The sequence below is a fragment of the Pleurodeles waltl genome, chromosome 8 (assembly GCF_031143425.1).
Source record: "Pleurodeles waltl isolate 20211129_DDA chromosome 8, aPleWal1.hap1.20221129, whole genome shotgun sequence".
Taxonomy (NCBI): Eukaryota; Metazoa; Chordata; class Amphibia; order Caudata; family Salamandridae; genus Pleurodeles; species Pleurodeles waltl.
Window position 1 is genome coordinate 1,163,607,312 of NC_090447.1, and position 288,358 is coordinate 1,163,895,669.

Below are 288,358 nucleotides of genomic sequence, written 5' to 3' on the forward strand. Positions count from 1 at the left end.
CTTGGATTGGCTATTAGTAGGTTTGCTCCCACCACCACTGCTATTAGTAGGGACACTAGGTGTAGCAGTAGGGGTTGTAGTGGTAGGAGCTGTGGTGCCTTTCTTTGGACAACTGGGATCTGTTGTCCAATGGCCTTTTATCTTACATAAATAGCACCATGGTTTCTTTTCCTTGTTCTGATTAGAGGAGGGTTTGGGCCCACCACCCCCACCAGAGTGTTTTTGTGGGCCTGATGAAGACTCATTTTTAGATTTGTCCCCACCCTTGTCAGAAGACTTACCATCCTTCTTTTTGTTGCCATCTTTGTCACCCCCTGTATGAACTTTTCTGTTCACTCTTGTTCTGACCCATTTGTCTGCCTTCTTTCCCAATTCTTGGGGAGAGGTCAGATCAGAGTCCACCAAGTACTGGTGCAACAAATCAGACACACAATTATTAAGAATATGCTCTCTCAGGATTAAGTTATACAGGCTGTCATAATCAGTAACTTTACTGCCATGTAACCACCCCTCCAAGGCCTTCACTGCCTGGTCAATGAAATCAACCCAGTCTTGTGAAGACTCCTTTTTGGTATCTCTGAACTTGATCCTGTACTGTTCAGTGGTTAAGCCATAACCATCCAGGAGTGCATTCTTAAGAACTTGGAAATTGTTAGCATCATTTTCTTTTACAGTAAGGAGCCTATCCCTACCTTTTCCAGTAAATGATAGCCATAGGATAGCAGCCCACTGCCTTTGAGGGACATCCTGTACAGCACAGGCCCTCTCAAGTGCAGCAAACCACTTGTTAATGTCATCCCCCTCCTTGTAAGGGGGAACTATCTTATGCAGATTCCTGGAATCATGCTCTTTTGCAGGATGACTATGGGGAATACTGCTGCTGCCACCATGGGTATCTAAACCCATTTTCTGTCTTTCCCTCTCTATTTCTAAAGACTGTCTATCCAAATCCAGCTGTTGCTTCTTGAGCTTCAGTCTGGTTTGCTCCACTCTCAATCTATTGAGCTCCCTTTCCAACAATCTGTCATCAGGGTGGGTGGGAGGGACATTTCTAGATACAGAGGTATGATGGGAATGAACAGAAGGAGACCTGTCCCTTACAGAGGGCACCCTAACAGCTTGGCTACCAGTATAATGTGAGAGCACATCATCAGTATGATGTGATTCAACCTCTGTACCAACTATGCTAGACTGTCTAGTAATGGGCAGGCTGAGAATTTTCTTTCCAGAACCTTTTCCTGGGGGAGTCCCTGGATCAGATTGAGAACCATTAGCTACTTTTTCTACAGATTGGGCACTTATGGCCTTATCCTGTACTCTAAGCATATTAATTAACAGTTCTAAGGAAGGATTCTTCCCTACACTCAAACCTCTCTCTATGCAGAGACTCCTTGCTCCTTTCCAGCTAAGGTGATCATATGCAAGTTTGGACAGTTCAACTTTTTGGCCTGTGCCAGACATTTTTTAGAGAGAGTTAAAGTGATAGACAAAGAGAAAAAAGTTTTCAGAACTTTTTGGAAAGACAGAAAAAAAACTTTTTAAACTTTTAAGAACTTTTTGAAAGTTTAGAAGTACTTTTCAGCACTTAGAAAAGAGTGAAAAGAGGAAATGCAAAACTTTTTGGCTATGTGTATATACACTGACCTTGTTTTGTATATTTTTCTCTTATGAAAAGTACAATGACAAGAGTGGTAAGTAGTCTCAAAGCACTTATCCCACCACTGCACAACCAATGTAGGAGGCTGGACTGGCTTGTAGTGAGTACCAAGGGGTACTTGCACCTTGCACCAGGCCCAGTTATCCCTTATTAGTGTATAGGGTGTCTAGCAGCTTAGGCTGATAGATAATGGTAGCTTAGCAAAGCAGCTCAGGCTGAACTAGGAGACGTGTGAAGCTACTACAGTACCACTTAGTGTCATATGCACAATATCATAAGAAAACACAATACACAGTTATACTAAAAATAAAGGTACTTTATTTTTATGACAATATGCCAAAGTATCTTAGAGTGTACCCTCAGTAAGAGGATAGGAAATATACACAAGATATATATACACAATAGCAAAAATATGCAGTATAGTCTTAGAAAACAGTGCAAACAATGTATAATTACAATAGGATGCAATGGGGAAACATAGGGATAGGGGCAACACAAACCATATACTCCAAAAGTGGAATGTGAACCACGAATGGACCCCAAACCTATGTGACCTTGTAGAGGGTCGCTGGGACTATTAGAAAATAGTGAGAGTTAGAAAAATAACCCTCCCCAAGACCCTGAAAAGTGAGTGCAAAGTGCACCAAAGTTCCCCTAAGGACAAAATAGTCGTGTTAGAGGGAGAATGCAAGGAAAACACAAATCAGCAATGCAACAACGATGGATTCCTGTCTGAGGGTCCTGTGGAACAAGGGGACCAAGTCCAAAAGTCACAAGCAGCTCGGAGATGGGCAGATGCCCAAGAAATGCCAGCGGTTGGTGCAAAGAAGCTCTTACTAGGCTGAAGAACTGTGAATACTGCAGGAACGACAAGGGCTAGAGACTTCCCCTTTGGAGGATGGATCCCCCACGCCTTGGAGAGTCGTGCAGAAGTGTTTTTCCGCCGGATGGACGCCAACAAGCCTTGCTACACGCAAATCATGCGTTTGGCGTTTTTGGACGCTGCTGGGGCCCAGGAGGGACCAGAAGGTCGCAAATTGGACCTGTAGAGAGAGGGGACGTCGAGCAAGACAAAGAGCCCTCACTGAAGCAGGTAGCACCCGGAGAAGTGCCAGAAACAGGCACTACGAGGATGCGTGAAACGGTGCTCGCCGAAGTTGCACAAAGGAGTCCCACGTCGCCGGAGACCAACTTAGAAAGTCGTGCAATGCAGGTTAGAGTGCCGTGGACCCAGGCTTGGCTGTGCACACAGGATTTCCGCCGGAAGTGCACAGGGGCCGGAGAAGCTTGCAAAGTCGCGGTTCCCAGCAATGCAGCCCAGCGAGGTGAGGCAAGGACTTACCTCCACCAAACTTGGGCTGAAGAGTCACTGGACTGTGGGGGTCACTTGGACGGTGTCGCTGGATTCGAGGGACCTCGCTCGTCGTGCTGAGAGGAGACCCAAGGGACCGGAGATGCAGCTTTTTGGTGCCTGCGGTTGCAGGGGGAAGATTCCGTCGACCCACGGGAGATTTCTTCGGAGCTTCTGGTGCAGAGAGGAGGCAGACTACCCCCACAGCATGCACAAGCAGGAAAACAGTCGAGAAGGCGGCAGGATCAGCGTTACAGAGTTGCAGTAGTCGTCTTTGCTACTATGTTGCAGGTTTGCAGGCTTCCAGCGCGGTCAGCGGTCGATTCCTTATCAGAAGGTGAAGAGGGAGATGCAGAGGAACTCGGCTGAGCTCATGCATTCGTTATCTGAAGTTTCCCCAGAGACAGAGACCCTAAATAGCCAGAAAAGAGGGTTTGGCTACCTAGGAGAGAGGAAAGGCTACTAACACCTGAAGGAGCCTATCACAAGGAGTCTCTGACGTCACCTGGTGGCACTGGCCACTCAGAGCAGTCCAGTGTGCCAGCAGCACCTCTGTTTCCAAGATGGCAGAGGTCTGGAGCACACTGGAGGAGCTCTGGACACCTCCCAGGGGAGGTGCAGGTCAGGGGAGTGGTCACTCCCCTTTCCTTTGTCCAGTTTCGCGCCAGAGCAGGGGCTAAGGGGTCCCTGAACCGGTGTAGACTGGCTTATGCAGAATTGGGCACCTCTGTGCCCAACAAAGCATTTCCAGAGGCTGGGGGAGGCTACTCCTCCCCTGCCTTCACACCATTTTCCAAAGGGAGAGGGTGTCACACCCTCTCTCAGAGGAAGTTCTTTGTTCTGCCATCCTGGGCCAGGCCTGGCTGGACCCCAGGAGGGCAGATGCCTGTCTGAGGGGTTGGCAGCAGCAGCAGCTGCAGAGAAACCCCAGGAAGGGCAGTCTGGCAGTACCAGGGTCTGTGCTACAGACCACTGGGATTATGGAATTGTACCAATAATGCCAGGATGGCATAGAGGGGGCAATTCCATGATCATAGACATGTTACATGGCCATATTCGGAGTTACCATGGTGAAGCTACATATAGGTAGTGACCTATATGTAGTGCACGCGTGTAATGGTGCCCCCGTACTCACAAAGTTCAGTGAATTGGCTCTGAACAATGTGGGGGCACCTTGGCTAGTGCCAGGGTGCCCTCACACTAAGTAACTTTGCACCTAACCTTTACCAGGTAAAGGTTAGACATATAGGTGACTTATAAGTTACTTAAGTGCAGTGTAAAATGGCTGTGAAATAACGTGGACGTTATTTCACTCAGGCTGCAGTGGCAGGCCTGTGTAAGAATTGTCAGAGCTCCCTATGGGTGGCAAAAGAAATGCTGCAGCCCATAGGGATCTCCTGGAACCCCAATACCCTGGGTACCTCAGTACCATATACTAGGGGATTATAAGGGTGTTCCAGTAAGCCAATGTAAATTGGTAAAAATGGTCACTAGCCTGTCAGTGACAATTTGGAAAGAAATGAGAGAGCATAACCACTGAGGTTCTGATTAGCAGAGCCTCAGTGAGACAGTTAGTCACTACACAGGTAACACATACAGGCACACTTATGAGCACTGGGGCCCTGGGTTACCAGGGTCCCAGTGACACATACAACTAAAACAACATATATACAGTGAAAAAATGGGGGTAACATGCCAGGCAAGATGGTACTTTCCTACACCACCCCTCCCAAACACAAACTCACCCATCCCAAATCCGACCCCACCCCACCCACAAATTGATCCCTGAGGTCCTTGCATGCCCACCTGATACCCCTTCCTGTGGAGGTTCTCTGGCAGTAATAAAAGTCAAGCTGGTGCACAGTACGATGCATGGACTTTGGTATGGACTGACCAATGGCCTTTGAACATCATCATTTCTCATAATAAACCCAAGATGTTGTTTTTTTGGGTACACATTTGTCTTGCCATTACATTTCTACCTTTTTGCTGTTCCGGAGTAATTTGTGTTGTATTCCTACAGTTGTGTGTGTTTCACCCTGATTGCTAATCCATTTGCTGTGGTTGCCAAGATCTGACTTTGTGGGCAGTGCTGGTATCACCCAGGACAAATATATATATGTTCACTGTATGGATGTCTGCTTGGTAATCCAGTTGGGGTGTCCTTGCATTGTGTTTTGTTTGATATGGTAAGTAGTTCATCTTGGCTTGGCCAATGTCAACATATATTGTGATAAATTTGTTCCCATGATGTCAATAGGACATTCGTCTTGCTTGTCCACACATGAAGGGTGTTCACTTGTGCTACCTTCCTATACATTTGACTGACCATGTATCCATTTTCATGTGGGTACCTTGCAGCTACTTCATCTACATGTGTGACCCATGATGTTGCTGTTGTACTTGCTTTCTTGACTTGCATTTACACATTTTGCACATTGGCATGTCACTTGGTTCTACTGTTGGATGTCCCTGAGAAACATGAAGGGCTAGTTCCTTTGGAAATGGTGTTTTAGGGGCGTGTGCAGAGTTAAATTTATGCCAGGGCAGCATTCTTCCTGGAGTGACTCTGATGCCGCCATCCCTATTGTGCAGGAATTGTTTACATTGCGATCTTTGGATATTTGTCTCACAAAATATTGTACATCCCATTGACCTCCCATTGTGTAGCAATGTGGGTGATATGTGTGGGTCCATCACAGGGATGTTTCATTGAAGGTGTGTTTGTCTTAAATGAGACATCCATACATATCTGTCTTCAACATCATGACTGGCCATGTGAGTATACCTGTTTAATTATGTGTGATGTTGATATGGTGTTGCTGGTATGTGACATAATGTTCTGTACACTTCACTATCCCTGAAACTGGGATGAGCAGACGTGTGTTTTTTTGGAATGTGGTGGTGCCGTGTCAGTGACCTCTCCAAAGGAGGCGTCATATGGCTGTGTATGGGTCATTCGTTGTGAACAACTCCGGCCCGGTACACACAAAAAATGTACTCGGTCCACGCAGTGTAACCTACATACTAGCTGGATTGGGGCACATCAATCGGTGCTGCCAGCAGTTGAGTTCTTGCCTTTTATGCCTCCGTATCTACCAGCTGGGAGGTGGTTGTTGGACTGCCACAGTCATGCTGGCGGAAGGTAATATCATAATCTGTCAGGTGGAAACACTGGCTCCAATGGCCTCATTGGCCTATCTCGCCACTGCGGCGGTCTGAGCTGCCTGCCGGTGCGGCAGTCTATGGTCTATGGAACAGCATGTATCATAATACAGTGGTCTAACGGCCAAGCCGACGGTGGTCAAACCTTTACCACCGCCATGGTGGTCCACAAACTGCCAAACTCGTAATCAGGCCTAAGTCTTGGTTGGTGCAGGGGGGAAAAGTGAATTATTTTGTAACAGCGGTGTCTTTGCTAGGGTGTTGGGGTTCCGCCCCCTTTACTTTCACTGTAAAAAAGAAAGCAATGTGCAATGATGAGTGTGCATTTTTCAAGGCATGTGTACACTCATTCAAACTTACTTTAACCGGGTGGCTTTTCTACAACACTTTCTGCCAGACTGACACTCATGTCACAGAGCTTTCAATTAACTTACTAGTTGCTCACCTGGGCAGACCCAAGTCTAGAGAGTATTTTCCAGGCTGACAATCTCTCAGCCATGAGGCCTGTGAGGTCATCAGCTCGGCAAAGATCTAGCATCAAGGGACAGTCTCCACTCCCGATGATGTGGAGGTAAAGTTAGCTTTGGGCGTTTTAGACACAAGCCCTGTAGCACTAAGTCTGGACGTCAATCAGGGAGTGGAGAGAGCATTGTCACCCTACCTTTCCTGCAAGTGGGACTTTAAGACACTGCATAGATTTGACTTGCGGTGTCTGTGACGACTGCTTTCCACTCCTGAGCTAATTCTGAATGCCATTTTGGATCCGGGCCCAGCGTGTTTCCGTACACAGGGGCACATGATTTACTGCCAATGGCAGACGAGCTAGACTTGTGGTGGTGTCAACAGTAGGGGAGCGAAGGATGAGGTGTTGCTTGGGCAATGCAGGCCAGTTTTGTGTGTGTCGTGTGTCTGGAGGAATCCTTGCAGATTTGCTGTAGTATGGGGTAAGCTGCGAGCGGATCGAAGAAGCGTGTGCAGGGAAGTGCTCGATCATGCAGCCTGGCATCCTGTCAGAGTTTCAGTGCTCTTGAGGAACTAGAGCATGTGTTTGTAGTAGACCGTGTGGGTGTTTCTCGTGGGCTGAGGGAACAAGGGGTTGGGGGCAGAGGGCATGGGTGAGGTGTACAACTACCTTGGTTACTCTGGTGTTTTATTCCCTGTTGTTGACACTGGACTGGTCTATTCACAACATTTTTTTCAGCCATGTTTGTGGGAAACAATCGTAGAAATTCTCCAAACCATTGAATTAATGTTGTCTAAAAAAGCCTCTGAATCCTGAAATGTATACCAAGGCAACAGAGACAGAATATTTCAAGTTTGAGTGCCTGTTGTAGGTCTGTGATCCGGAAATTAAAACAAGATGAGGCTTATATATTCTTGCTAAAAGGTTTTATGTGTGCGAGTATGGTTGGGCCGGTTGAAGTATTGTTCTTCTACCAGTGTTATTTCCCGGTTGAAAGCATGCTAGAGTGAAAGCGCAGCAACAGTTGCAAGCTGACAGGTGCATGATTACAAGACAGGCACCACACACTCAAGAACACACATCAAACATGGGTCAGTGATTGAAATTCTTTCTAAATTTCCCTCACCGGATCTCAGAGATGAACAAAATAAAATGGACAATGCAACCCTTCATTTAGTGTTGTTAGGGATGTTTATGAAGCAAAAACCTAACTGACTTTGCAGAGAGGGTTGTAGAAAGGGAGAGGTCCCTGCCACAAACAGTACAGTAGTATGGGTGGGTCAAAGTTTAGATAAAGCAAGGAGATTGGAATACAGGGACATTAACTGGGATCTGGGCCTGTGAATGATGTTTCTTTCCTTAAACTGGCTTAAAGGCAGCTTCCTATCAGTTCAGCAGCCAGGTGAGTTAACAAATGCCAGCTGGACCCTGCTCATTTGGTTAGTTCATTGCAGTTGGTGCCATTAGGAATCCAAACTATTAATCTTGTTTCGTTGCTTTGCTTGATAGTAATAAATTAGAAAAGGGGAGTTGGAAGCTTTTACTGGGGTAGTGGACATGTGTGGAAATGTGTTGGATTGCATACTATGCTTTCATTCCAGTACATATTTTCTACAGTGTGTGCGTTCGGTCTCCTGCCAGCACAGGAATCCTAATCTCTGTAACTGCTTGCCTGCCTGTAAAGTCGAGGGGTACAGACAGAGTGATTGACATTCGCCATGCTTACCTTTGGCAGCAGGGCAGGACTCAAAGCCCGAGGGACGCTCATGGCAGGAGGGCCGCCATGTGATAAGTGCGTCCGGAGGCACCTCTTAAGTATTTGGAGGCTCCTGCAGCACGGAATGTGTGCAGGATGCACCCGGACGCATGCCCGGGCCTAGAGTGGGCCCGTCTGTGCCCATCCACTCCTGGATGTGACTGGACTGGGCCTACCCTATCTTTTCAGCTTCTCCCTAGGTACTGTTCTTTTATATTTTTTTGGCCTATTATACCTGGATTTATTCAGTAGACAGTATGGGAAAGCAAAAAACTGTAACTGTTCCACCAGTTACTTCTGGATCCACCTTTTTTTTAAAAAACAAATTTGAATTAATTTCTCATATATTCAGGTTGATACAAAACATTCTGAAATAGTGGCAGTTTAATCACACTCATTAATGGAAACATCCTAATATTGGTATTCACCTCAATTCACATAAGTCAGGATCAGGTCGTGTAGCCTGTAAGCATGGCTACCTCCGTTGCTTCCCCTCTTTGCACACACTAGTTGTCAAGTATTAATGATCAAACGCGCTAGTTAGTGCCGCCGAGGTGTTGTCTGGTGTTTGGTGTATAACTGCCATGCTACCTAACTCTAAACATCCCTATATTTCCCCGCAAACTCCCCCTCCCTGCGCCCTACTAGAAACAGTCTGCAATTTGTCTGCCCCTGTGTCTCGACGATCCCTCAGAGTGGGATGATCAGGTGTGCTACTTGCTTTGATTAGTGACCCTCTCAGGAGCTGCAGTGTGTGGTGTCCTGTTAGTCAATTGATGTGGGAGCTAATTCTGCTTCCCCCACGGAGGGGGGTCCGGGCCCCTCCCGCAGATTAATCAGGAGCTGGTCCCAGGCATTCTTCAACTCTTGGGTACCTCCACCCCTCCTAAGGTCTATGTGTAGAGCCATTCCCTCGCTCTCCGACCACTTTTGAAGCTCACTTCTCCAACCAGGAAGGCGGTGCCAGCCACGCTGTTCTTTGTCTGTTCTTGTTTGGCCAGTATGAATGATAGATCTTGAAATCTACTAGTTGCTCAGTTTTTGGGGGTGTGGGGAAACCAGTGTAATAAGAAGTGTATGGCATCAACAGGTACCTCGCGGTCTATGACTACTGCCACTTCATTCACTACTGAGCTCCAGAATGCCCCCAGCTTAGGGCAAGACAAGAGCATGTGGAAAAATTCTGCTGCCTCTGTCTCACAGCGAGGGCATTTCGCATCTAAATCTGAAAATGATCTCTGAGCCTCCGCGGGGCGAGGTATGCTCTGTGTATGATGTAAAATTGGATGAGCTGAAATTGTGAGTTCCTAGATATCTTCGGGACCATCCCCAGGACGTGTTCCCAGTCATCTTCTGGGATCTGGGTCCCCAGGTCTGTTTCCCATTTGTGCTTTATATCCACTAGAGGCCCCTGTGACCCAGCAGTAATTGATCTGTATAGGTTGGTAATCGCCCTTCGCGTGCCATCTGAAGTTTTAATGTAGGTGCTCGGGCGATGGAGGGCAGGTTCCTCTGCTCCCATCCACCAATACGCCTGAACCCCTTGAGTGATTGCCCGGTGTAATAGGAACTGGCCCCGCAATAGGCCGTGTTCCTGTCGAAAGTCCTCAAAGGGCAAAAGGGTACCATCTCTATAGAGGTCCCCCATCTTCAAGGCTCCAGCTTCCTCCCATGCCAGCAGTCCTCTCCAGTCCCCAGCCCTAGGTAGCCATCGAAGCCAAGTCATCAGGATCTCCGGCGCGTAAGGCACTGCCAATCCGGAGCGCCGGAGACAGCCCCTCCAGCATCGAGCCAGCACTCCAGCCTCAGGGGAGAGCCCGAGTCCCAGGGCAGCGCGGCCCAGAAACATCCCCGCCAACAAGGATTCAGAAGGAGCAAAGGTGTCCTCACTCCCCTCTCCGGCCCTTCTTGCTGCCACCTATCGGGTCAACCATTGCAGCTGAGCAGTCAAATAATAGGACTAAAAATCAGGAACCGCCATGCCTCCTCCCGCTCGGGGTTGCTTAAGCTTAGCAAGCGCCACTCTGCATCTCCCCTTTCCCCAGATATATGACGTAAGCATTGAGTCCAGCTTTCTGAATATTCAGACCAGCAGGATCGCAAAGTAATAGAGCAGGTGTGGGAGTGCTACCATCTTAATGACCGCCACTCTTCCCGCAACTGAGTGCGGGAGTGTACTCCAGAAAGCCATGCTGGATCTCAAAGCCCTTATGGCGTTGCCGATGTTGCCATCAAATAGTTCAGAGCTGGAGTGATATATTTTGACCCCCAGGTATGGCATACACCGTGGCTCCCACGGCACACTCCCCAGCCCTTGCGGTGGGTCATCACATGCAGATAGAAGGAACAGGAACGATTTCTGCCAATTGACATTTAATCCTGTCAGTTGGCCAAATAATGCTAAAAGGGACTGAGCTCCCTTAAATTCACTACCAGCGTTCTGTAGAAAGAGCAAAAGATCATCTGCATATAGTGCAGTGGTATGCCTCCTTGCGCCCTGCTGAAAGCCCCTGATACCAGGCCGCGATCCTAGCCTCAGCCACCAATGGCTCCATCGCCAGCGCGAATAAAATCGGCGAGAGGGGGCATCCCTTCCTAGAACCCCTCTCCACTGGGTATTGTTCTGATATTGTAGTCCCCATTCTAACTCTCGCCTTTGGGTTTGTGTATAGGAGCTTTGTCCAGCGGACAAAGCCTTCTCCCAGTCCCATGCGGAGAAGAACTGCGGAAAGCTAATCCCATTCGAGGCTGTTAAATGCCTTCTCGATGTCCACCGCCAGTACAGCGGATTCTGCTATCAGCGGGGCAATAGTATCCATGATGTGTATGACTCTCCTGATATTTTGGGCTTTATTCCTGGAAGGTATAGATCCCGCCTGATCAGGATGTACTATGCGAGACATGTATGGGAGCAATCTGGACGCTGACATTTTTGCTCAGTATCTTGTAGTCAGTATTTAACATAGATAGGGGTCTATATGCCCTGCTGTCACTTGGCTACTTGCTGGGTTTGAGCAGTGGGGTAATCAGAGCCTCCACGGTGGACTGTGGAAGATATTCTGCTGCCCGCGCTGCACTAAACAGCCGCTCCAGCTTGGGGGTCAATTCCTGCTCATATGTGGCATAAAACTCAGCCGGTAGGCCGTCAGTCCCAGGAGTTTTCCATCGAGCTAGACCTCTTATCACTTCGCTGATTTCCAGGGCCGTTATTTCAGCCCCCAGCACCTCTCTCTCCTACTCACAACCATTTAGGCACGCAAGTACATCTGAGAAGATCTCCAGTTCCTCCCCCTCTCCTCTCAGAGTGCTAGTGTACAAAGAGGCGTAGTATTCAAGAAAGTGGCGACTAATATCATCCTGTCAATAGAGCCTAACACCCCCCTGGGTGCTAATTTTGGTGATAAGGGAGCCCCGTCGAGCAGGATTGGCCACCCACGCCAACAGTGCTCCTGCTTTGTCTCTTTCTGCATGGGCCCTGGCCATGTATTGTTTGTAATCATAGCAGCGAAGCTTCTCCGTATTCTCGCTCACTATCTCCCTAGCTGCCCGGAGTTCGTCCCATAATCCGGGGTCTCCAGGGACCCGTTTTTCCAGCCTGCGGAGAGCGTCCTCATCCCTCACTACTTCCCTTAGTAAGGTTTTTCTAACCCCCAGGGACTCAGCTATACACTGCCCGCGTATCACTACCTTGAATGCCTCCCAAAGCGTGTGAGGGGATGGCGCAGTTGGTTCATTATTCTCAAAATATTTTGTGATATGTTCTCCTATTTTGTTGCGGTATGCTGGGTCTTCTAGTGAGTCTGGTTTAAGCCGCCAGGTCGGGATGCTAGCAGTAGCTCTTGCCCATGATATGTGCATCAGCGCGGGACTATGATCTGAGAGGGTCCTCCCCAGGCACTCTATGTTGCGTATCTGAGTGTGTATTTCTGGTGCACATAGGAAAGGATTGAGTCTCACATGTAAGTCGTGCACTGCAGAGTAATAGGAGTATTCCAGGGTTCGTGGGTAGAGGGTCCTCCAGGAATCTAATAACTGCCAACCTGTCTGCCACTCAAGGAACCTCTTAGCCAGGATGTTCACTAAATAGTCCCTCAGTGGGGGGTGTGACCTGTCCAGGTCCGGATCGACTATACAATTAAAGTCCCCCCCTATCAGGACAGAACCAATCAGGTGAGGGGCCAATATATTCGATAACTGGTCTAGAAAGACGCCCTGTTCGACATTAGGTGCATAAACATTTATCAAGGTGACATCGCACCCTACCAGCCTGCCAGTGACCAAGACAAAGCGCCCCTCCGGGTCTACTAAGGTGTGAGACATCTGAAACGGAATTCCCGCCCGTATCCAAATGAGGGTACCCCTGGCAAAGGCAGAGTAGGCAGTGTAGAAGGTTTGGCCTCTCCACCTTTTTTGTAACTCAGCCCCCTCTGCCGCCGTAAGGTGAGTCTCCTGCAGTAGTGCTATATGAGTACCTCTTCTGCATAAGTATGAATGAACTTTGTAATGCTTAGCCATAGTGTGCATGCCCCTTACATTCCAGGAAATCACTCTACATTCTTGGGGATCACCAATTAAAATATTGCCATAGCGAACTGTCTCTGCAAACCATCCGGGTGTGTTGTAATGGCAAGGTAGTGGCAGCTGGAGTTATGCTTCTTCTCATATCAGGTGCAGGGAAAGGTCCCAAAACTCTAAGTAAAACAAGAACTTCCCCAACTCCCCAACCCCAGGACAGGTGTCCGAACAGCCTCCCATCCAAACTTAATCAAAAACTAACAGTCAATGCCTATGGGGCGGTTAAGCGAAAAGTACAGAGGCTCCGACCGAGTAAGGCCACTGAGCCCGGGGGCCCCAGTCTGAAATTGTTTACGTTACCAGTCAATGTCCTGCCAGGGTGCGAGAGTTCCATCCCCACAGAGCCTTTGTTCGTGTTCTTTTGTTTGAGCCCTGAGGTTGATTCATATAATATCCTGAGTGGTTCCCGGCGTCACCACGGGCATCTGAACGCTCAGGGCCGCTGAGCTTTCCGACACCTACCGGTCTCGGCGGTGCCCCCGGGGGGGTCCTCACCGGCACCCTGTGTGCCCTTTCAAACGCAAAGAATCGTGTAAGGCCATCGGGGGCCACTTCCTCCAGAATCCACTGTGTGACCCCCTGCCAGTGGTTGTGCGTCATCCCAATTGGCCACGGTGCAGTATCTTCTTCAGGGGACACCCCCCAGGGCACAAGGCCGAGACAATGCGCAGGACGACCCCCACAGTCGATGAAATCCTCAGGCCGCGCTCGCTTCCCACATTGCAGCCTTAAGCGCGGCCACCATTTTAGGGTCGGCAGGCCGAACGATCCGTTCCTCAAATTTGGCCCCAAAGAGGCCCCAGGTCAAATGTATTAGTGGGGGTCGCCCACTTCTGTACCTGCCGTCCGCACAGTGCCCGGGGCAGTCCCGCAGCAGGAGTCTCCTCAGGCCTCTCTAGGCAGGGGCCAAATCTCCCAAGCGTGGCTGCCATTTCAGGGTCAGTCGGTCCGGTCGGCCCCTCCTCTACGGTCAGTTTTGAGGCTCCGGGGCAGCTCGCCCGGCCTCAATCATGTAGTCCCCCTCCTCTCTACCCCTATTCCTGGGGGGGAGGTCAGGGGGATTGATCTAGGTCGTCAGGATTTCGGCGAACCAGGGCTCCGAGTCAGAGCTCCTCCACTGCACAGCTCACTCCATGAGCTCGTAGTCACGCCCCCTACTGCTGGATCCACCTTTGATGGTTTTATTTTATGGGCAGTTGTGGTCATCTGAAAGCAGACTGAATTGGCAGAGCTGTGTTTGTCTCTTTCCTTTTCCCCTGGTACATCTCTCAGCCCTGCCCCTACTCCAGTTGAAGCCTCCCTGGGGGAACTTTGTGATGAGGTGAATGCTTCAGTCGTGGCCCAAAGTCCAGCGAGAGTCAAAGCAGCATTTGACAAGGCAGTTTCGCCTCGCCGTGGGCAGGGGGACTTACTGACTACCCAGCAGGAAGGCGTTGCCAAAAGGGCCCTTGCAGGGAAACAAAAGAAAGCTCTTACTGGCTCCAGTCCCAAGGGACACTGTGCGACTAGTTTAATCCCTGATACATCTAAAGGGCCCTCTACTGAAGATTTTCTTTTGGAGGAAATTACCTTGATGTTTGAGGATCTTAAGGCCTCATTTTCCAGCAAATTTGACTCTATTAAGGCCCAACTAGAGGATATTGAAGCTAAATTAAACTGTCTTTCCCCCCCTTTACCTGTCAGTCAAATTATCAAGGATAGCTACTCGGAGGTGGTTGAAGGGGGTGGGGGAGCTAAGGGGGCAGGGGTTGATGTGGGTGCTGGACCAGCTGCCTCTGGTTCAGTTGCTTCACCTGTTGTGGATATTCATTATCCTTATGCTTTAGGTACAGCCTAGATTTCTCTGTCCCTTCATCCGCTCCCCTCCTTCTGCCAAGGACCCACCTTTAGGACGGTCTAATTTTACTTGCTCCGCTCTGCCGGTTACCAACAAAAAGGCCTATGCTCATTTAAATTCCGCTCAATGTGATCTACCACTTGCAGCCTGCCCATTAGCGATCATTCTTGCTGATGTCCTGGTATTATCACCAGAAACCAAAAAATCCACGGTCAACCTAATGGATAAGGTCACCCACTGGCTGCCAGGGATTAGGGTAATCTATTCCATAAAATCATTGTGGCCATGAGAGTGGGATGGGTGGGGCAGATGCACAAAGGTTTCAATGGTAACTGTATTATTGTTTCTTTTAGGCACTCCAGGATCACAGGGGAGCTGATCTGGGACTTCAGAGAAGGGCATGTCAATAATGGTAGGATAAAAGTGCTTTCTCTGTTTTTTATCTATAGGGATCTGGCAAGTAGTATGGGCAGAAGAGAGGGGTTTTCCCTTATAAAATCAGCACAGCTACCTCTCCCAAATCTGCCCATGCATAACCATTTCACATCCCCTTTGGGGACTTGGCGGAAAATGATTGACTGCTCTCTGGTGAGGAGGTGGAGCTCTGGACCCCAGAGGTCGTTGGGCATACCAAGACATTCTCTGCCCACTGCTCTAATCCAGTCTGTGTACAGCCTGTGAATGAGGGTCTGCTTGAGTTTAATTCCCCTGAATCCTCTCAGTCTAGCCTTGCGGCTAACCCCGAATTGCCTGTGTCATGTGCCCAAGTTGTTAAGGTCCTTTTCAGGAGCATTGCTGGACTTGCTAGCAAAATGGTCCATGAGGACTGGGTTAACTTTGTTTATGACAACAATTTAATATTCTTCCAGGAAACAGGGGCGATTGATGTTTTGTGCCCGGATGGGTATTATCCCTATCATGTTCCCACCATCCCTTCATCGTCAGGTCGAGCTAGTGTGGGGCTTTTAAGTTGGATTAAAACTACCCTGGACTGCAGAGTTAGTGTGATCCCCTCTAATTGTTCTCTGTTTCAAGCAGTGCTTATCAGGTGGGGTCTGATAATTTTAATACCGTTTTTGTCACTTTCTATAATGGCGTTTTTGTGTCTGATTGTTCTGAAAATTTTAATTGGGTCCATGTCTTTATTGAGGGCCTGGAGATTAAACTTGCTTACTGCCTAAGGGGTCATCCCCATCCTAGGTGGTGACTTTAATGCTAGTTTGGGTTTGACGCAGGTGGAGGAGGTCTCCAGATTAGGTGTTGAGCCTGAGCTTGAGCTTGGCCACCTGTACAGATATAAGAGAGGTCATGCCCTGTTGCTGTTAATGAAGTCTTTGGGTATAGTGAATGCTACCAAAACCTGTGATCCAAATTACCATGCCAAAGCTACTTTTGAGAGTGGCGATTACTCCTCTGTCATTAATTATGTCTTTGTAACTAGGACTCTGTTAGCTAAGGTGAAGCTGTGATAGTCCACTGTATACATAGTGAATCCAACCCCTTCTCCTGACATTTCCATCTACCCAAGGGGCTGAGGGCTCCCAGGAGTATGGCCGATGGTACTTTATCAGTAAAGACCCAGGGCTTGTCGTAGTTTGACTCTTGCTCTAGGCACGACTGCTGGTATAAGGATGACAGTACTTATGTTTGTAGGCTACTATGCCAATTCCTCAACAAATCGCAACTGTTGTCCCAACCTTCCTGGCTCGTCTCTTCGTCATCCCAGTATAGCACACATTACAAGGGCATATATTCATGTAAATACAATTACGGGTATTACAATTAATATGTTTAGTAATGTGCCATTTGCCTATTGGTTCCAACTCTAAAGTGTCTACCTGGTTAGTCAATGGACATAGAGAGAAATTACGACAAGGGTAGTGTCCCTGTACTGGTGGGAGTTGCCAAAGGGTGCTCTGTCTAGACTTAGAGGTAACAGGTTTGGGACGAGTATGAACCACTAGGTCCCTGATATTCCTAGTGCGTTTGAAAGCAAACAAGGGTTTAGGTATCGATAACTCTCATTTCCATTCTATTCTCTCTTTCCTGCCACGCAACATTTTGCTGATATCCTCTGTGTAATTCTTATTCAATATGCCATCCACAATACTGGAGACTCGTACGATGTCCTCATGCAAATGGCTCCGATTTGGTTCAGGGTTACTTCATTAGTATATTTCTCATACCTTTTGTTATGTTTCAGAGCATTAGCTACACATTTTTTGGGACAGATATTTACCATTTCAATTTAGACCTTTCCCCTATCGATTGACAATATAAGATTTGATATTGCGGTGTTAACTCATGTTTAGTTGTACATTTCTATTAGGATCAGTTCTATTAAAGGCAACAACAGTCTCTCATCCTGCACTTTACCCAGGATGCCCCTTCATTAATATAGGAGGGTAAGCTCTTTTACTATTTGCTTGAGTTCAGAGGCAATTTATGGGGGCTGATGGTCTTATGACATGTCAGAGATAGTGTCACACATAGCATGAAAACATGCTATCACTGATTATCATCACATTAGGGTGTTTTCTGCTTGTTCTGTATAATGTTTCTATTATTATTATTATTTTTTTACTTTATGCTGTATGTTTTGATCTGTTTCTCCTCTACAGATCTACACTGATTGTGGTCAGTATCTTGTGTAGCTTTTTATGTAAGTTACAGCTTTCTACATATTCTCATTTTGAGTTCTTTTTTGAGTACCTAAGGTATTTTTGTGGTCCTGATGAAACGGCACCTGATCCTTAGGGACACCCAAGGCATAAAACATGTTGACATATAGCTAGGGCTAGAGCCAGTACCCCTTTTCCCTGCTTTCAGTTGGATAGAGTAGAGGAACATTACTTCCTTCCTACTCCCCTCCCTTTTAACCAAGACCCACCACGTAAATAAATCTATTGTAGTGTGGTTCTCAAGCCAATTTACATTTTTTCTCTAGCTCTCTGTTTACTCTAGTAGGTTTGAATTTTTTCCTATGTACTCTCTTGGCATGCTGTTCGAAAAAAGATCTCTAGCACAGAGCCCCCTTGTGGGGCCAGTCGGGCATTGCAGCGCCAGTCCGACAAGGAGCAGACTCGATGATGAAGCATGACATCCGGTGAAATTCAAATCTGAACACCATTTGTTCCTGGCTGTGTTCCTCATATTCTTCTCTGGTTTCCAATTGCCTTAGCTTAACCAATGACTCTAGTGAGTAAGTTCGTTCCTTTGTTCAGCTGAATGCTAAAATTGATAAGTCCCTCACAAAGCCATGTAAACCTGGCCGGGTGAAGTCTAAGTGGTTTGATCGGCCCTGTAGGTTGGCTTCAAATTTACTTTATGAGGCTTTTAAAGATTCCCAGAGAGACATAAGTAAAAATAAAAGCTGTAGATCCCAATATAAATCAGCCCTTCGGAATAGGATTAAAGAATTACAAATTAAGTCCTAGTGCAACCTGATTAAGGCATGAAGGCTGAAGGACACCAGGGCTTTTTGGCACAAGGTTTGAAGGCTGATCAGTGTTATACAGAGGAGGAGGTAGTTTTCCCCTTAGCTATTAACTTCACCTATAAAGAGGGTTGGGAGGCTATTCTGACAAGTCCATCTAATAAGGCTCTGGGCCCTGATATCGTCCCAGTGGATCTCTATAAATTCGCCCCAGATTTTTGGGCTCCTCTTATTTGTAGTTCTTTTAACGCAAGCAGCCATCCCTCCTCCCTGCTGCACTGCAGTTATTGTGCCTATATTCAAGAAGGTACAACCCCTTATTTACAGGGTGTTACAGTCCGATATGGCTATTGGATTCTGTGGTTAAATTAGCTGAGCGTGTTGTTCTTGAACGCCTCCTTATGTGGTAACTGTGACTGACACGGTGTCAAAGGTGCAGTATGGGTTCACGGAGGGGCTTGGCATGATTAAGCTATGTCTAAGCATAAACCTTCTGGTTAGCAAATGTACAATTGCTAGACAGGGCTCAGTCTGCATGTCTTTCATGGACATTTTGTGCTCTTTCAACAGTGTTGTGAAGTCTAAACTTTGGAAGATCCTTTCAGATCTAGGGGTGGATTCTGATTTGGCACAGTTCTTGAGAGCACTTCATTTTGACCTGTCAGCCTCTTGGAGATATGGCACACTTGGAGAGAGGACTGTTAGTTTTAAGCTGGATCGTGGAGTGAGTCAAGGCTGTGTTTCGGCCCCTATATTGTTTATTTTGTATATTAATGGCTCAGGGTCAGCTCTTTCTGGTGTCACTTTGAATGTCCCTCTGGTCGGCAGGAAGAAAGCTCCAGTTTTATTCTACACAGATGATGCGGTTTTATGATCTAAAATGTCTAATGGCCTTCACATTATATTTCAGGCATGTGTATTCTTTATGGGATCTCTTTGTCTAGCTACTAACTAAGCGAAAACCTTTAATATGGTCTGCAATCAAAAGAACAACAGGATGTGGTGTATTCCTGAATGGTCAGCCCTTTGGCCAGCTTTCTGAGTTTTTGTACTTGGCCATGGTTATGGATGCCAGGTCCAGCTGGGGGCCATGCATTACTAGGGTAAGGAGCGGATTTGGCAGTGCGGTGGGCTGTGTCTTTAACCTGGATAAAAACATTGTAAGAAACCTATGGCCCCTCTTTCAGAAGAGTATAAAAGGAAATGTCGTCCTAGCCTCAATTATGGTGTGGGGATCTGGGGGTAAGGGAAAACTAGCACCCTATAGGTGGAGCATAATAGGGTTTTAGCAGGACTATTGGGAGTCCCACCCACGTGCTCTACTTTTATTGTTCACCAGAAACTCAGGATGGAGTATGCAGTGGATGCTTTTAATCTTGTCCCTCTGCTTCTCTGGTGCTCCATCTGGACTAACCCTCATGCTGCGTAAAACAAGGAGATTATATTTGATTGCATGGGGTGTGATGAAGGTATGAGAATCATGTGACTTGGCTACATTTCTACTGAATTCACTAAGCTGCGCAGTTCACTCCTTTTTATTCATCCATCCTCTATTCAGAAGTCTGACCTACTGTGGGTTTAAAAGCCTTCATGGACAGGTCTAGATCAACAAGGGAGCGCCATGAGTTTTAAAAGTGGCCTGTAAAAGACAATGCGGATGTCCACCTCTCCCCCACTATGGAGCCTTATCTTGAGTGGGTGCGTAATTCCGGTGACATGTGCCTGCTCACTAGATTCAGGTTGGGTTTTGTGAGGTGGAACTTGGGGGTTCACTTTGGCCCAGTTTAATTTAACTAATTTATTTTTATGACCATGCGATGAAACCTCTCTGCAAAGTCTTTTGCATTTTATCTTCTTTTGTACGTTTTTTAAAGACCTTACATTGCAGTTCCTAGTTCTGATCATTTGAAAAAAGGGGATTAGATCCACTGCCGCAGCTTTGGTGTATCTGCAACATCTGGCTTCCCGCACCAAATATTTTTAAAATGCGCTCTTAGCAGGAGGAAATCCTTCTTATTTTAATATGGCATCTTTAGCTGCTGGCAGTTTGTTATTTACTTGATTGTGAATTTTAATGTATGTACTTGAGTTTTTTATATGTTTTAATTTATTTATTTCTTATTTAAATAGTTGTGGTATTTTTTTATTGTACTCACTTTTATGGTCGCTTTTTGGGGCCAATATAAAGTTTTTGAATTGGTTTTATGCTGTTGTGTGCTGTTGTTTTCACGCAGGCATCCATTTTGTGACAGACAATCGAATATTGAGTGCCATATTTGTAACTGGTTTGCTTCTATCCGCTAGTAAGAAGGATCTATTTGTTTGGAAAGCTTCATGAGAAGCAGTTATATTTCCAAACACAAACTCAGAGGCTTTGTAGCTCAAATGGAAATTATGAACTGCAAAAATAACAAATAAAGAGATCTAAAAATGTTTGTTTTGCGACATCAAAGAAAGATTCCTGTTTTGGAACGAAAGCCACAGGATTGTATAGAGGCTGCAAATCGCTCTGGTAATCTGCATCCCTCTAATGTTGTTTTTCCAGGCCCAGTCAGATTTATTTCTAACTTGTATTTTCTGACTTTCTGAGCGAGGTATTAATTCCCCCCGGTGGAGAGAGGCTTTATGTACATCTTGAAGAACCAGATCCCCGAGTGTGCTGTGGTCTCCCACATATGAGAGCGGGGTGAGGCTACCTCATCAAGTATGATTAAGGCGTATTGGGGAAAACTGTCTCGAGAGCGATTCCCGTCTGGGGGAATGTGATATTAAATTCTAGGGCTGCAAACTGACTGCTCCTATAGCCTGCAGCTAGTGTCTGACTGTTTCGATCATGCCATACCTAAGTGAAAGTGAGTTAAACACTCACTACTGACATGTGCATGTACCCTAATACTAGTCACTAAGGCTCGAAAGCAGGCAGGACCGCCCATATATTCACAGCGCCACTTGTAATGTGCTTTCTGGTGCGGCACTCATATGCTGGAAAAATAACCTTTCGGTCTTTTTGTAGTAGTTAGTACCGCCAATAAGTGCATTCTGTGGTGTTAGCTTGGCTTAAGGAAACGCTAGGCTGTGGGACAGACGTAGCATGTGCAGCCCCTGAACAAGCCCAGCCCACCACTCACAAACCTCACCAGCCACCACTGATGCTCATACCTGTAATATTACACTAAGGTATGATCAATGACTGAGTACCATGGACATTGATTCCACTTTGGTGGTTGTATAAAGTTAAATACCTTCCTTTATTTCCTATGTGCATTGACATAGGGCAGGAGGAAAACTGCATACTAACTGCATGTCGAAACATCAACACCACGTGCCCGTGGATGAATGTGGTTGATTCTTCAGAATACCTCACAGACCTTTGTACAAAGGACTGTCTCAACCTTGGGCGTTTTTTTGTGATTTTATATACCCTTCTATATATTAGACATTAAAGCACTGTGCCACCTGCAGTATATCACTTATTGTACAGACCTTTGGTTTCATTAAATGATAAATATATTAGGCTGCGAATGAAGAGAATCTTCATATTTATTTTTGTAGATCAAATAAATGCTTAGCATTATTTATGAATACAAAATATGAAAACTACATACAAACACCTGTAAGGGTTCTATATGCTGCAAATAAGACTTGATTCGTATGGGAGGATTTGTTTTGTGCATTATGAATACAACCGGTCCGGTTGGGTTAACAGGTTATTCTTGTTCATGTACTATTGTGTGAAATTGTGGTCTGAACATTGAAAGAATATTGGCCCTCATTACAACCCTGGCGGTAAATGCTATTGACCGCCGTGCTGACGGCCGCCAACATACCGTGATCGCGGCGGTATAACGTTACGGGTATTATGACCCACACAGAGAAATCTGCCACTATACAGACACCCTCACAAGTCCGCCAGAACAAAGGTCAGTGATGAACTGGTGGTCCCCAAACCCATACCATTACGCCAACAGAAATATGCCCACAGCATCATGACCCACGAATCACCGCAGCGGACATTCAACTGCAGGTAAACCATTGGCGGTACACACCGCCGTGCTCAAAATACACACACACTAACAAAACCACACCACATTGGACAATTAAAAATACACATACCTGACCCACACACACACAACACACCCAAGCCACTATAAAAACACACCCACATTACCCACAACCCCTTACAACGAAAAAAAATATAGTCAACTGAGAGAGAGACAAGCCAGGAGCACCCACTGAATCTGAGCCACATAACACCATCACCCATACACCATCCACGCACCTCACAGCACACACCCCAACACCTCACCCCACACACCCTCACACATACCACTCACACTACACCCATGGCACCCCAAAGACACCCCAGGTTCTCAGAGGAGGAGCTCAGGGTCATGGTGGAGGAAATCATCCGGGTAGAGCCACAGCTATTCAAATCACAGGTGCAGCAGACGTCCATTGCAAGGAAGATGGAGCAATGGCAGAGGGTCGTGGACAGGATCAATGCCATGGGACAGCACCCCAGAACAAAGGATGACATCAGGAAGAGATGGAACGACCAACGGGGGAAGGTGCGTTCCATGGTTGCAAGACACCAGGTGGCCGTACAGAGGACTGGCGGTGGACCCCCACCTCCTCCCTCACAACTAACAACATGGGAGGAGCAAGTCTTGGAAATCATGCATCCTGAGGGCCTCACAGGAGTAGCAGGAGGACTGGCCTCTAGTAAGTCAAATCTGTACTACTATATCCCCCACCCTACCTGCAAGCCATCATCAACTCCTACCCCTACCCTCACCCCCATCACTCCACCACCTCACATATACCCCACTATCACAACCCACCCATCCCAATACCAAGCCTTGCATGCAACACCAAAGCATGGACACCCATCACAGACCTGCATGGACACTCATCACTAAAGCATGCCCATTAGAGAGAATCACCAAGCCCACAAAATCACCACTCACACAAGACAAAACTGACAGGGCAATCACAACCATACAGGGAAACACACACATGCACAAGATGGAATACACAGATACAATAACACTGCATTTAAATCCCCACAGGACCCCTACTCAACGTCACTGGAGAGGAGGTGCCACCAACATCCAGTCCCCTGACAGAAAAGGGCCACAGTGATGACAGCAGATCTGCACACGTGGATCACGATGACCACCCTGGCCCATCAGGGACCTCTGGACAGTCGGTTACCCTGACACATCCCAAACCACCACAGAGCCTCCCGCCTCAAGAAACACCAGCACAGCACCCACCCAGCAGGCCCATACCTCTGTCCCCAGGACACATCAATAAGCAGTGTGTCCACCACTACAGGGACCCCAGGCAACCCCACAAACACAGGGTGATCAGGGACCTGGGGTCAGTGGCAATGGGCACATGGTTCAGGGGACAGAGGCACAGAACAACAGAGAGGCTGGGAGGACTGCTGTGCGACAGGAGGAGGACAGGCCCAGGGAACCCACTCTCCATGAGGCACTTGCAGGGATTCTGGGAGCATACCACCATTCCCAGTTGACCTTGGGCCAGATACTGTACAAGTTGCAGGAGACCCAGCGGCTGCAGGCGGGACATTACCTGGGGATCAGGGAGGACCTCAAAGACATCCACACCATCCTGGATCCTGGTCACCGTTGCAGGGGTGCTGGCTGACATGGCCAACACCATGAGGGAGGCAGAGACACACCAACAGGCCCCTGACACTAGCCACACCGAAGTTCCGCCCTCCACCTCTGCCGGCGCTATTGGGCAGGAGGCCCGCCACAAGACCAACAGGCCACCATCACCCCATCCTCTGCAGAAGGAGAACCACCCCGCAAACGGTCCCTGCAATCCAGGCAGAAGCCAGAGAACATTGCCAAGACCCCTGCCAGTAAATAAGACTCTCCTGAATTTCACCCTTGTGCCCCATTCTGTTAGCCTGTCCACCTTGAACTGACATTGCTCCCCTTCCTATGCCCCCTTGGACAGTGCACCTGTGATACAAAGAGACTGGACTCCACCATCACCCCAGCCCATTGCACTTCCCCGTCCACCTCTTAGCACTTAAATAAACACCCTTGGAACAATACAAGTATGGAGTCTGTCAATTGATTGAAATATGTATTAGTTTAACAAACTGTGAACATCTCAATTCATATGTACAGTTATATATACCTAGGTATAACCTGTAGTGGGCAGCAGTAAACACACCAGGAGCCAGAGTGTGCCACAGAGATCTGAAAATAGAGATGCCAAAGGGTACAGTAAGTGGCCATAGACAGAGGGAAATCAGACTGCCATGTCCAATGTCTAACACAAAAGTGCAATGGAAAGTGAAATTACAGTGTCTTACCTGTGTGTCACTGGAAGTACTGTTGAATGAGTGAACTTCTGTTGTCCACATCTTCATCCTCTGCCTCCTCTTCGTCACTGTCTACAGGCTCCACCTCTGCCACACGACCATCTTCAGGCTCATCCTCCTGCAGAAAAGGCACCTGGTGTCTCAAGGCCAGGTTGTGTAACATGCAACATGCAACGATGATCTGGCACACCTTCTTGGGTGAGTAGTCCAGGGATCCACCTGTCAGATGGAGACACCAGAATCTGGCCTTTAGGAGGCCAAAGGTTCTTCCAATTATTCTCCTTGTTCGCCCATGTGCCTCATTGTAATGTTCCTCTGCCCTTTTCCTGACATAACTCACTGGGGTCAATAGCCAGGAGAGGTTGGGGTAACCAGAGTCACCTGCAAATATTGAGGGATACCTGTTAGACACACACTCACCCTTAGGGACAACCCCACACCCATATAACTGCATCAACTTGGTGTGGACCATGGGCTCACTTATTAGCCACACCCATTGCCTCTGGAGTTGAGACATCACATATAGAATGCTGCTATTCTTCAAGATAAAAGCATCATGCACAGAGCCAGGATACTTGGCATTCACATGGGAGATGTACTGGTCTGCCAAACACACCACCTGCACTCTCAGAGATTGAAAGCTTTTTCTATTCCTGAACACTTGCTCATTTCTCTGGGAGGGGGACAAATGCTACATGTGTACCATCAATGGCACCAATGATGTTGGGGATATGTCCCAGGGCATAAAAGTCAGCCTTCACTGTGGCCAAATCTTCCACCTGGGGGAATATGATGTAGCTGCGCATGTGTTTCAGCAGGGCAGACAACACTCTGGTCAACACATTGGAGAACATTGGCTGAGACATCCCTGATGCCATGGCCACTGTTGTTTGAAAGGAACCACTTGCCAGGAAATGGAGTACTGACAGGACCTGCACTAGAGGGGGGATACCTATGGGCTGGCGGATAGCTGAAATCAGGTCTGGCTCCAATTGGGCACACAGTTCTTGGATTGTAGCCCTATCAAGTCTGTAGGTAAGGATAATGTGCCTGTCCTCCATAGTCGCCAGGTCCACCAGGGGTCTGTACACCGGGGGATGTCTCCATCTCCTATTCATCCTCAGCGGTTGAACTCTAGGGTGGAAAATGGTGAGCAGAGGGTCATATTCACACATATGTGAAAATAAAAATGCATTTCTTCCTTTACAAAAACAGTACGTGAATACGAAAGTCAGTTGATGTACAAATGTCTGCTGTGACGCAGTTAGGTGCCATGGCCTGTACCCCCCTGAAATGGTGGCTGCCTGACCTGTGAGGAAAGACAAGTGGAAATGAGGTAATTCCGCTGTCGTCGTGCGCCGTTGCGGTCGGTGGTTGATGACCGCAGCGCAACTTCTCATTGGTTTATATTTGAGCCCTATGGGTTCCAGGAGCCAATGGCGATGTACGCCAGCGGTGACGGTACGCACTGGCACGGACGTGCCCGCCATTTTCTATCTGTTCAATCACTTGCTACCTGACCTTCAACAGGAGAGGACCTACACTGCAAGTGCTGCTGTGACCTGTGTCTCGAAGTGACAATGGATCGAGTGTCTGGGGAAAGGGCCCCCGCCTTCACTTCAGAGGAGTTGGAGAGACTGGTGGATGGGGTCCAACGTTGGATGGGTGCTTGAAGGCATCACAGCAACCACAAGGGGGTGAGTACAGATTCAGATTCATTAGTTTGTGTGCGTTAAGGTTGTACCTGGGTGGGGGATGGGGGCTGTGGGTGCCCCTAGGCCAGGGCGAACTGGCAGGGTTAGGTCCCTTGTTGGGCAGGCTCTGAAGCACTCCAACCCCAATAGTGTTAGTGGGCATCTACTACTGGGTAGGGTTCTGTTGGTTTCAGGTGTGCAGCCAGTGGGTTGGGCAATGTACCCCATGGGCTGGTGACTAGCTTTGTAACTGGTAGTGCATGGCCTAGTGCATAGGGCTGATCTCTGTGTGTTGTGTACGCCAACGGTACTGTTGTTGCTGGCATTGACCAAGTGTATCCTCTGTCTCTCCCCCCTTCTTGTTTTGTCACCCTGTCCTTGTGTGCATTAGCATCATCTGGCGGAGGAGCAGAGGCACCGGAGGGAGCTGCATCCCCCATGGGCCTGGAGGCTCAATCCACCGACGGTAAGGGCACCAGTGGACGGAGGGCGAGGGGACACAACCGACTGCTACTCCTCCTCCGATGGAAGATCCCTGGTGGTGGCGGACACCTCTGTGCCCATCCAACAACAGGTACAGCTGCCACTCCCCCTACCAGCACCGCCCTCCCAGCAGCCCCTCAGCACGTTTCCCATGCCCGCTTAAACAGGAGGGTGGGCATCTCCTTCGCCTCAGGCACCTCAGGCCCTGCCCCAGTCAACCCTGCTGCCCTCAGTGAGGAAGCTATTGACCTCCTGAGATCTCTCACTGTTGGGCAGTCAACCATACTGAATGCCATCCAGGGTGTTGAGAGGCATTTGCAACAAACAAATGCATACCTGGAGGGCATTCACTCTGGCGTGGCGGCCCAACAGAGAGCATTTCAGGCTTTGACCTCAGCAATGATGGCAGGCATTGTCCCTGTATCCAGCCTCCCACCTCCAACTTCCTCTACCCAGTCCCAATTCCCTCAACCCCAACCTATCCCAAGCACACCTTCAGACCAGCATTCACCCAAATCAACACACAGAACTTGCTCAGGCAAACACAAGCACCACACTTCATCTCACAGGCACTCACACAAGCACCATCCCCATTCAGACACACCAACATCCACTGTCTCTACTGTGTCCCCCTCCTCCTCCTCGTCCACCTTCCTCCCAGTAGCGTCTCCACTCACACCTGCATGCATTACATCAACATCCACTACCTCCATCACCAGCACGCCTATCACTACACACTCTTCACAGTCAGTCACCCCCCCCACATCCATGCCCCCTGTGTCCTCTCCCACTGTGTCTGTGACCCCTCCTCCCATAGTACACAAACGCAAGCACACATCCACCCAACAGACATCTTCCTCGCAACAGCATCCAGCTCATGCACTTGCACCCAAACATAGCAGACTGACACCTTCTACAACCACCCCCTTTCCTCCACTCCCAAACCTTCACCCTCTTCCCACCCCAGTGTCCCTAAGAAGCTTTTCCTCACCACCCTTGACCTCTTCCCTACCCCTCCCCCCATCCTTCACCTCGGGCTAGGGTGGCCATAACCCAGCCCAGCACCTCAGCTACCAAGTCCACGTCCGCTGTGGTTTCTGCAGCTCTGAGAGGATCTAAGGAGGCACCCGTCAGCCCAGCCACTGTGCCACCAACACCTGCCAAGGCCAAGAAGGTTCTGACACCAGAAAAGGGCAAAAAGGAGACAGCATCCAGCAAGGAGAAGGAGGCACAACCAGCCAGCAAGGCCAAGGCAAATACTCCAGCTGGCAGAAGCAAGGAGGCACCACTATCTGCCAAGGGCAGGAAGGGGCACAGAACACCAGCCAGGGCACTTCAGCTGTCCGAGGCTGCAGGGGAAGGGCTGAAGCCTCCCCCCACCATTGGCAGCACACCCACCTGCACCGCGGCCAGCACTGCCACCTGCACCGCGGCCAGCAGTGCCACCTGCACCATCGTAAGCACCGCCACAAGCACCATCACCTGCACTGCCACCTGCACCGCCACAAGCAGCACCACTGCCAGCAGCAGCAGCACCAGTGGGCAGCCGTCTGAGGCTGCAAGGAAAGAGATGGGGCCTCCCCCCACCACTGGCAGCACCGCCACCTGCACCACGGCCAGCACCTCCACCTGCACTGTGGCCAGCAGCGCCGCCTGCACCGTCGCAATCACCGCCACCTGCACCGCCGCAAGCAGCACCACTGGCAGCAACAGCAGCCCCAGTGGGCAGCTGTCCAAGGATGCAGGGGAAGGGCTGGAGCCTCCCCCCACCACTGGCAGCACCAACACCTGCACCGGCACTGCAACCAACGTACAGCAACCCCCGCCGGCAGATGGACTGTAGTCCTGCCTCCATGGTGTGTCATGCATCCTGCCCACAGAAAATTGTGTGGGTCTGACACCCAGGTGAGTGACTGTGACCTTGCACACCCCAGGTGCTGCATCACTGGGCACAAAGCCCCCTTCAGAGCCAGTGGAAAAAGGCATCCACTCACCCTATCCTAGCAGGATGAAGCACACTGGGCACAAAGCCCCCTCCAGAACCAGTGAAAGAAGGCATCCACTCACCCTATCTATCTTTGGCAGGATGAAGCACACTGGGCACAAACCCCCCTCCAGAACCAGTGGAAGAAGGCATCCACTCACCCTATCCTTCGCTGGATGAAGATCACTGGGCACAAAGCCCCCTCCAGAACCAGTGGAAGAAGGCATCCACTTTAGAGAATGTGGCTTTGCACTCCCCAGGACCAAGCAGTGGGCAAACCACCCACTTGAGAGACTGTGGCTTTGCACTCCCCAGGACATTGCAGAGGACATGTAGCCCCCTCCAGGAGAAGTGGCGTTGTCCCATCTTCCGGCTGAGGTGCTCTCCTCCTTCCCTGTCCCCCTGAGGTGCCTGTATGTTTTTGACCTGATGCCCCTGTAGTGTTCTCTCCATATTGAGGCAGGAGTCAAGTTTGGGCTTGGCCTATGTGTTTTGACCCAGTGGGCCACGGACATTTTGAGTGGACATTGTCCCGCCTTTTGTATATATTGTATATATTGTAAATACTGTTTATGAATTCTGAATGTATTTCTAACTATTTCTAATATTACACTCATTTGACTCCATTCCTTTTGTCCTTGCATTATTCCAGAGGGTTACGGGGTGTATATGTAATGTTGTTGCATGTGTTTGTGTGTATGGTGTTGGGGGTGGGGGTGGGGGTGTTGCGTGTGTGTGTCACTCTCTTTTTCCTCCTCCCCCTCCCCTGTTTGCTAGGTGCAGTACTCACCGTGGTCATCGTCGCCGGCGTTGGTGCTCCTCGTATATGAGCATATGCACCAGCATGGGGAAGACCTGCAGCTCGGGCTCCAAGGCATCCTGGTTCTTCCTTGAGTGTCGAGAGGTGAGTCGTTCCCTTCAGAACACTGTTTCCACCGTGCTTTTGATGGCGTTGGTACCACCCCAGAAAAAGTTGGCGGATGAGCCTCTTGTAATACAGTGGGCGGAACCTTGTCTTCCGCCTGTCTGTTGGCGGTTACCGCCGCCGTGTTTGTTGCTACTGCCGTGGCGGTCGGAGTGTTAAAGTGGCTGTATGTGTTGGCGGTTTCTGCCATGGTCATGATTAATTATTTTTTTACTGCCGGCCTGTTGGTGGTGTTACTGCCGCTTTAACACCGACCGCCAGGGTTGTAATGAGGGCCATTGTGTCTTAAATTTAACATAAAACATTGTCCGGTTGGGGTTGATAATAAAAAATTTACATACAATGGTGCAATGTTTTGTAAACGATATTTAGGTCTTGACATTTATGCTAGATTATATTTTTTATTTATATTTTGACACACAACCCTCAGGACTTTTTGGCCATATGCCTTCACCCCTGCACTTTCACGATGATATGAGCATTGTTTCAGAGGTCAGGAAACAAAGTGACCAAGTTAGCAGAAACAGTCCATCTTTGAATTTTCACATTTCTTTTGCCACTTTGCCAAGGCACATGACTTTGGTTTGTTTGCAATGCTTCCCGTTTATTTTCATTTTGTATATTGACTTATCTCGTTAAGTAACCACTTGGGTTCTATTGTGATCACTAACAAGCAAGTAATTAGCCCCGTAGAACTCTGAGATAACTTGCAATATAATTTTTAATTATAATTAAGACATTTGATTGTTTATAATATAGAGCCAGGCCGTGAAAAATCTTTAAAATGTTACTAGACCTGGAAGTTGAGTAGCTTGAATAATCTACTCAACATAACTGTAATGTACTTGACCCAGAAACAGGTCTCAAATTGTGTGATCCCAGGTGAATATTGTATTTTACAATGCCCTTTTTCTTCATTCTCACCTATGAGTGCACCTTTAAATATGTGACTTCAGCATTTCTGCTGTAAAAAAATCCTCTTTTGTTTGATTAAATACACAAAATGTTTGCTCCATGTGTAATAAATCGAGCACATATATTGGGTACACATTATCCATGCATGACTTGCCTCTTAGTTTACTAATAGCATTGGCATCAGGGCAAGAGTGTTTCTCAGTTGATGTTTAAACACTCACTTTTAATAAATGTATTACTAAAGCCTGATGTGGTAGTGCACTGTCGTTTGCAGACAGTAAATTTCCAAGAAATGTCCAAAAACCTTCCAACTAACTTGCAGCTTTACTGATAAAACTATATAGTGTATTAACAGTAATCTGTGAAAATTGGGTTTCAGAAAACATTTATAATTTGCACATCACCAACTAAAGTGTTCTGACTGTTTTTTCTTTCTATTAAAATATTTTTTTCATCACACAGAAGTAGAAAAATGATCTTTCACAACTACTGAAATATATTTTGAAATGTTTGTTAAGTTGACATAGTTATAAAAATGACGGGTAGTAAGGGTGAGAACTGCCGCACATCTAGGGAGTAAGTACAATTTACGTTATGAATGTACACAAACCCAAAGTAGGTGCCAAGTGGTCAGGTGCCTTACTACCCAGTAGACACAAAAGTGTGTACCGATGTACACAATGACAATGAACATAAAGTTACCACAGCACACCACTGTACAGTATAATTAAAATACAGAGGATTTGTATCCCTGGTCGGGCATGAGATTGAAAGAGGAATGCGTAAATGTCCCAAGTCCGTTGGAGAAGGTGTCTTTATTTGAAGGCACAGTCCACCTCAAAACAGATAATGAGTTCTTCACGATACAGCCAGCACGTGTTTCGTCACTCAGGTGACATCATCAAGGCTGCAAAACAATGATATAAACAAACATTGTATGTAACAATACCCATAATTAGTAAAACATAGTTTGTGCCAAAAGGGTAACCTATAAGATGTGCGAAAAAAGGGGAGAGAAGGTGGCAAGTAATGTGCAATCCAAGTGAGCAAAGAAGAAGAGAGGGTGGGCATGGCACGGTGAGCAATTAGAGAGAGACCAAGTTGTTGTGCAGAGGGACATTCCAAATAAAGAATCAAGAGAGCAAATAAGAAGTATCCGTGGTCCTAGTGCTAGATATGTGAGGAACGTGAGGACGTGTTCAAAGTTGGCAGACTGAGTCCGTGTAAGAGCTAAAACATGCTAGAGAGTTGAAAGGATGAAAACTTAAAAAATAATAAATGTACCTAGACCATCCGGCCAGTAAGGAAAAGTTGGAGAGCCTACGATTAGGCAAATGGGTGTAATTCTGGAAAGATAAATGAGATAAAAGATAATACTTGAGAAATGGCAGTAGTTGGCCACCATAAATTCTAAGGAAGTGACAAAATGAAGAGATAATGTATATCTCTGTACTAAAATACATTGAGGAATCTGTTAGTGGTAGTGTCTCCTGTATTTAAGGTGCAAGAAGTCTCCAATAGTGACCATGGAGACTGAAGGCGGCCCTGATAAGCCTCAAGTCACAAAAACTGCATGGAGGAGAGAAAAGAAGTAGACACGAAAAGAGACTTGTTCAGCCATGAATAGGTAAGCAGTAGCGAAAAAGTTAACCTAATAGTAGCACTAAATCAATAAAATGCAATATAATTGCATTAACGGACTAACCCCAAACCCCGGACATAGGTGTCGCTAGATGGTAAGGGCACAATGTCACCCCAAACAACGTCGACATAAAAAGGGTAATGAACCCATGGTACCCATTAGAAAGAGTCCCAAGTCTCAAAACATGAGAAATAACCAAGATTGGTAAACTTTGGAAAGCTGTGGCCATGAGCACCATGACAGTAGCATAAATGATTGAGAGGAAAACAAAATCATTAATCGCGGTCACACGGCATCAGTGAGCATGCCTAGACAAAATGAATGAGCTGCTTTGTGTTTCTCTCACAGAATAATAAGAATGCTATTGTATTAAGTAAAAAGCTTCTGTGCTATGATACAGTGAGAGGAGCACTTCTATGCTAGGATTATTGTGACACCTCTGCAAGCTGTGACTGAGATGCAGCCTGCTAATTTTGACCTCCATCTTGCCAAAGAGGATAACCTGTACTAGCTTCCTGACACCAAGGTTAGAAAATCTCCCAACTGATCTGGCAGAAGGTACTCCTGCTAGTATAGTTAGTAAGGTGTAGGTAAACAACACCAATTACTATGGTTGAATTGTTAATATTGTTTACCATTCTAACAATGTTGATTACAATAGTATGTCTCACTGTTCTAATAATCGCAGCACTTGTTTTTTTACCCAAGAATACTATACTTTCAATACATAAAAAAAAAATGCTTTTTGTATCTTTCTTGTGTTTACCTTGGGAAAAGAAAATGTGACTAATGAAAGGGATAGATCTGTTTCAAATGATTTCTTAGGAATCAGAGTGTGATGTTCGAGGTTGCCAACATCTTTCCCTGGTCTGTTTGGGGGTTGGATGTGATACTGTGAGCTAGCCGAGATATGACATCACTTACTGATGGTGTATGTAGACTGAGGGCCTAATTTAGAGTTTGGCGGAGGGGTTACTCTGTCACAGTGGTGCCAGATATCCTGTCTGCTGAAATGTAAATTCCACAGGATATAATGGGATTTATATTTTGGCAGACAGGATATCTGGCCCTGTTGTGACCGAGTAACCCCTCCGCCAAACTTCAAATCAGGCCCCGAGTCTTTATATTGTGAAGTTCATGCTGATCTAGTACACAGTCCTGCTATATTTGTAGGAACCATAAAATATGGCTCCATCAATGTTTTAGGTCATGTACTTATTTGACGGTTGTCCTGAGAATTTTACTTGCATGTGCCCAAGGCTTCTTTTCACCTCTGCACAGAGACGTCCATGGTGAAAGGGATTAATCCTCCTCAGCTTAATAGGATGCACCTATTTATGTCTGTAGGTTGTTCAAGTTTGAACCTTTGAAAGGGTTACCCCAGTGTAGGTTTTCCTTCCTTTGAATACCATTTACTAATAATCATGGTGGAAGTGATTGTTTTTCCTGTTAACTGTAGACAAGCAGTAACTGCACATTAAACTGCACATGGCCTCGCCCCTGTTGGGTGAGATGTTACCTTTTTGACTGAGGTACATAAAGCTTGTAAATGTGAAACCTTTTATTCCTAGGTTCATTTTCCTGCAGTCAGTGCTAATAACAAACATTTCATATGTCTACTGAAGCTGCTGTATCAGGTTAATACAGAGCTTATGAATGTTTAAAACTTAACCTACCAGGAACATAAAATTTGGTTTTAAGGCACCCTCTCACACACACTACAAAATGTAAGACTGGACATCCTGGCCAGTTTTAGCTGGCTACACACCATATCCAAATTTAGGACAATTAAATAATGTTGAGCTTTGTGGTCTTTACACAAATTTAGTAAGACTATATTGACGTCTAATGCAGTTTGTTATGCGTACAATAGCAGCTGCCCCACTAATGTGTGTTCAAGCAGCACAGCCATTATTAGCTGTGCCGGCAATTAGTCCAGTTAGTATTATTGCCATTATGGGTAAAATACCCACCAAACAGGAAGAAATTCAGTGTTTCCCAATAGGGGACCCCTAAACAAGTTTAGAACTCTCACTACTTGTCTACCACTTGTAGGGTTCCTCCAGTCAAAGACTGAGCTGTATGGGGAATGTGTTTTGCTTCTGTATATACTATAACACACACTACCTCATCAAATGCTGTTTTGCCTTTAGTGCTAAAGCAAATTCACGCTTAACATGGGTCAACTCCTGCCCTGGATCTGGGATTAAATTAGCTGGCAAATTTGTCACTTTATCCTCAATAATTTCATGTAATATTAAAGAGGAGGCAGCATCGTTAGCAATATACCACTGTCTTGCAGCAGTTGCTCCTGCGGATTAGGAAGGCAAGCTACCTACAATAATTCCTGAGACCTATGCTTCTAAAGATTGTGACAATGTGGGAACCAGGACTTGAAACAAAATCTGATTCAGATACCACCAAGCAGACACCTGTGTCCTCTAGAAAATGCTGGGATAAAACAAATGAAAAAGAAAAACAGAAAAGACGGTGTGGAACTCCGCAACCAGAGTCCATTGAGAAACATTACAATTTATGTAACTGTGATACACTTAAACACCTGATAGATATCAGTATTCTGATAAACGTCCCTCTCTTTTCTTTCAGGACTCATTAGACAGAAAGTGAGAGATAGATGGATGAGGCAAGCACAAACAGGAAGAGTATGTGAAACTGAAAAAGGACTCACAATGCTTTTCTGATATCATCCTAAAAAGTCAGAGAAACTTCCACAACAAAAACCTCAATTTAAAAAGGAGGAAGTGGAGGGAATTTCCACCAAATATGCCACAAATGCTGAGGATGCTTCTTTTGAACAAGACATGGGCAAGAGCACTGCTCAACAGTGCAGCAGAGGTCATGATAGTTCGCAAGACTCTTCAAGTGTTTCTGAGGGTAATACCTACCAATGATTTCATTCAAGTTGAAACTCCAGATCAGCGACTCAGCTCTCCAGACAGACTTTTTGATTTGGACTTCCAAATTGAGGGTGCTATACCACACACTATTAAAGTAATAGTCTGGTCACATTTGCCTAATGCTTATGGCATTCTCTTGGCTGAGGTTGTCACGGTTTTCATGGGGCTTACCGTCGAAGTTGATGAGGGTTGGGGAACGACCCCGGTTCCGGCAGGTTCTGCTCTGGCCGAGGTAGGGGCGACCCCTTCCGGTAGCCACTGTGCTGTTTGACAAGAGCAAGCCACTACAGTCCGTGCCCTCCAGAAGGAGTCCCAGAGGAAAAAACCCAATAGGGTAAAAAAACTCCAACAGGAACTCCCTGAAACAGAAGGAGGGCACAAGGGTGTTAGAACTGAGGATCCAAGAGTACAGGAAGACTGGGGACGAAGACAGGTCAGGAAATACTGGATTCACAAGAAGAAACCAGCCGGAGCGTGACTAACACCAAAGGAGTGTTGCAACGCAATGAACAAGCAGCTGAATTCCCCTTATATACCCCTAGACAGGAAGTAGGAAACAGGAAGTAGAAACACCACCATCTTGGATTGGGGAAAAGAGTATAACATTGAATAAAGAACATGCGTCCAACAAAAAGAAGCAATGCATGCTGGGAAGAGAGGACGTGGGCAGCATGCTGGGAAAGGGAAAAGGCATGCATAAAAACACCACCATGTGCAGGTATCCGGCTTTTGCCTGTGCATACTGGTAAGTGCAGAAGTACCTAAATGTCCAAATGTAAAGCGCACTAAATGCGCGGCAGGATCTAGACCCAACTCGGGGTCTTATATCCTGCTGCGTTTGTCTTTGCTGTAAAGACAAAAGAAGGGGGTGCGGCGAGTGCCGCGACCCCTGGCTGGACTCGCGGCTTCCCCCGCGGCCTGCATGCAGGCCACGGCTTCCCCCGCGGCCCGCATGCACGCCGCGGTCTTTATCAAGTGTTGTGCTGTGGCCGCGGCGGCGCGACAGTAGGTCCCCCCCGAGGCCCCAGGCTTGTGAGGGAAGAGTCGGAAAAAGCGACGGACCAAAAGAGGGGCATGAACTGAAGGGGCATCCTCCCAGGAACACTCACTCATAGGGTAGCCTTTCCAATGAATAAGATATTGGAGGCGCCCATGAAAAAAACGAGAGTCACAGATTTCCTGGACCTCGTACTCGGGCACATTATCAACCAACAGAGGGGGAGGACAGGAGAATTGTCTGTGAAAAGGATCAGGAAGGTAAGGTTTAAGTTTAGAGACATGGAAAACAGGGTGTATCTTCCACGTCCGGGGCAGGCGAAGACGCACAGACACTGGGTTTATCTTTTTGAGAATCAGGAAGGGACCATAAAAACAGGGTTTGAATTTGTTCTGAGTGAGTCGGAGAGGTAGGAATCTAGAGGAGAGCCAAACTTTATCATGGACCTGATAGTGAGGAGCCTCACAACGTCTCTTATCAGCTATCCTCTTCATGCGAGACTTAGTGGCCACAAGGTTGGAATGGATAACACGTTGGACACCTCGTAGTTGTCGGACATAGGAGGAGATGGCAGGAAGATTGGAAGTATCTTTCAGGGGAGTCGGAAAGGCCTTAGGATGGAAACCGTAGGAGCCATAAAAAGGGGAGACCTTCGAGGCGCTGTGTATGGAGTTGTTGTAGGAGAATTCTGCAAGCGGTAAATAAGTAGCCCAATTACTCTGTGTAGCATTGCAGAAACTACGTAAATATTGTTTGAGGCCTTGATTGAGTCGTTCCGTCTGTCCGTTAGTTTGAGGATGGAACCCTGATGATAAGGCCACTTCGATTCCCAAGGTCTTACAGAATTGTTTCCAGAATTGGGAGATATATTGAGGACCCCTATCCGATATAATGACCTGAGGTAATCCATGAAGTCGAAAGATTTCTTGTGTAAAGATTTGACCTAAATCTTTTGCCGTTGGCAACCTTCTTAAGGCCGTGAAGTGAGCCATCTTAGTGAAGGAGTCCACGGTTACCATTATTACGTGATTTCCCATTGAAGAGGGTAATGAGCACATGAAATCTGTGGAGATGGTGTGCCATGGGCCTGGGGGAACTGGTAGTGGGCGAAGTAAACCTACTGGTTTAGTATGGGGTGTCTTGGCTTGAGCACATATAGGACAGGATGATACATATTCTTCCGTATCTGTCTTGAGAGTTGGCCACCAGAAGGAGCGAAGCAGAAGTTCTTGAGTAGCTTTCATTCCTCGATGACCTGCGATGGGGGAATCATGGCACATGCGTAAGGCTTCAGTTTGTACTAGTTTGGTGGGTAAGAACAAGGCCTTATCATGATAGTAATACCCTTGATCTATATGAAGTTGCGGCCGCAACTTATTCAATTCTGTGTCTTCTAGACAGGCAATATCGGCCCTGACTTGGTCTAAAAAAGTCTGTACTAAACCAATGATTTTGTCATTGTCAAATAGGTTCTGAACAGGAGAATCACTGCACTCAGGGTAACGTCGGGACAAGGCATCCGCCAGGATGTTCTGTGAACCAGGGATGTATGTGATATAAAAGTCATATTGGCTGAAAAAGAAAGTCCATCGAGCCTGCCGGCTATTCTGACACTGAAAGTTTCTTAAGCATTGTAGATTTCAGTGATCTGTCCGGGCTTCAAGGGGTTCTTTCGAGCCCATCAGAAAGTGTCTCCATTCTGTGCATGCGGTCTTTAAGGCGAGTAATTCACGTTCTAGCACAGAATAGTTCCATTCTGAGTCGGATAAGATATGGGAAAGGTAGAATACCGGGTGCTCTAGATCATCATCGTCTTGTCTTTGCAGTAAGGCAGCCCCAATGGCTCTTTCGGATGCGTCTGCAACCACAATGAATTGATTGCTGGTGTCTGGGTGTCGTAAAATGGGGGCTTGAATAAAGGCTTTCTTTAAGTCTTGAAAGGCTAACTCTGTGTCTTGTGTCCAACAAAAGCCCTTTTTTAGATGGTCTTTTTTAAGTAATATAGCTGGTTCTCTGTGCAAAGTCTGCTATAAATTGTCAATAGAAGTTGGCTAATCCCAAAAAACACTGAGTCTCCTTGATGGAAGAAGGAGATGGCCAATTCAATATAGCTTGCACCTTGTCTGAATCCATGGCGACTCCGGTTTGGTTAATGCAATACCCCAAGTATTTTACTTCCGTCTGGTCAAACTCGCACTTTTCCGGTTTGCAGAATAAATGGTGTTGTCGGAGTCGCTCTAGAACTTGGCGAACATGCTTAGAGTGTTCCTCTGGGTGAACAGAAAAAAATAAAATATCGTCGAGATAAACCACTACTGTTTGTTGCAAAAGATCGGAAAAGATAGAATCCATGAACCTTTGAAAAATGGAAGGGGCATTGGTGAGTCTGAATGGCATTACTCGATATTCGTAGTGACCAAAAGGTGTTCTAAAAGCGGTCTTCCACTCATCAACTTCTTTAATTCTTAAAAGATGGTAGGCTGCTCTGAGATCCAGCTTGGTGAACCTTTTTGCCCCTCTGACTGCTTCTAGGATGTCCTTAATGAGGGGTAACGGGTACCGATCCTTAATAGTGATCTTGTTTAATCCTCTAAAATCAATACAGGGACGCAAATCTTTAGTCTTCTTAGGAACAAAGAAGAGAGGAGCCCCTGCCGGTAAAGAGGAGGGAGCAATCAACCCGCTCTGTAGGTTCTCATCAAGGTATTCCTTAAGAATCTGCTTCTCAGGCTCTGTGAGAGAGTACATTTGCCCGAAAGGAACCGCTGTATTTGGCTCTAAAGGAATGGCGCAATCATATTCTCTATGGGGTGGCAGTTCAGGTGTTTTCTGGCTTCTGGAATACATCAGCATATTCCTAATATTGCCTGGGAACTCCCTGTAGGACGTCAATAGAGCATCCCACCTTAGGGGGTGTGGTTAGAAGACCTTTTGGGAACCAATAATCCCCTGCTAGGTAGCAGTGGTGCTGGCAAAAATGAGAGGATAAAGAAATAGTTCTTGTTTCCCAGTTGATGTAGGGGTTGTGTCGTGTGAGCCATGGAATTCCCAGGATCATGACGGGGTGTGGCGATTAAATTAAATCAAACGAAAGGTTTTCTTGGTGTTTCCCAAACTGAAGGCAGAAAGTAGGGGTGGGATATTGTACGGGTCCTGAGGCCAAGAGTGACCCATCCACCGTGTGTACTTGTTCTGGTACTTCCTTAGGTAGTTGTGCTATCTGTCGTTCCTTGGCCCTTGCTTCATCTAAATAGATGCCACTGGCTCCGCAGTCCAATAAAGCCAGGGTTCTTTCTTCTCGGCCATCAGTCAAGTGAAGGATAACTGGTAAAAGAGAAAGAGCAGTTCCTTCCTCCTTGGAAGAACAAATGGAAGGTATTTCACGATATCCCGTCCTCATCCTTCTCACTGAGGACGGGAGTTGGCATTTCCCAAAGGCTTGGTTGGACGAATTTGACAGGTGCGAATTAGGTGACCAGCTGCACCACAATATAGACAAAGTCCCTTCCTTCATCTGTGTTCTCTTTCACTAGCTGATAAAGGTCCTCGAGCCGTATCTATTTGCATTGGCTCTTCCTCAGTAGCCCCCTTAGTTTCAGGACGGACTTCCTCGGTACGATGAGAGAAGGTGCGAGATGTCACTGAGTGTGATGGCAAACGACTCTTCCTTTTCTCCATTCTTCGTTCATTTAACCGATATTCTATTGTCAGAGTCTGATCCATCAATCCTTTAAGGTTCTCTATTCTAGCAGAGTGCACCAGTTCGTCCCTAATGTCCTCTCTGAGACCTCTGCGGAACAGTGTCACCAAGGTACGTTCCACCCAGGACGTTTCTGCTGCTAATTGTCTGAAACGGGTGATATATTGTAATACATCTTCATTCCCTTGTTGGATATCGCAAAGAGCTTCTTCTGCTGAAGCCTCGAGTCCGGGGCGCTCAAACATCTGTTTAAAGGTAGTGACAAAGGTGGAATAATTAGACAGGCAGGGATCATTTCTTGTCACTAAAGGAGTGGCCCAAGCCAAGGCTGGCCCCGATCAGGCACTAATCAAATACCCCACCTTGGTCTTGTCTTGCACAAATTGCGAGGGGCGAAAGGCAAAGTAAACCGTCAAGGCATCCAGGAATTCTCTCAATTTGTTAGGCTCCCCGGAGAAACGAGGTGTAGTGGCAGATTCTGAGGGGACATCAGTGGTCCTGGATGCAAAGGCTTGTCGGTAGACGGTATTTTCAGTACGTAGCTGTTGGAGTTCTTGAGCCTGTTGTTGTATTGTCATGAGCAGGGTCTGACTGGTGGATTCCGTATTTGCCACTGGATTATCCATGGTTCCGGACTGCAACTGGATTTGTGGGCGTTGCAATCTGTCACTGTTTTCACGGGGCTTACCGTCGAAGTTGATGAGGGTTGGGGAACGACCCCGGTTCCGACAGGTTCTGCTCTGGCCGAGGTAGGGGCGACCCCTTCCGGTAGCCACGGTGCTGTTTGACAAGAGCAAGCCACTACAGTCCGTGTCCTCCAGAAGGAGTCCCAGAGGAAAAACCCCAATAGGGTAAAAAACCTCCAACAGGAACTCCCTGAAACAGAAGGAGGGCACAAGGGCGTTAGAACTGAGGATCCGAGAGTACAGGAAGACTGGGGACGAAGACAGGTCAGGAAATACTGGATTCACAAGAAGAAACCAGCCGGAGCGTGACTACCACCAAAGGAGTGTTGCAACGCAATGAACAAGCAGCTGAATTCCCCTTATATACCCCTAGACAGGCAGTAGGAAACAGGAAGTAGAAACACCACCATCTTGGATTGGGGAAAAGAGTATAACATTGAATAAAGAACATGCGTCCAACAAAAAGAAACAATGCTTGCTGGGAAAAGAGGAAGTGGGCAGCATGCTGGGAAAGGGAAAAGGCATGCATAAAAACACCACCATGTGCAGGTATCCGGCTTTTGCCTGTGCATACTGGCAAGTGCAGAAGTACCTAAATGTCCAAATGTAAAGCGCACTAAATGCGCTATGCGCGGCAGGATCTAGACCCAACTCGGGGTCTTATCTCCTGCCGCGTTTGTCTTTGCTGTAAAGACAAAAGAAGGGGGCACGGCGAGTGCCGCGACCCTTGGCTGGACTCGCGGCTTCCCCCGCGGCTTCCCCCGCGGTCTGCATGCAGGCCACGGTCTTTTTCAAGTGTTGCGCTGTGGCCGCGGCCGCCGCGGCGCGACAGAGGTAGATTGGCTGCCTGAGTTTGTTATAGAAGTCCCACAAGGGGATGACATATTTTTAACTTCCTTTCCTAGTTTTGCTCCCAAAGAAGTTAAAGAAGCATATACCACAGAATGGGCTCTAGCACAAGCCCCTGTATTATATCGCAACCAAGCAGGCTGGGATAAAGACTCACCTTTTCACATCATGCCTATAAGGTCCAGCCCTCAAGCACAATAACAATAGCCTACTAAACATGAAACGAAATGCTCACTTAGGGAATTTCTATAGCAATTAGAATATCAAGGTGTCATTGAACCTTGCACCTCTCCTATGAGTAATCTTTTATTTCCTGAAGCTAAACCAGATCATTCCTATGGCACAGTCTTAGATGATAGGCATTTAAATAGTCATAAACTCACCATTGCGATACAAAACACTTGCAGTACAGCTTTGATGAAAAACATTGTTCATGAAAAATATAAAACAAGATTGACATCTCCAATGGATTTTTCTGTCAAAATATGGGCCCTCATTACGACTTCGGCAGTCTTACACAAAGACCGCCGAAGCCGTGAGAGCCACTATACTGCCAGTGCTGGCGGTATTTGTGGCTCCCTATTTTGACATTTCCGCTGGACCAGTGAACAGAATTTCTGTCCGCTGGCCCAGTGGAAAAGTCACATCAACATTGCAGCTGGCTTATAATAGAGCCGGCAGAAATGTTGATGTGCAGCGGGTGCAGCAGCACCCGTCATGCATTTTACTGGCCAAAATGCAGGCAGTGAAATGCACGATGGGGCTGTGCCTGGGGGCACCTGCACTGCCCATGCAAGTTGCATGGGCAGTGCAGTGGCCCCGAGGGGCACCCCGAGTCCCCCTTACCGCCAGCCTTTCCATGGTGGTGTTTACCGCCATGGAAAGGTTGGCGGTTAAGGACTCATAATCCCCAGGGCAGCGCTGCTTGCAGCACTGCCCTGGGGATCATGACCGCCTGGCGGAAGCCTGGCGGTCAAGTGGAGGGGCCGGCGGTATGGCCGTGGCTAATGCGTCACAGTCATAATACACTGGCGGTAAACCGCCAGCCTGTTTGCGGTGTTACCACCAGTGTACTGCCAGCCGCCAGGGTCGTAATGAGGCCCGTAGTGCCTCAAAGCAGTGATCTGACAGCGTTTACAACCTTAGGGTCACAGAAAAAATGTAGTTTACTCCCACTAGGGTATAATAATAATACAGGACTGTTTGCTGCCCGGGTTTTGTCAATTGCAAAAGAAATTGACTCAGAAGAGCTGTCATATGTTGATGAAATTTACCTCACATATGATGATTTAAACACATATTTAGCCAGAGTGAATCGCATAATACTAGGATTTGCAGACTGTGGCTATAAATTAAACTTTCAGAAATCAAAAAATGCTTTACTTAATGTCCTTTTATTAGGATATGTACCATCATATGGAGCCACAAGAATTGCCCCACACTTCTTAGAGAAGTGTGCTCACCCACAAACACCAAATGCATTTAAAAAAGTTACAATCACTGTGAGGGTTTCTAAACTTTGACAGAACATTAATACCAGATTATGCACAGCACATTAAACTGTTCTACGATTTAATTCATCCAGATTTTTCAGACAAGTTTTGGACTATGGAACACACTACTATTCTCAGAACATTGCAAACTGACAAACTGCTTGCATCCAAACACACACACAGTTGTGTTAACAAAACTAATTTGATAATGTGCATTATTGCGAGTTCTACTGGATATACATACATCACCTTTAATGAAGGTGAAACAGTACCGATTTCATATAAATCACATTTATAATCTAATGCAGAAATGTGTTTTGCATTGACAGAAAAAATGTTTACTGCAGTTCAAACAACTATTTTAAAGGAACGTCCATTGTTTCAGGGGAAGCTCATAATTGCAGTTTCTCCCATTCCAGTCTTAGAGTCTGTTACAAAGGTGAGCATTCCTAATGCCAAAGTCTTACATCCATGATGGATACAGTGCGCCAAGTCCTTCACTGCTACCGCAGTAGGTTACGTTTTGGACCCTACAACACCTACACAGGAATTTCTCCAGTATGAGCAAATATACCCCATTTTGACTGAAATTATTCCTCTAGATCAGTATGGTTTTGTAATAGATACTGATGGTTCAGTCAAGCCCAAGGTTAACACAAAGCATAAATACTTGCCAGCATGCGCTGCATTGAAAGGTGCTGTGAAAGATGGCACAAAAAGCATACATAGAAATTTTGAGTGACTGTACTGCTCAACCAGCTGAATTGAAAGCTTTGCATCTGGCCCTGCAAAATACAGATCCTGAATTTCTGACACTTATAGTGTGTGATTCCTATTACTGAGTCCAGCCATATAATGCTAATTTACATTATTGGTGCTTGAGTGGATTCAGAGACTCTAAAGGTAACACTATCAAGCACAAATTGCTTTAATGAAAGGTGGCATAACTAAAAGATGCTGTGCCACGGGCTCATTTAATAGACACAATGAGTCACCAGCATATTGGAATACACACTGTAGGAAATTCATTGGCTGATGCTGCTTCTAAGGCAGCTGTTTAGACTGTGCATGTAGCTGTGATTACTTGTTCCCATATGAGAATAGATGATGATATCATGGTTGCGGTCACTGCTTTGGCTCGTGGCTTGCCATTACAAGAAACTTTTAATCAAAATACTCCTATCTTTTGAGTGCCTAAAACATTCCTTTTGCCCTCATTGCTGGGGTAGTTGATCGAGTGATACCCAACCTGGACAACCGGTGAGAGATAATAATAGCTGCTTATGAAGGATTAGCATCTGCCCAGGCTGGTGTTAATACTACAGTTTCTTTGTTACAGAAATGCTACTGGTGACAGGGTCTCTATCAACAGATAAAGAATATGACCTCTGTTGCAACCTTGTCCAAGAAATTAAAACCTCCACCATTGCCCACCGACCACAAACACTCCTAGTTTCTACTAAATTACTACAATGTGTCTATTTAGATAATTGAGGACCACTCCAATGAAATGGTGCCTTTACATTTTTTTTTGTTGACTGTTGATTCATGTTCTTAATTTCTACGAGTGTTTTTACAGTGATAAGCTGATACTTGAACTGTTATCAAAGCCTTGCAGGTCTTCATCAGTACATATGCAGTAGCATCACTCCATTCGGATCGGCTTACAGGGACACTATGGGAACCCTGGGTGTTGGTGTGCATTATTCCGCTCCCTATCATCCTGAAGAAATTTCGATACTGGAAAGAACTTAAAGCAGTCTCAGCTAGAGTATTAGTTTCTGTTGTAGTTGGATCTGTCACATGTATGAAGTCCAGAAAGCTTTATACTATGCCTAGAAGATCTTTGGTTGGTCTGACCCCATACAAAGTCCTCTTTGGGGTGTAGATGTATGTTATAGATAACACTGGCACATGGTGGCTTATGCTCACATTGACATCAAGGAACGTTTTGCTGTCTTACAAGAATTACAAGACTTCCAGGGACGGTGCTCCAATGTGATTTCTAAACATTCTGCCACTGATGAAGAGAAGGAGCAAGCAGCCACTTCAGGCTGGATTCCTAAAGTTGGGGATCTGGTTGGGGAAAAGATTACAGATAGAATACAGTTTGGCCCATTGTATAGAGCTGGGTGCCTGTTCTTGCTGTTCAAGGTATTTGGGTTGTGATTTTGTCACTGCTTGCTTGTTGTAAACATAAACAAGTTTCCATTGATTTAATCAAGCTCAATCATGTGGCAAGTCCTACACAGTGTACAAAAAAGTGATCAAAGGAATGCTTGAATTAATCTCAGCCACTGATAATTACTCGAGGCCACATCCCAATCAATTGTTATTTTGCACATCATGTCACCTCACTCTGGACCTAGATATATGCAAATCAGTCTTGACTTTGCTCCATTCCGAACAGTCTAGTCTGTACCGCCAAGCCAGGTCTGTCCTAAAACAGACCACAAGAAACCCAGGACCAGTTTCACCCTAGTTATGGGATTATCAGCCACACACAGCTTGGTTCCACTGGCAGTGTGCATGGTGTCCATGTCTAGGCACACCTGTCCCACTTAGGGTGACACAATTAGTGCACAAAACAGTGATGGTTGGAACTCTTGAAATAATTTTAGCCAATAGTAACCACTCTGGCCTCGTCCCAATCCATTGTTATTTTGCACACTATGGTGGTCATTATGACCTTGACGGTCAGGTTACCGCCACGCCTGCGATGGCCATAGTACCATCGCCAGGCCGGCGGTAATGACTGCCAAATAATGACGATGGTGGTGATCCCTCCCATAGACAGCCAATGTACCACACCAACCACCAGCAAGGTATGACCACTGAACACGAAGGTAGCCACCTATACGCAGGCATAAGGCATGGATCCGCTAACCATATTATGACATAGCACACCACCAGGATTTCCGGGGCAGTAGCAACGACACCAAAAGCCTGGCAGAAACACGCCATTTAAAAGGAGACACTCACCTCCAGTGACACAGAGGAGTCCGCGGCCACCATGGAACCGGAACTAAAAGTCTTCGCGATGCTGTACCACGCCATGTACGTCCTGGAGCACCAATGCCAATGAAGACGACAACGGTGAATATAGCCGCCTAGCACACAAAGGAGGGAGAAATGGTGGTGAGAGTGACACACACACACACACGCACAACACACACCACACACACACACCACACACCCAGAACCAGCTGCAGAGTAAATCAACTGTAACAGGACCCTGGAGCAAAGAAGGCTAGGACATATACCTCTGTTCCAACCACTGTAATCGTGTTAGATAATAATTCAAAATCAAAAAATGTACAACTGCCTATGTATATGCAGGCCCAAAGGCCAGTTCAAAGTCTCTAATGCCCACAGGGCAAAGTGCCAGCCCCAACTTGACTCCTGACAGCATCAGGACTCCAATGTTCAGAAGCATCATATTGGAAATGGGCAGGCAACCCAGGGGGGTGGGTGGCTGGGGGGTGCTTCTTATTGGAACGGGGCTCCCAGTCCACTGGTTCTGGAGGGGGATCCTTGCTCATTGGTCACTGAGGGTGCTCCTTGCCCACTAGTTCTGGAGGGGACCCTTGCCCACTGGTTCTGGAGGGGACCCTTGCACACTGGTTCTAGAGGGGGCTCCTTGCCCACTGGTCACTGAGGTGGCTCCTTGCCCACTGGTGATGGAGGGGGCCTTTCCCACTGGTTCTGGAGGGGACCCTTGCCCACTGGTTCTGGAGGGGACCATTGCACACTGGCTCTGGAGGGGACCCTTGCACACTGGTTCTGGAGTGGTCTTCTTGCCCACTGGATACTGAGGGGGCTCCTTGCCCACTGTTCACTGAGGGGGCTCCTTGCCTACCGGTCATGGAGGGTGCTCCTTGCCCTCTGATTCTGGAGAGGGGTCCTTGGCCATTGGTTCTGGAGGGGGGTCCTTGGCCACTGGTTCTGGATGGGGGTCCTTGGCCACTGGTTCTGGAGGGGGTCCCTGCTCTCTGATGATGGAGGGGGCTCCTTGCTCACTGGTTCTGGACGGGGGTCCTTATCCACTGGTTCTAGAGGGGGCTCCTTGGGCTTAGTTTTTGTAGGGGCCTCCTTGGGCTTTGTTTTTGTGGGGGCCTCCTTGGGGTTAGATTTTGAAGGGGCCTCCTTGGGCTTACCTTTTGTAGGAGTCTCCTTGGGATTTTGTATTTGTATGGACCTCCTTGGGCTTACTTTTTGTCAGGGCCTCCTTGGCCTTGGTCTTGGGAGGGGTCTCCTTGGCCCTAGGCTTTGGAGGTGGCTCCATGTTCTTGGTTGTCTGTTTGGGAGGGGGTGGCACTTTAGCTCTCCTTTTTTGGGGGCAGAGGAGTGTCCTTGGAATGGGGGGCGGTGTCGTACTCATGTACCCCTTAGTGGCTGCAGGAGGCTTTGGGGGTGGTACAGTGTCAGTCTGTGTGCTTGAGGTACTGGGCTGGGGGGGGTCGGACCTTCCTCTTACGGGCAGGATGGGGCAGGTGGATGGATGAGGTCAAGATGGGAAAGGAAAAGCTTCTTAGGGCCAATAGGGTGGGATGTGGGAGGAGGGATGGGAGTTGAGATAGAGGGAGTGGTTGTAGGAGGAGGAGGTGTGCTGGACTTTGGTGCAGGTGCATGGACAGTGTGCGTTTGTGAGATGTATGGCTGTTGGGAGTCTGAGTGCGAGTGATTGTGTGTCTTTGGAGGGGGCAGACAGGGTTGGGGAGGACAAACAGGACGTGTGGTGATGGGGTGGTGGTGACTGCGCATTTGGTGTGTGGGGTGCATGTCTGCGGGTCTGCTGTTGTGGGCAAGGCTGTGTAGGTGTCAGGCTCAGGGATTGTTGATGCAGTGCATGCAGGTGTGAGTGTGGATGCGACTGTGAGGGAGTAATAGGAGGGGGAGACAGTGGAGGCAGTGGATGATGTTGTGTGTGCATCTGTGTGTTGGCTGTGGGAGTGCTTGTGGACTGAAGTGTGCTGCCTTTTTTGTCTGTGTGAGTCTTGTATGATGTTTTGTGTGCGTGCTTGTCTGAATTTGTGTGTGGGATGGGTTGGGGGTGAGGAGACTGGGACTGGGAAGTGGTAGTTGGAGGGGGATGGAAGAAACAGGGGCACTGGCTGCCAACAGTGAAGAGGCCAGAGGCTGAAACGATCTCTGTAGGGCCACCAAGCCACCATGAATGCCCTCTAGGAAGGCCTTACATTGCTGCATCTAGGATGCCAGCCCCTGGATGGCATTTACAATGGTTGACTGCCCTACAGAGATGGATCTCAGGAGGTCAATAGCAGCTGGGCTGACTGCGGCAGGGCCTCAGGAGCCTGGGGCGAAGGAGATTCCCACCCTTCTGGGTGAGCAGGCACGGGCAACTCAGTGGGGGGCTATTGGGAAGGCAGTGCTGGTATGGTGGATGGCGGTAGAACCTGTAGCTGGTGTGGTCCCAGAGCAGTCCTCCATGACCAGAGAGCTCCCATCGGAGGAGGAATCAGATTCAGTGCTATCACCTCCTGTCCCTGTTGTGGTGCTCCCATCGCCCTCTGTCCCACTTGTCCCCTCGGTGTCGGTGGATTCTGCCTCCTGGATCCCGTGTGCTGCAGCTCCCTCACTCACCGGTGCCTCTGCTCCTTCTCCAGATGATGCTAATTCACACATGGACAGGGCGACAAAAGGAGAGAGGGGGGGGGAAGAAAGGGAGCAAAGGGTCAATCTGCACCAACAGCACTGATGGCATACACATCGCTGTCACAGAGTGAGACTGAGAACGGGCAGTATGGACCACACTGGCATTCCACTGGCTAAGTACTACAGCAGGTAGGAGCCAAACACTGCCAGCTACACACCCACTGGGACCAACTAAGCCCTGTCTGCCCTGGAAAGCCAGCCACCAAACCATCAAAAACATGCATTTCACCCTATTATCCTAAGCTGGAGCATGAAGCAAGATCTAAACTGGCATATTGGGGCATCCACTGACTAGTAACCTGCACCCAAATCCCATGCCAAGCAACAGAGATGGGTGTCAAACACACTGTACTCACCCCCTTGTGGCTGCTGTGATGCCCTCAAGCGCCCATCCAACTCAGTATAGGCCACCACCAGTATGTAGGCCATCAGGGACCCCTCCCTCATTGGAAGGCTGTCCCCAGCTGGGCCTTTGCCATCTTCCGGGCCTAGCGTCTCAGGTTCTCCCACTGTTTCCTGCAGTGGGTGCTCCGCCTGCTATAGACCCTCAGGGTCTGCAACTCATTGGCAATGGCACGCCACAACCCCTTCTTCTGATTGGCACTCACCTGCAGAGGAAATACAAACAGAGGGCCACCATGAACCAGACAATCCAGTCTGTCAGACAAATGGCCTACAAACCTCATTAGCCCCTCATCAGGCACACACATGACCTGTACCCCTTCATTAACACTGCCACCAGCCACACCCACCCATGACACACTGCTGACACACTCAGACATCTACATGCAGCCATGTTGCATGCAACGTACACATGATGTACTCACCTGTTGGTCTGGAAGCCCATACAACTGCCCATACAGGGGTAGGACCCCATCCACGAACCTCCCCAACTCTTTTGATGTGAGGGCTGGGGCCCTTTCCCCTGTCGTACTTGCCGTGGCAGGTTCAAGACACAGGTCACAGCAGCACACAGTGGAGATATCGTCCTGTGGAAAGTCAGGAATCAGGTTAAGTGGTAGAAATAAAATGGCCGTCATGTCCACAGTGGTGAACACCGTCACCGCCGGTGTTCATCATCATTGGTTCCCATACTCCATACAGGGCCATGTTAGCCAATGATGAATTGCACGGCGGTGCAGACAGACTACCTCCCGCAATGACGCGAACGTCGGCGGAGTGAGGTCACTTCCACCTGTCCCTGCATACAGGACATGCGATTGGCATTTTCTAATGCTAGTAAACATGTACAGATTAATAAGTGCGTCATTGTAGTCGAATGTACTCACCTATGCAATTCCAGTGTCCAACATACAAGTATGGTCTGTGTACACTGCTGTAGTGTTTTAATGGTTCCTGTTGTCACTCCCTTCTTACTTTTGGGGCCCTAGGTACCAACCACTGAGGAGGAATAGAAGGAGGGGGCAAACACCCGTGTATAGACCCCTTGTGGACGTGACTACACTGGAGAACAGGCACATCACACTCACCTATCGACTGGACAGGGCCACAATCACAGAGCTGTGTGCAGAACTGGAGCTTGATTTGCTTCCTGCTATCCATTGCACCACAGTCATACCCCCTCTTGTGTAGGTACTCTCAGTGCTCCATTTCCTGTCAGCTGGCTCTTTCCAGGTGACAGTGGGCTTGGCTGCAGGAATGTCACAGCCAATGTTCTCTATTGAGCTTGCAAGGGCTTTGTCTGCCATGCTCAAACACATTTGCCCCTACATCGCATTCACCCAGGTAGATGATTTACCCACTATGAAAGCTGGATTCTGTGCCATGGGACAAATACCACATGTAATTGGGGCCATTGACGGTACCCATATTGCCTTAGTGCTCCCATGGCCAATGAACAGGTGTACAGGAATAGGAAGAGTTTCCACTCACTCAATGTCCAAATGGTGTGCCTTGCTGACCAGGACATCTTCCACGTCATGGGTCGGTGCATGATGCCTTTGTCCTGTGAAATAGCAGTGTCCCACAGCTGATGGAACAACTACAGAGGCACAGAGTGTGCCTTGTAGATGAGCCTGAGTCCCCACCCAATGTATGTCAGTGTATGCCTTCAGGAGTCATACCCTATGCCATTGTGCAGGGCTAATGTGTGTCCCTCACTTCTTGCAGGTGATTCCGGCTACCCAAACCTGTCTTGGCTCATGACCCATTTTAGGAATCCACTAACAGGGGCTGAGAATAGGTACAATGATGCTCATGGGCGTACCAGGGGGATTGTTGAAAGGACCTTCGGGCTCGTAATGGCTAGGTTCAGGTGCCTCCATCTGACAGGTGGATCCCTATGCTACTCCCCTGGGAAGGTCTGCAGGATTGTTGTTGTGTGCTGCATGTTGCACAATTTGGCCCTCAGACAGCATGTGCCCTATCTGCAGGAGGAGGAGGGTGACAATGCATCTGTGGCAACAGTGGACACTGAGGACAGTGAGGATGAGGAAGCTTAGGAGGATGTGGAGAACAGGATACTTTTGTCCAGCAGTACTTCCAATTACACTTCTGTTGAACTGTTGAACTAAACATTTCTCCATTTCAGTGTTGTGCTGCCTGGCTGTATCATAATGCTAGTCATTACCTTTGCATCCCACCTGACTGTCACCTATGCCTTCCCTTATTGCAGATGTTGCTGGGCTCTCAACATTAGTAAGTGCCTCCTGGGCAGTTGGTTCCCTGGGCCTGCCCTCCCATGGTGCACATCTGTCCTCTGACCGTCCCTGGATCCCTGTGCCTGTGTCCTCTGAATGGTGTGCCCACTGCCATTGACCCCAGGACCCTCATTGTCTTGCCTGTGAGGTGTGGGCTGGGGTCCCTGTACAGGTGAGCACACTACTGATTGACGTGTCCAGGGGACAGAGGTCTGGGTACGTTGGGTGGCTGCTGTGGTGTTAAATTCTGTGGGGGGAGGCTCTGTCGTGGACTGGGAGGGGGCTGTGGTAGCCGACTGACCAGTGGTCCCTGATGGGCCAGGGAGTTCATCCAGATCCAGAGCTCCAGAGTTGCTGTCATCACTGGGGGCATCTTATGATGGGGGACTGGGTAGCTGTGGCAACTACTCGCCACTGAGACTGGCTGGGGTATCTGTGGGGATGTAAGAGTGTATTATGCTACATGTCTGTTTCATATTCTGCATCAATAGCTTCCCCTATACTGTTGCTGTTGCCCTGCCACCTTTGTTTGTGTATGGTAATGTATTGTGGGATTGTTAGTTCTCCATGCTGTGCATGCATTGGTGGTGGGTTTACATGCAGGGTTGGAAGGGATGTTCTTGTAGTGGGTATGGCATGCAGGGCTTGAGATTTCATTTTGGTAATTGTGGTGGTGCACTGTGTGGGATGGAGTGGTGTGATGGGTGTCAGGGTGAGGGGCGGTGGTGGCATACAGGTATGGGGGTGATAGGTAGTAAATGTTGACTCACCAGTGTTCAGTCCTCCGGCTACTCCGGTGTGTCCCTCAGGATGCAGGATTGTCAAGATTTGCTCCTTCCCTGCTGTCAGCTGTGGGGGAGGAGGTGGGAGTCCACAGCCAGTCCTCTGGCTGGCGAGCTGGTCCCTTGCTGCAATGGTACGCATCTTCCCCCGTAGGGTGTTCCACCTCTTTCTTATGTCGTCCCTTGTGTGTGAATGTAGTCCCACTGCATTCACCCTGTCCACAATCCTCCACCATAGGTCCATCTTCCTGGCAATGGATATCTGATGGACCTGTGCTCCAAACAGCAGTAGCTCTACCTTGACAATTTCTTCAACCATGACCCGCAACTCCTCATTGGTGAAACGGGGGTGCCTTTGTGGGGACATGGGTGTTGTGTGGTGTGTGTAGGTTGTGCAGAGGGTAATGTGTGAAGTGGTGGGATGTGTGGTGTGTGGTGCTTGTGGCATGAATAGTAGTTGTGATATGTGCGTGCAGTTCTCTTTTGTGTTAACGTTGCTAAGTGTATCTGTCTTGTCATGTTAGCAAAGGATTGTGGGTGTGTATTTATAGTGTTGTTGGGGGTTGTATTTATGTCAGGTGTGTTTTTTTGTTCTGGCCAATGCTGTCTCTTTTGCATTTGGGTGACCTTATCTGTCTTTGCGGTGTTCACTGCCAATGGTTTACCATTGTTGAATGTTTGGCCTAGGGCAAGAATAAGGGGGTAGTAAGAGTGAAAGATGCCGCACATCCAGGGAGTATACACAGTACGAGCTAGTGACAGATGTTAACACAGTCCAAGGTTGGTGCCAGTGGTCAGGTGCCTTACTACCCAGTAGACACAAAATTGAGTACCAATGTCCGACTGGTCGACTTTTCAGCTCCGCATTGGGACGGGGACATGGGTTTCGGGGCTTATCAGGGCCTTTCCAGTTTTCACAGTTAATACTGGAACTCCGTGTACCCTATGTTCAAGAGATACTACCATTAACAGATTTTATCCAGATTTGAATCTACTTGCCTAACCTTAAGCACTCCAACATTACCTAGCTGGCCGGATGGTCTAGCCTTGATGAAGTCACCTGAGTGACGAAACACGTGTTGGCTGTATTTTGAAGAACGCTTTATCTGTTTGTGGCAAACTGTGCCTTCAATTAAAGACACCTCCTTCAACGAACTTGGGACATTTACGTACTCTTTCTTCAACTCCAGCGTCTTACCAGGGATACAAATCCTTGTTATTTGATTGTGCTGTACATCTGTGTGCTGTGGTCGCATTTTGTTTATCGTTGAATGTTTATCACGTTCAGTGGGTCTGGTAGATTTGTGGTTGTGGCAGTTTTATGTCGGTTTTGCATGTATGTGCCATAATCTGGCAGACCAATGTTCCGTGGCGGTATGTTGGCAGTAGTCATCATGGCGGTATTTAGAATTTACCACCAATGTCATAATGAGGGCCTATTTCACATCAGTTTGGACCCAGCTATATGCAAATAAGTTTGGACCCTTATCCAATTGGAACAGTTCAGCCCGAACTGACAAGCCAGGTCCTCTCTGACCCTGATTTGCATATAGTTGGTTCAGAGAGGTGGATGGTGTGGCCATTTGACATTAATGGCCGCAATGCACATTTTTTAAACTTATATGAGATTTTTAAAGCAAGCAGAGCAGACCCCAGATACATTCACTCACAACACTCAGGTGTAGTAACTATGTGTATTGTGGGTAAGTTATGCCACCAATGAGTAGAACATTCTACTTTGTCAGCTGTTGAGCAACATTTATCTCTCCTTTCTGACAACATAGATTTAGCATTAGCTTTGTGAATGACTACATTGTCTACTCCCATTTATTCATGGAATGGTCTGTGTCTTCTGCATTTGATATTATACAAAATGACATGTCTGCCCTGTTACACGGTCAAAGTCGATTTAGATTGATTTTGCAATTGAGTTGGACGTTGCAGCTTTTAAGATCAAACTGTGTGCCATGGAAATATTTGAATGTAACAGAATTTCTTTAGTCTTATAACTTGTCCCATTTCCAACAGTTCATGGCAAAGAAAGTCGCAACCTACATTATGCTACACATAGAGCATCCAAACAAATTGCCTTTCACTGTAGATGAGACACCTTCAGATATTTGGAAAAAGAATGTTTTTATCTCCTGATGGATTTCTATGTTCCATTTCACGTCTTGTATGAAACACTTTCAGGTAGGCAGATATGAACAGATGGGTGGGAGTTTCCTGTATGAGACATGTTTTTTTCTCTTCAATTACAAACATGTGAGTGGCGACTGGGGAGTTTTTCTAAGTGGGAATGAATGCAATGTTTCCTTGGGCAATTTGTTGTTTTGTAAAGAGATAACACTTCATGGCATAAGTAAAGCACCAATGACCAATTTGGCATGTTATTTGAAGGGTGCTGACATAACTTTGATCAAGCCAGTTTTTTTGTTACTTTCAAATGGAAGTTACGTGATTGTGAATGAACAAGGTTGCTGTGGAATGAAGCCAGGTGTCCCCTAAATTGTAATTGTTTCCAAGATCATGACTTGCTGTATGAATGTGTTATTCCCACGAGGCATGCAAGGCTTGATATACTGTTGACAAAATCTGGAACTTTTAACAACTTCAATATCAAGTTTGACAAGCTTTTGCCTTTAGGGGTGCACAGCAACTATTACAACAGCAGCAAATTTAGTGAAAAGGGGGAGCCATGTGTAATCATCATACTGGCAGGGTAAACTATTAAATACGTCACGGGTCCTGTTACACATGTCCACAGGTCTGGACATAATATGCTTAGACTTCTTGTGCTTTGCAGCTAGGGTACAATTATGGGGCAACTGCTGAACAGATGGTTCCTGGGCAGGACCAGAGGTTGTTCGGTGGTACACCCTCATTATATAAAAGGACCATGGATTCCCCCTGTACAGCTGAGCCAGGGTCAGCTGGCATGTGTATATTTGTTGAGCCAGCCTGATCGAACGAGAGACACCTTTCTGCAAAATCAATTTCCTTACTAACAACACCAACAGCCCTGGCCAAAAAGGTGTCTATGATTGTACTGTTGGGGCCCAAAATTATTTGAGCACTTGGGATCCTCCTATTCCCCATGTCTTAGGATAAAAAGCCCAGCAGCAGGAAGACTGCACTCCGAACTCGGGACAATTATCAAGTACAAACAGATCAGAAGGTGATAAAAGCTAATAGGCACGTTACTTCTTTGCAGCCATGGAAGGGGAGAAATCCTTGTAGATCCCTTACAGGGAGACCAAGAGAGTAGGTCCAGCCCAGCCTCAAGCAGGCACATAGGGGCACAGATAGCCCGCTTTTGAACGGTTCTTTGCCTGGGCGCATCCGGCACCTGCTGGTCTCCCTGCGCTTAAGAGCACGCTGGTAATATTAGAGCCTCTCCTCCTGTGCTCAGTGGTGTATTCTGGAGGTTCCACTCCCCCACAAAAGCAACAGAGTTGGTGTTGTGTGGCCACGGGTCTCCCTGCACTTGTAACATTCGAGCCCCTCTTCCTGGACTTAGAGGTGTATTCTAGGGGTGCAGTCCTCCATAACAGCAACACAGTTGGTGTACTAAATATGGCCTGCCGCTGCTCTCTTCCCCTGTGCTGGCATATATCTAAGCTGCCTAGCACCATGCACAAACCTTTGCAAAGGTGTGTGTGTGTGTTTGAAGGTTAGCATAGGTTTTGTAGTGGAAGAATACCCTTCCGGTACAAAACCTGATGCTTAGACAAACTGTTCAATGATTGGATTGGAGCTGTACAGTGCAGCACACATGTAGCGAAAAATGTACTAACACTTTTTTCCGGGTGTGCATCACAAAAGTGCTGCAAAATGAGCAACGTGTTGTGTTGGGATGTTTGATACAAGGCATGATTTGCATGGTAGATTTGCCTAAAGTAACACAATGTAGTGCTATGGCTTTATTTTACGTTTCCTGAAATCTTTTTTTCAGCCAGAGGCATGAGTTGCAGTAGGACCCCAACACTTTATCTGGCCCCAACCCATTAGGGGTACTCCATTAAGAACAAGACCAATGAATATCTGTGGGATTTGGGATATTCAGGGGACCTCAACCATTCTGCAAAGTGGTCTCATCATTTTACATTATGCCACTGTTGCCAGTTCTTCCTAGAGTGTGCTCTAGTTTCACTGTTTATGCCTTTTTGCCTGAATTAAAAGTTTGCTCACACTGTGCCCCCACTGTGAATGAGTTGTCTTTATGTAGCTGTTTCTCATGTTCTTTAAATCACAATCCACAGACTGAGAGTAGAGTGAAGGCACTGTAAGTTAAACAGACTGAGAAAGATTACTACAAGTAATTATGACACCAATACTAAACCATTCTGTAGCAGAATTCAGGAGGGTATAAGGTGGAGTAGTGCCTGAGTGTTCAGTGATCTCACTCAACTAAGATCACAGCCTACAGGGAGATCTATAGGTTAGTAACCACTCCTAAGAGATTTGCAGGTACACAGTGACCTGGAGGACGACTCTCAGGCATAGTGGACCTGCCTAAATGCAGAGGACTTTGCTATTTTTGTGTGTTATATGTGTTTTCTTTGCTTCACAGTCTTATCAATTCAGTGCTCAAATTACCAAAGACTAAGGGGGTCATTACGAGTTTGGTGGTTTCAGGACCGCCACGTTGGTGGTGGCAGTTGTACCGCCAACAGACCGACGGTGAAGACAACCAAATTATGACCATGGTAGTCTCCCCAACAGAACACAGCCAAACAACTGCCAGTACAGCCAGTGCGGACATGCTTCTGAAGACGGTGGTAGGCACCTTCATGTCGGTGGGGAGCATGTTTCCGATGGACACATTACGAGGCTGCACAACACCAAGGTTTCTACCGCAGGCACACTGCCACGAAAACCCTGGTGGAAACCAACTCTATAAAAGAAAACACTCACCTTCTGGAACACTGGAACACATACCTTTCCAGAACCACCATGGGACCTGAACTGGAAGTCCTCCCACTGTTCCTGCTCACACAACGACTTCAGAACCAGTGACGAAGACAAAAAACGTGAGTACACATACACACCTACCTCACACTGGAGGGAAAACACAAACTACATACGCACACACAACATACATATCCGGGACGGCTTGTGACGGCGACATGCACATGTAACCACAGCCATACACACACACACCCCTACATACACACATGCACACCCATATGACACACACACACACCCATACTACATACCCCACAGCCAATACACACATGCTATACACACACCAACCCACAGACACACAGCACCGGCACTTTCTATCACCACCACACACAACAGCACTGATTCACACAACGACAACACAACCGCAACTACACAAACGCTAGGCCAAGCAATGTCATTGCACACCTCCACATGACAACACATACTAACAACAACATTGAACAACACCTGACAACCAATAAAGACAATCACACTGCCATACAATGAAGCATATGTCACACCACGCTAACAACACACACAACACGTATGACATAGCCATCACCACACACACAGATGCACACACAACAACCACACAAGGGCACACAACACCACCATTACACATGGCAACTCAAACAATACACAATTCACAAACATACATGCATGTAACAAACACAAACATATCCTACACACAATACACAGCAATGACAGCAGGACAAGTAGCAGGGCCACACCCACACATGTAGCCCAGGCACAATATCCAGCACAACCCACACACACATGTCACACACACACAAACCAAAGCTCACAAATACTAATCAGCCACATAGAAAGAAAGGCAGGACAAGTATGTTAACATTGAATCCAACAACAGTTGGGCCAGATGTATTACTAATCAGAATATGATTGAAGTAAATAATATATACAATGATAAGACCATTGGCCAGTCCGAAGTGCCCAATGCACAAATCCCACCTCAGTGAGCCCCTACCTGACTACATTATGACCTGTTGGGTGGGTGAGTACAGGAGTTTAGGTGTCTTGGGAGGAGGTGGAGGAGGTGCAGGGAGATGCCATTCTGGATGGGTGACTACCTGTTGGGGTGGTGTCTGCAGGTATGGTGGATGTGCTGCATGTGGGGGTGTCGGTGGCTGTGGTGTGTGCGTATGTGGTGACTGGGATGGATGTATGCGGGTCTGATATTGTACTGACTGTGGGTGAGACAGGTGCTGTGGCTGGATCCATGTATGTTGGTGTAGTGGCTGCAGGTATGAATGGTGTAGTGTCTGTGAAGGAGGGGGTGGGGGGGAGTCAGTGTAGGTAGTGGATGTTGGTGTGTCTGCAGGGGAGTGTTGTTTGGGTGCATGTTGTTTGTGGACCTTGTGGTGCTTGTGCTTGTCAGTGGTACCATTGTCTGTTTAGGTGGATGCATGCCTGTGTGTCTGTGTGCTTTGGCGGGGTTTGGGAAGAGGAGTTTGGGATTGGGAAGAGGTAGGTAGAGGGGGAACGGTAGACAAAGGGAGACTGGCTGCCATCAGTGTCGAGGCGAGAACCTGAAAGGATCTCTGGAGGCCAACCAGGGCACTGTGAATGCCCTCTGGGAATGCATTGCTCTGCAGGACTTGCGCTGCCAGTCCCTGGATGGCATTCACGATGGTCCTCAAGAGGTCACTAGCCTCCTCACTGATGGCAGCAGGGCTGACTGCGGCAGAGGAAGAGGTGTCTGCGGCGAAGGAGATGCCCACCCTCCTGGGTGAGCAGGCAAGAGCTACTGGGTTTGGTGCTACAGGGAGGGCGGTGCTAGTAAAGGGGGTGGCGGATGAAGATGGTGCTGGGGTGCTTCCAGATGGGTCAGCCAATTCCAGGAGTGTCCACTGGATGAGGATTCCAAAGAAGAGGTGGTAGATCCGGTCTCCCCCATGGCACTCCCCTTGCCCTCTGTCCCACTGGGTTCCTTCTCTCGCTGGTAGCAGCTTCCTGGTTCCTGTGGGCTGCTGCTTCCCCACTCTCCTGTGCCCCTTCTCCTTCACCTGACGATGCTGATGCACACAAATAGAGAGAGAGGGAGGGAGATAGACAGAGATAGGGTGAAAATGGGTTAACATATACTTATCATAGACACTGGTACACATGACAATCTGTGCCAATACATATCCTGGCTAGGCCATAGCAGGTGCCAATACACATTACATACATCATGTCACAACTTGTCACTACTATCCACACCTCTATGCCAACACTCACAACTACATCAGTATCTGAATAGGACAGCACTACTGGAGTCATCCACATTATGACAACCAAAGCCATTTTTGCTGGCACAGCTTGCCCTGGATACTGTAGCAATTTAATGCCTGAATAAACTTCATACCTCTCCATGCCCCTATCACACATTGGTTGTGCAGCTTACAGACCAAAGCACCTCCGGCCTCTACAGTTACAACACCAGATCAGTCCATGTCCTCTGTAATATAGCCACTACAGTGAAGATAACTCCATTCACCGACCACACAGCACCTGTCTGTCACATAGCTTGGCAGACCAAACAGTCTGTACAGTGATGCCAATAAAGAGATCAACTCTGATTTAACCATTACAAGTCAGACACCTAAGCGGTTTACATTTGTTGTGTACAATGTGAGTCTAAGGTATAGCCATCTACAATGGCCCACACATATAACACATCCATATTCAATCACTGAGTGCAGTGTCACAAAATATGTATTTCAGGAACACACATATTACATCATGGTCCACTAAATGCCACCTCACATGCAGTTACACCAGTTGGACTCCACAACATCACAACTCCACTCTCACACATACCATTCCAGAAATGACAAAACCTGTAACAGAGCCCAGACAACACACATCTCAGGTGGTAAATATATGGATGCATTAGGCACACATGGACCAACACCACTGCCTGTACTCCAATTACACATCCCACTACTACATAACACAGCCTGAGGAGACTGAATGCAACATTTGAATCACATCAATATGCCATGTGTATTGCAATATCCAATCCTCTCCTAATCTGCCACTTCAGCTTGTCCAAGGCAAGCAGATATAGTCCCAGCCCATCAGATGTGCCCCCAACTAACAATTAGGACATGATGTAGGTAGTAGCTCAGCAATGTAGTATTGGATTTGCTAGAGCATTGTCATACATGCCAAATACGAGATCTGCCAAGGCACTTACCACCTCTAGTACCCTCCTATTGATTTAAAGTTCACATCTCCTAGAAATGCATTATGTTTGCAACCAGACCTCATCAATTAAATATGTATCAGTATCCCAGTTTGGTATCCTACATGTACCCTAAAGTCAGCAGATCACCTATATATGGCTATACAGCTAGCAGGCCAATAATCCTGTTCCATGAAGGCCATATATGTTGTGGAACTGTAATGGCTTCCCAATATTCAGTCAATACCATTACCAGCACATGATGCATGTAGTCCCTGTGATAAAACGAGAGTCACACAGTTGCATATACAGGTATGCTATACAGATGGGAGTGGCCTGACACCTCATAGCCACAAATGCAGATGGATGGAGCTGGTCATATGCAATATTTAGGGTGATACAAATACTCACATCCATTGTATAGGCAGGATGGAGTCACACATGTGCCTATGTCATTAGACCATCTCCACATTTCAGACATGGAGAGGTCTAGATATGGGAGATGCACATCCCCTGACAGTAAACCATGGCCACACATCTACAAATTATACTCAGCCATGGTGCATACTACCCATTTCCCATATTTGAAAAACATGTTGGATTTACTACAATGTCACTCTGGCTGCAGTGAGGCATCTAATCCCATTTAAGGCCAGCCAAGTCCCAGGATACAGTCAGTACTCACCCCGTGTGGCTGTTGTGCTGCCCTCAAATGCCCATCCACCTCAGGGTAGGTCACCACCAAAATGTGGACCATTTGAGGGGTCAGGGTCCGACAGGCACCGCTCCCTCGTTGGGAGGACATCCCCAGCTGGGCCTCTGCAGTCTTCCGGGCTCAGCATCACAGGTCTTCCCACTGCTTTCTGCAATGGGTGCTCTGCCGGCTGTGGACGCCCAGGGTCCACAGTTGCTTGGCAATGGCATGCCAGATCCCTTTCTTCTGATGGGCATTCACCCGCATGGAGGACACAGAAAGAAGGAGAAAGTCATTCACACTGGAACCATACCAACAGCAGCGGACAATACACATCAGATTCACCAAGTGCACACATGCACTCATCCTCTCGGCTCACACAAATTCACTTCATGCCACCTGCATGCTTGTTCTCCCTCCCGGTACACTTAACCCATTCACCATCACACACACACCTATCACACATTACAATGGTATTGGGCTCACCTACTCCTCTGGTGCCCCATATAGCTGTTCATACAGGGGTAGGACCCCTTCTCCAGTTCCTCTGCAGTGAAGGCTGGGGCCCTATCACCTGCAGGATGTGGCATGATGGCTCCCAGAGACAGTACACAGCAGCTCAGGTCGTGTATGTCCTGCTTGCAAGAGTGTCATGAGTCAAGTAAGCAAGGCTGCAGAAATGGCAATCATGGCCTCTGCGTACAGGACCGCCACCGCCGACGGTGATTGCCATTGACCCCAGTCCCCCATAGGCAGCAATGTTAACCAATGAGATGTTGCATGGCGGTTGCGACTGCCTGCCGCCATGATGACATACGCCAGCGGACCTAGGTCACTTCGAACTGTCCCGTCTAGCAGGACAGGCAGCTGCCATTTTATGTGCATATCATGCTTTGCTGTACGTAAATAAGTGTGCCATACACAATTTTGACCAAGCTGCAGAGTGGGCCTATGTTATACCATCATGTGTTTGCAAAGACATATGAATGCATGAAACAGTGACGTGATATGGCAGGATGTCAGAGGACGTGCATGTCGAGATACACGGAGGCACATAGGCGGTGTCACCATATAGATATATAGAATGACTGTACACATGATCAGTGCAAGACAGGTCAGTGTGCCACATATGGTACATTACACATATGATGTGTGTCACAAACAATTTACAGGTTCAGCAGTGTGCAGCAAGGATAGTGTCCAAGCCGCTACAGCATTTTCATCATAGTGTGTGTCAGCAGTGCGCAGCATATCTACAGTGTTAAGTTTTGTGAATATGACATGTTCTGCTTACATGTGTGAACTGCTTATCACTTTGTACATTCTCTTCTCCCTATCCTAGATACCCTGCCACAAGGAGACTGAGACATGCACCAGTGTACCTTCCACAAGTTGACCTTGCATATCGTCTGAATCATCGGACCTTCATGGATCTATGTACACAGTTGGAGTCTGATCTCTTGCCTGCCATACGCAATCCCTATGACATCCCTCCCACAGTACAAGTCTTGTCAATCCTACACTTTCTTGCCACTGGGTCCTTTCAGAATACAGTGGCCTTGACAGCAGGGATGTCACATCCCGTGTTCAGTCTTGTGTTGAGGAATGTACTGTGTGCTCTATTGAAACACCTGGACAGCTACATCAGGTTCTCCCAACGTGTGGATTTAGCCTATGTGAAGGCAGACTTCTAAAATATGGGGCATATCCCTCATGTGATAGGGGCATAGATGACAGCCACATAGTCTTGGTCCCTCCCAATGCCAATGAACAGGTGTATAGGAACAGGAAAAACTACCACTCAATCAATATTCAGGTGGTGTGTCTAGAAAACCAGTACATCTCACAAGTGACTGCCAAGTTTCCAGGATCTGTGCATGACTTCTACATTCTCAGGAACAGCAATATCCCACACATGATGGAACGACTACAAACAGAGAGGGCTTGGCGCATTGGTATGTATGCATTTGGATGTGTTTCTCTGTTATGGCACCTGTCATCACATTCTTCCATGTAGCTGTACATGTGTTGTAACAGGTCCTGCCTTTGTGCACACAAGTGACTCTGGCTATCCTAACCTGAGGTGCCCTGCCATGGAAGGTGAACTCTGTTTCAATGAGGCCCACGGCAGGACGAGGCATGTAATTAAAAGGACAATTGGCCTTCTGAAAGCCAGATTCAGGTGCCTGGTTGTCTCTGGAGGTGCCCTCCTCTACTCTCCCCAAAAGGTATGCCAGATCATAGTTGCCTGCTGCAAGCGCTACAATCTAGCCCTGAGACTTCAGATACAATTGCTTGCTGATGATGACGAGGCAGCTGGACCAGTGGCTGGTAATGGAGGCATGGAAAGGGATGAGAAGGCAGATGAGGAAGGTGCAGCTGATTCTAGGACTGAGCTCATCAATCAGTACTTTCAGTGACATACAGGTATGATGACTATGTATTTGCAAGTGTTGTATAGCCACATTGATTGGTGACATAGGTCCTCCTGAGTGGAATCATCAGTGGTGTTGTAATGTGTTCCTATCCCTATGTGTGTGTTGGGGGAGGTGACTGATTGAATGCAAGGTGGAGTTAAAATGTATCTTTACTGACGTGTACTCACTGCAGGTTGCTAGATTCACATCTCCCATGGACAGACATTTATTGAGCTTTGTGTCCTGCATTCTGTTGCTCTCATGTCATTACACCCACTGACTTTGTTATATTAATCAATGGCTCTGCTACCTTTGGCTTGAGGCATTCATGGTAATTAGTGTTTGGTAACTGATTACACATTAGAGATTTGCACATGACAGATGGCAGCTACTGTGATTTGTGAAGTATTTCCTGAGGCTGGTGATGTTGAACTAAAATATGCTGTGCCCTGCTTAGAAGGCAATCTACACTGGGCACAGCAACTATGAACTGCATATGTGCTTTGTGTGGCACCATGCCTTCTATCCTGATGGAACTCTCTGTCATGTTTTTTTTGCAGGTTGGATTAGTGACTATACTGTTGTGTGGGCCTGGAATAGTGACTCACTTAAATCTGCCCTGTGACATATCTGTTGTACAATGTCTCCTGCAGAGGATGCCTCCCTCTGCGGTCCATTACACCGCTTGTTGGTGCAGGTGGCCATACCCACATAATATTTTGCAGACAAGACATTTTTTAATGTTTAAATAAATAAAGACACAAATGCAGTTGCTGTGTGCAGTAATGTTTATTCTGCATACAAGGGAAATGTAACTAAGAAACATGGTGAATACAGTGACAAACAGGTGATGAGTGGGGTTATGGTAGGTGTATTCATCAGTGTAGGTGGTACAGCTGTAGGTTGCACTGATCCAGTGTCCAAGGGCCATGGGAAAATTGAGTTATATCATTGTACAGTCAACTGGGTGTCTCAGTGGCACACAAGTAAGAGAAATCAGGAGAGTTTAACTTCCTGGCAGTGGGTTTGGTCTTGGCATCTGCTCCAGTTGGATGGCTGGGTGGATGTCCACTTTTGTGAGAGAGTCTTCAGCTGCAGAGGGAAGGGTGCCAGAGGCCTGTGGTGCCCCCGGCAGGGCCTCCATTCCACTTGATGCCGCAGAGTTTGAAGGCTCAGATTTGATGTGGCTAGTGGAAGGGGCCTGCTGGTGGGTGGAGGAGACACACACGGTGGTGCTGTGCTCCCTGAGCACCCCTGCAATGGAGGCCATGTCGGCATTGTGGGCCTGCCACTGCTGCATGACCTCCTGGTGGTGTTCCCTCTAGTACCTTTGGTTTTCCCCCAACATGGTAATGACCTGGCCCATCCTGTCTTGGGATTGTTGGTATGCTCTCAGGACTTGGGGGATGGTTTGCTGGTCAGTTGACTCCCTTGGGTGCCCTGTCCTCTGGCCCACAGGTTCCCTCCCATGCCCCCTGCCCCATGTGCCTGTACCCCTGGCACAGTGTGCCCACTCCCAGTGTCACCAGGACCTTCATTATTTTGGGTGTGAGGGGGCAACTCAGGTCCCTGTGCTGTGATGTACACAATAGATTGAACTGTCCTTGGGAAACAGGTTTGGGACACAGGTTTGGGAACAAAGGGTTGGCCGCGATGTTGAAGCCACAGGGTGGGGGAGGGGTTTGATGTGGGCAGGGTGAGGCAGTGAGTGGTAGACTGACCAGGTGTGCCAGAGGGATCAGGTAGGGTGTCAATGTCCAGACATCCAGAGGTGTTGTCCTCACTGGGGCCTTCATCCTGAGGAGGGCTGGCAGTCACTGGTATCCTCTCTATGGTGGTACTGGCAGGGGTACCTGTGAATGGAGTGAGAGAGAGTTAAATGGTGAACGTGTGTTTGGTTATCTCTTTGTCTGATGCATTTAGTGGCTTGACATGATTCCCAGCAATGACATTGACAACGACAGATGCAGCACAACATACATTGTTTGTGGATAGCAGATTGTGACATGTGTACCACGCTCCTTTTGTCAGGGCATGGTGGTGGTTGTGTTGTGAGTAGGGGTGGGTGTTGTGTGTGTGTAAGGGTGCAGTGTAGGGTGCTTGATGAGGTGGGGGTGGTTTGTTGTGTGTGATGGTCAGTTGTGATGTTTGTGTATCTAAGAAAAGAGCAAACCGGGGCACTCCAAACAAAGAGAGTCCAAAAGTCAGGTGACTTAGTGTGGAAAAGTTTAATCCTCAGTAATTGGTCGTTGAATCATAGTTCAAAATTGTTTGAATCCACATATGAGAAAGTATATAGCAGGTTACAATAACAAACTGACTCCTCAGAATGAACAGGCATAGATGAGCAACAAAACAGCCAACACGTGTTTCGTCCTCTCGGACTTTTTCAAGGCTCTAGGTATACTTTTTAGGTAAAGAATGGCTGATGGTGTTCAGTTAGATATCCACACGATGAAATAGACCTGACTGTTTCTAACCGTAGAGTTCGGGAAGCAAGTAACAAAGGCGTATGTGCTTGCCACTGCAGCGTCTGATAACGCTGCCGTTTCACCATATGAAGATGTTTGTGTATAGTTGTTATGTGTATGTGTAGTGTTGTTCATGCAGTTGTGTGGTGTGTGCTGAGTGGGAAGTGTTTATGTGTATTTGGTATACAAGTGCTAGTTTGTTAGATGTTGGCTCCTTGGTGTCAGTGAATCTTGTTTTAGTTGCATAGGATTGCGGGTTGTGTGGGGGGTGTTATGTAGAGCAGTGAGTAGGAGTGTCTGGAGTGTGTATGTGTGTCAGGTGTAGAGTATTTGAACTGTCCAGTGTGGTGTTGTGTTCTGTCTGAAGTGAGTTTTTGAGCACGGCAGTTCGCATTGCCAATGGTTTTCCACCATGGAAGAACCGCTGTGGTGATTTGTGGGTTGTAAACGGGTGGGTTGAATGTTATCAGGCTAGCAGTGCTGGTGGTGGAACTGCCTCTTTCCCACCCTCCTATGTCCTGGTGGTGTCGGATTTGTGGCTGTTTAGTGGTGGTCTTCAGAGTGTGACTCGTAATGCGGCACTCTGATTAGCGCCAACATGGCGGTCTTTTGGTAGCTGACACCACAGCTGTCTTCCCAAAAGACCACCAAAGTCGTAATGAGGCCCTGAATGATACCCTAAGCCCCAAAACACTCAAGAAATTGGAAAGAGTTCACTCAACTAAAAAATACATTTATAAAAATGAGGAGGAGGAAGAGAAAAAGTGCAGGTTTATTGAATTTCCATTTTTGTAGAGATATTCAGCAGTTAGCTCCAAGAAACAGTTTCCGGTCTTTGTGAACTCTATACAGACCTCAAACAAATGATAAATATATTCATCTCAAGCCTATTGGCGCCATAAACAGTATTCATCTATTGGGTGCTGTCTCAAATGCACTCTCAGTCAATACTCTAATTCCTCTGCACCGTATTGGTTTTTGCATTGTGCATGTCTGCTACTCTTGTGAACCGGTAAACATAAACCATCTGTTACAATCACTTCCGGTTTTACATACACTTTTAAACAGTGGTAGCTCAGAGAAGATTTGTGTGACATTACTCTTACCTTTCCATTACATTTTGCACATTACCTGCTTTTTATGTTTGTATAGACATAGCTTTAACTGTTTCATAGACCACATGCCCTCCCTTCTTCAAAAAAGTAAAATAAGATCACTTGGAGGGAATGGGCTTCGGCCTGCCCTTTCAATCCATGGCTTTCATGTGTTTTTTAGGGTCGAGGCTGCGTCGCATACGCTCGCGCATGCGTATCGCTAGCGAGACGCTTTAGGTATTAGAAAAGGGCTCGGAGCCCCGTCGACATCACATCAGTGTCTTTCATTGGCTTCCTTTGATTAGTGGAAGGCACGCATACGTCATGCCTTTTCCGGTGGTTAGCCCTCCTCGAGCGCAGTGACCAAGTTCAGAAAACATGCGAGGCTCGCTGTTTCCCGTCAGGTTTGTGGACTACTTTTTCTCTATTTTCGCAGCGCAATCTCGCTGGGCAAAAGTCGAGCGCTTTGCATACTATCGACCTTGTTACACAGTTAATTGCACTTTTGCCAGTTACGTTCATAATTGCACTTTTGCGAATTGGTATTATTACGTGTGAACTGTAGCAGCGCGATCGCACTGTTTTCTCTTTTAATGCAAGAAATATCCGGTTGGGAGTTTACAACTGGGAATAGCTGTAACTCCGACAAATGCGAGACCATAGTGCATTGCAAATGCTTGCTTATTGTTTGCCATTATTTGGATGGTATATCTAACAAGGCCTTGGCATTTTGAGGATGGTTACATTTCCCCATTTGTATTCTTATAGATTTTGACAGGTAGTCATTTTGCTAGACTAGAGCCATTGTGTACTCTTTGGTGTACGTATAATGCCGTCAAAACAATATTGGAATTGCTAGTACGTGACTGTTTTCATTTAAATGTTTGAATCTCCTACCCAGTCATAAATACATCATGTTATTCGCTAATCACCATTGTTTCTTTTCGTTCTTACAGGAACACACTCACACATGCTTTCTTTAGAACCAACACAAATAGGGGTTCTTTGTTATCCACTGTGCAATCTTTTTCTGTGTGTAACGTATACGTTCATCAACTATATTGAATACTTATTCTGAGTCTTTTTCGTAACACTCCTCGGTTCAGCTACAGTTTAACTTTGCTAATGCTGTCTTTTCAGCTTTCGTAACGTTGTAGGCCAAAAGGCTTGCTTCAGAAGCGGATTTTCTTCCTAGAGTAGCTGAGGGCACCACATACAAAAGTCGCTCAACCACTACCAACCACTTCCCCTAACTGAAATGGAGACTTATTGACTTTACCAATACTCATCTGTTTTTAATGGAGTGTGACACTTCATTAGGTCCGCTATCTGACGCATTCGACCTTTCTTCATCTTAGTGCCTTTATCGTTCGTTTCTTGAGCATTTTCTAATTCACTACACTCTTCTGATTATTCTTGCTTTTCCTTTTATTTCGTCCTTGGTTGTTTCTTCAATTATGTGTGTATTTATATCACTTGAGTTTCACTCTTCTTCCGACACCAAATCACACTAATGTTCACACCTTATCGTCTGCTTTTCATTTCAGATTGTTGGCACCATCAAATCCGGAGAAACTCGACTAACTTTATTGCAGCAAAACATCACAAAACTAGGCTGATGTATATTTGCACACTGACTGCACAAGCTATTTTGGAATTTGTCTATTCTTATCCAATCTTTTCAGCGGAGCTACCTGCATGTGCCGTTCATTGTCAGATTCTGGAGAGACCGGTGTCTTTTAATGTGATAATAATGACGCATTTATTCTCGAATCTTTGCTTATAATGAGGGGGTATGACTTATCAAAAGGTCTTTCAGAGTTATATATAGGAAACATTAAACTCTCAGAATTTCCTGCCATCACTGAGCGCATCATCTGACACCTGACATTGTACGAGCTGCTGCAAGAGATATGTAATTGTAGGTCTAATTCTGATTGTTCTTTTCCTGTCGAGATAGTTATTAACATTGTTTCCAAAGCTAATAAAAGTTCTACCACACAATGACCAGTTTTGGGTAGGTCGTATAATACACTTCAGATTAGTTTATAACAGTTTTGTAATCGTGGATTAAATCGGGTGGCTGTGCTATCAGGCATACGATTTATTTGAAGTGTGTATAGAATATCACAGAATATTCAGAGTTTAATTGTTGTGAATTGGAAATGGGACATGCATCTTTATGTTGTTTTGAAATTATACTTTTCTTCAATTTAAAACGCTTTCGTTTCCTTGCTAAAATATTGATTTCTTTAGCTAAAGGTTGTTTCTCTCTTTTTATCCACCAGGATATATGAAATGTTATTTTCTTGAATTTCCCAAATATTCTTAAATAACGGTGAGGCAAGACCTTGAGTTCAACACACAAAACCTTTGACAGTTAAACCTCCAGATATGCTTTCATGTATAAGATAGATATACAAACATAGACATGTGTTTTTGATGAAATAATATCTAAGGAAGGTTGCTTCATTAACATCTGGACGTGGAGTATGTGGTTCCGTGAAAACTGTTTTCACTGCAACATCAATTTGCTTTATTCGCAGTAAGCCCAATAAAAGGTGTGAAACCCTGGAGTGTCGGATTGTTTATGGAGGCAGCCTTATCATTACAATTGACTACTTGGTCAGAGGACAAACTGTCATGTTCCAGTGCCATGGGTGATACTGTATTATTAGATATTGGTTTCAACTGAGATGCATTATTGGGATGTTGTTTGTTTGAGAAGGATCAGAGTACTGTAACACCACTGCCTCTAACTATGCGCAACTGCATAAATTATATTTATTCAGGAGTTGCAAAGTATACAGCATGATAATACAATATTCATGTCTGTATTACATGAAGGAAAACACTACAGAAAGGGCTTACAAACAAAGTGTACAGTTTACAAAAAGAGGTATGCCAGAGACACACCACAACATCCAATACAAATCCCATACACTACAGTACTGTCCCAGGTCATGTCTGACAAACAACATGTGAAATCGCACCTGCAGTACATTTGTTTAGTTGCATATACCTGAATAGAACTATGGAATAACTATCAGGGAAAATTAACATTGTAAGAAGATACAGAATAATAGCAGCGGAGACCCACTGTGTGCGTCCCCATCCCTGGAACCCATTTGCTATAAGTGGGGGAGGTAACCATGTAAAAGGCTGAGGAGAGGGAGGTCACCATCCCAATGAAGGGGGCATGGGGAAGGGCGATGAGCAAATTGGGGTCCACCGAGGAACTCCAGGGCTCAACACAAATGGGGCAGAATTACACACTCTAATCTGCCCCCAATCCTGGTACCCACAATGTTAGACCGGACACCCTTAGGGTGTTCATCCTCCAACTTTTTATCTGCCTCCCTCCACTTTTCTGACACTGTTTTTACTGGTTTTAGGACTCTGCTCACTTTACCACTGCTAATCAGTGCTAAAGTGAATATGCTCTCTCCCTTAAAACATGGTAGCATTGGTTCATACCCAATTGGCATACTTGATCTACTTGTAAGTCCCTAGTAAAGTGCACTACATGTGCCCAGGGACTGTAAATTGAATGTTACTAGTGGGCCTGCATCACTGGTTGTGCCACCCACATAAGTAGCCTATTAACCATGTCTCAGGCCTGCCATTGCAAGCCCTGTGTGTGCAGGTTTACTGCCAGTTCGACATGACATTTAAAAGTACTTGCCAGGCCTTTAACACCTATTTTTATACATATAAGTCACCCCTATAGTAGGCTCTAGGTAACCCACATGGCAGGGGGATGTGTAGGTAAAAGGCAAGACATATACCTATATGTTTTATGTCCTGGTAGTGGAAAACTAACATTAGGGCTACCCTCATATGCTGTGTGAGTGGTAGATTCTGATCGGAAAGGGGTAAATCGGTCATGTTTAGTATGGCCAGACCGTAATACAAAATCCTGCCATTAGAAATGCAGTCTTTGTTTGGCAGTCAGGTTACCCCCTGTCCTAGCATTTAATTTACAGGCTCTGGGCACATGTAGTGCACTTGACTAGGAACTTACAAGTAAATTAAATAATAAGCCAATTGGGTGTGAGCCAATGTCACCATGTTTTAAGGGAGAGAGAATATGCACTTTAGCACTGATTAGCAGTGGGAAAGTGTGCAGAGTCCTTTGTTGATTTCTAAAGACTTAAGACTCTTCTTATCATTGCAAAAGTGATATTTCAACTTGTGCTTTTCAAATCTTGATCATTTTGACCTTAAATTGCTCACATAAATATATTATATTTTTCTAAACCTGTGTGATGTATTTTTGTGGTGTTTTCACTGTGTAATTGCATGACTTATTGCACAAATACTTTACACATTGCCTTCTAAGTTAAGCCTGACTGCTCAGTGCCAAGCTACCAGAGGGTGGGCACAGGATAATTTGGATTGCGTGTGACTTACCCTGACTAGGATTGTGGTCCCTACTTGTACAAGGGTGTATACCTCTGCCAACTAGAGACCCCATTTCTAACATTGGTGATCAGCAGTGAGGATAGGACTTCTGTTAGTGCAGTAGCATACAATAGCTTTGTGTACACTACCTACCCACAGTGAAAGATCAATCTGATTTGTTTACTCTGTTTGCTGCAAATTTGTCCTCCTTGATATTTTAACCTAATCCTCAAACAACATGTCTCTGGCTGGGTCTCAAGGAGGAGCTGCAGAGTTTGACCTAGTCAAGCTGGAGACATACACTGTTAGCCAGCTGAATGGGTTCTGAAACGGGATGGGAGTACTTACCCAGGGTGCCTCCAAGCAGGAGAAGTACCAAAAGGCACTGTGGGCCTGGGCAGAAGCCCGTTCACAAGAGAATGTTGAATTTGGAGAGCAAGAGGAGTGCTTTCCTGAGGATTTGCCATCAACAGTGGGGGATATCACCCCTGGACTTGTGCCCCCTGCTAAACCAGGAAGCAGTGTCTCTAGTCATTGCCTGACTGCAGAGGAAATGGTGGAGGAGAGAGAGTTCCAACTACAAATGGCAAGGTTAAACATGGAGGCAGAGGACAGGAAAGCTGAAAGAGAAGCGAAGGAAGCTGAGGCGGACATGGCCTTGGCTGAAAATAAACTTTTGGCTCATGAACTGAGTCTGAAAGAGCTAGAGCTCAAGTCTAGGCAGTCTGCGTCCAGCAGTGATAGTGGCATCATACAAGCAGGACCTGCTGGAGACAAGAAGGTTTGTATGCCCAAAAAGGTGGTGCCAGATCATGTGGAGGGTGATGACATTGACAAATGGTTTGCTGCATATGAAGTTGCAGTGAGGGCCCATGGGGTTTCTGAAGATCAATGGGGGTGGGTCTGTGGAAACGTGCTCCAGATATTGGGCGGGGAACACTCCTCACATTAGACTCAAAGGATCAGAACACATACCCGCTCATAAAAGTTAGTTTAATTGCCAGGTTTGGGCTGACTCCTGAGAAGTACGGTCAGAGGTTCAGGTTACAGCACCAAACTCTCCACACAAACTTGGGTAGGTTTTTTCGATTTTTTCAGTAAGGCACTGAATGGATGGGTGAGGGGCAGTAAAGTAAATGAGTATGTGGGTTTGTATCATTTGATCCTGAGAGAGCATATGCTCAGTGTTTGCTTTACAGAGTTGTGCCAGCACTTGATTGACAGTAAACTGACTGCTCCTAGGAAGCTTGCTGAGGAGGCGAAACTCTGGGCTAGCACCAGAGTGTCCAAAAAAGTATCTGGGGGAGGCACCCACAAAGATGGTCAGGGTTCCCATCAGACTAAAGAGGGGGGAGAAAAACTTAAAAATAAGGAGTTCTCAAAAGGCCCCCAAAATAATTTCCAGGGAGGTAGTGGTAACCAGTCCCAACCTGATTCTGAGAAGAAGCCAGGATTCTTTGAAAAGAAGAAAGGGAGGTTTGTACCCCAATGCATAGAGTGCACCAAGTATGGTCACTACAAGGGTGACTCCAAGTGTCCAAAGAGGGCACAGCCCCCCACTAGAGGTCAGACACCTGGGTTGGCTAGCGTAGCACTCGGAGTGGACATGGTTCAGATAGATTTGGGGAGCAGATAGAGATAACCCTAGTGTCCCTGGGAGATGAGGAAATGGTGCCAAAAGCCCACATGCCTGCAAATACTTCCAAGCATAGGCAGTGGGTCACCATTAATGGGCAAAGGGTGGAGGCTCTGCGTGACACAGGAGCCAGCATGATTACTGTCAGGGTCTGCTGGTGTCAGCAGAGCAGGTCATCCCCAATACATTCCACCAGGTCATAGTCGATAACAATTGTGAGAGTCACCTACCGGTGGCTCTGGTTGCCTTTGAGTGTGAGGGGGTCTCTGGTAGTCTGAAAATAGCTGTGAATCCTGCCATGCCTGTAGACTGTCCGTTAGGCAATGATCTTGAGCACACTACCTGGAAGGAGGTGGAGCTCAGGTCTCACCTGGAGATGTTAGGTTTTCCTAAGTGGGTCTGCATAACCACAAGGTCCATGGCTGCCCGGAAGGAAGTCAAGGGCATCTGGAGCTTGGAACAATGGCCCAGACAGCTGCAAAGGAGAGGGACATGGGACGTGGGAAACCGGTCCCGGAAGTTCCCATGGTGATTGATGGGGTCCCTGAGAAGGAGGCCCCTTAGCCAACTGGGGAGGACATTGCTGCCCTGGGTAACCTGCTTGAGCTTGCTGGCTGGCAAGTTGAGGGTGGGCCAACCAGGGAGGAATTCTGCAAAGTGCACAAGTAGTTCGTCACTCTTGAGGGTCTGAGGCAACAGTCTGCGGCCCCAGCAGCTGGTGAAGCCTCTGGCGAACACAACATATATTGGGAGAATGATCTCCTCTACAGTGAGCCTAAGGTATTGGAAGCAGGGGCAGCATGTGTGCTGGTGGTCCCCCAGTACTACTGGGACTTCATGCTGGGGCTAACTCACAATATCCCTCTGGGAGGACATTTGGGGCAAGACAAGACCTTCGCCAGGCTTGTCACCCACTTTTATTGGCCCCGAATGCAGGTTGCCTCAGATGCTTTCTGTAGGTCCTATCCAACCTGCCAGGCTATTGGGAAGACAAGGAAAAGTCTCAAGGCCCCCCTGGTCTTACTCCTTGTCATTGGCACCCCCGTTGAAAAGGTGGGCATCAACGTCATTGGTCCCTTGGACCCCAAAACTGTCCTAGGCAATAGGTTTATCCTGGTTTTGGTGAACCATGTCACCCAATACCCAGAGGCGATTCCTCTGAGGACAGTGACTGCACCTGTGGTGACCAGAGCTCCAATGGGGATATTTACCCGTGTGGGATTCCCATAGGAGATTGTGTCTGACAGAGGCACAAACCTCATGTCTGCGTACATGAAGTCCATGTGGGATGCGTGTGGGTTGACCTACCGGGTCATCAACCCTTACCATCCTGAATCCAATTATCTTGTGGAAAGGTTCAACAAGACCCTGAAAGGCATGATCACAGGCCTCCTTGAGGCCATGAGGCATAAGTGGGACGTCTTCTTGCCATGCCTTCTCTTTACTTATGGAGAGGTACCCCAGGAAAAGGGTGGGGTTCAGCCACTTTGAAATTCTCTATGGGTACCCTTTCAAGGGACCCCTAAGCATAGTGAAAGAGTGGTGGGAGAAAGCTCCCAGGAAGGCCCCCTCAGGATGTGGTCAGTTACATGCTGGCCCTCTGCTACCAGATGCAATGCTTCTGGAAGAAGGCCAAGAGCAACCTCAAGGCCAGTCAAGAGGTGATTAAACAATGGTATGACCATAAGGCCCCCCTAGTAGAGTTCTCACCTGGAGACAAAATTTGGATAATGGAGACAGTAGAGCCTAGAGCTCTCCAGGACCGCTGGACTGGCCCATTTGAGATCAAGGAGCAGAAGGGGGAGGCCACCTACCTAGTGGACCTCAAGTCCCCTGGAAACCCCCTAAGGGTGCTCCATCAGAACTGACTGAAGCCTCATTTTGAGAGGTCTGAGGTCAGCATGCTTCTAGTGAGAGATGAGGGTATGAAGAGGAGAGTGAAAGTGAACCTCTCGCCGACCTCCTCTCTGCCAAGGAAGGTGATGGGTCAGTGGAGGGTGTCATTTTCTCTGACTCCCTGGCTCTAGATCAGAGAGGAGACTGCTACAGATTATTGGAACAGTTCTCTTCCCCTGGATTCACACACTTGTGTGTCCATGACATTGACACAGGAGACAGTCCCCCTGTAAAGAACAGAATTTACAGAGTGTCAGACAAGGTGAGGGCTAGCTTCAAGGAGGAAGCTGCCAATATGCTGGCTCCTGGGGTGTTAGTTTCCAAGGCTGCCGCTCCCGGTGCCAAACCAGAGCTTAGGTTCTGCATTGACTACCAGGGTCTCAACTCTGTCACAAAGACAGACGCTCAACCCATTCCCCCAGCTGATGTGCTCGTAGAAAGGCTAGGTGCTGCCAAGTTCCTCAGTACCTTTGATCTCACGTCAGGGTACTGGCAGATTGCCTTGACTGAGGGGGTGTAGGAAAGTGCCACTGTTGGCATGGTTACCCCCCCTTTTTTCCTAGTGTTGCCTAGTGTTGATGCCAACTTTGATTGAAAGTGTGCTGGGATCCTGCTAACCAGGCTCCAGCACCAGTGTTCTTTCCCAAAAACTGTACCTTTGTTTCCACAATTGGCACAACCCTGGCACACAGTTAAGTCCCTTGTAAAAGGCACCCATAGTACCAAGGGCCCTGTGGCCAGGGAAGGTCTCTAAGGGCTGCAGCATATATTACAGCCACACTAAACTTCATGTACCAGGTGAATGATCACCCTACCCAAATGCATCACCTGGGCCTTTTCAAGACCTTAATCTCCACTCCCAGCATAGACAAGGGGCTGTAAGAGCCAGGGTCAATCTGTTCCTTGCCAGGCTTTGGGAGCATGATAATCTGCGCCTCTCTCATGGATCGTGGGAGCATACCAATGTGTCTGGGTTCTTGAAGAGTCTCTAGCCAGTAGGGCAGTAATAACCCTGCAAACAAAGGAAAATATTCAACTGGAAGCCCGTCTGGGTCCGGGCCTTATAGCGCTCTATGGCACCAACAGCCTCCTGTAATTCTTCCACCCAAAGGTCCTCCATGAGGCCCTATCTCTGTACCTCTGTAAGACAATGGAGTTCCAAATCATCCAGAAATCACCCCACCAGAGTCATCTTGGGACCAGCACTGTAAACAGTTGAAAGGCTGTCCCCTATACGCAAGTAAATGCCGGTCTCGGTACCCACCACTGTGCCATCAGGGCACCCCATTGAAAGTAGAATTGGGGGTGGGTGTTCCCTTTTTAGCAGCCATGCCAGCACCTTCCCTGACTTGTCGCCATCCCTGTGCAGCTGTTGCCTGTAGTTCTGCCTGGTCAGGAAGTCCAGTCTATCCCATATGGCACTGATCTCTTGTTGTGCTGCCAACAAGAATTCACAATGCTCCATATCATAATGCACATTATGCTGGAGGTCCACCCGGCCCCCTCCACCTCAGTCAGCTCTAGGTCAAGGCGTCACCTTGTACAGCTAACCGTGGACAAGCACTCTCCACTAGCCTCAGGACGTCCCACTCCAGCCCCCTCTGAGCGGTGGATAGCCAATTGGTGTCAAAATATCCATTCAGCACCTTATGGAGTTCTTCCCTAAACTGCGCATCTCCCAAAGCTTCCGGGTGGAGTTGTCAGAGAGGGGCTCATGGCCAGGTGCAGACATATCCCATTCTAACAGCAACAGGGGGTTAGCCAGAGGAAATGACCCAGAATTTCGGTCTGCAGTGTGACCTCAGCCACATCTCCAGACACCAAGAAACTGTACAGGTGCTGTACCCAACATGTGAATTTCCTCACTCCAGGGTGAGAGACATGACAAGCGCCAATACACTGTAAGCACTCCATCACTACATTTAGAGTTTCAGATTTAGTTTAGTGTGGGGTTGCGGGGATGCCAATATAGCTACCCATCCAATACACAATTGAAATCCCCCACCCATAACAGAGGGTTACCAATATACAGGACTATTTCACAATGCCAGTTAAGAATTACTGTCATCAACGTTCGAAGCATAGACATTCAGTAGACAAACTTCCACTCCATCTAACCTGGAAGGGAACCTATGGAGCCACCCAGGTTACAACCCACCTGGGCTTAGTTGGAATAAGTGGCAGAGTATAGCTGACTATTTCTTGTGTACTTTGTGTACCTCACTCTCCGTCAAGTGTGTCTCCTGCAACAGTGGAATATGCACTCCATGTCTGCGTAAATATGTTTGCACCTTATATCTTTTCACATAGGAGTTGAGCCAATGGACATTCCAAGTTACGAACTTAAAGTGTGGCATCAGTCTGACTTATGACTACCCCCTAAGCATGGCCCCACCCCAATCCAATCTGCCCCCACAAGCTCCCCAGTGCGGCCGTCAATATGCCTCGGAACCAAACACAAACCCCCCCATCTACTGGGTAAACACAGATAAACAATAATTGATGTCTCCCCAAACATTGCAATCCCCCCAAATTCACTCCGTTAATAGTATAACTCACTGAAAAACCATGGCACACTCAACAGACATGTGCAACCACTGCACAGCAAACAAGCTATTTGTATCGAGTGGGCCGGTCACCCGGTGCCAGCCACAACCACAGTAACTTCCAAGGACACACTATCACATCTGGTACCTAACAGTCATTCAACACTCATCCACACAAACATATTTATTATCAACGTCCCTATAGTTGAGTATTTTGTAATAAGTGTGCTGGGTAAGGTCCCCACCAGTGGAGCAAGAGCAAGGGAGCAGTGAGCTCTTTCTACTATAAACACGGAAGACAAAGTGGCATCTGGCAAAGTTTCTCTGATACAACGCTCAAGGAAGAATTTGGGTGACTAGCCCTCTGCCACCTCTGGAAAACAGACAAAGCAGAGATTGCAGGGTCAAGAATGACCCTCCACATCTTCAGCCCTGTGCTCCAGAGCTACTGTCTTGGCTGAAATGTCAGTCAAAGCAGCCCTCAAGGCAGTACCTCTCACTGCAGGGTGGTCATATTTTGTTCTGTGGCGCAGTTCCACTATTAGGAGGCTAACATTCAGGAGAAGACCTATATCTTGACTTGCACTAACACGTCAGATGTCTGTATAATGCCCAGTGTTTGTGTGCCAGTGGGTCCCTGTGCTTTCCCCTGGTGGTTGGACCTAGTTTAAGGTAATATGTGAATGTCACAAACTTTGAGCTCCTCTTTCATTATCTAAGTGGGAGCAAAAGATGTAGCAGGAGATTGCCCAGCAGAGCCATTGCTTTGTTAACCTATACTTAGGGAGACCAGTCATGTTTACAAAACATGCATGCATCCATGCATCCAGGATCGCAGTTCGAGAGCCTGCATTACTCCCAAGTGAAATGCATGGAGTATTCATGCTGATCCTATTGAAACAGAGGTAGAAGTTTAACAATCTTTTGATAATTGAGTGAATGTTTCACATTTACATCTTCGTGTGGTTATCTTATTACTCACAAAGGTATAGGATTTAATCAGAAATTAGTCTAGTTACTGTTCTTGTATTCCACTATATAACATTATTGCTATTACTGATTACCATGGTTACAAATCACTGCTTTTAACTTGTGTGATCCAAAGCATAGTGCTTGGTAAACCAAAGACAGACACATGTACTCAAACAATAGTATTTAGTCCAGAGGAATACAGGCAGGAAAACTAACATGCCAACTAGGTTTAGAAACGACCTCTTGTCGTGCCCTCCTAACAGGGTGTATGCCTGTATTGATGCTTTGGTTTATATAAGATTGCCACCCCTCGATTACTGCCCTGATCCACTGCCACAGGACATTTCTCGTCAGAGAACTTCCTCCACAGACAGGAAGTCTCAAGCACTCGGAGGGGGGGAAGTACAATCATGTTTCAAATTAACAATGCATCAATGTACTGCCTGAATGATGATGAAGAATGAAAGGAGAGATGCCCTTGTAGGTACCCTTCCAATGTATTCTAGATTTATTTTTCTAGAAAACAACCAAATGCTTCCCACATGCCTCTCATTATTTCAAGGCATGATTCACAAATGGACTTATTCTGCACTCGTGGCAGATTATCTGCACTCAGGGCGGAATCTCCTTTCTGAGCACTGCTGCAGAGATTCTGCCACGAGTACGGAGACTCCGCATTTGCATATATATATGTATTATTATTTTTTTTGCTGTCCTCGCCCCCGCCACAGCTACGACTGGACTCAATCCTACCACAAATGTTACAGTTTTTACCACTTTCTGGTAATTGCAGATGCATGCTCTTCAACAGGGCTGTTTGCTGTGCAGCAAATGCCGATACCACACCGAGGTGGCAAAAAACGGCACATACACAAAACTAACAAACACATATTGGTGTTGAACTAGCAAACCATCAGCACAGCAGTGCCTAAATATACTTATGACAAATGAGAAATGGAGAGTATGTATTGAGTCTGGGGGCCGTTTGGGTTGCCCAAATGGAGCATTCGTGTACAACAGCAAAGCTGCACAACATGCACATGCAGCAACTTCTAACAGCGAGCAGCACTCTAAAATCGTGCTATTACCAATCACACTCCCTCAGTGATCTACAGAAAAAAACCCAGCTCAGTCCCTCCTCTTCACTCCTCACACATGGACGTAAATTCACCGAGAAGCCAGGGGTAGCAGAAGTGATATCACATGTCCATTGATCTCCACTTTCACTCAGACACACGTATTTACAAATACACACAAATTCATACTTACATACACTCTGTCTCACATAAACACACTCTCACCAGAAAGCACGCACACAACACATTTAAAGCTTTTTTTTATCTACCTCAGCTGCCATAGACAGGCATATTCCAGCTATGTGTACTCCATTTTTATTACACAATTAGTGAATAATACCTTATTATTCGCTATTAGTGTAATACAAAATTTGCAAAACACAAAGAGCGGAGCCCCAGCTGTCGTTCATAAGGACTAGCTGCCCTTGTGTTCATGGCACTGACTTAGCCACCTCTGAGGCCAGGGGTCGCATAAGCAGTGCCAGGGGTAGCAAAGGGCAAACCAGGGGTCGCAGATGAGACCCATAAATAACGTCTATGCTCACACTGATGCATATCCTCTGTCACCGCTGTCGTACAGCACAAAAAGCTACGCCAGCGTCCTCCTATTCTGAAGCTGACAGAGAGAATGAGGCTCCTGTGATATTGACTAGAAAGTTCCAGCAGCGTCAAAAGTTTCCCGAAATGTCATACACTTATGAGCCTCTTTTAGAACGATTCATTTCTCACATGAGGTCGAGGCCGAGAAAGATTGTGACTCAACCAAAAAACAAATCACGAACATGCTTAGTTTTTCATTATGCAGGTTAAAAGTATTTTCAAGCTCTGGCCCCATTTGTATGGCAACACCTTCTTCTATATATTTGAAAGTGAATCTATACTAAAGAAAATGCTACAATAATATGAATATACGCAAAAACTAAACTTCCATTTGAAAATGATATCGAATTTACGTTCTGGTTGCTTTAAAAGTTTCTTAAACTTAAGCGATCAAGTGATGGTTTAAAAATAGCATGGCAGATTAAAGTACTGAGATTTTACATCACATCAAATATTAGAGCATTATATCTTGCACAGAATTTACCAGATTTTACATGACCTTGGAATTATTGCTTGAGGAGTATGTCCCATCATACCTTTTTCAAAGCGGATAATGTTATCATCAAGCATATCCGCGTTTATCGTTGCCCAATCCTTAACCGTATGATGTAAAATCCCAGTTGGTTTCAGGAGGAATTTCTGTGACCAGCAGCAAAAAAATATGTAAATCTGTTAGCAGAATGTTTAATCGCCTGTCATGCTGTGTTAATGACTGAGCTGGATATATAATAGAGCAACAATCAAAAACCCAGGATGCAGCTTAATCGATGAAAATATTATTGAGTACGTAAATAAAAAATACTGTAACGTTAGGCATTATTTTACATGTATATAATTTGTCACTTTCAAAGGAATTAATAATCCTGATAAACCACTAGAAAACAGCACAGTCTGATTCTCCGCTGAGCTTTAATCATTATTGTTCTGGGCAAACTGAATACACTCATCTCGAATACCAGTATTCTTGTAATTCAGGCTCGAAGAAATGTCGAAATTACTAGAGATTTGAGATTTCAGATCGGCCTTCACCCCGCCCATTTAGTAGCAGAACGATGCAAAGACATGTTTAACCAGTCCTGGCTCTTCAGCCCATGTACCTTTACATTCTAAGAAAGTGATAATCAAAGTACGTCCCGGGGCCTCATGTGGATCTCCTGACCTTTACATGTGGCTGGTTGAACAGTATCACTACAAAGCTCTACTACTCATAAATATATTAAATAATTAGCAAGCATGTATTTACAATCGAACTAAAGTAAAAAAAAAAGTAGCACAGAAGCTGTCCTGAATCACTTAACTTTAAGAACACTTTAATTTTTTAAAACATCTTGCAATAAAAGTCTAAAAATATGAAAGAATCCCTTCAAAATTCAAAAAAGTGTATTTCATGAACCTGCAGAAGAGTTTCGCCTAAATACATCAGATTATAAAAGTGCATTGCAACTTTTTTAAAGTGACAGTTTTTAAATATTAATTTAGAAATATTCATGTCTCCCCTCTAAAGCCCCCTTCCCCATGCCAACAATGCCAACAGGCAAAGTGAAATAAAATAATTGCCTACAATCACACAGTTTGGTCAAGGGAGGACGCTGGAATTGATCCCAGATGCAATACAACCGCTAGATGTACATGTGTCGCTTCTTCTAAGCCCACCTTACACTTCCCATTCCCTGACCGCCACCATTCTGGCATCATTGCTGCCCTCGGTCACACCACAGAAGAATTTTTTGTCCCTGAGAAAATCTTTGCGAGTACCCATGTTCCAGAACTTTCAGTTTCACTGTTAGCATTGTAAATAGGCTCTTAAAACTTTGAGAAATCAAGCTGCCGTTGACTGAGACTACCCGTGAGCCTGATTAGGCACAGGGCATTACAAAATTAGGTTACCGGGAAGCATGCAGCTATCTGAAAAGTGTGAGCTTGAATTTAACAAGGGAAGGGAGCAACCTTTAGGTTTTGCACCAACACAGGACTACAATCAAGTGACAAGACTACAAATAAAGAGCACCATCAAAGGCTAAAGTTGCTGTGTTGTGCAAGGAGAAGAGAGCAGTATGGAGCCATATTTGTTAAAAAAACACCTCTTGCTGTCGTTACCTGTGCTGGAGCGGTTGAAAGGCTGCCTAGCACCATGAATAACCTTTGCTCCATGGTGGAGAGGTACTGTGCTAGCTGGCATAGGGTCTGTACAGGAAGCATAATCTTCTAGTACAAAAACGTATGCCCAGATAATATCTGAAATATTCCATAAATTTTATGTGTGCTGTGCAGCACACATGCACAGTGTAGACCACTTGTTAAAATGAAAATATTTCTTCAAGGAGGAGTTCATTCTTGAAGCAAAGCATAGTCTGGTTATCATTGTATACAACTCAAGAACAATCACTGCTTATGAAGACCTGCCCAAGTAACACCTAACATTGGAAATGGGGTCTTTGGTTGGCAGTCAGGTTACCTGCTGTCCAAGCAAGGACCCTCACTCTAGTCATGGCAAAGGAGAAACACACCTAGTTAACCCCCCCTACTCAGCCCCTTAGTAGCTTTGCACAAGCAGAAAGGCTTATCCCAGAAGCAATGTGTAATGTATTTGTACCAACAACACAGTAATACAGTGAAACACTACAAAACGGACACCACACAGGTTTAGAAAAATAGTAAATATTCTAAATAAACAAGACCAAATGTGAAAAAATCCACAATCCACAATTAAAAATATGACTTTAGCAATTAAAAATGCAAAAATAGTGCCTAGAAGCACCAATGCTGCAATTTGATGTTAAGCAGCATTGTGATGGAGTTGTTTCCAACAATGTGATGCCACTGGCGCTGTTTACGAAGTCACACGAACCCCCAGGTACAGTACCTTAGCAAAAGTGTGGAAAACAGGCCGGTGCACGGAGTCGGGGAGCAAGGTGTTGCTGGATCCGAGGCGGCGTCGGTTCCAGTTCAGTGAAGCAAAGGAGTGGAGGCATCACGAAGAGGCATCGGGTCCTTGCTGAGGAGTGGTGGAGGTGAGGCGGCATCAGTTGCGAGGAGTCGGTCCCTGGGCACCTACGGCAAAGTCAAAGTCTGTGCTGCTGGGCGACCTCAAGGGGTCACGTTCATGTCACATGGTCACAAGCGCTGTGACTGAGTCGGGTTTCACGAATGTCACTGCTACGGCACTCCTATCTGGCGAGTTCTTAGGACATCAGCGGCATCAGTGATGTGGGGCCTGCAATGTTGGTGGGGTCATCGCGCTTCTACGAGGTTGACGGTTTCAGTTGCAGGAGGTGTCACAAGCTCCATGCAGAGGCGTCCTTGCAAAGTCACATGGAGGCGTCAGACGGCGTTACACAGGATTTTTCTAGAAATTCACTCTCAGGGGCCCAGGAACCGGAATGGCACCCTCTGACAAGCTAAAGTCCACAGCATGCAGACACAGAGACTGGTTGGTGAAGCCTTTGCTGTCCCTGAGGCTTCAAAAACAGGAGGCTATCTCAGTCGAAGCCCCTAGAGATTCTTCTCAAGCAGGAATATACCACAAAGTCCAGTCTTTGTCCCCTTTCACAGGCAGAAGCAGCAACTGCAGGATAGCCCAACAAAGCACAGTCACAGGCAGGGGCAGCACTTCTGCTCAGCTTTTCTCCTTTGCAGAGGTTCCTCTTGGTTCCAGAAGCAAATATTGAAGAAATCTAAAGTCTGGGGTTTTAGGTCCACTACTTATACCCCTTTCTGCCTTTGAAGTTGCCCAACTTCAAGGAAAAGTCTCTGTTGTTTACGGGATCCTGCCTCGCCTGGGCCAGGCACCAGACACACACCAGGGGGTTGGAGACTATATTGTGTGCGGGCAGGCACAGCCCATTCAGGTGTAAGTGATCACTCCTCTCTCCACTCTAGTCCAGATGGCTCATCAGGATATGCAGGCTACACCCCAATTCCCTTTATGCCACTGTCTAGAGGAGATTGACAAACAGCCCAACTGTCAGTCTGACCCAGACAGGGAATCCACAAACAGACATAGTCACAGAATGGTTAAAGCAAGAAAATGCCTACTTTCTAAAAGTGGCATTTTCAAACTAACAATCTAAAGACCAACTTTACTAAAATATGTATTTTTAAATTGTGAGTTCAGAGACCCCAAACTCCAAATCTCCATCTCCTCTCAAAAGGAAACTGGACCTTAAGAATATTTAAAGGCAGCCCCCATGTTAACCTATGAGAGAGAAAGGCCTTGCAACAGAGAAAAGCAAATTTGGCAGTATTTCACTGTTAGTACATGTAAAACACATCAGCACATGTCCCACCTTTAACATAACCTGGACCTTGCTCATGGGGCTACCTAGGGCATAGCTTAGGGGTGCTTTACATGTTTATAAAGGGAACGTTTGGGCCTGGCAAGTGCAGGTAGAATTGGCAGTTTAAAACTGCACACACAGACACTGCAGTTGCAGGACTCCTGTGGGAGCCACAATCAGTGCTGCGGGCCCACTAGTAGCATTTGATTTACAGGTCCCAGGCACCTCTAGTGCACTTTACTAGGGACTTACTAGTAAATCAAATATGCCAATCACGGAAAAGCCAATTACACATACAATTTCACATAGGGAGCACTTGCACTTTAGCACTTATCAGCAGTGGTAAAGTGCCCAGAGTAACAAAAACAGCAAAAACAAAGTCCAGCACACAGCAGCAACCTGGGAAGCAGAGGTAAAGTGTTAGGGGAGACCATGTCAAGGATGCCAGGCCTAAAACCTAAATAATACTCCCTTGATGCAAAGTGGCACAAAGCAGATCAAAACACTATTTGTGCTGAAGAAAGTTAACCTTTCCTGTGCAAAATACAATTTTATCCTGGAAAGTAAATGCCCTTGCAAGACTTACTGTTGTTTTGTGTCATTTTGCATGACTTTGAACCAGCGTAAATTATTTGTAAATCTGGGCAAAAATGTGCTGTCTGCAGTATGAATATATGCTAACATTGGGGATCATGTAACACTGAAAAGAGGATGGGTGGTTTCAACAGAGAGGGGCTGGAGCGCATTGTACGAGAGAACAGGGATCTCTTGCAGATGGCTGTAATGAGTGTCTGCATCTGCTTTTTGGACCTGGCATCCTTGGTGTGGCTCTTCTCCAAACTTTTTCCTTCAACTCTCCAGTTTTGCTGACTTTGGCCCTCATTACAACCCTGGCAGTCAAAGACCGCCAGGGCTGGTTTGGAGATTGTACCAGCAACAGGCTGGCGGTACAAACTCGCAGATTACGACCACGGCGGAAGCGCCGCGGTTGCACCGCCGGGACTGGCGGTTTCCCGCCACGGTCGTCCCAGTGGTTTTAATCTGCCAGGGCATGCCTTTGGCATGAGCAGTGCAGGGGCCCCCTGGCACAGCCCCACACTGCTTTTCACTGTCTGCACAGCAGACAGTGAAAAGCACGCCGGGTGCAACTGCACCCCTCGCACGGCTGCAACACTGCCGGCTCCATTTGGAGCCGGATCCCATGTTGCGGCCCAGCGGGGATGACGAAATGGGCACAGTGGGAGTGCGGCCACATTGGCGGCCGCACAGTGGTTCAACCTTGGCGCCACCCACCAAGGTTGTAATGAGGCCCTTTGTGTTTGCTGGCTTTAGGACTATGCACACTTTAGTACTACTAACCAGTGCTAAGGTACACATGCTCTCTCCTTAGAACATGGTAAAACTGGCTTACACCCAATTGGCCTATTTTATTGACTTGTAAGTCCCTGGTAAAGTTGTACTACATGTACCCAGGGCTTGTAAATTGAATGCTACTCATGGGCATACAGTACCGATTGTGCCACCCTCTTAATTAGCCCTTTAAACATGTCTCCGTCCTGCTACTACAGCCTGGGTACAATTTCTACTGTCATTTCAACCTGGCCTGGCAAAAAAAACCTTTTACTAGGCCCAAACCTTCCTTTTTAATACATATGCCACCCTTAGGGCAGCCCCTGAAGAGCCTGGAGGACTGGGTGCAGTGTATTCAAAAAGTTGATATGTAGTTTTAAGTTTTACATCTTGATAGTGAAAAACTCCTAAATTAGTTTTTCACTACTGCAAGGCCTACCTCTCCCATAGGAAAACATTGGGTTACCTCATTACATTTAATAAGTGAAAACTTTTAATTTAATTGGGAGCAGGTCTACTTTGGTGTCTATAGAATTGTACTCAGAAGTCCTCTTTAATGATAAAGTTTTATTGCTGATCATAATTCTGAAAATGCCACTTTTTGAAAGTTGCCATATTCTTGTTCTTACCATTTGGTGCCTGCAGTCTGATAATGGGATACATGGCTAGGTGTATATGGCAGATGGTCTTTGTGTATTGCTCCAAGATGTTGAGGCAAAGGGACGATAAGCGTTGGCAGGCTAGCCCACTCTGAGTTAATGAAAGAAAGGAGCTGTCATCTACTCACACTTGCACATTACAAAGACTGTGTCAGCACTCTCACAAAGGGTTTGACAATGGTCGTTTGTGACCCCAGGCATGTTTGGGCCAGGACAGGGAGGAAGGGGATGCCTGACACCTCAGCGGGGGGCCTCTAGAAGCTTCCTCAATGACAAAGTAGACACCAGATATTGAGCCTGAAAACCCAACCCTTCAATACACTTATGGGACTGTGGACTCTGCTAGAAAGGACTGCCACTCTGCTAGACTGCTGCTCTGAAGGACTGCTGCCCTGCTGTGCTGCCCTGCTGCCCTGCTGCCTTGCTGCGATGCTGTCCTCTTGCCTGGGCGAAAAGGGCTAGACCTGTACCTCTGAACTCAGGACCCCAGAGTGACCCCAAAGGCTATTTAGCTGGCCTCCTAATAAGAAGCCTCAGGGAGACAACAGGCCTCCAACAACCTTGAATCCATCACCTATACTTTGCAATCTGTGAGTCCTGCTCCTCAAGTTGTGCCATCTTAGCCCTGGGCCCTTGAATGTGGGCCTGAGGGTACTCTGCCAGCTAACCAGTGGATTCCGCAGAACCTATACATCTCCTTTGTGGTGCATTTCCTGCAGAACTTACAAATTGCCTCTACTGCTTGACGCATCACCCTCAGAACCAACGTATCACCTTTGCTGTTTGGACTTCTCCGACATAAGGACTTCGTATCAACCTATTGGAACCACCGCTGTGCGACCCATCTGTATGTAAGGACATTTCCTTGCCCAACGCAGCCCATTGAAACCGCTGATGCACGACCCATCTCCGTGCACTGACATTGTCTTGCACTTTGCAGCTCTACAGAACCGCTGCAGCACAATGCATCTCCTCACCCAGACTGTGCATTGTCTCTGCTGCGTGACGAATCCTCTACACTGGACTTCATATCTCTCCTAAATCAGGATTATGGTATTGTGTTCAGCGGGCCTAAGTGGAACAGTGTAGCCAGTCAGCTCTCCATCGCTGTCAGTCTGCACTTGTGATCTTGTCCCAGTTCGGGGGCAGCCAAATATTCACAGTTGGCGCTTTGTGCTTTTTAGTACTATTTTTGCTTAAATCTTTAAAATTGCAAATCTCTAGATCTACTGATTGAATTTTTGTCATTTTGGTCTTGATTTTTTAAAATTAAAATGTACACTGTTTGTTTAAACTGGTGTGAGATATTTCTTATGTTGTGCTTCCACTTTATTACTGTTTGAAGCACAAATACTTTACACATTGCCTCTGAGTGAAGCCTGACTGCACTATGCCCAGCTACCAGAGAGATGAGCACAGATTAATTTGAGGTTAGCTTGTGACTTCACCCTGACAAGGATTGTGGTTGGTGCTTGAGTTGGGTTGCACTCCCCTCAACCAGCAACCCAATTTTTTACATAGTTAATCAGTGTTGATGAATAGGACTTGTGTTTGTGCAGTGTTATGTAGTGAGTTTGTATTACAGATTAATAAAGTAAGACCAATTTGAGTTTTTCATTTCTTCTGTTGGCTTTTTTGCTTTTTATTTCAAATTCATCCTAGCTCAACCTGACTGCTTGTGTCTGTAGCTACACCTTTAAGCATGGGTTTTGAGCTGGCCAACATAGATGCCCACACTGTGGCCCAGCTCAAGGAGTTCTGCAAGGAGAGGGGACTTCTAGCCAAGAGCAACACCAGGAAAGTGGAACTCCAAAAGGTACAAAGGGCCTGGGTGGAAGTCCTCCAGTCACTGGTTACAGCAACAGAAGGGGATGATGATCTGGAGAGGCAAGGAGAGGACCTGGATGCCAGCCTTGATGCAGCATTCAACTGAAGGGGTGACTTATCTCCTGAGTTGGAGCTCCCTGCCAGAGCGGAGACCACTGTGTCTTCTCAACGCCTGTCCCTAGATGAGCTAGCATACAGGAATGTGAAAAGGAAGTTTAGGCTGCAGATGGCCCAGTTAAAAATGAAGGAAAAGAAGCTGGCCATGGATGAAAAGAAGGCTGTAGCTGAAAGGGCATTGGGGGATAAGAAACTGGCCATGGAGGTAGAGGACAGAAAAATGGATCAGGGAGGAGCCTGAGAGAGCTTCACATAAGAGCTAGGCAGGCAGAGTTCAGCAATGTTGGTGACAGCATACCTACAGTGCCCTCTGGAGACAAGAGGGTGAACATTCCTGAAAGTATGATGCCGTCACTTTGATGTAGGGTATGCCATTGACAAATGATTTGAAGCTCATGGGGTGGCTTTACAGATAGGGGCTAGCCTCAGGAAGCTTATCCCCAGTGCGTTGAGGGATGCCCACTGGCCCTTCAGAAGGGGGAGAAGATGAAGTGCCTTCCCCATACAGGAACCCTTGATAGGATATTTGGTTTAACCCTTGAAAAGTGTAGGCAAAAGTTTAGAGACAGAAAAAATGTTGGCCCATCAGCCCTTGGTGGATTGTGTAGATTCCTGTTGGAAGCCACCAGGTGATTGTGTGTAGGGCAGTGATGTGCAGGATTACCAAGGGCTGTGCAACTTGATTGCAAGAGAGCAGATATTCAGTCTTAGTTTTGCAGATCTGCCTGATTGATAATAAGCTCACTGACTCCAGGGAGCTTGCTGAGGAGGCAGACCGCTGGTTCATCACCACGGTTCACAACAAAGTATCTGGCAGGAATCACCACAAGGGTGGGCAGTGTCCCCACCAGATGAAGGAGGTAGGAAACAAACATAAAAACAAGGAGTTCTCTAAAGGTACCTGTATCCTAGAAGAATGGCCCAAGTATATGTCAAAAAGAAGACATGCAACAGGTGTGAGAATCCTGCCCCTGAGACTCCCACAGTGAAGAAGGAGGCTGAACCTGAAGACGACACCCCAGAACCTACAGAAGAGGACATTGTCACCCCTGGAAATCTACCTGAACTGACCAATTGGCAGAAGGAAGGAGGTCCCACCAAGGAGGAATTCTGCGGAGCGCAGACGGAGTGTCCTAATCTGGAGTGCCTATGGAACCAGGCCAAGACCCAGGCAGCTGGCAACACCTCTTGGGGTCACCTGATCTTTTGGGAGAATCCTCTCCTGTATAGCGAGCCTAAAGTTCCTGAGCCTGGTGCAATCCATGTGTTGATGGTCCTACAGTGCTACATGACCTTCCTACTGGAGGTGGCTCATGATGTTCCCCTGGCAGGTCATCTAGGGCAGAACAAGAACTTTGAAAGGCTTGTCACCCACTTCTTTTGGGCCCGGATGGGGATGGCCTCAGATGCCTTCTGCAGGTCATGCTCTACCTGCAAACCTGGTAGTAAATCAGGAGAGAAGAGCAGCCACTTCCTGTCATTGGCACACCCTTTAAAAGGGTGGACATTGATATTGTTGGGCCTCTGGATCCCAAGACAGTCCTGGACAACAGGTTCATCCTTGTCTTGGTGGACCGTGCCACCTGGTACCTAAAGGCTATTTTTCTGAGGACAATGACTGCACTCAAAGAGGCCAGGACATTGATGGGGCTATTAACCTCAGTGGGATTCCCCAAGAAGGTGTAATCTGACTAGAATGAAAACTTCTTGTCTGCATGCATGAAGTCCATGTTGAGGGAGTGTGGGGTAACCTATCAGTTCTCCACACTCTACCATCCCAACAGGCTTGTTGAAAGGTTCAACACGACTATGAAAGGCATGAATAAGGGCCTATCGGAGCCCTTGAAGCAGAAGTGGAATGTCTTCTTGTCATGCCTGTTGTATGCATACAGGGAGGTACCACAGAAGGGAGATGGATTCAGCCTCTTCTGTGTGGGCACACTCTGTGATGGCCTCTCAGTCTGCTGAAGGAGGGTTGGGAGCAAGCTCCCAGGAAAGCACCCCAGGATGTTGGTAGCTACATGCTGGCACCCTGTACCCAAATAAAGTGCTTCTGGAAAAGGGCCAGGAGAATCTAGAAGCCAGCCAGGAGGTCATAAAAAAGTGCTATTGCCAGAAGGCCACTTTATTTGAGTTTCAGCCTGGCCAAAAAGTGTGGGTAATGGAGGCCCGTTGAGGTGAAGGAATGCAAGAGTGAGGTCACATACCTGATGGACTTCAAGACCTCAGGGACCCCTTGAGGATTATACTTGCAATCACCTCAAACACCACTTTGAGAGGTCAGAGGTTATAATGCTACTTATCATGGATGATGGACTGGAAGAGGCGAATGAGCATCTCCCCAACCTCCTTTCTTTCAAGGAGCAGGATGGGTCAGTGGAGAGAGTCAACCTCTCCCCTTCCCTGCCCTTAGAGAAACAGAGGCACTGCACAGTTTGCCTCTCTTTTCTGTCCTACCCCAGAACTCACTAGTTGGTGCACCCATGATATTCATGCTGAGGACAGTATGCCTGTAAAGAGTAAAGTCTATAGGCTATCTGATAAGGTGAGAACCAACATCAAGGAGGAGCTTCCAAAGTGCTGGAGCGAAGGGTCATTGAGCTCTCAAGCAGTCCTTAGTCCATCCCACCCCAGAGGCACTCGTCCCCATGGCGCCCTTTCAGGTACCAACCGTGAGCTGAGGTTCTGTGTGGCTTTCTGGGGGTTCAATGAAGTCACTAAAACTCATACACACTCCATCCCGCAAGCTGATATGCTCATTGATCAGTTAGGGACTGCTAAGTTCTTCAGCACTTTTCAGTTAACATCTGGTTACTGGCAGATTGACCATTCTCAGTTCCAGGTGATGCCCTTTGGGTTGAAGGACGCTCCTGCCACCTTTCAGAGGTTGGTCAACCAGGTTCTGGCTAGGTTGTAGAAATTCAGCGCTGTCTATTTACATGATATTTCAGTCTTCAGCTACAGTCGGGAGTACCATTTTGACCACCTCAGAGAAGTGCTTCAGGTTCTGTAGACACAAGGTGTGACTGTCAAGGCCAGTAAATATCAAATAGGGCAGGGTTCCATTGTCTACTTGGGACACCAAGTGGGAGGGAGCAAGGTGCAGCCCCTCTAGGCCAAAATCCAAACCATTCTGGTTTGGGAACTGCCAAGACCCAGACAGAGGTGAGAGCCTTTCTAGGCCTCACTGGGTGCTGTTGGAGATTTGTTAAGGGGTATTACACCATTGTTGCTCCCTTGACCGAGCTGACTTCTAAGAAGCAGCCCAGACAGGTGATTTGGATAGAGGCATGCCAGAACATTTTTGACACCCTGTGGGTACAGATATAACATTTAGGTGGTCATTCTGACCCTGGCGGTCTTTGACCGCCAGGGCGGAGGACCGCGGGAGCACCGCCGACAGGCCGGCGGTGCTCCAATGGGGATTCCGACCGCGGCGGTAAAGCCGCGGTCGGACCGGCACCACTGGCGGGGTCCCGCCAGTGTACCGCGGCCCCATTGAATCCTCCGCGGCGGCGCAGCTTGCTGCACCGCCGCGGGGATTCCGACCCCCCCTACCGCCATCCAGATCCCGGCGGTCGGACCGCCGAGATCCGGATGGCGGTAGGGGGGGTCGCGGGGCCCCTGGGGGCCCCTGCAGTGCCCATGCCACTGGCATGGGCATTGCAGGGGCCCCCGTAAGAGGGCCCCTACATGTATTTCACTGTCTGCTGCGCAGACAGTGAAATACGCGACGGGTGCAACTGCACCCGTCGCACAGCTTGCACTCCGCCGGCTCGATTTCGAGCCGGCTTCATCGTGGAAGCCTCTTTCCCGCTGGGCTGGCTGGCGGTCTGAAGGCGACCGCCCGCCAGCCCAGCGGGAAAGTCAGAATTACCGCCGCGGTCTTTCGACCGCGGAACGGTAACCTGACGGCGGGACTTTGGCGGGCGGCCTCCGCCGCCCGCCAAGGTCAGAATGAGGGCCTTAATTTCAACTTGGCATAATAAAACTTTTGACAAGCCCAAATCTTATTTTTTAATACATACAAGTCACTGTTAAGGTAGGCCCTGAACAACCTGAGGTCAAGGTGCAGTGTATTAAAAAAGTTGGATATCTACTTTTAAGTTTCACATGTTCTGGTAGTGAAAAACTCTTTCAATTGTTATTCACTACTGCAAGGTCTGCCTCTCCCATAGGATAACATTGGGTTACCTTCCTACATTTAATAAGTGATAACTTTCAATTGGAAGCAAGTCGACAGATTAAGTTCGATGTCTATAGAAATGAAAAATAAAAGCCTTCTTTAATGGTAAAGTCAGATTTTTAATCACAAGTCTGAAAATGCCACTTTTGAAAACTTGGCATTTCTTTGTCCTAACCACATTTGGTGCCTGCAGTCTGATCCTGGGTAATATGACTAGGTGTTTGTGGCAGTTGGTCTTTGTGTATTGCTCCCAGATGGTGAGACAAAGAGATGATAGGTGTTGGCGGGATGGGCCACTCTGAGTTACAGAGAGGGAGGAACTGTAACCCAACACGCTTGTACATCATGAAGGCTCTGCCTGAGCACACTGTCAAATGGTTTGACACTGCTCTTTTGTGACCTCAAACAAGCTGGGCCAGGCCATGGAAGATGGGGTTGCTGGACACCTCAGCGGGGTGAAAACCTCTAGAAGCTTCCTCCACTTCAAAATGGCGACCAGATATAAATATTGGATCCTTTGACCCAACTTTTCAGTACACTTCTGGAACTGTGGACTCTGCCAGGACGAACAACTGCTGTGCTGCTAAAAGGACTGCCACTCTGCTAGACTGCTGCTCTGAAGGACTGCTATCCTACTGTGCTGCCCTGCTGCCCTACTGCCCTCTTGCCTGGGTGAGAATAACTGGACTGGCATCTCTGAACTTAGGACCGCAGAGTGAATCCAAGGGATTGTTGGCTGGTCTCCTGATCAAAAGCCAAAGGGACATAACAGTCTTCCAACAACTTTGAAGATAGCACCTGGACTTAGCCATCTATGAGTCCTGCCGTCTCAAGTGGTGCCATCCCAGACCTGATCTCTTGGAAATGGGCCTGCAGCAACTCTACCAGTCCACCTGTGGATTCAGCAGAACTGATGCATCTCCTCTGGAGTGCGGCAATCTCCCACAAAACTAGAGCATTGCTCTGCTGCTTGATGCATTGCCCTTGGAACCGACGTATCGCCTTGTCGCGTGGGCTCTCATTATCCTAAATGAGACTACTGGATTTCTAGGCAGCAGGATCGATAACGGTGTGGGGGACTGAGTCTGACCCACGTGTAAGGAACTCTGTCACCCTAAATCCGTTTTTTTGCTCCGGCTAACTAGCAGTGCCTCATTTCTCCCACGGGAAGAAATGATTGGGCAGCCGAGCGCATGACATCTTTGTAACTTCTCAGGGAAGTCGTGGTCACTCAGATCCAAACCAACTCTCTTAATAAAACAACTGTATTTTAGATAATAAGGCGTGAGCCGCAATAACCAGAACAATACAACACAGTAGGATTTAAATAGTCACTAGGAGAGTAAAACATAAGAACAAAGCTATCATAGTGCCTAACAGTTTCTACTCTCCCTCTGCTTGTTCTATTTAGAGCACAGCATGTTAAGCTTCTAGCTTGCCTTTCCGAATCACTGGGGAGACATCAGCCCTCAATCCTGAGCAAAGGCCTGTGATCTGGTTCAGCATCTGCAACGAGGCAGTCAGCGTCTAGTTGTGGTTCCCTGGTCAGAATCTCCCTCTTGCGTGTATTGGGACAAGGAAGTGATTTTATAACTAACATGTCATCGTGATCACAAAATGTCCCTATGCAGGAATGCCAAATCTAAACTCCTACCACGTCTATCGGCAATGTACCAGACTGTTTCCTTGACTGAAGCACAGAGTGAATATGTTATGGAGAACTCCAGTGCTGAAGTAGGCAAAACAGTGTGATATGAATAAAAAACAACACCGTAGAACTGGCTATTTGAAAAATAACAGTACGAAGCCTAATAAAAAGCATTTAGAGCAAAGTGCACAGAGGCTCTAAGCTGTCAGCAAATGAATGAAAGACATTCAGGGCAAAGTGCACAAAGGCCTAAAGCCTGAAGCTAATGCGCAAAGGATACGTAAAACTAACCACACCACACCCTCTCCTTGTCGGTAGCAAGTGGCTCCAATAATATAAAAGTATGCCCCAAATATAAACAATATATAAAACCATATATTTCGACAAGGTCAGAAGACAACAAAGTCATAAATTTAGGAAACATGTGACGATAAAGCCAAATTCAATATAGTGTCAATTTTGCAGGAGAGAGAAAAAATCCAATTTTCAGACAGAAGCAATAGAACGTAGGAGCTCCTCCACTTCGATATATGTTAATATCTGAAGATCCACGCCACAAAGTACCATGGAGCAGGTGTGTTCCAAAGCCCCAAAACCATTCAGGGCGGCACCCCGTGCAGGGCCTATGAAAGAGACAACACCATCTTCCTCCAGGAAGGGAATCTCATAAACCGCCTCACGAAGCAAACGCAATGTAGTGCACAAGTCTGGGAATGAGCCCTAATCGGGAACATCAACAGATCAGGATCGACCACAGGAGGGCGCTGCAGTGAGAGACAGAAAGCCAGTGCATGTTCAAACGAGCACCAAAGGCACCGAAACACGGGTTGCACACAATCCAAAACCGGTCTGAATGACAGAGACCAGTCACACTCCAATTGGCCCAGGAGTGTAGCTCCAAAATGCTGCATCATGCGTTCACGACACAGCTGCGCTGACGGGAGCAGCAATATAGGATCTCGTCGTGGCGGGACAGCCATTGCGAAAAAATAGCAATAATAGCAAGACTCCAGCCAACAAAGCCAAAGTAATCGGGAAACCCCCAAAAATGCTTCCGAAAATCGAGTGTATAGCCGAAGGTATCAACCTGAATATGGAAGAGAAGGTGTGAGCAAAAACAACACCAACGGCTTTGAAAAAATTAGCAATACCAGCAGTGCTGGATGCATTAAATATACGTCCCACAAGTTCACCGAAGTGACTTGGAAAGTTAGTATTCAAAAGGGACTGTATCTCCGCCGATGACCTTGCCACCTGAAGTGCGTAGGTCTCGCTAGCAGATGTAAGGGCCACATGCTTTTGAAACAATAAAGCTTTTAGCCGACTCAACTTGTCGAAATTAACCTTGGAAGTAGCAATATGAGGCCAGATGTCCGCTACCTCCCTAATTTGAGTGGGGGGAAACAACACATTCCCGCAGCACGTAACAGCCTTGTTGACAACGACAACGTAAACTATTCCGGCACGCATGCCACAGCAGCGTTCGCTGTTAAGAACAATGTAACTGCCGTTAGAAAGCACCTGGAAAGTGTTTTTAATAACCGGGACTGGAACTCCCTTCAAATAACAAGCTAAGTTAGCAATCGAAGCGTTACACGCTCCGTGCAAGGACAGCTGTTTACAAACCATGGAATGGCTGACAGAAGCTTCGCATTCGCTACCGCTAAGAAAAACCTCCCTCAAACCATTAACACATCTGTATTGAAAGGGAAGCTCCCACACCACGTGTATGTAACTGTCTCCCAATAGTTCATATCTACCCACCGGAATGTGCTTCAAACAAGAAGTAAATTGCAGAGTGGAGATAGGCAAATTAATAACCCCATGAATCAACCACTCAGCTGACGGAATCTCAGCCACCGTGAAAGGCAGTTTCTCCAATTTCTCAATATTCAACAGAACATATGTCGCTTCCTTTTTAGCCATCAGCTGTTGTTGACGAGTCAAATTAAAGGAGACAAAGATCTCTCTGGCACGAATGTGCTGCCATGGAACGCGACCTGCCTTCAAGGTCTAAAGAGTCCAACCCAGCTGCATGATGGACTGCGTCTGACTCTGCCCATGATATAAAGAAGACATGTCCGATTTAATAATGTCAATAGCAGAGGAAACAATGCTGTCAATCGTGTAAACACGGTCAGAAAGGGTATGCATGCCATTATCAACAACAGACAAAGTCTGCAGCAGATTTTCCTGATCAATCTGCCTGAACCGGGCTGCATCCTCCTGTTGTGAAAGCTTCCAAATCTCATTATAAACTTCGTACAAAAATCTTTTCTTCCGTGGTACCTTGGGACCTGACAAAAAATCTTGTAAATCAGTATCATTAGACAGTAACGTGAGATGTGACTTAACTGCATCCAGCGTGGATGACTTCAACCATTGCTGACAAAGCTTCCCCACGCTGTATGCAGTTATAATATCAGCATGTTCTGGCGAAATGTAACGAGAGTCTGCCCTACTAGTCCTGAACCCCCCTGAAGAGGTGACAAAACGTTGATGACACTTATTAGTGTCTACAGGCCATAATAACCACCCGCCCGGATGTAACGATGAAGTGTTAAGCATACCATTCTGGACCCAATGTGTAAATTCACCAAAAGTAGCATTCACATAGTGCTGCCAGTCATTTAATTTGGAAGGGACAGGTATACTAGGCAAATTCAACTCTCTAATTGTCGCCAAGCCCAAACAGCTAGTCTGTTGTACTGTGTCATTCAGGAAAATCATCTGCACAGGGATAAGACATGCTCTAAATAATGTATCCCTGCCTTGCATCTGCCAATTTTTCGTACCCCAAACACTTTTCAAGTCAACAGTCTTAAACCAGTATTCATACCCCTCGACCGAAAGTTTAGATACAAACAAATTTGAATACAGTAATTTAGTATCGGTCAATAACATTTGCTTATTAGAATACGGTGTAACTTTAAAATAGTAAGACCTAGCATTTCGCTGATCATGCCCAGAAAAATATGTAAATTTATTATAATACGTTTTCGAACTCCCTTGTGGAGGAGTCGAGCAATGTTCCCATTGCACATAATTAAATATGGACTTAGGGGTACTAGCTTTATGAATAAAGTGGTGTCCATAATAGTTGTAGCAAAACATGTCACCATGATTATCTCTAAACTGGTAAGCATCTTCATCGTCATAGACAGTATAATATTGCAAATCTGTTAGTATAGAATCCACTGTCTTCACATCCCAATCATCAGAAACAATGCCTGGTATAACAATATCATTCATTGATAACGTGAGGACATACGGTATTTGAATCAATTCAGTGGGACCAGATATATCAAACATTACTTCATCCCACACAATCCCATCCGGAATCGGTATTGCAGAAATGTTTACATTGGACAAGTCTCTTCGAACCATATGAGACGAAAAATGTGGTTTTAACACAGTCTCCACGTGCTCAATGTCAGATCGATCAGGAAGAAAATGACCATGTATTACTAGAAAAAAAGTAACCACAAATCCCAACCATAAAAAAAGAGTCATTACAGCCATAAAAAGCCACAAATAGTTCCAAGGAAAAACAAAATATGTGCGTTTAAGCCAACCCAGCAGCTTCCGTGGACCTCGGACAGAAGACATCGAGGACGAGGAGCTGGACACTGCATCATCAGCGTCGTTGAAGCAGCCAGAGGCAGTTCTTGCAAAAGGTGCAATTGCAAACAAAGAAGCAGATGGAGGCTCTCGCCTAGGCACACTATAAGCCACATGTTCAGAAACATCAGTAGAACGTACAGCAACTTGATCAAAAGATTCCATATCAATCGTCGTCTGTGGAACAATCGCAAGATCATCATCCACCCTCCCCAAGCTCGGAGAGGAAACAGCGTCGGTGTAAATCACCTGCAGCGGGACTTCTTCCCCAGTAGTGAGAGGGATTCCGGAACTACTGGGTGGCCCCCTTGGTCTGCTGTGCAGAATCGGCCACATGTTGTAACTTGACATTATCAATGGAAACAAAGCGATTTCCTTTGGCCCCTTGCAGCGGCGGTAAAATCACAGTTCTCGTGCCGCTTACCCCTAACACCGGGACAGGTGCTCGATAAGAAGGACCAAATTCTTTCTTTACTGCGACCTTTTCACGCACTAGATCCCCAATCCTGGGTATCCAACCAGTAGGTGTTACTGGCTCATCCTTAATTCCTGAGGAGGCAGCACTTGCAGAAGAGTTATCTTCACGGAATTGTTGTAAATTCTGCAAAACAGTGACACGATCATTTATGTCAAAGGGCGTATCTGCCGCCTCCACACCAGGACCATCTAGATCAGGAACATACATTTGTGTTCCAAACAGGCACTCATATGAAGTACGACCCCCCAGTGACCTTCTAGGCAAGTTATTAAGTGCCCTCTGCACTCCATACAGGTGGGCTAGCCAACCACGACCCGTACCTATAACTCTGGCCGTTAAGGATTGCTTTAAATCACGATTTAAATGCTCCACAACAGAATTTCCCTCGGGATGAAATGGAGACGAGAATTGGAGCTGGACCCCCAACGAAGCCATGGTGTCCCTGAATGCCTTAGAGGCAAAAGCAGGGCCCTGGTCCGAATGAAAAGCCGCAACTGCAAATGTATTGACAAAGATGCGCAAATCTTTAATAACAGTTCGAGCGTCAGCCGAGCGTTGTGGCCATACCCACACAAATCTGGAGCACGAATCTACAGCAACCAATATATATTTGTATGCACTATCTGGTGTCAGCGGACCACAATGATCCAAGTACACACACTGTAAAGGTTTATTTGAAATCAGAAGGGGCGTCTGCTGCGGGCGTCTAGCCGACAAAGCTTTAATTTGTTGACAAATGTCACAACAAAGGACATACTGCTTTGTCTCTTTATAGAGACCAGGCCACCAGTGACGAGCCTGTAAAAGTGAAATCGTGGCAGCCACACCAGCATGTGCAGATGCCACCCCCTCATGTGCTGCAGAAATTAATCGAGGTCTCTCAATTTTATTGGGTAGTTCACGTACACCAATGCCTGGAATATTAACAACAGCATTTAGCACACTACTCAAGCAGTAACTATATTTAGAAGGAAATCCTTTAGGAAATGGCGCTCCATCAGCCGTAGCTTTTATGGCAGCCGAAATCTCTGTGTCTGGTTTGGAACTCGAACGAGTCACTGCGGCCACAGTGGCTACAGCCACTGCCGACTTTGCGGCTTCATCAGCCAAAGTATTCCCAGCAACATGTATTCCAACGCGCTGGTGTCCAAGTGTATGCACAACATGGACCTTAGGAAGCGTCTCTTTCAGATCCGCAACCTTACCCCACAACAATTTGTGTTTAATGGTGTTGCCTTTAGAATCTCTAAACCCATTCAACTTCCAATAGTGTAGATATTCATTGAAAGACTGTACACAGTAGTAGGAGTCACAGACCAGCAAGGTTAAAATCGCCGGATCCGCATGCTCCAACGCTAACAATAGAGCTCAGCCAGCTGTGCCGTGCAATCTCCCAAGGTTTTAGTATAAGTATGTCGGGGGCAGAACACTTCCCCCTCCATCGTGCCGCTCACCACCGCACATGCAGCAGAATACTGTTGTTTAGTCCCAACCGCTGGTTGCGCAGAGCCATTGGTATACATGACCACCTGATATTGGTCAATAGGCAATGTGCCAGCAGGGACTGGGTACTCCATTTCATATTGAAGAAATTCTTGAGTCTGCAGTTTAGGGTCAAATATGTAATCTACATCAGTGGCCGTCAAAGACGTAGCCCATTGTATCCATCGCGGGTGTAAAGCTTTCGAATTTGGAACACTCGCCTTTGTAACTGCCTCTAAGGCCGGAATCGGGGAAACGACAATGATGCGTTGGCCCTGGGCAAGCGGTCTTTCTTTAATCACAGCCATCTGTACTGCAGTGAGTATTTTCTCAGTCTGTGCAAATCTTTGTTCTGCAGCAGAATACAAGTGGGACTTGTATGCAATCGGGACTGTCTCACCTTCATTAAAGGTGACATACGTAAACCCAACAGCCCCAGGTATCACCCTGATGACTAAATGTGTCTTATTGTCCCGTGTGTGTAAGTGTTTAACTGCTAAGAGATCAATCTGTAACTCTCGTAGTATGTGGGTATGCTCAATCGTCCAAAATCTACTCGAAAAATTCGGGCAAATCAATTCGCATAAGGGTCTTATACGCGTAGCATAATCAGGAATGTAAGTTCTGCCAAAATTCAGAAACCCCAACAATGACTGGAGCTTCCGAACCATATTAGGAGGCTGCAATAAAGCCCATTTCTCAAAAAAATGTGGCGCTGAGCTCTTGCCCTCACTCGACAGCTCATATCCCAGGAAAATGACGCTGAGGAAGGCAATCTTTGATTTCTTAAAATTAAACTTATAGCCAATATCAGCAAACCCCACAACAATGCGCGATACGCGCCTTAGATGTTGCAGAATCTCATTGTCTGTCAGATATATGTCATCAACATATGATAACGCTTCAGGGTCCAACTCGTGCAGTATTTCAGTCACACGAGCCAAAAACAGTCCTGGGCTATTCTTATACCCCTGAGACAAACGACAAAAAAATTTCTGAGAGCCAAACGCACTGAAACTGGTATAGTCCCGACTTTCGGGTGCTATATTTTGGCAGAAAAATCCATTCGAGATATCTAACGTTGTTTTGTATTTCTTACGCACTATATTATTCATAAGCGCTGCGCTATGTGAATTCTGTATTGCATATGTGCGTGTATGACTATTCAAATGTCTGTAATCCACCACTATCCTATATGAATGGTCCGGTTTAGCAACCGGAAATAAGGGATTATTCATCGGCGAGACACAGGGCTCAATTACACCCTGGTACTCCAATTGTGTAAGAATTTTCCTAACCGATGCCCTTGCCTCAAATTTGATAGGATACTGCGGCTGTGGCTGAGGTTCGCCCTTTATTGGAATTACATGATAAGGTGATTGTCTATCCCACCCCACGTTATTTCTATATAGGGCGGGAGCCTGTGCTAGAGCCCATGTTTTACTATAGGACTCCGCTAGTTCTCTCGAAACAAGTGGTGAGAAGGAACGTGTAATAACCTCCTCCCCAACCGGACAGTCGCGAACAAAGTCAGGTGGCCAATCCTGTTCAGCCAGCAGAACATCATATGATTTTACCACATGGTTCCAAAAGATGGCGTGTACAATGTGGTCAACGTCCCCTTCTAATCGTAGAGTCACTTGATAAATCCTATCAGGATCAGAGACTCGCATATTCGCCGTTTCGACTTGTATGAAGTCATCAGTTGCTTTCACCTCCAGATGCTCTAGAAGACTCTGGCGAACTATTGTGACCTCTGCCGCGCTGTCTAACAGTGCTAACGCCCATGTCCTGTTCGTCAAGAGAACTCTCTTCTTGAGCTACATGTCTAACTGAGACTGCTGCCACTTTCTTCTTTTTAAATTGCTGTTTTTGTTGCAGCGGTTTCTCTTCTTGTTTAATAGAAACCTCCGTTGAGCGTTGTGAATCCTGTCTCGGTCTCACGTACTCCGTCCTCCGCTCTGACTGCCCACCTCTCTCACTTCTCTTCTCTGAGGAGTCCTGAAAGGAACGAGATTGGCGTGTATCAGTATACTGATATCTATCAGGCGTCTTCAAATTATCCCTATTCCTGAGATTATACCTATTCTGTGGGGTCTCCGGTTGCGGAGACTGTCCCCCATCTGTCTTAGGTGTTTGCTGTTTCTTTTCCCAGCGCTTTTTAGTACCCTAAGGGTGTTGCTGTTTAGCATTATCTTTATTATTTTTACACTGTAATTGGGGTTTTTGCGGTCTAGCCCCTAGGCTATCACAACAAATACTGGAATATGTTTCTGCTATTATTCTCGGAAGTTCCCGCTCCTGAATAATCTTAGGAACGTCCCGAAGACGCATTCGCACTGCTAGTGCTACAGCCTCTCCCTTGAGATTACTCAAAATAATAGAAGAAACCGCTGCATAATTGCCCATCAACTGCATGCCCAAATCTAAAGCAGGGGCAGCCCCATATTCATCTTGAATTTGTTTAAGCACTTCCGGTAAATTTGCTAATGTCGGTGTGCCGTAATGTGGAGCGCGGCAAACACCGTGCCCCAGGTATTACAAAGGTCCACCGGAGGAACCATCCCATATGGCAAACACATCGTCAATATTCTATGTTTATCCTGAGGTCCCGTATCGGGAAATACTGCTTCCAGCGTATAAATCTTTTGCGCCAGCCAAAATGGAGTCTCCTCATGTTTAGCCAGTACCTTATCCATAACTGAGTGTACAGTGGCCGGATTGATACACGGAACCACTGCTTGTGGGTGCGCCGGAGCAGCACGCGCTGCATTAGTATTTAATGCTTGCATTACAAACTGAACCAGTCTTCTGTATGTAGTCGCTAAGTCTATATATAAACGACGCACGTCGGCCACTGCCAAATTTGCAACCGCAGGATATGGTGTGTAAGTAGCCAATAAAGGCCAGGTCAGACCATCATTACTCAGTGGACCTAACCTCACTTGTGCTACTGTGTGTGAGAGGGTGCCATCAAGCCAATTATGGTGTTCTTGATAAGATAAAGGTATCTCTAAGTATGCGTAAGCTCTGTACTGTCCAGGGACATTCGCAACAGTGTATTCGTAAAAAGTATTTGTACCCCCATCAACTGCCGGAAATACGACCCAAGAATAAAAAAGTTCTGTTCTATAGGCTGCATGGGCGTCCACCACAAAAGTGACCGGACCCCCCTGGACTGTCAGTCCATGTGCTATCAGATGTCCTGTGAGCGGGTGTCGCATATTAAGCGCTACTTGCACCACTACCGGATTCGCAATCTAGAGAAGAACAGCACCTGGGTAGAGAAGGTCGCGTGGGCTCTCATTATCCTAAATGAGACTACTGGATTTCTAGGCAGCAGGATCGATAACGGTGTGGGGGACTGAGTCTGACCCACGTGTAAGGAACTCTGTCAGCCTAAATCCGTTTTTTTGCTCTAGCTAACTAGCAGTGCCTCATTTCTCCCACGGGGAAGAAATGATTGGGCAGCCGAGCGCATGACATCTTTGGAACTTCTCAGGGAAGTCGTGGTCACTCAGATCCAAACCAACTCTCTCATTTACAATATGATCTCATATACAAATGACAAAGACAGTATAAGTTTTATATAATGTTTTAATAAAACAACTGTATTTTAGATAATAAGGCGTGAGCCGCAATAACCAGAACAATACAACACAATAGGATTGAAATAGTCACTAGGAGAGTAAAACATAAGAACAAAGCTATCATAGTGCCTAACAGTTTCTACTCTCCCTCTGCTTGTTCTATTTAGAGCACAGCATGCTAAGCTTCTAGCTTGCCTTTCCGAATCACTGGGGAGACATCAGCCCTCATACCTGAGCAAAGGCCTGTGATCTGGTTCAGCATCTGCAACGAGGCAGTCAGCGTCTAGTTGTGGTTCCCTGGTCGGAATCTCCCTCTTGCGTGTATTGGGACAAGGAAGTGATTTTATAACTAACATGTCATCGTGATCACAAAATGTCCCTATGCAGGAATGCCAAATCTAAACTCCTACCACGTCTATCGGCAATGTACCAGACTGTATCCTTGACTGAAGCACAGAGTGAATATGTTATGGAGAACTCCAGTGCTGAAGTAGGCAAAACAGTGTGATATGAATAAAAAACAACACCGTAGAACTGGCTATTTGAAAAATAACAGTACGAAGCCTAATAAAAAGCATTTAGAGCAAAGTGCACAGAGGCTCTAAACTGTCAGCAAATTAATAAAATACATTCAGGGCAAAGTGCACAAAGGCCTAAAGCCTGAAGCTAATGCGCAAAGGATACGTAAAACTAACCACACCACAGCCTCAGCTGTGCGGACTTCCCCAATGCAGGCTTTGCATTGCCATCACAGCCCATCCAAACCAGCGCTGAGTGACAGATCTCCATGCAAGGACATCACGTCATCCAACGCAGCCCATTGGAACCGCTCTGCGCAATGCATATCCACACATGGACATTGCCTTGCACTTCACAGTGCCCCGGAACTGCTGCAGAGTGATGCATCACCTCGTCGGGACCTCGTATCTCCGCTGCTGCACTATGCATCCTTGACACAGAATTCTGCATCTCTTTGTAACCAGAATGAAGGTCCTGTGTTTACTGGGGCTGAGTGGGTCCCTTTAGCCGGACAATGTGGTAGGCCTGAAATTGTGACTTTGTATGGGTTTGATGCAACCAGATAACCACAATTGCTTCTTTGTGCTTTTTGGTGCGATTTACGCATAAATCGTTAAAATTGCATATCTCTGGCTCTACTTATTGGATTTTTGATATTTTGATCTTGATGTACTCTGTTTTACTAAATTGGTGTGGGAATTTTATTGTGTTGTGTTTCCAATTTATTGCTAAGTACTGCACAACACTTTACACATTTCCTCTAACATAAGCCTGGTTGCTCTGTGTCAAGCTACCAGAGGGTTGAACACAGGTTAATTTGGGGTTTACTTGTGACTTCACCCTGGCAAGGATTGAGCATGATTCACTCCCCTGAACCAGAAACCCAATTCCTAACAGGTTCCCTGCAAAGTAAAAGCTTCAGGAGACACGCTCACTGCACATCACCTCCTATGCAGCACACAGTCTGTGACCCTCCCAACAGCCTGTTTGTCCCCACATTGCTAATATGGTAAGGGTACAAGGTCAAACGTATTCTCTCATTTGAATGTGTTAAATTCCTTGTGCAAATAATGGGATTCTTGTATGAAGTAGCGGGCAAAGATCTAGGAAATATAATTCAATTAATAACACTGACTGCGTTCATAGAGATGACCAGGGTTTTTCAGTCATGCTTTTTTATTGCTGGTTTTGCTAGACTAGGATATTGCTTTGACAGGCTATTAGATATTTGAAAAAGTACATGCCATTATATAGCCATTTGTATCATAATGTGTACGCCACTTTCATATGTTGCAGTTACATACAGATCCTGAACATCAGTACTTTACTCTAACTTTCATCATCTGCATCAACAGCATCATCCGCACCTAGCAATCATTCATCATATGTGATTCCTTTCTTGATAGAAGTGTTATGTTGCGTGACATATTCTGTCATGTGTGAAGGGCAAATGATGCTGCATTGAAACCCAATTCCTCCAGAAGATATATTATTTTAGAATGCTAAGTTAGCTTACAATAATAAAGAGTTGTATTTGAATGTGCTGCATTGCTCTTTCTCAAATGTCTGGTGAGAGACTTCCAGGGGGATTTAATCAACACTTCCTAAAAATAAATGTGCTATCATCAACATGCTAATAATAATAAGGACTCAGATCACCACACTGATGGTACTCGCACCACTTGCATTCTAATTAACACTACAAATGTTATAAGTGTCATCAGCACCACCATCATAATCCACCAGCATTGTTCCAACAATCATAAGAACCACCATCATACTAGTGATAACTATCTCCACTTTATACTAGCGATGTGATTATCAGCATCACTATCATAGTAAAGACCAACATTCCCACCATCATATTAATTTTAACCTGTCTAATCCTTATCTAATGCATGTGCACCACTGCCAACAGAATTCTAATAATGTCTGCCAGAACTGATGTAGTTGTGATAATCCACCCCAGCCATAAGGGAAAACAATGTTATCATCCCAAATTTCAATCAGCATGAACAGCATACTTAATCTGATTGGCGCTATCATAATAAAGTTCATCAGTAGCATCATCACCAACAGCAAATCACATCTCTATATTGTAGAAAAATTGGTTATTAGTTGGGGAGGATGTATGTCATTCCCCAGTAATAAGTTAAAAATCTTGTTGGATCCAACACACAGTTTTAATAAACAAACCTTGGCTCAAAACCTGTAGCTATGGTATAAAGAATGTTTAACTCAATGACAGTGCGTGAAGTGTTTTGTGGTACCAATAGAATTAAAATGTCAAAACACAACACTGAAAAACCTACAAACATTTTCTAAAAACAGAGAAAAATTTAATAAAAACATGACATCAAAACAGCTAAAATCCAATAGGGGGCACCAGAGGTATGAACTGTTAATGTTTTAGGACAAGAAGCCCCAAGAAAATTAACCAATCAGAAGACACTGTTGGAGGGTGACCGAAACTTAGGCATGATTTCAGGTTGACTTCTATGGAGCCGAGGGTCAGATACACCAAGCAGGCCATCGAGGTCAAAGTTTTTACCTTCTGGCATTTTTATGGAAGCAGAAGCCCTCTCATTGGTTGGATTTTTTTCACTACTTTGTCCAGTCAAGATTTCTACCTTTGGATTTAATCTCTTTTTAGGAGCTAAAAATCTTCCAGCCGGGCAAACCTGAAATCTGATAAAGTCCTCTTGAAATTGGACATCTTTCCCGTGAGATCTAGCGAAGTTCCGGAGGTCGTGCAGTTCCAAAAGCTTTCTAAGTTGCAAGTTTTCAGACTTTCAAGAGCAGATCCTCTTGTTCTGTTCTAAGGCTCCCAATACCCCAGGGAAGCAGAGGGCACCAGAAGGGTCCAGTACAGTTTCTACTCATCAGCTGATAACTCCATGAAAAGACCTCTGCCACTTGTCTTGTCCCTATAGTCACACAGGAGTAGAGACAAATGATCTTTGGAGTCAACTTCTCAGTAGTGGGTACAGATGAAAGCAGGTCCAGCCCCTCTGGTCTCCATGCCAGCCAAACACAGAGGGTCCAGCCTTCTTCTGTTCTTCCACAGGTACAAAAGATGGTGATGACGTGCCATTTTTTGTAGGATTCAAAAACCAAATTGAGGGGGGTTCCTCCTGAACACTCCCTAACCAATGACAAGACAATTCTCAAGGGCAGCACTTCCTACTTTTGCATTACTGCAAACTATCTGACCATGCACTTTTCTGGAGTAAATCCAACATGGCAAAACCCTTTTGTCTTTGGAGGTGGCTGTGATACCACCCAGAGGTGGGCCGAGAGAACTGTGAAGCCAGTCCTTTTTAACCACGCCAAGCTGGTTCTGGGACCAGCTCTCCCTTCCAGTGGACTGGTGCCAAGTTGGCTACTCAGTACTCAGGGTCAAAGAACTTCTCTTCTCCAGGTCTCATTTCACTCCTAACTATAGCAAGCAAATTTGGACAATTGATAGATAATTGGTTAGCATAGAACTCCAACAAAATCTTAACACAAATTAGCAGCCCTTCAGAGGGTATACCAGATTTCGACTTACGTGCTGGAACTTGAAAGGCTTTAAAGCCCTGCCTCTATGAAGAGGAGATCTCCCAGGTTTCTTGAAACATAATTATGCCAGCTGTTTCTATGAATTTCCCCCAGTCCTCTTGGATGAGCTTGCTGCCCAGCCCCACAATGTTCCAAGAAATCATTGTCAGATTATTTGTATGTGAAGTGAGTGTTTCTGAAGAAACCCCATTGTGTTGATCTTGGGTGGACTCTGCCTCCCATGTATTCTAAAATTGTTCCTTGGAGTGTCATAGTGAGCCTCCCTCTGATCATGTCTTCGAAGGATTGTAATGGGCCTTGGGCTCTTTAAAATTGGGGTCCCACTATCATTTCCCCCACTTTGAAGAAGGTGCATTGCCACTGTCCCAAAGATTGTTTGCTCTCACTTGGAGCTTTTCCACAATAGCAAATCTGTTTTAGGGGGACACCCCAGAGAAGGTATCTGGCCTTGTAGAGCCCTGTTTGACTACAGCCTGCAGCCTTTCGCTCCTGGAGAAACCTGAGCTCCAAACAAGTGACTAAATCCAAATGTAGAAATCTTCACCAGGTGAAGGTGCCCAAAGTATCCATTCAACAGCTATCCAGCCTTCTGGAGCACTCTCGTACACACTTGCTGCCTTGCATGGCTGAGGATTTTTGACTTACATTTCAGAGACCAAGTCACAATGTGAAACCTTTGTCCGGGAGGAATCCGGTTTTCGTGTCTGAACTGCACTCCATTCTGGTTGGCCTGAAGTTCAACCAGATGACCATGATTGGTGTTTAAAGCTTTTTGGTGCTCTTTTTATCAAAAACTTTTTTAATTCATATCTCTGGTTCCCCCTGTTTGGTATATATTCTGTTTGGTGTAACTTTGTTCATTAAATAATTTGTATTTTTATAACTTAGAGTGGGGTTTTCATTAAGTTGTGTTTTTGACTTTTTAACTCTTTTGGTGCTTCTATATTCTTTACACATACTCTTAAATTAAGCCTGTCTCCTCCGTTTGATAGCTTCCAGGGGTTGAATTAAATTACAGAAACCGTTTCTGGACCTAACAAATATTATTACTTGTGGTGGACTATCACCCCCCGAACTAATAATCAATCTTTTCATAGTTGTTGCATGCTGCGGTGGTGTTAAATTATGCAATGGTACATGAAATTACCACCTCCTAGTCAGGGGCAGCTCCTTCACTATGACGAAGGATCGTCGCCCCACTGGCTGTGCCAGAAGCAGACAAATAAAATGATAGATTGTTTTATTTGTCTGCCTCTGGCTCAACCAGCAGTGCAGGGAGGGGTGGGGCTGGGCCACAGGAGGTGGGAAGGGGGAGCAGGGGAGAGTGCACCTAAGTGTGCATGTGTGTTTGACCCTATGTATGAGGCCGGCCAAACACACATGCACACTTAGGTTTCTCCAGCCCGGCTGTATACACAGTATGCACAGCCAGGCTGGAGGAACTGCACAGGCCCCAGGCGGTGTTTGAGTGGCCATCACTGCCACTCAGACCTATCCTGGCACTGCTTTCATGCAACGTTTTTGCATGAAAGCAGAGCCAGGATTGTTGGAGAACCTGTACTGGTGCCCCAGAGGTAAATGCTGGGACACCAGAGGACGAGAAGGGTGAGGCGGCAGGATGCAGCAGGGTCAGAGGCAAGGTAAGATTTTTTTATTTTTACCTTGTCTCTGTCTCACTGCTCCTCCTTCCCCCTCACCCCAATCCCACCCCTTGCACTATGCGGCAGCTGGCACTGCTCCTAGGTATGCTTTGGTTTTGGTGGAAACCTTACAAGCATGAATCCAGCAATTTCTGGTCTTAAATGTACATTTACAGCTGAAAAATATTTGTGATTCATGTCCCAGGGGCTCTTACCTAGGAAATAATACTATTTGTTTTACTTTAGAAGATGCAAGCCTAAGTGCATCTTCTAAAGTACCTGCTCATCATTAAACCTGTGGTATGCAGATTACGCAGATTTCTGCAGCAGGAAACTAAGCTATTTTATTTCAGAGCTGAACGTGCTGGCTTACCTGGGTAACACTTTGAATGTAACAGCATGCCTATTTCCTCTCAATAACTGCCTTGTTCACTCTCATGACTCTTCCCCTTGAAAGACCAGAAGAATGAGTATACAACAGATCTCTATGTTTCATGTATGGCACTCTTTGCTGCCACGTAGGGACAGAATCGATAATCGATAAAACCATGTGGCTTGAAACATTTTCTTTAGGTTCTGGTTTCTCTTCCAGTAAGTGAAATGAGCAATGGAAAGTATTTTAATGTATTTGAATATTTTCAATTGAAGTGTGCTTAGAACCACGTTGACTTTCCTTAATGGAAGGCAGCCCAAGAAGAACTATCAACCTAAGTACCCAAGCAGGCTGACTCCAAATAGGAAAGAGTAACTGGCGAGGCCAGTCTTCCGCAGAACAGACATAAAGAGTTGTGCTTGTTTCTCACAGGAGCGCCGCTGACGCTGTGAAGCCGGCTGCGCATTGTGTCTGTCTAGTAGCCGCGTCCGCTAATGCATGTAGCGTGGAGCCTGAGCTGCTGAGAAGGTAGCCGAGAGGGATGAATTTACATATAAAAACACTGTGACTGGAAAACCCCTTCATTCATCTTCCCCTCGCCCCCCGGCATTTTATATTTTCGGAATTGTTACACGGTTTTAGCTTTGGGCTCTCAGCACCAGCTTTACAGAGTAATTATGGTGTTTGTCTTTACACGTTTCCGTGGATGTCTTATTTTCACAGCTACAGCTGAATTTCACACCGTGATTTGACACTCGATTGTTTTGTGACTTGTTTTTTCAGAAAAGCTCCGTGTTTCGACATGTTGGGAGAATGACTGTGGTGGACACAGAATGCTAATTTAATTCCTAATTGCATTTTCATGTAATTCCTAAAACCTTCACCTGAATATTGCAAACATTAAATATTTCTAAAAAATGACACATCTTTCAGTATCAAATGTATAGGTTTTCTATCAAAAATATTTCTGGAGCACAAAGGTTTGTATTCATACAACCTAAAGGCACTACATAAAACTACAATACAATATATTTATTGTCAGTTAGTTTGTAAATGTCATGAGTCAATTCAGAGCCTTCCACACAGTCTTTGGTCAAAATGGGTGGATCCATGCACCATGTTTGTACTCCTGACCTATGGGTCTACTCACCACTGTTGTAAATCGGATGAAAAAGATGGGCGGGTCGCTGTAAGAGGGTGTGGTCCAATTAAGAACCCTTTACAAGGCATATGGCCTAGCAAAATAAGGGTGTGGCTTAATCCATGCCAAAAGGAATCATGAGCTTGACAAATTCAAATAGTGTCTAAACAAAAATCAAAATCAGCAGACAAGAAGATAGTAACTAAATAGTTTATAAAGGACCATTTTTCTCTGTCATATGCAATTATTCCCTTTACAACATACACCTGAAAGTAAACGGCAAATTAGAAGTTATTAGCATTTGCGGTAAACAGCAATACTCACTAGAAATCTATTTCTAGCCTCCGTTTTGATGCAATATCACACAACCGCCTCAAAAGGCCCAGCACATACCCTCCTCTCATAGACACACTTCGAGCTCATAGGTCCCAGGCGCACATCTTCTACTCCCAGGGACCCAGGAGCGGCTCCTCCATTACACAGTTGCCAGGCTGGAGAGGGTCCAGTCTGCCTGGGAGCGCCCAGGGAGCTCCCAGCCAATCCTGACGCTGCTTTGAGCTACGTCAGGATTGGTCATAGGGCAGGCTGAGAGCCTGTGCCTGCGTGCAGCCAGCAGGGAAGAGGAGCGTAGCGCGGGACCGCGCTGAAAAGGTAAGTGTCTTTTTATTTTTTTGTTTAATTTTATTACATTTTAGGTCGTTACCCCTAACCTCCCATCCACTCCTCGCGCGCCGCACCCACCCGCTCCTTTTGAGCGAAGCGAGCCACGACTGCAGGGACCAAACCCAAACACCGTTCTCACAGGGCCCTGGCACACACCTTGCTTTACATGGTCCCGTCCCATGCTTTGCTCTATGCAGGCCCAGGCAGAGAACTTGCTCTGACTCTGCCCAGGCACACACCCCGCATTCAATGGGACAAGGCACAAATCCGACCCTCAAAGGTCTAGACACACACTGGCACACATTTATTAGCACTAGGACTACATTTCTCAGAAGACAAATCGATGTGTAAAATGTCACACATGGCTTAAAGTCACATTTGACATGAGGTCACCTATTCTCTGTGTCCAGAGAGCGCAATCCCGAAAGAGGATTGTCTTCGCAGTGTGGTGTGTGATGGTGAGAGAGCGTAATCTAAACATTACCTATTTTAGATGTGAAGTGTTTATACTTAACAATGCTGCATTAATAATATTATTCATTGAAACTTATTTTAAACATGGAGAATTATCGTATGCATATACTAATATCAACTATAAGAAATGATTACTTGTGTTGTGATTAATTGAATATGTTAACACGTACGAAGATTGCATTTATTAGAATCTATAAGCCTTAAGTTAGCGTGAGCCGAAGAATTAGCCGTGTAGCTCTCATATTAAAGCATATTTTTCTGTTTCTCCAGTGTGCTGACTTGCAAAAGGCCATGACCCAGCATTTGTTCTCTTCTTCGTTTTATGTAACAATGCTAGTTTTCACATCCGCATGCTAGCTGCTTTAGTATAAGTTTATACGCTTTGCAACAAATATGGAAACTTTCAAGGACATTCTACCATGGAAATGAGAACTTTTGACCCGAAGAGTGTGCCAGAGAATGAAGTAACCCCGGATGTGCCACCTACGAAAACGTCAATTATGAAGACCAATCAAAATGTTATGAATTATCATGAAATGACAAGTGCATTACTTAATGTATAATTTGATAGGTTACAGATAGTGGGGTGTAATGACTATCCAATAGAATTTTGGGGGAAGGTATCACGAAAAAGGGATAAAAACTCATGACACAGGAGACTCGGGAGATCTAGGTAGGGAATGATATTGATTGCATCCAGAAACTTTGTCACTCTGTTTTGTGACTTGAGACTTAATAAACCATCCTCACCCTTAGTCGCCCCATTACACTTTCTTCCTTATGAGGGAAGTGTCCCCTGTCCTTAGACTAGATAGACTGACGACGATCCAACTGATGTCCTGAAGACGAAGTCTGAACCTGTATGCTGACTCATACGAGGAGGGTAATTATGACAGTTGCTCTTGTAATTTGTCCAATTGCTTTTCCTTTCTAGGTACCAACTGCTGTATTTTTGTTTAGAAGACCTTAGTTAGATGTTTTCCAAATCAGTGTTCTAAATTGTTTTTGCATGAAGTCCAACATGCTGATGCTAATTAGTGGTTAGATTAGATATTCACCTTGACTGACAAACGGCCATGACTGACATTGTACTATGCTGAACTGGGCTTATATGATGTTCTATGCATTCTGACTTGTGTATCTCTTATGTTAGTGTCTTAATGGTTCTGATCTTTACATTGTCAAAATCTTATCACAGTTGCCATATCATGACTATGCTCCTTTGCGTCTTGGTTTTGAGATTAATACATCTGCTGTTAGATTGTAATCAATAGGGAATAAAATTCACAAAACTTCAACAAAGGTGTGGTTATTCATTGCTGAAAGGTCATGGTTGCGCCGACAGTTTTAACCAATGTCTAAACTGAAATATATTGTGGTGAAATATGTTGATAATATTAGTGATATATTGCTTGATATATTGATCAGTTACCTCGTCTTACGGTGTCTCACCACTGGGTCAAAAGTTTCATCGGCTGAAAACGAGTCCTAATGTGTATAAATTGACATAGAAGGACGCGTTATCAATGGCATATAGTGGGCAGCTAAACATTACGCCCCCACTAACAACCCCTGCACCCTCCTAATATCAGCTTTGTGGGCCCACAAGAGGATTGCAGTGAAGAAAGTCACCCAAAATCTGCGGCCAGCGCTCCTGCTTCAAAGCTATATATTTAACCACCACAAAAGCAGGGGTCCCCAAAGGATCGATCATCTCACCTTTGCTTTTCAACATCTACATGATATCATTACCAGAACTGATCAATGATTTTCATCTCACATGCTACAACTATGCAGATGACACGCAAATACTACTTAAATTAGAATGCCCCAAAAACATTGAAAACTCAGAAATCTTCAGATGCCTCAGAGACTTTGATCAGTGGATGACTTGGAGCCTTCTCAAACTAAATGCCTCCAAAACAGAAATACTCATATGTGGTGACTGGAAAAATTATGAACCACTTTGCCCCTGGCCTGACGATCTCAGACCACCTCCTCAATTATCCAAGGAAGCTAAAAACCTTGGAATCACCATGGACTCCAAGTTAACTATGATTGCCCAGGTGGACAAATTAGCACGAACAAGCTTCATCACCTTGAAGACTCTACGATGCATTTTCCCCCACCTCGGATTTCCACACAAGGTGCAAGCTACTATCTCGCTTGTACTATCCAAACTGGATTATGCCAATGGCCTCTAACACTGACCATCTCTATCTATTATGAAAAAACTACAACGTATTCAGAACTCCGCAGCCAGGCTACTATTACATGTAAAGCCACAAGCCCACATCTCCCCTGCCTTGAGAGCACTACACTGGTTACCCGTTGCCAGAAGATTCACCTTCAAGCTGCTTTGTATCACCCACAAAGCTATACATGGAACAGGACCGCTTTTTATCAGAAACAAAATAACCAAATACTTTCAACAAAGAAATGTCCGCTCAAGATTGGCAACCCGCCATAGACCACCACAACACAAGAAAAAGACTATAGGCAGTACATCCTTCTCCGTTCAAGCAGCCAAACTATGGAATTCATTACCCACAACTATAAGAGCCACAGATAACTATCTTTTCTTCAGAAAACTACTCAAGAGTTGTCTCTCTCCTTCATAACCACCATATTCAAACAGCTATGGACTGCATATGCCTATGTTGATAAATATTTTTTACCTGATTATGTGTATATTCTTGTTAAATATAGTTCTTTATAAAATATGTATCACTACTATGTCATAACAATAAACTACACACATACTCTTTAAACCTGTTTAACTAATGTATATTTACTCATGGTTTAAATATGTATGTGTATGTACATATATGTTTGTACATGTGTATGTATGTATGTATGTGTGTGTATATATATATTTATAAATATATATATATATATATATATATGTGTGTGGGTGTGTATGTTATTCTATGCTTAACATGTTCATAGGTCATTGCATAACTCATAGATAAGTTGTTATACTAGATATTTATGAACCCCTGCACTACTTTTATATCACACTTTGTCTACCCATCACCATATGTCATGTCTCTATCAATCTATCCTCTATTCCCACTCTGACTCATCCCAAATCCATTCTACTACTTTCATCTCCTAAATAACCCCGCCTAAGCTCTTCCCTCCTTTTCCACATCTAACTCACCCAAAACTCACTTTACTATCATGATCTCATAAACAACCCTACTAAATTCTCCCTCATTTATCTCACCCTGCTACTAATATCTCCCTAACCCTTTCCACAGACTCTTCCCTCCTCCATCCCCCCTTTACTCATCCCAAGCCTAAATCCTATTACCATAAACTCCCAATTAACACTTCTGGATTCTTCCCTCCTCCACCCCTCCATTACTTCAGTCAATCCAACTAACAAACTCAAATATCCACGCCTCAAATTAACTCATAATAATACTAAAACTGTACTCATATTTCCCTATACTAATCCACCACTAATTCCTTTCGGGTTCCGGAGTAGCGTGCTACTCGCCAAAAAGCGCTTTGCCGCTTCGTCAGGGGTAGTAAGCGCTATATAAATACTATTACAATACAATAAATATACACTAAAATGCACACCTCTCGACAGTCAGCACAGAGCATTCTATAGAGAGTTTGTCATGAGTAGATTCCCACTTTATTAGAAGTACTTTCAGTGCAATTTGTGGTGTGCAGGAAAGCCTGAAACTGACTATGGTTGCTACAGATGCATCAAGTACAGCTGCTATTTAGGAATCTCTACTTCTCTAAAAGTTGAGCTGTCTTGTAGTATGCAGGTGTATGACTACACCTTGCAGTGCTGTGTGCTAGATTAGCTCTTTAATAACATTTAAGTGTAAAAACCAAAACAATTGCACTTGTATAGTTTTGTTGTTATGCATGATGCAAATGAAAATGTGTTTCACCACGAAATAAACAGGAAAATTGTTTTTTGTAGCTCATCAGAAGCTCCAAGGTGTGTATAACTTTCAGCCAGTCCTGGATTTTATCCTACTCACTTTGCAGTTACTAGATGCAGAAACTGGGGCCTAAAAGGTCAGTTTAATTCAGGAGTGGCCAATATAGGCCCTGGAGATCTTGATATTTTCCAGATTTTGAACATAAACAAATACAATAAATCTATGTGTAATGTCACAAGAAAAATAATCATATTATAAATGCCACACTCTGGTAAAGGTGGGAAGCTGGAGCTACAATATTGACCTGGGACCGAATAAAGGGAATCATTTAAAGTTAAGCAGAAATGATGCTCTGCCAAAAACATTGTTGATACCTTGGCTGCAAAATATGGCTCATCTGCTCTAGTTGGGGGAACTGCAATGTTTCTGATGGAGGGGGTTTTGCTGGCTATACCTGTGAAAAGCTTTAAATGATGGACAGGCTGATATTGTGCTCTTGGTCAAAGTATCTTGGATCATCCACCCGATGTGGGGTGTACTTTTTGAGATATGTTTCCCTCTTCAGGAATTCCGGTGAATGCCCAAAAAGGAAACTAAAGGATTTACCCCCAAACACAGGGAGAAAACTTGTATTTTAGGGACATTTCGTTTTTGTTTTTCAAGAACAATAAATTATGCTGAGCAGGTGCTTTAAAGATGGTGCCCACTCAGCACAGTTCCAGTGACTTCAAAGGATCCTCCTCAATGGCGACTTTGTTAAAGGTACAGTTATCTCTGCATGCCTGGCAGACATTTCTAAGTATAGCGGTCAGTCTTCTGCCAAGGCAGCAGAGAATAGCTCTCTGCTGCCCTGGCTAAATGGGGCCAAGTTCAGTTAACCAGCAATTATGAAATGCAAAGTTACGCACATTTAGAGAAGCAGATAGCTGCTGATTCTTCTAACACCCTGATAGGCAGATCAAGGGGTGTATACCACAAAGTGCCACACAGGGCAGAAAGCTCACTAAACATCAGGGAAAAAATGTTAGAAAAGAAGGGTTGGGGTGGTCCATGCAGGCATCAGGCTGTGCCCACATCCCACAATGGCCTCAGCAATCCTTCTACCCACCTCCAAATGGCAGCTTGGGGAGGTTTATACCTAACCTGCCCCTTCTTTGCCCCCAAACTGCCCCAGCAGGGGGCATACATGTTGAATATGTTTTAACAGAAATAATGGGTGGGGCTGGCCTTCCTTGACATTGTGTCTCACCCCAACCTGTAATGCCCCACCAGTTTGCCAGTTCACCAGTTTATTGCTCCCTATGGGCTAGAGCATCCCCATGGTAAGTCAGAGAAATTTTAGATTCTTTTGGGCACAATTTGACATGTGGACGGGAACTGTTCGAGAAGCCATGGAAACACACTAAACGCAGACATTTCTGAAAATTAGACATCAAGAATAGTCCAAAGTGGTGTGATTTGTGTGGATTCCACTGTTTTCCTACTTAGAATGCATTGCTAACGTCACACTTTGGCTGAGAACAATAATTTTCCTTACATTTCTGTGTGTAGCTGAGACTGGAGCAGATCCTACCAGGGACCATGCAAAGACCATGACTCGTTTTAATTGTTCCTAGACCCATCCACACAAGTGGGATTCCATTTTTCTCAGGAGAAGTATGGGCACGCTTGGTGGTTGGAATTACGTGGAATCCAAAAGATTCCAGAACATTTCCTCATGGAAATATGAGAAATATGCATGATTTTAGCTACTACAAATTCAGAACCATCATTTTAATTACTGGTCACAAAACAAGTCATTATTAACACTGTTTCCACCAAAGGCATAACATTGCACAAAATAATTCTCTGTACCTTTCTTACGATAAGCAGCCTTGAAATATGCTGCTGCAGGAAATTGGGTTTTGATTGAGGGTGAGTGAAGATACTTCTCAACCACTATCCCTGTCAGGGTAACCACAAATGTCTTTAAATTAACCTCTGCGTAACCCTCTGGCAGCTTGGCACAATTGCAGTCAGGCTGAACTTAGAAGCAATGTGTTAAGAATGTATACAGCACTCAAACAGTAATAAAGTAAAAGCACAACACAAGAAACCCCCCAAACCATTTTAGAATAATATAGAGCATTTTAATAAATATAAGGATACCAAAACAAATGAATCCAAACAGCAGAACCAGAAATTTAATTTTTAAGTTTTTAGTGGAAATAAACACCTAAAAAATCAATGCGCCAACTGCAGCCATCTAGTTGCACAAGATCAGACCGAAGTTGAAAGTCATGGCCCACCGAGATGGAGCATGGTTGGGATATACAGAGCGGGTTAGGCCCTGCTTCACCTTACATTCAGAATTAGAAGACATTTAAAACAAATATCCGAGAAGGTAAAGTTCAGCGGGAACATGCAGGCAGCAGTGTCTGAGGAAGAGGGGTTGTCAGTGTCGGATTACCAAATAGGCAAAGTCAGTAGTGGACTATGGACCCCACTCCTTTGAGGGCCCCCCGCAACAACGGATCAAAATAATATTGATTTGATCTTGAAAGAAAATTACAATCACGCTTTCCTAAATTGTTTCCGAAAGATAGAAAATAACGAATCAACTCAAAGAAACAAAAACATTACTTCAAAGACTCTATAGAGGAAATACTGTATTAATGTAATGTACCCATTAACAACTCAAAGTATATAAACTATAGACATCAGATTCACATAGCAGTTTGTCTCTTAAAAGCTCATCTTCTGTCAGCTGTCAGTTTGTAAAAGAAAATTGGCACAAACTGTACATGTAATATTTAGTTTTGTGTAATAAAATTGATGTATTAAAATTGTTGGTTGGTAAAATTAACAACATATTAGTAGATAACTTGCAAGGGGGGACCTGAGATTTCGACTGCCTAGCGGCCTCCACAGAGTTTAATCCAGCACTGTCCAGTCCCACACTCAGAAAACAGGGGGAGAGGAGAAACAAAATTTGGGGCTGACCACGCAGAGTGTCAAGTCGAATGGTGGAAGGAAAAGGATTCTTTGAATTTTTGTAGTTTGTTCTCATACCCATTTACCCATGTCTGTATTGTCACTGTAGATAGATATTAAGTGATGAATGAAAATGTTTGAATCAGTCTGCACCACTGGTTATTGCCCTGTGTTCATTCCATTCCATCATTTTAGATTGTATTGGCCATCATAGGCATGGACCAATGACATGCAAATCAGTTCTGGCCAGGTCCCACATGTGACAGGCTTTTCCAAATTATTAGACCACATTTCCTATGGTGCGAAACACAAGCAACATTTTTTAGCCTTACCAGTTGACGCAGCATGATTCTCTGTGGAACAGTAACCTCACATATTTGAGCATGGCTTTGCCACAAAGGGTGACATTTTAGTAGAATAAATCTAATGTATACAACATCATTTCAGCAATTTCAAGCATGTGTTCATCATTTCAACATAGTAAATACTGTTTCTGTGAGTGTGTTTGAGGAGACACGGCGTGTAAGGAGCAGAAAAGAGAGAAGATTGATAGTGTAATGCTGACTAGTGCCTTCACCTTGCCACCAATTTGCTGCTATTTCTGGCTTTCCTGCCCCACACCTATTTCTCTCTAAAGCTGACCTGCGGCTTGCACCATTGTTTCCAGCATCTTAACAGAGAGATTAATGTATCTTTCTGTGACTGGTTTCATGACCAACAGCTTATAAAAATGTTTCTAGCTTTTTTAGTGTTTAGTCTTTCTCTGAGTGATGTCATGACTGAGTGACAGTTCCTGAGTAGGAGAAGAGGAAGTAAGACTCAGACTACTTACATACAAACTCCCGAGCTCCACAAATTAGCTGCCTGCCCCTGGTGGTGTGCTCCACTCCTGCTTGGAACTGTGAGATGACACAGAGGGACATATTCACTTTGGTGTGTGCTCCACTCCTGAATGACACTGTGTGAGGACACAGAGTGACAGAAACACTATGGCCCTCAATATGAGTCTGGTGGTCCTTGGAGCGCCAGAACCGCGTTGGCAGTCCTACCTCTGCTGGACTGGCTGTAAAGACCGCCATATTATGAGTTCAGCAGTTTGGCCAAAGCCAAACTGCCGAAATGCTTCCCGTACCGCCAGGGCAGTCAGACCCAGATACACCCATTCACTCACACACACACACACTCAAACAGACATCCTCTTCCCCCCTCCGCACTCACACATAACATTCCCATACATGCAAACACCACACACATCCATACTAACACCCCCATCCGCTCTCACACTGACATACATATACACCCACTCACACATAAGCACCCTCCTCCGCATTCATGCACACTCCCATCCCTTCCACGCACGCATACATTCACACCCCCATCTGCACACTTCCATACAAACACCCCTATCGGCACACTTCCATAGAAACACCCCCACCCGACCCCACACATACATTCACCCCCATCTGCACATTTCCATACAAACAACCCCATTTGCACACTTCCATAGAAACACCCCCACCCGACCGCACGCATGCACACAGATAGCCCCACTCACTCGCATGCATACACACAGACATCCCTAGTCACTCACAGACTTGCACACATGCACCCCCACTCACTTGCAGACTTGCACACATGCACTCCCACTCACATGCATCCCAATACACATACCTACTCACTTGCACCCCAACACCCCCTTCACTCTGCATACATACAGACACCCCACTCGCTCGCTCACAAACACACCGTCAGACACCTCCATTCGCACACAAACACACACTCAGACAGATACCCCGACGCCTCTGCATACAAACACACACGCACTTGCACCCCGACACCCCCCTCCCCTTTGCTTCCATTCGGACATACAAACCCTCAACACACAGATACATACACACATGCACTCATACACACCCATTGCGCTACACATACACATACACCCACACAACACACACACACAAACCCCCTGCCCCCGTTTCGGATGGTCCACCTACCTGCCTCTGCGTGGTAATGCTGGCGGTGAAAATGCTTCTCTTCCACCATCGGCCTGGCCGACAGTGTTGGATTTCCACCCATAAAGGCCCATGGCGCCCGCAGCTTTGGCAGTCTTGTGAAAAGACTGCTGAAGTCGTAATGAGGGCCTTTGTATGTGCAGTGAACTAAGTGGGTTTTTGACGTGACAATTGTATGGTGGATGGAGTCAGAAATACTCCTGATTTTGTGTTTTGAGATGTTTGTTTCGTTGGTGAAGATTACTTGTTAAAGTATGTTACGTTCATATTTTAGAATTTTCATCATCATCATAAATGTTTATTTTGGACGAAATATCCTTAAAACACATAAACAAATTGCATTTTGAAATAATTACATTAAATCATAATCACTAATATCAGCATCTAAAACCACCTCAGATTAAATAAAATAGATGCTTAAAAAACAATTCAGAGATCGCGCGCCGGCGCAAACAAGATGGCCGCTCATTAACGTCGCTCCCGAGTTGCTGGGGAGATTTCTTTTACGGAGGAACAGATTATTGACAGCTCACATTTTTTTTTTTCAGAAAATGTTGTGAGAGCCTGCAGGGAGCAGTATGGTGAGTTTTTTAAAAATATTTTTACCTCTGCTTTTTCACAGATTTTAATTATTTCAACCTGCTGCTCCCCTCTTCACAGGAATGCAGCCACCATTTTGAAAGGACAGACCATTTTTATTCCTCAATTTTTTCTTTGCTGCATTCCAAATTTATTTACTACTATTTTAACCAACTGGGGAACTTTATGATAATTTGACACTTTGGATGTTGCCTCTGAGATTATTTTAAACAATTTATCCCGGGCGCGCTCATCTAACTTTGAATATTCGTCCTTTGAAGTGACCTAATTGGCTCTGCAGGACCATTAACCTCAATATTGTATTAAATATTCACAGCATTTCTAAAATGGAAGCTCCACATACTTAAAAAATCTCTGTATCCTCTGTTTCTAATTCTAATTGTCGCAAAGACTCCGGGGGCAACAAAAGAGCTGAAAAGGATCCATCCTCCCCTACTAAGTCTTTATTACCACTCACATTGGAAGACATTATGGATGAATTAAAGTTAAGAAAGCCTTTTGTCATGGAGATAAATATTGTGTTACAACAAATTGAAGAGAAATGGTTGCATCTGGATTTTAGACTTTCTGAGGTAGAACAGAGGTTCAGTGATGTACAAGATACTACTGGTAAAGTTGATAATTTGACCAAAGATGTCATATTACGTAAAAAAAGACAAAAGATTTGGAAAATCGTAATCAGCGTAATAACCTTGGCATTTATGGAATTCCGGAAGGCTCAGAAGCCCAAGATTTGATAACATTTTTGAAAACTCATATCCTAAAGATTGTTGGTTTACATAATACTATGGTCCTCAACATCCAGCGAGCTCACCGTATTGGACCTTCTTCTACATCTAAACCAAGAGGAATTATAGCCCTCTTTCTACAATACTCGGATTTAATTACAGTTTTAAATGCCGCAAAACAACGTAAATAAATGCTATGGTCAGGCCAAAAGATTTTCTTTAGTCAAGATGTGTCCACGGCGACAGCTAAAAGAAGAAAGGAATTTCTGGATCTTCGACCAGCTCTAAGACCTATGAATGCTACATTTGGCCTTATTCACCTGTGTTTCTTTAAGGTTACCATCACGGACAGAACAACTACTACAATTCATATATACCCAATAGGGGAGGCAATGGAACTCAGCAAGACTTGATTAGTTAATGTGGGATTCTTAACTTTTCTATTTTCCATTCACAGGTATTGAAATTGCTGAAATGTCAAGTTGAGAAAATCCCCTTTGCAAGTGTGTCTATATTCTTGTATATCTCAACATCACAGTGTTCTTTGTCTTGTTGGTAAGTCACGTCGTCAGTTGTTCATATTGTAATGTACTTATTTCTGTTTTCATTTCTCTCCTCCCTCTTGCCATCTAATTATTTTAATTCCTCAGGGGTATTGTTGCTGATTGGCCTCTAATTTGTTTTTGCTCCTCCCTTTCTCCCATGCAAAATATATTTCTTCTTTTAAAGACAATTATGACTAAAGCTCTTGGGCTTTTCGTCATCTTTTGTTTCTTCTTTCATTGGGGTGCTTTTGCTACCTCTTTACTTTTATTTCCCTCTTGTACTTTCTTCTTCTTCCGTCTCTCTTTCTTTGTTCATTTTCTGTTTTCCTTATAATGCAATGTTGGCATCAGCAAGCAACCACATATAGATATGTGTTCATAATTTTCCTTTCCACCTCATTCTATGTTTCACATGTTTTCTGTATTTTGGGATTAGTTATGGTTCTGTTGTCTAACTGTTTCCCCTTATTCTATAAATGACGAGTCTTTGTATTATTTCATGGAAAGTCAAGGGTTTACATAATCCAGGCAAGAAACAAAGAGTGCTCCAACATCTCTCTAAACTAAATTGTCAGGTTGCTCTTGTACACGAAACACATCTTAAGGAAGAGAACTTTAAAAGTCTGAATATAAATTTGGTAGGTCATGTTTTCGGTTCCTCTGCAGTTCACAACAAGAATGGGGTAATAATTTTGTTTCATAAATCCTTACAAATACAGGTTATAGAGGAGATTAAAGATGTTACAGGCAGATGGATTTTTCTGACTGCTAAAATTAATGGAGTGCTATTTTCCATCTGAAATGTTTATGGTCCAACTGGAGTTGACCCTCAATTCTGGGTTATATTTTCTTCTTTATTGCTATCTTACAATTCAGAAAATCTTGTGGTAGGAGGTAATTGCAACCAACTTTTGGATACTTTTGTGAATCGTCATTCTCAAACTCGTTATATCCCTAATAAAATGCAAAAAGCATTTCATCAAGCAATTTCTTCCAGAGGTCTACACAATATATGGAGAACTGCTCATCCAGATGTATTAGAATTGGTGTTTTATTCTGCAGTACATCACGCATATTCTAAAATATATTATATGTTTGCTACGCCAAAAATTCTGCAATCAATTTCACATGCTGATATTGGGTCTATTCTTATATCAGATCATGTCCCGGTTATTATAGATTTGCATTTTCCAGGTAATTCTCCCGTTTCTAATCACTGGAGGTTTAATAACGCTTTACTGCAAGACCAGTTATTTATAGAAAAATTAACAATGTTTTCTAAATATTTTTTTAAAAATAATTTACCTTCTGACACTCAGGTGAATTTTACATGGGATGCCTTTAAAGTTACCACTAGAGGCTTTATTATAGATTATGTTGCCACTAAAAAGAAAGCAAATCTTAAAGCTTCCTCTCAATTGCTTGCACAAATTAAACATCTTGAGCATGAATATTTCTCCACTACTAAACCAGATGCTTTATCCTGGTTGATTGATGCTAAAGTACAATACAATAAATAATCTTTGGAAAGTGCATGTGGTACTCTATTAAAAATTAATTCTACATTTTAACAGGGGAAAATAAAGCAGGTAAATTGTTGGCCAATTATTCAAAGATTAGAAAACAAAAGTCTAAAATTTGTGTTATCACAGACAAAATTGGAAACAGATACACCAGTGACTCAAAAATCCTGGAATGCTTTACAGATTACTATACCACATTATATACTCCTGAAAGTACCTCTCATATAACTGATGTTGATTCTTCCTTCCAACCTATTCCTCTGACACATAGAGTGGATTTACCTCAGTTGGACTCTGAACTATCTGAGACAGAAATTAAAAATGCCATAACCAAACTTCCAAAACATAAGGCCTTCGGTCCTGATGGCGTTTCAATTGAATGTTATTCAACATTTGCATCTATACTAGTTCCAAAGTTATTATCACTTATACAATTTTTCATATCACAAGATCAAGCAAAGGGTACTTTTTCTGATGCTATGTTGTGCTTGATTCCTAAAAAGGATAAAGATTTATCCAAATGTGGCAATTATAGACATATATCCTTATAAATGTTGATTGTAAAATCTTTGCAAAAGTCCTTGCCTTACGGAATAATCATTTTATTCCAGATTTAATAGACATTCATCAGTCAGGTTTTGTTAAGAGGCGATACATATCGGATAATTCTAGAACTTTTCTCAATAGTATCAATCTAGCTTCTAAGTCTTGGGACCCTATACCTGCTATAACTCTAGATGCTGAAAAAGCCATTTATCGAGTTTGTTGGGATTTCATGTTTGGAGCATTAAAATGGCACGGTTTTAGTCCTCATATTATTAAACTTATCGGTATTTTATACTCCTCACCCTCTACACCTATTTTAGTCAATGGAAAACAATCCCATTACTCCCCCCATGTAGAAGTACTAGACAAGGTTGTCCTCTATCACCTCTTTTATTTAAATTACCCCTTGAGCCTCTTTTAGAGAAAATATGTAGATCTCTGATTGTTATGGCTTTAAGCATAAAGACATGGAGATTAAATTCATAGCATATGCTGATGATCTTTTGCTTTTTATCTCAAATCCTCAAAAAACTATTCCGGAATTCTTTCATTTACTATAAGAATACTCAAGTGGCTCAGGATATAAGCTTAATGTAGACAAATCAGACGTTTTGCCATTAAATGCTTATTGTTCACCCGACATGTTTAAAGATACTGATTTTACTTGGAACTGGAAGCATATCAAATGCCTGGACATATCCTACTCCAATTCTATTAAAGACACTATTTGAATTAATCTCAAAGAAGTCGAGTCAAAGATAAAAAAAATGCTCGACAGATGGTACCCTCTTTATTTAACTTGGTGGGGAAGAATGGCCGCAATCAAAATTATGTTGCTGGCCATTTTACATTTTTACCTATCTATGCTCCCAGTTAAACTTCCCTCTGTTTAAAAAAAAAACTATAAATACATTATTTATGACATTTTTATGGAACAAGCATAAATCTCCTATATCTTAAATCAAATTACAAGAACCTAGAGGTAATGGAGGTGTCAATTTACCATGCCTTAAAAGATATCACTTTGCTTTTTTTTTTAAACAAATATGGTTGTCCCTCTCTCCCACCTTTCAGAACAAGACTATTATATGGAGTCAATTGGAACACTTCCTAGTTATACCATTTACCTTTAGAGATGCAATTTCGCTTTCAAACCCCCCTAAATCCCTTCCTCATATGAGAACCTTAAGCAAACTCCTATATGGTTTAATAGTGATATTAAATTTCATAATAGAACTCTAGCCTGGAAAGAATTGATGCATAAAAGCATTATAACTCTAGATCATTTAATTTTAGACAATGATTTACTTGAATTTCAAGATATTCAACAGACATTTCATATTTCCTCTTATTACGCTCTACAGCAGTGGTTCCCAACCTATGGTCCGGGGACCCCTTGGGGGCCGCGAAGCCTCCTCAGGGGGTCCGCGACAACTCAGAAAATGAAATAACATTAACAGATTAGATCTCCAGCTCCCAGTAATGACTCAGTGGGGGGTCCCCGGATCCCAGTAATGATTCAGTGGGGGTCCCTGGGTTCCAATAATGATAAAGTGGGGGGCCACAGGAGTCATAAGGTTGGGAACCACTGCTCTACAGTACCATACTCTCTAAGCTATCCTCTATAAATAGTTATCTCACTCTTTAGCTATTACCCCTTTAACAAAGCCTATTTCCCAGTCTCATAATTTTTCCTCACAAGTCCAAGCTTCCTTTATATACAGAACCCTTGTAAATAGCAGTCGTGTGAGACCAAAGTCTAAAATAGAATTAGCATGGGAGCAAGATTTCAATCAAAACTTTCTTGTATCTACATGGAAAAAAATATGGTCAAAACTCCGTAACACATCCCGTTCGGCATCTACAACCCAAACATTATTTTAGTTTTATAATAGGCTGTACTATACTCATATAGATCTTTAAAAAATGTAACTTACTACAGACAGCAAGTGTTGGTTGTGCTCTAAAGAAAATAGCCATTATATGCGCACGTTTTTTGATTGTCTTTCAGTTAACACCTTTTGGGAACAAGTTTTAAATAAAATTAATGAGATTTTGTCCACCAATGTACCTTTTAGTATATTACATAATTTTTTGGGCAGTATCTCATCTATTTGGCATTCCCAAATCCTGCTTGGTAAACTGGTTAATTTACTCATTGCTAGTGCACTGTAAATTATAACTTCTAATTGGAAAGATGCCACACAAATATCTGTTGTAGCTTGGTGGAATTTGATTTGTTATAATCACAGAATGGATTGAACAAATGCTAATACCACTTAACTGTTAATTAAAAGAGACACGCTATGGCTTCCTCTCACATCTTTTCTTTCACAGCATAAGACCTTTCATAATGCTGTTAATACTGTTTTTGAACGTCCTTGAATGTTACTTTTTTGAATTCATGGTTGATCTAATATGAACATGTGATTTAAATTTTTACACTGTTTTAACATTTCCTTTCTTTTTTTCCTCTCTCTTCTCTTTCTTTCTTTACTAAAATATACCAAAAATGCTAGCATTGTAAAGTGCAATATTATATTCCGGTTGCTTGTTTTTATAGGTACAATTATCTTTATGTTTTTTTTAGATCAATATATATATATTATTGTACTAATGTCTGCTAACTTATTCAATAAAGCATTATTAAACAAAAAAACAATTCATTGATTTGCCACCCGGATCCGGTAAAGAAAAACAAAGATTCTTCTTCAGCACATCCATCATAAAAATATTCTAAAATACATATAAACAGTTCATCAGTCCCATCAATTTAGCATTCTGCCGCTGGGGCAAAATTTCCACACGTACGTTAAAAACTTTGCAACACTATAAGTGATTACTCCAGCCGTGCTAGTTGGTATGATTCTCACTGTTTCTTCACACTGTTCTAATCCTTATATACTGGTACACAGGCAAGATACATTTCCTGTGAAGGTCAACATGAACATTACAGAAGAAAAACAAGTGAGTAATGGTTTCAATTTCAGCTGCGCATGGCTGACATCCGTTGCTACAACTGTACTTCTTTACCCACTGTATTTAAACACCATCGATGGCCAGGAACTCATATCCAAATATAATATATAGAAGTTTTGCCATACGGCATGCAATATTGTCAAGAATGCGTTTGAACGATAGGGTAGATTTGTGGTCTAGGAATTTATCTGTTAGACTACCCAATTTACATTTACGTAGCTCCTCTTCCCATGGATAGTCCTTACGTTTTTCTTTAATTACAGACTTGGGCACCCAATGACCATTTGCAGGGGCCTTCCAAAGTGCAGCTAGGCCTAAACTGCGCAGCATGTCTTTGACATGTGATATCCATGGAATTCTTGCATGAAGATTTAAGTGAAATATTTTCTCAAGGGTTGGCCTAGCACCTAAGTTCGCCACAGTCTGCGCCACTACAAGAGTGGTCTTAACTTTACTAAATAAATGTTGATTAACAGTAGTAATTGAGGAGTGCTCTGCGGGAAGGGTTAACAATGGCCTCAAAAATCTAATTTCAACCACTGCTAGCCTGGTGTCCTTGACATGTCCCCATAATTCAGATCTATATAAGGCCTTCCCATGAGCCTTGATGTTATAAATTTCTAAGGCAGCTGATACTATCTCATTTCTATTTTCTTGTAAAATCTAAAATAGCCATGGATTCATGCTGCAATCTTAGTACACTTTTGTTGATCTATTAGGGACATGATATATTACTTGTCAATGTGACTCCAAGATAAAGTCTGAAACATGCTTAATTGTTTCATCCTGGGCTTTGATATGGACCTTTGTGGATTTTAAGGGTTTTAAGGACATATATTTGTTTTTTCATGAGTTTAGCTCTAATCCCTGTTCTGCACAGAATATTAAGAAACGATCAATCAAAGCCTATAACCAGTCTTGGAAATAAGGAGCTTGTCATCAACAAACAGAAGTGCAGGTACTTTAGAGCTCCTGTTTCTGGTGCATCATTACAAGGGAAATCTAAAAGTGTCACTACATCATTTCTAAATAGCAAAAAGAGAGTTGGGACAAGGATGTATCCCTGCCAAACTCCCATCTCTTTTCTGATGCAACTGGTCATCTCGCCCTTGTTGCTCCTTTTTATCCGGACGTAGCTAGGCTTGTGTAACCTTACTGATATCGATAAGATATTCTCAGGAACACCCACATGATTTAGATACCCGAAAGCTCTTGACATGAAATTAGATCAAACACTGACTTAAGATCAACAAATGCCACCTAGAGGTGGCCCTTCCTCAGCATCACAGTTTCCCAGTGTATGATACACAATTGAAATATCTGATAGATTGTGCTAGTTTCTGGGCAGAACACTGTGTGTAAATCAGACAATATCCTGTTTTTATTAGTCCACTCTATGAGTTTTCCCAATATTTGGTGGTAAAAAAAGTTCTGAAGGTCAACGGTTAGGCTATCGAGCCTATAGTTCATGGCTGCCCTTTTTGTATATTGGTATGATCTTAGCATCGTGCCAGGATTTTAGTAACCGGGTACCTTCCAATATGCAATTTGTGAGTTAGTTGAGCTATGGGGTACAAACAAGGGGTGCTGAAGCATATAAATCTCCCATTATTCAATCTGCCCCATGGTGTTCCAACAGACTATCGTGTTGATGGCATCATATTTTAGAATTACATCTGAATATGCTGGAACTTGATTTTATAAATGGTTTAAATAAAAAGAATGTCTTAAATCATAATTCTTAAAAAACTTTTCTGTTCCTAAACCATTACAGTTTTTACCTTAATCAATAAGGCTGGGGGTCTCCTGGTGCTGTAGTGGAGCCAGAGGGTCTCGTCTTGCTGGCTGTGATGGTTGAAGAGCCAGGTCTTGAGTTGTTTCCTGAAAACATTATAAAGGGAGCGGTGCGAGGGACGAGTGCCTGGGCAAGGGTGGGTGACTGGAGCTCTCTCCTAGGTCCTCAGTCAGTGGAAGGAGAGGTGGCTGTTGAGGTAGGCAGATCCGGTGTTGTGTAGGACCTTGCATGCGTGGGTGAGGAGTTTGAAGAGGCAGCGTTGTTGTACAGGGAGCCAGTGGAGAGCCCTGAGGTGGAGGGTGATCTTGGTTCTTCTGGGGTGGTCAAAGATGAGTCTTGCTGAGGTGTTCTGGATGATCTGGAGGGGGGTAAGGAGTTGTTTCAAGGTTCCGGCATAGAGAGCATTGCAGTAGTCTAGGCTACTGGTGATGAGGACCTGGGTGACAGTTTTCCTGGTGTGAAAAGGTAACCATAGGAAGATCTTTCAGAGCATGTAGAGAATGTGGAAGCATGAAGAAGAGACATTGTTGACCTGTTGCTTCATGGTGAGTTGGGTGTCCAGGATGATTTCTAGATTGCATGCATGGCTTGAAGGTGTAGGCAGAGCTCCAAGGGTGGGCAGCCATCATGAGGCATTCCAGGGGGATGGTGTGCTTCCAAAGAAGAGGATGTCGGTCTTGTCTGAGTTAAGTTTGAGGCATCTTCATCCATTCTGCAACGTCGGTCATGGTGTTTTGGAAGTTGGCTCTTATTGTGTCTGCATTGTCTGAGAGGGACAGGACCAGTTGGGTATCATTGTCGTAGGATATGATGTGGAGTCTGTGGGAGTGTATGACTTCTGTGAGAGGGGCCATGTAGGCGTTGAAGAGGGTGGGGCTGAGGGAGGAGCCCTCTGGGATGCCACAGATGATGCCTTTGGGGGTGGAGACGAAGGGGGGAGGAGGATACTCTGAGTGCAGCTGGAGAGGAAGGAGGTGATCCATTTGAGCACATTCTCCTGGATTCCTGTGTTGTGGAGTCTGGTGATAAGTATGTAGTGAAAGACGGTGTCGAAGGTGGCAGATAGGTTTACTAGGGTGAAGACCACTGATCCCTGAAGTCGAGGAGGAGCCTGATGTCATCGGTGGCTGAGATAAGGGCGATATCTGTACTGTGGTTTGGACAGAACAGGGATTGGGAAGGATCCAGCAGGTTTCTGTGTTCGAGGTATTGTGTGAGCTGGCGGTTGATGACCTTTTCCAGTATTTTGGCATTGAATGGAGGAGCAAGATGGGATGGTAGTTCTTGAGCTCGATGGGGTTGGCTGTAGGTTTCTTCAGAAGGGGTTTCACCGCCACATGTTTCCAGGAGTTGGGAACAGTGGCTGTGAAAATGGAGGTGTTGATTTTGGTAAGGCGTTTTCCAATTATTTTTTTCCCCAGGCTGTAGAATAGGAGTCTGCAGGGGAATCTACAGTGGATGGAGGACATGATGAAGACTGTGACTCTGGTGGAGATCTGTTTCCATTCGGTGATCAGGTGAGGAGGGGTGGGGTGCACTGGGGTGCTGTAGTTGCTGTAGATGTCGATTATCTTGTGTTGGGAGTTGTCCAACTGCTTGTTGCAGAGGGTTTTGGAAGGGTGGATTGTGTTCTCGCTTGCAGAAGGGCAGGAGAACTCTTTGACAACTCTGAAGACTTCTTTGGTGCAGTTTGGTGCAGCTGGTTTCGATGCGGGTGGCAAGTGTGGCTTTTCTGGACTTGGTTTGGAAGTTACGGAGGGCAAACTTAAAGTGGTCAAGGTTTTGAGGGCTATTGTTCATGCATCAGTGTCTTTCCAGCTTCATGTAGTTGTGTTTGAGGGACTGGAGTTTGGAGGTGACTAAGGGGCATGTTTGTTGGTTTGTTGTTGGAAGTATTCTTGAGTTGAGCGACAAAGTGGGCGGTGGTTGTGAACCAGGTGGAGAGGTTTTGGATGAGTTGGTTGAGAGTGTCTTTGGGGCTGGGGCTGGGTTCCTTGAGGGCAGTGATCCACAGGGCTTTCTTGACCTTGACCCAGCTGTGGCAAGGAAGGGAGAGGGGGTCTGGTTGCGATGTCAGGCATTCGATCGATAGTGAAGTGTTTGATGTTGTAGTCTGTCCATCTTAACTCGGTGGTGAGTAGGCCTAATTTGAAGAGTTTACTCTGTGTCCAGAAAGGGTTATGCCAAATGGGACAGGGAGGGAGCAATTTTGTTTGGTGTCTGCTTTGATATTTTTGTCCACAATTCTTGAGGTATTTGGTTTAGTTTTTTCCAATCTCATTTGATTTTGATGTTAGATTTTGGTGATAGAGTTTGGTTTCATATTTGTAAATATTTTATAGCTTTTGCTGGCCACATGACCCTAGATAGATATTGTGTCCAGCATAGTGAAGCAGGTGAAACATTTGCTTTTAGTTTGGAAATCACCACTTTAAGTTTGAGGAATCTGTAATAATCGAAATTGTGTAAGTCAAATATTTAATGTAGGATAGCAAAGCATTTTGGGTCTTATGTGGTTTAGTTTTTTCTTTGTTTACCCAGTCTATCCAAAGAATCATCCTTCCATCTATTTTAAGTTGACACCCTGTCTTTTATCAAGTCTACTTGATACAAAAAAAACTCAAGCCGCCGAGGGGAAATCAATAATTACAAAATTGACCAAGAGTTATTCATAACAAATATTTACATACCTGCAGGGGATGACCTCAACATCTTGATTGCTCCAAACAAAAAATATACTTGAATTATCATAGAAAAGCAACATAATCATCGCTGGCCACTTTAGCCTCCCATGGGATGGTACTATAGACAGGATTTTGTCATGCAAATACACACACTCAAATGAAAACCCTTTGGAACCAAAATAATCTGAACAATATATAGTGACTAGTTAACCCTACTGTGAGTAACTACATCTTTTACTCCAGTCCACATCACACGTTTAGCATAATCGACTACATTCTAGTCAATAACATGCTAATAAACAAATTGGAGTACCCCAATAAACAACTTATAATTGTAACTAATCACACATGTATGCCCTTAGATCTAACATTTGGCCAAGGTTTTAGGATACCCAAATATAAGGAGGATAAATGATGGGCACCCCAATTAATATAAGGACATCCAAAAATAAAATAAAAACTGAAAAATTAGCCCCTTTAGAAAAAGAGATTGAGCTACTGAAACATAAACCAGTGCATAAGGTTCCGTATGACCCCTAGGGTGAGTAAATGCACAAGTGGTATGCAAGACAGTACAGCAAGGCAGCTTTGTGTGTTGTGCTGTGTGAGAGGTAGAGTGCAGAAATGTGTGGGGTATAACAAGATATGGTGCCTTACAACTGTTGACTATTGCCGGGGTACAAACTGATGCCTAGAGCAGATGCAGGCACCCTTGATACAGGGTGCAAGGGTCCCTGTGATGGTGATAGGCAGCACATTTTGCATCAGTGCAGGCAGAGAGCAGGAATGCACTGTATAATGTTCAATGTGGCCCATTCCTGCACCCTCTCTTTCAGGCATGGCACCATGGCAAGCTGCCTATCTGTGTTGTGTAACAATAACAGAAATTGTACCCATAGAAAATAATGAGGTTGGGTGATCAATGTACTTGTATTGTCATGTGAAAAGTAACAATAGTACAACATGGGCATATTGACTTGCAGAAACATACGTTCCACATATCCCTGTGTACTTGAAAGTGAAAAAATATACTGTCTGAACGTGACTTATGTCATATCCAATCATGTCATCTTTGTAAGAAATCTCTATTCCTTCCCAGAGGGACAAACAACACATCCTGGAGATCAACCTGTCTGTGACGTACAGCCTGCTGATAACACCATCCTGCCCACAATGGATGAAGACACCTTTCAACAGCTCCTGAACACTTTTGACACATCCCCTTCAGTTTTGGCAAGGGAATAATATGTTGTTGGGTATCCAGATAAACCAACCAAGACTGGACATGGAATATCAACCTTTCATATAACAGCTAAGAACTCTGAATACCCCAAGTTACATTTCAATGGGGAGTGGTAGATGTCCAACAGCGAATGGCTGATGGAGTAAGGTTGGGGATGAAGACTATATCAGGCGCTCTTGAAGTAGTCTGGAGGTTTCTTAGCCCTGAGAAGGGGTTGAAAAAGGCAATCATAAAAACCTACTCTTAGCACCATTGGATTGATGACTCCCTACCTGATTTTGTTGGTGTCACGCTGCAGAAGTTAAAAACCACACCAGCCTACAACTTCTGATACCAGTGATGTTGTCAGGCAGCTGGGGGCCATCAATTCATCCATCCAGGTCTTGGAAAGATGACTGAAGGCATTCAATAGCAATTTTGTTGCTTTGTTGGTCAACCTGAAAACCATTCTGCCTTACATGCATTCACAATTGTTATTGGGAACATAGGAATTACATCTTCTACCTCTGATGTTTGTGTTTCATAGCCATGTAATATTAGTCACCTGCCTCCCATTCCAACACCACAACTTCCAGGGTAAGCAGAACCCTCATCTGAGGAGGAAGATGTACAGTTCCCAAGTTTCCAAACCAGAACTTCCCAATAAATAATTGTGACTGATCTCTGCCCAGAGTTATGGTCTGTCCTGTGAAGGACATCTGCCACCTTCTTTGAAATGCAGTACAGTACTCTATGTTTGTGCAGTACTTGATCTTGTCCACCTGTTCGCATAAAACATCTGCAACATTTACTAATGGCAATCTGTTCTTCTACACTTTTCTCATGTAACACATGTAAATGTGAAATCACATTTTCTACCTACATGTATTTGGAAGCACTAAACATTATATTATAGCACTGTGGGTTAATTGTTAAAATATATACTTCTCACATTATGTAATGTGAGGATCTGAACGTAGTTAATAATAAAACATGTAAAAACCCATTACCAGATTTGTACAGTTGAACTGCAAAAGTCTTCAAACATAGTGCAAAATAAACATCCACTGCAATGGTAAAATTGGAAATGTGTATTATCCCTGTGCAACATCAGAATGAATCAACAAGCCACATTTTCTTGATGGACCCATATTGAGATAATTGCAAACTATACAAATACTTACTACCTATAAATGGGATGTGTGATGTATGTGACCCCAAAACACAGTTCTACTGGTCCATATAAATGCCTCTATGTAAATATGCCAACATCATTATTATATAATTTGAATACCTCACTGCTCACACAAATGCTTATCTAAAATACATTACTCTAGATGATTGTACCAGTACTAGCGAGATACTCATGCACATATTCCTCATGGATTTGCATTGTACTTGAGGCACACAAGGATGCACAAGGACAATACAGTACCTTGAATGACAGTTATCAAGACATGCAAGGGCACCTTGCGTGGCCCTGTGTATCATAATAAATATAGAGTAATGCAACACAGGCCAAGGTAGCAGACTTCCCCAGAGAGATGTAACATGTGTTGAGTGTGAGTGCACACCCACACCACACATCAAATCATTAACCCACACAATTTTGCATAAGTGGCAGACCAGGGAACGTGTACCAATGGTACACCTCCCCAGGGAAGGGACAATTAGGAGATATGTGGTCTTACTGTGTACTTATCAAAGTTATCTGCATGATGTGACACACTTAGCAAGAAGTAAATGCCAATGAGGATTGATTGTGTTTAGGTAGGTGTGACTTCATGCACAAAAATACTGCAGCCAACAACTCAGGCCCCTTTGCATTATTGTGCAAGGGTGTTTGCACTAGCGCTTGGCAGCAGTTTGTGTCCCAGCAAAGGCCAGGAGTAACAATCTGTAGTATCATGTCAAATCCAACATACAAAATGTGTAGACTACCTGTGTTATGTTCTGTGTCAAAACAAATACTGAGCTCCATATAGAGGCCTATATTTATACTTTTTTAGCGCTGCATTTGCGTCATTTTTTTACGCAAAAGCGCGCAAACTTACAAAATGCAAAAGTGGCTCAAATGAGGCGCTAAAGAAGTATAAATATGGGCCACAGTGTCTAAAGTGTGGATATGGGTTCATACATTATTCTAATGTGGGGGGGACATACAGTTGTTCTAAGGAATCTGACAATGCAACATTTTCCTAAAATGTACTCAGGACTATTTGAACATCATGCACTGATCTATCACAATAGTAGGAACATATGACAAATAAATACTATTTAACAAAAGATCAATTATTAACTTATTTAAATGAAAAACCTAATAGCTAAAAACACTACCTAACCCTAACTAACCTACACTAGTTAACATTAAAACTATCATAATCTACCTAATCTAACACTTAGGCCCCCATTCCAACATTGAAGGGCGGCGGAGGCCGCCCGCTAATGTTGCGCGGCAGAAATACCGCTCCGCGGTCCAGAGACCGCGGAGGGTATTCCAAGTTTTCCCCTGGGCTGGCGGGCGGCCGCCGAAAGGCCGCCCGCCAGCCCAGGGGAAAACAACCTTCCCACGATGAAGCCAGCTCGTAATCGAGCCGGCGGAGTGGGAAGGTGCGACGGGTGCTACTGCACCCGTCGCGTATTTCACTGTATGCTATGCAGACAGTGAAATACAAGCGGGGCCCTCTTACGGGGGCCCCTGCAGTGCCCATGCCATTGGCATGGGCACTGCAGGGGCCCCCAGGGGCCCCGCTACACCGCCTACCGCCATCCTGTTCCTGGCGGGCGAACCGCCAGGAACAGGATGGCGGTAGGGGGTGTCAGAATCCCCAAGGTGGCGCAGCAAGCTGCGCCGCCTTGGAGGATTCCAACGGGCAGCGGAAAACCGTCGGGAGACCGCCGGTTTTCCTGCACTGACCGCGGCCAAAGCGCCGCGGTCAGAATGCCCTGCGGGGCACCGCCGGGCTGTCGGCGGTGGCCCGCCAACCGCGAGCCTGGCGGTCACAGACCGCCAGGCTCGTAATGAGGGCCTTAGTCTGTATAAACCACTTTTAGCCCATGCCAAGTTAAACATCAACTCTCCCCCCGTTCATACACACAGGTCAGTACAATGTAAACATAAACTACATTAAAAAATGCACTACCTATGCTTATCAGCCTAAATAAATACATATATTTTTGTAACTTTTTTCAGTGATATTTATATTATTATTTTTTTTTTTTTTTGATAACCCTAACCATTCACCCCCACCAACTAAAAACGTACTATAATAAAAACTTACTAAAAATATACAACATATACACACCTTACGTAACTATAACTAACCTATACTATTCCTTAAACTTACACTCAACCCTAACTATGAGAACTGAAAATATTACTATAAAAGGTAGAAAAAACAGCAGAGGGGATGTCCAGAGGGAGAGTCCTTAGATTAGGCTTGTGTGGCAATGTTTCTGGAGTGCCTCCTGGTACTCAACAATATGAGACTCTGGGCCTGATTTAGAACTTGCCAGAGTTCTAAATCAGGTCCTCTGTCTTTTCTGTTCCTTTGCCATCTTGACAATTCCCCAGTTCATGCAATTCAATAGTTGACAAGGGTAACATACATTTTGTTTGCTACAGCACCTACATTTTCTATTACCCTGAAGTTTACAGCTGCTATCCACCTAACGGCCTAAGGGAGGGCTTGGACCTGCTTTGCAGCTGAGTGGCCTCCCGAGCTTATGTTGCGAGAGGTGTCTTCTTCACCTGCGCTGTGGTTGATTTTCCCCATATGCCAGCTGCCTTCGCCTTCTCACGGGTACGCTCCATCTTACAGAATGCATGTGCAGTTTTTCGGATGTGTCCATATCGTACCCTTCTCAACATTACAGTTTTAGCCATGTCTGCTGACATGTGAACGAGGGAGGAAATTGTATCTCATATTAAGCCAGGTTTTGTATGTACATCATGTATTTCAAAATCTAACTGACATTGTTATGAAATTATAAGTGCCATACCATACATGCTCCTAATATTGGTATAGAGGAATGTTTAATATACCTTTATTAAAATGACCTTTCCAATTACAATATGTCAATCTAAACAGACTAAGGTAGGTGTACAAAATTCAATTTGCCTACAATTTACAACCACACACTTCACTCACACCAGTGATCCCCACTCATACTGATGTTTCAATAAAAAAAATAATCCCATGGCCTGGATATGTAAACTTTTGATGTTGGTTTTGCATCCTACAAGGGGGAGGGGCAAGGACAAGGCAAAACCTAAGTGAGACGTGTTAAGGTAAGCAAGGGGATTTTGTTTGGCCCATAACATCTTGAGCAACCTTAATCAGAAGAAAGCATCTCATTTTGCAATGCTGTTTCCTCATTCTCCTTGTGCTGCATTCTGCAGCATGCAAAGAAAAAGGAAAAAGCCTCTCAGGAGTTTGGTTGTGCAGGCAGGTATCCCTACTTGCCCAAAAACTATTTTGCCTACCATGCAGGTACCCTGGCACCAGGATGCAAGGGTGCCTACGTTCGGGCTAGGTAGGACATGACAGGAATGCGCTATGTAATGGAATCACTGTGTATTCTTGCCCATTCCCTTTCCATCAGTGCAGCAAGGGGTCTTGCTGCATAGCACTGCATGAAAGCTTGAGGTAATGCCAGATAGATACTGCCCAGAAGGCTGCTCTTGATTTGCCAAACCTAGGCCAATGACTTTGTGTCCATGCTGTGAGGCCAACTGGAGCTGCATATGCTTTTCAAAAATGATATTGCCACTATGTGCTCTATCAGATACATTAATAACTGAGATATGCAGGCTGACATCCACTGTACAAATGCGAGGGCATAGCTCAAGCTCCCTGCCATGTCATCTACCCTCACAATGTGCATAAGACTGGCTGAGAGCCATAGTTTTGAAGCAAAGTTTGGATCGATACATTAGCTGCCCTACATCTACACAGCCTCCAGGGCATCTGTGTAAGGGGCCACTGTCACTCCATTCTACATAGCTCTGACATGGAGACCTCTGATGGAGGGTCAAACACTCCTAAAACAGGATTACAACAGCTATAACTAAGGTAAGTGGTAATAGTGAGAGAATGTTTGGGTGACATAGGAATGTCTCGCACCCCTGTGTCAACACATGGTGAGATGTCAATTGTACTTTTTATGGGTTGCAGTCAAGATACACCTTAAGCTGGGATGTAAGTGGCATTTTTCCAGCATCTATCTGTTGTGCAATGATTCCAATGTAATGGTTTACCTGGTGACACTGTAATTAATGTATATGCAAGGAGTAGTTAGGTATGGAAAGCAGGTACTGTTACATATATAACATCCTCATATTTAAAGTGGGATAGAACAGAAATACTTACTAACACCTATATTGACACTCCATTCTCATTAATACAGCTTTTTGTTTATTTGACATTATGTTGAAACATATGATGTTGTGTTTGCTCAATAAATCTGAGTGTTACTACTATAATGGATCAAGAACACTTGTTATAGAGTTACAACCATGTTGTCATAACACTTACTTTCTGCATCAGTACCCCTGAAGCTATAAATTTCACCTTGCAAAAAAGAGCAGTGTCCTTCTGCAAAAAAAGTATGTTAAAATTACATTAAAAACAGAGAAACTACACAGTTCTAAATCTAAACTAAGCACTACGACATTCCATTGTATTGCCACCTTTAGACACCCTTAGATTCATGTATGTACATTTTCAGCCCATGGAACTCAGCTAGTTAGTTTGCAGGGCATATCTGCCTGACGGTGAAAGTCCAGAAATGTCTCAAATCATATGCCAAAATCATGCCCCATGCATGGGCTGTTGTAAGAACTGCTCCCCAGCTTCATCACAGACCTCCTTGCAACATGAAGCATGGGTGCCAGTACTGGCACTAGGCAGCCAAATTTGCACCAGTGCTAGGAAAGGACAATGATGCACCATTTTCTGTTAAATACTGTGAATTCCTGTCCTTTTCTTTTCACGCAGCACAGTAAGGGGACTTGCTGTGCTGCATGAACTATTGACAAATGTGCCCATTGGTACATACATACTAGCTTTGCCACACAGACATACCTTATACCTTGTGCACTGTGGATAATTATATGTCTTGTGAATCTAACCATAGGGTAGATTTAGCTATTTAGCATATAGCCATGCAGTAGCACTTTTGCAGCAATGTAAAGGGGCACTCGGTGGCCCAACTACAGCAACGTGAAGGGCCACACAGTGGCCCTACAACATCAATGCAAAGGGCCATGTAACTCATATCTTAATAATGTCTGATTTACCATCACTTGGAAGGATTTAATAATATGTGTTGATGTTTTTTGCAATATAGTTTAGCAGTAATGGAAAAAAATGCAACATATACGGGTATTGTTAGACTTGGCGTGATTGGCATGGTCTCCCCTAACTTTTTCTCTCTACTTCCCGGGTTTTTTCTTTGTGCTGGACTCGGTTTTTGCTGTTTTTATTTGCTCTGGACGCTTTACCACTGCTGACCAGTGCTAAAGTGTAAGTGTTCCCTGTACAAATGTATATGTACATTGGCTTATCCATGATTGGCCTATATGATTTACTAGTAAGTCCCTAGTAAAGTGTACTGGAGGTGCTCAGGGCGTTTAAATCAAATGCTATTAGTGGGTCTGCAGCACTGGTTGTTCCACACACATTAGTAGCCCTGTAAATATGGCTCAGTCCTGCCATTATAGTATCTGTGAGTGCAGTTTTAAAATGCCAATTCGACCTGGCAAGTCTACCCACTTGCCAGGCCTAAACCTTCCCTTTTCTTACATGTAAGGCACCCCTAAGGTATGCCCTAGGTAGCCCCATGGGCAGGGTGTAGTGTATGTTAAAGGGGGACATGTACTTATGTGTTTTACATGTCCTGACAATGAAATACTGCCAAATTCGGTTTTTACTGTTGCAAGACCTATCTCTCTCATAGGTTAACATGTGGGCTGCCTTTAAATAGTATTAAAGGGCAGATTCCTTTTAGGAAGTAGATAGACATGCGGAGTTTGGGGTCTCTGAACTCACAATTTAAAAGTACATCTTTTAGTTAAGTTATTTTTTAGGTTGTGTGTTTGAAAATGCCACTTTTCGTAAGTAGGCATTTTCTTGCTTAAACCATCCTGTGACTCTGGTTGTTTGTGGATTCCCTGTCTGGATCAGTTTGACAGTTGGGCTGTTTGCAACTCTCCTCTAGACAGTGACACAAAGGGTGCTGGGGTGTAGCCTGCATATCCTGATGGATCATCTGGGCCGAGGTGAGGGGAGGAGTGGTCACTTACACCTGAATGGGATGTGCCTGCCCTCACACAATGCAGTCTCCAACCCCCTGGGGTGTGTCTGGGGCCTGGGCAAGGCAGGATCTTACAAACAAGAGAGACTTTTTTTGAAGTGTGCCTACTTCAAAGGCAGAAAGGAGTATAAGAAGAGGACCCAAACCGCCTGAAAATTAGATTACTTATGGAACCAAGGGGAACCTCTGCCAAAGAGAAGAGCTGGAAGCTGGAGGAGGAGTACTGCCCCCTTTGGCTGTGACTGTGCTTTGCTGGGTTGGCCTGCAGTAACTGCTTCTGCCTGAGAAAGGACAAAGACTGACTTTTGTGTGACTTCCCACTGGTGAAGAATCTCCACAGGCTTGAACTGAGCTTGCCGCCTGTTGTTGAAGTCTCACGGACACCAAAGATTTCTCTCTGCCAGCACCTGGGCTTTCTGCTGAGAGTGTTGCCTGCCAAGTGGTGCCCTTGCCTGTCTCTGGGCCCCTAAAAGGTGAAGCTGGTGGAAAAGGACAGAAATCCACGTAAAGACCACCGTGCAGGAAAACTTTTGACCCACCACCTGCTTCACGGCACTAACCCCGCGGTTAAAATCGATGCTCCACCTGCATCGCGGCTGGGAGATCGATACGACGTGGCTGAAAAAACAAGGCGCAACACCCACTGCAGCTGGTGTTAACAACGCAAACCCCTACGCAGCGTGGTTTCTTGACAACGTGCAACCGGATTTTGACACAACAAGGCTGGGTGCGGAAAAGCAACGCAAAGCCTGCCTGGACCTGAGGTGTCTGTCCGGATCAACGCATGGCTCTCTTGTGGGAGAGAAGAAATGACTCACACAGACCGGAGAAGAAACGACGCACATTCTCACTTGCGGGTGGGAAATCGATGCATCGCTGGCCGTTTTCGATGCACACTTGCCCGTGCAGCTTTATTTTTGACACCACCCAAGTACTTTTGCACACCAACAGCGTTCTCACTGTTTTCTAGGAGATTTAAGACTATTTTGCTTCTTAATTCACATCTTTATTTGTGTATGCCGGATTTTTGTCGTTTTGGTCTTGTTTTGTTTAGATAAATATTTCTTATTTTTCTGTACCTGTGTTGGGTCATTTTGTAGTGTTTTCATTGAGTGACTGTGTGTGGTGGTACAAATACTTGGCACCTTGCTTCTGAAGTTAAGCCTGCCTGTGAGTGGGGGTTAACTGAGGGTGATTCTCCTTTACCCTCACTAGCGTGAGGGTCCTTGCTTGGACAGGGGGTAACCTGACTGCCAACCAAAGGCCCCATTTCTAACAGGTATGGATACATATTGCAGATGTATTTATGTGCCTGGACAGTAATACACATGTGTTTGATATATACATGCAAGACATCACAGCAAAGCACCTTGCTAGACTGCAGTGTACGAAAGGGACATAATGCTTGGTAATCCTCCTTACATGTAGCTTCCTGTCCTTTTCTAGGGCTGGTACAGGTTAGACTACCTTACACCAACACAGCCACTTTTCCATTGTGTTGCATGGGTGCCTTGCAAGCAGGTTATTTTGGTTCAGGTAGGGACATCTTCCAGCATATGGACACCCTCTGAGGCTGGTTCCAGTTTGTAAGTGTGCTACTCAATGCAGCACACTTGGAAGGGGCAAAAAAGATGGAGAGAATGCAATATGTTACCCGCATGCACCTCTGTTTAGAAGTTGTAAAAACAAAAACATATTTCTTGGTCTAGGAAGATTTGTCAATCTGGTGATGGGGCCGAATCCATAGATGGATGCATGGTAACTGCTACACTCCACCTTTGGTACATTTCTCTGCTCCTGAGTAACACATGTTTGTATTTTGTGCAGACTTGGGTTCCGCTAATTTCTTCAAGGCACTGAGGGCCACACAGGGTGCCTTGGAATGGCTTGACAAACCTCACTTAGGGGCATGTTTAAGAGCCCCTAGCGCCATTCCCATGCAACATTAGCATCATTTTTTACTCTAATGTGGCGTTAGAAGGCCAAAAACACAGCGCCATATTTACAAAGTGGTGCAATGCATGCATTGCACCACTTTGTAAACCTTTTCGCAACATTATGCCTGCGCCAGGCATAATGGATGCAAAGAGGGCGTTCCTCCATTATGGGGACCAAAAACATGGGGCAAGGTAATCAAAGAGATTTCTGCTCAGAGCAGGCATCAAAAGGAGGCTTCCATTGTTTATATTGGGCCTCTGGGTGCTTTGCAGGATTAGCATCAGAATTTTTTATGCTAAGTCTGCAAAGGCCGGACTAGCATCAAAAATGCGGACTCTAGTCCGCTAACTACCTCCATGGTGTGTCATACTTAAAATATGGCACACACATATGGTGGTGTGGGGGATGCTAAGGGGCGCAAGAAAGGTGGACTGCACTGTGAGCAGCACCACTTTTCTTAAATATGCCCCTTAGTTTTGTGATTGTCCTTGTGCCCCCTTGTGTGGATCGCCTGTGACACAAAACTTAATGAATATGTCACAAAGTGTCGCCATCCTTTGTACACAAGTGTTTCTATCATTCACAGGTATTCGTGTAGCTGACCATGTCAGTGTTTCTAGTGTTACAAATTTGATTCTGACAATGTGTGCATATATGTCATCTCTCACAATCCACACACAGCTACCACTTAGAAAGGGCTGTGGGACTTAGGGGGTATGGATATTTCCAAATGTGTGTGTTCACCTTTCATTTCTCTTGTACACTCACATATGGGTGTATTTGGTGTATGGTTCTTGATCCCTGTAAGGTTGACATCAGCCTTCTTCATCTCGTGTAGTACAAACGGACCTCACAACATTCGCAAAGATCAGCCTTTCTATGCTGTGGGCTACCAGATGAGTCCCTTGGCTTAAATGTATTGTCCAGGGATTGCTTGAAACTGAACATCATAAATTGTGTGACGGAGGCATATGGCATGACACAACCTAGACTGATGTGGACTTCTATGAGCCATGTAATAGTATTAGGATATGGAAGATCATCACAATTGACTTAAATAGCTTCATCTATTAGACATCAGACTCTATTGCACTCATACATAATTCATGACTGTTTGTGATAAGTGGTCACACTGCTGCTGACGTACCTGTATGATGATATAGGTAAATTCTACAAATGTGACTTGCTACCAGACCAAAGACTAAGATGTTTTTGGTTTGATCTTCTGAATTCCAAAGCTGAATGCAGACATCTCCATCACTTATTGGGTGATAGGTCTTCTCATCAAGCATCTTTGTGACAATCGCTGCAGTACACAGCTGATTGTTGCATATCTCAGTCTGAATGGGACATGATTTTCTATGAGAGTCATATGTTTGATAGGCCACATGTCGATTTATTCTAAAGACATGTCACCCTATGAGAAAGTTCCCATCATTACACAGTCATGTTACATTGTGGAATTAAACAATGCAAATGGTACTTGCAGATTAAAGCGTTGACAGCTGAACAGTCAGGGTGATGTGATGGGATTATACTTTTTAAGATTCATACTTTGATGGTCATGTATTTATGTTGGTTCCTGCATATCACCATTTCAATCAGCATTTGTTGATAGTGGATATGATGTCACACATATCTAATACATTACTTCAAAATATTGGCTGTACAAAATAACATGGTATGTCACATGTTTGTCTTATACGTCTTCACATCTTTTTGAGGACTGTGACAGTGATCAGGCCTACATTTTTGAATAAAATAAAACAATGCAAAGTGAAGATTTTTTGATGTGTGTAAACTGATTTATTTTCACTACTCACACATCATGGCTCAGTGACTATTGTTTTTGCAAAGATAATGAAAACACTTCGCAACAATTTGGCCCCGTCTCACAAGACCTGCCATTGTGTGCTCTATATCTGCTTCATATTCATTTTCTTCTTCATGCTCAGGTGGGACTGCAGTCTCTTAGTCCCATGGCACATTTGTTTTAATACATATGTTTTGTGATATTGCACAAACTAAAATAATCTTGCAGATCATAGGAGGCGATTACAAAAGTTTAACGCTGGATTTCTCGAGGCATCGAAAACAGGACTTTAAGACCCCAACCAAACATTCACCCACAACATTTTCAAGTTTTGCTCAGAACCAAACTATGGTGGTCATTACAACCCTGGCGGATGGTGTTAAAGCGGCGGTAAGACCGCCAACAGGCCGGCGGTGAAAAATTTGCAATTACGACCATGGCGGAAACCGCCAACATATACAGCCACTTTAACACTCCGACCGCCACGGCGGTACAAACAAACAGCTTGGCGGTCACCGCCAACAGACAGGTGGGAAACAATGTACCGCCCACACTATTATGACAGGCCAATCCGCCACATTTTCCCGGGGCGGATTCACCGCGGATAAAAACACGGCAGAAACAGGAATTTCAAAGGGAAAACGCTCACCTCTACACACCCCACGAGGAACGAGGACACCATGGACCCAGAACTCCAAATTTTACCTGCGATAGTCTTCCTGCTCCTGTACCAGGAGCACGAACGCCGGCGGCGAAGACCACAGTGAGTACTGCACCTACGACACAGGGGAGGGGGGGAGGCAAAAAACAGGGACACACACACGCAACACCCCCACCCTCACCCTCACCCACTACAACACACACACTAATACATGTTGATACATTACAGTAACACCCCCCAAGCCCCCCGGAAGAATGCAAAGACAAAAGGAAATGATTGTAACCATTGTAGTCTATTAAAATCCAGTACTCCAAAACATATATACACAATAAACAAATATATACACCTAATAATACAAGTCCAGGTATTGCACCATTTATAGTCCGTGGACCACTGGGCCCAAAATGCATGGGCGAGGCCCACACCCGATACCAGATCAAAACAGAGAGAACACTGCAGGGGCATCAGATAGAAATACAACAGGCACCTCAGGGGGAAGGGAAGGGGGGGCACCTCAGCCGGATGAGTGCACGACGCCAGATCCACGAGGGGGCCCAATGCCCACTGTTCAATCCTGGGGAGTGCAAAGCCACAGTCTCTCAAGTCTCACAAGTGGGTGGCTTGCCCACTGCCATATCCTGGGGAGTGCAAAGCCACAGTCTCTCAAGTCTCACAGGTGGGTGGTTTGCCCACTGTTCAATCCTGGGGAGTGCAAAGCCACAGTCTCTCAAGTCTCTACAGTGGGTGGCTTGCCCACTGTTCAATCCTGGGGAGTGCAAAGCCACAGTCTCTCAAGTGGATAACAGTCTCCACTGGTTCTGGAGGGAGACTGGTGCCCAGAGTGCTTCATCCTGTGAAGGACAGAGGTAGTGGATGGATGTCTCCACTGGTTCTGGAGGGGGACTGGTGCCCAGAGTGCTTCATCCTGTGAAGGACAGAGGTAGTGGATGGATGTCTCCACTGGTTATGGAGGGGGACTGGTGCCCAGAGTGCTTCATCCTGTGAAGGACAGAGGTAGTGGATGGATCTCTCCACTGGTTCTGGAGGGGGACTGGTGCCCAGAGTGCATCACTCACCCTGTGACGGACCCAGTTGCGTCAGTGCCCCTGCCGCTCATGGGCTAGCGGTGCTTGAGTTGGCTGTGCCCTGTTCAGTGGTGCTTGAGTTGGTGGTGCCCTGTGCAGCGGTGCTTGAGTTGGCGGTGCCCTGTGCAGCGGTGCTTGAGTTGGCGGTGCCCTGTTCAGCGGTACTTGAATTGGTGGTGCCCTGTTCAGCGTTGCTTGAGTTGGCGGTGCCCTGTTCAGCGGTGCTTGAGTTGGCAGTCCTTCATGGCCCAGCGGGGCTTGTGCTGGCGGGGCCCTCCTGGGCAGCTGGGCTGGCGGGGCCCTCCTGGGCAGCTGGGCTGGGGCTGGCGGTGGCCTCCTGGGCAGCTGGGCTGGGGCCCTCCTGGGCAGCGGGGCTTGTGCTGGCGGGCCCTCCTGGGCAGCTGGGCTGGGGCTGGCGGTGGCCTCCTAGGCAGCTGGGCTGGGGCTGGCGGTGGCCTCCTGGGCAGCTGGGCTGGGACTGGCGGGGGCCTCTTGGGCAGCTGGGCTGGGGCTGGCGGGGCCCTCCTGGGCAGCGGTGATGATGGCGGTCTTCTCCGCCGTGCTGCTCTTCCCAGACTTGCCGGGTTTCTTGTGGCCCTTCCCCACCTTCGGAGGTGTAACAGCTGACTCCACACTCCCACCGGGACCCCTGGGAGTGGCTTTGGTGGCTGGAGTCTTCCCCCTCTCCCGCCGGGCACTGGCCAACTTCTAATGCTTCACAGGGGGGGGGACGGCTGTGCTTTGGCTCCGTGCCACACTGGCTGTCCTGGTGGCCGGTGCACTCCACATACCTGTGACAACAGGCACCACTGGTCCCGGAGATGTTGTGGCTGAGGTGCTACTTCGGGACCTATGAGATGGACGGGGTGGGGGAGGTGTGGGAAAAAGGTCAAGGCTGGACAGGAAAATTCTTTTGGACACACTGAGACGGGTAGATGGAGGGGGTTTGGGAGTGGAGGAAGAGGTGGTGGTAGTAGGAGGTGTACGTTTGGTGACTTTGGGTGCAGGTGCATGCGCTGGAGGCTGTCGTGAGGTGGATGGCTGTTGGGTGGGTGGGTGCCGGCGTTTGTGTATCTTCGGAGGGGGCGTCACAGACACACTGGGAGAGGACACAGGGGAAGTGTGAATGGTAGTGGGGGTAGTGACTGCACGTGAGCCGGGTGTGCTGGTGGGTGTGCTGGTGATGGCCGTAGTGGCTGTAGAGGTAGTGCATGCAGGTGTGTGTGTAGACGAGACTGGGAGGGAGGAGGGAGACGACGAGGAGTGGGACACAGTGGAGGCAGTGGATGTTGGTGTGTCTGCATGTGTGTGAGGCTTGTGTGAGTGCCTGGTGGATGTGTGGTGCTTATGTTTGCCGGGGCGAAGGCTGAGGGGCTGCTGGGAGGGCGGTGCTGGTAGGGGGGGGTGGCGGCTGTACCTGTAGATGCGGGTGGCACAGATGTTGCTGCCACCACAAGGGAGCTTTCATCAGAGGACGAGTCCGTGTCGCTGGTCTCAGCTCCTGTCCCCGCCGTGGAGCTCCCCTCGCCCTCCGTCCCACTGGTGAATTCAGAGTCCGTAGTCTCGGCCTCCAGGGCCATGTGGGATGCAGCTCCCTCGTGCTCCGGTGCCACTGCTCCTCTGCCTGATGATGCTAATGCACACAAGAACAGGAAGACCACAAAAAGGGGGGGGAGGCAGAAGAAAGACATGTTGAGTGTATGGATTACCGCTACCGTTGGCGGACAAGACAGACACAGAAACCCCCTGCACTACGCCGCGCTCTTGGGCTCTACAGTGCAATTCCTGGGAAATGGCCTACAAGGCTATGGACGACATCTGCACACATAGATGACACAGGGGCATGAATAGCTGTACTTGGCACTCTACAGAGGTGGAGTGGGGGGCCACAGGGCCAGGCCTTATGGAGGGGCCTAGCCTACGGAACTCGCCCTTGCCTAGGGAAATCCACAGCCCTCCTCCCCCACCCAGACACCTCCACTGCGTGCAAAGTCAGCAGAATGAGAGTGTACTCACCCCCTTGTGTCTGCTGTGATGCCCTCAAGCGCCCATCCAACTCCGGGTAGGCCACCGCCAGGATCCTGAACATCAGGGGGGTCATGGTTCGACGGGCACCCCTCCCACATTGGGAGGCCATCCCCAGCTGAGCCTCTGCCATCTTCTTGCTCCAGCGGTGAATGTCCTCCCATCTTTTCCGGCAGTGGGTGCTCCATCTGTGGTAAACGCCCAGGGTCCGGACGTCCTTGGCGATGGCACACCAAATATCTTTCTTCTGGTGGGCGCTGACCTACATGAAATGTACAGGGGAGAAGAGAAGTCATTACCAACTGCACCGTCAAAGCGAGTGGCCCCCATCCCTACCCTAGCCATGTGGCACATGTACCCACCATCTTTCATGCACGCAGTACTCTGACCCTTCCTTCTTACATCCAGCCCTCTCCACACAGGCATAGCCCATACAACATGCTCCTGTGTACTTACCTGTTTGTCTGGAGGACCGTAGAGTAGTGTGTACTTGGGAGGACCCCATCAACGAGCTTCTCCAACTCCTCCGATGTGAAGGAAGGGGCCCTTTCCGCACGAGCCATTATCTCTTCCAGACTGAGGTCACAGCAGCACTTGCAGTGTAGGTCCTCTCCTGTCGAAGATCAGGAATCGAGTGATTGAACAGATGGAAAATGGAGGTCACGTCCGTGGCGGTCACGTCCACGTCGGTACGTACCACCACCGCCGGCGTACATCGTCATTGGCTCCTGGGACCCATAGGGTCCAATGTTAACCAATGCAGCATTGCGCTGCGGTCTCCGACCGCCTACCGCGACTGTGTACAACGCCAGCGCAGTTACCTCACATCCCATTGTCCCACTTTAGAGGTCAGGCAGCCGCCATTTCAGGGGCCCACATGGCCTCATTTTCAACTGCGTCACACATACCTAGGCCTAGTCTCAACACACATACAGGCCACCTTTTGTGTATGATTGGTGTTCTGTGTAAACTGTGGGTACGTACCTCTGAGTTGTTTGACTCTGTGCTCGCTGTTGTCCTACATAGGCACCGTCCGCTGGGACATGTGAGGAGATGGCAGCATCCTCCGGTGTACCGACCGTTGGTGGACCTGTCGACAATGGAGGAGCGACATTTGATCATCACCTACAGGTTTGACAGTGCCACAATCCAGGAACTGTGTACCCAGTTGGAGCCAGACCTGATGTCAGCAATCCGCCATCCCACAGGAATCGCCCCTGTGCAGGTGCTGTCAGTGCTCCATTTCCTTGCAAGTGGGTCTTCTCAAACAACAGTGGCCATAGCATCAGGGATGTCCCAGCCTATGTTTTCCAATGTATTGTCCAGAGTGTTGTCTGCCCTTCTGAAACACATGCGGAGCTACATCGTTTTCCTTCAGGTGGAGGATTTGCCTACAGTGAAAGGTGATTTCTATGCCCTGGACATATCCCCAACATCATAGGTGCCATTGATGGGACCCAGGTGGCTTTGCCCCCCCCCCACAGGAGTGAACAGGTGTACAGAAACCGGAAGAGTTATCATTCTATGAATGTACAGATGGTATGTTTGGCCGACCAGTACATCTCCCATGTGAATGCCATGTTCCCTGGCTCAGTGCATGACGCCTACATCCTGCGGAATAGCAGCATCCCTTATGTGATGGGGCAACTCCAGAGGCACCATGTGTGGCTATTAGGTGAGCCCCTGGAAGCAAGACAGTGGGAATGGTTGTCTGGGGTTATCCCTCCAGGTTAGTGTGTGTCTAACAGTTGTCCCTCGCCAGGTGACTCTGGGTGCCCCAACCTGGCATGGCTACTGACCCCAGTGAGGAATCCCAGGACCAGGGCAGAGGAACGCTACAATGAGGCCCATGAGCGAACTAGGAGGGTGATCGAGCGGACCTTCGGCCTCCTGAAGGCCAGGTTCAGGTGCCTCCATGTGACAGGTGGATCCCTATTCTACTCACCAAAGAAGGTGTGCCAGATCATTGTGGCCTGCTGTATGCTTCACAACTTGGCTTTGCGACAACAGGTGCCTTTTCTGCAGGAGGATGGTCCAGATGGCGGTGTTGTGGCAGCTGTGGAGCCTGTGGACAGTGATGAGGAGGAAGAAGACATGCAGAACAGGGACTCAGTGATCCAGCAATATTTCCATTGACACACAGGTGAGAATACATTCCTGCATACTACATGTACTTTTACAATACTACCTCTATCCTGTCTGTCGTTTTCACCCAGTGTATGGTCACTGAGTTGTCACTTTCCCTTATGGTTTCACAGATGTAGGACCCACTGTGTGTCATCTACTGAAATTCCTCATGGACTAGAGCTGTGTGACATAGGTATGTTGACATTACTATTTCAATTACATTTTGTCACTGTAATTGTAAATACACTATTTCGAAATCACAGACAGACTCAAGATCATTTTGTGGTTTAGGCGCAAAATATTGGAGGGTGTAGTGAAATAGTGAGGGGTGATGGCGGAGGAATGTCCATGGCAGAGTCCAGTCTATTAGTCTTACAGGTGAATTGCCCATATGGGCATAGGAAGTGGAGCTGGGGCAGTTTAATTATGGACAGGGTGACAAAGTGGGACAGTGGGATGACAATCAGGGTGGTCTCATTTCTTGGCGGGGGTCTTGGCATCGTGCTCTGTCTTGTTCCTGGATCTCAGGGACCGTTTGCGGGGTGGTTCTCCCTCTGCAGGGGGTGGGGTGCTGGTGTGGTGGTCCGGTGGCGGGGCGTCCTGTCCACTAGTGCCGGCGGAGGTGGTGGGCAGTTCGTCGTCCATGCTAGTGTCAGGGGCCCCTTGGAGTGCCACAGTGTCCCTCCTGGTGTTGAGTAGTTCTTCAGCACCCCTACGATGGTGCCAGGGTGGAGCTGATGGTTCTGAGTTCCTCCCTGAAGCCCATATACTGTTCCTCCTGCATGCGCTGGGTCTCCTGAAACTTGGGCAGTACTGTTGCCATCGTCTCCTGGGAGTGGTGGTATGCTCCCATGATGGAGGAGAGGGCCTCGTGGAGAGTGGGTTTCCTTGGCCTGTCCACCCCCTGTCGCACGGCAGCCCTCCCAGTTCCCCTGTGTACCTGTGCCTCTGTCCCCTGGACCGTGTGCCCACTGCCACTGCCCCTGTTGTTGTTGGGGTGGTGGGTTATCCTGGGTTCCCTGTAGTGGTAGACACACAGCTGATTGACGTGTCCTGGGGACGGAGGTATGGGCCCGCTGGGTGGGTGCTGTGCTGGTGTTTCCAGAGGGGGGAAGGTCTGTGGTGGCCTGTGCCTGTGTGAGGGGAACCGACTGTCCAGAGTTCCCCGATGGTCCGGGCTGGTCATCTAGATCCAGTTGGACAGAGCTGCTGTCATCACTGTGGGCCTCTTTTGTGGGTGGAGTGGACATGTCTGGGGCCTCCAGTCTGGTGACGTTGGGTAGGGGTCCTGCAGGGGTGGAAAGGCATGATTATTACATCTGTGTGTGGCATGGTGTGCAATGGGTGGGTGACCGTGTACCCCAGTGCTGGCATTCCTGTGTGGGACCTTGTGTGATGATGGTTTAGGGGGTTGTATGGGTATGTGCAGTGGGCATGCTTTGGTGATGGGTGTCCATGCTTTGTTGTTGCATGCAGGGCTTGGTGTTGGGATGGGAGGTTTGTGATATTGGTACATTTGTGAGGGGTTGGTGTGAATGGGGTAGGGTGAGGGTGGGGATATGTGATAGCATGCAGGTAGGGTGGGGGATGTAATAGTTAAGATTTGACTTACCAGAGTCCATTCCTCCACCTACTCCTGCGAGGCCCTCAGGATGCAGAATCGCCAAGACCTGCTCCTCCCACGTTGTTAGTTGTTTGTGAGGAGGTGGGGGTCCGCCGCCAGTCCGCTGAACCGCCAGGTGGTGTCTTGAGACCACGGAACGCACCTTCCCCCGTAGGTCGTTCCACCTCTTCCTGATGTCCTCCCAATTTCTTGGGTGGTGTCCCACTGCGTTGACCCTGTCCACTATTCTTCGCCATAGCTCCATCTTCCTTGCTATTGAGGTGTGCTGCACCTATGCTCCGAATAGCTGTCGCTCTACCCGGACGATTTCCTCCACCATGAGCCTTAGCTCCTCCTCCGAGAACCTGGGTTGTCTTTGCCGTATGGGGTGGTGTAGGTGATGTGTGGGGTGGAGTGTGTGGTGATAAGTGTGGTGATATGTAGTGGTGTGTTGTGTGAGGTGCGGGGAAGTTGTGTGGGTGATGGTGTTGTGTGCCTGTGGATGCTGTTGTTCTTGCAGGTGGTGTCTCTCTCTGGCCTTCTTTCGGAATTTTTTGTCGTGGGGGTTTGTGGGTGATGTGGGTGTGTGTTTTATATTGTAATGCGTGTGTGGGAGTGGTGTGTGTATGTGTATCAGGTGTGTGTATTTCGAATTGTCCAATGTGGCTGTGTTTTGTAGATGTGTGTGTATTTTGAGCGCAGCGGTGTGTACCACCAATGGAATACCGCGGTTGAAAGACCGTCATGTGGATTCGTGTGTCGTGATAGTGTGGGCATATTTCTGTTGGCGTGACGGTGGAGGTTTTGTTTTCGCCAGTTTATCACTGACCTTTGGTGTGGCGGACTTGTGTGGGTGTCTGAATTTTGGCGGGTTCCGAGATGTGGGTCATAATGGCTGTGGCTGAATAACGCAGCCACGGCGGTGTGTTGGCGGTCTTCTGCACGGCGGTAAGTGGCTTTTACCGCCAATGTTGTAATAAGGGCCTGTATTTTTTCTGCCCATCTGTCTGGGGACTTGTATGTGGGGTCATGATCCATGGCTGCAAACCATATTCTTGGTCACCTGAAAGAAGAAAAACCAACATTCAATGAATTGGTTTATTGTTACTTATACATAACTGATTATGTATATTGTGTATATCATACACATTTCTTTTACTTTTAACTGATATGTCTTAGGTACTGTTGTTCATTGCTTTACACATGTATGTTCAACATACATGGGTCACTGTACATATTGTACATAGTATAAGACATACAACACATTAACATGCTAACTTTTAAGTTTGGATAGAAATTTAGTATGATAAGTTAGAATATTTGTATCAGCTATATGATAATTGCACTTTATATGAATGCAATGTATTCAATTTAGGACCAGATTATCTTGCATACATTTTGAACTATGTAGGTAGTGACATTGGCAACAAGTTTTACACTCACACATACATTTGTCCTGTTTTCAGCTATGATGTCCTTGCTTGGTGAAATAACCGTTGGACATATCAGCCTTAGATTAGTTTACATAAGTGTGCATGGCTAGTTACTTAGTAAATAAACCTATTATTCAACATGCAACATGGATATTTAAAGTGGGTTTACTCACACATCAGAGAATGTTTTTTGCATGGCAAGTTGTGTTGCTGAGCTTAGAATGACACATAGGTATTGTAATGTAGCCCTTTTTCGTATGAGACAAAATGAGGTTGAAATAAGTGACTTTGTACTACAGACCTGTACACAGCACTTTCTGTGTTAACATGTACGTATGTGAATTTTTGATTGAAAGTACACTGTGATACCTTACCCTGGTTATATTTTCACCTAGGTTATTCCCTAGTGTATAACATATTTAACAGCCTGTTTATTCATTGTGCCATTATTACATTGGTGGAATGAGATGCAAGAAATGTAGCCAGCTTGAGGCATTAAGGGGCATATTTATACTCTGTTTGCACCGAATTAGCGTCATTTTTTTTACTCTAATTCGGTGCAAAACTAACTTCATATTTATATTTTGGCGCTAGACCCATCTAGTGCCACATTTAAGAGTTAAAGTCATTTTTTGGAAGTGGAAATATACCTTGCCTTAATGCAATGCAAGGTAGGTGTTCCCATGCAAAAAATTACACTATGGCCTTAAAGCCATATTTAAACTCCTGTGAAAAAATGGTAAATGGGAGGGAGGAGGGGTAAAAAAAATTTGCAAAGCTTGCTTTGCCTCATTTGTTAATGCCTGGGTCAGGGCAGATGTTAGGTGACCTGTGGGCCTATTTCAACGGTGGATCACCATTGAATAAGCCCACAGGTGCCCTCCCCAGGCCCCAGGGACACCCCTCGCACACACCCCAGAGGGACTGCGGAGGATGGGGGACCCCATCCCAGGTAAGTACAGGTAAGTACAGCTAAGTATTGCATTTTATTTTTTAAAGCACCATAGGGGGCCCTGAAATGCCCCCCCCCTACACAGCACTGGGTGCAATGGCCATGCCCAGGGGACCTTGGTCCCCTGTGCTGGCCACTGGGGTGGTGGGCATGACTCCTGTCTTTTCTAAGACAGGAGTCATGTGGTATGGATGGTTTTCCATCAGAAAATTACTCTAGGCAGGTTAGAGTCATTTTTTTTACTCTAACCTGCCTAACGTCATTTTTTGGTGCAAAACCCCCTTCTTCCTTAGCGCCAGCCCCACCCGACTAACGTAATTTTTTTTACGCTAGCCCACCCTTTGCACCGGCTTGCACCATTCCATAAATATGGTGCCTGGCTGGTGCACAGAAATGGTGCAAGCCGGTGCTAAACGTTTTGTTGCAAAACTGTGTTAGTGCAGTTTTGCACCAAAAGTATAAATCAGGGCCTAAATTGTTAATTTATCACATTAATGAAGGATGTCAATGTGGCTTATTATCTATATGTCTATTTGGACCTTGAATGTTGGAATGCCTGGGAATTAGATGCACTTTGATTTTTTAGTATCACATATGGCCTTAGGGTACACATATAAACAAGATTTGATAGTACACTTTCAGTGGATGACATACATAGAACTTTGATGTTATGTTTCCATTTGTGGTTCTGATACTACAGATATTCTGCCATGTGTGACACATATGCTTAGAATCACAAGATTTGTTCACCGACAGTTACTGTAGCAGGACAGTTACAACTAATCCAACGTGCCACACCATTGCACATACACACATCTCAAACTATTCTAAGATATATCCTTTGTTCTTAGATTTAAAATGATTGTGCTCCACATGATTTCTCAGTACATGTCTTCAACACTGCAGAAATTGTGGTGCTGTTTGCTCACACAGTGTGATATGACAAAATAAAATTTTTCCAACATCCATTGCAGAATCAATGAGGGAATCACACAATGGGACATCATTGGCTACATGCTAGAGTAAGATGCTACCTCTATTTGCACATGACACAAGATTGAACACAAACACAGAGATGGCTATTATGTCATACCTTACAAATTATTTGTTGGTATATTGAATAGTTTTGCTTTCCTTACCAATGTGTAGGCCATTCGCATATCTGCCATTCTGAAACCACTCATTAATGGTACTGTGGTGGAAGACATATGATTCATGTGCACTTCCTGGAAATTTTGCAAGAACATTGATGAACATTCCATGATTGTCCACTACTGCCTGGACATTTATCAAGTAGTTGTATTTGAGTTTTCTGTGCCGGTGCGATTTGGCTGCAGGGAGCACAAATTGCACATATGTGCAATCAATGGCACCAAGCACATGAGGAAATCCAGCAATGTTGTAGAAGCCTTGTTTGGTATCCATTTGTTGTGGGTAGTTTTTAGGAATGGAAGGTACTGGGGCGTGAGTTTAATGATGGCATCCAACACAGATGGGAAAACTCCAGCAATTCCATGATGGATTCCCTCTTCAGTCTGTAAAACTGTGTGACCTCTTCCTCTCTGATGCCAAGGAGTGATATGCGCTGATGGAAATCATGTTCCTTCCTCCTTTGCTGCCTATGTGGCTGTCTCCTAGCTACACACAGTTGTAGTATAATGACCTCTGTGGCATAGTTGAGCTTGCCAAAGTGTACCATGCTGGTGCGTTTTTTGTACTACAGCCCCTGTGTCATTTCAAATGCCTGCCTTGCGAATGCACAGCAATTTGATGCATTTCTATCATTGTGTTTCACTACACCACGAGGTGTGACACAGTGATATGATGATAGGGACCATAGCATTATGTTTGTATTGGATTTTATACAGGAACCCCTACATTGCATATATTATTTCCTGCGTGATGCAGCCAGATTCAGCGCAACAGTTGCACCACGCAATTGACAGAAAACAATAAATATGGGCTCTTGTATCATATGTTCTATTTGGCTTACTGCTTGCAAACACTTGCGTCACACTATGTAATGCAAGGCCAACACAATCCCTTAATAAATATGCCTTTAAGTATCAACAAAAGCATGCCAATAATACATAACATATCACACATTCCTTCCTTGTACCCCTAGCTGAAAAAATAACTAAATAAACAGATCAGTGACAGGGATGACCATAGCGAACAACTCCATAAAAACAGCGAAGGCTCCAAGGCTCAACATTCTACCATTTAGCTTTTACAAATCCTGTTGCAACCAATTGATAGATCACCTACAATCCCTCTTTCATTACTTTGCCAATACCAGGACTATTAATGGATCAGCAGCAAAAGCCTCAATTGTATTTAAAAAGATTGGAAAGTCCCCCTTTCTATGAAAACCTATAGACCAATCTCTTTAATTTGCACAGACTACAACATTTACACAGAAATCTTAGCCACTAGACTAGAAAAATTACTTACCATACTGGTTCATCCTACAAGCAGGATTGGAGAGAAGTAAATTAACATGTGCCATTATAACACTGTTTACTCGTGCATTGGAACACAATCTAACCTTTTGGACTCCTCAACCATAGCAATGGCTCTGGCACAGAGGAGGCATCCTTCAAATTGGTGTGGGCCTTCCTGTATTCTGTAGAGTGAAGACTCAACATAGGCCACACATTTGAAAACATTGTGTTTGTATCATACTCAAATCCAAATGCCAGCATCAGAATGAACTGCCTCCTGTTAGAGAATTGTAATATAACTCATGGCACTAGACATGATTACACACTTTCTTCCATCCTTTTCTTATAAGGGACGGAGCTTTTATCAATTAACATCCACCTAAACCTGAAAATCAAAGGCATCCCATTCCCATCAGGTAATGAGAATGTTGCTGCCTATGAGAATGATGTACTGACTTTTCTGAGAAAGAAGAGTCTGTCACATCGGAAATCTTGGAAACAAACTGGATACTTCCTCATAATTTCCCGAACTGAGGATGTTGTGTGAGTTTGATTGTGTATGCAAATCAGGCCACTGACCTTGGGATATGGTCATTTTTTCTCTTTTTGGTCTTGAAATATGTTCAATAAACTGATAGGTTGGTATGATCAGCCTAACGTTAGGTTTGTTACAATATGGCTGTCCAGATTGGGGTGTGAAAAGTTAATATCATCCACATGTTATATTCTATTGAGGGGAATGCCGGTGTGTAGCTCCCACTGCTTTACCAGTCATGTGTTGCCGCTGTTGGTTCCTAGTAGATAGACAATATGTAAATTAACTTTATCAATATATATTTCAAGGCTATCATTGATTTGTAGGTCATTTCAATGTAAATGTAAAAGTGCAGCATGAGTGTTCTCTCCTTGTTTCTGAGACAATGGTTCCTTTGTAAAATGTTCTGTAATTGGTGGTACTTTTATTGAACAAACTCTGATAACATTATGAGTATGTTAATGACTGCCTTAAAAACAATGTTGTAACAAAACTGCAGTCAGCTTAAATCAGCAATGATTAAGAGTCAGATGTACTAAGGGTTAGATGTACTTAGAGACAGCTCACAAAAAGTGATTGCAAATTGAACACTGAGGCCCTCATTTGGACTTTGGCTGTCAATTTCCCTGACTGCCAAAGCCTAACCCGCCATCATTGAGGTGGAAAGCAGCCAGCAGAAGTGCTGGCGGTAGGCACTGCAGAGGCGGGTCCTTCGTCAGCACCACCACACCAGCAGGACTCTGCCTGCCATATTACGAGCTGTAAAATGGCTTGGTGGAGTCCTGCTGGCATGGTGGTGGTGAGGGAAGACCGTCAGAACCCATCTCCTCCTGGATGTCCCCCTCGACTGAGAAGGTAAGTGGGTGTCCAAAGGGGGGAAAGGTGGTCTGTGTGTTTGGGTGTGTATGTGCATGTCTGGGGGTGCTGAATGCATGCGTGTATGTGCACGTGAATGGGGGTGTCTGTGTTGATGAATGTGAGAGAGTGGGTGTGTCTGAGTGCATGTATGCGTGTGCTGAATGGGTGTGTATGTGTATGCATGTGTGTGTAAAGGGGTGTGGGGGGGTGTGAGTGTGTGGACAGGTAGGGGGATGTGTGCATGTGTGCGGACATGTGTGTATGTTTCTGGCGGTGATAGGAATGAAAATTCCTGTCCCCGGGTGCATTACCACTAGGGTTTTCGTTGCACGGTGACCGCCACAGAAAGCCTGGCGGTTTGCAGCCTCATAATCCGGATGGCAGGGTGAAGCCTGCTGCCGGATTGAAAGTGCTCACTGCCGGCTGCGGCAGTGCGACCGCACCGGCGAGCCAGGCGGAGTTGTGGAGGCTTAGCGTCTGCCAAGCCTCCAACTCATAATGTAGGAGTCCTTATTGCCGGCTCCGCAGTGGTAGAACTGCCACGGCTGTCAGCCTCGTAATGAGGGCCTGAGTTTTTGTGACCAGTCTCCAATTTTCAATGCAAACTATGTACTAATTGGTCACACTCCAAATTGTCCATGATGCACAAGGTCACAGAATGACATGGGTAATGAATAATAGGCAGGTTACTATTTGTGCTCCATTGTGGTTGGCAACAAGCAGAGGGAATGTGGCCTGCAAGGAACAATGACCACAGTTCTTGTGTTTAGATTCCCAAATGGGAACATTTTCTTTTTAAAAGCAATCTATGTTCTCTAGATAAAGGAACAAGTGCAGCTTTTTACAAAAAAAAAATCCCACTTGGGAAAACTTTGAGGGGTGACCCCACAGGTCACCCAGCATCATTTACAAAGAGGAAGGTGTTGAAAAAGATACCTTCCTCTTTGCAAAGCTCTTACCACCTCCTGAGGTGTCACTAACAAATCAATTGTTTGTGGCCACAATTGTGGTGGCGCCCCATCCTAATTACAATTTGGTATCTGTTGCTAAGCTTATTTTGAAAGTCAGAAAGGCTTATCCCACTCACAAAATGGTTTTAATAAATACTGCAAATCGTAGGGTTCGAAGTCACAAAATGGCTTTTGTACATTGTACTCGATTCTCAATATTCTTGCCCTCAATACTTTTGTCATGTTAATTTAGCCAAACAATATTTTTGTTTTCAATATTCTGTGAGACAATTGTGAATATACCAGCAAGATATTGAATGCTATTTTGAATCTCATTTAGACGAAAGTATTAGTTCATGTTGAAAAAGAAGTTCAGATTTTGGTACATTTATAGGCATAGTTTACTTATTTTAACTTTTTTCCATACTGTAATTATTTGTGATAAGTAACACAAAGATTATTACGTGACCTCAAAACCAGAAATATATAACAAAATAAGAATTACAATGAAACTGTTAGAAAATTAGAAGGTGCAACAGTAAATACATGGGTTGGAAGAGGATACCAATTGATGTGAAGTTATGAAGTTATATGAAGCAAATAACTGAGGATATTTGGTTTTGCATACCTAAGATGAAAGAAACAATCACATTGAAGGATTCTACCTTAAAATATGGATCAGATCAGTTAGAATTAATTACAAGCTCCTATATTCTGACAATATATTGCCCTTCTACAGATGATGGGGATTAATACATCATATGTTGAAATTTGGATTATTCTGCGAAACAATAATCTCCCAATTACATCAATAATGGAATTCATTGAAATCATAAACCATCCAATTACATCAATAATAATGGAATTCACTGAAATAATATCAGCAATGGAACACAAACAGATGTTTTCCTCTTCTGCTTAATTAGAGATGGGGCTGACCTGAATGTAATTCTTGTTGTTTAAGATATTCTGTCTGTTTGAGATATTCTGTCCCTAAAATTTGGAGAAACAGCATTCAACCATCAGTACTATGGGTGCTATATTTTATAAACGTATTTATTATTGTTTGAGTATACCATACAAAATTGTACACAAAATAATATACAATACATATGGGGCGAGAAGAAATAAATAAGCATTAGGCCTGGATTTAGTAATCTGGTGTGATGGTTATTTTTTAAATGGTTTTATTCCAAACATATGCTATATAATAAACACATGAAGTGAAAGAAAATATGCCACTATCAAAACATAGTGCCTGATTTAGATTTTGGCAGACGGGTTACACTGTCACAACTGTGACAGATATCCTGTCTGCCGAAATATAAATCTCATTTTTTCCTAGAGGATATGTACTTCGGCGGATGGGATATCAGTCACTTTTGTAACGGAGTGACCCTCAGCCAAAATGTAAATCAGGGCACAGTGACTAGATGCTTGTTAGAAAATGTTCACTTTAAACAATAATTATCCAGTCCATATAATTTAATTAGAAGTGTAAAGGGCACTTCCTAATGGGTAGGTGTCTTTAAAACAAAGATAGAAACTCTTTTTAAGTTTAAGAGAGATTCAGAAAAAAATGAATCTTATTGACTTAAAAGGTTTGATTAGTTAAATTACTGTAACCTTTCCACATAGTTTAAAATCTAGAACATACCCAAATCATAAAACATTATTAAAAAAATGGAAGAAAAACAATACATTTCAAAGTCAAGTATTCACCCCCAGCCCTAGCACCGATGAGCATTTTTTTATGCCAATCTTTAAATTGACCCATGATTTACTCAGAGGGAGTGGCAATAAAATGCTAATGCAATTTCTACATATCAATTTATGAAGAAAACTAAATCAAAGCCAAACTAAGAAAGCATATGTTTATGTATAGTTTACTAATGATTGTATTTGTATAGTAAGGCTGGTGAGACATCTAAAGTTGTCTATGGGCAGACCTGAAAAAGAATCACACTAACTAAGCAGGCAATCATGTATGTTACCAAATACACCACTGAAATGTGCGCAGGGAAACAGAGTTCACTTTTAAACCACCTCAATACTGAATAGGTAACTAAAATGTTTGCATCACTTAACTGAGTAGTATTCCAGGAATGACTCTTTGATCTCATCAAATGTTCCAATTTTCATTTCTGCACATTGTTTAAGGTCCATGGGCCCAGTATTTTCTGATCCATGTATCTACACGCAGTTTTGACTTACACTTTCAGTACAAAATTTGCCTAATATCAGTCTTTTCTCATACCGATTGTTTCTTGACCTTGTGAAAATTGATTATCCAGAATTGCATTCAGTATTACTGATCTTTTTTCAAACATTTGTTTTCTGCCATGCTACTATTGACACAAATCTCATCCCAAAATGTCTCAACTGTCTGTGCTCCATGAACATTTCAGTACACCTGCACCATTCTTTGTATATCTCCAGATGTAACCAGCCACTAAATGGTTTTGGGGACCAGTACAGATTCATAAGTATCTTTTGCTGTACAAGTCATAATTATAAGCCTGCATCAACTTTGGTGACCCTTTTCAATATGTCACCATAGGCCCTCAGTATGAGTTTGGCGGGTGGATTAGGCCGTCCGCCAAACTCATTTGTACGGAAGTCCGCCACGCCGGTCTTCCGCCCACCGGCCCTATTAACAGTTACCTGCTAGGCCAGCGGCTGTTTCCGCCCTCCAGTCCAGCGGGGAACAGGGCCTTTACATTGAGGCAGGCACCCATCGCGCTTTTCAGGGCATGCCAAGTGCATGGGTAGTGCAGGAGCCCCTGGCATCCCCTTTCCACCAGCCTTTGCATGGCGGGTCTACCGCCATGCAAAGGCTGGTGGAAGGGGGACTCGTAATCCCCAGGGCAGCACTGCAAGCAGTGCTGTCCTGGTGGACTGAGACCGCCGGCACCGCCAGGCTGTCAGGTGGCAGAAACCTGGAGGTGTTGGCAGTCTGACAGTAGTGGCTCTACCACGGTCGTAATGTGGAGGCCGGTCCGCTGCTTTGGTGGCGGTCAGACCTCCGCAGTGGCCCTGGTGGTCATGAGACCCATAGTGATCCTAACTCTGCCACCACATCTCTTTTACTTTTAAAAATGATGAAAGGAAGGATCCCTAAAATAGCCTTCTCAATGAAAGAAACTGTATTAAATTAACTTGTACCATCTACAAATTGTACGATAATGTGTTCTTATTTACATGTCTTGAATTATTTCATATGGTATAAATTTGGAACTTTCTGAATTTGTAAATACTTCCATAATCCATTCATATTAAACTCATACTATCATGTCAGATTACCAAAAGAAAACATTTCCCTGGTCCATATATCTGCTCCATGGTCAAAATACTTGCCTTCTGTCAAATCATGTCAGGCATGTGTGTCTTTTCCAGTTTTCCTGTTCAAAATATTTTATTACATTTTATCAACACAGCCAAAGAAATACAAAAAAAACAACACCAAGTAGAACAACGAAATGATTAACCAGAAAATGGGATTAATAATATTGTTACCCAGAACAACGTTTGACAAAATATTGTGAACAGAGCAGAAAATGAAAAAGAGGTACTTGCAATTTACAGAACACAAGCATATAGTCTAATAAACATAAAGACTTGCTTAACAATAAGTTTTAACATATGTTTTCAAATTATTGTTGAGGGTTTATGCTATTTACCAAGAGAAAAGGCTAGCACCTTTCTTAGTAAAAAACAAATCCAAACCCATCAAGTTTGAATAGAAAAGGTATTAATAACCTTCTGATCGGAAGTTCTTGACTTAATAGCAGAAAAGTTAACAAAATCAAATAATTTAATTTATACAATAGGTGACAATGCAAATGCGTTGCAGTTGTTTAGCTTATATGAATATCACCAGAGAGATCAAACATTTGAAGAATACATCTCCATACTTAGGTCAAAAAATGAATAACAATTCTCCATCTTATAATAGGAAAACGAACAAGCTAATATTAGATATACAGTACCAGCAAGATCGTTTATTAAGCAATCAAATTTTGAACAATTTGCGAGGGGCCATGGGAAATTATATAATACAGACAGATCTATATGGTTAAGAGAAATTGGCATCTAGCCTCAAAATGTTACAGAGTATTTTTTTACGTACATCAAAAGAAAAATGCAGACAGAAATAAGAATTACAAAAATCAGAAATAAGACTTAAGGTGGCTTTATTGAAACAGACGATTTCTGGGTATTGAAGAAGCTACTTCACCTAGTAAAAGCTATGCGTTTAAGCATAATTTAAAATACATTTTTTAGCAAAACTTAAGGTATTCAAGAAATCTTTAAGAATATAGAGTCCTAATTTTTATCTTGGTGGACGAACCCCATCTTCTGCCAATGTGACAGGTGTTACCTGGCATATTTTGAAACGTCCATTAAAAAATTAGAATATGTCCACCCCTCTAAATTAGGTAAGTGGACATACAGCCAAATCTCTGGTAGCCCTTACTCTACCGGGCCATCACAGATGTCTGACCACCGCAGATATGGTGCAGTATCCTCTGTTGTAAAACTATGGCCCAGCCAAATCAAAATCAGGCAAGAGGAAACGAAAATGGAGAAAAAAAGAAGAAAAGGAGGAAAGAAAAAAGGACGTAACTCAAGAAGGTGAGTAACTGTGAAATCAGAGAGGGTGGCAAGGGCTGTGGGTCGCACAGCAAAAACAGGAAGGCAAAACGACGAGCCACGGCGGTGCTGGCATGCTGAAACTCGGACCACTGCCTCGACGGTGACATTAGAAAGAGTCACCATGGTAGTGCGCAACGACACACATATTCTTAAATTAAGAGCTAAATTAGAATTGTTTCATAGATTAAAAATATTGAATTAACCTTATCAAATGCATTTTCGACACCCATTTCCAAAAGTCTAGTGAGAGATGTTATGGATGCAGTGAAAGCTAAAAGATGACAAAAAGTATTTTGTTGTGTGATGATTTTGTGGCATTTAGAAGTCCATTTTGATTAGGATGAATAATATCAGCTATCATCCTTTCATTGTCTATTTGGTAGGATTTTTGCATGCACTTTACAATCTTAATAAAGAAAATGGGATGGTAGTAAGAGACAGAATTATGATCTTCACAATTGGGTAGAACTACAATTACAGCATCTATAAACAAACCAGACACTGAAACATTGTCAAAATATTCAGTGACTAAAGCTATTAGCTTGAAAAATAAGTGGGAAAAAAGTTTCCTGAAATTCGACTGGCAGTCCATCTGGTAGAGGACCTGTACCAAATTTAGAGAGTCAATGGCAGCTTGAATTACATCAGTACAGATTTGAGAAAGTAAAATGTGATCTTTTTTAGCGATATGTTTGATAAATTGCAAGATAATTGAAAATATTGTATAATATTAATTTGAATATTATCAAGTTTGCTGTAAAACTCAGAATATAAAGTCTTAAATTTATGCTGAAAATATTATTTTCCCATTTGAAAATTGCAAAGGAGTAAAGATGGGTTTTGTTTTAATACACAAAGAATTGGCTAAATATTTTCCCTGGTGAATTAGTATTACAACAACATCTAGTTTTATCGTTAGGTAATTAAAGACTTGTTCATCTACTAAGCAGAGAATTGAAATTCGATCATAATCTCTGCAGTTAGAATTTGCAGTCAATATAATTTAAAGTTTATGATAACCTCTTTGGTTTAATAGTATGCTTTTCTATGCCAGAGATTGTAATGGTAAGACATTTGTTATCATGAGCCAATACTGAAATTGCACAAACTCGTATAAATACTTTATAGGCATCCCATGATGAATGCTCAATAAACCTTGCTGTGTATCCACGTCTATAGAATCTTTTCTTGACTTCTTAGAATTGAAGATCCGCATCAGTTGCAAAGGAGCAATTCCTTTGCCTCCGATATTATGCATTGGAACATGTGCCTTTGAATTAAAGAGGTGTGGATTGAACTCTATTATTATGCAGGCTGGAAAGTAAATATATCATTAAATTATGGACTAAGGCCCTCATTGCAATCTTGGTGGTAAATGCCGCCGACCGCCGTGCTGACGACCGGCAACATACCGTGACCGCGGCAGTATATCGTTACAGGTATTATGACCCACACTGAGAAATCCGCCACTATGCAGACACCCACACAAGTTCGCCAGCCCAAACGTCAGTGATAAACTGGTGGTACCAAAACCCACACCGTTACACCAACAGAAATACACCCAGAGAATCAGGACCGACGAATCACCACAGTGGACATTCAAGCGCGGTAAACCATTGATGGTACACACTGCTGTGCTCAAAATACACACACACTAACAAAACTACACTACATTGGACAATTCAAACACACCTGACACACATACACACACCACACCTACACACCCAATCCAATATAACATACACACTCAAAATACCCACATCCCCTTACAACAACAAAAAAAAATTGCCAACTGAGAGAGAGATAAGCCAGGAATACCCACTGAATCTGAACCACATAACACCATCATCCATACATCATCCAAGCACCTCACAGCACACACCCCAACACATTACCCCACACACCCTCACACATCCCACTCACAATACACCCATGGCACCACAAATACACCCCAGGTTCTCTGAGGAGGAGCTAAGGGTCATGGTGGAGGAAATCATCTGGGTAGAGCCACAGCTATTCGGATCACAGGTGCAGCAGAAGTCCATTGCGAGGAAGATGGAGCTATGGCGGAGAGTCGTGGACAGGGTCAATGCCGTGGGACAGCACTCCAGAACAAGGGATGACATCAGGAAGAGGTAGAACGACCTGCACACCTGAATCTTGATGACTAACCTGGCCCATCAGGGATCTCTGGACAGTCGGTTACCCTGCCACAGTCCGTACCGTCCACAGAGCCTCCCCCCTCAGGAAACATCAGCACAGCACCCACCCAGCAGGCCCATTACTCTGTCCCCAGGACACATCAATCAGCAGTGTGTCCAACCCCGAAAACCCAAGAAAATCAGAGACCTGGGGTCAGTGACAGTGGGCACACGGTTCAGGGGACAGAGGTACAGGACAACAGGGAAGCTGGGAGGACTGCTGTGCGACAGGGGGAGGACAGGCCCAGGGAACCCACTCTCCACAAGGCACTTGCAGGGATCCTGGGAGCACACCACCATTCCCAGGTGACCTTGGGCCAGATACTGTACAAGTTGCAGGAGACACAGCAGCTGCGAGAGGGACAGTACCTGGGGATCAGGGAGGACCTCAAAGACATGCACACCACCCTGGTCACCATTGCAGGGGTGCTGGCCAACACCATGAGGGAGGCAGTGGCACAACAACGGGCCCCTGACACTAACCAAACCGAAGAACAGCGAGGCGCTAGTGGACAGGAGTCCACCCCGCAGGACCAACAGGCCACCAGCACCCCAACCCTTGCAGAAGGAGAACCACCCCGCAAACTGTCCCTGCGATCCAGGCAGAAGTCAGAGAACATTGCCAAGACCCCGCCAGGAAATAGGACTCTCCTGGTTGTCACCCTTGTGTCCCACTCTGTCACCCTGTCCACCTTGAACTGCCATTGCTCCACTTCATATGGCCCTTTGGACAATGCACCTGTGATACAAATAGACTGGACTCCACCCTGGACATTCCTCCATCAGCGACCCAGCCCATTGCAATACCCCCTCCACTTATTAGCACATAAATAAACACCCTTGGAACAAATACAAGTAGGGAGTCTGTCAAATGATTGAAATATGTTTTAGTTTAACATGCTGTAAACATTGCAATTCAAATGTACAGTTATATATACATAGTTATGACCTGTAGTGGGCAGCAGTAAACACACCAGGAGCCAGATTGGGGCACAGAGATCTGAAAATAGAGATGCCAAAGAGTACAGTAAGTGGCCATAGACATAGGGAAATCAGGCTGCCATGTTCAATGTCTAACACAAAACTGCAATGGAAAGTGAAGTTACAGTGTCTTACCCGTGTGTGTCACTAGAAGTACTGTTGAATGAGTGAACCTCTGTTGTCCACATCTTCTTCCTCTGCCTCCTCTTCCTCACTGTCCACAGGCTCCATCGCTGCCACAAGACCATCTCCAGGCTCATCCTCCTGCAGAAAAGGCACCTGGTGTCTCAAGGCCAGGTTGTGCAACATGCAACAATGATCTGGCACACCTTCTTGGGTGAGTAGTACAGATGGAGGCACCGGAATCTGGCCTTCAGGAGGCCAAAGGTTCTTTCAATTATCCTCCTTGTTCGCCCATGCGCCTCATTGTAACGCTCCTCTGCCCTTGTCCTGGCATTCCTCACTGGGGTCAGTAGCCATGAGAGGTTGGGGTAACCAGAGTCACCTGCAAATATCGAGGGATACCTGTCAGACACACACTCACCCTTAGGGCCAACCCCACACCCATATACCTACATCAACTCAGTGGGGACCATGGGCTCACCTATTAGCCACACCTGGTGCCTCTGGAGTTGAGACATCACATATGGAATGCTGCTATTCCTCAAGATAAAGGCATCATGCACAGAGCCAGGATACTTGGCATTCAAATGGGAGATGTACTAGTCCGCCAAACACACCATCTGCACATTCAGAGAGTAAAAGCTTTTTCTATTCCTGAACACTTGTTCATTTCCCTGGGGGGGGGGACAAATGCTATATGTGTACCATCAATGGCACCAATGATGTTGGGATATGTCCCAGGGCATAAAAGTCAGCCTTCACTGTGGCCAAATCCTCCACCTGGGGGAATACGATGTAGCTGTGCATGTATTTCAGCAGGGCAGACAACACTCTGGTCAACACGTTGGAAAACATTGGCTGAGACATCCCTGATGCCATGGCCACTGTTGCTTGGAAGGAACCACTTGCCAGGAAATGGAGCACTGACAGGACCCGCACTATAGGAGGGATACTTGTGGGCTGGCGGATAGCTGAAATCAGGTCTGGATCCAATTGGGCACATAGTTCTTGGATTGTGTCCCTATCAAGTCTGTAGGTCAGGATAATGTTTCTTTCCTCCATTGTTGCCAGGTCCACCAGGGGTCTGTACACGGGGGAATGTCTCCATCTCCTATTCATCCTCACCGGTTGAACTCTAGGGTGGAAAACGGTGAGCCGAGGGGCATGGTCACACATATGTGAAAATAAAAATGTATTTTTCCTTTTACAGAAACAGTACGTGAATACAAAAGTCAGTTGATGTGCCAATGTCTGCTGTGACGCAGTTAGGTGCCATGGCCTGTGCCTCCCTGAAATGGCAGCTGCCTGACCTGTGAGGAGAGGCAAGTGGAAATGAGGTAATTCCACTGGCATTGTGCACCGTTCCGTTTGGCGGTCGACGACCGCTTCGCAACTTCACATTGGTTATCATTGGGCCCGATGGGTTCAAGGAGCCAATGGCAATTTATGCCGGTGGTGACGGTACGCACCACCGCGGACGTGACCGCCATTTTCTATCTGTTCACTCACTTGCTACCTGACCTTCAACAAAGAGGACCTACACTGCAAGTGCTGCTGTGACCTGTGTCTGGAAGCGACAATGGCTCGAGTGTCTGGGGAAAGGGCCCCCGCCTTCACTTCGGAGGAGTTGGAGACACTGGTGGATGGGGTCCTACCCCAGTACACTTTACTCTATGGTCCTCCAGACAAACAGGTGAGTACACTGTGAGCATGATGCGTGGGCCATGAATGTATGGATTGATGTTTGTGTAAGCCTCGTGTGGGGGGGCGAGGGGAGCACCACGACGGAGACAGGAGGGCACACTACAGACAGTGACTCCTCCTCCGATGGAAGCTCCCTGGCAGTGGCGGACACCTCTGTGCCCACCCCAACAACAGGTACATCTGCCACCCGGTACCAGCACCGCCCTCCCAGCAGCCCCTCAGCGTGTTTACCGTGCCCGCTCACCAAGGAGGGTGGGCATCTCCTTCTCCCCAGGCATCTCAGGCCCTGCCCGGGTCACCCCTGCTGCCCTCAGTGAGGAGGCTATTGACCTCCTGAGATCCCTCACTGTTGGGCAGTCAACTATACTGAATGCCATCCAGGGTGTTGAAAGGCATTTGCAACAAACAAATGCATACCTGGAGGACATTCACTGTGGCGTGATGGCCAAAAAGAGAGCATTTCAGGCTCTGGCCTCTGCACTGATGGCAGCCTTTGTCCCTGTCTACAGTCTCCCCCCTCCAACTTCCTCTACCCAGTCCCAATCCCTCAACCACAACCTATCCCAAGCACACCTTCAGACCAGCATTCACCCAAATCAACACACAGAAGTGGCTCAGGCACTCACACCAGCACCATCCCCATGCAGACACAACAATATCCACTGCCTCCACTGTGTCCTCCTCCTCCTCCTCGTCCACATCCCTTCCAGTTGCATCTCCACTCACACCTGCATGCACTACATCCTCATCCACTACCTCCATCACCAGCATGCCTATCAATACACGCCCCTTACTGGCAGTCACCACCCCCACAACCATGCACACGTCCCCTGTGTCCTCTCCCACTGTGTCGCTGACCCCTCATCCCAAAGTACACAAACGCAAGCGCACACCCACCCCACAGCCATCCACCTCACAACAGCATCCAGCTCATGCACCTGTACCCAAATACAGCAGACTGACACCTCCTACAAGCACTCCCTCTTTTTCCACTACCAAACCTTCCCCCTCTTCCCATCCCAATGTCCCTAAGAAGCTTTTCCTAGCCAACATTGACCTACTCCCCACCCCTCCTACCCCCTGTCCTTCACCTCGGGCCAGGGTGGCCAAAACCCAGCCCAGTACCTCAGCCACCAAGTCCACATCCACTGTTGTTTCTGCAGCTGTGAGAGGCTCTAAGGAGGCACCCGTCAGCCCAGTCAGTGTGCCACCAACACCTGCCAAGGCCAAGAAGGTTCCACCACCTGGCAAGGGCAAGAAGGCGACAGCATCCAGCAAGGTGAAGGAGGCACAACCAGCCAGCAAGTCCAAGTCAAAGACTCCAGCTGGCAGAAGCAAGGAAGCACCACCATCTGCCAAGGGCAGGAAGGGGCGCAGAACACCAGCCAGGGCACTTCAGCCGTCTGAGGCTGCTGGTGAAGGCCTGGAGGCTACCACCACAACCACCAGCACCTGCACTGCCACAAGCAGCACCATTGCCAGCAGCAGCAGCCCCAGTGGGCAGCTGTCCGAGGCTGCAGGGGAAGGGCTGGAGACTCCCCCCACCATTGGCAGCACAGACACCAGCACTGGCACTGCCACCACTGTACAGCCGTTCCCGCGGGCGGATGGACTGTAGTCCTGCCTCCATGGAGCGTCAAGCATCCTGCCCACCGAAAATCGTGTGGGTCTGACACCCAGGTGAGTGACTGGGACCTAGCTTTCCCCAAGATCTGCATCACAGGGCACCAAGCCCCCTCCAGAACCAGTGGAAGAAGGCATCCACTCACACCTCCTTGCCAGGATGAAGCACACTGGGCACAAAGCCCCCTCAAGAACCAGTGGAAGAAGGCATCCACTAGAGAGACTGTGGCCTTGCACTCCCCTGGACCAAGCAGTGGGCAAACCACCCACTTGAGAGACTGTGGCTTTGCACTCCCCAGGACCAAGCAGTGGGCAAACCACCCACTTGAGAGACTGTGACTTTGCACTCCCCAGGACCAAGCAGTGGGCAAGCCACCCAGTAGAGAGACTGTGGCATTGCACTCCCCAGGACCAAGTAGTGGGCAAACCACCCACTTGAGAGACAGTGGCCTTGCACTCCCCAGGACCAAGCAGTGGGCAAACCACCCACTTGAACGACTGTGGCTTTGCACTCCCCAGGACCAAGCAGTGGACATGGAGCCCCCTCCAGGAGCAGTGGCGTTGTTCCATCTTCCGGCTGAGGAGCTCCCCCCCTTCCATGTCCCCTTGAGGTGCCTGAGTGTTTTCGACCTGATACCCCTGCAGTGTTCTCTTCGTATTGAGGTACGAGTCAAGTGTGGGCTTGGCCTATGTGTTTTGGCCCAGTGGGCCACGGACATTTTGAGTGGGCATTGTCCTGCCTTTTGTATATATTGTAAATACTGTTTTACTTCCTGAACGTATTTCTAAGTAGTTCTAATATTACACTCATTTGACTCCATTCCTTTTGTCCTTGTGTTTTTCCAGAGGGTTACGGGGTGTATATGTAATGTTGTTGCATGTGTTTGTGTGTATGGTGTTGGGGGTGGGGGTGCTGGGTGTTGCGTGTGTGTGTTACTCTCTTTTTCCTCCCCCCCTTGTGTGCTAGGTGCAGTACTCACTGTGGTCGTCGTCACTAGCGTTGGTGCTCCTAGTGTATGACCAGATACACCAGCATGGGGAAGACCTACAGCTCAGGCTCCCTGGCATCCTGGTTCTTCCTTGAGTGTCGAGAGGTGAGTCGTTTCCCTTCAGAACACTGTTTCTGCCGTGCTTTTGATTGTGTTGGTATCGCCCCGGAAAAGGTGGCAGATAGGCCTCTTGTAATACAGTGGGCAGAACCTTGTCTTCTGTCTGGCTGTTGGCGGTTTCTGCCGCGGTGTTTGTTGCAACCGCCGTGGCAGTCGGAGTGTTAAAGTGGTGTTTGTGTTGGCGGTTCCCGCCGTGGTCATGATTCCATTTTTTTTACCGCCAGCCTGTTGCCGATGTTACCGCCGCTTTAACACCGACCGCCAGGGTTGTAATGAGGGCCTACGATTCTGGAAGAACTCAATCTCGATGAGGAACTTCATGTTCATTTGGAATAGCTATATGATTAATACCATGAACTATTGGTAGGTGGCGCTACAATGTCTATACACATTTACAATAACATCTACTGGGAAATGGGATAAATGGAGCATAAAAGGTAAGATGGCACTCAGCCATAATCTGTTACTGTTCACAGCTGTGGTCATATATAAGGATATATAAACAATGTTAACTATATATAACAATAAGACTCATAAGTGGTTGATCTTGAGGGCTTGATAGACAATGAAAACCATTTTCCTGTGATCAGGGGATATATTGCAATATTATGTATTTAGATTGTATAGTATGTAGGAGTGTCATTGGAATTGTATATGGTTTCACCTACTGGGCATTGTGGATTTACCTTGACATTTAAGTTTAACTTTCTTGGCTCTCCATTGGTTTCTATTTTAATTTGTTGCACTACATGTCCCAGAATGCCTCATTATGGGCTCACTGTGGTAGGAGTATTCAATAAATATAAAAAAGGCTCTTCAGAGTTGAAACGCATTGGTGTTTGTTGGCGTTGATTAAACACTGTTCATTTTTCATGATCAATGGAATGCAGTGGTTTCTTCTCCTTAGAATTATAATTTGAGAATGATTGGTCTACCTCCTACCACTAGCACCGGCAGATTGTTTGCACTGTGTCTTACTTGTGCCCTTACCATGCACTGCTAATTGCCCCAGATATTACATCACTCATGGCATTTTCTATGACATGATTGATAAGATAATATTACTGTAACATTGGCAGTAATATTATTGATGAGGAACTTGTACGTGGCAGGGGCACGAGTTATAGATATCTCAGGGCAGGAGTTATAGCTTCTTGAAATAACTCAAACTGTACCAGCTGAATTTTATATGGTTTTGTACATTTGAAATGTTAGCCTAACTATAATGTCTCCGTCACCTCTGGTTTTTGCAAGCCAAATACACATATATATATATATATATATGTATATATATATATATACATAACTTACCTACTGGTGGTCAACAGTAGGTAACTACAGTTCGGACCTAGTTCCATAGACAAAGCGTTTTTTATTGTGCAAATACCTTTGATGATAATTGACGAATGTTCACAAAAGTTCCAAAACTAGTGTGTTAGCTGCTTCAGCTGTTTGTCAAGTGGGGGCATAGAAAAAGGGGGAGCAAAAATGTGTTTTTCTCATGCAAGTTCCTCTTAGGGATTTTAGACATGACTACAGCCCAAACAGCCGAACAGGATTACACCAAATTGGACAGAAAGCTGACTCTTGTTCCAGAAAGAAGCCTTTTTGTGATTTGGTGTAAATCCTATCAGTAGTTTTGAAGTTATTAAAGGAAAAAGAACTATAGATATCTAGGGACGCGAATCCTTTGCAGCTCAACAGAAATGTTGTGAATGGCTGGCCCCAACCTGACTGGAAAGTTGCGACTACATTTTTATGTATTGGGACAAAGTCCCAGGGCTTCAAAACTCAAAATGTAAGTCTACAGTGATTGAAGAGTTCAGCATAGAGGTACCCTGACCCGTGTGTGCTAATGGTTTCACAGAGAGACCACAGATGGGCAAGAAATTGCCCTTAATTGTTCTTTCCCCATATGCGCGGCAATCTGTGTGAACTTGCAACGGATCTGCTGAACCAGCCCCAGTGGAAAAAAAACTACACATACTCACAAACCCACTTTCACACTCTCTTAAACCCCCACACTACCACTAACAAACCCACTCACACACCAATACAGCTACTCACAAACTAAATTAAATGCCCACTCCAGCACTCACACATTTATGGGTATACCCACACAGCCACTCACACACCCACAAAAGCACTCCAACTTCCACTTACAGACCGATACAGCCACTCACTCACCCACACATATAGCCACTCACATACCCACTCACAGACCCATATAACCACTCACACAGCCACTCAGAGACACACTCACACACCCTTAAAACCACTCACAAACCAACTCACAGACCTATACTGCCACTCAACTATCCACTCACAGAGCTATCCAGCCACTGAGACACCTACTTACAGACCCATACCACCACTCACACAGCCACTCACCCACCCTCTGACAGACCCATACATCCACTCAGACACCCACTTACAAACCCATATAGACACTTACACACCCTCAGAACCACTCATACATTCACTCACATGGGCCCATGCCACCACTCAAACACCTACTCATACAGCCATAAAACCACTCAGAGACCCACTCACAGAGCCATACAGTTACTCACACAGCCACTTGCACACCCTCAAAACCGCTCACACACTCACTCACTGACCCATACTGCCACTCACACACCCATTCATATAGCCATACAGTTACTCACACACCCTCTGACTGACCCATACAGCCACTCATTCACCCACTCACAGACCCATACAGCCACCCACACAGCTTCAAAACTGCTCACACACTCACTCACTTATTGACCCATACAGCCACTCACACACTCACTCACATACCCACAAAACCACTCACCTCCCTCTCATAGACCCATACATCCACTCACACACCTATTCACAGATCCATACATCCACTCACACACCCACTCACAGATCCATATAGCCACTCACACAGCCACTCATACAACCTCAAAACCTCTCACACACTCAGTCACAGACCCATACTGCCACTCACACACCCATTCATATAACCATACAACTACTCACACACCCACTGACAGGCCCATACAGCGACCCACTCATCCACTCACTGTCCCATACAGCCACTCACACACCCTCAAAACTGCTCACAGACTCACTCATAGACCCATACTGCCACTCACACACCCACTCATACACCCACAAAACCACTCACACATCCACTCACAGACCCATACAGCCACTCACACACCCTTAAAACCATGTACACACTCACTCATACCCATATTGCCACTTACACACCCACTCACACAGGCTTATAGCCACTCAGACATCCATTCACAGACCCAGAAAACCACTCACAGACCCATACAGCCGCTCACATACCCATGTAGCCAGTTCTACGCCCACTGTATTAAATGTGTTGTTCTTTTGCATGGATGCTTTTGGTTGGGAAGGGATCCACAGAACTTTCTTAGAGACAAAACATGTTGCTATTTTGCGTCAAATGTGTGCTTTTGGTTTTGGATCCATGACGGATCCACGGATCTGAGTGAGTCAATTAAAAAAGAGTTTAAAAGAAAATAAACTAGTGTTTTGAGAACACCAAAGCAGTGTGTAGGAAAAGTGCCATTGATTTCCCTAATGAAGGATGGCATCCTTTATTAGCATTTCCAGTCCCACACCAGTGCACAATTATGAGGTGTGGATGTTGGCAATCCACAATGCTTTCAACCAAAGGCAGCAAATGATGCCACTTTAACCCTCCCTGGCCAACCCAAGTACGTCTACATTAGGTAAACCAACAACCCTGTCAATGCCACTGTTTCTAGCACTCTCTCTGGTTCAAGACATAAAACTATGATCTACAGTCCACACTCTGACCATTTTGGAGGGAAGCAGGAGTAGCAGACAGGAGAAGGCTGCAGCTGAATGAGGCAATTTTGAAGATGAAAGGCAGTTAGAATGGAGAACAATACCTAAAAAATAAAAGAATATATTTGATTGGATGGTGGAGATGTGCAGGTAACTAAAATTAGGTAGTGATTTGGAGAAATAAGTAAGTACAGCTGTGATTGGCTTTGAAAAATAAAAACGTATGTTGTTAGCGATATGCTTGAAATTGCAAGCAGTCAACCACACCTTCAACGGTTTAATTTTAGGCTAGTATACTGCTTACAGAAAGTAATGTGAACCTTTGACCTAGGGATAGCCAAACAGTGCTGCAAACATGGTCACCATAGAAATGGGGCCATAAGAAGGTGGGGGAATGGAACAAAAAAGACTGCACTGTGAAACTCAACACCAGAGTGGTGCACAAACATTGCTTATTAGGGAGTATTTACCTTGTAATTGAGTAGTTTTTTACAAAGTGAAAAATAGCTCTACAGCATTAACAGCACAATGGTAAATGATTTTACGGGATTCTGTGTCGATCTACAGATCTGCAAATCCACCTAAAAACACTACCAAATTGGGCATCTTAACAGGAGACTTAGAAAGGGTTGAAAAATACTGACCATTTAGAAGTGGTATATCAAAAATAAAAGATTAAAGGAAGGTTATGATTTGCTCAGTACAAGACTATCAGTGAAAGCACATTAGGAAGGGTAGCCATTATTGGTACTTTTGAACTGATAGTGGAAGACCATTGATATATTTCTGGCTTTAGATTTTCACTGCCATGGGATTCTAAGAAATACTCAGATATAAATTGGAGAACAGCAACAGAGATTTCACAAGTTTGTGAATTAGAGTGTAAATTTAAAAAGTATGTGTAAAGAAATAAAGTATGGATGTATATAAGCTGAACGAAAATGTGTAGGTTCTATACAACAGTCAAAGAAAAAATAAAAGGGATATTAAGTAAAAACATAGTGAGCAGCAAAGAAATAAGGGAAATGGCTATGAAGAAAATATTGTTATTTGATTTAGCTACTATGAATGAGTGTGCTTGGAAGTAGATGTGAGTGAGTGATTACAGTATATAATTTAAGAGTATATAATTTGTACCCACTCACACAGTCAGGCAGGCACTCATACACCCAGTTCCAGTTCCAGAAAACTGCTTATGTACCCAGCACTCATATAGGCAGATAGAAAGCTGACAGGCTCAGGAAGACACCAATAAAACCATTCACATGCACATTTACTCAGCTGTACTTTCACCTACATAGTCATTCACAAAGCCATGCAGGCACTGTCACATCCACTCAGATACATGTACAGCCATTCATGTGCCCAGGACTCAGTCAGTTACCGAAAAACGTACACACCCATACACCCAGTTATACATTCAGTCACCCACCCATACAGCAACTTACATATCTAATTACAAAACCATAGAGACACTCACACACCAAGTCAGACAGTGACAGAGGAACGTACTCATCCACTCACACACCCACACAGAACTTATGTGTCCATCACTAACAGAGCTACTTGCTCAGACAGTTACATCCCCCAACACTCACTAACAAAGCCAGTAAGTAATCCATGCAATCACTTACATACCCATTAGAGGCATACAGTTACTTAGGCAGCCAGTCACACACCAACATAGTTTCTTACACATGTAGTGACATACCCACAGATGCGCTGATACAGTCACTCACATGTATACTGAAGTACTGACACACCTAGTTACCCACCCATACAGTAATTCACATATGTATTTATATATCCATACTGACAGAATTACACAGCCTGTTACACACATAATACTATGTAACTTAAATGTACTCTTGGCAGAAATACAGAGCAAAGGGGAAAATTTTACACAAAATGTTGTTCTGGATTTCCAAGACCTGTTATTTCAAAAGGATGAGTGAACAGTTTTTTGTCTGCAGTGAGACATACACTTACTTGTAAATCACCGGGAAAAACCCACTTACAACTTGAGGAGAGCAGAGGCTTTGAAATATATTAATGACTACAATCTTGTCATTCTGAAAATGTGGAATGCCAATATAAATATTCAGGTTGTGGCAGACAGCTCTATAGCTGTTGCTCGCTATGTAACTTCATACATAACAAAATCTGAGCAGGCGGAGATAAAAGATGTGTCGTTAGAGATTTCTGCTGAAAAGTCTATAACAAACAAATTGTACAGCTTCAGTTTGAAGATGCTTTCATTCAGGGAAATTGGATCCTGATCCATGCTGAATGCTGTGATCAGTTGAGTTCAGCTAGTTTATATTCTAGACAAATTGTTTGGGTAAGTCAAGGACTAGTATGCACTTGAAATAGAGTTTTGAACTCTTTTCCAGAAATTCAATACCTTGCTGCATTTGACCCAGGGAGTACAGACATTGTTGAAACCAACATGTTGGACACTTAATATCCAAAAAGGAGTGTACATCTTGAGAATATTTGTCTTTGTGAAATTATCTAAAACTACACATACAGAAATAATGTCACAGAAAGTATAGATGAAGGCAAATTTGCAGTAGTTTGTTGCGATGGTTGTTTGGTATGACACAGCACAGGCAGTCTAATTGACCATAGAAAAATAAGTTGCGAGACTGCTGAAAAAAGAGAGCTTTTCTTTTTGGCACTTTTGCAGCTGTTTAAACCTTAGCGTTCTGACTCAGAATTACTATGAGAGTTTGACTGCTGTGAAGATTCTTTCAATGCTGCAAAAGATAGCATTGAGTGTTCAGTATTTCAACAATTTGAAAATGTTTAATGATGAAATTGAACAGGAAGAGACAATTGCTGCTGAGGTATCTAAGCAGAGTTCAAAAGCAGCCAAAGTTGAGGTCCACTTGGACAGCCATTAATTGAAAATGAAACTGCTATTGCAATGAATAAGGTGGAGATGGCATTGGAACAAGCAAGACAGGAATCAATTAATTTAGCAGATTTAGGGCCTGATTTAGAACTCGGCGGATGGGTGACTCCGTCACAGCGGTGACTGATATCCCAACTGCCGCAATCTAAATCCCATTATGTCCTATGGGATTTAGATTTCGGTAGACAGGATATCCATCACAGTTGTGACTATTTAACCCATCCGCCGAAAGCGGGCCCTCAGTTTTAGTTAAATGATGAGCAAATACATATATATATATATATATATATATATATATATATATATATATATATATATATATATATGGATTGCTTCATGACAAGAAAGAGTGTGCATGCTCAACATTTAAGCCTCTTCTGTCAGTGGTCGTGCTGGTACTGGTAAAAGGTTCCTTATACAAGTTCTCACTGCATTCCTACAGAAGACTACAGACTATATTTGTCAAATGTAGTTACAGCAGCTACTGGATTAGCGGCACACAATGCCAAATGTATTATTTTACATTGACTTTTGATGCTGCCTGTGGAACATGACAACACACTGGAATACCAAAGGTTATCTGGTAAAGCTTGCCATAAAGTATCAAGAGTATTAAAAAAGGTAAAACTTTAAATATCGATGAGGTGACCATAGTCTCAAACTTAATGCTTGCATTTGTACATTTGAGAATGCAACAGATTCTGGGAACAGATTACAAAGTCCTATTTGGAGAAAAAACATTTGATTGTTTTCTGAGATCTACTACAGCTTACACCTGTGAAATGACAGGCTGCATTCAAGACACTGCTCTATGATAAAACAAGTCATTCTTTATGAAGCATTGGAAATGTGAATATTTGGATACATTTTGAATACAAAGAATTAATTAGGATAATGCAACCAGCTCCAGACATTGAATATGGAAATATTTTGAAAGATATCAGAGTAGGTGTTCTTTCAAAAGAGCGAAGGCACGTGCTAGACAGTCATCTTTTTTTTAAAAAACTCTCTCCAATGAGGAAAACAGCAGCAAAACTTTTGTTCGCTTTCATACAAGAAGGAAAACCTATTTTGTGCCTAATGCCTACAATGGGTAAGTGTGTCTAAGAACTGTTGGAAATGGAGACAGAAGAAATTTTGCAATTGATGTCAATAGACAAATTGGAACATCAGGATATTATTATATTTGCTTAATAAAAAAGTAACAAGCAAAACTAGATCCACTGGAGGACTGGATAAATGTTTAAGGCCCTAATTACAACTTTGGTGGTAAGTGACACCTACTGCCACGGCGATGGCCGCCAACACACCGTTGCCGTGGCTACCGACACCCACCCGCATTGTGACCATAGACGGAATTCCGCTAGAAGGCTGGCGGAATACCATTGACCGTCATGGCGGCGGACGACGGTAAGGTGGCACTGCTGCTAGCAGCAGTGCCACGCCAGCAAAACACTGCCGACCGTATCATGAGCAATTATACAGCCTGGCAGTGTTTTGGTGGCGGATGCTGCTGCTGACAGCAGCGCCGCATCCCATCTCCTGCCGGAGGACCCCCTGCAAGAAGGTAAGTCAGGTTCTCCGTCAGGAGAGGAGGGTGAGGGGTGTTGTGTGTGATGGTGTTGTGTATGTGTGTGTGGGAGGGGGTGATTTTTTTTGTATGCATGCATGCATGTGTGTGTCGCGTTGAATGAGTGCGTGAATGACTGAATATGAGTGTACGTGTATGTTGTGTGTTGTGAATGCGTGTGTGCGACAATGTATGTTGGTGTGTGTTGCTGTGTGAGGGTATGTATGTGTGCATGAGTGGGTGGATGTGGGTATTCGTGTGTGTATTCGTGTGTATGTGTGTGGGTGTAGGTGCATAAATGTGCAGGTGGCAGGAGAGGGAGGGTGAGGGTGGACTCTGGGGAAGGGGACGGGGAGACGCCTATCAGTGTTCGGGAAGGATTTCCCTGGCACTGATTGTGCCTACCACCATGGTTTTCGTGGCAGTACGCTTGCCACGGAAACCATGGCGGTAGGCGGGGTCATAATCCCGAGGGTGGGATTGTGACGGCCGCCGGGCTGGAGACTGAAGTCTCCAGCACAGTGGGCGTTACCACTCTGGCGGATGGAGTGGTACATTGGCAGTTAACTGTACCAGACTGCAAAAGTGTGACTTTTGACATAGTGCTCAAAGAAGGTACGCAATGCAATATACGCCCAAATTGTCGAACAGATCTTGTGTCAACTTTACATGTAGGATGAAGTGGAAGTGAAGTATGTTATTTTATTGCAACAATGATGCAGAGCAGATGACAGTAAATTACAAACTGAGATTGTAAACTTTAAAGCAGCACAGATATCTATTTCTGGAAAAACATATAGTAGCATAGCTATAATTTTTCATGAATTAGTTAGCATTATATCTAGTCATTACACTGTTTATCTAAAAAGTAAAAGTGGATGCTCAGAAGGTGCTGATAGCAACCTAAGATTCAAGCAAAGGTTACCTTAAAAGTTACCAAATTCTTATCTTTTGTTTCTTGAACCAATGTCCTACGGAGAATTACTGTTGTAAAAGTGGAATAGTGTACTTGTAGTGCATGTATTATCAGGATGTATAACATCATACGACCTACCAGGGGTGATGTCTTCATAAGGCTTTGCATATGCTGGTGTGCCTTATATAGCACTTCTAATGATTAAGGTGTTACTTTCAGCATATGTTTGTTTAAATTAATAGAGCAAGTAAAGGTGAAATTATCATTTACAAAATTGTAGTGAGTGCAATGCACAGTGTTGTATATTTACAGTGACATAGGCCCTCATTATGACATTGGCTCACTTTTTCTGAAGACTGCCGTGGTGACGGCCACCAACAGAAGGCCGCAGAGGCAGCAATCCGCCCGCCTGATAATGACATACAAAGACAAAACCGACAGAAACCAGCCACAACAACAATTCAACGGAGGTGAAAAACTGTCGGACCCAACACACTCCCCGCTAACCATATCACCCTCCAAATTATGGACCGCGAATCACCACCCGAGACACTCAACGGCGGTCATCCATTGGTGGTGCACACCACTGCGGTAGATTTGGGCACCCAACACCAACAGAAACCAGCATTGGCCAGGTGAAAAAATCCACACCTGACACATATACACACTCTGTACACACCTACCAACAGTACTATAAAACACACACCCACGCAACCCACAATCCTTTACAAACACGAAAATACTGCTACACCTTGCCGGCAAAAGACAATACAAGAACTGTAAACACAAACCACAGCCACCTATTTACCTTTCACGCAGCAAACACCACACACCATACCCATCATCTATCACACTCTGCACAACACATACACTACACCCACCACACAAAAGACATGTCCCCCAGAAGAATCCCCGTTTCACAGATGAGGATTTGTGGGTGATGGTGGAGGAAATCATCAGGTTAGAGCAACAGCTGTTCTGTGCACAGGGTCCAGCAGATATCCATTGCCAGGAACATGGAGCTATTGCAGAGGATCGTGGACGGGGTAAACTCCGTGGGAACATATCCATGCACAAGGGACGACATTCACAAGAGGTGGAACGACCTATGGGGGAAGGTGCGTTCCATTGCATCAAGGCACCAAGTTGCCATTATGAAGACTGGAGGTGGACCTCCACCTCCTCCCCCACAGTTGACACATAGGAGGAGCAAGTCTTGCCAATCCGGCACCCTGAGGGCCTCACTGGAGTTACTGGATGACTGGACACTGGTAAGTCACCATTACTACCCTACCTCCAACTATACCTGCATGGCATGTCACCCCCTCACCTTGCCCCCCCTACACCCTACTCCATCCCATATATGCACCACCCAATAACCACCATCAATTATGTACCCCTGCATGCCCTACCCATTGCAAGCACACCCCTCCCAGCTCTGCATGCATACACAACAGGAATGCATGGGCAGCATGTAGCACTACCAATCACACAATCCATCACCATACACTAACCAAAGGTGGGAGGACAATACCCGACCCATAGGGAAAGCCAGAAATGTGAAATATGTGACAGAAAATGACTGTAACAAATCACTTACATGTCCATAGGTGCCTCAGACAATGTCAGCGGTCAGCATGTGCCACGGCAAACCAATCCTCCACCAGAAGATGCCCTCAATGATGACAGCAACTCTGTATGTCCCGATCTGGATGAACGCCCTAGCCTATTTGGACAACTGGCCAGTTGGCCTCCACATCTCACACCCAGTCCACCACAGGGCCCCACCAATCTGACTCCAACACCACAGCAACCACCCAACATTCACAAACCTCTGTCCCCAGGACACTTAGATCAATAGTGTGCCCACCTGTACAGGGACCCGAGTCAACACCACACAGGCAAGACGATGAAGGTCTAGTGTAAGTGGGAGTGGGCACACCATTCAGGGGTCAGAGGCACAGGGACCAGGCCCACTTGGAGGTCAGCTGTGTGCCAGAGGGAGGCCAGACCCAGGGAACCGAATGTCCAGGAGTCACTCACACATGTCCTGGGGGCATACCAACAATCCCAGAACAGGATGGGCCAGGTGATTACCATCTTGCAGGAGAACCAGTGGCTGCAGGGGATACACTACCCTAAATGCCAACATGGCCTCCATTGCTGGGGTAGTGTGTAACATGGCCACCACGATGCGTGAAAATAGAGCACACCAGCGGGGCCCTTCGAATGGCCAGTCCACTCACCAGCCAACAACATCGGCTGCAGCTAGTGGACAGGAGGACCTGCTACACCACTCACAGGCCACCAGCAACCCTCCATCTGCAGAAGGTGAACCACCCCGCAAACTTTCCCTGCAACCCAGACAGACACCAGAGACTGTTGCCAAGACCAAAACCACAGCCAGGAAATGAGCCCCTGCAGAATGTCTTCCTTGTGTGCCACTGAGTCACCTTGTTTACTTGGGAATGCCATTGCTCCTTTTCCTATGGGCCCATGGATCATGGACCTGTGCTACAAGCCAACTAGGACACTACAGTGAAGTTTTTGTCCACCATCACCCCCACTCTATTGCACCATCCCATCCTTTTTGCCACTTAAATAACAATATGCAATGGATTGAAGTGCATTATCCTGTGCAAATGTCCTGTAATGTGTGAATGCATCCAACGATTGTGGCTAAGCAGTCTGTAGTCATCACATCAGTACAGAGTTGTGACCACACCAACATCTGCAAAAAGGGAAAGCATAAGGGACAGTCAATTGAAAAGTAAAGGTAGTGCTTGGCACAACACAGCAGACACAGCACTGAACTGTAATGGGGATATGAACAGAAGTACAGTCTTACCTGAGTGTCATTGGAAGTACTGTTGTATTTTATGTGTCCTATTGTCCACATCCTCCTCCTCGTCCTCCTCACTGTCTACAGTGTCCTCTGCTGCCACAGCTCCATTGTCTCCCCCTCCTCCTGCAGGTAGGGCACATGGTGTCTGAGGGCCAAATTGTACATTATGCAGCAAGCCACCACTATCTGGCAGACCTTCTTAGGGACACAGTATAGGTATCCAGCAGGCATCGGAACCTGGCTTTCAGTAGCCCAAATGTGCATTCAACAACCCTCCTGGTACAGCCATGTGCATTATTGTACCGATTTTCTGCCCCTGTCCTCGGATTCCTCACTGGGGTCAACAGCCAGGACAGGTTTGGGTAGCCGGAGTCAACTGGAAGTAGTGAGGGACAATCATTACTCATGTAAAAAGGCATTGAGTACAACTTCAGTTGGCATATACTGATATACATTTGGTGAAGGCTGAATCTCACCTTTGAGCCACACTCTCTGCCCCTGTAGTTGTGCATCACCTGTGGGGCACTGCTATTCCTCAACACATAGGCATCATGCACAGATCCAGGAAACTTGGCAGTGATGTGGGAGATGCATTGATCAGCAAGGCACACCATCTGGACATTTAGAGAGTGGTAACTCTTCCTATTCCTGTAGAACCGCTCATTTGCCCTGAGAGGGACCAAGGCAATATGGGTCCCATCAATGGCCCCAATCACATGTGGTATGTGTCCCATGGATTAGAATCTAGCCTTCACAGTGGGCAAATCTTCACTCTGGGGAAATGAGATGTAGCTGCTCATATGTTTCAGCAAGGCAGCCAAAACTCTTCTAAGCACAATCGAAAAAATTGGCTGTGACATTCCTGCAGCCAAGCCCACAGTCACCTGGAAAGAACCACTTGCCAGGAAGTGGAGCACTGACTGTACCTGTACTGCTGGGGGTATTGATGTAGTGCTACAGATAGCAGGAATCAGATCTGGCTCCAATTGTTGACATAGCTCAGTAATTGTGGCCCTGTCCAGATGATAGGTGATTAATCTGTGGCATTCCTCCAGTGCAGCCAAGTCCACTAGGGCTCTGTACACGGGTGCCCGCCTCCTCCTCCGAAGTGGTAGGTAACTAAGTAAACCAAAATTGAGATGTGTGTGACTACCGGAAGTATGGACACAATACCACAGTATACAGAGCATGTATGTATGTAGCAAACTAGAATTGTCTTGGTGTGTGCCATTGATACCTATGACGCACATTCAATTGTCCAACATGAGTATCAGCATTAGGAATTGACAACTGCCTGTCCTATGTGCAGGGACAGGTCGAAGGGACCTCACACTGCCGGTGTTTGTCGTCACGGCGGAAGGCAGTCTACACTGCTGTGCAACTCCTTATTGGTTAATATGAAGCTCAATGGAGCACAGGAACCAACGAAGATAAACGCCAGTGGTGATGGTGTTCACCACCATGAAGTGACCACCATTTTCTCTGTACCGCTTCACTTGATTCCTGACTCTCTACTGATCAAAAGCTCCACTGCGTGTGCTGCTGTGTCCTGTGTCTGGAACCTGTGATGGCCCGTGCTAGAGGGGACAGGGCCCCAACCTTCACAAAGGAGTAGTTGGAGAAGCTTGTGGATGGGGTCCTACCCTTGTATTGGCAGTTTTATGGGCCTCCAGACCAACAGGTGAGTACATCATGGATACTTTGAAGGCGACATGGCTGCATGAAGATGTATATGTGTGCTGGCAGTGTGTCATTTGGAGGGTGTTTTTTCTGCATGCAATGTATATGCAGAGGTACAGGTCATGTGTGTGCTTAATATGGGATCTATGCAGTATGTAAGCCATTTCTGTTACAGAATGGAGTGTTGAGTTCATGGTGTCCATTCATCTGTGTTCCCTATGCAGGTCAGTGCCCATCAGAAGAAAGAGTTGTGACGATGCTATTGCCAAGTACGTGTGGACCCTGGGGTTCCATAGCCCACAGAGCACCCACTGCAGGAAACAGTGGGAGGACCTGAGACGCTGGGCCCAGAAGACAGCGGAGTCCTAGCTGGGGACGGTCTCCCAACGAGAGAGGGGTGCCTGTCGGACCCTGACACCACTAATGGTCCGCATACTGGCAGTGGCCAATCTGGAGATAGATGGATGCTTGAGGGCAGCACAGCAGCCACAAGAGGGTGAGTACAGACTGTGTGGTCTTTTTTTGTTGTTGCCTGGCATGGGGTTTGGGTGCAAGGTTCTAGTCAGTCGATGCCCCAATATGCTGGTATAGCTAATCTTGTGGAGTCCTGCTTAGCAATGTAGGGTGGTATGTATATTTAGTATTGGTAAGTAGCTGGCATAACATGGCAGACATGGCTTAGTGAATTCCAGTAGGTGTGCAGATGGTAGTGTTTGGGTTTATTTCTGCTGTTGTTCCAGGGTAATGGTATGTCATTGTGGTTCATACTGCACAGTGTTAGTCCCAGTGAGTGATAGTGATGTGTATGTTATATGTGCTATTGTTGTTGTGATTGACCCTGTGCTCCCTTTCTTTCTCCCCCACCCTCTCTCCTTTTCTAATCCTGTCTTTGTGTGCATTAGCATCACCTGGCGCAGGAGCAGGGGCACTGGTGAGTGGGGGATCTGGAGCTTGCAGGACCCAGGAGGCAGTGTACACCGATGCCGACGCGACCAGTGGGTTGGAGGGCAAGGGGAGCACCACGGGGGAGACTGGAGCTACAACTATAGACTCTGATTCTTCCTCTAATGGAAGCTCCCTGGTGGTAGTGTACCCCTCTGGGACCACTCCAGCTACTACATCTTCTTCTACCATTGTACCAGCACCGCCCTCTCAGTATCCCCCGACCCAGTCGTCCGTGCCCGCTGACCCAGGAGGGTGGGCATCTCCTTCACCCCAGGCACCTCAGGCCCTGCCCCAGTGAGTCCTACTGCCCTCACTGAGGAGGCTATTGACCTCCTGATATCCATCTCTATAGGGCAGTCAACCATAGTAAATGTCATCCAGGGGCTGGCATCCCAGATGTATCAATGCAATGCCTAACTGGAGGGCATTCACGGTGACTTGGCTAACCTACAGAGATCGTTTCATGCTCTGGCCTCCTCTTTGACGGCAGCCAGTGTCCCTGATTCTTCCGTCCCCCCTCCAACTATCTGTTCCCAGTCCCAAAGCCCTCTCCCCCACCCCATCCCACGCACACAACCAGACAAGCATGCACCTAAGACAACAGACAAGACTCGCACTGACAAGCAAAAGCACCACACCTCATTCCGCTATCACACACAGCCAACATACAGAAGCACATACAACAACAGCCACTGTCTCCCCCTCCTCCTCCTTCCTCACAGTCACATCAACACTTACAACTGCAAGCACTGTATCATCAGTCCCAGATCCTGCCACCTGTACAGCCTTGCCCAAAGTCACCACAACAGCAGACATGCAGAGTAGCACCTCATTCACCACATGCGCAGTCACTACCACCACTATCACAACCTCATGCAGCACACTCACCTCACTTGCAGACACCACAACAACATACATACACACGTTCTGTTTGTCCTACCCACCCTGTCTGCCCACCCCTTCAAAATACACATAAACGCTCCCACTCAGACACTCAACAGCCATCCACCTCACACACGCACACTGTCCATGCACCTGAAACCAAGTCCAGCACACCTACTCCTCCTACAACCATTCCCTCTACCTCTACTCCAAAGCATCCCCCTGCAACCCACCCTATTGGACCTAAGAAACTTTTCCTTTCCCACCTTGACCTCTTCTGTCCTCCCCCTGTTCTGCCCGTAAGAGGGAGATGCCTCTCCCCCAGCCTTCAGCTCGCAGTACACTCCTGTTCCTTCCCCTGCAGCTACACCTGCCACTAAGGGGCACAAGAGTGTCACTCCAGCCCCTGCCCCATTCAAAAACCTCTGCCCCCTAAACAATGGAGCAAGGACCCTCCCCATCCCAGACCCAAGTCCAAGGACCCCCCTCACAAGAAAACCCCCACCACCCTCTCCTCACTCCCCCTCCCCCCTGAGGTGCCTGCCTGCCATCACCATGATGACTCTGCCCAGTGGAGTGACTTGAGTTGTCAGGAGTCAAGTTGGGCCTTGGACGTTGCCCTGTGGCTTTTGCCTAACATTGGACTGGCCAATGGCCCTATGTATATAATTGCCTCATCAGTTGTGGGCGCAGGTCCACCATAATACAGAGGTTGGACCAAAGGTATGTGTCCTGGTTTTCTTTTCTTCTGGCTAATGTTGGTGTTGGATTTCTATGCAGATTGTTCTTGGTGTGTGGTGTGTGTGTGTTGTGTGTTGTGAATGTGGGTGTTTCACTCTCCCCTCCCTCCCTTGTGTGCTAGACGGCTATACTCACCGTCCTCGTCTTCATCGGCGTTGCTCCTCCTGGACTGCCATCATGTGGTACAGGATCGGCAGGACTTCCAGTTCGGGTTTCATGGCGGCCACGGACTCCCCTGTGTCCCTGGATGTGAGTGTCTCCTTTTATATGATTCATTTCCGCCAGGCTTATGGTGGCGGTGGTCCCGCCCCGAAATTCCTGGTGGTCTGCTATGTCATTATATAGTGGACAAGTTGTTGTCTTCCGCCAGCCTGAAGATGGCAACCGCCGTGGTCAGTGGATGGACCACACTGGTGGTTCAGGAGGTACATTGGCTGTCTATGAGAGGGATCACCGCCATTGTCATAATTTGGTGGTGTTCACAACCAGCCTTCCGACAGGCCTACCACCATGCTGGATGACCGCCAATGTCATAATGAGGGCCATAGTGTGCAGTTCTAGATTTTTTCCTGCAATCTCTATGATTGTTTTTTCCCCACTGTTCAAGGATGATTTTTTTTGCAGTATATAATTTATGGTGAATAGATATAAATGGTGAAAACAGTAAAAAGGGAAAATGAAATGCTTATTTTCATTATAACATAATATTACAGAATGAGAAATGTACAGTGATTTGTTCCAATTATGAAGTTATGCATAGTTGAAATTTCTAAGTTTAATTTATTATTTGATAAATTGTAATACTAAATCATATTTTTTTCTTTTCATACAGATGAGTTTTTTACTTCACAACGTTCTCAATCGAACGTCTCTCGTCAACCTGGTTCGTGGCGTGCAAATAAATAAAAGTTCAGTGCGCCAATGTCGCGAGCCGGACAACCTAAAGAATATTACATGGGTTTTCCTCTTCCAAAAACAATAGGAAGAGATTACATAAGTACATAACATTGGAATGCTGTATAAACATACAACTTAAGACAACACACTAAAATAAACTATAAATTCACTATTCAATACTGTTAGAAAGTTACAGAGGATTTTAAACACCGAAAAAAAAAGAAAAAAAAGTTAGCAAAGTAAAGCTTAGGAGAAAAAGTTAACAAAGTGAAGCTGAGGAGAAACATAGTACAATTTAATTAAGAACAACATTATCCCATACAATAAAACAGATAATAAATCATCTGAATCTGCAAAGTTCACGTCTCACACAAGTACTTCAGTGAACAATGGAGAAATCATGTGTGGTTCACATCTCACACATGTACTACAAGCACAGTGGAGAAAACATCACAGCTCTGATTAATCTAAATCTGTAAGGCTTACGTTTTACACAAGTACTTCTGCGTACAATGGAGAAATCATCACAACTCTTGCGGGCACCATCTCATTCTTTGCAAAGATCATTTTGAATAGAACCATCTCATTCTTCGCTGCCTAAATAGCTTGTATAAGCTGGTGAACAAACCTTCACAACTGTAGACTTATTCCACCAATGACCACCCTCAACCCTGACAGCATTTCCACATACCTTATTAACCAAAACAGGAGAAGAAAACTTAGAGTCACCTTTCTTGATGAAACCCCCAAGCTTGATTTTCAGAAAATCTCCAGCATTCACAGACATCTCAGACACTTTCCTCTTTTCATCATAGTAAAGTTTCTGTGAAGTTTGTGCTCTAGCTACATTTTCTCTTACAAAATTATCTAAGCCCTGAACACACACACAGGCTTAAACTCTGTGGCTGGTTTCCTTCCATGTAATAATTTGAATGGAGAAACCAAAGTGGAAGATTGGGGTGTAGTCCTATAGAACCACAACATTGACTGAGTAGCTGAGTAAATATCAACTTTGTTCTGTATGGCCCACTTTATACAATCACCCAGGACCCGGTAAAGCGTTCTACAAGACCATTAGTTTGTGGATGAAACAAAGAACTTTTTAGATGCTTAATACCACTACTCCTGAAAAAGTGTTCAACTTCATTAGAAACAAATTGAATCCATTATCAGAAACAAAACACTCAGGAAATCTTTCCCTCATGCATACATCTCTGATGAATTTCACTACCGCCTTTGAATTGGGTTAGTTAATGAATCTAACTTCTGGCCATTTTGAGTAATAATCCAACAGAACTAAAGCATACTTAAAATTTGAAAGTAGGGTCTAAGAGGGACCAATCAAATAGATACCTACTTTCACACAGGGTCTCTCAGGAAGTTCAATAGGCATTAAAGGTGGCACACATGTTTTAAGGACTTTATCGCTAGAAGCGCATATAGCACACCCCTTGACCACATTATCCACTTCTCTATCCATTTAGGGACAACAGAAAAAGGAACCTACCCTACGTTTAGTGAAAGTTGAACCTAAGTGTCCCTCATGGGCTTTTGTCATGATTTGTTGTTTGAAAATTTGAGGGGGTATCAATTTGTCCGATCTCAAAACTAACCCACACTCCAACGATAATTCCTCATTAATTTTGAAAAAAGGTTGAATACCTGGTTCCAGTGATTTCTCCTTGGGGCACCCCTGGCTGATAAACTTGCAAACAGTTCTCAAAATTGGATCATTGTTTGTAGCAGAAAACCATTCTGCTTCAGTAAACGGACATGCATCATCTAGTTCTAGAGACGTGATTAAGCAACTTTCATCTTCACATTCATCTTTCAAAACATGAGGCGAGGAAACTGCAGGAAATCTAGACAAATAATCTGCTCGCGCATTTTTACCCCCAGAAATGTTTTGAATTTCAAATTGAAATTGAAGAAGACAAGCTGAGAATCTTGCAATCCTGGGTGAACAATTCCTAACATTCCTCCCACTAAGTATAAAAATGAGAGGTTTGTGATCTGTTTGGAGCAAACAGTTTGTTCCCCAGAGATAAGTGCACAATTGCTCCATTGCCCACCGGCAGGCTAAGAGCTCCTTTTCGATTACTGAATAAAGGCATTCTGACTCTCTTAAGACTCTGGAAGCAAATCCTACAGTGTTTTTACCATCAATTTTTTGTTGAGTAAGAACTGCACCTAAACCAACATTACTGGCATCAACGGTGAGAACGGACTTCAGTTCTGGATTAAACGGCTTAAGCGCCACACATTTAGAAAGCTGACGTTTAATCCACTCGAATGCATCGACACAATCACGATTCCAGTCAAATTCTACCTTAGCTTTAAGCAGGTTTGAGATCGGCCTGACTCTGGAAGCAAAATCCTTAATAAACCACGAATAGAATTCACAAAGACCAAGAAAGCTTTTAATGCCATTTTTATCAGTGGGGGGAGGTGCTTCAAGTATGTTTTGGACCAAACCTGGTTCGGGACTGACACCCGAACAAGAAATCACATGGCCCAAGTATTCAACTTCTTCTTTGAGAAATTCACATTTTTCTCTTTTTAATACAACACCTTGCTGTTGAAAACTAGAAAGAACTTGTCTGGGTGTGACATCATGTGATTGACGATCTGGCCCAAATATTAAGACACCATCTTGGAAAATCGCTACTCTTTCAATGCCTTTAAGTAGATTTTCCATAACTCTCTGGAAAACTGACGCAGCTGATGCTAAGCCGAAAGGCAACCAACAATATTGATAGGTACCCCAAAAGCTGTAATTGCCTAGATTCAGGTTCTAATTCTATTTGGTGATAGGTGGATGCTAAATCTAATTTAGTAAAGAACTTAGTACCAGAAACTTGAGCTAACAAATCATTGATTTTCGGCAAAGGATGTGACTCACTCAAAATCTCTTTGTTGAGAGCACATAACTCTATGCATACTCTAAGCTCACCATTTTTCTTTTTAGCGACTACTAAAGGAGAAAGCCACAGTGAAGACTCAATTCGCTCAATGATACCTGACTTAGTTTAAGAAATACATTCCTTTTCCAAAATCTTCAGGTATGCTAAATGGTACTCCAATCATCTTGTGTTTAATGGATAGAGCACCTTCCTTTACTTTTATTCTTTGTTTAAAACCTTTAATTTTCCCAAGCTCTCCGGAAAATAAATTTTCCACTACATCTGAATCTCTTATAGCAAGAACTTGCTCGCATGCACCTTGTTTTAATATCAGACCCAACAGTCCTTGGTGAAAACAGCCAAGGATATTTAGGCCCTTGACAGCTACATAAATTTAGCCAGTGATAACTCTTCCTTTGAATTTCAACACGTCTTCAAAATATCCCAGCAACTCAATTTTCCGTCCTTCATATGACACAGGAGCTCTGTCTGGAGGTTGAAGAACTCTATCGTTCCACGCAGCTTGGAAAAGTTCCTTTGTGGTCATTGTTATACATGCTCCAGAATCAACTAACAGACGAAGTTCTTTCTCCAACACCCAATCCCACATATGGATCAACACTGTCAGAAGGATTGCGCCACTTGACAACATCGTCATCAACCACCAAAACCATGTCTTGTATTTCTGAGATAAGTTCATTTTCTTGAACGTCCTTGGTTTCTTCTTTGACTACGCCAACATTTGTTTTTTTTAAGATTGGAGCTTTGATAAACTTTAGCAAAGTGACCCACTTTGTTGCACAATCTAAAAGAGACAAACTTGGCTGGACAAGGTTTACTTCCTTTTTTGTGGAAGCTATTTCCACATCTGAAACATATGTTGGACTGAGAAAAAAATGTTTTGGAGTTGGTGTTTCTCATGGAAGTATCCCCTTTTTTTGATTGACAGACCCCTCCTTATTGTATACAGGACATACATGGTCTTGAGGTCTGTCTTCAAGTTCCTTCACTGATCGTACAGATGTTTCAATACTTTTAGCAATTCTGATACGTTTGTTAAGACTTGGGTTCCCCAATGTCAAAAGTTTCTGACTTATGTTTTTGTCCAAACAGTGGCAAATAAATCGGTCTCTAATTAGCTGATAGCTAACATTTTCAAATTCACATTCTGCTATCAATGTTCTTAATGCTGATATATACTTATCAATGTCTTCATTAGATTTCTGTGTACTTTTGAAGAATTTTTGTCTTGACACAACTAAACTTGGAGGCTCATTGAACCTCATTTGCAGTTTTTTTCTGCTTCTTGGAATCCATCAAGTTCTTCGTCTTGCTGTATTTTTATGTCAGGTAAATGTTTAAACGTAGCTCTTCCCTCAAAGCCAAGCGAGTGTAGTTAAAGGCACTTTTTTTCTTTCAGGTCTAAATCTTGTAGCTCCTAACACCCCCAAATATGTTTCAAATGCATTAAACCAGCACTTCCATATAATTTGTGGTTCACCAGGAGTCTCCAGGAAGGGTGGTGGTGGTGACACAGCCTGCATACTGAATCCAGTGAAATGATACTATGTTAGTCAACTGTTAATTTAACTGAAGTCTGAAAACTAAAAAAATCCAATGACTATGATAAATTCACCTTAAACTATATATCAATTAATTATTCAGTATTTTTTTGGAGAGAGAAAATGCCTTTTAGATTTGATCCAAAAAGTTCCAGTATTTAAGGTTAGTGTGCCAGTTGTTGAAATGCTTGGGGATGGAGAGAAACAAAAATGGCGTTTGGATTTTGACAAAAAAAAAAAATTCCTGTTTCTGAGGTTAGCTTTTCAGTTGTTGAAAAGCTTGAGGTGGGGCTTCCCCTCTCTGTTCAGTTTAAGCTCAGGGGTTCCACATGAAGAGAGCTCTCACCTCTTTCCTTTTATCCGTGGGTTCGTTGTGTGGATGGTTTCTTTGCCCCAATCGTCGCCACAATGTAAAGTTAATGACACACCCGACAGGTAGGTAAACTTCAAAAAGTTTATAGGTGAATAAAGAAATCACCCCAACAAATAGACTGGCTGCTTTTTACTTCACAACGTTCTCAATCGAACGTCCCTCGTCAATCAGGTTTGCAAGATCAGCGCATGAATAATTAAAAGTTCAGCGCGCCGATGTCACGAGCTGGACAACTTAAAGAATATTACACACACACACCCATTCACACACCAATACTGCAACTGACGCACACAGATACACAGATATAGCCAGTCACACACCAGTTCACACACCGATATAGACGCTCACACAACCACTCATACAGGGGTACATCCATTCACACATCCTCTCACACACCAGTACAGCTACTCACACACCCAGCCACACACCAGTACAGCCATTCACATACCCATTCACACACTGATGCATTCACTCACACATCCAGCCATGCATAATAACAGCCACTCACACACTCAGCCACATACCAATGCAGCCATTCATACATCCAGCCAAACACTGGTACAGCCACTTACACACCCAGCCACGCACCAATACAGCCACTCACATACCCATTCACACACAGATATACCCACTCACACACCAAGCTACTTACTGATACAGCCACTAACACACCCAGCCACACACCGATATAGCCACTCACACACCCAGCCAGGCACCAATACAGCCAATCACACAACTAGCCACACACTGATACAGACACTCACACATCCAGACAAACAGTGGTATAGTCACTCACACACCCAGCCATATACCAATACAGGCTCTCACAGACCCAGCCACACACTGATATAGCCACTTACACACCCACTCACACATTGACCTATCCACTCCCACAGCCAGCTACCTACCGACAGACACCCACACCCACTGACACACCAATACAGCCACTCATACACCCAGCAACACACTGATGCAGCCACTGACACACCCACTCATACACTGACATAGCCACTGACACAGCCAGCCACATACCCATACAACCACTCATATACCCACTCACTAACCCTAAAAAAAACAATGAAAAACATATAAAGTGGATTCACAAAAATCTTTGGTATCTGGGTATTCACTTTAATAGTTGCATATAGAATTTGATTAATGCGAACAATCTCCCACTGCTCAATAAAACACAAGAAATGGTCACAACCAGTCCTGCCAACTACCACGCACCATGGGTTACAGTAATGCATTTTAGTGCTAGTGTTCACACCATCGTACTAAAAAGCATCAGTTATGCATCTTAAGGCTCCGTGAAATATCATAGGTGCACTCCTTATCAACTAGTACACTCACTTATCACATAAGAGACAGTATTATGCAGATACTCCTATGTTTTCCAAACTACCACTGTAAACACTAATGACCAAAATGAAACATGTATCTGTATAGCCTAGTCTACTGCATACCACAATAACGCCATTAGCAGGCTGGGGGCGGAGGACATGGTGGGCTGCAGCGGCGCTGCCATGCGCTGAGCCCTGCGTCTTCCGGGTTAGGGAGGGGGCGGGGCGAGACCTCCCCGTGCAGGCCGAATGTGTCGGCCTGACTTTTTGGATCTCCTGATTCGCGGAAGCAGCGAGCTGGCTCTGACACAGTTGTCTGGCTCCTCAGGGGCTCTGTGGAAGCGAGCAGCCCTGGAGCTTTTGTGTTCCCGGAGGGCCATAGCACAGGCCCCCCTCTGGGGAGAAGCAGGCAGGGGCAGAGCCAGCACAGGCAAAAACTGGCTTAGCCCCGGTCGCCCTAAGGCTCGTCCAGGAGGCTGCAGGAAGGTGAGGAGTGGGAGTGGAGCACTGGAAGGGCCTGGAAAGTCTTCATGGGCCCAACAAGGACAGCCCTTGCTGTGGAACACGTGGAGTGGGGCTCAATTACAAGGTAGGAGGGTCATGGACCCTGTTTGTTTGGAGACTGCTGGTCCTCTCTCTAACTCTGCTTGTTTAGCTGATGGTGAATGTCCTTGGGGACCTAGGGATGAAGTCAGTACCACCGGGGCAGTGGGCCAGACCCTGAAAAACGGTCCAGAGGTCTGTGCGGCAAAAAAAATAGCAGTGTTGACGCTAAATTCACCCCCTCTGTGAGATCCTTCTTTAAACTTAGGCCTGGGATGGAACACTTCCCATTAGAGACCGTGCTGGAAAGGGACTCCCAAGGCACTACGGAGATGCAGTAGCAATCGGATACAAGGTGTTTTGAACTAGGGGGGCCCCTTCAAGTAGTTGAGATCCCACTAAGCTCTAGTGAGGTGTCAGCTCAGGGGGGGAAGGGGTTCACTCTCCTCAGGCAACTGGCAGTGAGGATCCTCCTGCTGAGGTAACACAGAGCTCTTTGGAGGGTAGTATCCCTTGTCAGGTTCCGGCTGATCAGTCGGCCTCCCCTCGACATGCTTCTGGCAAGGAGCCTTCAGTAGAAGCGATGTTACTCTCCCTCTTGAAGGATATCAGGAAAGGGTTCTCTATTTCAGAAAAAAATCAGGCAGAGATTAGAGAGGCCTGTGAGGCTTTGGAAAATAAGCTGGACCTCCTGTCATTAAGAACACAGGCCCCGGAAGCCACTGTGGGGACTATGAAAGAGGAAATTGAAGAGAACAAAGTCGATATTCAGGCCTTCAAAGCCTCTGAGCAGGCTCTTCAGAATAAGTTGGAACAATTAGAAAATAATTCAAGGAGAAATAACTTGAGGGTTCTGCATGTTCCGGAAGGGGCAGAAGGAGTTGATTTGAAGGCTTTTCTAGTATCACTTTTGAAGTCCGCGCTCTCATTAGAGGAGAGCGAAGAAGAAATTGTTCGGGACATTCAGAGGATACATAGAGACACCTTCAGGAAAAATCCAAGTATTAGCAAGCCTCGGAAAATTCTGATTAACTTTCTAACATATGGTCTGAAGGAGAAAATTTTGTTAAAAGCACTTAAATTGAGATCCTTAAAAGTGCAGGATTTTTCATTTGAAGTCAAATCAGATCTCTCTAGGATTACCATCAACAGGCAGTGAGAGTTGGGGCAATGGCTAGAGAAGTTTAGATCATTGGGAGCTTCTGCACAACTTAAATTTCCCACTATTCTAAAGGTTATGTGCAATAATAAGATGTATAATGTGAGAGATGGGAAAGCTGCGGATGAGTTGTTGGCCAGTCAAGTCCGGGGCAGTACGACGGGGAAGTAACATCTGTGGCCCTAACCCAGGAATCAAATGTGCTCTAATTGTGGACATATTTCGGTCCACTTTTCGAAGGGGGTCCTACATGGGAAGGGTGGGAGGCGGGACGGGGTGGGGCACAGGGTGGGGAGCATGTGGGGAAAAAAACTAAAAAAGGTTCCTCATTCACCTCAATCAAAGTGGCACCCGGGGGATAATGGCTGGTGAAAGTAGTGAATGGCTTAAGAACAAAGGGTAGGAGAGACAAAATCTTACAATATTTAAAAGACTCCTCTGCTCAAATTTTAATTCTACAGGAGACACTTCTGACCAGAGAAGAGGGGGTTGATCTCTTTAAAAAGCAAGCGTGGGTACACTCATATGCTTGTACGGAGCATAATTTCAATACTAGGGGTGTTGCCATTTTAGTTAAGCATGGGATCAAGGCAGGATTATTAGAGGTACGATCGGATCCAGTGGGAAGATGGCTTATAGTTAAACTACAAATTTATGACAGAAGATTTACAGTGGTGGGGTTCTATGGTCCAAATTGTGACAATATTGGCCCTCTCGAAAAATGCTTTTCACAGTTAGTTGACTTTCCGGATCCGGTCTTAATTGCTGGGGACTTTAATGTTGTGCTAGATAATAAACTAGATAGATCTGAGAAGTGCAGCTCACTAGGGACTCCAAAATCTCAACGTTTGTTTGAGAGCAGTGATGAAAGAGTGGGGGTTAAGTGATGTATGGTGGCAGAAGAAGAGAGATCTATGGGAGTTCTCCTTTTACAATCATAAATATAAGCATGCCTCTCGTATAGATTATTTTCTTATTGACTGTAGGCTTGAAGGTTTGGTAGGTAACATAACTTATTTACCTGCCCACCCCTCAGATCACGCAGCAGTGATATTAGATTTAAAGGTGGTTGGACAGTCAGGTGGTAGTAGATGGACGTGTGACCGTATGCTACTGCAAGATTTGGAGGCCATCAACCAGTTGCGAACAGAGGTGAAGGTTTTTTTCAAAGCTAATTTGGGTTCAGCTTCTCTGGCAGTGGTATGGGACACTTTTAAAGCAGCTATGAGATGTAAAGTTGTGAGTATAGCTAGCTATAAGAATAGGCAGTGTAGGGCTACTATTTTTCAGTTGGAACAGGAAATGATTAAAGTGAGGAGGCAACTATTGGGGAACACTAAGGAGGAGGAGTGTGAGGTTTTGGAGAACAAGTTGAAGGAGCTGAGATTTCAGTTGGAGGAGGTGTTACAAGCCAGAGTCGCCAAAAGAGTAGAGGCTAGAAAATTAGCCCACTTTGAATGCAGGGAGAATGCAGGCAAGTTACTAGCTTGGAAATGCAAGCGAGATTTAGCGAGGAACTATATTAAGGAAGTAGAGATAAATCTAGTAGGCAAGAGATCATAAAATAGTGAGGAAATGGAGGTAGCTTTCCACTCTTTCTTTTCTGAATTGTATAAAGAAGACGCTGAGGTAGGAGAGGAGGACATCGGTAAATGGTTGGTGGATGATACATTCCCAACTACATCACAAGAAGAACAAATCGTTTTGAATAGTCTGATCTCAGCTGGGGAAATCAGGAAGGTGTTGATGGGCAGTAAAGATGGTAAGGCACCTGGGCCCGATGGCATTCCTATGGAATTCTATAAATTGATGGCGTAGTCAATAATTCCAGTTTTGGTAGAATTATTTGCTGCGATCTTTGAAGATAGGGCCCCTATCACTGGTTCATGGAATGAGGCTACGATTGCTTTAATTCAGAAATCGGGTAAGAGTCCGACTAAGTGTGGGTCTTACAGGCCTATCTCTTTGCTGAACTGCAATTATAAGATATTTGCTAAAATTCTTGCTGATAGACTCAGCAGAGTGGTGGGTCAATTAATTCACCCTGATCAAAAAGGATTTATCAAGGGTAGGTTTCTTCATGAATTGACATACAATTTGGCGGGGGCAATAGATATGGCCATATCTTTTGAAATGCCCTTGGTTGTGGTTACCCTGGATACAATGAAGGCCTTTGATAGGGTGAATTGGAGATACTTAGCATTCATTCTGAGATCCGTTGGTCTAGGAGAAAACTTGTGTGGAGCTATAGATCTAATAGATCTAATATATAGAGATCCCATCGCTAGAATTTTAGTAAACAGCAATCTTACTGAGCCTCTGAAGATCACAAGTGGCACTAGGCAGGGTTGTCCTCTCTCCCCGTTGTTGTTTGACTTGTATATAGAGCCACTGGCTAGGAAAATAAGAGGCAATTTTGTTATTGTTCCTTTTAAGTGTAATGTTTGGTTGAAAAAGGTGGCTCTGTATGCTGACGACCTCTGAATTTATACGGCTGACCTGGTATCTGCCCTTCCTATGCTTTTGTCCTTAGCTGAAGACTTTGGTAAAGTTTCAGGATTTTGGGTAAATACAGAGAAAACAGAGGCTATGGCTTGGAATCATTTGTCGGTGGGACAGATACAACTAAAGAGAGAGATTAGATATTTAGGGATTTCATATACCCAGGATATTCATCTCCTGTAATGACGAACCTAAAACCAGTGATAGAGGAAGGGTGCAGATCCCTTCAGAGATGGATGTACCTTCCCCTGACATTGGTAGGGAGGATTCATTTGGTGAAAATTATGATTCTGCCAAAAATTTATTTTTTGTATAGCTCTATACCTTTACTATTGCATAAGCAGAATTTGTTAAAGCTTCAACAGGCTATTACCTCTTTTATGTGTGTGTCAAAAAGATCTAGGATTTCATAGAAAAAAATTAGGAGAAAGAGGGAAAAAGGGGGGCTAGCGCTCCCGGACTTAAACTATTACGCTTGGGCATTCCAATTGAACTCTGTAAAAATGCTTTTTTCCACTCCTGATGCCTTGCTATTGGTGTAATGTTTAAAGCTTTGTTGGGCACGGTCAAGGGAGCAGCTAAGGGATATCTTTTTAAGTTTGGAGATCCAAAATTCTTTAAAAAAATTAAATTGATAATCCTCTGCGATCTTGCGACAAGTTGGTACTATTTGAGGCTGGCAACAGGAGTTAGTTACTACAGCCCATATGCTCCAATTTTGGACTCTCCTGGTACCCCGGAATGTTTAAAGGATGTTTTAGCATTGCCATTGAAGAAGGCAAGGATAGTGTCTTGGGGGGATTTGTTTAGCGAAGGAGTGCTAATCTCTCTAGAAGATCTTGAGGTGAAGCTGGGGGTTACCTTTTCTATATTGAATTATGCTCAAATGGCTAGCTAAGGGAATCACGAGTGCTATGTAGGGCTGCCGGATTCTTGGAAGAATTTGTCTTAACTGAGTCCCCCAGACTTAAGCGGGTTTCAAATTGGTATTGGGAGATACTAGAAGGTCTAGATGGGGAATTTACACTGCCCTCCTCCCTATGGGGGAAGGCTATGCCACAAGGAAAAGTGGTGCACTGGTGGAAATCCTCTATGTCAACTCTGTTTAAGATTGCAAAGCCGGCATCTCTTTGGAGGAATCATTTGTTTACGATTCCTAGAGCATATCTATTCCCAGGAAGGCTCTCTAGAATAGGCAGCAACAAGGCAATTAAGGGGGTCATTCTGACATCGGCGGTAAAAGGCCCTTACCGCCGGTCAGAAGACCGCCATAACACCGCCGCGGCCACGGTCAACCGCCACGGTCATTCTGACCCACAACGGCCAAACCTCCAAAATTCCGTCCTCCACTGCAGGCCGCCACATCAGCGGGCAGCGATAAACTGGAGATGACCAAACCTCCACCGTCACGCCAACAGAAATACGCCCATGCCATTACGACCCACGAATCCACACGGCGGTCATTCAAACGCGGTATTCCATTGGCGGTACACACCGCCGCGGTCAGAATACACACACAGCACCAAAAAACAGCCACATTGGACAATTTGAAATACACACACCTGATACACATACACACACCACTCCCACACAATCAACCAACTATAAAACACACATCCACATCACCCACAAACCCCTGCGACCATAATTACTGAGAGAAGGAGAGAGAGACACAGCAGACAATCCAAAGCAAGACACACTGAGGCACACTACACCATCACACACACCACATAGTAGCACAAAGCACCACTCACCAACATACTTATCATCACATACACCACCCCACACCATACCCACACCACCCCATGGCACCCCAAAGGCACCCACGCTTTTCGGACCAAGAACTCCGGGTCATGGTGGAGGAAATCCTAAGAGTGGAACCCCAGCTCTTCGGCTCGCAGGTGCAGCACACCAGTATAGCTAGGAAGGCGGAGCTATGGCAGCGGATCGTGGACAGGGTCAACGCGGTGGGACAGCATCCCAGGAATAGGGAGGACATACGCAAAAGATGGAACGACCTACGGGGGAAGGTCCGATCGATGGTCTCCAGGCACAACATCGCGGTCCAGAAGACTGGCGGCGGACCCCCACCCACCCCTCCCGAATTCACATCGTGGGAGCAAGACGTCTTGAACATCCTGCATCCTCAGGGCCTCGCAGGAGTAGCCGGAGGAATGGACTCTGGTAAGTCCAATCTCAACTACTAGATCCCCCCCACCCCACCAGCATGCCAACCCACACCCCCACCCTCACCCCCAACCCCCCAGCACACATCCTCCCTGACAATGTCTCACCAGCACAACCCACCCATCCCAACACCAACTCCTGCATGCCAACACAAATCATGGGCACCCATCACCTAAGCATGACCACTGCACTAACCCCCCCCCTAACTACCCTCACAACACCTCCCTCAAGGGAATGCCTGCACTGGGGGACAAGGGCACCCATAACACGCATGCTATTGCACACACAGAAACAATAACCAAACTCTCTTACCCCATGCAGGACTCGAACGACAACACACCAGCCAGGAGGGTCCAGAAGTGTCCATCCCACCACCGGAACAGGCCCACACTGAGGATAGCAGCTCTGTCGACAGTGAACCTGATGACCAGCCTGGACCATCGGGGACCTCTGGGCAGTCGGTTCCCCTCAGGCAGCCACAGGCCACACCAGACCCGACCCCCTCTGCCAACACCAGCACAGCTCCCACCCAGCGAGCCCATGCCTCTGTCTCTAGGACAGCTCAATCAGCGGTGTGTCCGCCACTACAGGGCACCCAGGCTATCCCAACACCCCAACAACAACAGGGACCTGGGGGCAGTGGTAGCGGGCACACCGTCCAGGGGACAGAGGCCGGGGGAAACCGGGCAGCTCGGAGGGCTGCTGTGCGACAGGGGGGGGAGGAGAGGCCCAGGGAACCCACTCTCCAAGAGGCCCTCACCACCATCATGGGGCATACCACCACTCCCAAGAAACGATGGCGACGGTACTGGCCAGGTTCACTGAGATCCAGGCACAGCAGGAAGAACGCTACATGGGGTTCAGGGAGGAGCTGAGAATCATCGGGACCGCAATGGGGACCATCGTCCTGGCCCTCCACAGGATAGAGGACGCGTTGCGGGACCATGGTGCACCACACCGGGCCCCTGTCACTAGGCCGGACCAGGAACAGCCTACCACCTCCGCCGGCGCTAGTGGACAGGAGGTCCCAACACCTCGACAGCCCCCCAGAACCCCACCTCCTGCTGAAGAACAACCACCCCGTAAGAGGAGCCTGAGACCAAAAAAAAAGACAGAGTAGGATGTCAAGACCCCCGCCAGCAGGACATACCCCCTCAAGTCTTCCCACTGTCCCACATTGCCACCCTGTCCAACCATGAACTGCCTATGCTCCATCCTTCCACAGGCAAAAGAACAATGCACCTGTGAGACTGAGAACTGGACTCTGCCATGGATATTCCTCCACCCCCACCCATCACCCTTAGAATCACATGTACCGATATCTAGCACTGTAAATAAATCACATTTTGCACACAAATCTGTTTTGAGTCATGCTGTATTATTAACAAATGTATTACATATTACTGTTCAATTTCTGTTCTGTCAATTAGTCATGACAACATACCAATGTCAATACGCTTTATTTCATGGGCGAACCAAGCAGAAGTCAGGTACTGAGTCAGACAGCACTGAGAAGGGAAGGGAAAGGCAAAAATTAATGAAAAACATCTGTGGGGAACTACAGAAAGTACAGATGCAGGAGGCTATAAGCAATTGTGAAATGGCGTGGGTGATTCTTACCTGGGTGTTACTGGAAATACTGTTGTATCACTCTGTCCCTATTGTCTGTGTCGTCCTCAGAGTCTTCCTCCTCTTCACTCTCCACAGGCTCCACGGCTTCTACATCACCACCATCTGGACCATCCTCCTGCAGGAAAGGCACCTGGCGTCGCAAAGCCAGGTTGTGGAGCATACAGCACGCCACGATGATATGGCACACCTTCTTTGGTGAGTACATTAGGGATCCACCTGTCATATGCAGTCACCTAAACCTGGCCTTCAGGAGCCCAAAGGTTCGCTCAATCACCCTCCTAGTACGCCCATGGGCCTCATTGTACCGTTCCTCTGCCCTGGTCCTATGATTCCTCACTGGGGTCAATAGCCACGGCAGGTTGGGGTAACCAGAGTCACCTATTAGCCACACACGCTGTCTCTGTAGCTGGTCCATCACATAGGGAATGCTGCTATTTCGCATAACATACGCGTCATGCACTGACCCTGGGAACTTGGCATTTACATGGGAGATGTACTGGTCAGCCAAACAGACCACCTGGATATTCATTGAATGGTAATTCTTCCTGTTCCTGTACACCTGTTCATCGTCATTTGAGGGGACTAAAGCCACATGGGTCCCATCAATTGCACCAATGATGTTGGGGATGTGTCCAAGGGCATAGAAATCAGCTTTCACTGTAGGCAAATCACCCTCCTCTGGGAAAATGATGTAGCTCCGCATGAGTTTCATCAGGGCAGACAACACTCTGGATAAGATCTTGGAAAACATAGGCTGAGACATCCCAGATGACATGGCCACTGTTGTCTGGAATGAGCCAGTTGCAAAGAAATGGAGGACTGACAGAACCTGCACCAGAGGGGGAATTCCTGTGGGTTGGCGGATGGGGGACATCAGGGCTGGCTCCAGCTGGGCACACAGTTCATGGATGGAGGCACGGTCAAGTCGGTATCGTAGTATTATATGGCGTTCTTCCATTGTCGACAGGTCCACCAGCGGCCGGTACACGCGAGGATTCCTCCTTCTCATCGCTAGTCCCAGCGGACGGTGCCTAGGAAGGAGAATATGGAGTACAGAGTCAATCCACTCACAGGTACGTACAACACAGCTTGCACAGTACAGGTAAATTTATGGTTTGATATGTTTGTATGTGTGCCATTGCAAGGCCTAGGCCTGTGTGACGCATTAGAAATTAAGCCATGTGGGCCCTTGAAATGGCCGATGCCTGACCTGTGAAGTGGGACAATGGGATGTGAGGTCACTGCGCTGGCGGGGCACACCGTGACGGTAGGCGGTCGAAGACCGCTGTGCGAAGACGCATTGGTTAACATTGAAGCCTATGGGTTTCAGGAGCCAATGACGATGTGCGCCGGCGGTCGTGGGACGCACCGCCGCGGTACGCACCGCCGCGGTACGCACCGCCGCGGGCGTGAACGCCATTTTCTATCAGCTCAATCATTCGAGACCTGATCATCCACAGGAGAGGACCTATACTGCAAGTGCTGCTGTGAACTCGGTCTGGAAGTGACAATGGCTGCTGCTACTGGTGAAAGGGCCCCCGCCTTCAGTTCAGAAGAGTTGGAGAAGCTCGTGGACGGGGTCCTCCCCCAGTATGCGCAACTCTACGGTCCTCCAGACCAACAGGTGAGTACACTCAGTGCACATTGAATGGGTTATGCCTGTGTGGAGGGGGGGGGATGTAAGTTGGTGGGGTGTGGAGGGAATGGGGAGTGCAACGCACGACAGATGAGAGAATGGGAACCATGACAAGGTTGGGGAGGGGGGGGCATGTACTCCAAACATGCAGATATGTGACGGTTTCTCTTTCCCACCCTGTACATGTCAAACAGGTGAGCGCCCACCAGAAAATCGATATTTGGCATGCCATCGCCGAGGAAGTCCGGAACTTGGGGGTCCACAACAGACGGGGCACCCACTGCCGCAAGAGGTGGGAGGACATCCGCCGCGGAACGAGGAAGACCGCAGAAACACTGCTGGGGATGGCCTCCCGACCTAGGAGGGGTGCCAGTCGCACCATGACCCCCCTGATGTCCCGGATCCTGGCGGTGGCCTACCCTAATTTGGATGGGCGCTTGAGGACAGCACAGCAGACACAAGGGGGTGAGTATCTGCACATTCTCCTATCTGTATGCGCATTGGAGGCGTCTGGGTGGGGGAGGAGGGCTGTGGGTGACATTAGGCCCCGGCGCTCTCTGTAGTGTAGTCCGCTCCCTTAGGCATGGCCCTGTGCCCCCGCCCCCCACCTCTGTAGGGTGCCAAGTGCAGCTACCCATGCTCCAGCATCACCCATGTGCGTGTGTGTTGTCCCTAGACCTGTTTGCCTAGTCAGAAGTACTGAGTAGTGTACCCCAAGTTCGCAACTTAGTGCACGAGGCACCTGTGTCTGTCCTCTCCGCAAAGGGTATTGCTAAGGCATGCACTCAACTTAGTTTAATTTCTCCCCCCACCCTAAATCTTTGTCTTCTTGTGTTTTAGCATCATCAGGTGGAGGAGATTTGGCGTCGGAGCAGGAGGGAGCTGCAGGTCACCAGGCCCCGGTGGGCACTGACACAGACACCGAGGGCACCAGTGATCTGGAGGGCGAGGGGAGCACCACAATGGGGGCCGGTGGAGACACCAGCGACACGGACACGTCCTCGTTTGGGAGCTCCCTAGCGGGGGCGGCACCATCTGTGCCCCCCGCAACAACAGGTACAGCCGCCACCCAGCGCACCAGCACCGCCCTCCCAGCAGCCCCTCAGTCTTCGCTCCGTGGCCGCTCGGCCAGGAAGGTGCGCGTCTCCTTCGCCCCAGGCACCTCAGCCCCTGCCTCTGTTACCCCTGCTGCCCTCAGTGCGGAGCTCATTGACCTGGTGAGGACGCTCATTGTTGGGCAGACTACCCTTCTGAATGCCATCCAGGGGGTGGAAAGGGAGGTGCATCGGAGCAATGCCTACCTGGAGGGCATTCATTCGGGTCAGGCTGCCCATCAACGAGCGTTCACTGCTCTGGCCTCAGCACTGACGGCAGCCATTGTCCCTGTCTCCAGTCTCCCTCTTCTATCTGCCTCCACCCTTTCTCTGTCTCCTGTACCTCAACCTATCCCATCCACACCATCAGACTAGCCTGCACACACCTCAACACCCAAGGCCAGCTCATCGAAACATAAGCACCACAGAAAACACAAGCATTCACCCAAGCAACACACAGATGCAGACATATCAACAGTCACTACCACCTCTGTGTCCCCGTCCTCCTCGTCTCCCTCCTCCCTCCCTGTGACGTCTACACTCACACCTGCATGCACCCCAACATCAGCCAGTTCTTCCACCACCAGCAAACCCTCCACTACAGTCCGCACACCTGCAGTCACCACCCCCACTGGCATTTACACGTCCCCTGTGTCTTCTCCCACTGTGTCTGTCACCCCCTCTTCCAAGACACATAAACGCAGGCAGACACCCAAACAACAGCCAACCACCTCACCACAGCCTACGTCCCAGTCACCTGCACCCAAGGACAGCACACCTGGCTCTCATACAACCACATCCTCTTCCTCCACTTCTCTCACCACTACTCCTACCCCTTACCTTGGTCCCAAGAAAAATTACCTCTCCAGTTTTGACCTCTTTCCCTCCCCCGACCCACCCCCTCCAACTGGGAAAAGTCCCAAGGGCACCTCAGCCACCACCAGCCCAACTACTACAGTGCAAGTGGTGCATGGCATGTGGAGTCCACCCTTTGGCGGCAGTAACACTTCGGTGAGCAGCAAGGGGACAGCCAGCCCCCCCCAGGCAAGAGGACCCGGAAATTGAAGGGCCGCCGTGAGCGGACAGAGACGGCTGCCCCCAAGGAGGTGACTCCGGCCACTTCACCGGCCACAGCAGCCAGGGGAGGCAAGGGCCCGAGAGCCCCATCTAAGGAGCGGAAGGACAGCAGGGCGGAGAGGACAACCACCAGGAGCGCGGAGCAGGAGGGCCCCACAAGCCCCATCCCGGCTGCAAGGGACGACACCAAAGGGCCCAGGACTCACTCCCCGAAGGGGCCTGACACTGCACGGTCGGAGGGCGAGTGAGCAGGGTGTCCAGGCCAGGTATGACTCCCTTGACATACTGCAAGAGCACCGCTGAACAGGGCCCCGCCGTGAAGACAGGTACAGCTGAAGAGGGCCCGCCGTGCAGAAGAGCATTGCTGAAGAGGGCCCCACCGTGAAGACAGGTACCGCTGAAGAGGGCCCCGCCGTGAAGACAGGTACCGCTGAAGAGGGCCCCGCCGTGAAGACAGGTACCGCTGAAGAGGGCCCCGCCGTGAAGATAGGTACCGCTGAACAGGGCCCCGCCGTGAAGACAGGTACCGCTGAAGAGGGCCCCGCCGTGCAGAAGAGCACCGCTGAAGAGGGCCCCGCTGTGCAGAAGAGCACCGCTGAAGAGGGCCCCGCCGTGCAGAAGAGCACCGCTGAAGAGGGCCCCGCCGTGCAGAAGAGCACCGCTGAAGAGGGCCCCGCCGTGAAGACAGGTACCGCTGAAGAGGGCCCCGCCGTGAAGACAGGTACCGCTGAAGAGGGCCCCGCCGTGCAGAAGAGCACCGCTGAAGAGGGCCCCGCCGTGCAGAAGAGCACCGCTGAAGAGGGCCCCGCCGTGCAGAAGAGCACCGCTGAAGAGGGCCCCGCCGTGAAGACAGGTACCGCTGAACAGGGCCCCGCCGTCTCAAGCACCGCTCCGCTGGGCCCCGCCGTCTCAAGCACCGCTCCGCTGGGCCCTTCCTGTCAAGCACCGCTCCGCTGGGCCCCGCCGTCTCAAGCACCGCTCTGCTGGGCCCTTCCTGTCAAGCACCGCTCCGCTGGGCCCCGCCGTCTCAAGCACCGCTCCGCTGGGCCCTTCCTGTCAAGCACCGCTCCGCTGGGCACCGCCGTCTCAAGCACCGCTCCGCTGGGCCCTTCCTGTCAAGCACCGCTCCTCTGGGCCCCGCCGTCTCAAGCACCGCTCCGCTGGGCCCTTCCTGTCAAGCACCGCTCCGCTGGGCCCCGCCGTCTCAAGCACCGCTCCGCTGGGCCCCGCCGTCTCAAGCACCGCTCCGCTGGGCCCTTTCCTGTCAAGCACCGCTCCGCTGGGCCCCGCCGTCTCAAGCACCGCTCCGCTGGGCCCTTCCTGTCAAGCACCGCTCCGCTGGGCCCCGCCGTCTCAAGCAACGCTCCGCTGGGCCCTTCCTGTCAAGCACGCTCCGCTGGGCCCCGCCGTCTCAAGCACCGCTCCGCTGGGCCCTTCCTGTCAAGCACCGCTCCGCTGGGCCCCGCCGTCTCAAGCACCGCTCCGCCCCGCCGTCTCAAGCACCGCTCCGCTGGGCCCTTCCTGTCACGCACCGCTCCGCTGGGCCCCGCCGTCTCAAGCACCGCTCCGCTGGGCCCTTCCTGTCAAGCACCGCTCCGCTGGGCCCCGCCGTCTCAAGCACCGCTCCGCTGGGCCCTTCCTGTCAAGCACCGCTCCGCTGGGCCCCGCCGTCTCAAGCACCGCTCCGCTGGGCCCTTCCTGTCAAGCACCGCTCCGCTGGGCCCCGCTGTCTCAAGCACCGCTCCGCTGGGCCCTTCCTGTCAGGCACCGCTCCGCTGGGTCCCGCCGTCTCAGGCACTGTTTATGGTTCACTGTGCCCACCATGCCTCCTCCTTGACCAGTGGACTCTGTAATCCACCTGAGAGACTGTGGCTTTGCACTCCCCAGGATGGTACAGTGGGCAACCCACCCACTGTAGAGACATTGAGAGACTGTGGCTTTGCACTCCCCAGGATGGTACAGTGGGCAACCCACCCACTGTAGAGACATTGAGAGACTGTGGCTTTGCACTCCCCAGGATGGTCCAGTGGGCAACCCACCCACTGTAGAGACTTGAGAGACTGTGACTTTGCACTCCCCAGGATGGTACAGTGGGCAACCCACCCACTGCAGAGACTTGAGAGACTTTGGCTTTGCACTCCCCAGGATGGTACAGTGGGCATGGTGGCTCCTCGTGGATCTGGCGTCGTGGACTCATGTGGCTGTGGTGGCCCCCCCTTCCCTTCCCCCTGAGGTGCCTGTAGTTTTGACATTGGATGCCCCTGCAGTGTTCTCTCCAAAGGACTCAGGTCTCGTGTGTGGGCTGTGCCCTTGTTTCGCAGAACCTTGGCCCACGTACATGTTAGATTCGTAGGATGTGCAGGACTTGTTACTTCAGTGATACACTGATGTGTATATCTTTTTGGTTTTTGTAAATATTTTTCACGGTTGCTCAATTATTTCCAGGTGCTTTTTTTGTAAATGAAAATTTATTCCAAATTTGGTTGTGTCATTGTATTTTTAAAGGGTCTTTGTGTGGTGTCACTGTGACTTCCTGCTCTGCATTGGTGTGTACATATTGGGGGGTTGGGGGGGTCGCATATGTGTATGCCCGTAACCTTTCTTCCTCCCCCCTCCCGTGTGTCGTAGGTGCAGTACTCACGTCTGCGCCGGAGTTCGTACTCGTGGTAGATGAGCAGGTAGACGAGAGCAGGTATGATGTTCAATTCGGGTTCCATGCTGTCCAGATTCCGCGTGGAGTGTCTCGAGGTGAGCGTTTTCCATTGGAAATGTCTGTTTCCGCCGTGCTTTTAACTGCGGTGCTCCCGCCCCGGAAAAGGTGGCGGATTGGTGGGTCGTGATAGGGTGGGCGGTACATTGTCTGCCGCCTGGCTGTTGGTGGTGACCGCCGCGCTGTTTGTTTGTTCCGCCGTGGCGGTCGGAGTGTTAATGCGGCGGGCTGTGTTGGCGGTTCCCGCCAGGGTCAGAATTGCATTTTTTTGACCGCCGGCCTGTTGGCGGGTTGGCCGCCGCTTTATCACCGACCGCCAGGGTCAGAATGACCCCCTAAGTGCCCTAAATGTGACTTACAGCTTGCTTCCGATGTTTATATGTTTTATGAGTGTCCAGGGGTAGAGCTTTTTTGGAAAGATCTTAGTAAATATCTCTCTCATTTGTTGGGATGGGAGGTTTTGGTAACTCTCCCTTTGAATATTTTTGGCCAGACGCAAGGGGCAGCTGGAGAAAGGCACAATGCCAGTAAAGCACACAAGGACTTAATTTTTTATTCTATCTTGGTGGCTAGGAGGGAAATTTGTCAAAAATGGACGGTCAATACGCCTCCCTCGCTCAAGGATTGGCTGCAAGCCCTTCTCTACTGTGCAAAAATGGACGTGGCGGTGGGAGGCTCAAGCAAGAGGAAAGAGGAAATGTGGGCCCCTTTGCTTGGTTGGCAAGGAAGATGAATATGCCCATAGTCTAATAGGGAGTGTACAAAATGAGGTTTGGTCTGTTAATGTCCAATTATTATTTTTCCTCCTCCCCCTCTCTCGTTAGACTGGGTGGCGCGGGTATACCATTTACCGCTCGACATCTGTATGAGAGAAAATGGGGGCTCCTTGGCATGATCAGCTTCTCTCGGGAAATGGTGCTAGGATTAACTATGGGGCTGATATAGGAGTTTCTGTGAGGTATATGAGGACAAAAAAAATAACGCCATTAGCGAAACTGAAAAAACATTTTAGTGCAAGTGTCAGAATTACACACACAACTATGACATACAACCAGTAGGGAGATCTTAGCAGAGAGGCCACTGTGTGACAAACCACTAGTAAAGTGATTCTTCACACTGGAGAATGGTAAGAGGAGAGAGGTAAATCTGTTGTAAGTGTTTACCACACTGATGAGTCATCACCTTAGAGACAGGTTTTACTGAACAGATGAATTTATTGGTATCTACTATTACAGTTATTTATCACAAAGGAGAGAGGTCCAAGGAAACTGGCCAGTATTTCTTAAAGCAGAACTCTATGAAGCCATTACTGTGGAGAGAAGTCTCAATGAGCAGCTTAGACTGTCGAAAAGCACTACCATACACACATCAGTAGGGGGCATGGGCCAGTGTAGAAGCTAGTTTACTAATAAATAGTACACCTGCTTTAAAATGGGTTTTATAGATCAGAAGACATATGTTAGAAATACTATCATGAATTAGTAGTACAGAAAGAATAGTAATTTAGCTTGCTCAGTAGTTTAGTATAGATCTTTAAGTCTCAAAACGTTTATGAAACACTCTCACTGATGTCATCAGTGATGTTATTTGAGATGTCTTCAATGTTGTCATCAGTGATGTCACTGGCCATGTCATGACTGAAGTGATATGTGAGATCATAAGCAGTACATTGAGGGGGCGTAAGTTATAGTTAGCGCACATAACTGCTAAATTTGTATGGTTTCGTGTGTCTAAAATCTGAGTCCAACTGTCAGTGAAATTTATATATATATATAACCGCCAACAAAGACAGCCACTTTAACACTCCGACCGCCAAGGCGGTACAGACAAGCAGCACGGCGGTCACCGCCAACAGACAGGCGGAAGACAATGTACCGCCCACAGTATCACAACCCGCCAATCCGCCACCTTTTCCGGGGCGGATTCACCGTGGATAAAAACACGGCGGAAACAGCTTTTGCAATGGGAAAACGCTCACCTCTACACATCCCACGAGGAAGGAGGACTCCATGGAGCCGGAACTCCAAATCCTACTGGCCCTTGTATTCCTACTCATCTATGAAGACCAACGCCTGCGCCGGCTACGACAACAGTGAGCACTGCACCTATGACATAGGGGAGGGGGAGGCAAAAGTTAAGGGGACACACACGCAACACCCCCACCCCCACTCCACCCACGCATATAACAACACACACACCAATGCATACACAAAAATCACAGTAACAACCCACTACCCCCCCGGAAGAATGCAAAGACAAAACAAAATCAGTCCAAACATTGTAATGTAGCAATATAAATGTCTCAAAAATATACAGATATGGTAGAAAATCATACAAAAGTATATACATTACGAGAAGTAGTGCAGATATGCACATATCAATGTCCGTGCACACTAGTCCAAAAATGCATGGGCGAGGCCCACACAAGATACCTGTCCACAGACGGAGAGAAAACTGCCGGGGTGTCAGATAGAAATACTACAGGCACCTCAGGGGGAAGGAAAGGGGGGGCACCTCAGCCGGAGGAGTGCAAAGTCAGATCCATGACGGGGCTCCATGCCCATTGATGTATCCTGGGGAGTGCAAAGCCACAGTCTCTCAAGTCTCTACAGTGGGTGGGTTGCCCACTGTACCATCCTGGAGAGTGCAAAGCCACAGTCTCTCAAGTCTCTACAGTGGGTGGGTTGCCCACTGTACCATCCTGGGGAGTGCAAAGTCACAGTCTCTCAAGTCTCTACAGTGGGTGGGTTGCCCACTGGACCATCCTGGGGAGTGCAAAGCCACAGTCTCTCAAGTCTCTACAGTGGGTGGGTTGCCCACTGTACCATCCTGGGGAGTGAAAAGCCACAGTCTCTCAAGTCTCTACAGTGGGTGGGTTGCCCACTGGTCCATCCTGGGGAGTGCAAAGCCACAGTCTCTCAAGTTTCTACAGTGGGTGGCTTGCCCACTGTACCATCCTGGGGAGTGCAAAGCCACAGTCTCTACAGTGGGTGGGTTGCCCACTGGTCCTTCCTGGGGAGTGCAAAGCCACAGTCTCTCAAGTCTCTACAGTGGGTGGCTTGCCCACTGTACCATACAGTGGGTGGGTTGCCCACTGGACCATCCTGGGGAGTGCAAAACCACAGTCTCTCAAGTCTCTACAGTGGGTGGGTTGCCCACTGGTCCATCCTGGGGAGTGCAAAACCACAGTCTCTCAAGTTTCTACAGTGGGTGGGTTGCCCACTGGACCATCCTGGGGAGTGCAAAGCCACAGTCTCCCAAGTCTCTACAGTGGGTGGGTTGCCCACTGGACCATCCTGGGGAGTGCAAAGCCACAGTCTCCCAAGTCTCTACAGTGGGTGGCTTGCCCACTGGACCATCCTGGGGAGTGCAAAGCCACAGTCTCTCAAGTCTCTACAGTGGGTGGCTTGCCCACTGTACCGTCCTGGGGAGTGCAAAGTCACAGTCTCTCAAGTCTCTACAGTGGGTGGGTTGCCCACTGGACCATCCTGGGGAGTGCAAAGCCACAGTCTCTCAAGTCTCTAAGTGGGTGGGTTGCCATGGTGGTGTCTGGACTGTTCAGCGGTGCTTTGCCATGGCGGTGTCTGGACTGTTCAGCGGTGCTTTGCCATGGCGGGCTCTGGACTGTTCAGCGGTGCTTTGCCATGGCGGTCTCTGGACTGTTCAGCGGTGCTTTGCCATGACGGGCTCTGGACTGTTCAGCGGTGCTTTGCCATGGCGGTGTCTGGACTGTTCAGCTGTGCTTTGCCATGGCGGGCTCTGGACTGTTCAGTGGTGCTTTGCCATGGCGGTCTCTGGACTGTTCAGCGGTGCTTTGCCATGGCGGTGTCTGGACTGTTCAGCGGTGCTTTGCCATGGCAGTCTCTGGACTGTTCAGCAGTGCTTTGTCATGGCGGTCTCTGGACTGTTCAGCAGTGCTTTGTCATTGCGGTCTCTGGACTGGGCATTGGTGTGTGGCATGACGTTCTCTGGACTGGGCATTGGTGTGTGGCATGACATTTTCTGGCCTTGGCATTGGTGTGTGGCATGACGTTCCCTCATTGCCCAGCGGGGCTGTGGCAGCCGGGGCCCTCCTGGGCACTGACTCCGGCCGTGGCGGCGGTCTCCTGACCAGTGACGATACTTGGGCCCTCATGGGCACTGACTCCGGCCGTGGCGGTGGTCTCCTGACCAGTGACGATACTTGGACCCTCCTGGGCTATGACTCTGGCAGTGGTCTCCTGACCAGTGACGATACTTGGGCCCTCCTGGGCACTGACTCCGGCGGTGGTCTCCTGACCAGTGACGATACTTGGGCCCTCCTGGGCTATGACTCTGGCGGTGGTCTCCTGACCAGTTACGACGGTGCTGGCGGTGGCGTCCCGACCGCCGGGAAGGATGTCGCTCTTCTCCGCCGTGATGCTCACACCAGGCTGTGCAGACTTCTTCTGGCCCTTCCCCACCTTTGGAGGAGTCACAGCTGCCTCTGCAATCCCCCTGGAACCCCTGTGAGTTGTTTTGCCTCCAGAAGGCTTCACAGGGTCCCGTCGGCCACTTTCCAATTTCAGAGCCTTTACAGGGGGTGGGCTGCCAGTGCCTTGACTCCGGGTCACACTGCCTGCCCTGGTGGCCGGTGCACTCCACACACCTTGAACAGGCACCACTGGTATTGGAGGCTTTTTGGCTGAGGCGCTACGATGGGACTGATGAATTGGAGGGGAGGGGTGGGGGCAAAAAGGTCAATTTTGCAGACGGACAGTTTCTGACAGACACTGGGATGGGTAGTTGGAGGGGGTCTGGGAGTGGAGGAAGAAGAGATGGTTGTAGGAGGTGTCACTTTAGGTGTTTTGGGTGCAGGTGCAGGTACTGGAGGCTGTCGTGAGGTGGATGGATGTTGGGTGTGTGGTTGCCAGCGTTTGTGTACTTTAGGTGGGGGCGTCACAGACACACTGGGAGTGGACACAAGGGACGTGTAAATGGGAGTGGAGGTGGTGAGTGCAGGTGAGCGGCTTGTGGTGCTGGGTGTCCTGGTGCGAGTCCTTGTGCCTGTAGATGTAGTGCATGCAGGTGAGAGTGTAGACGACACTGGGAGGGAGGAGGCAGATGACGAGGAGGGGGACACAGTGGAGGCAGTGTGTGTTGGTGTGTCTGCATGTGGGTGATGCTTGTTTGAGTGCCTGTGGGTTGTGTGGTGCCTATGTTTGCCAGAGCTTCCCTTGTGTGTTGACATGTGTGCAAGCTGGTCTGTAGGTGTGCTTGGGATGGGCTGGGGTACAGGGGATTGGGTCTGGGTGGAGGAGGTTGGAGGGGGAAGGCTAGACACAGGGACAATGGCTGCCATCAGTGCTGAGGCCAGAGATTGCAGGGTTCGCTGAAGGGCAGCCTGACCAGAATGAATGCCCTCCAGGAATGCATTACCGTGTTGCAACTCTCTTTATACACCCTGGATGGCATTCACAATGGTAGACTGCCCAACAGTGAGTGACCTGAGAAGGTCAATGGCCTCCTCACTGAGGGCAGCTGGGGTGACTGGGGAAGGGCCTGAGGTGCCTTGGGTGAAGGTGATGCCAACCCTCCTGGGTGAGCGGGCACGGGGCGAACGCTGAGGGGCTGCTGGGAGGGCGGTGCTGGTAGGGGAGGTGGCGGCTGTACCTGTAGAAGTGGGGCGCACAGATGGTGCCGCCACCACATGGGAGCTCCCATCGGCAGACGAGTCCGTGCCACTGGTTGGTGATCCGGTGGCCGACGTGAAGCTCCCCTCGCTCTCCCTCCCACTGGTGTATTCAGACTCCGTGGTGTAGCCCTCCATGGCCATGTGGGATGCAGCTCCCTCGTGCTCCGGTGCCACTGTACCTCCGCCTGATGATGCTGATGCACAAAAGAACAGGGTGACCACAAAAAGGGGGGGGGGGAGACAGAAGAAGAACAGGTTGAGTGCATGGCATACCGCTACCGTTGGCGGACAATACAGACACAGCAGCCCCCTGCACTACGCTGTGCTCCTGGCCTCTGCAGGTGCAATTCCTGGGATGTGGCCTACATGGCTATGGTGGACATCTGCACACATGGATGTCACAGGGGCATCTATACCTTGTCTTGGCACTATACTGCGGTGGGGTAGAGTGCCACATGGCCTGAATTACAGAGGGGCCTAGTCTACGTATTTCTGCCTGGCCTAGGTACACCCACAGGCCTGCTCCCCCACCCAGGCCCCTCCACTGCGCGCAAAGTCTGCAGAATGAGAGTGTACTCACCCCCTTGTGTCTGCTGTGATGCCCTCAAGCGCCCATCCAACTCAAGGTAGGCCACCGCCAGGATCCGGAACATCAGGGGGGTCATGGTGCGATGGGCACCCCTCCCACGTTGGGAGGCCATCCCCAGCTGAGCCTCCGCTGTCTTCTTGCTGCAGCGGCAAATGTCCTCCCATCTCTTCTGGCAGTGGGTGCCCCGTCTCTGGTGGGCCCGCAGGGTCCGGACGTGCTTGGCGATGGCACGCCAAATGTCCTTCTTCTGGTGGGCGCTGACCTACATGACATGCACAAGGGAAGAAGAGAAGCCATTACCTACTGCACCGTAGATGTAAGTGTCCCCCCTCCCTACCCTTGCCATTTGGCACATGCATTCATGTTCCCTGAATTCTGCCCCCTTCCCTCTTACAACCAGCCCTCTCCACCCAGGCCTAGCCCATACAACGTGCTCCCTGTGTACTTACCTGTTGGTCTGGAGGACTGTAGAGTTGCGTGTACTGGGGGAGGACCCCGTCTACTAGTTTCTCCAACTCCTGAGCAGTGAAGGCAGGGGCTCTTTCCCCAGACGCTGCAGCCATCGTCGCTTCCAGACCGAGGTCACAGCAGCACTTGCAGTGCAGGTCCTCTCCTGTCGAAGGTCAGGTATCTAGTGATTGAACAGATAGAAAATAGCGGTGACGTCCGCGGCGGTGACGTCCACGGCGGTGCGTATCATCACCACCGGCGCACTTGTTCAGTGGCTCCTGGGACCTATAGGGTCCGATGTTAACCAATCCAGCATTGCGCCGCGGTCTACAACCGCCTCCCGCGACGGTGTGCAACGCCAACACAGTTACCCCACAATCCCATTGTCCCAGTGTAGAGGTCAGGTATCTGCCATTTCAGGGGTCCCACATGGGTTAATTTAGTTCTGCGTCACACATAGCTAGGCCTACACTCAACACACATGCAGGAAGGGTTTTGTGTTTGGTGTCGTCTTCTGTGTAACTGTGGGTACATACCTTGCAAAAAACTTGACTCTGTGGTCGCTGTTGTCCTTCCTAGGCGCCGTCAGCTGGGACATTTGAGAAGATGGCGGAATCCTCTGGTGTACCGACCGCTGGTGGACCTGTTGACAATGGAGGAGCGACATGTAATCGTCACTTACCAGTTTGACCGTGCCACAATCCAGGAACTATGTACCCAGTTGGAGCCAGACCTGATGTCACCAATCCGCCATCCCACAGGAATCCCCCCTGATGTGCAGGTGCTGTCAGTGCTCCATTTCCTTGCAAGTGGGTCTTTTCAGACAACAGTGGCCATGGCATCAGGGATGTCCCAGCCTATGTTTTCCAACGCGCTGTCGAGAGTGTTGGCTGCCCTGCTGAAACACGTAAGGAGATACATCCTTTTCTCTGAGGTGGAGGATTTGCCTACAGTGAAAGGTGACTTCTATGCCCTTGGACATATCCCCAACGTCATAGGTGCTATTGATGGGACCCATGTAGCTCTGGTCCCCCCCCACAGGAGTGAACAGGTGTACAGGAACAGGAAGAGTTATCATTCCATGAATGTACAGATGGTCTGTTTGGCAGACCAGTACATCTCCCAGGTTAATGCTATGTTCCCTGGCTCATTGCATGACGCCTACATCCTGCGGAATAGCAGCATCCCTGATATGATGGGTCAACTCCAGAGGCACCGTGTGTGGCTATTAGGGGACTCTGGTTACCCCAACCTGTCCTGGCTATTGACCCCAGTGAGGAATCCCAGGACCAGGGCAGAGGAACGCTACAATGAGGCCCATGGGCGGACTAGGAGGGTGATCGAACGCACCTTCGGCCTCCTGAAGGCCAGGTTCAGGTGCCTCCATCTGACTGGTGGTTCCCTATTCTACTCACCGAAGAAGGTGTGCCAGATCATCATCGCCTGCTCGATGCTTCACAATCTTGCATTGCGACGCCAGGTGCCTTTTCTGCAGGAGGATGGTCCAGATGATGGTGTTGTGGCAGCTGTGGAGCCTGTGGAGCCTGTGGACAGTGATGAGGAGGAAGCTGAGGAAGAAGACAACGACAACAGGGAGTCAGTTATACAGCAATATTTCCAGTGCTTCACTGATTCATTGTTGGAGAAGAGATCAGAGAGAGGGTCACTCCCTTCTTCCTGTCCCTCATCTGTAGCCATGAGTAGGGTTAAGTCAGCCCTGTCATAGTAAAGCTTTAGGCGATTGACATAAAGCACCCTAAGGGGGCTTCTGGCAGTGCCCAGGTCCACCAGGTAGGTGACCTCATCTTTCTTTTCTACAATTAGATGGGGTCCACTCCATTTGTCCTGGAGTGCTCTTGGGGCCACAGGCTCCAACACCCACACCTTCTGTCCTGGGTGGTACTCTGTCAGGACAGCCTTCTGGTTAAACCATTGCTTTTGGAGCTCTTGGCTGGCCTGAAGATTTTTGCTGGCCTTTTTTATGTACTCAGACATTCTACTTCTCAGGCCAAGTATATGGCCCACAATGTCTTTTTTTTGAGCTTTTAAAAGTTGTTCCCAACCAAGGGGACCCCAAACAGGGTGACCTAATAGGAGTTCAAAGGGGCTGTAGCCCACTCCTTTTTGGTGTACCTCCCTGTAGGCAAAAAGGAGGCATGGTAATAGGACATCCCATCTCCTTCTGAGTTTTTCAGAGAGTCCCATAATCATATCTTTGAGAGTTTTATTAAACCTCTCAACCAGTCCATTAGTTTCTGGATGATAAGGGTGGTGAACTTGTAGGTAACACCACACTCCTTCCACATTGCTTTTAGGTATTCAGACATGAAGTTACTACCTCTGTCTTTGGGGGTCAATACAACCTCGGCGGTCTTTTTACAAGACCGCTGAGGGACCTCCGTGCTGAAGACCGCCAGTGCAGGCGGTTTTCCGCGTGGCGCATTATGACTGCTGGCAGCTCTCCGTCCTTTTCCGGACGGAGAGCCGCCAGCAGCCATAATGGCGGTCGGCGGGAAAGTGGAGGTTGCTCCACCGCCACGTCAACGGAACACCGCTCGCCGAATCACGTTCTGTGATTCGGCATGGCGGTGTTCTGTTGACGGGGTGCTGGCGGCGGAGCAGCCCCCATGGATCCCATCCCCTCCCGGAGGATCAACGGACCAGGTAAGTTGATCGTCCGTTAGGGGAGGGGGTGGGGGGTTTTGTGTGTTGTGTGCGTGCATGGGGGTGTGCGTGTGAGTGTGTAGAGGGGGTGTGTGAGTGCGTGTATGCATGCGGGTGGTGTTTGGAAATGTGTGCATGTCTGTCTGTATGTATGTCTGTATGGATGTGTGCGTGTATGTCTGAATGTGGGTGTGTGTGTATGACTGTGTGTGTGGCTGTTGGCATGTTTGTTGGTGTGTGTGCGGGTATGTGTGTTGGTGGTGCCTGCGTGTGTGTCGGGTGTGAATCTTTAATGTGATGTTGGGGGTGGGGGTGGGGAGGGGGGTCCTGCCACCTTTGGAGAGTGGCAGGGGGTGGGGGTGTCGGGGAAGGACTTGGGGTGGGAAGAAATTCCCTGGCACTGATAGTGCTCACCGCCATGGATTTCATGGCGGTTCCCAACCCCATGAAATCCATGCCGGTCACCGGGTCATGATACCGCCAGCGGTATTGTGACAGCTGCCTGGCTGGAGACCCAAGTCTCCAGTCCAGCGGTCATCTCCTCCCTGGCAGTCTGATCGGAGAAGTGGCGGATGACCATGGCGGTAACCACCATGGTCATAATTCCAAAATTCTTACAGCCAGCGTGTTGGTGGTAAGACCGCCGCTTCTCCGCCAACCGCCAGGGTTGTAATTGGGGCCTTTATGTTAAAAAAATAGAAATTCTCTGAAAAAACAACGGTTACAGGGACATTAAAGTTAGAAAACAGATTTTTTTTAAACTTAGAAATGTACTTGAAAGGCCAATGGTTACGGGGACGTTATAGTTAGGTTCAGAATTTAAACCTTAGAAATTCAGCAGCTATAGTTAAAGTTATTTCAACTAACTATAACTTGCGCCCTAAGGTAACTATTACTCGCGCCCTTGTCATGCACTGCTAATTATTCCAGATATTACAGCACTCATGACAACGTTTTTAACAGCAATAAAAATATAATTGAAACATTAGAAGTCAAATTACTGAAGAAAAAACTGTGCATGGCAAAAGCACAAGTTATAGTTACATTAGGGGACGAGTTAAAGGCAGCCAACCACCACCCCCTCACAGGGTTCCAACCCCATGCCTTGCATGGCCTTTAGTGATGTGGCATTGAGTCCAGGACTAAAACATGTGTATTAAGGGGAGGAAGCACACAGCCCCCTTCACAAGCCTTATAAGGCCCAGGGGTCACCATTCCCTGGGGCCAAATAAAAAAAATGATAACTGAGCTGTTCTGCCTCCCTCTCTAAGCCTCAATAGGTCCCAGGACCCCATTCCCCAGGGCCAAATTCTGTGGGTATGGGGATATGCATCCTGCCTCTCTGAGCCTTGTCAGGCCCCAGAGACCCCACCGAGGGCCAAAGCCAAATAAAAATGAGAGGGGACACATAGCTTCCCTCCCTGAGCCTTCTTGGGCCACAGGGAGTCAAATATCCAGGGCCAAATTTAATAAAAAAGGTAAGGGGCATGCACCCCACCTCCTGGAGCCCTATTAGCCCCAGGGACCTCCAGGCTGAGTAGTTGATAAAGGGAGAGATCACATGGCCCACCCCCCTGAGCCTTATTAGGCCCTTGGGGCCAAAATGTAAATAAAAGGGGAGGGGGCCACACAATCCCTCTCCCTGAGCATTTATAGGCCGTGCAGACCCCATCCGCTGAGGTCATTCTTTTTTTAAAGGAGGAAGGGTGTTGTGTGACACCCCACCCTGAGACTATTTTGGCCCCGAGGACTCTATCCTCTCGGGCCCACATCAATTATAGGTGGGTGCCTCGGTGGTCACTCGGGGCACCCGTTTTTCCAACATGCTGAGGGTGGGTGGGGGGCTGCAGGAGCTGGCATTATTTCTGCTAGGAGGGAGCAATGACTTTTGCATATTCCCTCGGGGGGGCAATATGTGTTTTGTTTTACTGCCCGCATCAGTGTGGGCAGCAAAACAAAACACAAGTCTGCTTCCAGGTGGCAGGAGCATTTTTAATGTTCCTGCTGTCTGGGAGCTGACTTGTAAGTTAGCTCCCCTATGTCGAGAGATTTAAAAATGCTCCTGACAGATAGGAGGAAACATATGTTTCCCTGCCCGCTCTGGTGTGCGCAGAGGAACAACTACTGTGTCCTGGGATTAGGCTCTCCGGGACACAGCCACTGAGCCCTTTAACTGCTCAGGGGGGCTGTGCGGCCTCCTTCCCATTTAATTAAAGTGATGGTCACGGGGGATGGAGTCCCCGGGGGCCTATGTAGGCTGCAGGAGGGGTGCTGGGTGCCACTTTCCCTTTAATTAATTACTTGGTCCCAAAGGATGGTTGCAGTTTCTTAGTGCATCAGCAACATGTTCCACATCAGTACAGCAGGCGTCTTGGGGAAAAAACCTTTTCAATTATGAACCAGTCCTTAAAGTCACTGATGAAGTGGGTATGCAATACAGGGCATGTGGTGCCCTCCCAAATATAAAATAAATCTGTCTGGTATAAACAGGAAAATGCATACTCCAGGAATGTTGTGCAAATGTGAAAATGTATTCAACATACAAAGGGGAGAGCACTCTATGCGTTTCAGACCAACAGCCTCAATCATGGGTGAAGATTCAACTCAGTGGCAGATTAAGTGCAATGTGCAGACAAGAATAAAAGATTAACAAACAAAACTTTAAAGTTCTCTTGTACAATCTGGACACCATCTTGGGCTGCCAGGGTGTGAAATAGCACATAATAGATAGTGCTTTGCCTAAAAGAATCATCTCAAAAGCACGTTGGACGATTTGAAAAAGGTTGGCTATAGGTGGGAAAGGCTACCAAAAAGTGAAAGTGAACCAAGTTAAAGCACAGCCTGGTAAGGAGAAATCTAGATCAAGCATCAGCCATTAGTGTCAGATAAACCACTGTGGCAGATTTAGGCCCTCATTATGACATTGGCGGTAAATCCCACTTATCGCCATGCTGACTGCCGCCAACATACCACTGCCGCAGATATCCACTTACCATATTATGACACACACATACCAGTCTGTCACTATACAGCCACAGACACAAGTCTGCCATACCAAAGGTAAGTGATAAACTGGCAGTATCAAAACCCACACCATTACGCCAACAGAACTACGCCCACAACATTATGACCTATGAATCACCACGGCGGACATTCAACGGCAGTAAACCATTGGCGGTACATACCGCTGCGCTCAACATACACACACACTCAAACAAAACAGCACTATATTGGACAATTCAAACCCACAACCCTTTACCATTTCAAACAATTGCCAACAGAGAGAGACAGCAAGAGCACACACACAACCACAGCCACATACCACCATCACCTATACACCACCCACACACCTTACATCACACACCCCAACACATCATTCTACACACCCTCACCTACACCACTCACACTACACCCATGTCACCACAACGACACCCCAGATTCTCTGAGCCTCAGTTATTTGGAGCACAGGTGCAGCAGATATCCTTTGCTAGGAAGATGGAGCTATGGCAGAGGATCATGGACAGGGTCAACGCCATGGGACAGCAACCCAGAACAAGGGACAACATTAGGAAGAGGTGGAACGACCTACAGGGGAAGGTGCGTTCCATAGCAGCAACACACCAACTCGCTGTACAGAGGACTGGCGGTAGACCCCGACCTCCTCCCCCACAACTAACAACATGGGAGACGCAAGTCTTGGCAATCATGCATCCTGAGGGCCTGGCAGGAGTAGGAGGAGGACTGGACTCTGATAAGTCAACTCTGTTCTACTACTTCTCCCCTCCCTGCATGCCATCACATACCCCCACACTCGCCCTCACCCTCACTCCCATCACTCCGATCACTCCACCACCTCCCACACACCCCAACATCACATCTCACCCATCCCATTCCCAAGCCCTGCATGCTATACTAATTCATGGACACCACTCACAAAACTGCATGGACACCTATCACTAAAGCATGCACACTAGAGGGAAACAGCTAGCCCACCAAATAACAACTCACACAAGGCAAAGCTGCCATGGCAATAACAAACATAGTAGGCAAACCACCCATGAACAATATGTCACACACAGAAACAATAACACTGCATTTACATCCCACAGGTATCCCAGCCAATGTCACTGGAGAAGAGGTGCTTGCAACATCCAGTCCCCCCACAGAAGAGGCCCACAGTGATGACAGCAGCTCTGCTCGCCTGGATCTGGATGACCAACCTGGCTCATCAGGAACCTCCAGACTGTCGGTTACCCAGGCACAGTCTCACACCACCACAGAGCCTCCTCCTCAGGAAACACCGCCATAGCACCCACCCAGCGGGCCCATACCTCTGTCCCCAGGACACGTCAATCAGCAGTGTGTCTACCACTACAGGGACCCTAGGGCACCCCAGAGACCCAGGACAATCAGGGACCTGGGGTCAGTGGGCACACGGTTAAGGGGACAGAGGCACAGGACTGTGCGCCAGGGGGAGGACAGGCCTAGGGAACCGACTCTCCAGGAGGCACTCACTGCGATCCTGGGAACATACCAACATTCCCAGGATATACTGGGCCAGATCCTGGACAAGTTACAGGAGAACATGCGGCTGCAGAAAGGACAGTACCTGGGGATCAGGGAGGACTTGAAGTCCATTAACACCACCCTGGTCTCCATAGCAGGGGTGCTGGCAAACATGGCCAACAGTATGAGGGAGATAGTGTCACACCAGCAGGCCCCTGCCACTAGCCAGACTACTGAACAGCACTCCACCTCCACTGCCGCTAGTGGACAGGAGGTCCCACCATAGGACCAATAGGCCACCAGCACCCCTCCCCCTGCCCACCTCCACTGCCGCTAGTGGACAGGAGCTCCCACCACAGGACCAACAGGCCACCAGCACCCCCTCCCCCTGCAAAAGGTGAACCACTCTGCAAACGTTCCCTGTGATCCAGGCAGAAGCCAGAGACTACTGCCAAGACCCCGCCAGGAAATGATACTCTCCAGATTGTCCCCCTTGTGTCCCACTCTGTCACCCTGTCCACCTTGAACTGCCATTGCTCTCCCCTTCCTATACCCCCCTGGACAATGCAACTGTGCTACCTATAGACTGGACTCTACCCTAGACTTTCCTCCATCATCCCCCCAGCCCATTGCACTTCTCCCTTTTCTGCATAGCACAACAATTAACACACTTTGAAAAAATACAAACATGGAGTATGTCAAATGATTTAAGTATGTATTTGTGTAACAAGGTTTAAACATTGCAATTCAACTGTACAGTAATGTTTACATAGGAGAGGCCTGTAGCTGGCTGCAGTGAACACACCAGGAGCAATAGTAGGGCATAAACATCTGCAAAAAAGAGATGCCAAAGGGTACAGTGAGTGGCCATAGAAGTGGAAATTCACAGCCTGCCAGTGACAATGTCAAACATTAAAACTGGCAATGAAATGTGAAGTTACACTGTCTTACCTGTGTGTCATTGGAAATACTGTCTTATGACTGCTGTTCTGTTGTCCTCATCCTCATCCTCATTCTCTGCCTCCTCATCTTCACTGTCCACAGGGTCCACTGCTGCCACACAGCCATCTCCAGCCTCCTCCTCCTGCAGAAAAGGCACATGGCGTCTCAAGGCAAGGTCGTGCAACATACAGCATGCCACGATGATCTGGCAGAACTTCTTGGGCGAGTAGCACAGGGACCCACCTGTTAGATGGAGGCATTGAAACCTTGCCTTCAGGAGACCAAATGTACGTTCAATAATCCTTCTTGTTCACACATGTGCCTCATTGTAACGTTCCTCTGCCCTTGTCCTGGGATTCCTCACAGGGGTCAGTAGCCTTGAGAGGTTGGGGTAATCAGAGTCATCTGCAAATATCGAGGGACAACTGTTAGCCACACACGAACCCTTATGGCCCACACCATACCCATACACCAACATCCACTGGGTGGGAACCAGGGCTCACCTATTAGCAAAACCCTGTGCCTCTGGAGTTGGGCTATCACATTTGGGATGCTGGTATTCCTCAGGATGAAAGCATCATTCACTGACTCAGGATGCTCAGCATTGACATGGGGGATCCGCCTAACACACCATCTGCACATTCATCGAGTGAAAACTTTTTCGATTTCTGAAGACCTGTTCATTTTGCTAAGGGGGAGGACAAATGCTATATGTGTTCCATCAATAACCCCAATAATGTTGGGGATATGTCCCATTACTTAGAAGTCAGCCTTCACTATGGCCAAATCCTTCACCTCGGGGAAAACGATGTAGCTGCACATGTGTTTAATCAGGGCAGACAACACTCTTGTCAGCACTATTGAAAACATTGGCTGTGACATTCCTGCAGCCAAGCCCACTGTCACTTGGAAAGAACCAGTTGCCAAGAAATGGAACACAGACAGAACTTGTACAAGAGGGGGGATCCCAGTGGGGTGACGGATAGCAGATGTCAGGTCAGGCTCCAATTGGGCACGCAGCTCTGTGATTGTGGCCCTATCAACCCTGTAGGTGAGGATGATGTTCTTGTCCTCCATTGTTGCGAAGTCCACCAGGAGTTTATATAATATATTAGTGGCATATGTCCTGAATGTACAATTATGAACTGTGAGGCAGTTAGGATCCATGGCCTGCCCCCCCCACCTTAAATGGCATCCGCCTATCCTGTGTGGAGTGACAGGTGGAAGTGAAGTAATTCCACTGACGTTGTGCGCCATTGCGGGAGGCGGTCGGGAACCACTGTGCAACTCCTCATTGGTTATCATTGGGCCCTATGGGGTACAGTGGCCAATGGTGATGTACGCCGGCGGTGACGGTATGCTCCGCCGCAGACTCCACCACCATTTTCTTTTTGTTCACTCACTTGCTACCTGACCTTCAACAGGAGAGGACCTACACTGCATGTGCTGCTGTGACCTGTGTCTGGGACCTACGATGGCTCGTGTGACTGGGGAAAGGTCCCCTGCCTTCACCTTGGTGGAGTTGGAGAGACTAGTGATAGGGTTTTACCCCAGTAACGACTGTTGTATGGGCCTCCAGACCAACAGGTGTGTACACTGTGAGCACGATGCAATGGGCATGAATGCATGGAGTGGGGTGTGAGAAGGCCTTGTGTTGGGGTGGGTTGGTGGATGGGCCCTGGGAAGCGTGCAGCATGTATGCTGGGCCATGTCTGTGCGTAAGGGGATGGGAAGGGATATGGTGGGCCATGAGTCTAACAGGCAGGACGCTCTGACTAATACCTTTCCCTGTGTATATTTCCTCTGCAGGTCAGCGCCAATCAAAAGAAGGGTATATGGCGTACCATCGCCAAGGACATGCAGACCCTGGGGGTCTACGGCAGGCAGAGCACCCACTGTTAGAAACAGTGGGAGGACCTGAGACACTGGGCATGGAAGATGGCGGAGGCCCAGCTGGGGATGGCCTCCCAACGAGGAAGGGGTGCCCGTCGAACCCTGACCCCCCTGATGGCCCGTATACTGGCAGTGGCCTATCCGGAGCTGGATGGGCGCTTGGGGGCATCACAGCAGCCACAAGGGGTTAAGTACAGTGCCCCTCATCACTACTTATGGCTGTTGGGGTGGTATCCGGGTGGGGGATGTGTGCCTGTGGGTGCCCCTAGGCCAGGCCTGCCATTACAGAGTAGATTGCATGTTGGGCAGCGTTCTGATATGAAATTCCTCCAAACTAGCTAGTAGGCATCCAATACTGGGCAGGGCTGTGTGGGTCCCAGGTATGCTGCAGTTGACGGTATGTGTCCCTCCCCATGCCCTGGGGACTACCATTGCTACTGGCAGTGCATTGCTTAGTGTGTAGGGCTGTTCCCTGTGTGTGAGAGTTTGTGTACGCCAACAGTGATGTTGGTACAGCAGTTGACTAAGTGTATCCTTTGTCTCCCCCCTCCCCTTTTTGTTTTGTCACATTGTCCTTATGTGCATTAGCATCATCTGGCGGAGGAGCTGTGGCACCACGGCGGAAGGAGCTGCATCCCACAGGACCCAGGAGGCAGAGTCCACCGACGGTGAGGGTACCAGTGGGGCGGATGGCGAGGGGAGCACCACGGCAGAGACCGGAGGGGACAGTTCGGACATGGATACCTTCTCCGATGGATGCTCCCTGGTGGAGTCCGACACCTCCGTGCCCACCTGAACTACAGGTACAGCCGTCTACCCCGTACCAGCACCGCCCTCCCAGCAGCCCCTCATCGAGTTACCCGTGCCTGCTCACCAAGGAGGGTGGGCATCTCCTTCGCCCCAGGCACTTCAGGCCCTGCCCCAGCGAGCCCTGCTGCTCTGAGTGAGGAGGCTATTGACCTCCTGCGATCCATCTCTGTTGGGCAGTCAACCATTGTGAATGCCATCCAGGGGCTGGCAGCCCAAATGCAACAGTCCAATGCATTTCTGGAGGGCATTCACACTGGCTTGGCGGCCCAACAGAGATCAATCCAGGCTCTGGCCTCCTCTCTGATGGCAGCCTTTGTACCTGTTTCTACCCTCCAACTTCCTCTACCCAATCCCATTCCCCTCAACCCCAACCTATCCCAAGCACACAGGCAGACGAGCATGCGCACAGGACAACACACAAGAGTGGCACAGGCAAACACAAGCACCACACATCATCCCACAGGTACTCACACAAACACCATCCAGAGGCAGACATATCAACATCCAGTGACTCCGCTGTGTCCCCCTCCTCCTCCTCCATTCACCTCCCTCCCAGTTTCGTCTACACTCACACCTGCATGCACTACATCCTCATCCACTACCACCATCTCCAGCACACCTATCAGAGCACACACGTCACTGGCAGTCACCACCCCCACATCTGTGCCCTCTCCCACTGTGTCTGTGCCCCCTCCTCTCAAAGTACACAAACGTAAGCACTCAGACACCCAACAAGCATCCACCTCACAACAGCATCCAGCTCATGCACCTGCACCTAAACACAGCAGGCAAACACCTCCCACTCCCAAACCTTCTCCCTCTTCCCACCCCAATGTCCCTAAGAAGCTTTTTCTCTCCACCTTTGACCTCTTCCGTACCCCTCCTCCCCCCGTCCTTCACGTCTGGCCAGGGTGTGTAAAACCCAGGCAAGCACCTTAGCCACCCAGTCCACGGGCCCAGTAGTGTCCACATCAACTCCTGATGGGAAAGGGCCCTGGGCACCAGGCAGCCACACGGAAAGGGTGCCTGTCCCAAGTGCTGCCAGAAATGCAAGGTACCACCCCCATCTTCTGAAAGGAAGGGAAAGTTGCCACCCCCAGCTGCTGAAAGGAAGGGAAAGGTTCCAACCCCAGCTGCTAACAGGAAGGGAAGGGCAAGGGACCTGCACCAGCAGGCAGAAAGGACAAGGGGCCTGGTGCTAGGACTCAGTCGGAGCCCACACCACCAACCATGAGGGTGCAGCCATCCGAGGCTGAAGGGGATGGGCTGGAGCCTCCCCCCACCACCACCACCAGCTCCACCAGCAGCCCCGCCACCAACACCACCACCAGCAGCAGCGCCAGTTGACATCAGTCCGAGGCTGCAGGGGATGGCCTGGAGCCTACCCCCACCACCACCACCAGCTCCACCAGCAGCACCGCCACCAGCACCACCACTAGCAGCAGTAGCACCAGTGGGCAGCTGTCCGAGGCTGCAGGGAATGGGCTGGAGCCTACTCCCACCACCACAAGAAGCACCGCCGCCACCACCAGCAGCAGCAGCACCAGTGGGCAGCCGTCTGAGGCTGCAGGGGATGGGCTGGAGCCTCCCCCCACCACTACCAGCAGCAGCACCAGCAGCAGCAGCACCAGTGGGCAGCCCTCTGAGGTGCAAGGGATGGGCTGGAGCCTCCCCCCACTACTACCAGTAGCAGCAGCACCAGCACCACTGCCACCACTGAGCAGCCGTCACTGTCGGCGGACAGTGTGTAGTCCTGCATCCATGGGCTGTTGTGCGGGCTGCCCCTGCAAATCCTGTGGGTATGACACCCAGTTGAAAGACTGTGACCTTGCACTCCAAAAGATCAGCATCACAGGGCACGATGCCCCCTCCAGGGCCAGTGGAGAAGCCATCCACTCATCCCATCGATGCCCCCTTCAAATCCAGTGGAGAAGCCATCCACTCACCCCATCCTCCCCAGGATGAAGATCACAGGGAACAATGCCCCCTCCAGAACCAGTGGAGAATTCATCCACTCATCCCATCCTCCCCAGGATGAAGATCACAGGGCAGGATGCCCCTTCCAGAACCAGTGGAGATGCCATCCACTCACCCCATCCTCCCCAGGATGAAGAGCACAGGGTACAATGCGTACTCCAGAACCAGTGGAGAAGCCATCCACTCACCTCATCCTCCCCAGGATGAAGATCACAGGGCACAATGCCCCCTCCAGAGCCAGTGGGCAAGTCACCCACTTGAGAGACTGTGGCCTTGCTCACCCCAGGACCAAGCACCGGACATGTTGCCCCCTCCAGAGCCAGTGGGCAAGTCACCCACTTGAGAGACTGTGGCCTTACACTCCCAGAACCAAGCACAGGGCATGTTGTCCCCTCCAGGACCAGTGGATTTGTTCCATCTTTTGGCTGAGGTGCCCCCCCGTTCCCTGTCCCCCTGAGGTGCCTGCCTATTTTCGAACTAATGCCCCTACAGTGTTCTCTCCATGTTGTTGCAGGAGACAAGTGGGGCCTCCGACTTTGTAATGTGGCCCTGTGGCCCACGGACATTGAGGACTGGGCAGTGTCCCTTCATTTGTAAATATGTATATAGTTTTAGATTTGGTGCACATATTACTACTATATTTATCTTATTACACTCACTTTGATCTATTGGTTTTGTCCTTGCATTATTCCTGATGGGTACGGGGTAAATATGTTATGTTAGTGCATCTGCTTGTGTGTATGGTTTTGAGGGTGGGGGTGTTGCATGTTGTGTGTGTGTGTCATTATCTTTTTCCTCCCTCCCTCCCCTGTGTGTTAGGTGGTAGTACTCACTGTGGTCGTCTTCGTCGGTGTTGGTGTTCGTGGTGGAGCAGGATGTAACAGAGCATTGGGAATATATGCAGTTCGGGCTCCATGGTGGTCTGGTTCTTCCCTGAGTCTCCACAGGTGAGTTGTTTCCCTTCTATGCAGTGTTTCTGCCAAGCTTTTGATGTCGTTGGTACAGCCCCGGAAAAGGTGGCAGTTTCCTGTCTCATAATACGGTGGGCGGAACATTGGCTTCCACCTGGATGTAGGCGGTTACCGCTGTCGTGGCAGTTGTTTCTGCCCTGGCGTTCGGTGTGTTAAAGTGTCTGTCTGTCTGAGCTGTTTCCGCCATGGTTATAATTTGGGGGTATTTACATCCAGCCTGTTGGCAGTATTACCGCCGCTTTATCACCGACCGCCAGGGTTGTACTGAAGACCTTAATGTTTAGTGGCTGGAGAAGGTCACTGGGCTGTAAGGCGTGTCTCACCTCAAGTCGTGCCTTTTGAAGTGCATTATAAAAGTGACCATAGCTGTTGACTGTGCTGAGGTACAATACGGCTGTGCTTACACCTCTGGGGTTCCTAAGCCATGAGATGTCTGAGACATGATCCAGGGCTAGGCGTCAGAGATTATTAGTACATACCTACATCCATAAGCCTAAGGGACTGAATTTTATGGCATTTTCCACAAATTCTAAGCAAACTTCTTCATGGCAGAGAAGAGAGGGTGTCAATTGGGGTAAGGTCAAATGTCTCTATGGAAATCTATTTTCTACTTGTTAGATCTGTTCTACATTAACGTGCCCCAGACTCTAGCACCATAAGTGCTGATTGCTACACAATTGCTCCTCTAAATATGAGAGATTTTCTTCACTGGCTTAGGGTCAAGTCTTGCTCTGAATCAGAAAACCGAGTCAATTGACATCTTGTACCTGGCATCCTTGGTGTCGTTTTCCCCCAACTTTTTGCCTTCCAGTCTCTTATTTTGCTGACATTGATGTTGCTAGCTTTAGGATTCTGGGTGCTTCACCACTGCAAACCAGTGCTAAAGTGCTTGTTCTCTTGTAATTAAACCTGGTAGAATTAGCTTACACCAACTGGTATATTTACTTTACTTGTAAGTCCCTAATAAAGTAGTACTATCTGTACCAAGGGCCTGTAAATTAAATGCTACTAGTGGACCTGCAGAACACATGGTGCCACCCACATAAATAGCCTTTTAAACATTTCTCGGGCTGCCATTGCAGCTTGTGGGAGAAGTTTTTAAACTCACATTTCGACCTAGCAAAATACACTTTTTGTTAGGCCTAAAATTTTCTTTTAATACATAAAGGTCACCACTTTAACAACCCAGAAGGCAGGATGTTGTGCATTTAAAAAGTTGAACATGTACTTTTAAGTTTTAATGTCTTAAACAACTCTTAAATTCATTTTTCATTGCACTGCAAGGCCTGCCTCTCACTGGTAACATTGGGTTACCTTATTACATTTAATAACTGATACCTTTCAATTAGGAACAGGTGGACATGTTGAGTTTGGTGCCTAATTTTTTTTTATCAAAAGCCTTCTTTAATGGTAAAGTAAGATTTTTAGTTACAATTCGGAATGTGCCACTTTTAAAAAGCTGGCATTTCCTTGTCCTAACCATTTGGTGTCTGCAACCTGATCCTGGCTCATATACCCAGTTGCAGCTGGCAGTTGGTCTTTATGTACTGCTCAAAGACAGTGAGACAAAGGGACACTAGAGGCCTCAATTACGAGGCCAACGGCGCAGGGAGGCGCAACAAGTGCCTATCTACAAGATACAGCAGATTTCTGTCCTCTCCCCCTGCGCTGGTGCACAAATTGGTACCTAGCGCAAATGCAGGCACACTTGCCTCCATTGTGGGGATGATTGTTTTTGTGCTGGAAGGGGCACCTTCTGGGGAGAAATAAAGATATTTCTCCCTGTTGTGTCACTTATGATACCCCTGGGACAGCGTAGGAATCTGACACATTCCCAGACTTGTAAATCTGCGAATGCATCAGATTCCTTCACGTTCCATGGGTGCTGCATGGGAACACCCCAAGCAATACCCATAGGATGCTTCTTTCACGCACTGTTATGCATGAAAGAGGTCCATATTTACAATGCCATGAAAAGTCACACAAGGTGGCTTTGCGTGGCCTTGTAAAAATAGGTTGGCACACTGTGCCACCAGAGCGTAAAAAGAATTAGTCTCCGGTGGTGCAGTGTGCTGCTAGGTCCTCATAAATGGGGCCCTAGGTGTTGGCAGGATGGGCCACTCTGAGTCGATGAGGCAGAGTAGCTGTCCACTATCACACTTGCACATCACAAAGGCTCTACCTGAGCACTATCACAAAGGGTTTGACACTAGTCCTTTGTGACCTCAGGCAACCTGGAGCCAGGGCTCGGGTGGGGTGGAAACCTCTGGGAGCTTCTCCTACTTTAAAGTGAGCACCGACACCCCCTAGGCCTGTGGATTCTACAGAAGGACTGCTGTGCTGCCTTGCTGGCAGGAGGACTGCCTCTCTGCTGCTCTGCTACTCTGCGGCTTTGCTGCCTCCTGCCTTGCTTGTTGAAAAGGAAGACTGGACCTGCACCCTTCATCCCAGGCTGAAGTGACCCCCAGGGTCAGTCAGCTGACCTCCTATTCTGAGGATCAGGGGCATAACAAGCCCCAGAGGCTCCCTGCAGCTGCCAAGCTGACCTGCTCCCTGGACTTGTAACTGAGGCTGCAACTGAACCTGCCTGAGTCATGCTGGCCTATGCCAGAGTGCGTTCCCACCAAAAATGCTGTGCAGAGCAAGATTGGCACTTAGCTGTACAGTATTGCTAGCTTGTGAGGACCACCAACAAGAAATTCCAGCCATGACACCCAACGGGATCTTTGCGTTACTTCAACTGCCATCAGCAAAACTCTCACTTCTCTTTGTTGCCCCTTCAACCAGAACTCATTGCACAGGACTGTGAAGGTAACTCTTTCCATGGGACTAACCTAGTCCCTGTATCCGGCCTTCGCTGCAGCGCATTTGGCCTAAACTTGTGACTTTCACCCAGGCTCACATGACCAGATAGCCGTGAGCATTGCTTTGTGCTTTTTGGTGCTATTTTCACATAAATCTTTAAAACTACATAACTCTGAATCTACTGATTTCATTTTGTTTAGTTTTGGTGTCAAATTATTGATTTTATTTTGTTCCATGTTTCTAAATTTGTGTGGAATGTGTCTTGTGTGATGTTTTCACTTTATCCCTGTTTGAAGTGCTGCATAAATGCCTTACACATTGTCTCTTGAGCCTTCGGGTGAATCAACAATATGAAAATAAAGATCCATTGGTTATAAGTACACAGTGTGGACTTGCATAGAGTACTTGTAGTTTTTAAATTGAGCTTTGCTTGTGCCTTCACTCTGCGGAGGACTGTGGTTTCTGTTTGCATCAACTACTAACTCATTTCCTTACTAGACCTCCGAAATTGAAGAGGCTTGCCATTTATTAGTAACTCACAGTTGTTTGCCGTATGTACAGGGATGAACCAATAGGTAAAATATTAGACTTTGACCACTTCTGCATCTGCAAAGCTGCATTTCTTAAATTTGGCATTCTTCAGGCCACATTTCATAGCAAAAGATTTTGTCAAAAATAATTTTCAGTCCCAAATTATCCATAAAAGTGCAGAAGGCATTGAGAAGGATTTGTAACCCATTCACAGTTCTTGTTAATAGAACCGTGTCATCCACATATAGCAGGACTGGAACCCAAAGGGAGCCTAATTTAGGAGTTTAGGCAGAGCCTTCCCTATGGTACATAGAAAGCCATTGATGTAGAGTAGGAACAGGCTTAGAGTGATAATGCAGCTCTAGAATTTATGGGGCGAGTTTACCCTTGTTGGCAAACTGGATGTTTGTGGATGTATGTTAATGTAATTGCTGAAGCAGGTCAATTAAGGCCCTGTAAAAAAAACTTTGCACTTGTATAGCGCACTACTCACCCATGAGGGTCTCAAGGCACTGTACGCATACTGCTCTGGAACCTGTCCTGGCTTTTCCCTGTGAGGCACCCACTGGCATCCAAGCACTGTCAGGGCCATTGTGGAGATTAAGCTAGCTATTGCCCAGAGTGGGACCCATTAATTAGATTAGGCACTGAGGCGAGAATTATCTGGTCCAAGGGAATTGAGCCGAAGACCTGCTGAAGCAGGAAATGAACCCTGGTCCCACGCCAGATCTCTGCATAAAGATCTGCCACTTTAGCCACTGTGCCACACTTCTCCACTGTCTATATCCACACCCTAAAGGATTGGAGCTGAACCATATCAAGGCACAAGTGAGATCCAGGAAGGCCAAATGCATGGACACACTCTTTGCATAAATACTTTTCAGTAATGAGATATAAACTCTAGAACTGTTTGACTGTGCCCAGCCAAAGCGAAAGCCAAAGTATACATCAAACATGACATTTCTTGTCACCACTCATTCTTCTAGCCTCATTAATATAACCCTTCCCAAGATCTTAACTGTGCTATTCAGAAAAGAGATCAGACAATAGCAAGTAGGTTGATGCCTGTTAACACCTGTCCCTCTTCTTGGAGATTGGGACAAAAATTGCATCTGCTGCCCTGTTGTGGCCAATGGGCCTACAATTGCTGCTCTCAGGACGTTGTAAATTAAGGGGGCCCAGAGTGAAAGATCAACCTTAAATAGGTTCACTGGGACTCCATCCAAGCCAGACACTTTTCCTGAAAGACTGCCATTAATTGCCAGGGCCATGTCCTTGATGTCAATGGACTCACTCAGGCCGATGGCAGCTTCCTGATCATAAATGATGTCCTCTATATTTGCTAATCCCTGCTCCTGGCTAATTGGACCAAAGATCTTGGTGAAGTGCTTGACCCAAATGTGGGATGGGATAAGGTACTTGTTGTGGTTTGCACTAGATCACTTGGTTGGAATGCGGTGACTATCACTTTGAGGTCACAGCATTCCAGGCAGTGTCAAGCTTCTGAGGGAGATTTGAATAGAGTCAGTTACAATCGGTTCACTGCCTGAGAAGGTTGGATAAATATGCTATGAACCTAATAAAGGTTTATTAAGAACCTTTAAAGTGAAAAGCATATTCTTAACACTGGTGACGAGGGAGAAACTAGCGCCAGCCTCCTAGATGAATCAGAAACCACGTGACCAATATTAAGCTTCTTTTGAATTGATATTGTGGACACTGAGGTGAGAGGGGAGCCGCCAAGAGAGAGCGGAACTGCTGTGTATGTTTTTGCTGACCCAAGGTGTGTGCAGAACTTTGGCGCATTTTGGCCCATTTTGCAACCTATTGAAGGCAGTGAACTGAGCCGTGATGTGAGCGGAGCCTTGGCGTGCGTGCGACTGGTTGAAGGCACTGAGACAGGAGAGAGGTGTGCTCTTGTTGCTGTTTGCGAGCAAAACAATGACATCGTGAGCACGTGACGTTCCGTCCAGCGCGATTGGATACAGCTGGGGAACGTGAGTACTGAAGAGCAAGCAGTTTGGTTGCAACGACGTTTCTTACATGCAAGGGAATACTTGATTGTAAAAGTCTACACCCATTTTTGATTAATCCTTCTCACGCAACAAGCGGTGATCCACACACCATTAATATTGAATTACTTATTGACACGTGGATCAGTTGGCAACAAGGGGTGATCCACACACCCTTGAGATTAACTGGTGATCTGCACATCGTTGATATTAATTAATTGCTGACAATAAGTGTGGCAGAATTTGATTTTTATTTACATATATATATTTATTAGTTATTTGCTGGTCTTCGTTTCAGTGATCAGCACACTGTAGTCCTTTTGAGCAGTGGAGAAGTAGGTTGTTTGCCCAAAGTACTTCTACTGTTACTAACAATTCAAATATGCAGACATTATGGTAGGCGCTAATATGTCTGAACCTCCTCATTTCCTATCAGATAAGGGTGATCCTATTTTTCCATGAAAAAGAAGCAAGCTGAAATTTGATTCATACTTACTTGTGATTGGAGGAGAAAAATGTTCGACAGTTTGCTAACAAGCGGTATTATTACATAATTTACAAATAGAAGGGAGAAATGTGTATGATAGTTAGGAGGAAATCATCATTTGACATGGGGAAGGTGAACCAGACAATGTTTTTGACATGTCTGTAATGATGTAGGAGAACCATTTTGGTGCACAGATTAATGTCGTACTGAAAAGGCACAAATTGTTCACAAGAGTGCAGGGGAAACAGGAGGAAATTGGCCCGTGTGTTGCAGCCTTAAAAGCGTTGGCTCGTACATGCAAATTTGAACAACTGACTAATTCTCTTGTCAGAGACATATTGTCAGGTGCCTGAACAATATAAGAGTACAGGAAAGATTATTAGCAAAAAATCCCACTTTGAAAGAGACAATAGCTATATTTAAAGGTATGGAGAATACTGGTATGTGGGTGCGTGAAATGCATGATGACAAAGAAAAAAACAACATGCTTGTGGGTGAGTCAGTAAATGAAGTAGGAAAAGTTGATAGAAATGCAGAGAAGGAAGTAGACAAGCATGTGACAGGGAAGAGCAAGGAGGGACATGAAAAGTTTGAGAAGAAATTTTCTCAAAATGGTACTCTAATATCAACAAAAAGTGTAGGTGTGAGATGTTTTTGGTGTTGGAGCGATGGACACCTTTCCGATAGTCCTGGATGTTTCGCAAGGTTAGCAGTCTGCAAGAGATATGGTAAGAAAGGACACTATGCCAGGGTGTGTAGATGGAATAAACAACAGGCGGTGAGTTGTATTGAAGGAGATGAAACATTTGAAGAAAAATGCACTTTCAGTATAAAGGATGGTGGCTGTGTGGAAGCACACAGAATGTGAAATTGTGGTGGGAGGAAAAACAATTGCTGAAGTAGCTGATTCGGGATCACCATACAGGATGATTGGTGACAAGAAGTGAAACTTGATATTTGGAAATGGAGAAATTGAATTACTACCACCAGATATAAATCTTGTTTGGTATGGAGGCAAGAAAAAATATGTTTTGAGTTATTGAATGATGAGAATTCAAATAGCTGAATGTGAAACAACTGGGAAAATGTATGTAGCGAAAAGAGGTGCTAACCTTTTAGAGACATCAAAGGGACATGGGGCTAAAATAAAATCCAAATTCCAAACAGAAAGTGTTAATAATGCCAAATGACGGATTCTCAGATGAGATTGTTTCTACGTTTCCTAACATATTTGGAGATAATTTAGAGTTAATAAAGAATTTTGAACATAGAATTGTTGTCACGAATGGTACAATACCCAGTGTGTCTAAAGTAAGCAAAGTTCCTCATATGATGTTAGCACCACTCCAACAAGAATTTAAAAAAATAAAAGAAAGAGGATTAATTGAAGAAATTGAGTGCTCAGAGTGGTTGCCCCACATGGATCTAGCACCAAAGAATGGGGGTAAAGAGATTTGTTTGTGTGTTGACTTGAGAGGATTAAATAAAAACAGCTAGGTTGATCGTCAACCATTACCTAATATTTCCAAATCTCTGACTTTCATCAAAGATGCTAACTTATTCAGAGTGATGGATATGTCCTCTGCTTACCACCAGGTTATGCTCCATCCTGATTCTAGGCTGTTAACATCATTTGTTCTCCCATTGGGAGAATTTAGATTCATCCGGATGCCTTTTGGACTGGCTTCTTCAGCGGCATGCTTTCAGGGGGTCATGAAGAAAGTGTTGGAAAGGTAGGACAAAGTTTTCTTTTTCCAGGTATTTTGGTCCATGGATGAAACCAATGTGAACATGATGAAATGTTGTGGAAGTTGTTGGAGAGATTACAGAATGAAGGCTTGGTGATAAAAAAAGAAAACTGTAAGTTCAGAGCATCCACTGTAACATATCTGGAGCACACTATCTCAGGTGAAGGTATAGGTCCAGTAATTTATTTGGCAAAAAGTATTGTGGAAGCTCCCAAACCAGAGAACAAAGACCAAGTACTATCATTTCTTGGTTTGGCAGAATGTGGTTAAAAATGATTCCAAAAGGTTGGTACTTTTTCTCAACCATTGAGGTTGCTGCTAAAGAAGTGTGCCCAGTTTAACTGGACTAAAGAATGTGATCAGTCATTTGTCAGTATTAAATGCAGCATTGGAAAATTACCAACTATGGGACATTTTGATGCTCACAGGAAAACATTGTTATTGACCGATGCCAGTCTGAAGGGTTTGGGTGTAGTTTTAGCCTAAATGGTGAATGGTGAAATGAAGGCAATAGCTTTTGCTTCTGACTCGTTAAAAGGTGCTGAACAGTGTTATTCAGTTATTGAACATGAGGCCTTAGCTGTTTATTGGGCAATTATCCACTTTAAGTTTTTTTTAAATGGGGAATACCATTTGTGGTCAGATCAGATCATCGACCACTTACTAGTATGCTCTTAAGAAAGGAGATGGAGAATGTATACCCTAGGATCAGTTATAATTTTACAGTTGAGTATACAACTGGAGCAGGGAATGCAATAGCAGATTGTCTCTCTAGACTGTTGATCAACCAGAGTGCAGATGTGTGTGAAGACGTAGCTGTAGATTTGGTATGTGAATCAGCCCTGTGGGAAAGTGAGTGGGATAATGCTAATTCAAATGACGTAGAATTATCTACATTAAAGGAAATCATTGTAAATGGTTAGCCAAAAAATAAAGATATACCAACTAATGTGGAAAGATTTCTTTGTGTAAAAGGTGAACTTAGAATTAATGATTTGAAAGTATTAAGGGGGAACTGGTGGTACCTCCTGATGTTTGAGACAGAAGTTAATTAACTTGGCTCTTGAAGGACATTTATAGAGAAATTTAACCAAGGCTTGTTTGCGTGAATGGTACTGGTGGCCAAAAATAGATCAAGAGGTTAAATTGGTGGTAAAGGATTGTTGGCTTTGTGCAAATAATGACGAAACAAAGAAAACTCACACAGTTCCTCCGTCACCTGTTGAGGATCCAGTGGAGCCATGGACTAAGCTAGGTCTAGATATAGCAGGACCATTTGATCTTCTAGCCAATGATGAACGATATGTTATGCTACTGGTATACGTCCAAGTGGGTGGACACGAAGTGTATGGCTACGCTATACAGTAAAATAGTAATTGAATTTTAAGGAAGAATTTTGTTAAGGGAGGGTGTTCCAAAAACTCTTATAACTGATAATGGGATACAGTTTGTATCCTAGGAAATGAAGAATGTTATTAAAGAATTGTCAATAACTCATTTCAAGACAGCCCTCTATTCACCTCAAGCAAATGGTTTAACAGAGAGTATGAATAAAAATAAAGAATTGTTCACAGTATGCGCTCTTGAATCAGACATCCCTAAAATAAATGTTAGAGAAACCTGGTGGGCACACTGTGTTACTCCTAATAGTGTATCATCTATAACTTTATTTGTTTGACATTAAGGAAGGAAACCACATTGTTAACTCAATCTTGTGTAGCTAAAATAAGTGGGGAGCAAAATGTGGACTTTCCAAATGATGAGCTTGATCTGCGCAGGAGGGAACATCAAAATAAATATAAAACTCACTATGATTCTAAGAATTTTGCACATGAATCAAAGTTTCAGGTCGGTAACAGAGTTTTAGTGAAAAGATCTAATATAATAAGAAAGGGGCATTCAAAATGCATGGGTCCTTCTGTAATAACTTCTCTTAAAATGAATGCTGCAATTTTACATACAGGAAATGTCTGGAGTATATCTAAATTGACAAAACTTAATGAGGCTGGTTCAGGAACTATGCTAAAAGAGAGCCATGGGGTGGAGGACTGACTGATGATAAAGAGTTTTAGTTAAGAAGAGAGAGGTATAAACCTACCTGGCACAAGGACCAAGTAATGGGGAAAGTTACAAACTACAGACTTAATTTAGTCATGAATGGAATAATTTTATTAAATAAGGGAATCTTCTACTGTTATACATAAAGTGAATGTATGTATATGTATGTAATATGTTTCATTTTCTTTTTGTACACATATTATTTTCATGATGGAATTTGTTCTATTAGAAGCTTATTATTTTAATATTGATTTTAACAGTTGTATTCTGATATGATATTATAAGGGATGGAGATGTGTTGTGGTTTGCACTAGATCACTTGGCTGGAATGCAGTGACAATCACTTTGAGGTCACAGCATTCCAGGCAGTGTCAAGCTTCTAAAGAAATATATAAAATGTACTTTTGAAAATAAAATCAAAATTTAAATTCAGTAAAATTAAATTCACTTCCCTCCCTACAACCTAAAAAAACTCAAACACCCGAAAAAGTAAATAAAACAATATTTTAACTAATATATTACTCATAAAAAATATATATTGCAAACAGTATTAAAACACAAAGCAATACATTAATAAATGATTGACATACACAAATAATTAATATAATAAACAATAAAAAATTAACATCATTATCAATTATTAAAAGTAACAATTAATTAATACAATGTTTAATGTCAACAACATTCCACCTCTGTCCCCTGCAAAACGAACAACATACCTTTTAAATATTAATTATTAAACAAAGTATAAAAATGAAAGTATACATTAAATTTAAACTTAAATAAATAAACTACAATTAAGCAAATAAATGATTTGCATAAACAATAATCAATTAAAAAATTACTGTACAATAAAAAAAAAAAATTGCAATTAAATTAATTACAGTGTAATTAACCTTTCAGCCTATTCCTCTATGAACTCACCACACACGTTCTGCAGTGTCACTCTGTGAATTTTCTGCTATTGCACCCAGGTTTATCAAACAAAAATTAACATTTGACTAAAACAAGCCAGACTAATTGTCCTTGCCAATATGTGATACCCAAAATCAGATCCATGGGTAATAACAATTATTGTGATATACACAACAGACCAAGTGGCAAGCCTTAATTTAACTGAACCCCACCCATATTTTCAATATCATAAATCTTTATCGCATCAAGAAAGATAAATTGTGCACATACTACAAGCACCGGCTGCCACTGTGCTACCCTAATAACAAGGGCAACATAAACATGAGTCCAAAAATATAGACGTGCACCACATATAAAATAACTCTTCAAAAAGTGAACATTCCATGTACAAGCAGTTAAAATCTTCTTTTATTAATTTTTCTTAAGATCATGTTTATACCACTGGATACAGCCAATGCATTTTTTTCCTTAAAAACAGGACTTATTCAGGGCAAAACTAATGCGAAACACCCTCCCCAGTTCGATTTCATATAGTGCATCAAGTGAAGATTCTCAAACAATTCTCTGTGTGACGTCATCCACGCACATCTCGTTATTGCCAAGTTAAAGCTCCATTCAAGTCCACAAGATTCATAATCACATAATTTCCATCTATTAGCCACAGGTTAGTAATTCAATTGGGGCACTACGATTGGAGACAAGAGCCTCATGCGCCCACCCTCTCTCCCACTTGCAGGGAAACAATAAGAACTGCTTTCATCTGCAGTTTCTCTCTCTGACACTTTCTCCTAATATTTTTCTGAAATCCTCTATCTCTATATCTCCACAACATCTCCTTACACAGTCTCTCTCACTCATTCTCTCTCCCTTTTACTTCCTCTCCACACCTGTAATTACAGCATTTACTTCTACTGAGTTTGCTGCTGTCAAGATTTTAACAACAGTGTACCTCCTCACATATAATGGTAATTACAGTTCACATGTGTGACAAGTGTTCTGCCCAGAGCCCACACTTTAGAGGAACAGGTAGGCAAACCACTTTATGATCCCGGTGACAATCTAAGACACACTTACTGACTTCAATGAAAGTGAACAACTGAGCTGGCACCAGGAAGATTTCCTGAGCAATGAGACACCTCTCCTTGACCTGGGTCTGGCTTATGATAACTGCCTTATGCAGTACAAGTTCACTGGCTGCTGAGTTTATTTAGCTCCACAGAGCTACAATGTTGGTTGCTAGTAGAGAAGCTATAATTATTGCAGATATTTGCATTTTTTGCAGTGATCCAGACGCCAATACGTAAATGCGTTACTCTAACCCTTGATGTGGGGTATTTTGCACGGCTGTGACACCAGCGGCAAAATTCTGCCAGAACACATACATTTGTCTTGCATGGTGAGTTACTAAGGCGGTCATTATGAACACGGCGGGAAACACCGCCAACTGCCATGGCGGCGCTGAACAGAATCTGGCCGTTGGAGGTGAATGGAAATCCGCCATATAATAAATGAAAATCCCATCGCCGCCAAAAGTCACCAGACCACCACTCCCCGCCATGACCTTGTCGGCAGGAATCCCAGACCTCCCCACGCCGCCTCCGCCAAGCACACCCACATCCCACCCTCCAAATAATGATGCACAAATCACCTTGGCGGACAGTAGAGGCCGGACAACCATTGGCGGCTGCGACAGCCACTGGCGGCAAGTGGACTCAACAGCAACAGGAGCACACATTGGAGAGGCGAGTGAGCTACACACCTGACACACATCCACAACACCATAAAACACCCCCAGACACACCCCACAATCCTTTGCAATGAAACTAGGACAAGAAGATGGAGAGCACTAGAGGCAGACAGTGAACGCCAGCAGACAGGAGACGCACACCGACCCACAACAGAACACCCTCACCTTGTTCCCAGCCCCGACACCAATCACCACACTCACCATGTCACCCCCTAAACATCCACGCTTCACCGAAAGGGAGTTAAGGACCATGGTGGATGAGATGTTGAAGGTGGAGCCATCAATATTCGGGCCGAGGTGCAGCACACACCCATCGCAAGCAAGATGGAGCTATGGCAGACCATTGTGAACAGGGTCAATGTAGTGGGACACCATCCACGCACCAGGGACAACATCCACAAAAGATGGAATGACCTGCGGGGGAAGGTCAGGGGCATGGCATCAAGGCACCACATCGCAGTGCTGAAGACTGGGGGAGGACTGCCACCAACACCACCAGAATACACAGACTGGGAGGAAAAGGTACTGTCATCCTGCACCCTGAGGGACTCACTGGACTCACTGGAGGAATGGAGTTGGGTAAGTCATCTACAATTACCCCATATACACCATACCTGTAATGCATGCACCACCCCACCGCACCCACACCCACTAGGACCAACACCCACCCAAACATCAGCCACTAAATCCACCCCCTGCATGAACACAAACCCGCTAACAGGTCCACATCCCTCTCACTGTGTCCAGGCACCTACCCCTGCACGTACCCACAATGGAACGACACCCCCACCACAATACAACCCCACACTGGCGCCAAATGCAATGTCAACCTCACAAAGGCACCCTGGGAGGCCACTGAAAGTAACACCAGCACAAAATATCCCAGTCCTGTTCACCACAAATGTTCATGCAGCTGTTACAGACATGTTTATGTCCCCCAACAGGCACCACCACCCATGCACCCCTAACGGACGGGACAAGGACTGCCAGTGCCCCCCAGGGAGACAGAGGCACTTCACAGGACACTGGTGAAGGGTCCCTGGACACCGATGAGCAAGCAGGCCCCTTACACAGTCCTGGACTTTCACCATGCAGCAGCCCCACCAAGGAAACCACTGTCACCCCTACTACCCAGTGAAGATCAGCATCCCAGGGCAGGCATCACCACACCAGTGTATCCATGCCACAGACTGCTGGGACACAGGTACAGAGGCCACAGTCTCCCACTCCCAACATGCAGGAAGGTGAGGGCCCCAGTACAAGTTGTACTGCCAGACCTGTGCAGGGGACACAGGCACAGTAGGCTAGGGCAAGTGCAAGTGCAAGGGTGTCAGTGGGCCAGGAGGGAGGCCACAGGATGGATGCAGCAGCCCAGGATGTGATATCAGAGGTTTTGGTGACCTACCAGCATACCCTTGACAGGTTGGTACAGATTGTGTCCACCCTGGAGCACAGTCAGAGGATGCAGCAGGAACAACACCAACAGGCCATGGAGCAATGGAAAGAGCACAATGGCAGAATGGCCACCATAGCAGGAGCACTGCTTCAGCTGGTCAAAAACCAGTTAGATACCCACACAGGACAAGAGCCCCCAACAACAGCACCAGACAACCAGCATTAAATCATCATCAGCAGAAACTTTCCAGTAACTACCCTCACAGGAAACCCAAGGGCCTAACATGTCATCCCCTGAAGATCAACAGCAGGCACCCAAACGTTCCCTCAGGCCTAGATATGGCACTGGAACCCCAGCCAAGAACAAGGCCCACTTCAAAAAGTAACTCTGCAACAATATGCACTGCAACCATCCCACCCAATCACCAACCACACATTGCTAAGAGGCAATATGAACTACTGTAAGACAAGAAGGACTCATCATTAGTACCAACAAGGCTGCCACCATGTTGGTCTTGAGCCCCCCCCAACCACTTGCCATCACTGTAAATAGTACTATTCACTCACTGCAAACAATAAAACACATATCACACCTGTAACACTGCCCCCTGTGTTAAATTGTGAACAAAGTGAAGTATGGATGCAACTGGCTGAGAACTACTTTATTGTCAACTCTGTGCATGAAGGGAGTCCTGTGTGCCAAATTGGTGGCAATGCAGAAAAGCATACAATTTCAATCTGTCCCATGCAGAAGTGGGCCATGTATTGCATATCATTAGCAACATACCACACTGACAGTCTGTGTCACAAACCCCAATGTCAGGTCCAAGTTCCACACAGTTACTGGAAATAGAGTTGTATCAGTTGGTTCCTGGAATTTACATCTTCCTCTTCCTCTTCCTCATCATCACCATCATTCTCCTCCCCTCTCTGAGGTGGCTGATCAGGACCTACGTCACCCTCCACCTCCAAGAGGGGGGATAGAAAGTCTCACTGCCACGTTGTGCAGCATGCAACAGGCCACCACTATTGTACACACCTTTTCAGACCCATAGGCCAGGGAACCCCCAGAGATACGTAGACAACGAAATCTAGCCTTCAGGAGACCTATAGTTCACTCTATCACCCTCCTAGTATGTCCATGGGCCTTATTGTAATTCCTCTCTGCATCTGTCCTGGGATTCCTCACTGGTGTCAGGAGCCAACGCAAGGTTGGATAGCCAGAATCACCTGAAAATGATGCAATACAGAGTTGTCATTGTTATTCCCCTTAGTCAGACAGGCTGCTTCTCTGCAATGTGTCAGTTAGTGACAGGCACACTTACTTATGATCCACCCTCTGTCCTCTTGGAGTTGTTCCATCTTCTGTGGCACACTACTGTTCCTCAACACAAAGGAATCATGGACTGATCCTGGGAACATGGCATTCACATGTGAGATGTACTGTTCTGCAGTACATATCAATTGAATCTTCATGGAGTGAAAGTTCTTTATATTTCTGTACACCTGTTCACTCACTCTTGGGGGGATTAACGGTATGTGGGTGCCATCAATGGCACCTATCACATGGGGTATGTTGGCAAAGGCATTGAATTCCGACTTGATGGCAGGGAGATCAGTACTTTGGGGAAACCTCACATAGGACTGCAAATGTCGTACAAATGCATTCAGAAATCTTGTCAGTACCATGCTGAACATTGGCTGTGAAAATCCAGCACCCATGCCCACTGTCACTTGAAAAGAGCCCGTAGCCAGGAAATGGAGTGCAGAGAGCACCTGCACTTCAGCTGGGATGGCATGCTGATTATGATTTCCCAGAGTTAGTGCAGGGTCCAATAAAGCACAAAGGGCCAGATGCAGGAAACACTTTGCGACTCGCAAACGGCAAAATTGCAGTTTGCGACTCGCAAATGCGTGTTTCCAATGCAGAAATGCATTTTGCGAGTCGGGACCGACTCGCAAAATGCATTTCCGAATCGCAAATAGGAAGGGGTGTTCCCTTCCTATTTGCGATTCGCAGTGGTATGCAATACCATTTGCGACCGCATATGCGGTCGCAAATGGTGTCGCAGTTACCATCCACTTGAAGTGGATGGTAACCCACTCGCAAATTGGAAGGGGTCCCCATGGGACCCCTTCCCCTTTGTGAATGGACCACAAAATATTTTTTCAGGGCAGGTAGTGGTCCAATGGACCACTACCTGCCCTGAAAAAATACCGAAACTAAAGGTTTCGGATTTTTTTTTAAGTGCAACTCGTTTTTCTTTAAGGAAAACGGGCTACACTTAATAAAAAAAACTGCTTTATTTAAAAGCAGTCACGAACATGGAGGTCTGCCGATAACAGCAGGCCTCCATGTTTGCGAGTGCCCATAGTCGGTATGGGGCCGCAATTTGCGACCCACCTCATTAATATTAATGAGGTGGGTCTTTGTGACCCCATACCGACTCGCAGACGGTGTCTGAGACACCGTTCTGCATTGCAAATTGCGACTTGCAATTTGCGAGTCGGAAGGACTCGCAAATTGCAAGTCGCAATTTGCAATTTTGCTACATCTGGCCCAAAGTTCCTGAATTGTTGCACGTGTGAGTCTATAAGTGATGATGATATGATGCTCCATCATGATCCTCATATCCACTAATGGTCTGTACACCGATGGTGCCCTTCCTCGCCACAAGGGTCGGTACCTACGAGGGATTTGAAAAAGGTGTGATGAAGACACATACATAGGCACACATTTCATCTTTTGTGCACTGCATCGTTCATTGTAGTGTCTCTACATTAACTGCTACCTGACAGATATATATGTACATCACAAGGAGGGAACAGAGTTTTTCATGTGTGCTACAATAGTGACTTGATAGAGGCCTATGTGCTTAATGTGGCTAGTAGGGCCTGCATTGTGAGAAGTGTTTAATTTTAGCTGCGTAGGTCATGGCAAAATGTCTGCCCACTGTAACTCTGCCCTTTCGTTGTGGAAGTGACCTCATACCGCTAGCGTTTGACGCCACAGCGTAAGGCGGTGTTTACCGCCGTTCGCACCCTCATTGGTTAACATGGATGGCAATGGGGAATCCTGGCGTATCATGATCGCCGCCGGAGGTGACGGTGAACACCGCCGCGGAACGTACGCGCGTTCGTCATCGTTTCTTCACTTGACTCCCTGATCTCGTGCGGACAGTTACTCCACTGTGTGTACTGCTGTGGCCTGCCTCTGGCTATGGATGTGCCTCGTGTCGCAGGGGAAAGGGCCCCGTCCTTCACCCAGCTGAAACTGGAGAAGCTAGTGGATGGGGTCCTGCCACTGTACGCAAAACTGTACAGATGGCCAGAGGTACAGGTGAGTCTGGGTTTGGGGGGCAGTGTGTGTGTGTAATGGATGGTGTTGATTGGACATATGTGTGCACCTCTGTGCCTGCATGGGCCATGGGGCATGGCATGCTGCATGCGTTTGTCATGTATGCCTGTCAGTACTGTCCATCCCATAGTGGACGATTAGCCAGCTGTTCCTATTGTGCAAGTGGCTGACCTCTGTGTTCCATTTCTCTGTCATCCTTTTAGGTCAGCCCCCAACAGAAGAGGGCACTTTGGCATGCCATCGTCAAGGAGGTGTGGACCCTGGGGGTCTACAACCGGCGGAGCACCCACTGTCGAAAGAGGTGGGAGGACCTGCGGCGCTGGGCGCGTAAGATCAGTGAAGCCCAGCTGGGGAAGTCCTCCCAACGTGGTAGGGGTGCCCGCTGGGCACTGACCCCCCTCATGCGACGGATCCTGGCAGTGGCGTACCCAGACCTAGATGGGCGCTTGAGGGCTGCACAGCAGTGTAGGAAAGCACCATCTTGCCTGGCATGTTACCCCCATTTTTTACTTATATGTATGTTTGCTTTTGCCTGTGTCACTGGGATCCTGCTAGCCAGGAACCCAGTGCTCATAAGTTGTGCCCTGTATGTGTTCCCTGTGTGTTGCCTAACTGTATCACTGAGGCTCTGCTAACCAGAACCTCAGTGTTTATGCTCTCTCTGCTTTTAAAATTGTCACTGCAGGCTAGTGACTAATTTTACCAATTCTGATTGGCACACTGGAACACCCTTATAATCCCCTAGTATATGGTACTTAGGTACCCAGGGTATTGGGGTTCCAGAAGATCCCTATGGGCTGCAGCATTTCTTTTGACACCCATAGGGAGCTCAGACAATTCTTACACAGGACTGCCACTGCAGCCTGAGAGAAATAACGTCCACGTTATTTCACAGCCATTTTACACTGCACTTAAGTAACTTATAAGTCACCTATATGTCTAACCCTTACTTAGTGAAGGTTAGGTGCAAAGTTACTAAGTGTGAGGTGCCCCCACATTGTTCAGGGCAATTTCCCCAGATTTTGTGAGTGCGGGGACACCATTACAAGCGTGAACTACATATAGGTCAATACCTATGTGTAGCTTCACAATGGTAACTCTGAACATGGCCATGTAACATGTCTAAGATCATGGAATTGTTCCCCCAATACCAATGTGGTATTGGGGTGACAATACCATGCATCCCTGGAGCTCAAGCATGGACCTCGGGTTCTGCCAAACTAGCTCTCTGGGGTTTTCTCTGCAGCTACTGCTGCTGCAAACCCTCAGACAGGTTTCTGCCCCCCTGGGGCCTGGGCAGCCCAGTCCCAGGAAGGCAGAACAAAGAATTTCCCCTGAGAGAGTGTGTTACACCCTCTCCCTTTGGAAATAGGTGTTAAGGGCCTGAGAGGAGTAGCCTCTCGTGGACTCTGGAAATGCTTTGAAGGGCACAGATGGTACTCTCCTTGCATAAACCAGTCTACACTGGTTCAGGGATCGCCCAGCCCCTGCTCGGGTGCGAAACTGGGCAAAGGAAAGGGGAGTGACCACTCCCCTGTCCATCACCACCCCAGGGGTGGTGCCCAGAGCTCCTCCAGTGTGTCCCAGACCTCTGCTATCTTGAATGCAGAGGTGTGAGGGCACAATGGAGACCTCTGAGTGGCCAGTGCCAGCAGGTGACGTCAGAGGCCTCTCCTGATAGGCTCTTGCCTGGTTAGGTAGCCAATCCTCCTCTGAGGGCTATTTAGGGTCTCTCCTGTGAGTTTCTCTTCAGATAACGAATGCAAGAGCTCACCAGAGTTCCTCTGCACTTCTCTCTTCAACTTCTGCCAAGGATCGACCGCTGACTGCTCCAGGACGTCTGCAAAACCACAACAAAGTAGCAAGACGACTACCAGCAACATTGTAGCGCCTAATCCTGCCGGCTTTCTCAACTGTTTCCTGGTGGTGCATGCTCTGAGGGCTGTCTGCCTTCACCCTGCACTGGAAGCCAAGAAGAAATCTCCTGTGGGTCGACGGAATCTTCTCCCTGCTAACGCAGGCACAAAATTTCTGCATCACCGGTCCTCTGGGTCCTCTCTCATCCTGACGAGCGTGGTCCCTGGAACACAGGAGCTGGATCCAAGTGACCCCGACAGTCCAGTGGTCCTTCTGTCCAAATTTGGTGGAGGTAAGTCCTTGTCTCCCCATGCCAGACAGTAATCCTGTGTACTGAGTGATCTGCAGCTGCTAGGGCTTCTTTGCACTTTTGCAAGACTTCCTTCATGCACAGCAGAGCCCAGGTCCCCCGCACTCCGTCCTGCATTGTCCAACTCACTGAGTAGATCTTCGACTTCGTGGGACCCTGTTTTGTTGTGCTGAGACAGCCGCCATGCTCAGATTTCCTGAACACCTGTTCAGGTGCTTCTGCGGGAGCTGCCTGATTTTGCGTGGGCTCTCTGTGTTGCTGAGCACCCCCTTTGTCTCATCCTCTAAGGGGCGACCTCCTGGTCCTTCCTGGGCCCTGGCAGTACCCATAATCTTTAACCGCGACTCTTGCAGCTAGCAAGGCTTGTTTTCGGTCTTTCTGCATGGAAACAACTCTGCATCTTCCAGCATGCCGTGGGACATCTTCTGACTAAAGGAGCAGTTCCTGGCACCTTCCGTTGTTGCAGAATCTTTGGCTTCTTCCACCCGGAGGCAGCCCTTTTGCACCTTCATCTGGGTTTAGTGGGCTCCTGCCCCCCGGACACTTGCATGACTCTTGGACTTGGTCCCCTTCCTTCGCAGGTCCTCAGGTCCAGGAATCCGTCTTCAGTGCTTTGCAGTCAGTTGTTGCCTATGCAGAATCCCCTATCTCGACTTTACCGTCTTTCTGGGGTGATAGTGTAACTTTACTCCTACTTTCAGGGTCTTGGGGTAGGGTATCATGGACACCCTTAGTGTTTTCCTACACTCCCAGAGACCCTCTACACACTACACTAGGCCTGGGGTCCATATGTGGTTTGCTTCCACTTTTGGAGTATATGGTTTGTGTTGCCCCTAGGCCTATTGTTTCCTATTGCATTCTATTGTGTTCTACAGTGTTTGCACTACTTTTCTAAGTGTTTTACTTACCTGATTTTGGGTTGTGTGTATATTTTGTGTATTTTACTTACCTCCTAAGGGAGTATATCCTCTGAGATACTTTTGGCATATTGTCACTAAAATAAAGTACCTTTATTTTTTAGTAACTCTGAGTATTGTGTTTCTTATGATATACTGCTATATGATATAAGTGGTATAGTTGGAGCTTTGCATGTTTCCTAGTTCAGCCTAAGCTGCTCTGCTATAGCTACCTCTATTAGCCTAAGCTGCTAGAATACTACTAATCTACTAATAAGGGATAACTGGACCTGGCACAAGGTGTAAGTACCATCAGATACCCACTATAAGCCAGGCGAGCCTCCTATGAAGTCACAAGGGGGTGAGTACTCATTTCACAGACTTCAGTCTGAAAGGATGTCTGGGTGTGCATTAGGGTTCATGCTGCTTAGAGGCAGGGACTTTGACTGGTGTCCATCAACTTTATGGTCCCCAAAGGGTGTAGGGGAGTCTTTGCCAGGTCTCCCATACGTTGCATCCTTAGATATTCCAGGGGATGGGTGTAGAGCAGCACTCTGGTCAGTAGTCAGGGGCAGGGACATGGGCATAGTGTACAGTGCTGCCGGTTGGGTGTGTCTTCTGGGTGGGTGTATATCTGGCCATTATGTACCTCCATTCAGCTAGCACCAGCAAGTGGGGAGGCAGCGGCCCACGGATCCTCGGAAGCAGAGGCAACCAACGCCCAGGGGACCAGTGGGTGGGAGGGCGAGGGGAGTTTCATGGGGGAGGCAACTATGACAGGAGGTAGTGACTCCGAGACCTCCTCCGATGGGGGTTCCCCGGCGGTGGCAAACCCTAGTGGCCACACCACTACCGTGACATCTTCAGCCACCCCCATTCCATCACCACACTCCCTTCTGCTCCCACTGAGTTGCCCGTGCCCCCCCACCCAGAAAGGTGGGCGTCTCCTTCGCCCCAGGCACCTCCTCCCCAGTCAGCCCTTCTGCCCTCACAGAGGAGGCTATTGACCTCCTGAGGACCATCTCTGTAGGGCAGACAACCATTGTCAATGCCATCCAGGGGCTAGCATCAGAGGTGTAGCAGACAAATGCCTATCTGGATGGCATTCACTGTGCCGTGTCTGCCCAACAGAGATCTTTTCAGGCTCTGGCCTCCTCTCGGATGGCAGTCAGTTTCCCTGGCCATTCTGTCCACCCTCCACCCTCCAACCTCCTCAACCCCTTCCAGCACCCCACTCCCTTCACCCGTCCAAGGTACACATTCAGGCATGCAGTCAAGCACATCAATACACAAGAAACACACTTCTAAACACAAGCACCACACCTCCCACCACAAGCATTCACACAGTCAACAGACACATGCACACACAACAACATCCACTTCCCCCAATGTGCCCACCTGTTCCTCCTCCCTGTCTGTCCCCTCTACATCCACACCCTCATGCACTGCACCTTCAGTCACTGTTGCTGCTACTCTTCCTGCACTCACCACAATAGCAGACATCCATACATGCACCCTATACACCACACCTGCACTCACCACCATTACTGTAGTTGACACTCACCAGACTTGCAGACACCCACACAACATACATCCACACTAGCTGTCTGTCTTCTCCCACTGTGTCCACCCCCTCCTCCAAAAACACACAAACGCACCAAGACACCCACCCATCACACATCCACCACACCACAGCATACTGTCCAGTCACCTGCACCCACTACACGCACCTCTACACCACATACATCTACACCCTCTGCCTCCACTCCCACGCCCTCATCCACGACCACCCCGATTGCTCCCCAAAAACTTTCCCTCTCCCATGCTGACCTCTTCCAACCCACTGGCCCACCCCGTCTTGTCCCCAAACGTACCCACCTCCTTGCCCTTTCCACTCCGTCCACATTACTGCCCACCCCTGTCCGCCCTTCCCATTCCCGTGCCCCTTCCCCAGATAAAAAGAAGTCCTGGACTGAGCCGAATCCATCTGGCTCCACCCCATCGAAAACAGCCCCCGCCCCCTTCAAAGGGCAAACCCACCTCCCTCCACCTTTCAAACAAAAGTCCAAGTCCCACCCCCGTCGCAAATCCCCACTCCCATCCCCACCACCCCCTGCCCCCGTTCCGTTAGGTGCCTGGATGCCCATATGTTGCCCCATTAGGTGGAGTACCATGCACTTGTATGAGTCAGGTGGGCTTTGTTGTGGCCCATGGCAATTGTAGCCATATGGACTGGACATTGGCCCTGTTTGGACTGTTTGGCTCTGTGAGCTTCAGCAATAAAGTTTCTGTGTCGCCTGTGTTTCGGCGGCACACCGTTGAACCCTGGTCTTTTGTTTTATTGTTCATGGGTGTGGGGCATTTGTGTGTACAATGGTCAAGTTGGATTAGCCTTGTGTTGGGTAAGTACCTCTTGCTGTGGGGTGTCTGACGTGTGCTCCTGTGAAGGGTTGAGGGGGCGTTGCAAGGTGGGTGGGTATGTGACTTTGCTCTTTCTTCCCTTGTGTCGTAGGTTGCGGTACTTACCTTTGTCGTCTTCGTCACCGGTCTCGGTTGTGGCGGTATATGGCAAGGAGCAGGGCTGGCATGACCTGCAGCTCTCTATCCATGTCTGGTTTGGCGCGTTGTGTTAGCCTCCGGTGAGTGTTTCCTTATATTTGGTTCATTTCCGCCTGGCTTTGCGTGGCGGTGGTTCTCACCCTGGAACTGGCGGCAGGCTGGTGGTTCATTATTTGATGGGCGGGTTGGGCCTTTCCGTCGGCCTGTGGACGGACTCTGCCGTCATCGACGGCACTCCTTTGCGGGATGCCTGTGGTTTGTTTGGTTCATTATTTGGCGGTCCGGCCCGCTCCTCTGGCGCTACCGCTGGCGGCGCGGAATGGACCACCATGTTCATAATGAGGGCCTAAGTGCTTCAATGAATTATCTCTAAAAGGCCTGATTTCTCACAGAACTGTGCTCTTTCACAAATTTAAATACATCCCTCTCAAGCCATGACCTTTAACAGACAGGATTAAATAAAATATGTTCTTCAGTTTTGTTGGAAATGGCCTCTCTGCAGGGTCACCTCCAAACGTTTTGCCTTCATCCTGTTCTTTTTCTGACCTCATTTTTGCTGGCTTTAAGTCTTTGGACACTTTACCACTACTACCCAATTGGCATATTTAATTTACCTGTAAATCCCTAGTAATGTGCACTACATGTGCCCAGGGCCTGTAAAGTTAATGCTACTAGTGGGCCTGCAGCACTGGTTGTGCCACCCATATAAGTAGCCCTTAACCATGTCTCAGGCCCGTCATTGCAAAGTCTGTGTGTGGAGTTTCACTGACACTTCAACTTGCTATTTAAAAGTACTTGCCAAGTCTTAAACTCCCCTTTTTCTACATATAAATCACACCTAAGGTAGGCCCAAGGTAACCCATAGGGCAGGGTGTTATGTAGGTAAATGTGTGTTTTATATGTCCTGGTAATGGAAAACTCCTAAATTTGTTTTCCACTGCTGTGAGGCCTGCTCCTTTCATAGGATAGCATTAGGGCTGCCCTCATATACTGTTTGAGTGGTAGATTCTTATCAGAAAGGGGTAGAGAGGTCATATTTAGTATGGCCAGAATGGTAATAGCAAATCATGCTTATTGGTGAGGTTGGTTTTTATATTACTATTTTAGAAAGTGAGCATTTGTCTGTGCTTAAAACACATCTCTGCCTTACAGCATGTCTTCAATCAACATCTGGGCTGGGATGGTTGACAGCTTCCTTGTGCATTTCACCCAGACAACCACAAAGGCAGGACACTTAGTCAAACCTGCTGTCATCTGCATACTGAATGGGTCGTCCTAGGCTGGAAGGGTGGAGGGCCTGACACTTACATTTCAAAAGATAATGGCCTGCATTCACACAATGGACTGCCAGACCCCCTACTGAGACCCTGGCAGACAGACCTATACTGAAAGGGGAACCTGCTTACTTCAAAATCACTTCTTGAAGTTTCTCCTACTTCAAAGGCATTTTTAGGAAAATAAACTGGGTCTCTGACCCCACCAAATTAGACACTTCTGGACCTGAAACTGCAACCTGTCAAGAGGAACTGCCTGGCTGCCCAAAGGACTCATCTGAACTGCTTTGCTGAGAAGGACTGCTGCCCTGCTGTTGCCCTGCTGCCCTCTGACTTTGCTGAGAAGTGCTCTCCAAAAGCTTGGATTGAGCTTGCTTTCTGTTTTCTGAAGTCTCAGAGCCAAAAAGACTTAGGCCCTCATTACAACCCTTGCAGCCGGTGAAAAAGCAGCAGTAATACCGCCAACTGGCAGGCGGTAATAAATATGAAATTATGACAACAGCGGAAACTGCTCAGACAGACAGCCACTTTAACACACTGACCGCCAGGGCGAAACCAACAGGCACCACGGTGGTAACCGCCAACAGCCAGGCGGAAGCCAATGTACTGTCCACCGTATAATGAGACTCTAATCCACCACTTTTTCCGGGGTAGTACCAATGAAAACAAAAGCCTGGCGTAAACACTGCACAGAAGGGAAACGACTCACCTCTGGAGACTCAAGGAAGAACCACGCCACCATGGAGCCTGAGTTGCATGTCTTCCCCATGCTCTTCTACCTTCTGCTCCATTACGAACACCAATGCCGGTGAAGACGACCACGGTGAGTACTGCCACCTAGCACACAGGGGAGGGGGGAGGGAAAAGAGAGTGACACACACACACGCAACACGCAACACCCCCACCCCAACACCATACACAAAACCAGATGCACTAACATTACATATTCACCCCTTAACCCTCAGGAATAATGCAAGGACAATTACTATAGTGTGAAAAGGCTGTATTAAGATAAATATAGGTGAAATTCATGCATCCAAATCAAAACGTATATACTTATTTACAACGCAAGGGACACTGCCCAGTCCTCTATGTCCGTGGGCCACATCACAAAGTCCAAGGCCCGACTTCACTCCTGCAACAACACAGAGAGAACACTGCAGGGGCACAGTCTCTCTAGTGGGTGACTACTTCCACTGGTTCTGGAAGGGGCATTGTTCTTAGTGAGCTTCATCCCTGGAAGGATTGGGTGAGTGGATGGCTTCTTCCACAGGTTCTGGAGGGGGCATTGTGCCCAGTGAGCTTCATCCTGGGAAGGATGGGGTGAGTGGATGGCTTCTTACCACTGGTTCTGCAGGGGGCATTGTGCTCAGTGATGCAGATCTTGGGGAGTGTAAGGTCACAGTCTCTCACCTGGGTGTCAGACCCACAGGATTTGCAGGGGCCAGGCCACACAACAGTCCATGGATGCAGGACTACACACTGTCCGCCAGCTGTGACAGCTGCTCAGTGGTGGCAGTGCTGGTGTTGGTGCTGGCAGTGGTGGGGGGAGTCTCCAGCCCATCCCCTGCAGCTGCCCACTGGGGCTGCTGATAGTGGCACTGGTGGCGGTGCTGGCAGTGGTGGGGGGAGGCTCAAGCCCATCCCCTGCAGCCTCTGATGGCTGCACACTGGGGCTGCTGCTGCTGGCAGTGGTGTGGTGCGGTGCTGGCAGTGGTGGGGGGAGGCTCCAGCCCATCCACTGCAGCCTTGGACGGCTGCACACCGGGGCTGCTGCTGCTGGTAGTGGTGCTGGTGGCAGTGCTGGCAGTGGTGGGGGGGCTCCAGCCCATCACCTGCAGCCTCAGAAGGCTGCCCACTGGGGCTACTGCTCCTGGCAGTGATGCTGGTGGCAGTGCTGTGGAATGCTGGTGGTGGTGCTAGCAGTGGTGGGGGGAGGCTTCAGCCCATCCCCTGCAGCCTCGGACATCTGCCCGACCATGGTAGGTGGTGGGGGCTCTGACTGAGTCCCAGCACCAGGCCTCCTGTCCTTTTTGCCTGATGGTGCAGGCCCCTGATCGTCCTGTGTTTGTGGGGTGGCCTGGGGTCCCTGTAGTGGTGGACACACTGCTGATTGACGTGTCCTGGGAACAGAGGTATGGGCTGGCTGGGTGGGTGCTGTGGTGGTGTTTCCTGAGGGGGAGGCTCTGTGGTGGTTTGAGAGTGTGCCTGGGTATCCGACTCTCCAGAGATCTCTGATAGGCCAGGTTGGTCATCCAGATCCAGGTGAGCAGATCTGCTGTCATTACTTTGGGCCACTTCTGGGGGGGACTGGATGTTGCTGGCACCTCTTCTCCGGTGACATTGGCTGGGGGACCTGTGGGGATGTAAATCCATTGTTATTGTTTCTGCGTGTGACATCATGTGCATGGGTGTGTTGCCCTCTATGGTTGTTGCTGCCCTGGCAGATTTGCCTTTAAGTGAGTAGCTATTTGGTGGGCTAGGTCTTTCTCTTCAGTGTGCATGCAGTGGTGTTAGGTGTCCATGCAGGTCTGTGAGGGGTGTCCATGCATTGGTGTTACATGCAGGGCTTGGTATTGGGATGCGTGGGTTGTGATGGTGGGGTATGTGGGAGGTGGTGAAGTGATGGGAGTGAGGGTACGGGTGGGGGTTTGTGATGGCATGCAGGTAGGGAGGTGGTAGTAATAGATATTTGACTCACCAGAGTCTTGTCCTCCTCCTACTCCTGCCAGGCCCTCAGGATGCATGACTGCCAAGACTTGCTCCTCCCATGTTGTTAGTTGTGGGGGAGGAGGTGGGAGTCCACCGCCAGTCCTTCCACCTCTTCCTGATATCGTACCCTTGTTCTGGGGTGCTGTCCCACGGCGTTGACCCTGTCCACAATTCTCCGCCATAGATCCAACTTCCTAGCAATGGATGTCTGCTGCACATGTGATCCAAATAGCTGTGGCTCTACCCGGATGATTTCCTCCACCATGACCCTCAGCTCCTCCTCATAGAACCTGGGGTGTCGTTGTGGTGCCATGGGTGTAGTGTGAGTGGTGTGGGTGAGTGTGAGTGGTGTGGGTGAGGGTGCATGGGTGATGTGTATTTGGACAAGGGGGTATACCTCTGCCAACTAGAGACCCCATTTCTAACAATTTTCCACTAATATGCCTACACTTCCTATTTCCTCACAAAGCCTCTCTGTCTATCAATGCAAAATAATTGTAATCAGAATTTTAAGTATATTTATTGTTTAATGTTTGCTAATCAGTGTGATACAAACATATAAAATCATCTTTTAAAGTACATTAAAATACATTTAAAAATATATACTTCATCTAAAATATTATTCTTACAGAAACAGTTAATCCTTCTTCATACTCCTACCATGTAAAGTAAAAATAATTCCCAAACATCTTTATGTCCCACGATATATGATACTTAGGCCCAGAATTAAGAAAAGGGATGATTCATTACATGAAGCGCTACTTTTTGTGTACCCCATTGCGCCCCCCTAAACAAAGGTGTGCCTTAATTTAACATCTGCACTGAGCAGGCGTTAAAAATGACGAGAAAAATGGTTCTGTGGAATCTCATAGATTCCACTGTGACATTTTTCTAGGCCTCCTAATGAAGGAACTCCCCCCTTGCAGCCATTATGCCTGGCGCAGGCATAATGTGGCGCAAGGGTTTACAAAGCGGGAGATTGTGTGCATTGCACCACTTTGTTGATTTGGTGCCGTGTTTTTGCCAACCTAACACCACATTAGTGTAAAAAAAATGACACTAATGTGGTGCTAGGTGGCGCTAGGTCCTTCTTAAATGTGGGTCTAAATCTTGCACACTTCCAGTTGGTCCAATAATGCCTCTCTTGCAAATTGCATTCCATCCTCCAAATAATTTGTCTTCGTGCTGATTTTGTCACACAACCTGGTATTGCCGTTATGAGAATGGTAACAAAAAATTGTGGGTATAATATCCTCCTGAAAAAATATTGTAGCCAAAATATCGACTACCAAAATATTGCGAAGGTAAGAATATATAGGTACGTAAAAAAGTACTTTACTTAACATAGATATAATATTTATGCTTGGTCATGATATTCTGCAGATGCTCTGACATGCAACTGCCTCTGTGCAGGGAAAATGCATTAATCAATCTTATAAATTCATTTCAATACCTATCATCACGAGGCATTATAGGAAAAGTGACAACCTCTTCATGTCCGCCATTCCTGGGCTCTGAATTCAAATTCCATGTACCCATCTATGCTTCCAGATCTGGCAAATTATCTCATCTTCACATTCCCCTTTTCATATAGTTTGTCCTGATCACGGTGTTATTTTGGCAGCAGCTGCCCAACTTTGGAACTTTCTACTATTCCATGCATGCTCAATCATCTAGCCCCAGGAAGCTACGTGAATGACCAAAAACATACCTGTAGTGCCCGATAAATGTTGCTTGAGTCATAAATGTTGCATCATCTTTTGTATCCCCTACAATGCAGCCATCACTTGCAAATTAAATTCCAGCAATTTTGCAAATACAGGGGCAGATTTAAGGGAAAATGACGGTGAGCATCGCTGTGCCAAATTTAGCAGTGTGGAGAACCATCATTTTCACAAAGCAGGGATGCGCTGTATTTAATAGAATATGGCACACCCCTGTGTTTTCCCCTGCTCCAGTGCTAAATTTGGTGCCATGCGCCAACGAGGCCACCCTTGCACCATTGTGCAAGGCTCGCTGTGTTGAGGGGAGATTGTTTTTGTGCAGGAAGGAACGCCTTCCTGCCCAAAAACAATCTTAAATGACGATTTGCTCTTTCTATGTGTGCTGCAGAATGCAGCACACACAGAAACAGCCAAAAAACAGGGATAAATTAAGCATTTCACCTTGTTGTGTCATGCTAATACCACCCCTGAGGTGGCATTAGATTTTGGCGCTGATCAGGTTTACGAAAACTCGTAAACCTGGGGCAACATCAAATGCAATGGGTGTTACTGTGGCACCTCCACAGCAACACCCATTGCATGCCCCTTCCACTCGAAGTGCTGCGTGTGAAGGGGCCATATTTACAAGGTGGCGCTAAGCCACTAAAGGTGATGCTCTGGTGGCTCCAGGGGCTCTTAAATATGCCCTACATGTTTCTCTGAAATAATGGCCCTTTGTTTCCCTACACAAATCTGCCAAGCCTCTATTTGGAGAAAGTGTAACCCCAAGAACATACCCATTGCATAATGTACACACTGTTAATTGTGTAATCTATTAATAAGAACACGGTAAGCACGGCATTGGGAGATATTGGGCTCTATTAGCTGGGGTGGAGGCATGGCCTCAGGATTAGTGAGCTTCAATAGTACCGTAAATATTTATGCTTGACCTTGGAGCCAGGTGCGTAGGAATGGTTCCATATTTAACTAGACATTCAGAACAGGTGTTTGGCAAAGGATGGTGGCCACCTCTCTACGGACACTGCCTTCAGACTTGAACTTACCTTTTACAAATCATTGATTTCAGGTGTGTTAGTCTAATCAGTTCATGTAAAAGTAAAACAAGACTGCAACACACAGAATACATCACCTAATAAATTAGAGGACTGTAAATAGAGTATTCAGGTGTGGTCACTCCAGAAGTCTGCGTCCTTGATGTTTTCAGTGGCTGCTAGTGTCAGGGGCGTACACGACACCCTGTGGCGCAGGAAGACCCATACCCTTCATGAGACCCCCAACCCTGCAGGGAATTACGATTCAGCCCACGACCAAGGAATATATCTGACATATGGGAGACTCGGGACCCCTCTTCACGTTCTGCAGGAGAGGTCATCATTTCGAATTATCGGGTGAACATCCTGGGGATCCAAAGGAAGTCCTTTCTGCTCCCCAAAGGCTTCATTCGCAAGCGACACGTTTAATGATATTGTGGCAATACTCGTGCAGGGAGAAGAAAAAAGCAAAGACAAACAGAATGCACTGTTTGTTGATTTAATTTTATCATTTATAATGCACGAACTAAATTGCCTCCATATAGCTTTAAGTACAAGATATTAAACACGTCAAAACGTACAAGTAACAAAATACCACACAATTCAAATAATCCAATAAACATATAACCACATGCACTATTAACTACAGAAACGATGGTATAAACAACAAACAGTTGATTTCGCATCACAGCAACTCCCGTTGGGCTTCCCTAAAGAGTAACTAACTTTTCAGCTGCTTTCTGAAATCTAATATGGATATCCTGTCACGCAAATCTCTCGGGCAACAATAGGACTTTGGAGAATCACGCAGGAGTGATTTGGATTCAGTGCCACGTCGCAACAGTCTGGAGGGATCCTGAGGAGATGACTCCCCGAAAAACATCCCGTTGGCACTGTTTTGATAAGGGCCCACATCAGTTGTAGTGCTCTAGTTTATACTTGAGAATCCCTGTTTGCCCTACCTAATTTTTTATGCCACCTCATGCATGTGGAACGCTGTGTATGTTACTTTGTTATCTATGTAACCCTGGCATCCCACTGAGGCTTCTTTCCACCAATCAAATAAAAAAACTAAAACACCACATGCACATGTTGCTGCAGCAAACACACTCAGTTTCGTTATATTACCTAAATTATTCTCATGATCTGTATTTTACCCAGTCACAGTGGACTAGGCTCTGGTTAATACACAACTCATGCAAAAGATGGGTGGTTGGGCATATACCTATGCATTCCCTGATTTAAATTAAAGTTATGAAGGGCTGGCAACCTCGAATTTAAATACAGTTTAGGATTCTTTAATCTCCAAGCACATTGTAATGTCATTTGCGCGTAATGAATATGAAATGCTACATATTAATCAAAAATATCAGCCATAGCAGTAAATGCTCACTGGCACCAAGAAAGAAAGATCAGCAATAAACCTGCTAATATCACCAGGAATATTTAATCGAAATAGCAGTTTTAAATATCAGAAATGCAACCAGTTTGCCCCAGACATCAGTTTGCCAGTTCCTGGAACTATCCACATTTTGCAATCAAACATACATTTTTCATTTTGGAGAAATGACTGCAATTAACACAAACACTTTTTTGTGTGGGAAGCATTTTTTGCCACAACCTCCATGTTTGAACTCCAAACACTGGCTTGTCATTTTCAAATACTCCGACGTACATATTCCCAATGGGACAGATTCTGGCATTTATGACCTTTTATGCCAGAGATGCTCAACATATGGCAATGCTTTCTTCCATATTTGTGAGGTGTAGCAAGGAGAGTCAGTCCAACTATTCTCTGTGATTATAATGATTATCTTTGACAATGGGCAACTACAATCCTAATCTCTGGGTAACTGAACCCTGATGAGCAGCTTCAATATGCATGTATCCTTTTCCTAAACCTGGGAACCGTTGCGGCAATTACATTGCCATATTCGAACATAGTTAAGGTATCTGTATGCACAGAAGGTGCAGGCTACTCCCAAGTTCCAGGTATGAGGCTGCAGAAGAAGCGACTTCCTCCTGTAGCTGGAATTATACTGTCAACTTGGACTTAAATGTAGCCCAGTGGAAGCACAGGCCTGTGTTTTCAAAAAAAGTAAAAACATTTTGCACTTTAAATGTTACATTTAGCACCGTTATAAAGTGGCTGTAGACATGGTACAAATATGAAAACAGCTGCTTAATGGGTAAATCTGAAAAGAAGAATGTAATTTAATTTGAAGTGAAGCTTGAGGCAACATTTTATAACAATGGTAAAATCGTGCTTACTTTACATCATGTGAATTTCATATTTTTTCCACCTTAAGGTCATGCTTTTTCATGAACGTTTCACCCAAGGGTGACAGGTTCTAGAAAAACATATCTCATGGAAATCGTTACACTGGTGTCTCCTGTGTTTGAGTGAAAGTTTATGCTCAACCTGTGCATGCGAGGCTCAATTTCCACTAGAGATATTCGCCTTGTACATTTCGTGTAATACATGTTATTTTTACTAGTCCATACACATGTTTTGGAAGAGAAATGTTTTGCAGTCTCGACATGGAACTGCTTTAAGGACTAGTAAAGATAGTTTCTGCATATCCACAAAAACAAGTGGGTTATAGTTATTGGCTGGCCAAGCTTGTCTGCTCTGAAACATTTTTTCTGAATTTGGGAGGGTGTTCAAAATCCAGATACAGCTGTGTCCACCTAGATGAAAGCCAGCTGCCCACTGGCAACTTGACATTGGGCTCTGGAGCTGACTGTAAGTAGTGGAAACAATGTGCCCCCCCCCCCCCCCGGTTTCCCACGCATGAAGTATGTTCCCAGAAATACAAATAATAAGTCAAAGATAGGCAACTGTTGTGTCACGAATAATCATAATGTGTACCACTGTTATGAAAAGGATAGCTCAAATGTTGTCAAGGATGCCTCCAATATATCAAGGAGAGGTCATTATCATGCCAGGGCTTCAACATTTCTGTGTCATCATTAGGTTGCATACACACTGAGACATTTACATTTCTCATTTCTTGTCCCCCCAAATTACCCAATGGTAGTAGTCCTAGATTGGCAGCGCCACAACTTAATCTATTCCTCCGGGGTCTGCATCCCCCTCGGGTTCATTGGGGCGGCATGAAGAAATAGTAGCTGACGGGACAGGTTGAGGACGTAAGGGACAGATATGGGGCAGCTGGTAAAGATAGCAGCACGCAGTAGAAAGAGTAGGGACACACAGGCAAGAATGGCTGGCAGTGAGGAACCTGGGAGTAAAACTTCATGATTGTTCATCTATGTGGAGGCAAAAGTCTCTGCATCCTGTTTACATCATCTGAAGGTATGGGAAAGATTTCTTATTTCTTTGCTGAGAACACTAGCCATACCATACTAGTCTCCAGGTAGACATTGGCTCCCGCTTTGTCTATGCCAAAGTGTTCTCTATGGGGGCCCTTCTTAAGTGGCTCATCATCTCCGACTTGTTCACAATGCTGCACTTATGATTTAAACTTCCTCTGATGTCTACTATGCCTAAATATCTTCTTATGTTGCAATCTCTGCTGATTCACGTGTTCTGTATTCACCAACTTTTTACCTGCTTCTCTTGGGACCCCTTTCTCTAATTAGCAGTGCCTAACATCAGGAAGCAGACATCAAAGATATTATCCATCTCCTTTCAAGTCGCTTAGATTTCGCACTCTATGCCCATGGCATTGCTCCCAGCCACCCGCTTTCTGCCTATTAGGAAATCACTTAAAATTTCTCAGGTATAATTTAAGACACTGATGCAGGATTATTTAGAAGTTGTTTCCAGCTTCAGGGCCTCTTTATAAGTAATTGAGTACTTTGTAAAATGTAAAATGTCTAAATAAAAAAATGAATAAATAAATCGTGCTTCATGTTCTATCCCTTCCAGAAGCCTATCACCCACCTTTCTCTGTCATTCCTGAACATCTGAAGGTTCTCTCAATGGCACAAATAGGCGAGGCTTGGTTCGAGGCTCGGCTGCTGTCAGAGTTCTGAACACGGGAAATAGTACTGCCTAACACACACACCACACACTGCTGATGCAGGATTGGAATGTATGTGTGTGTGTGTGTGTGTGTCTGTGTATTTTGCTCAGCTGCAGTAGGCTGTAGGAGAGAAGCAGACACTCTCTGCCAATGTTCTGCTTCACACTTTATATATCGTGCTTTCCTACAATCCTCCTCCTAAAATAATTAGAAGGTATATTCTAAGTTGATCAAGGGTAAATATGATAACAAACCCCTGCAGTGAATTGTTGGCTCCTCCTGATGTGTCCCACATTGCTCACAACCAAAGGTTTCAAGACACACCTTAGTAGGCTGTTGCCTCATGTAGCCTACATGTCAGGATCCCTAACTACCATGACTCACTTACACGTTCTTCCTTCCAAGATCTCTAAAGCATTGCCATTGCATTGGGTAGTGATAGCATTTGCATTTGTAGAGGTATGCAGCTGCAAAACTGTGGAGCAAATATTATATGGGAACTAGCGAGCCAATTTACTTAGCAGTCATGCGACGCAGAACAGCAACAAAAGTTACTGTGCTAAATTGACTGAAAGGGAGAGAGCCACACAGTACCACATTTACTAAAATATACTACTGTTTCTCTCTAATATACCAATGATGCCCCTTAGGATGCCCTGTGCCATACATACACCCTTGCAATATGTGTAGCAAACATATTGTACACGAAGGTTACTTTCCAGTTCAAAAATATTATACTTAGACTTAGTTTATAACGTTTACAACTTTGCATTTGTGCTGTACAGTACAGCACCCAGGCAAAATGTAAAGTGTTTGAACTTTACGCCTGACTCGAGAAGGCACACATCTTTTGAAGCAAAGCCCTGTCTACAAATGTTAGTAGAAAGGACTTTACGTCAAAAACCATGGGTGGGGGTCTGATACCGCTCAACAACTAATCTAGGATGTTCCCTTGATGCAAAGTAGCACATAGCTCTACCTTGGGTAGACAAGGCACAGTGCTCAAAAAGTGCAGTGGTGTGCAAAAATTACAAAGATACAAATTTACAGAAGTGATGTAATACACATCCCATATACAACAGCAGTAAAGTATATACTCTTTAATTACTGCCTTCAATTTCTTTGAATAACATTAATCCCTGTTAGAAACGTTGATGTTTCAACCCTATGTGTAGTTTACGAGGGTCTCCCCAGGACATAACAGTGTTGCCTAGCACAATACCTATTGGGTAGAATGCGGCGATAGACTGTTTAGTATATATATATATATATATATATATATATATATACATATATATGTAAATGTATATGAATATGGGTATATATGTATATATATATATATATATATATATATATATATATATATATATATATATATATAAAATATTTGTACTGATAGACCAGTAAATCGAAACATACCGGCCCACCTCTCCACAGTGTACATCATGCATGTGGAGGGGTGGTCATTGCTTGTTGGTCTCAGGTTCCCAACTAATTTAAAAAAGTGAGGCATTGACACACTTGTTTGCATCTTCTAGACCCTATATTAAAGTATTTGCTTCTTTATGAAAACCTTTTGTGTAAACTATCCAGCACTGTTAATGTACTCAGGATAGTAGGTATAAGTCATATGTTGAAAACATCTCGGGTCTGGAATACTGTGACCCATGCATAGCCGTGAGAACCTGTATCAAGCAAAAGCCTGCTATCTCTTGTAAACAATATAAGGTGTCATGCACCCTATTGCAGTGGGTTAATATGAGCAATACATCTCCTCTGCTATTTGCAAGAAAACGTCCAGAAAAGAAACAGCCCTCTGGCCAAATTCTGCCAATTGCTTCCTGGAATAATTGTTTCCCCACAAGGCTCCAGAAATGCGAGCTGGCTAGTGTGAGCAAGATTTGGCATCCCCTAGTAATGCGAGCGGTCGCTGGCAGTCGTGGTCAGAGGGCTTCTTCTCGAGTAGATTTGCTGCAGCTCAAGTGGATTTTCACCTCATATGGTAGCGACATCAGCTTAAATGGCTCTTGTACACCACGTGGTGCCGTTTATGCTGATTTTTCGAAAGCTTCACTACATGCACATCTTCCACTTGTTGGCAGAATTCAACCGAATTTAGCTGAGCTTTTACAGAAATCTGTGGAATTCCATGGAGTGAAACTCCACGAGTTACAACAACTCCTGCTTTTTTGTAGTAACACAATTTTACCATAGTACATTAGTAGACACACACGCAGATTTTCTCCCTCTCTCTCCCTCACTCTCTCACAAACACACACCTTTTCTTTATCTCTCTTTCTCTGTGCTCCATCATTCTCTTCCCTTACTTGGACCAGTAATGATTTGTGAAAATATGAGAACAAGGCATATATTCAGTAAGCCGTCATATTATGATGTCACATCCAACACATACTGTGAAATTAGAGCATTCTTTTCAAAACTAATTAGCATATTTTAGGAAAACATTGTGAGAATAGTGGATTTTTTGTCTTGGGATTCTGAACTACTGGGACTATTTAGGCAAAGCTCTGATAAGCAAGAACAGTAGTTTTACAGATGTACCAACTGCCACATTTATTTAATCAAACATAGTGTACTTTTCCAGTATTGTACTGGGAAAATTCCTACGGAATGAGCAATATAATAAAAACCTGTGCACATATTTCCCTTTTCCCCTACTGCCTCACCCTTCTGCTGGTCGATTCCATGATATTTTATGTAACTAAGTGCACATCCATAATTAAAGGTGGACAGTGTGCTTAACTTTGTAATTGTGTCAGTTATTTTCATGTATTTTGTATGCTCTTAGATGTAGCCTAGATTAAAATACATAAGTAAAGATGCTGTAATTCCATGAAAATGCCTTGGAATCATAATTGTAATGTTTTGTTTGTGAATATTAAACATGGACTCAAATGCTTGCTTACATCTGACTTTGAAACCTTTCTAATTGATTTTGCTTCACCCACACTTCTATTGTTTAGAGCCATGCAAGAGTTGAGCTTGGCTGTTTGGTACACTTGGCCTGCAATACTTTTTCTCTCCAGTGAGTGCCAACTGCAAGCATCCCGTGTCCTTGCACCCCACCCTGCAACACTCATTACATCTGGATGATCATCCTGGGCGCATATTAGAAATTGGGTCTCTTGTTGGCAGAGGTGTGCACCCTGTCCAAGTAGGGACCACAATCCTAGTCAGGGTATGTCAGATACACACCCTAAATTAACCGGTGATCCCCCTCTGGTAGCGTGGCACAGAGCAACCAGACTTAACTTAAGAGGCAATGTGTAAAGTATTTGTGCAACATACACACAGCAACACAATGAAAACACTACAAAAAGGACTCCACACCCATTTAGAAAAACAGATAATATATATCTGAGTAAAGCAAGACTAAAATGACAAAAATCCAATCAGTAGAAGTTGAGATATGAATTATAAAACAAAACTAAAAATAGTGCTTAAAAGTCACTATCGGTCAACAGGTTATTTGAGGGCGTGAGGGACTGGTGACATACAAAGTTCAAGCCGCCCATGATGGAGTGTAGGCCGGCTACAGAACCTATGCAGGTTCTGCTGAAACAGTACCTTTTATGGAGCAAAGCATCCACGCTGAGGGCACGATATGCTGGTATTTTCCAAGCATTCAGGTCACTGCATCATCATTTGGCTCTGCTGAAGTGAATTGAATGCATCATCGACAAGTCATACAGAGCATCGTCATTGGGCCGTGTATGCTATGAATCTGTTGTCGTTGAACACCCTCTGCAAAAATCTGCTGCAGAACCCACTTTTGAGGCCCAGGACGGGAGGGCCCATCTCAGGCAAGGGTAGCACTAACAGACAGCAGATTCCAGCAGCATCAGGAGAGTTGCAGGCGGTCTTTGACGTCCCTAAGATTGCAGAAGAATAGGGGGCACGTCTGGAAGCTCGTGGAGTCACTCTGGGTTCAGCAGGATGGGTCCAGTCCTTGTCCACAGCAGAGCAGAGATCAGCAGCAGCAGGGCAGCTCAGCAAAGCAGAGAAACAGTTCCTTGGAACAGTCAGTCCAGTCAAAATGTCAATCCATTCAGCACAACAGTCTTCACTCCAGCAGAGTTCTTCCCAAGACCAGAAGTGTACAGATTTGCTAGGGTCAGAGCCCCAGTACTTATATCAAAAAGTGTTTTTGAAGTGGGGATGACTACAAAGCAGCTCCCTAAGGTGCACAGGTCCCCCTTTCATCCCAGCCCTGGCTCCAGACTATCATTCAGGGGTAATCAGCCCTTTGTGTGGGGACAGGCACATCAATATTGAAGTGTAAGTGTTAGCCCCCCTTCACCCTTCCAGCACGGGAAGGCCTGTCAGAATGCAGATGAATGCAGATGAGTCCTCTGTCATACTAACCCTTCCTGTGTTTGTGGCTGTCCAGAGGAAATACACAAAGTGTAGATGTCACCTCGCCTAGATGTGTATTACAGAAAGGCTTCATGACACACACAGCAGTAAGAGCTGAAAACTGCCCACTTTCTAAAAGTGGCATTTCAAAAATAGTCTTTACCAATAAAGGAGATTTCTCATTACTATTCAAATGATATGAACCATGATGTAACCACTCCTTTCTCATTAGGAATTAAATCTTAAAAGTATATTAAATAACCCCCAATGCTGGCCTATGAGAGGAGTAGGCCTCACAGTAGTGAAAATCGACTTTTGGAGTTTTTCATTACCAGGACATGTAAAAAAAAGTACATGTCCTGCCTTTTACATACATGGCACCCTGCCCTATGGGCTACCTAGGGCGTACCTTAGGGGTGACATATGTAAGAAAAAGGGAGTTTAAGGCTTGGCAAGAGGTTGTAAATGCCAAGTTGAAGTGGCAGTGAAACTGCACACATAGGCTCTGCAATGGCAGGCTTGAGGTATGTGTAAGGGGTACTGAAGCGGGTGGCACAATCAGTGCTGCAAGCCCATCAGTAGCATTTAATTTACAGGCCCTGGGTATGCTGTATACCACTTTACAAGGGACTTATAAGCAAACTAAGTATGCCAATGTTGAATACACTAATGTTACCATGTTTAAGGGGAAAGGTACATGCACTTTAGCACTGGTCAGCAGTGGTAAAGTGCTCAGAGTCCTAAGGCCAACAAAAAGATACAGCAAAAAGAGGAGGTAAAGGGCAAAAAGTCAGGTGGAAGACCACCCTAATGCTGTCAGGTCTAACAGATCACTTTCTCAAGTTTGCAGTGGAGTTGAGCGAGCCAACAACTCAACAAGGAGAGATGAGCCAAGGGTTTGACTCTGGTTCTAAAACCAATGCAGGAGCTGCGCCCTGAAAATATTCAATATGTAAATCATGCAACAAATATCACATTAGAGTATGATACAGTGCCACCTGATTATTTGAAAATTATTTATTAAAAGAGAGGTTTTAAACATGAATTCAGAACCATTCTTGCTCCCACACTGATAACAATGTTATTAGTGAATTAAGAGGCTAGTAAGTAGTCATCTGTACAGTGTAAATGGCCTAGAATGTAATTATAACTGGAGCAACATTGCAGGCTATTAAAACAAATAGTGGCATACCCACTGAGCCCTGGGCCATAGTGCAAGGAAGAAATGTCTCCCCTGGTTGCTGTTTAAACTGTGAAATACAGAAATAACCAGGTTTCAGTGGGAGCATCAGACCTCTGGGCCCTTGTACCACTGCACATGCAGTACCAATAGAATCGAGGCCACTGAAATCGAACACAAGACAGGTTCTTTTGTACAGTACACATCATAAACTCACAGGTTGGAACGTGCTCTCATATCTGATACTGAACAAAGTAGATGCCCGGTGAAAAAGTATATGCCATGATCCTACAATTTGGTGAAACAGGGAAGTAGAGATTGATCCAAGATTTTCCTTTTTCACACTGTGCAATTCAGAGACTATATTAGTATCTCCTTCTAATATCAAATGTGTTGTATTTGCAATGTTGTATTTGCGTGCGTACCCTCGCGCACGCCCTCGCGACTAGAACCCCGATGGTGAAGGGGTTGCTAGGCGTTTGGACGGCGGCGCGAGGAAAACGCCAGGAGAGTTGGGATTGAGATGACGGTTGGATGGAGCGGCGGTATTGGGGGCACTTGGAGACTGTCGAGTGGATCGTATTTTACGCATGTTAAATAAAAGTAAGTTGCGCTTACCGTCCTCCTCGCATACTTCATTTTGGCGACAAGGTGGTCCGGTCTCCATGCACAGCGGGCCCACGCATCAGCTGTTCAACAGCTATTCTCAACTTTGCCCCCAACGCCTTATTCGTGTGCCAGCACGATCGTGGAGGATCTACACGAAGACAGCAGGCTTATTGTTTGGATCTGGCTTACTCCACCCCATGGGAGGAGTTTCTTCCTCCTGTATTACACCAACCAGCTATAGAAATTGCCTATTTGTGTCTTGATGTGGAGAGGTTACATAATTGAAGATGAACCATTGATGAAGAAGGATTTGGGTCTGCAGCGCCTCCACTGTACATTCAGAAACAAGTTTGCTAAAAATTTAAAAAGGAAAGGAACACCTATACTCTCTGTAAACGCATAATGGTCATTTACAATGCATTTGAGGAGTTATTTATTCATGATTCAACTAGCTAGGAAGCAATAAGTGCTGGTTGGATTATTTATTTATATTCAACATACAAAAACTTTTACAAGAAAGGGTGTTACAATTTCTGTTCCTGTTTCTAGGAATATTTGTTTCATTTTATTTTTGGGTCCACCATGCAATCTGTTCTCCCTCCACCACCATTTCTAGAGAGCCCTGGCGAAACACATATAGTATGGAAGCAGTGGTACGATGCCTTCGTGTCGTACTTAGGGGCGATAGGGTCATTACGGTACAGATCTGAACGCAAAAAGTGTATTTTCCTGCATTCCATTGGTTTCGAAGGGAGGGCTATTTTTAAGTACCTACCGGACTTACAATTGGACGATGGTGAAATGGATGAGTACCAAATAGCTGTGAAGAAAATGAGCGTCAGGTTTGATGCTCCTCCCAGCTTAGTGGTGGCCAGGCATAAGTTTTTTAAGAGAGAACAACGTTCTGGCGAAGATGTTGACACTTCCATTTCGGCTTTGCGTCTTCTGGCTGCGGAATGTCAGTTTGAAGCGCTGGGTGATCAACTCATAAGAGACCAATTTATTTGCCAAGGGACAGACAAGTCTATCAGACAGAAATTGTTATCGATGGACAATCCAACATTGACTGAAACCATAAAAATTGCAAAGAGCATCGAATCTGCGATCAAGTCGTCCAGAGAAATTGAACAGATAGCAGCTACCAGGGTCAACGCCGTCACCAACAGAGAAGATAAAAAACCAGTAGTTAAAACAAGTGGACAGAAGAACATTAAGTTTGCTAATTCTAATGTTTTTTTTAAACAAAAAAATGTTTGCTTTAGATGTGGAAATATGCCTCATCAAAAAGGGTTTAAGAGTTGTCCTGCATGGAATATCCAATGCAGGAATTGTGGCAAGGTTGGGCATTTTGCTAAAGTGTGTCAAGGTGGCAAACGTGAATCTGTTGTCACAGTGATGGATGAGAATGAAGAAGCAGTTGAGCACCTCATGGGAGAGGTTCAGGATATGGTTTTAGTTGTTGATAGTGGAGTGGTTAAGTCTGGTGATCCCGATAACTGTGTGTATCCGTATGTGTGTGTTAGAGTTGGAAACAAGCCCTTGCGTTTGCTGGTGGACTCAGGAGCTAGGATCACCATGATTACTCTCGACTTGTTCAAGCAGAATTGGAAAGAGCGTGCTCTTGAGCCACCAGACAGGGCTCCAGTGTCTTATGAAGGGAGGAAGATTGAGCTTCAAGGTTTTTTTAAGGATATACTTGAGTTTAGGGGGAGACGTATACATGGGAAAGTTTATGTAGCGGCTAAAGGTTTGAACATTTTAGGTTGGTTCCATCAGGGTTTGTTTGGTATGGTGTTGCGACCAGGTACCTTAGAACAAGTTGCAGTGATTAGAGAAACAGATGTGATTGAAGGTCTACTGAACGAGTTTCCCAAAGTTTTTTCAGGTGAGTTGGGAAAGCTGAAAGGTTTTAAACATAAGATAAAAGTAAAATTGCATGCTGCCCCTGTCAAGCATAAGATTAGGTCTGTGCCTTTCAGTGTGAGAGAAGATCTGGAAAGAGAATTAGAAAGTTTACAGAACAAGGGGATTATTGAACCCATTGAGTCCTCCTTGTGGCTTTCTCCACTGGTGGTAGCGAAGAAAAAGAATGGAGAGTTGAGAATTTGTGTGGACCTGAGAGCGCTCAACAGAGAGATATGGGTGGACTCACATCCCTTACCTAATATAACTGAAATGTTGTCTACCATTAAAGGCGCAAAGGTGTTTACGAAGTTAGATTTGGCCAGTGCATATCATCAGGTGGAGCTGGATCCCGATTCCAGGTATTTGACAGCATTTGTATCACCTTTTGGTGTTTTCCAGTTTTGCCGCATGCCTTTCGGGTTGGCTTCTGCAGCCTCAGTGTTTCAAAGGATTATGTGCACATTGTTGAAAGGTATTTCCAATGTACTGGTGTTTCAGGACGATGTTTTAATTCACGCCCCTGATTTACTGGTGCATAACAAGATCCTCAGACAGGTGTTGCAGAAATTCAAGGATCATGGCATTGTTCTTAGAAGGGAAAAGTGCCAATTCATGAAATCCTCTGTGGAATATTTGGGTCATGTGATTAGTCAGGAGAGTGTTAGCCCGAAACCTGGTTTGATTGATGCTATTAAGGCAGCACCTCCGCCTTCTGACAAAGCTGGGGTGAAAGCGTTTTTAGGCATGTGTGAGTTTTACTCCTGGTTCATACCGGAGTATGCTAGTCGGGTTAGAGTCTTGTCAAATTTATTGAAGGATAAGACCAGTTTTGAGTGGAGTGCTGAGTGTGAACGAGCGTTTGAAGATATCAAAGTCCACTTAACTCAAGCCAAAGTGTTAAAACCGTATGACCAAAGGTTTCAATGTTGCCTAACAGTTGATGCCAGCAATATTGGATTGGGGGCTGTGTTGACTCAAACTGTTGGGAGTGATGAAAACACCATTGGCTTCGCGTCCAGAGTTTTAAGGGCGCCAGAGGTGCATTACTCCGTAATCGAAAAGGAGTTGCTGGCCTGTGTCTGGGCCATTGAAAAATTCAGAAGCTATGTGTGGGGGAGGCATTTTGTATTAAAGACAGATCACAAGCCTTTGGTTTCAATCTTAAAAGGAACAAATGATAAGACAGGCAAACCTAGAATTGCTAGATTAGTAGCTAGGCTCATGCAATACGATTTTGAGGTCATGCATATTCCTGCCAGAAGGAATATAAGAGCAGACTATTTGTCGAGATTTCCCAGTCAGTTGAGCTCAACGACTGATGAGATGGTGGACTATGAATGTTGTATGATTGCAACGGTTGAGGTTGACCATGTCTGTGTTTGCTCTGAGACAGAGTGGAAGGAAAAGTTGGCTGGAGACAATGAGTTGTGTGCTGTAATGAGGTTCATTGCTGAAGGATGGCCTTATGAGAAAGACTTGACGTTGGCGAGCCAGCCATTCTGGAAAATTTCAGATGAACTTACAATTGAGGAGGGCATTCTATTGAGAAATGATAAACTAATTCCTCCGGAAGAATTGAGGAGTTTAATAGTGAAAAGGCGCATGAAGGTCATTTGGGCACCACTATGACCAAAAGACGTATACATGACAACTTTTGGTGGCCATGTATGGACAGTGAAATTGAGCATTTGGTAAAAAATTGTGTTATATGTTCTAATTCTGACAAGAGTCTGAAAACTGCGACACCACCCCTTATGCCTATTGCGTGTCCTGGAGGTCCGTGGCGGAAGTTGGGGGTGGATATGGTGGGACCCTTTCACTTACTTAATTCCAGACTACGGTATGCATATGTAGTAGTGGATTTTTTCTCGAAGTGGCCTTATGTCAAATTTGTACAGGAGCCTAATGCTAGATCTTTAGTGACCTTCTTAAGAGAAGTGTTTATGAATGAGGGCTTTCCAGAAGAAATGATTTCGGACAATGGTGTTCAGTTCGTGTCTGATGAGTTTAAAGCATTTCTGAACCAAGGTTCAGTCAAACACCTGAGATGTTCCCTCTATCAACCTCAAACAAACGGTTTGGTGGAGAGATTCAACCGTGTGGTGGGGGACTGTATCAGGTGGGCTCTGAAGAATGGGTGTGATGTGTTGGCATCTGTACAGGCTATGCTTTGGTTTTATGGAACAACTCCTCATTCTACCACTGGGGTATCTCCTTTTGAAGCTTTGAAAGGGAGAAAGCCCAATACCCAAATCAAACCTGGGTGGATGTCTAAGTTGTTTGAACAAATGCTAGTTGGAGAGCGTACTGATGTTATCAAGGCCAATGTGGAAAACAAGCAGTTTACACAAAAGAGATATTTTGACAATAAGAAAGGGGCTAAAGAGTCATTTTTGGTGAAAGGTGATTGGGTAGTGATAAAACTGCCAACGTTTGTTAAGAAAGGTAAAGCAAAATTTTCCGAACCTGTTTGTGTTGAACGTGTTTTGGGCAATGCAGTGAGGGTGCAAGGCAAGAAGTGCTGGAACAAATCCAAAGTGGTTAAACTGAAGGGGAACTGGGATCCTCAGGGTGTCACCAGGCGAGAGTTAGTGTTAAGATCGGACATGAATAAGAGTGGAGATGAGGGTCTTGTGTTACGCAGGAGTGATAGAGTACGAAAGTTACCTTGGAAACTGTGTCATTGAAGAAACGTGTTATTACTCTGCAAACTGCATGACTTTTCTGCAAACTGAATCAATGTTAATGTTTTTTTAATGTCTTAGTTCTTTTGTTTTTGTTTTAGGGGGAGGTTTGTTTATATTTGTAAAAAAAAAAAAAAACAACTCAATGTTGTATTTGCAATGTTGTATTTGCGTGCGTACCCTTGCGCACGCCCTCGCGACTAGAACCCCTATGGTGAAGGGGTTGCTAGGCGTTTGGACGGCGGCGCGAGGAAAACGCCAGGAGAGTTGGGATTGAGATGACGGTTGGACGGAGCAGCGGTATTGGGGGCGCTTGGAGACTGTTGAGTGGATCGTATTTTACACATGTTAAATAAAAATGAGTTGCGCTTACCGTCCTCCTCGCATACTTCAAAATGCTAATGCTTTGTACTTAATTTTTGGAGGATGAGATTAGAGCCTAGGGTGACAGGCAGAATCCATATTTTTTTGGGTAGTTTGACACAGTGTGTACCCTTGCCCAAGGACAGCGAGATTTCCTGGGATCCACAAGATGCTGACTCAAAGCTGGGTTTCGAACCTGACTCTCAATAGCACATGGTCGAAAATTGTAGCCAGGCCACATCACCTGCTGTGAAAGCGCAGCTCATTTCGTGCTTGACATTTCCAGAGCCAGGGATTTTGTTGGATCCTGGCTTGAGCTTTCAGTGGCTCATCCACCACAAGTTCACAGGTCTTTGCGAGATTGGTTCATCCAATTTAGATTTTTGTATTTCATGCTGGGATGTGTAGTCCTGAATTTATGAAAGGATAAACATCAAACTTCATAATGCTAAGTAAAGAATGTGAACTGGATGGACTACTAACACGTGGACCTGGGAAACAAGAGAACTTTGATCTGCTGTCAGCTTTTTTGGTACATACTTTTCTAATCCATCTTCAGTCCTGATGCACATACTCTTCTTAACGGCAACCAGCCCTTGGCTTGGAGCACTCTCTCCATCTCTGTTGTTATCACTGTGGGTTTCCTTTTAAAAAGCTAATTTTATTAAGTTTCACATAAGGACAGTTTTAGCTGCCTATTATTGAAAGACCTGCTGTGTAAAAAGCTTTAGTTTAGCCCATTGCTTATTATAAGTTGGCTTTCTTTTCAATCTGATTTTCTTGTTTCTTATTCTATGACTTTACCTCCTCTTCTTGTGTTTGCCCTTCCCCTGGAACATAACTTCTTTACCATCCACTGATTAGAGGAGTTCCACTGCTTACATGCCAACAAATACCTTTTTCTTTTTCTTTCAGCTGTTTATGCATGTCTATGTGATGTTTTTGCTATTTCTCCTACCTGCAACCTGCCCCTCACATCCTTCCATCCGTGTGCCCTGCATGCTTCTCCTTCACTTCCCAGGTCACCCATCACATTCTTAGTTTTGCTTAGCTTTTAAAAAATATATATTTCCACAGCTCCTTTGTTGCTCACCTACTCCTCATTGCTGCTTGGCGGTGTTGACTAGTAACATTAGTGCGCTGCTGCTGTGTTACAGTATTGAAAAGGCACACAACTATCCCTGAATATTAAATGTAAATCAACTTAGAATTTAGATGTGTGTTCCTGTGCACTGTTAGTCACCTGGACAAACTGGCACGAAAGAGCTGAAATGTAATCATAAATTCAAAACTGTTCTGAACCGGGGCTTTCACAATATGTTTAGCCCAGGGCCCCCAAAATTCTTAAGATGTCCCTGGGGGAAGGCTAAGTTAGCTGGAAAGATAGAGTGAAAGACCACTGCTGCCTGAAGAGATGGACATGCATCTCTTAGGCTGAGTAAAATGAAAGAGGGACTCACAGGGCTAATTGCGGAGAAAGTGTGATATACTGAACATTACAAACCTGTGCTGTCGGTAAAACAAAAGCGATGGGTGAGTGGGGTTGCTAGATGTAGAGAAAGAAGTGTTTTTTTTAGGTAGAGACACACTCACACATCAGAACATGCCAGAGAGAGAGCACAGCAAGGCCAGACTGGGAACTAAAACCAGTCTTGGCAAATATGTTCAAACCAGTCTCACAATGTTGGCCACAGTAAGTAAAATGGGGACATGGATGCATAGTTGTTTCATGGCAGTCTAACCTGCTCTAAAATCAGTCTTGACTTCACCTCAGGCCTCTCCAATTCACTACCAGACACTCCCTTCCTCTTTATCTCACTCTTGCAGGTTCCTGCTTTTTCCCCTTATGATAGATTTTCAATCTTACTCTTCCTGCGACTTTCCTCTTTTTGTATTTTTCCATTACTTGGTCTTGGTAAATTTCTGATGGGGACAAATACGTGCTGGTCTCCAAAAATAAGTAATGGTGGCAACCCCCGGCAACCACCAGCCCAAATTAAGCACTGTAGAGGCCTGAACATGCATGTGAATGGTATGTATGGGTGTCAATCTTTTTAACTTCCTGACGAGTACCAGAATGATGCCATAATATATTCACACACGCATCAACACGCATGTCCACATTTGTATCATGGCAGTGCAGCACCCTTTTTTTAAAAACGTTTTATTAAAATTTCAGCATGAAAACGGCAATCTTGAAGCAGTAAATAAAAAAAACAAAAAACGATCAAAAAATCACCTTCTATGGAAAGGTTAAGCCTGATAGCAAATTGCAGCTGCTCTGTCCTCTAAAAAATAATCTCTGTGACCCCCTCCCATTTCCCATTGGTGAGGTACTGTTTTGATGTAAAATAACCTTTTTTATGGATGTTGCATGAAACATAAACACAGCCTTTCTCTGCAAAATGTCTGTAATAGACTTACACATCACCCACATTAAAAATAAATATAAGGAAAACGGTATTTAAAACACGTATTTAAGACAATCTGTTTAAAAAATACTCAAGGTCATCAGGGCAAGACTTTCTGCAATGGCCGCTCCTCTGCTATGGCAGAGGAATGAGATCCCCCCGCCAGCAGCAGCCGCTGCAAACCTTTAACAAGAAAGGATTGCATTCCTATAAACCATGTTTATTATCCTTTTGTTGTTAATGAGGTGGGGTCATGGGGGATGACGGAGATGAGAGGAGTGCACTGTGCTCTCCCCTCTGCCTAAGTTCTCATTGGCGGGTCAGAGAGCAACACATCTGAATTTCCATCTCAGCATGGATTTTAGGCATTGTGAGAAAGGCTTTTGCACCTCAGTATTATGGCACATTAACCGGAATGGTATCTCTACTCTTTCAGAATTGCCCTGTAGATTGATGACGTCATCTTTCCATCAGATGTGAGACAACTGCATCCTGTGATATGTTCTCGTAATTATCCAGGGGCAATATATATACCAGATAATACTGCCCACAGAACTGCACACACACATGTGAGTACTGAAAGAGATACTCTCACAACAATAACTTCTTATCAACCACTTCTGCCTATGATAAGATTGATAAAATCGCTGTTTACCTCTGAAATGACTTCAATAATGGCATCACTGTGCATGGTGAGCGTGCAAGTTGCACTTACATCATTTAACTATAATTGGTAACTTTCATTGATATGTTCTTAATTTAAAATTTTATGTTTTATCTTATTTTTACTAACCCTAACGTCACTTTAACTTACGTTTTTTCAGTGATGGATACGTTACAAATAAGCACTGTGCCTGCCTGAGTCGAGTCAGCACCATGCTTTATGATGAGAGCAACAGTTAGACGCAAGTCACCCACTGGTGCAGAAAGATGTGAAGCCACCTTAGTTTTACCTTCATTGAAAGTAAGGAATTGGGAAAAATCCCTCTAGACCGTCTTCTGGGCGTTCTAATTCTTCAGCACGCATGCCAGTCCAAAACAACGTCTCCCATTACTGTTCTTGCTTCTCACAAACCTCTTGAGCAAACACCCGCCTAATTTCTTGATCAGAAAATATTTGATGCTCATCCCTACTCATCAAGTTCATTAATGTCTGCTTTATGATAGTCCCAACCTCCAGTGTTTAATGACCAAGTTAGAAATGCAAAAGTCTATGACTGGGTAGTCTTACATAGAATACCAACACCATACCCAGTAGTGGAAATCGGATTCACTCTCAGCAAACCCTAGCTCAGTCCTGGTAGTGTGGCAAAAGTGAGTCAGGCTACTTAAAGAAACATGTGTAAAGCATTTCACATTACCAACATGGATGATAATAAAATGACACAACTCAACAGAAATCCGACACCAATTTAAAAAAATAGATTAGAGTTTAATCTTAATTTAGACACCAAAATGACCTTTGTAACTTTTGTACAGCCTGGAGTTGTGAATTGTTAAGTGTTTGAAAAATACAGTACTTTGCAAATTTAAAGGGCTTCCATTGAAATCAATAGGGAAAATAGTAGTGTGCACTCGGGCACTTGTAGGGTGAGTTATCACTAACCCAGTGGCCGACGCCCGCACTACCTCCCTGGTGCGGGTCACGACCAGTGGCCGACACTGGGGAGGCAGTTTGAAAATCCTCGGGTGCGTCGCACCCAAGGATTTTCTTTTTTTTTTTTTAATCCCCGGGAGACACAGAAGAGCTTCCGTGTCTCCCCTGCCCCCCACCCGCACGTTTGTGACGTGTTGTTTTCCCCTGATCGGGGTTCAGGAAATGCCACTAGACGCCAGGGATTTTACTTGGGGGGTCGGCCCCCCTAGGAAAACGGGCAACCCCCAGGGGCTATTTAAAAATAAAATAAAATAAGGACATTGACGGGGGTCGCCCATAGGCAGGGCGACCCCCAGTGGGGCCATATTTTTCATTGTTGATGTTGGGGCCTCCTGGGGGGGGGGGGCGATCACGCCACCCCCAGCGGCTAATAAAAAAAACTTTTCAAAAAAACCAAAATTGACAGGGGGTCACCCATAGGCAGGGCGCCCCCCTGTGGGGGCAATTTTCTTTTAGTAGTTGTAGGGTTTCCCTGGGCGCCATTTTGGCCCCAAGGAAACCCTACAACTACCACAAAAAAAACATATATATATATATATATATATATATATATATATATATATATATATATATATATATTTATGTATATTTATATATAGATAGATATATCAATCATATCAACCCATGTAGATAGATATGTCTATCTACATGGATATATCTGTAGATAGATCTATATATATATATATATATATATATATGGAGATCTATATATATATGTATAAATATATCTATAGATATATCCATGTAGATAGATATATCTATATCTATATCTCTATATATCTCTCTCTCTCTCTCTCTCTCTCTATATATATATATATATATCACTTTTGTCAGTGCATGTGTGGTTTCCCTGGAGGCCGCAATCGGCCCCCAGGAAAACCAGACCCACATATAAAAGTGATATATATACATACATATATATATATATATATATATATATACATACATATATATATATATATATACGTATATATATATATATATATATATATATATATATCATCAAAAAGGGAATCCTGTGTTCCTTCCAGCGCTCGCCTATCGAGGTTGGTGCTCAGTCAATGGGCACAGGACCTATTTTAAATCCACGCCAAAAACAAATCAAAATCTGGCACTCCTTGCAAAACAATGGTCTTCATTTATTTAAAAAATCAAGAAGGGCCAAGGAAGAAGACCGTGAAGGTTGAAACGCGTTGCCATATGTTCTGTTTTATGGATTTTTGAAATAAATGAAGGCCATTGTTTTGCAAGGAGTGCCAGATTTTGATTTGTTTTTGGCGTGGATATATATATATATATATATATATATATATATATTTGACACCAGTTGTCTTGTAGTTGCAGCTTGCGTCTTCAGAGCAGTGCACATACTTCAACTGACGCATTTCAACTGTAGCTTTTAGGCAGCAATAAAGAAGTCAAGTAAGTCTTGTGATTATGTTTCTGCTACAAAAGGATCAGACTTTTTTCTAGTGGCAGTTTTTGTGCCATAAAGAAGCGCAGAAGGTTTATATGACTACTGCAAAGAGCAAATCTGTATTTTAAGTAAATAGCTGAGTATGTTAGTAAAGTCAGCCACTACCTGCGCTATAATACAAATGAAATGTATGTGCGTGGTGGGGGGTGGCTATGGAGAGATGAAGAGCACATTTGCTTGGTGGTAATGAGGGAATCCGAAGAGGAGGACATGGGAGTGGGAGCACCAATAATGATTGCTGGACTGGGCGGAGGAGATGCTAAAGACTGTGACGAATGGTATGTGACAAGGTGTTTGAGTGTCTTGAAAGAACGTGCTGATTGAGGGAAGAAGCGCAGGTAAGGTGGCCTCTACTGTTGCACATATCACACACACACACACCAGCAATTTTGTGACTGTCTATGTAGGCTAGCGTTTTAGAGCAACAGTTTAGCCAAAAGCAGAGATGGCATCTTGATGGAAGACTGCTGCTGACATCACCTTGGTTATAAAGGACAGCTCTGACAGAGGATCAGAGACTGAGACAGCAGATACTGAGACAGCATCTGAGGGATAGGACAATGGTGCAGACTCTGGGAGTGATGTTTCAGTTGGAGGAGTCCCATTGGATAACTCCTTCCAGTAAATTGTGAGGGAGGTGATGAGGGCAGTCCTGTTGTCCCTTCGCAAGCACAGTCTGTGCAACAGGGCAATAGTGGGTTGGCCCAACCCAGAGAGCAGGTGAATGCGGGGGCAAGCACAGAGAGGGTCTCTCTTGGGAGCTCCCCAATTTAGTTCAGCCCCGAATTCCACTGCCCAAATTGTATTGTGGAGACATCAAAATTATGTATCACAAAACAAACTGGTTTTGTAAGGCAGACACCTGTGTTTTTGGTCCTGGGTTCGGCGGCTATATAGGGAAACATACTAAACCCAAACATTTCTGGAAACTAGACATCCGGGGGAGTCCACAGAGTTGTGACTTGTGTGGATTCCCCAAAGTTTTCTTACCCAGAATACCCTGCAAAGCTGAAATGTTGAATAAAAACTCTATGTTTCTCGCATTTCTGTCACACAAACTACAGGAATATGCTGCGATCCACAAAATTCCTACCACCCACTGATTCCTCACCTGTCCTGATAAAAACACTACCCCACATGAGTGCCTATACCTAGTACCTGCGTAAGGAATGGATCACCCCAGGGTCAACAGTTGCCTCATGTAAATACCAACATTGATCGTTGTGTGATCTATTCCTGTCGCGGGCACTAGGCCTACCCCCACAAGTGAGGTCTCATTTTTATCGGGAGACTTGGGGGACCGCTGGGTGGACCGAAATTTGTGGCTCCTCTCAGATTCCAGAACTTTCTGTCACCTCACATTTTGAGGTTTGCAAAGGATTCTGGGAAACAGAACCTGATCAGAGCCCCCCAAGTCACCCCATCTTGGATTCCCCTAGGTGTCTAGTTTTCAAAACTCTGCAGGTTTGCTAGGTGTCCCTAGGTGCCTGCTGATCTAGAGGCCAAAATCCACAGCTAGGCACTTTGCAAAAAACAGCTCTGTTTTCTTTGTCAAAATGTGATATGTCCATGTTGTGTTTTGGGGCATTTCCTGTTGCGGGCACTAGGCCTACCCCTACAAGTGAGGTATAATTTTTATCGGGAGACTTGGGGGAACGCAGGGTGGAAGGAAATTTGTGGCTCCTCTCAGATTCCAGAACTTTCTGTCACCGAAATTTTAGGAAAAAGTGTTTTTTTGGCCACATTTTGAGGTTTGCAAAGGATTCTGGGTAACAGAACCTGATCAGGGCCCCACAAGTCAGCCCATCCTGGATCCCCTAGGTGTCTAGTTTTCAAAAATTTACAGGTTTTGTAGGTTTCTCTAGGTGCCGGCTGAGCTAGAGGCCAAAATCTACAGCTAGGCACTTTGCAAAAAACACGTCAGATTTCAATGTAAAAATGTAATGTGTCCATGTTGCCTTTCCTGTCGCGTGCATTAGGCCTACCCACGCAAGTGAGGTACCATTTTTATCGGGAGACTTGGGGGAACACAGAATAGCACAACAAGTGTTATTGCCCCTTGTCTTTCTGTACATTTTCTCCTTCCAAATGTAAGACAGGGTGTAAAGAAGACGTCTATTTGAGAAATGGCCTGTAATTCACATGCTAGTATGGGCACCCCGGAATTCAGAGATAGGCAAATAACCACTGCTGCTCAATACCTTATCTTATGCCCATTTTGGAAATACAAAGGTTTTCTTGATACCTATTTTTCACTCTTTATATTTCAACAAATAATTGCTGTATACCCGGTATAGAATGAAAACCCATTGCAATGTGCAGCTCATTTATTGGCTCCGGGTACCTAGGGATCTTGATGAACCTGCAAGCCATATATATCCCTGCAACCAAAAGAGTCTAGCACACGTAACAGTATATTGCTTAAAAAAGTCTGACATTGCAGGAAAAAGTTTCAGAGTAAAAGGCTGAGACAAATTGCTGGTTTTTTTCAGCTCAATTTCAATATTTTTTGTTTCAGCTGTTATTTTCTGTAAGAAAACCTTGTAGGATCTACACAAATGACCCCTTGATGAATTTAGAATGTTGTCTACATTTCAGAAATGGTTAGCTTTCCGGGATCCAGTATTGGTTTCACACCCATTCCTGTCACTAACTGGAAGGAGGCTGAAAGCACCAAAAATAGTAAAAATGGGGAATGTCCCAGTAAAATGCCAAAATTGTGTTGAAAAATTTGTTTTTCTGATTCAAGTCTGCCTGTTCCTGAAATCTGGGAAGATGGTGATTGTAGCACCACAAACCTTTTGTTGATGCCATTTTCAGGGGAAAAAACACAAGCCTTCTTCGGCAGCCCTTTTTTCCCATTTTTTTGAAAAAAAAAAACTTTTATGTGTATTTTGCCTAATTTCTTAGTCTCCTCCAGGGGAACCCAGAAACTCTGGGTACCTTTAGAATCCCTAGGATGTTGGAAAAAAAGGACGCAAATTTGGCATGGATAGCTTATGTGGACAAAAAGTTATGAAGGCCTAAACGCAAACTATCCCAAATAGCCAAAAAAGGGCTCAGCACTTGGGGGGAAAGGTCCAGCAGCGAAGAGGTTAAGGTTCTGCGGGCACCAAGACCAAGACCAAGATTCAACAGTCAGACTTTTGTTACCTTTCCCAGGGAGTCCGGTTGCAGAGCTGACTTGGTTATCCTTGGTGCTGAACGGTCCATAGTGGCTGGTGCGTTTTGATCTCCGTTGCAAAAGTGGACTTGGGGGTGGACTCACACTCTACTAATCGAATGTAGAGGTCTTTGGGGAGCCACGACCAAGAATCAATGCTTGGATCTTCACCACCTCGTCCTGTGGCTCCAGGTGAAGAGGTGGCTCCTAGCTGTCAATCACCAGGCTGGTCATGACAGAGATGCTTTGCTGCTCCAGTCGAAGTCACGTCCTTCAGACGGCAGTCCCACAGGGGAGGGGTAACTGGTGATGTCAGTCTCTATGCTGGGGGGTGACCTGGAGTTGGTGAGCATCATGTGGCTGTCGGTTTCCAGGCAGGCGACAGACAAGCCTTGGTAGCTGCAAGGGTAGTCCACAGACTTTCTGGCAGCTGGAGGTAGTTTGGCGGGGAGTAAGGGCTTGAAATTTGGCACAAGCCTCATTCTCACTGTTAAGATGCCAGGCACTGAGTTTCTTTAGGCTTAGACATGGAGAGCCTGTCAGATTGCAGTTCTTCAATCTCAGCCCACCTTTACTCCTGCAGTTTACAGGGGACTGGTAACACCAGTCACAGAAGTCTTTCTGGGAGTTTCAGTGTCCACTGGGTCTTTTTTGCTTGGACCATCGAGCCTTCGCCTTGGGCACACATCAGGCATGCAGTTCCAATACTGGTCTCCTTAGATCACTCTGGTGCTCATTTTGATTTTGGCGGTAAAAACTGCCTACCGTCGCAGTGACAGCTGACAAAATACTGCCACTGCGGCTACCATCCGTCTGCCATATTATGAGCACTGCCGGACTTCTGCCACAAAAAGGGCGGAAATCCAGCAGTGTTCACGGTGGTGGGCAGTGGGAAGCTGGTGCTGCTACCACCAGCACCACCACACCAGTTGAATGCCGCCAGCCGTATCATGACAATTCATTCGGCCTGGCGGTGTTCTCCTGGAGGGGTGCTACTGGCGGTAGCAGTGCCCATTCCCGTTCCCTTCAAGAAGACCTCCTCAAAAAAGGTAAGTTGGGCTTCCGACAGGGGAGGGGTGGGAGGGTGGGGGATGATGTGTGTGTGTGTCTGAGTGTGTGCATGAATGTGTGAGTGAGAGTGTGCATGCGTCTGTGTGTGTTGTTTTGTTTGCATGGTTGTATGCGTGTGAGTGAATGCGTGTAAGAATGGTGAAGTGATTGTGTGTCTGCATGTCAGTGTGATTGTGTGTAAGAATGTGTGCAAGCATGTCTGGAAGTATGTGTGTATGAATGCGTGTATGCAGTGTGAGTGACTGTGTGTGTGTATGGGGGTGTAGGGTGAGTGAGAGGATTGTAGAGGGTGGGGTGTGTGTTTGGATCGGGTGGGGGTGTATTTGAATGTCGGGGTGGGGAGGTTAGTGTGTGTATGGTGGTTGGGGGGCTTTGGGTGGAGGGGAGTGGGTGGTGTCTGGTGTGTGTTGGGGGCTGGGGGAGTGGCCTACCAGTGACAGGGAAGGAATCCCCTGTTACCGGTAGGGCCTACCGCCATGGTTTTCATGGCATTGCTAATACTACGAAAACCGTGGTGGTAGGCAGGCTCATATTGCCACTAGCGGTACTGTGCCGGCCGCCGGGCTGGAGATTTACATCTCCGGCCCAGCAGCCGATCCTGCCATGGTGGTATGAGTGGAGATGTGGTGAGTTGGTTGCAGCCAACCCGCCATTCTCATAATGTCACGGTATGTACTGCCAGCTTGTTGGCGGTACTACCGCCACATTACCACTCACCACCGGGGTCATAATGACCCCTTCTGTGTCCTCTACTGTGCACTGGGGCTGGAGTACAGGTCCTGTTGTTGATGAAGACATCGATGTGCTTCTTTCTTCTTTTCCAGCTATGATCTAAGTTCTGGTGCTAGGATAGCCCCTTAAAAACTGGTTTAGGGGGCGTTTAAGGGTGTGAGGGACAGTGGCCAATGGACTACTAGTCCCTGAGGCTAGTCTGCCACTGCAGTGATGACTTTCTGTGGAAGAATGTGACTTTCCACCCAGAACCCTGCCAAGATGACAGTACCCTCCCTCTGCTGTGCAGATCTCCTACCCACCCTCAAGGTGTGGCTAGTCCTATGAGGGTGCAAGCCTCCTGCATAGCTAATTTCCTGCATGACTTGCTGGACAGGGCAGGAAGGGTTTTGTCCTCCACTGGGGGGGGACAGCTACATACAGCTACTTATACATCAAAGGCGGGTGAACCCTTAGATGCCTCTAAGGGTGCCACCTGGTCATCTGCTTTTCAATCCTAAACATGGGCATCTTGTTCAGGGTTAAAAAGCACAGTGCTTGGTACCAAACATGACAGGATTCAGCTGGACCATTGCACACCTGAACGTCTGAGCAGTGGTCAGATGCCAGCCCATGTTATCCAATGGGCATCTGGTTACTTGGGCTGGCATTGCGTTTTAGAAGCACTCCTGCACATATGTCCTTACTCATGGGACAGTGCACTCAGCCCCCTGGGATAGAGGGGCCTGCATTAGAGGTGACTGGCTTGTCCATGGGCAGTAACAGAGACTCTGCCTGTACCTGGTGTGGGCAGAGTCTCACTTGAGCAGCAGGCTGCTCGTGCATGCTTACATGCCAGCTCTGCAGTCTCTCTTTTACCTGAGGTACTCAGGTTGGTATAATCAGTGCTGCAGCCCTGGTGACCTCCTTTACCACCTTTGCCTTGGGTACCATTTAATAGGGAATTACGGGGTGGTAAGATTCTTGGGAACTGGCCTGTGCAATTCAACATATAATTCAAGGGAAGAGCATTGGTAGTGGGGCCTGGTTAGCAGGCCTCAGTACACTGACAGGACAAAAAGAACGGCATCTTACAGCAAAAAAGTGGGAGACGACCATCCAAAAGGGGCACTTGTGTCTGTGTTCCACTACAAAGTCCATCCCTTGTAGGGAAATGGACCACCTCAACAATATGGGGTTATCTCCTCTCATCTGCATTAACCACCTGAGAGGCCTGTGGTCGGTTTGAACCTTGAAGTGAGTCCCAAACAAGTATGGTCACAACTTCTTCAGAGACCAAACAACAGAAAGGTGTCCCTCTTAATGGCACTCCAATGCTGCTCTCTGGGGTGGAGTTGTCTGCTAATAAAAGCTACTGCTTGATACTGAACCTTATTGTTCATCTGTGACACCACTGACCCAATCCCTATTTCAGAAGCATCTGTCTGGACAATGAATTTTTTCCCATAATCAGGTGCTTGTAGGACAGGTGCTGAACACATGGCTGCTTTCAAGGCATCAAAGGAATACGGACAGGCTGCTCTCTAAATGACTTTCCTGGTTTGTTTCTTAGAGGTTAACTCAGTGGGAGGGGGCTACAATAGCTCCATACCCTTTCACAAACCTCCTAGAGTACTCTGTCAGGCCTAAGGAGGCTCTGACCTGAGTCTTGACTGTGGGAGGCTGCCAGTCCAAGATGGTCTGGATCTTTGCCTGGAGAGGTCTAACTTGGCCTCCACCTACCAGGTGGCACAAGTAGAAATCTGCCCTATCTGGCACTTACTGGCCTTGATAGTCAGGCCTGGCTGCTGCAGGGCCTGCAAAGCTGCTCTGAGGAGGACTGAGTGGTCCTTCGAGGTAGAGCTAAAAACAGCTATGTCATCTAAGTAAGCTGCACTAAAGTCTTCCAAATGTGAGGGAACTCGATTCACCAACCTCTGAAAAGTGGCAAGTGCATTATTCAAGCCAAAGGGCATCACTTTAAACTGATGTGGCCCTCAGGAGTGGAGAATGCAGATCTCTCCTTTGCTCCCTTGGTCAGTCCTATTTGCCAGTACCCTGATGTTAAGGCAAAGGTACTTAGGAATTTGGCTGCCCCTAGCTTATCAATAAGGTCATCTGCTCTGCAAATTATCTGTCGCTTGCATGGAAACCGACACCCACACAATGTTCACCAACTCCAGGGCACACCTCTAGCATAGAGACTAACATCACCAGCGACACCTCTCCTGTGGGACTGTAGCCTGAATAAAACGCGAATGGGGCGTGCATCAGTTTTAGTGACTGTGTTCAACCCTCTATAATTCACACAAAACCTCATCTCAGGTTTCCTACCTTTTGAATGAGGCTTGGGGACAAGCACTACTCGGCTAGCCCAGGGACTAACAAAGGGTTCAATCACCCCTAGCTGCAGCATCTTCTTGACCTCTGTCTTGATGCAATCCTTATCTTGGTCAGACAGTCTGTACAACTTGTTCTTGACAGGGAGACTGTCACCGGCGTCCACATCATGGGTACACCATGATGTCTGTCCAGGGGTTAAGGAAAAGGGCTCTGCAAACTGATTGAGAACCTGCCTACAGTCAGCCTGTTGCTGTGTAGTGAGGGTAGCTGTCAGCTCAACGCCCTCTACTGCACCATCTTGTGGGATGGATGAAAGGAGGTCTGGGAGTGGCTCACTCTCCTACTCCTGCTCTCCATCTGTAATGAACAGTGTGGTTATGTCAGCCCTGTCCTGGTGTGGTTTTAGGCAATTAACATGAATCACTCTGTGAGGATTCATGGGGGTGCCTAAGTCAACCAATTAGGTGACCTCCCCCTTTCTTTCTACAATGGGATAGGGCCCAGTCCACCTGTCCTGGGTGGCCCTCGGAGCCACAATCTCCATCACACACACAAGCTGGCTAGGTTGATACTCAACCAGTGCTACCTTCTGATGATACCAGTGCTTTACAAACTCTTGGCTGGCCTGAAGATGCTTGTTAGCCTTTTTCATGGACTCTGCCATGTGAGAACACAGGCCTAGTACATAGTCCACTATGTCATGCTTAGGTTGCTTGAGAGGCTTTTCCCATCCCTCTTTCACAAGACTTAGAGGACCCCTTACAGGGTGTCCAACCAGAAGTTCAAAGGGGCTGAATCCAACCCCCTTCTGAGGAACCTCCCTGTATGCAAACAGGAGGCATGGCAAGAGGACATCCTACATCCTCCGGAGCTTCTCTTGAGTCCCATGATCATGCCCTTAATGGTCCTGTTGACCCTTTCAACTAAGCCATCAGTCTGGGGGTGATAGGAGGTGGTGAACTTATAAGTCATACCACATTCATCCCACATAGCGTTTAGGTATGCAGACTTGAAATTTGTCCCTCTATCTATTCTTTAGGAAACCATACCTTGGTGGAGATACCCAGAAGGGCCTTGGCTACTGCAGGTGCCATGGCAGTCCTAAATAAGAATTCCTCTGGGTACCTAGTGGCATGATCCAATATCACTAGAAGACACGTGTTCCCACTGGCACCTGTATCCCTCAGAGCCTCTACTTCAGTCCCATTGATTCTTGGTCATTGTCTGTACTTTTCCAGATTGGAAGATAAGACAGGCAAGGGTTTAATGTCTACCCCACCCAGGGAAATGAAGGTAGCTTCAGTGTAATTTCTGTCCTCTCCAGAGCACCACACTGCTACTCCCAACCCAAAACTAACAATGCCCTTGGACTGCCGCTCAGTGGGGGACTTCTTC